We start from the raw sequence: 288,358 nt of genomic DNA on the forward strand, positions 1-288,358 counted from the left end.
GTTACAAGTCATTTCTGAATTATAATTGTAATGTTTTCTTACTGTGTGCCGGTGCCTTTTACACCATAGTATTATATTACTTTAACACATAGTAGTATTTCAAGCAATACCAACTTCATCTTCAGGAATATCAACGCATCTGTGGCCGACTTGAGGTAAAAATCTAATCTTTTCTCGGTTGGTTAGAGATTTCCATGGGCGACCATAGTCATTTAACATAAGCTGGACTGCATGCTTCTTAACTTCAGTATTATAAAAACAGTAAAAGATATCTTCTAAATATATGTAACTCAAAGGTGACTGACTGACATAGTGATCTATCAACGCACAGCCCAAACCACTGGACGGTTCGGGCTAAAATTTGGCATGCAGGTAGATGTTATGACGTAGGCATCCTCTAAGAAAGGATTTTGATCAATTCTACCCCCAAGGGGATAAAATAGGGGATAAAAATATTACTTCGTAACGCGAGGGAAGCCGCGGGCAAAAGCCCGTCAATAATATTATTTATCGCTCTTTACTTGTCTGCAACTAAGTTTCAAACCTAGTCGCAATGAATCAATACGTTCGATGAGTACCGATCGAGCATGATTTATGTAGCGAGCAATTAGTACGGTCAGCGGGGAAAGTCGATTAATGACGGCATGCGTGAAACCGATGTTGACACATTTATTAGATGCGGTTCACTTTAGTGGCAAATCATGTTTGTACGAAGATTAATGTTCAAAAATTAAAAAGTGACATTGAAGTTTTTTATTGGTTTTAATAAGATGAAGTGAAAGGTATCTAAACATGATTTCAAAATTAGGAACGTACAATCAGCAGGAAAAAAATATTTTTTAAATAATGCTGCTACTGCAATCTTGTAAAGCAGTCTTGTTTTTTTTTATAATATAGGAGTAGCAGACGAGCATGCAGTCCACCTGATGGCAAGTGGCTGCTGCCGCCCATGGACATCATGGAGGTCTGCCACAGATGCACTGCTGCCCCTGAGGACTAAGCTGGAACGCCGCGAAAAAGTATGTCTCCCTTACCACACCCTTCAAAACGAAACACAGCAGCGCCTACCACTGCTGTTTTTAGGCAGCAATATGTGTGGCGGTGGTGCCGCCGGAGTCGAACCACAAAGGGTTCTACCACCTTCTAAATTCTGAACTTGTATATGATGGTTAGTGGTAACTGTCGCTTATGGAAAGATAAAATTGGTTCTACCTGATACCAAGCACAGTTGCGTTGCCGCTCTTGAGGAATAAGACAGTCGCCTCATATTTAAGTCAGCCGTTATCCTTCCATCAAACACAGTTCACGCTAGAAATAGAAAAAAAGCAGTTCAAATATTGCAGCTTATTACAAAGGAATATGAGCGATATAGGACACTTCATTTTCCATTTACGCAGGCAATAAATTTTAATTTTGAAGATGACCTGTAAGCATTTTATACTAAGTCAAAACTACAGTACCCTTAGTATGAGATTTTACGTTTTTACAAAAATAACTGTTTTGGTATTTGTTTACGTTTGCCCATACATTTCCAATCAGCGCCAGCGGATTCTATCAGGACTGATTGGATATATATGGGAAATACGTAAACAAAAACAAAAACAGTCATTTTTGTCAAAACGTAAAAACTCATACTAAGGGTACTGTTGTCATAACCATATCGTTACAATGTAGGAAACAGTAACTTAGTAACAAGGTTTTGGTTGTAGCCTAGATTCGGTAAGACGAAAGTAAATACGTCATTGCGAACCTAAGTCAGTGAACACTTGAGTTCACAATACATAACAAATGTTCTTAGGGCACGTACACACTGGATCTACGAATATTCTAATGTTGCAATATTGTGAGAATAATATATTTTTATAATTTGACGAAGTGGAGCGGTCACCATACCGTCCTGGAACGCAAGTACCGGGTTCGATCCTTAGATAGATAGACATCTAACGACCATTATTAATAAACAATCAATCCAATGTTTTGCGAACCAAAGATCGACTATTGAGAAATTCCGCGTACTACATTTTTTTATAATATAGGAGTAGCAGTCGGACATGTAGTTCACGTGATGGTAAGTGGCTACTGCGGCCCATGGACATCGGTAATTAATCCCAGATAAGATTATATTCCTACCTGAGGTCGGCAAATTAACGGTAATTAACGGCAAATTATTATCTTTGGTCAAAATTGTATAGATTAATAGGCATGATAGGCATGATAAATAAATAAATAAACATTTGTTTACACGATAAAATTCACACAATATTATTCATAAGCTGGGTTGAACATTTACTTTTAGTATGTAACTAATATTTACATTGTGTTCCCGATAAACACAGAGCTAGATCTCTAATCTATATCTAGTACTAATATTATCTTTACATTAATACTGTTCGAGATATTGCGATGGAATAAAAACAAAGTGTAACTCGGCTACAATCTAGACTCTAACAAAGTATTTTATGTGCCATGTTAATAAAAAAATGTTAAGGGTGAACAATCCTTGTCACTTAGGGGTATGAAAAATTGATAGTAGCCGATTCTCAGACGTACTGAATATGCATATAAAATTTGGTAAAAATCGGTAAAGCTGTTTCGGAGGAGCGCGGTAACTAAAATTGTGACACGAGAATTTTATATATAAGATAAATATAACAGAATAAACTTTATTTGCTAAAATAAGGTACAATTTTGATATTAAATTGTTTTACAATGTCCTCTTATTTTTTACCTATAAGGCGTGTAAATTACAATTAAATATAATTACAATTGATCCTATACAAAATTATTAACTATTACTACTAAGTACTTTTTAATAAAATTATTCTTACAAATGCAACTGACTTATTATTCAACTGTGTAAATTATTATAAGTGTTTGCCATTTGATGACGCCAATGATATCCACTATAACATATTTTGATGGTCAACACTTCGTGGCATATAAGCAATAGAATCAGGTTAGAAACTAGGCCTATCAATCGCGAGTCCGTGCTACGAAACCACACGTGCTAATTTTCAAATTTATGTGCGTTTTGAATAAATTTGGTTCATTAATTAAGAAGCGAAAAAAACATCGCGAGAAATACTGCTCGCATGAAACGTTAAAAAACTAGAGGGTATGTGAACATCGACTTCAGGTAACATTGCTATTCTCAAGTTCGTTATAAGAAGTAAATGGACGGCAGTACTTTTTATAGCACATAGGATACTATAGTTTACTATTTGGTAGAAGGTATTGAAGGTGGTAGAACCCTTTGTGGTTCGACTCCAGCGGCACCACCGCCACACCGATTTCTACCTAATAGAGCAGTGTTAGGCGCTGCTGTGTTCCGGTTTGAAGGGCGTGGTAAGGGAGACAGACTTTTCCGAGGCGTTCCAGGTTAGTCCTAAGGGGTAGCGGCGCATCTGTGGCCGACCTCAGGTAGGAATATCTAATCCTATCTGGGGTTAATTACAGATGTCCATGGGCGGTAGTAGCCACTTACCATCAGGTGGACAGCATGCTCGTCTGCTACTCCTATATTATAAAAAAAAGACTGCATACACCTTTACTCCTACTATGTTGTAAACAATTTTCATATACTATTACAAATAAAGAGCAGCGTACTCTCACCTTTAGCAACTCACCCCATGCAATATTTACGAGGGTTGTGTGCGACAAGTTTACGGTCGCGTTACTTGCACGCCCTGTGTCAAAAACACTACGTTTACCCTCTACCCTACGTTGGGAACCTTCACCCCATGCAGTAAAGTTCAATATAATCTAGTCGAAACAAAACATTTTCTTTATGAACGCTTATTGTTAAGTTTTCCCGTATGTAGTAGAATTTCTTAAGGGTTTCAGATGTTTTCATATCGGAATTCTTTATTACATTTGTTTTAGGAATGTCTGGATTGTTTAGGAACACTTTTGTTGGATTTCATTAAAACACATCTGTTGGGTGGATTGTCGTTGATTATATAATAAACGGTTACGTTATTATGTCTGTGACGGCACGTTTTTGACACGCTTTATGACTGTAGATGTAAATGAATTCTTATCGGATGAAGTTACGAAGTTTGACCGAACAGAGCAGACTCTTAAATATATAGATTTCTAAATGTTATATAAAGTAAATCTCTTAGATGTACTTAATACCACTAATCACGCATAAAGTAAGTTCAAGAAGCAATCTTGTTCATATATCTAAAATATTTAATATTTCCACATTGCACATAAGAATATACATACATCCTGACATACATGTTATGTCTGTGATGAATTACATTATTCTTCAAGTAGCGCCATACGATTCTGAATCACGCTATCAAAGTTTTCTCAGCATGCCTATATACAAGCTCCAAACTGAGACTGTCGGAGCACAGCTGCTCCCCAGACATGATGGCCTAGTCAGCAGAAGATCTCCCCTTCCAAAATACGATATATTTAAACATACAACCAGCAATATAAACGTTAAACAAACGTTAAGCGTTAAACAACGTGAAGCGGACAGAATCGCGAGTAAAGTCTAGCTTACAGCACAATAGACTGATCTGTAAACTCATTCAAGCGAAACCTCTCTAAAGAATTCGCACAACAAAGAGCTAGTCAAAATTAAAGTAACTCCATCGCAATAAACTCGAAAGTCAACAGACCTTATAAAGAAACCGTCCGTGGGGAAACTTTCTCTTTGTTCTATAACTGTAAACAATCTCAGGTATAGAATAAGCCACTTGCTCTACTTATAACCGAAGAAGTGGTCCGACTTACAACTGAAAAATTTCTAGGCAATAATTGTCAAATTTCAAAATTTGGAAGGTAAAAATTGGTTAAGATTACTAGCGAAAGTCCTCTAGGCGACCCATTAAGGTGTTTCTTTCTTCGCGAAACGTGAAGTCAATCCTGTTGTTACATCGTCTTTAGGTTATTTCTGCCTCACAGCTGAGTACGGGTCTTTGCTCAGAGTAAGAGGGGTTCAGGTCACAGTCGAAAGAGCTGATCAATTGCGAGTTGATAGAGTTCATACACCTTTCAGAATTTAAAAGAGCTCTCAGGTATGTAGGTTTCCTCATAAAGGGCCTTTGGGATTCCTCAGTCCCTTCGATTCGGAGACCAATTTTTCTGCCTTTTACATACTTTACTGAAATAGAAGGTGTAAACAAGCAACAGTCCATGTAATAGTAAATGGTCACTTTAGATAATAAATTATAGAAAGGTCACGAAGAACATACACGTAGCACTGCTACGGCTGCTACGAGCTACGCGTAGTGACTCAATTGTTCGTGATGACTTAAACTGTTCCCGGTGTGTATTTAAGAGGGGATAACAGTTATTGCTCACATATTAGTTTTTTTTTAATTATGCATATAGAAATAGCAAGAAAGTATTCAGTCTACCTGTAAGTGGCTACCGCTGCCCATGGGCTTTAATAATGAAGCCCTGATAAGATGATAGTCCTAATTGAAGTTTGCCACAGAGGACTAAGTTGAAACGCCTCGGATAAGTATAAGTAAGGGAGATCCTTTACAATGTTTTTTAAAGAAGTAGCAGACGAGCATGCAGTCCACCTGATGATAAGTGGCTACTGCCGCCCATGTACACCTGTAATCAACCCCAGATAGGATTAGATATTCCTACCTGAGGTCGGCCACAGATGCGCCGCTACCCTTGAGGACTAAGCTGGAACGCCTCGGAAAATTATGTCTCCTTTACCACATCCTACAAAACGGAACACAGCAGCGCCTAACACTGATGTTACTAGGTAGAAATAGGTGTGGCGGTGGTGCCGTCGGAGTCGAACTACAAAGGGTTCTACCACCTTCAAACATTGCTGTTATTAGACAGAAATAGGTGTGGTGGTGGCACCTCCGGAGTCGAAGCATTGAGGATTCTACCTTCAAATGTCATTAATTGTAGTCTTGCAAATTTAACAATATTATTAACAAGTAATCGCTAACGGTAGAACCTCTCGCTGATGGCTATCTACATTTTTCAATTTCTAGTCCCGTATTGTAATCACTTCGGAACTTTTCATAATTAAAAATAGTTTGCTGAAAGAACAATGGAAGGACGGTGCATTTTTCTTCTAAAACTTGTTGAAGACAATGAAGATATTAAAGAGTACTCTATTATTTCAAAGAGGTAAGCTAGAAGTTGAATCGTGAAAGACTCGGTTAAAATGAAATTAAAGGTAGAAGCGAAATGGTGTATAAAACTGTTAGTGACAGCAATTCTTAGATTTGTTTGTGGAGTCTGCAAGCACTCGCAGTATAAACTAGTGCATGGGTTTTGATTTTCTTTGCTGAGACTCCGAGGTTCGAATTTCTGACATATATTGGGTTATAAAAAGCAGCGATAGCCTAGTGGTTACGACACTCGGTCTCTCGATCGAGGGGTCCGTGGTTCAAATCCGAAGCAATGATTTTTCAAAATGTTGTGCGTATTATAAATTAATTAAAACTTGCTTAAACGGTGAAGGAAAACATCGTGAGGAAATCTGCATACCTGAGAGATTTAAAAAAAAATCTCAAAGGTATGTGAAGTCTACCAGTACGCACTTAGCCAGTGCGATATACTATGGCCTCATTATTTTCATTCTGAGAGGAGACCCGTGCCCAGCAGTGGGACAATAATAGGTTGATGATGTTTGGGTTATTGACGAAATTTTGGGTTATAATATATTATTTTAACGTTCATTTTAGATTTCTATAATGGTAAAAGGCTGAGAGCTTAAGAAAACGAAATGTCTGATTTTTCTTTTAAAAGTATTCAATTTTATGTCCTGTAACTTACGAACGTATTTCTGAACCAAGAACTACATTTTTTCTCTTTCTGAAAAAAAAATATGATAACGATATCCCGAGCTCATAACTTATAGCCAATCATGCTGCATAGTTCCAAGCATTTTATATCGTTAAATTCATCATCATCATCATCATCCATTACTGTCCCGTTATCCAGTTATTCTAAACTTACCACTTCTCAAATAGCACACCTACCATCTTAAAATAATTTATAAACAACACACTTAATAACATAGTCTATTTTTCTTTAAATTAATTTCCCACTTCTTTCTGAAACTTGTATCGCTCGGCTCACCGCTTATTGATCGACAATCAATCCATTCATCATGATCCGTCTTCCTGTAAACCCTCTTAGCTTAGACGAGCTCTCGCATAGCAAAATGTAGAGAATTTAATGGTATATTTCATTTTATACCCAATAGCGAGTGCTGCAGTAAAGTTGCACGTTGCAAAATGTTAGTTTATTTCATGAGCATAAAGCTTGGGTTACAAGTGTATTGTTAAATGAGGATAAGGTTTACCCAGTAACCTCTTTTTACTTTGTAGTAGGGATGGATGTTTGGTCCTGACGGCTTTTTTTCGCTAGATTCGCTCTTAAGAAGATCGAAGTTTTTGGAGTATCGATGCTTTAGGCCTCGATTGTTTTGTGAATCGATTTATCAGACGTCTATTCGAATCGATTCAAAAATCAATGTTCTTGTGATCTAAGAGGTAGAGTAAAATATACTATTTATGTAATAGAATCAGGGAATAAAAGTAATGCACGATTGTAACTAAATTTAAATGCAAATTTTGAAATCCAGCATATACGTTAGGACCTTGGATGTTATAATAACCAAGCTGGAACGCCTCAAAAAAAAATAGATGTTCCTGATGTGATTCATAATATTGTCCGTAACACGTCCAAGTGAAGTTTTCTTCTATTTCTTAGATATCGTATGCGACTAAGGGATTAAATTTAAAAGATAAACAGTAGTTTCACCTAAAAAAATACTCATCTCCTTAGAAATACTTCCGTCATCCATGTGCACAACCAATCTTGATGAGATGACTAAGCCATTCTATGGTACTATGCTTAGTACTGATGCTATGCGGCATTTCTATGAAAAAGTATGCTAAAGAATGGATGGAATCAAAATATATATAACAGTGCAAACTGATTTTGTAAGGCAGAAATAGACAGCCAATGATTCAGTGTTCTTCTAAAAAGGAAATTTATATAAAAGAGTATGCGCTTCTTAAATCAAGTGATAGTTTCGTATTCGACTGATATAATATTGTTACTTTAAAGTTAGTTAGCGGTATAGCACATTTAGTTAGCGTTGTCAGTTGTCAGTGGTTGTAAGTGTAAAGTGTTGTCGCGAATAAGTGGAGTTCAGAAACATACCGGGAGCACTTAGCGCCTATCAATCTACGCGCACAGTGGCCCGATGGGGGATTGCGGGCAAAATTTGCATACGCTTCAATATTATGGGATTTACTGGATTACTGCAAGTATACAATATACGCAGATTGTTATACGAACAATGGAATAAATAAAGTAACGTTACATGTATTTTTTTGCATTATGGCTAAAATGCACGAGTGAAGTGTGCGTCCTGGCACATTGTGACGTTAGCATTACTATGTTGCGTCGTGGAAATCTACGACGTGTGTCGTGAAATCACAATATTGTGAATATTGGTGTTGGTAAAAAATAGATTAATACTGTCATTAATGAAGTGAATTTGGAAAAAATAACGCAATTTTGCGTCACGTTTTAGCCCCTGCGCCTGATTTTATAGTAAGATAAAGTTTAGTAGATGAGTTTAGATGAAGTTAGAAGTTGTAGTAGTGCATTCAATAAGTAATAGGAAGAACAGAAAACTTTCACTTAAAAAGATTTAGCAATTGTACCTAAATTAAACCGCTCAATCATGTATACAGCTTTATAGAATTATTAAATTAATCTTAGGCGAACGTAAACTACAAACGAACAAGCACTAAAACTGAAAAATAAGGGAAACGTCCTAAATAAATTACACTTCCATCTCGGTTACGGTCAAGCTTGAGCAATAACTTTGGCGAGTAAAAACGGCTATAAAATGAAATTTTTGTCCAATCTCAGCACCAAAGCGCAGTGTGCAGCGACATAAGTCTAGCGTCTCGTGTGCAGTAACTTGTGAGAGCACTTCCGCGTTATTACATCGTGTTATATATTTGTACCAGCAAGAAAGCGGTCGTAAGTCAAATTGGTGGAAAATGGGGACTTTTATTCTCATCACAAAGGTGCAATTCAGCTTTTTGCTATTTATTTTAAGAGTGCAGAAAAATGGAGCTACTAACAACAATCATGAGGTACTTACAATTAAAAACAGGACAAATACTGAGACAAAAAAACAGATATCAATACAAGAATTTCGGGATTTATTTTGATGGTCTTAATCTTGAAGCCATTTGTATGACAAGTTATCAAGGTGACTATTTTGGCAAATAACTTTTTGTCCAATCTCAGCTCAAAAGCGCAGTGTGCAGCGACATAAGTCTAGCGTCTCGTGTGCAGTAACTTGTGAGAGCACTTCCGCGTTATTACATCGTGTTATATATTTGTAACAGCAAGAACGGTCGTAAGTCGAATTGGTGGAAAATGGGGACTTTTATTCTCATCAACTAAAGGATTCAATTCTGCGTTTTGTTTCTTGCATTCTTGTTCTAGCGAGGAGTTTTAGCACACATTAGGGGAAACAAATACTCAGGCTCAAAACGTACTCTCTATACTTCATTATAATTGAGGTATTTAATTAACTGGGATTAAAACTTGAAACCCTCTGTATGTCGAGTTGACGAGCAGCCTATTTTGTCAAATGATTTTTTGTCCAATCTCAGCACGAAAGCGCAGTGTGCAGCGACATACGTCTAGCGTCTTGTATAGCAGTAAGTTACGAGAGCACTTCCGCGTTATTACACCGTGTTATATATTTGTACCAGCAAGAACGCGGTCGTAAGTCAAATTGGTGGAAAATGGGGACATTTATTTTAAGTAAAGGTGTACGCCTTACCTACGTCGGCTCAACACGTACACACGGCATCATGTATACATTGTGAAGAACATCGTGGAATTCTACAACTGCATTTTTATATAGAAGGGAACTCTTGTATCCGTAGATACCTATCGACTTTCTTTTTTTATTTTTTATAAAAGCGTGCACTCCTTAATTAATTAACATTCCTACCTAAGATTCCTACTGCTTGCTACACTTCAAGACTAAATTAGAACGTTTCGCATAAGTATGTCTCTTTCACAATATCCTTTAAACGAAAATACAGAATTTGCCTAATATCTCTGCTGTTATTAGGCAGAAAAAGAACCTAACTAAATGCAAGCGTGACTTTTACATTATTTTAATGGGTGAAAATTGGTTACGACAGCATGAAAACATAAAAATGTATGATACAATCTAGTGTTATTTTTTAAGTTATTTCCTATAATTCATGATGAAAACAAATTAATAGAGTTTTTAGGCATAAATAAAGGGCTTTACTGGCACAATATATTTATGCTACTTTTGACGTCAAAAATATTTCTGTAAATAGAAAATGGCGCCCAGGGGTATAACACGGTCCGTATGTCACAATCGTTTCCAGACTATTTCGATAAGGGTTTCACGTTCAATATCCGGACAGGAAAATTGTTTGCGGTCATGAATATTTGGTTTAGAGAGCTTACAAAGCTTTCCTGCTTTGGTGTGTTTGACTGGCTTTTTTCATAAATTCACGTAGCTTTTTGTGAGTAGTTTCATGATATATATAAAGTTCAATGCAGTAAGATACCAATGCTATGTTTAAACCTTCTGTGTTTCGAAGGGCACGCAACCCATTCTTTGACTTGTTTTAACGGCAAAGAAACATCCTCAGGAAACCTACACACCTGTGAGTTCTTAAAAGAAATATGAAAGCTATGTCAAGTCTACTAATCTGCACTTGACTACTGTAACATGTCCGAACTATCTTTCAGTGTGACACCCGCGCCCAGCAGTGGGACTGTAATGTGGGACTGTAAGACAAATATGAGTTGTAAATGTGAAACACAATGAATATATATATTTTTTTAATTTATTTACTGTATACTAAATTGTTACTTTTTCAATTATTATTACTCTAATGAATTTATAGATGTATTTCGCGCGTAATTCTAATTAATTTTAACTATTTTAACATCCTCTAATTGCCAGTGAAAGTTCCGTCAAAAGAGGTACAGCCATTTTGAAGATTAGCCGGAGCAAATAGTTAAACAAACATACATTTTGTTTTATGTTTGTTATGCATTTTGTAAAAAGCTATTTTACATTATGAACAGAAACTTCATTTTAATTAACTTGTTTAGATAATAAAAGTGTAGTGTACTTGTAGTAGAGTTTCTTTGTTATAATCCTTTTCAAATAGCTGGAACTAACTCCGCAAGAACCAGAACATTGAGGACATAAATTTCTTTGCAGATTTATGCAAGGTAGCGTAAACAAGACAGCCGGTGTAATTACTATCTAGTGGTATTTATCTTACGTGTTTAATTTAAGGTAAGTTATTATTGGAGTCTTGTGGACTTATTTTGCGTGGTGGCTACTACAGCCGAGCAGAGAGTTCCGGGTTCGAACCTCGATCGAAATTTAAGAATAATTATTTATTTTATTTATTTCACATATTATTTCTTTCTTTCGTCGCTTCTTCTCCATAACGAAACACCTTGTGAAGTGGTGGTAGTTGTATTGACATTCAAAAAGTGCTCTGTAAAGAACCTATTTTGAATAAAAAAAATTGATTTGATTTATAAGGTCCATATCATATATACCTTACAGCCTAACAGACTAATATATATGTACTTATAACTTAGTCAATCATTATTGGTAATAGGTTTAGTCTTTAGAAGCTAGCTTACCTACCTAACTGCTAATCAAAGTTTTTGAAGTGCTAAGAAATCCGTTTCCAAGGTTCTTAATCTTAAGGACTTTCACTAGCATAAATAAACAATAAAAATAATTTTCTCTTACTTTCAAAAACACGTGTATTACGCTTTCGAACTATTCATACATTGTTGAACACATACACACTAATACTAGCAAATGTTTTCTTTCTTTCTTTTTTTCAAACCAAAGTCTTCCATTTAACTACATACTTAGCTGCCACTCGGAAACCTCCTCTTCGCTTGAAATTGTATACTTAGTCCCACTCGACTACCGTAACCAACGAAGACAGATCATGATTAATGCGGTACATCTCTTACAAATTTCTTGGCCCCTGGTACTTTCAGCTTAAATAACATCCTTATTTCGTGGGTTGCATTTATAGTTAATTGCATTTATGTATCTGCCACGGTTACATAGCTCGAAGGATAAATTATGAGGAAGAAAGCGCCTCGTGTGCGACATTTAGGCAAAAGGAGTACAGGTTGTCCCCAACCAGGTGGACCGACGACCTCAAGAATAGGGCAGGCAACTTCATTCAGAGGGCACGAGAACGGTTGGAGGTGTTCCATTTAAAGAGGGGCTTTGTCCAGCACTGGACCTTAAAAGGCTAAAATGGGTGAATCTCTCACTGAAAAGAATAATTCCACAGTGAAAAGTGTGAAAAGTAGATTATAGTTCGAGCAGGTAGGTATCTCCGTCACACGTATTTCTAGGGTGAAGCAGTATAGATGGCGGTGGCTATCATGCTTGTTTGCATCATCTTACAGAAAGACTCCAAAAAAGGTACCTAATTCGCTAGATTAACTTTATTTCGGGAAACCGTTTAAAACTAAGCCGTTAATTCAATGAAACGAAAACAGGGTACACGACGTAACTAACTTGGCTTTTGTTTATCTTATGTAATAAGATTTCGGGAGAAAAGCTACAAAAATATTTACTTTTTTATCCAGGTATAATATTTTCTTGTAAAGTAAGCGTACTACGTTAACGCTTTTTATATAATAAACGATGTAGCAAACGAGCATGCAGTTCATCTGAAAGTAAGTAGCAACTGCTGCTCCGGTTATGTTCTGTCGGAGACCCCGGACTTCTCCAACAAGCGTTGAGGACGGCAACCGGAGGGTTTTTAGTGCGGTAAAAATTCCACTTAACCCGGCGTCGCTCCCACGTCGTCGGGTACCTTTTGAAGGTTTCCCCCTCGAAAAAACACAAAAAAAGGAACTGCTGTTGATCAAAATCTGCAGCTTAACCCTGATAGCATTACAGTCCTACTTGAAGTCGGCTACAGTTGCGATGCCTCGCGTGTAGTAAGAGATACATATCTCTTACTGTATACGTATAACTCAATCCTCAGGGACAGCAGTGCATCTACCTCATGTAGGACTCTTTTATCACACCTGGGATAGCAGCAATCATAAATAGTGCATAATCATCTACACCCAGTACACTCTGAAGTGAACTCTACAATCAGAAGTTGAAGATATTAGAATCTAAACCGGAACCCTCTTGTCAGACCGGTCTCTCCGCCACATGCTCTCCACTACATGGGTCGTCAAATAATAAATATACCTACCACAATACTCGTTCTCATTACAATATACTCATACTATCTAAATGGTGATTAAAGTTAATCCCATAATTAAACTAACTAAAATATAAAAGGCTTATCACACCCAGCGTTCGCCTACACATGAAAACTCAAAACAAAAAGGAAAGCGAGCTAACAAATCGACTTGCTAATCTCCGATTTTAAACCGAGAGCTTCCTTTTACAATTAGGGAAGTAAGGGAATTGCTTCAATGCTAGCAAGTAGCGAGAAGCGAGAAGTCAAAATACGATAGATATAAGATTCATATGACGTACAAAGCAAAATTTTCACAAAAAGTAAATTATTAGTATTTACTTTTATATAATTTGAGATTTATTTATATGATTTAATAATTGAAGATTATATTAAATGTTAATTAATATTAAACTTAGAAATATAATCGTATTTAAAAAATCGTTATGTAAATATCGAAAAATCCCGTTAAATCAAATCCTAAACAAGGCGACATTTTGCTCAATAAGTATGAAATAATTAAGAACGGCAAGCCACCTACATATATGAGTAGATTTACAAAGTACTGTGGTAAATTGACAATTAATTTCTTTAGGACACAGGTATTGCACATAATTATCATACTATACTAGCTTATACTAGCTTGTCGTTTCTCTTCCGCGGTCGTACACTTAAGAACCACTGTCCAAAGGTTAATGAGGGTCGAATGGAACAGGTATCCCTTGATCAGTATCTATCCGGATGAGAATCCCTATTATCTAAGGATTTGGTTAAAATGTCGCCGACTCGTACAATCGGAAATATTTATAAAAGAGAGCATAGAAAATGTTTATTTAAAAACCGTACGTTGACGATGGAAATAGGTATATTTATATATATATTTCTTATGTGCGTGTGTATGTCACTGAACTCCTCCTAAACGACTGGACTGATTTTGATGAAATTTGTTGTGTGTGTTCAAGGGGACTTGAGAATGGTTTCGGTTCACAATTTAGTCCGTGGGAAAAGGTTTCTTAATTCATAAGTAGTTGTTGATTTTGGAATGTTTCACATTGGATTCGACAGACTTCGCTACCATCGCAGTTTCAAATATTCTATCTATTTTTCAAACCCGTAAGTGATAAGGGTTGGTCACCCTTAACATTTTTTTTTATTTGGCAACACAACGTTTGCCGGGTCAGCTAGTTTTGGTATAAAATTGAAGTAATAAACGAGCGTACAGTCAATCTGGTGTAACTGTTCAGTAATTGGTCACTCCGCCAATGGACATCTGTAACCATCTTCATATAAAATAGTTCGTCCATACTACCGCCACACTTATTTCTAGTGTGAAGCAGTTCATGTGTTTAAATTGAATCGTGTGGTAGCCAGTATCCACACTCTTCCATCGAAATGTGTAAATTGCTTCAAAAAGTATATTAAAAATAAATTTAGTTTAAAAAAACTAAAGTACATGCTTTTATAGAAATCAAACTAAACAAAAAAATATAAAATAAACTTAGAAAAATTTTAATGAAAAATTGTATTAACAACAAAAAAAGATATATTTAGTTGTAAAAAAAGCGTGGGATGCACACTCTCGGTAACTATAAATATTTTACTGACAGACATGAGCAGAAGGACCAACACTTTGATATTTTCAAAAGCACCCTACTTTAGATTTTTTTTTAAATTATATTTATTTTTTATTTTGTAGTTAAATTTCTTATAAAAGCGAGTTCTTTAGTTTCTTTAATTATTATTTATAGTTTTATTTATACTGCTGTTCACATTAAGCATACACAAAGCGTCATAATTATAAGGATGTATGTTGATCTCTTTCTACAGAAAAACGGAGTTGCTCACTGACAAACATACAAGCGAAGCTAATATAAAGCGCGTAATATCTACCTAAGTGTCGCTGTAAATAAAGCAATTTTAAGTCAAGTAATATTCAAATTATCTATCTCAAAGTATCGTTGGTAGTTTATCATTTTAACATTTATCAAGAATGCTAATAAACATTTTTTAATCTAACAGAACGGCATGATTTATGAATCTTTATAAAACTACTACTTTATAATATTCTTATTGAGAATATTTATTATATTGAAATTCGTAGCAATAGTATTGAAATACCTAGTTATGCATTCATTATTTGAATAATTTATGACTTCTGTAATGTGTATTTCTTTTTCATTTTGCTTCATATTTTAATATAGTTAAAATAAAAATTTAAGTGCTCTATTAAATTTACGAAAACTTGATTATTCAAAAGATATACAAATATATTTATATTTAACATTCATAAGTTTCTTATTCAATTTGTATGAAAACTAAATTAGTCCAATATCCTCCATATTGGAGAATAACTTATTTTTACATAATAGGAAAAAAAATAAAAGGAAGCTATTTTAACAAATTAAGTTTCGCAGTCCAAAACAGTGGCATATGGTGATAGAGGGTAGCAAAGCCACTCTTAGAAACGTACTGATAAAATGATTTCCCCATCGCGACTAATAAATCTTTAGCCTACAAAAACGTCAGCTTAATTTATTAGTACGTAAAGACAATATTTTGTTCGCGAGCAAACGGCAATCTGAGTGGGGTCGCCTCCGTGGAAATGTGCCCACTATTCGTCAACGTCGAGCCTCTTATTTATCACCAAGCAACATTACTGTGATATTCCAAGCAAATTTCATCACGAACTATCACGGAAGGGGTCGCACAAGATCCACTTTCCCCTGTCTCCTCATGTGATAGTAAGTTCTTTGTACGTCATATTTTTTATGCATTCATACAGCGGGCGTTCGTTGATTTGTTTGGAAGTCTCGAATTGGATGTTTTTGGAGTATACCCTCATTTTTTCACGTCGTATCGTGTCTCAATCTATGCATGTGAAGTTATGAGCTCTGTGAAGGCTTCCTGGTTATCTTGGATTACATTCTACAACTTATACTTGTGATCTTTAAACTATTAGCAGAGGTATGAATGCACACTCTTCAATGCCCACTACGATTGGTGTTATTGATGATGTATATTAAAAAGGTAAGAACAGAAATCACGATATCGGAAACGGGATTAATGAAATGCTGCTTAAAAAATTTGGATTTTATGTAATGAAAACAAGAAATTGAGGCATTGACCTTGTGCAAGAGACACCAAATAGTACAAGAGTCCTGCTTAAGATCGATCGTAAGTGCGTTACTGCTTCTGAGAAGGATTAATCCATGTCACTGTATAGGATAGAAATACGTAGACCGGTTAATTATAACCGTCCAATGGCATTTATATCTTGGCCAATTAATAGCTTTATCATTTAAGTAGTTAACATGAAAAAAAGTAATATTAATATTTCAAGTAATTTCAGATTTATATTGATGAATGAGGACGCTCCCTTACATAGAGACTTCACTGAATTTGGTCTCCCCTACATCGGTGTCTAGCCTTGTAAACATGAGTGTTCTAGATTTATATGTGTGTGGCCTTGAATCAGCTAGCGAAAAAACATATGACAGAGAAAATTATTTATAAGCAAGAGTGTTGTAAGAAAGTCAAATAGGTTAGTACGGTATTGAAGTGTTACTTACGCAGATTACTTGAAAGGTGATAGAATTAGTATTTTGACTAGGGAAGTGTGATCGCTATACCTATTTTGAATGTGAAGGAAATTTTGCGTTTCGGTAGAAGAGTGGATACACTTGAAGTCAGCTGACTTGCTAAGGCAGTCATTTTAGTCCTCAGCTGTGGCAACGCATCTGGAAACGTTTTCAAGTAAAACACTTATTCCATACGGAGTTGATTGCAGACGTTCATGGGCGGCAGTAACCATCAAGGAAACAGCAACCTCGATTGTTACTCTCATAAACAGATAGGCCTGAAACGAAATGAAATTTATTTCGTACAGGCCTACGGCAGCACTTACAAATTTTCTGTTACTTTATTTTTTCTTATTCCACCGGAACGGAATTCCGGACTCAACTCACTGAATTGTATGAGCCACTCAATTTCGAGCAAACTTATTTCAGCACATCGCGACGAAACAACAAGACGAAGTTTTACACCCGAAGCGTGATACAGAGTGGAAAATATGAATCGACTCAATTTTACAACCGATTGCAGTCTCGACTTGTATGAGACTGAAGACTTACTCAAGTCGAATTTACATTTTTCTCGCCACTTCAAACTCATTGGTGTGGAAACGTATTGGGCGCTTCTTTATTGGGATGACAACGGTACGACACGGCACCAATGTTGAAAGAACTTCTGTCGGTTAAATGTCAGTGCCGGTCATATACAAAAATGTTAACAATATGTATGAAACCAAGCCTGTAGTTTTTTTTTACCTACTGTGACCTTATAAGGGAGAATTATCTAAGATAACTAATGGAAAATTCTTTTTGATATGCGCAATACATTTTGATAGAAATAAACACTTGCGTTGTCTGTTTAGATATTATGCCTGTGGTGCCGTTGCCGTGTCGTGTCGTTGTCGTTAAGTGCAGAAGCGCCCATTATTGTGCTGAAGTGTCGCGTTTATCAAAAGCAGTGTTACTGACAATAAATTCAAGTTTTTCACTTTTCACTCCTGGGGATGTTGTGCGATATTATTTATAAATCATTATTTTATCTTCTAAAGTTTATCGTTGTGAAAGTTTCTAAGTACTGATTATTTGAAACAAACTTTAAAGCTTTAAAATGCTAGGTTACCCCGAGGACTAAGTTGAAAGCCACGGATAAGTATGACCCCCCTTACTACACTTTTCAAAGCGGAATACAATAGCGCTTTACACTGCTGTTATTAGGCAGAAATAGGTCTGGCGGTGACACCAGGGTCCTACCACAACGTCACGTCACATCACATTTTTTTTTACATTTGAATTCATCATCAACCCATTACTGTCCCATTGCTGGGCACGGGTCTCCTCTCAGAATGAGAAGGATTAGGCGACAGTCTACCGTCCTGGCAAAGTACGTATTGGTAGACTTCACATACCTTTGAGTTTTTTTATAAATTCTCCCAGGTGTGCAGGATTCCTCACGATGATTTCCTTCATCGGTTAGGCAAGTTAATTTCTAATACGCATATAATTTTAAAACATGAGGTGGAATTGAACCTCGGACCCTCCGACCGAGAGGCCGAGATTTATATCCACTATTCTCTCACTGCTTAATACATTTTAAAGAATTACTACAATTTAATACATTTCAAATGTAATATTTATGTCCATAAGTAAAGGTCGAATTGATGTTTAATATACCTAAGACAGATGTTAAATGTTCATTAAAACGCGTATTGGTTACCTAGTTGTGTCCACCCGTTTGCTGTGCGGTTGCTCATGAATATTCCTGCGGGTAATGTCTTCGCGTTAATATTGCCCCAAAGCGTGCATGTTGGATCTTGTATGCTAAGCTACCCATAGAGTTAGAGTTAGCGAATAAGTACATTATATGTAGTGCATAAAGTTCTCATTAGAATATATGTCTCCATATATCAAACATTTTATTTTGAAATATTTAAACCTTATTACAATATTATAATAACTTAAACTAACTTTAAAACAAATAGAAATAAAAATATTTACAGTAATCAAAAAATAACTAAAACTATAATAAATCAGCCAGATCGCTGCCCCGCGGTATTGTACCCAAGACACTAGCCGCATTACCTCGTTGTATTGCCAAACTTATTTGTTGACCGAGGTAAGCTCCAGCTCTTGGGTCACTAGAGGTCTCAATCAATCTGGTCCCCACGGCCCCATAGTCTTAACTGCGAAGAGCACAAATATATAATTCTGTGAAATAGCAGCATATTTGCACCGCTTCACAGCCTCCGCAGATTCGGCCGCCGCACCAGCACGCATCGAGGTCGCCCGAATATGAGACGGTGCCATGGTGTCAACACGTGTACCATCCCATACCAGGGACCTCCTCTGTTTCCAGGGAACGAGTGTCAAACCATCTGGCCGCTTGCCATCATCACGCACTATACTCCATTATATTTTAGGGTTAAAAATAATTCGCGTGACTTGGTAACTATACCTTTATTTTGGCGTGAAATTATGACAAAATTCGTTCACTCCTTTTATTATAACTTTACATTAGATAATATTGAATAATAAACGTAAAATATGTAATTTCCTTATTTGGGTCTTCTTTTACTTTTAAGTGCTCTTTGGTATTCATTTAACCATGTACTATTTAACGGGTGCTATCCGCCCGTTTGCTGTGCGGTTGCTTGCTCATGAATATTTCTGTGGGTATCTGGTCTCGTATTTTTAATTTGATGTAAGTAAATATTGCATGGTTCTCTGTCAAAAAGTACGTCAATATTTGGGAATGTATTGAGCAAATATAACATAATCTATTAGACATCATGTATATTTTTTTCTTTTTGTTATTCGCAAAATTGAATGTATTGTCTAGAAATAACATAATAATGATATATGAATGAAAAATTCTTAAAAACTAGATTAGTAATTGCCTATGTGTCTCCTTCTAGTCTTATTCTATTCATTAAAATTCGTAATAGTTACCCGGCGGTACCCGCCCATTTGCTGTGCGGTTGCTCGCTCATGAATATTCGTGCGAGTAATGTCTTCGCGTTAATATTGCCCCAAACTGTGCATATTGGGTCTTGTATGCTATGTTAATTATGGATAGTAACTGGTCTGGCAAAACCACCATAGCATCATATTGAGTCTAAGTTTTTTATTTTCTTTTTGGCGCTAAACTAACGTGACGTCGATAGGTAAAAGTTTTGGTTCATAAATATAGATTTTTAATAACTTCACTACAGATTTGAAAACGACGAGCACTAATAACTCTAATTTAAACTCTAAATTTAAGATTTAAGGTATTTGCCTGAACAGGATTCGTACCTACTTTCGAATCACAGGTACGGTGAAACGGTAAATAATTTAATATTAAAATTTCTGTTCTATACATAACGCGAAATGTGTCGAAGTCCAATAACCTATCGATATTTTATTTTCCCTTACAAGTAGATCTATATTTACCTACTTACTCCTTTAAACATATGCCTATAGGCTTCCTCGTACCCGCTCAATCGCTGTGCGGTTGCTCCGTCATGAATATTCGCAAAGATAATATCTTCGTAATATGCCCTCAAACGAGCACATTCGATTAAAGGCAGTTCAATCTAGTCGCACGCATCGTATGAAAACTGATTTTAAGATTCATTATGTAGAAACTATTTTCTACTAGCTTTTACCCGCGGCATTGCTCGTGGTCAGAGGTTTTTTATCTATCTAAAAGGTACTTTATGCTCTTTCCTGAACCCTATACAACGTGTGTATAGTTTTTTGCGGCAATCGGGTGAGTAGTTAGGGTGCAAAAGTGTAACAATCAAACTCAATTCCATATTTATATATTAGTTAGGATTATTAGGATACAGCCACAGCGAAGTGGTTAGAAACTTGGCCTCTCAGTCTAAGTCCGAAGTTCAAAATCCCTTGTCTAAAGGGTGACTGAAAACATTGTAAGGAAACTTAAACGCCTTCTTTAAAAAAATATTCTTAGCGATGTGTGAATTATGGCCTAACCTTTCATTCTGAGAGAAGGCACGTTCCCAGCAGTGGGACAATAATAGGTTGATGATAGCGACGATAGCCTACTCCGTACAATTTTTTTTCATGTAACATATCGACGAGTATGCCAGTCTTTTCTTAACCGTTTTAACGTAAAACTGACATATCTAAGCAATAATATAATTCAGAGAGTTCTACCAAAACACCATTACTATTTATTTCCATATTTGATTGATCACAAATCGTTCCATAACTGTTTATGTCCGATCTTGTCCCGTTTTCATTGCTTAGCCACTTAATAAATACCAAAGTTACAATATCTATCAACGAGCATCCGAAGTACGTAAACACATAAAAACTCCATTAAGCCTCTTTGATGTATGATAAATAATATAATAAATAACATATTAGCTGCGAAAAACATGTCACTCGTGTTTGAGTGGCTATCATTTTTATCTGATTGCCCGATAAAATTGTAATAAATGTTGCTTTCTATGCAGTCACTTTATGTGGTTATTCATATAACAGTAACAACTAAAACTTAAGTGACTAAAGTAAATAGTAAGTCCTTGAGGACTAAGTGCGAACGCTGTGCAGAATTCAGACTAAATAAATCTCAATGTGAAGCAAAATTACCGAAATAATATTTGTCGGTTTTCCTTCTGTGAAATAAATGTAGCATACATGCTGCAATGGGCCTAATGGTAAGCCGTCGACGCCGTCGACGCCGTAATGAACACGGATATTTGTAAATTAAAGTACTAAGGGATGTAACACACGAGCGATAGTCAGGTTGATAGGCCGCGACTGTTTTCGTCCGTTGGCGACGACTCCGAATAGTTGCCGGCTATCAGTCACTGACGACGAGCGCCTACGAGGGGCGACAGTCAATGGCGGTCGCGCGCGACGAGGTTCGACAGTCATCGATGCTCGATGCCGACGAGGGGCAACTGAAATCGGCGGTCGCTGGCGACGGCAGAGATAATAGCCGTCGGTAAATAGCGAGCTTACGACGGGCAGCGATAGTCGGTGGCAGTTGCCCAGATGGGCTGTCGCTCATGTAAACGCTCCCCTAACTTTCATTACTAATGCGTATTATCAATCAATCATTTATTTGCATGAATATAGGTAAATACAAAGTTCTTACAATGTTTTTTTTTTTTTTTACTTTTTTTTTTTTTTTTTTTTTTTTTTTTTTTTTTTTTTTTTTTTTTTTTTTTATCGTTTAACCTAACGATTAGGCAGACGTGCTACCTGATGGAAAGTAGTCAACGCCGCCTATGGACATTTGCAACACCAGAGGGGTCGCCAATGCATCGCCGGCTTTGTATGAGAGCTCTTTTTGCACCTTTTTTGAAGAGCCCCATGTCATAGCGCTCCGGGAATACCTCAGGAGGAAGTTCATTCCACATCTTACACGTCCGCGGCAAGAACGTCCGTGCAAACCGAACCGTGGAGGACCGCCACGAGTCCAGTTGGTGTGGATGGAACTTCATCCTTCGGCGAGTGGTGCGATGGAGGAATGGTGACGTAGGCACCAGGTCAAATAGTTCCTCGGAACACCCACCATTGTAAAGCCGGTAGAACACACAGAGGGAACCTATGTCCCTCCGCAAACTCAAAGGTTCTAACCGATCGGAGATCACCGGGTCGTTGACGATTCGGACCGCGCGTTTCTGCACGGAGTCAAGTGGGTTAAGTTGGTATTGGGGCGCCCCTGCCCAGAGATGTGAGCAGTACTCCATGTGGGGTCTCACTTGCGCCTTATAAAGCAGAAGGAGTTGCCCCGCGCTGAAGTACCGCTTCGCTCTGTTCAAGACGCCCAGTTTTCTTGATGCCAACTTCGCCTTAACATCCAAATGACCCCGGTACTGCACGTCACACGATATGTCAACTTCCAGGATCCCCACACTTTTACCAATGGTGAGCGGGATACCTTGGAACCTTGGCGCTATGACGAATGGGGTTTTTTAGCGGTAAACGCGCAGACTTGTGTCTTCGTGGGGTTAAACTCAACAAGGTTAAGTCGACCCCATATCGAGACCTGCTCCAGAGAGTCCTCGATTTCAGACACAAGTCGGATTCTGCTTTCTTCCACGAGAGTCCGAGAGGTATTTGCGCGGCCTGTATACGTAGCGTCTCCCGTACTATCATCTGCATAGCAATGTATGTTGCCTACTTGTTGCAACATATCATTGATATGCAGAATGAATAGTGTGGGAGATAGGACTGAGCCCTGGGGCACGCCAGCGTTTACAGGTTTCGTATCAGAGCAGCATCCGTCGACGACGACTTTGATGTGCCGCTCCGACAGAAAGCTGGTTACCCATGCGCATAACCTCTCAGGAAGACCGTAAGATGGAAGCTTCGCGAGAAGGGCTCTATGCCAGACCCGGTCAAAGGCCTTCGCGATATCCAGGCTAACCGCCAATGCCTCACCATTGCTCTCAATGGCTTGCGCCCATCGGTGTGTGAGATAGACTAGAAGGTCACCAGCTGAACGGCCCTTGCGAAAACCATATTGATGATCGCTGATCAGCTGGTGATCCTCGAGGTACCTCAGGAGCTGTGTGTTTATAACACGCTCCATCACCTTTGAGAGCAGGGAGGTTATCGCTATAGGCCTGTAGTTGGCCGGGTCACTGCGATCACCCTTTTTAGGGATCGGATGTACAAGAGCAACCTTCCACGAAGACGGTACTTGTCCTGTGGTGTAGGAAAGCGAGAATAAGCGCGTTAAGATGGGAGTCAACTCGGGAGCACACGTCCTCAGCACCACCGCGGGGATTTCGTCCGGCCCACTCGACTTCTTGACATCAAGAGACAATAGAGCTCGCCTGACAGCTTTCTGTGTAAACCGTATGTTAGGCATAGAGCTCTCACACCGCGGGATGGTAGGCGGTGTGGCCCCTCGGTCGTCGAGAGTCGAGTTTGAGGCAAAGAGGGTACCCAGAAGGTCGGCTTTCCCCTTTGCCGTATGGGCCAGAGAATCATCTGGTTTCCGCAGGGGCGGTAGTGAAGATTGACAGAAATTACCCTCGACAGCTTTGGCCAGCGACCAGAAGGCTCTACTCCCGGAGGGGTAACCAAGTAGCCGCTCGCCAATTCTGCCGATGTGCCTAGACTTCGCCTTAGCCATATGCTTCTTTGCTGAACGGGAGGCAGCGTTGAAAGCCGTTCGAAGCTCGGCGGTCTTCGGATCCTTGCACGCGTGCGCTGACGCCCAGGCTTGGTAGATCTCTTGCTTATGACGTGATGTCTTAGCGCAAGACCCATCAAACCAGGGCTGACTCCGCCCACCGACGGATACGACAGAGTTTGGAATAAAGCATTCCATGCCCTGCCGAATCACGTCGGCCACAGAGTCAGCGCACGTGCTAGGATCACTCGAGACGAAACACAGCTGCCTCCACGGGTATGATGCCAGGAATTCCCGTAACCCGTCCTAATCTGCTGACCTGTAGTGCCAAACTTGTCGCTTCCCAGGGGGTCGAGCCCCCATGGGACGCGACAAGGGCACAGAAGAACTTACCAAGCAATGGTCAGAAGATCCAAGAGGAGCCTTGACCATTACTTGGTAGTCTTCAGGACGGTTGGTCAGCAGAAGATCCAGCAAAGAGGCAGTATGGGTCTCTACATCAGGTACCCTTGTAGGGCCGGGTACGACCTGGGAGAGCCCATATGCCAAAGAGAAGTCATACGCAGTTCTTCCGGCAAAGTCAGTGGTTCGGGAGCCCAGCCACTCAATATGGTGGGCATTAAAGTCACCCAGAATCACCAACTCCGCCGAAGGACACTGCTGCAGCATCCTGTCAATTGCCCACTGGACGTGCTCGAATAATCGAGTTGTCTCGACATCTCCGCTATAGGACCTATATAGGCACGCGTAGACATGGGTCTGCCCCCCAATATCTGCGCGCACCCACAACAAAGATAGGTCCTTGTCTTCAAGGCAGCTGAGACGGCGGCAGCAGATATCACCCCGAACATACACACATACCCCGGCTCGACGCCTAAAAACATGTTGTAAACTGTAGCCGGGGTAATCTAAATACGATGTATCGCCCGAGGGCGATATCTGCGTCTCCGTCAAAAAGAGGAAAGCCGGCTTTGCTGTCTCAAGGTGGTGGTGGACAGCATCCAGATTGGAATGGAGCCCCCTGATGTTGCACATATCCACAGTAAGTGTGGAGGAGGTCGCCGCTGTGAATAACTTTTCCTTTTTTTTCTGCCTTTTCATTGGTGGTCCAAAGAGATGAAGGACTAGAAAGGATTTGCGGTGCTCCGCCGACACTCCACGGGACAAAGTGCGGGTCTCGTAGCGCCGTGCTTACAGTGGTAATGTGGGATGCTGGCGCGGGGGACGGAAGGGCCCCCGGTCCCCCCCGTGCACGACTACCCGGCTCCACTCCGGTCTCTTACTCCGGCAGGGTAATCGTGCAACGGGACTTTTCGCCGGTTGGCGGGACAGCCTCCCGGGCCAGAGGTTGACGGTGTTGCCCGGGTTCGGGTCCCCAACTAACCGGCGGGCGGCCAGCGGACAACCGTTTCACCGGGTCTCCCTGGCCCCCGCGCCAACGCACCACGCCTCCGAGAGCAACGATGCTTAAAGAGACCCACCGGACCCGAAGGTTACGCCGTCGGAAACACCACAAGAGGATGGGCAGGGGGGGTTAAGGGGATGAACTGGCTCCCAGGCGCACTACCGAAACACGACGAGTCGTTATCAACGGTAGACTCCGGCCTGAGGGTGGTAGCTAGCCAGGCAGATCCCACGAAGAGATCTTACCACCAAGCAACAATTGGTCACTATATTCCACCCAGCGAGGCATTCAATATAACACATATTTATGGAAATTAATTAATCCATTATAAAATTAATTATTTATAGTATTAAAATTTAAAATTACAGACACAAAATTCTCCATGTCAGATCAACTACATAATTTTTATATTATCATATTTTTTTCTGGTGTATACTTTATTGTTGAAAAAATACTTTATATTACTAAATATATACCAAAGTTACATTTTAATATCGTGTTTGAATGCGTATCAGTAATTCAGGTTGACGACACCTCTTAGCATACATAAGATGGTATTACCGTCCCATTGCTGGCATAACTGGCGATTACAGTAAAATGTGGGCTTCCTTGAATAAGCTTGGTGACCATATTTTTTAACGATCGTTGGGAATTTAGTAGGTTTTTTAGCGATATATTAAGCGAGATTTGAAAGGTATTTCTTAAGTTTTCTAGGTAAATATTTTTTTATTACTGTATTTATCAATCAGAAAGATATATTTCAAAATTAGATATTAAGGAATTTCGTCTCATAATGTTTTTTTGATTATATTAGTATTAAAATAATAATAATAAGTACAGTTTAGCAAACATTTAGCTGAGTGTTTTTACTTTTATTTTAAGTTAAGCGTCATAGGCTCAGGTCGAGTGCCGGATGGGTGACCGCTAGTGGCTAAATTTCACACAAGCTTCCATCCTTTGGAAGGCAATTTAACTCTTCGTTCCCGGTTGTTATTATTGGATAGCAGTTATTAAGCCTTAGGTAACATTAAACTTTATTTAACGGTTTTAAAATTCGAATTGTTCTCTAACCCTTAACTATCTTCTTACTTATTTGCATTGGAGAAGCATGGTAATATACTCTTCAGATTCGGGGAAATCTGAAGCGTATATTACAATGTAAAAGAGGAGTCTTTTAGGGAACCATACTCTGCCCTGGAACATCCAGAGGGTTGCAACTAATATAATATCTCTAATAATTTATAACAGCAGTGTTAGGCGCTGCTGTGTTCCGTTTTGAAGGGTGTGGTAAGGGAGACAGACTTTTCCGAGGCGTTCCAGCTTAGTCCTCAGGGGTAGCGGCGCATCTGTGGCCGACCTCAGGTAGGAATATCTATCCTATCTGGGGTTGATTACAGATGTCCATGGGCGGCAGTAGCCACTTACCATCAGGTGGACTGCATGCTCGTCTGCTACTCCTATATTATAAAAAATAAAAAAATCTCTAATAATGCGATAGAATCAATTCTTACAGTGACATTTCAGTTAAAGTATTGCTTTCAAGTTCATTACATACTCATTTCTAACGTGAAGGTATACTGCACGGATATTTGATACGATACCGCTTTTCCATTACATTACGTTACGGTTATATTCGATAAGGAGTGCGAGATACTTTCTAATAATATTCGAATGTGAATTGAACGTTCTTATCGTCTTGCAGTCACTCACGTCCCCAACAGTATTTTATTTTTGCATTGCATTTATAATCGAAATTAACCGAGTGTTCCTCGCAATATAGTTCTCGTATTTAATTAATTTAATAGAAATATCAAGTAAAGACTTGCTATACTGAAATGAATAATATAAGTAGTTTACGCTTCACACAGAAGAACAATTCAAAAGTAGAAGAACTTTTCATAATTTCGCCAATACACCTATTTCTAACTTACACCCTTTTAAATAATAGAAAAAAGTCACAATTTATTTTCATTCCATAAAAATATAAATGGGTAAGTAATAAGAATAAACTTTTTACAAACATGACAGCATAATAAATATAGTTTAAAATACTAAAAAAGACCTATTTATGATAAAATCAACTAAAATGTATAAAATAATTTTCAATCTAGGAATCAATTAAGGAACAGTAAATAGTACAATCACAAATATCTATAACAGTATTCTATCTTCATACAAACGCACGAAACGCAACATTAACTTTGCGATGAACTTTCTCTAAGGCGCTCGAACAATCTCGCCTGGAAAATCGATAGTTCTGAAGATGTTGATAAGGACAATGGTACAAAACTATTAAAATCGTGTATTGTCATCGGTTTTTGATAATTATTCAAAATTTTGAATTAAACTGAACGTTCAAAGTGGATAGAAATCGGGTTCAAAGATTCCGTTACATAGTTACATACATACATACAACCCAAGCTATAAAAGCGCGTTAAAAATATTTTTAGAGATCATTACTGATTCGTAACGTAAAGGTACTCGTATACTGCACGGATATTTGATAAGATACCGCTTTTCCATTACATTACGTTACGGTTATATTCGATAAGGAGTGCGAGATACTTTCTAATAATATTCGAAGCGTAAGCGAATGTGAATTGAAGTTCTTATCGTGAGAGTCAGTCATGTCGCGTACAGCATTTTACGGTTACTACGCAGTTATTATCCAGTATGCACCATTGGGTATGCACCACTCTGGATGAGGTTAGCTTTAGAAGTGATACTTAAAAGTAGTAAAATCTAATCTTGAAAGTAGTAAAAAAAAATTAAAGCAAATATCGTAAGCATCCAAAAGTTATTTTATTCCCCAACAGCGGAGTGTAATGTTTCTCGAGTCTTTGTATATATGGATGATTCATTATTTGAAATGCGCTGCAGCAAAATGAATATTATAATTATAAAGTGTCACTAGGTTCGTCTAAATTTGTCCCTGTAGTTCCGGGACGAGAATAGGGCCACGGTATCCTCTGCCTGTCATAAGAGGCGACTAAAAGGGGGCTTCCGGGGTTGCGGGCGGCAAGAGTGGGAATTTGAACCGCCTGGCCAGCGGCCCCGGGAAGGACGGTGGTATGTGTGGTCGCATAGCGTCGTACGAACCAGACGGTGTGGCGAGCGACAAGCTCACCTGGGCGAAGCCCGACGGGGCAACGCGCTAAGAGGACTCCGGTTGCGCTCCTTTTCCCCCTCAATAACAAAAAAAAGGGTTCGTCTAAAGGTTATATTTTCTAGTAGTTAAGTTTTATTGTTCTTTTAGCAACTCCCTAATATAATAATATTATGAGGAGGAATTTCGAGTTCTAAAGTTAAATTAAATATTATTTCTGGAATTCAAAAATAACGTTTTTCTGTCTACGCGTAACATAACATGTTACTATTATCATAAGAAGTATATTTTACTACATTTTAAAATTGTTAAAATCGTGGTGTAAATTGAAAGTTTTTATCGAATCCACAATCAGTCACGTTTGCTCCCAGCATTTTAGGGTTATTTGTAGTGTTACCCGGGAACCCGTATTAAGAAGCCATTTATATCCGAGTCGTTAAATGGTGTCGAAGTTTCCAATCGAATGTTTGCTACATAGAGATTTCACAAAGTTTCGTCATTTCATATTATTACTAAGATAATTGCAAAACTTTTTCTCCTTATTATAATTTTGATATTGGGGTTTTGGATTTATGTAGTATTCTCAATGAAGGACTTTAGTTTTAAAATATTTCACAGTTACAAACTCAGTTTAGTTTCACTGGCAACAGGGCCAAAGCAAATATGGTCCTTCGAGCTGGATTTCATAATGTAAGTTACAAAGTTGATTTCCATTGTGCTACAAAATTCCAGTTACGTATTCTATATAATTTTTCTTTTTCTAATAACATAAAGATAGGTAAATTAAAACGTGACCAAGCAGAAAACAATACCTGTCAGCTCGAAAGATAGAAAATGGAAATTCTGAGAGAATTTCTAAAATTACTTTCCAATGCACACAGTTTGTATATAAAAACGGTGGTGATGGAACTCGATTGATTTTCACTTCCACCTCAAGTAATTCAACACGCTAAGTGCTCCCTTGAGTAAAAGATAGAAATGAGGACGAAGGAAATAGATCTGCTTTTCTCATAATATCTTATTGAACGTCGTTAGCTTGTAGCTAACTTTGACAGCTTAATTTAATCATAACCAGATGTCAGTATAATAGTATTATCAATTTAAGTATATCGGCATGGAGTATGTACTTTTAAGTGGTCTCATTAGGACATCTGATTACAGATATCTTACAAGCCCTTAATAGGTTTTTTTGTCTTATCCAAGGTCGACAAAATTAATTGCTGCTCTGAAAGGTCAAGTCATAAACCTTTGTGTAAGTCTTATTCACCCTCCGAACAAAACGCAGCGCTTGACACTACTGTTATAGGCCGAAATAAAGAGAATTCGTCTTACCCCACATATTTTATTATAATAAAACAAAATAATTTATTTTTGACGTAAATTGAAACATAACGACGCGATATTTTGTCATCTTACTATGAGTATTTTAGCATTTTTTTGACGATTACTCTGAGACATTTTCCCTGACGAATTGATATACAGATTAATGACAATTTAGTACTCATATATAGATTATAGATTTTTGTGACAATTCGGTAAAGGTACGTGAGAGAGTTTAGTATCCAAGTGGCAATTTTCAATTCTCCACTCTATCCAGCTAACAGTTTCAGTTTCAATAAACATTTAACCAGGTTCCTATCGCTACGAAACTGTAATATATGAGGTCGATCGGGAAGCAATCAATCAATATTATTACTGGCCGGGTCTTTACGGCTGGCGGTGACAGAAATTGATATAGCTACCCGATATAGCTGGCATGGATTACGTATTAGCTATAGCATTAAAGGCATTAACGGCCCTGTGACGTCACATTTTGTAAGTGGATTAGTCTTAAATTCGACTTCTGAGGCACCGCCAGTACACCTTTCTCTACCTAATAGCAGTTATGTTAAGCGCTGCTGTGTACCGATTTGATAGATGTGGTAAGGTAGACGTAGCGAAGCGTTCTAACTTAGTCCTCAGTGGAAGCGGTGTATCTGTGGCCAGCTGGGTTGATTACAGATGACCATGGGCGGCAGTAGCCACTTACCATCAGGGGGAAGCAGTCCCAGCAGCTCGTTTGCTGCTTCTATATTATAAAACGTAAAATTATTTGAGTTAATTATAAATTTAAACACTTACTATCAGGTATCATTTTGCTTATTCGATATCTTAAAAATACTTTTATACAAAGAAGTCCAAAAGTTTATTCTAGCTCAAACACTTGTGAGCTAAACAGTATTGGTTTTGATCGCCCGAAGCTGTGTTCCGATTTCAACCGGCCACCGTATGGAATAAAACAGATGACATTTGAAACTTTGATTTTGTTGAAAAATTTTTGTATTTGTGATACAAACAATACCTGGTATTATGTGGCAAACATCAATAGCAACATTCCATTTTGGAAAGAATTGAATAACATAAAAATATGTTCAATAATACCTTTTCGTGTTATTCAATTATCAAATACGTTTCAATGACGCTCTCTCTGCCCATAGATAATCCGTATGAAAGTACACGGAGCGTTAAAGATACTGATCTGACAAGAAAACTGTTCCAGGTTTGACCCTCGACCATGCAATCTCTTGCGACTATCTGCAAGTCATCGGCAAGAGACGGCGGCACATGTTTTCTGTGTCACGCTTTTGAAGTTTTTTCAAGAACTTTCATTACAAGTCTTGATCTAAGACTATCAGAGCATGGCCGCTCCTTAGACATGATTATCTAGCGGGAGATATCCCTAAATTGTATTAAAAAATTCTGATCTGGTTCCGGATATTTGTCTTTGTATGAGTCTGTAGCACCCACAACATTCGACTATAGTTAAATTCGAACAAAGAAATTTACTAACAAATGTGCCTCCACCATGTTTACTGAAATATTAAGTACATCTGTAATAAAATATGTAGTATTAAATCGCACTCGCAATAGAATATGTGCCAAAAACTGCATGCATAAGATATTTAGAGCGCTGAGTAGTTGGCTTTTAACGATATTAAAATCGTAGATATTGTTCCCATTTAGCTTAAAATGAGAAGTTAAAGTTATATGTTGGATGTAGGCATGAAATACGCTAATGCATTGAAGTAATATGAGTATATTTATGTAATTGAAATAATGAGATGACTCGCATACATTTTAGACTAGGGTAGAAGCCTTTAAAAATAATAAAAAGTGAAATAAAATTGTAGTAGGATGAAACCCATTAGAAAAGGAGGGGAATATTATAAAAATGAAGGGAAAAATAATTTACGGGCGATCTGAGGTCGGGGAGGGGATGGGGGTGAGTCTTTAAGGGTAAAAAACGGTTTTTCTCGATTTCCGGCAAAACTAAAAGCCCTATCGAAAAAAGTCAAATTGCAAAGTTGTAGGTAATAAAAAGATCTAAAACTTTTGTATTTACACTTTTCTCACATAACCTCAAAATTTATGTGAAAAATTCAAAAAACCAAGTTTTTGGTTTTTTATTTTTATCTTTTACAAAAAAATTTTTTTTTAACGAAATTTGGCGAAAACTTACCTTTTTATGTCCCAAATACGCTGTAATTTATTTGATTAAAAATATTTATTTTTTCACCTTATTTTGAATTAATATCGAAAAAACACCCTAATTTTCAATCGAAAACTCACCCGTCAAAATATCAGCTTTTTTCAAAAAGTTCGTATGTTTTCTGTTCGTTGAAATCTCTACTTTTTGATGGTGAAAAAAAAAATATATGTTACTATAGTAAATTCTCAGAAAATGTAAAAAATCAAAATAAACTCGAATTCGAATTTTTTTTTTAATTTTTATAAAAAATTTTGAGCTATTTATTAAAATTACCACTTTAATTACTCGAAAAACTATAGATTACATGTTACATTGATAAAAAAAATTGCAAATAAGAATATACTACTATAATTAACAAACAAATCAGTTAATAAAATTAATATTTAATAAGACATTTACAATATTTGGAGAAAGTTGTCAAATCTTCTTTAAATTATATGCGTAGATGTCTATTTATAACTAATTTAAGAAAAATTATATACCTGAGTGACCTACGAAAAATAGTAGCCCATCAAAAGGTATTTCATGGAGAAGTGGGGAAGGGGCTAGGCGAGTCTGGGTCTTACTACATACATACCTACTATTTCGTAGCAGCTGTTACAACCGTTAGCCTAACCAGTATTCGTAATACAGTACAATATACAACATCGTTTATAAAAATACACGTGCACGCTGAGTTTCTTGAAGATAATTGTGACAAGTTTACTTAAAAAAAAAAACTTTTCGAATCTGCATAGGAAGGTAATTACTATATCTATTTTTGTCTGTATCAATCAACTCAAACATAAAAATCGTAATATTTTCTTTAAAAAATAGTATACTTAACGTAACGTAACCTAAAGATTGAAATTAAATGATGTTTTAGTACAAGATAAAAAAATAATAATCTCCTTAATTTTGCACAAACAAATTTAGTTAATCCCATGGAAAAAAAAATTTCAAAATACATAAAAAATATTTTAAAAATCTATAAAAAATATATAAAATATATATCATAAATATATTTGTAATAACAAAGTTTTGGCCGATTTTTATATATATTTTTTACATTTCAAATATATTTCAGATGTATTCAAAATATATGAAATATACTTGAAAATCAGCCAAAAGTTAGTTATTAACAATATATTTACTATACATATTTTTTATATATTTATACATTTTAAATAGATTTTTAATATATTTTTTAGACATTTTGACATTTATTTCTTTAATATATTTTTTTTATTGGGGGTATATTCACGATAAAATAGTGAAGGCATTATTAATTCGATTCTGTCTTTTCAGATTATCAGTATGGATGAATCTGTTTGTATCATCTGCAATAAGGCAGATGATAAGCAAGTGTATGAAATAAAAAAAAAACAGCTTTGAGTCGTTTAGTGGTTTCCAGCACTTCCAAATTTCAAATTCAAATCCAAATTTCGAATTCGATTTTTTTTTGATTTTTTGCATTTTCTGAGAAGATTTACTATAGTAACGTAGTGATTTAATATATTTTTTTTTTTCACCATCAAAAAGTAGAGATTTCAACGAACAGAAAACATACCAACTTTTTGAAAAAAGCTGATATTTTGACGGGTGAGTTTTCGATTGAAAATTAGGGTGTTTTTTCGATATTAATTCAAAATAAGGTGAAAAAATAAATATTTTTAATCAAATAAATTACAGCGTATTTGGGACATAAAAAGGTAAGTTTTCGCCAAATTTCGTTAAAAAAAAATTTTTTTTGTAAAAGATAAAAATAAAAAACCAAAAACTAGTTTTTTTGAATTTTTCACATAAATTTTGAGGTTATGTGAAAAAAGTGTAAATACAAAAGTTTTAGATCTTTTTATTACCTACAACTTTGCCATTTGACTTTTTTCGATAGGACTTTTAGTTTTGCCGGAAATCGAGAAAAACCGTTTTTTACCCTTAAAGACTCACCCCCATCCCCTCCCCGACCTCAGATCGCCCGTAAATTATTTTTCCCTTCATTTTTATAATATTCCCCTCCTTTTCTAATGGGTTTCATCCTACTACGATTTTAATTGGTTTTAAAAATTATCGACCCTGGTCTATTTATTTTTGTGTTTATTATTATCCTTTATACTAAAACAGAAAGTGGTTAATACTTTTATCAGCATAAAGAGGTATGGTGTTACCTTCGAAATCGTAATACGAATTACTACTTTTTAGAGTTCCACACCCAAAGGGTAAAAACGGAACCCTATTACTAAGACTTTGCTGTCTGTCCGTCTGTCCGTCTGTCACAGGGCTATATCTCCGAAACGGTAATAGATAGACACATGATTTTTTTTACAGAGGATGCATAACGGCGGCCGCTATAACTATAAATCCTAAAAATAAAATAAAGTTGAATATTAAAGGGGGTCCCTATACAACAAACCGGCATTTTTAGATCTAACTCTTAAACTGTACTCAGACCGAAATTTTGAAGGTTGAAATTTTTACAATCCGCTCACTATACATGGTATTATAATAAATACAAATAAGAACCATAAAACATATTTTAATATAGTTATTTTAATTTTATTATACGTTATTTACGTATTATTCATCAACACCCCAACGCCATTATTTTTGTGTTATACAGGATGAATTTTTCAAACGGGCCTTCAGGGCCAAATCCGAAACTATAAGGATTAGCGAAACATGCTGAAAGGAGTTACGACGCCAATTTTGATAAAAACTAAAACTGCATCATTATTTTTTTAAAATAACTTTTTCCCTAGCCGGGAATCGAACGAGCTCATTATGAAAAAACATACACCCTCTATATTATTCCACTATGTTATGTGACAAATAAAAGGAAAAGGATTTTTTTTAAATAAAATACACATTTTTCCATACATTGGCATTCCATACTGATCCTTAAGGATTATATATAACAAATGATTTATGGATAATTCTTTAGAAACATACATAAGTTATACCATTGAAGAATTTGTTGGTGAGATAGATGTAATTGTGATACCACCGAAGTCACAAAAGGTTCCACTTTCAAATATAAATAAGTAAAACATTTTTGCCTACATAAGATTCTATCCTAATAGAATATTATTACAGAAGCAATACCGCTTCTATATATAATATTTATGTACAAAGGAGAATAAAGTAAGAGTACCTCATGCGAGGCTAATTTTGAAGCTGAATTGTTTGAGCTAAAAGAAGCTAGGCGTTCTTTGTGACATCCTAAGTAATAGGTTATTACAAAAATATAATACAAAAACTAGAAGAAAAGACAACATTCCTGGAAATGTAATATTAATAAATGTTATATGTGATTTCAAAATACAATTTGTTTTCGAGATATAAATTAATACATATAAATACACATATTCAGAAATAATGATTGTGATATTATTATATCCGTTATATCGTCATGTTATATTATATGGTTATATTATATTAGTGAAAGTTAAATGGAAGTGAATACCTGGTATAAGTTGCAAAAGAAATCAATCAATTAGTTGTAAATAATTATTCGCAAACTGTTATTGAACGACTCATTAAAATTAATATAAACTTACATTAAAATTAATAAAACATATTAGAATGAAAAACTAACAGTTTATACAAGAGATTCGATTACAAAATTAATTACATTTCTAAGGTTATGTCTAACCTTGTTTTTTAATTAATTATGGAGTAAAGATTTCAGAAAGCTTCAAATGTGGATAATTGATAAACACGTATAACAAAGATTCGATCAGAAAACCTTTCGAACTAAATCTTAGATTAGTAAAATACATAGATTAATCACTCCTAACAAGAAAGTATAACCAGTTTTGAGAAATGAAATTATTGCGTAAATAAAGTGTTGCCACGGCTTCGTTCTGGAATGTCCCTAAAATATTTGAAATATTTATTTATTGGTTAAATGACGTAGTATTCCTTATTTATCCGTAAATTTTCCCTAAAAAAATTTTTTATTTGTCAAGTATTCAAACAATAAATGTCAAAACCATCCTTTTGTGGCTTCATTAAATTTCAAGGCGGTGAAGTATCTTTCTTTTTTACTTATCAAATAACGAAATAAGGAATAAAGGATTTGACCACATAGTAAACGTAGAAGTAAAGGCGAGTCAGTACCTACATACTGTTTAGCTTAGAATTGTTTTAGCTTAAATAAACTTCAGCTCTTTGTCCACCAATGAGGTTAACTTAGTAAAAGTCTTTGTTCATATGCTTTTGTTTTCAATCTTCACGGTAGACCGATCTTTCCGAAGTTGGCTATTTCGTCTGATCTTCGGAGATTGGGTCAGACAATTTTACTTAAGAGATTTCGCTAAAACATTTAAAGTTACGGATGAAAGTTCGAAGTCATTATCGGAGAAAATAGTTTTTGGAGCCAATTTGAAATTTTCTATTCTTTTAGAGATTTTTAGTTATTGGGAATTATCGGTTTTTATGTTACTTAGAAATTGAAAAGCTGTGACAGTTTTAGTTAAGATACCTACAAATTATTTTACCAAGTTCTTTTCCACACCTATTTCAACCTAATAACAGCAGTGATAGGCGCTGCTGTGTTCCGTTTTGAAGGGTGTGGTAAGGGAGACAGACTTTTCCGACGCGTTCCAGCTTAGTCCTCAGGGGTAGTGGCGCATCTGTGGCCAACCTCAGGTAGGAATATCTAATCCTATCTGGGCTTGATTACAGATGTCCATGGACGGCAGTAGCCACTTACCATCAGGCGTACTGCATGCTCGTCTGCTACTCCTATATTATAAAAAATATATATTATTTCTTATTATATATATATAAAAGAGTAGACTAACACTTTTAGATTTCTTGTTTGACTGGGAAATAATCCAGAACCCTAACGTGACAGCATATAGTACGACACACGAGTCTTATAGTATGTACATTATATTTTGGGGTCCTAAACACAACACTTGCTTTTTATGCTGTAATAAACTGTCCTCGTCAACCCATTACTGTTCCACCGCTGGGCACGGGTCTCCTCTCGGATTGAGAATGATGAGGCCATAGTCCTCACTGGCCAAGTGCGTATTCGTAGACTTCGAATACTTTTGAGATTTTGTTTTTATAAATCTCTCAGGGGTGCGTGTAGCCTCACGATGTTGTCCGATAAGGCAAGTAATAATTAATTTCTAATACGCAAATAATGTTTGAAAAATCAGAGTTGCCTGGGATCGAACCTCGAACCCTTCGATCGAGATTTTAACCACGCTATCACTACTTAATAAACAGTAATAAAGACAAATTCTGATACTGTTTGTATCACCATTACCATCTTAATTCTAGACATACCTAAATTTTTAATACGCCTATTTTAAGTAAGATGGCCTTATACGCCTACTTAGTTTAACATAATGCTTTTACTTTCCAAGTAAGATAATATTACACTTAGTCGTACTTTCGAAGTTGGTAGTCCTATTTGCCAAAAGAAGTTTCGCTGACTGAGCGTGCGCGAAGCCAAACTGACAGTAGAGGTCGAGGGTACGGTTTGTTACCATTGTTTGAGAGCTCACGTCAAATTAACTAAAATGTATTAACTAAACTATATATACATACACACACAAACACACACATACACATGCACGTACGAATGCACTCACACACACAGCACGCATACAATAACATATGGTACCTGTGTGTAATTTAGAGACCGGTGTATAAATTAAGATAAGTATGTTTGTAAAATGTAGCTGTGGATTTTATAAATAAATAAATAAATAAATGTATTATATTGAAATAGTAAAAATGATCTGCGCAGTGCAGGGTAGTCACCAAATCGGTCTGAAACACAGTAGCTTCCGGGTTTGATCGCCGGCTAGTCAAAGGTCTAATTGATTAATTTAGTTTTTAAATAATGGTTTTAAAACAAATGTGTACTATTTTGAGTAAATTAAAATTTATTGGATGAGGTAAGTTGCAATAGATAGCGTATTGGTGTACTAAAGATTTCTAGGTTCGATATTCAGGTCTCTGTAGTTCCGAGACCAGCATAGGGCTACGGTATCCCCTGCCTGTCGTAAGAGGCGACTAAAAGGGGCTTCCGGGGTTGCGGTTGGTAACAGTGGGAGCTGGAACTGCCCGGACAGCGACCCCGGGAAGGTCGGTGGTATATATATTCGAATACCGTCGTGCACACCAGACGGTGTGGCGAGCGTCACGCTCACCTCGGCGGAGACCGATGGGTCTGCGCGCTAAGAGGACTCCGGTTGCTTTCCTCTTGAGATGCCGGAGTCCTCTACGTAGCGCCAAGGACGGCCACCGGGACGATTTTAGTGCGGTAAGAATCCCACATAACCCCGTGCCCCTCCCACGGCACAGGCTTTTGAAGATTTCCCCCTCGTAAACAAAAAAATGGTTCGATATTCGACAAGTGTTCTTAAAAATTATGCTTTAATATTATATAACTTCTAGAACTTAGTCCGCGACAAAATATCAATTATCTTTTAAATACAACTGAGTGATATCGCACGTTATAGTACCTTGGAAACCAGCTCTAATATTACCTAGACACGTTTTAGCTAAAGAAATAAAATTGATGTTGATTGATTTAAAATCTTAGCTTTATTATTAATATATATACACGCTTAGATTATTAACCTAGTTAGTACTTTAAGGAAAAAATTAAAAGTGCTTATCTAAATAAACATTCAAAAAATACTTTTTAGTACTATCTATTCCAGAAAAATGCGTGTGACTGGAATTCATTTTAGAATTAAGATAAGATAAAATAGACATTTGTATTTTTATTTGCGGTTTCGTTAAATTAAATCCGTAGTGAGCAAGGCAATGAAAAACAATTGCTATGTCGAGATGTAGCTAGGTACAGTCAGCCCCAAAAGTAGATGAACATATTAAGGTTCCAAAAACACCTATACACCCAAGTATTCATAAGGAGCTATAGAATACAACTGGCATCATAATTAGATTAACGTCATAAACTTTCAAAAGTTGATGAACAGTACAGTGTCAAAAGTAGCTGAACAATGACATATCATATTAGTGACGTTACCTATTTTGTACATGTCGGTGTCCAGCTACGAGTACTTTTGACGCGTTAGTCTTCATCTGCTCAAGCTTCTGAAGCTGACTGTACATTAAATTAAATCGAGTGTACCAGCGGGCAAGGCATTCAATAAGCATAGCATTATATTAACCAGGCAATAAGAAACGTACAAGAAACAAAGCGATTCCAGAGTGGCCGGAACAGTGGAACATTGCCAGCGCTTTGAAAATTTGCAACTGGATTCTTTCGGAAATACGTGAAATTTTCAACGCAATTTTTCATAAACTCGAGAGTTGAATTTTAGATGCATTGGAATATGACGCTAACTAGAAGATATTACTTTCGACACTTTGTCTGCTTCAATTTTATAATTTTAACATGAAAGTTACGCGTATTATTTTTATGAAACTACGTAAAATAGCATCTTTGTTACAAAATTTAAATATAAAATGTGCCTGTATTTTACCTGATATTAATTAAATATAATAAGTGGTCACTGCTTAAAATTAAAGTAACTTTACTTTGCTATTATAAGTATCATCATTGTCCTAGTGGAACCATAAAAAGTTCTAATATTATCTTACGCTTACCTTAACTCAACTCACGTTCTAATATTATCTTACGCTTACCTTGACTCAAAGGTGGTAGAACCCTTTGTGGTTCGACTCCGGCGGCACCACCGCCACACCTATTTCTACCTAATAACAGCAGTGTTAAGCGCTGCTGTGTTCCGGTTTGAAGGGTGTGGTAAGGGAGACAGACTTTTCCGAGGCGTTCCAGCTTAGTCCTCAGGGGTAGCGGCGCATCTGTGGCCGACCTCAGGTAGGAATATCTAATCCTATCTGGGGTTGATTACAGATGTCCATGGGCGGCAGTAGCCACTTACCATCAGGTGGACTGCATGCTCGTCTGCTACTCTTATATTATAAAAAAAAAAAAAAAAAAAAAAAAAAACCTTTTTGCCATCCATCCAGCCAACTATCACTTTCAAAACAAAATGTAAAAATCGATTACACAGTGGTATTTGAAGGTGGTAGAGCTCTTTATGGTTCGACTCCAGCGGCAACACCTCCAGCAGCTTAGTCCTCAGGGGTAGCCGCGCATCTGTGGCCGACCTTACGTAGGAATTTCTAATATATCCAGGGTTGATTACAGATGTAGCCACTTACCATCAGGTAGACTGCATGCTCGTCTGCTACTCCTATATTATAAAAAAGGCAAACAGTGGACGATGACAAACATTTAATTCTTCCTATTCTCAGAATTGTATATTCCATACACAACGAGTATCTCTCAGCTGAAAGTTATTACACTTGATTCTCGCAATTTAAACACTTGACACCTCGTGTTGCGTTACGGAGAAGTGAATTTTAAAATTGTAAACAGCGAATTTTATGAATTCTGGAAAGTGTTTTACAAAAAATGAACACTTGCTATAGGCTTCAGCCAAGGACAGATTCACATCTAGGTCGAACACAAATGCGCCGCTGCCCGTGAGGACTAAACTGGAATGCCTCGGAAAAGTGTTCCCTTACCACATCATCCTGAAGTAATAGTTGATTCTAACAAGGGTGGTCGTATTGAATCCATTAGCAATATTAACTGTAGTCATAGTTTAATTTAACTATATATATTTTACTAGAAATAAAGTATTATAATATGTATTATTTTACTAGAATTTTCGGTCGAAATATAGTCGTGTAAGATATTTTGCGTAAGAAACTCCTGCTAAAATTGATTGGTAAAAGGGTAGCAATACATCGTTGCACGACTATTTAGTAAGGATCTTCTTATTTAACGAGAGTTATTACTTCTTATCATCTCTACGTTCAGTTACCCCTTAAATTTAACAACATTATTTGCTAACTTTACGAGTAAGACAACAAATAGCACAAGTTCAAATAGGTATAGTGCGCGCCAAACTGCTAGTCCGCTCTGAAGTTTTTGCCAGCAAGACTAAGTGTAGTCATACAATTTGCTATGGCGACGCGATATATTTCTATATTCAGAGCGGACTAGCAGTTTTACGCGTACTATACGAATATATCGTAACAAAACAAACATTATATTCTTAACACCGACGTAAGTAATCTTTACCTTATAAATAATAATAACAAACGAATTCCTAACAACCCCAATGCTCAAATCCAAAATAATACAGAAAAGCTCACAATCAACATAACTATAAAAACAAAAACAGTGGTATACGATCAAAAACAGTAAACTACTCAAATTAATGGAATCCAATCATTTGAAACACAAAGTTGAAAATCGGTTGTTTGTGCAACTCGGCCTAAATCCTAAGCAACGATAAATAACGTTTCAAACTCACTGTGAATCACCGGTATTCGCTCGCGAAACTTGGAAAACGCATATAATTTTCAGCAGTATTTCTGAAGCGTTCCAACCGCTCATATTTCAGCCGCATATTTTATAAGCGGCCCGTGGTTGGCGTACGTCATAACATTTACCTATCCTAAAAGCGTTGGTACATGTCGAGGGTTTTACATTAGCGTTATAACACGCCGCTCGAATATAAAATGGTTTAGAATATTTCGCGTTTAGATTCATAAGTTGTTTGTTTTAGGAGTATGTGATTTAGGCGCTTATTCTCTATTATGTGAGAGTAACAAGACACGAAAAAACCATTTTGTATCTTATATTTGTATGTAATACTTTGCATCTTGCTTTACGCATAAAATGGCTAAAGTGTGTCTTATAATGCAGAGTGTGTGAATAATGTACAACATGACAAGGGTATTTTTAAGATATGAGGAACGACAGTTTTTTATGTATGTAGTTACAGATTCCGATGTCAAGTTTAATAACGAACAATGTAATAATCGCTATAAGCAATTGACGTTACCTACCAAAGTGTACACAGAAAAACGATGTATTAAATAAATTATGACGTAGTGGTAATTGAGATACCTAGTAACTATACGGTATTATTTGATTTTTACTATCTTTGTATGTTCACAATGAGATATATACAGTTCCTTACCTCACTCTAAAGAGGAAAATGTTTTGATCAGTTTCACTTTAATTTTAAAACTAAAAAAATATGATTTGTCAGAAAGATTTGGGATGATAACATTTTTTTAATGACACGACGTTTTTACACGCTACTGTAATCTCTCCTTACTGAGAGAAATTATAGACTTAGTCCTAACGAATGAGGAAATACGCCCACAGTAACTATAGCTACGTCCTATAGTTGTCAAACATAACGCCCGAAGTTCGCGCGTGTTTCCATTGTACCACGACATTTAACGGCGAATAGACCACATTCTGCATTTGAGGAATTTTTGACGTACGAGGTTACTTAGAATTTTAAAGCTCGCATAGAAATTTTGATATATATTTTTAAAGATAAAATTATTATATAGCAGACTGATTTAGGATTGAAACAGAAATACATCGATTTAGGAAAGGACACGTGGTGTCGATTTTGAAATACACCTCTGCTCCTGTTACGTAGTAATAATGTAGTATATTTAAGCTGATGAATGGATAATTAAAGTTAATTACTAACTTGTTATTCGATTATTAAATTACGCGAAACCAAGATATCGTCCAATAGAAGATGATTTAATTAAATTTATTTTTAATTACTTGTAGAGAACTAATACGTTTGTTGTTTTATATTATCTAACTAGGTGAGTGAACGTATTAAAACTTGTAGAATTTTCTTAACTTTCAATAATTAGTACCTAAAACAAGCAATTATATTATGAGCAATTTCTTTTATTAGACATCTCCATGCGTGTGTTATAAGAAATTTTCAGTAACATTATACTGTGGCGTGGAGCTAAGGCTCTTTAATATAAATTAGATTAATTGTAGAGGTATTTGGTAGTTACTTAGTTATTTTTTTATACTTTTAACACTTATTTAAGATAAAAAAGTTATGTAGTATTTTGATAATACTTTACGAGGTGTGCTGTGGAACTAACTTAAAGGGACTTTCATATAATTTAGTTAAAAGTTAGAGCTAGTTATTACTAACAAATTATGCACTCAAGTAACACGCCCCTGCACTCGAGCTTTCACTGCACAACATTTTACAATACGACACGACACACGATCAGTCAATTAACGTATCGTATTCAATAGTATAATGGAAACATAAGTTAGGGCTGCCTATCATAAACCAGTAACTATTATAGGCGTAGATCAAATTTCGGGAGCAAATTATGACTCCATAAAGGAGCTTATCTTCTCAATAAAGTAAGGATGCCAAGATTGAATGAATGGACGGATGCTGTAGACACGTTTTGATGACTTGTGATCAGATTTAGATCTTGTAAGACTGAATTTTATGTTTTATCTATTGTCAATTGTGTTTGTATGTGAAGTCGGCGTTGTCTGGTATTTTGTGTAGGTCGTGATCGCTCTACTATATCAATGCAATGATAGCTTGGTTGAAATTACACCTCTCAAAGGTAAAAAAATAGATTTATAAGTTTAAAATAGTATGAAATCTACCAATTCGCACTTAGCAGTGCACTGGCTTAAGCCCCTCTCAGTGTGAAATGAGACCCGTGGCCAGCAGTGGGATAAATATTGGCCAGAGAACTACAAAGTTAAGCAATACGTTTGCCACTAAACCTTACTATCCGTCAATCTCTAATCTTGACTCTAATACATTTACTGGTTATATCATCTTAATTTATTATTAAAACACTTTAGTACTTATTCTAATCAAGTAATATCATAATGAATGAAATTTAATAACAAAGCAGTTTCCAAAAACAAATATCTTAAAAATATTCATGTTATGACAACTGAAGACAGAAATCTTCAGAAACGCTGAAAATTTGTATTACCGGAAATGAAGGCTTCTGAGGAACCTCGGCAGACGCTATCACTGACAAAGCCCAGCTCTCGAATACACCGGATAATAAGACGTCTCACGATCTCAAACTGATAAAGAGAAGCGAGTTACACAACAAAATGTAGTACACATCTACAATAATATTATAAAGAGGAAAACTTTGTTTGTTTGTTTGGTTGTAATGAATAGGCTCAAAAACTACTGGACCGATTTTAAAAATTCTTTCACCATTTAAAAGCTACAATATCTACGAGTAACATAGGCTATATTTTATATGAAATATATTTGATAAATATATTTTGAGGCGGTAAAAAGTTTTCCGGGTCAGCTAGTAATTAAATAAGAGAGTTAACATGCAATGAAAATCGCGAGTAACTTCAGGAAATCTTCATACATAACTTCGCAAATTCAACCAAGACACCATTGTTAGCTCTTAGACTAAATATTTCATGTGCAAACCTTTTTTACTAACCTTGATTTTTATAGCAATTTTATATTACTGGAAAGAAATGAATATTACTGTGAATAAATGACGTGAAAACATTTGTTAATAAAGTTTTACGATAATTGCAATTAATATTCAAATAAATATGTATTTGTTGGACTCGGAAGTTGGTACAATATTTTTTGAAAACACTGGCAAGACATCTTCTATAGCATAAACCATCATATTGAATTTATAAAATTACAAAAACACATATTTATTATTTTCTCACAAAACTCCGAAATATGTAGTAGAATTAGTATTTCTCGTAACTAATACCGCAAATCGGTAACCGTTTGCGGTCGCACAAGAACCCAAATCCAGGAGCAGGACCGGCCATTTTTAATGAGTCATGAACGAACATTCATCTGCTGACGCTACTTTTTATTCGAGAAAAAGTAAAGTGGATGCGACTTTCATTCGGACTTTCGTTGCAACCAGAAACTTCTTCGATTGGTTTGGAGAACGTTGTGTGAAAGCGTAATTAATTTCTAGCAATTCAGAAACGAACAATAAAATCTTTCTATTGAACAAATTGTAAAGAGTTACTTTAATCTCATTTTAAAGTGAGATTTATTTTATTATCTTGGCAGTCAATTTAGAATAGAATAGTTGGATACATTGGATTATTTTATAAGTTTTCAGTTTAAAATAGTATTAACTTTATACTTGACTGATCTTTTTACTTACAATATCTTTGCTTGAGTGACTTTTGATACCAAATAATTGTCTTCGTTATGCATTTTTTTAGTTTGATCTCCTGAAATAATAAAAGCATTTAGTATATTATTTAAATACGATATTTTTGTAGCTTTTGGATATTTTTGGGTGGTAGGTTTTTGTGGTTAGGCTGTTGCACTGCCATCACTTTCTATCGCTTTTTCAGGCGCTGTGCGTGTACTGCTGTTGTTTTAAGGTTTTAGAAGTGTGCTGAGAAAGATATAAGGAGTAGATAAAGAATTATGTTAAAATAAACAAAAGACGTACATAAAATAGTAGGTACTTTTACTATTTTATATATATAATATAGACTGAGCCATAATTATAAATCTAAACTCAATATGAGATCGTAATCTTACATAATTGGATGGATATTATAATTAACGATAGGATAGGTAGGATCATATTTCAGAATAGAAGTGTAATTCATTCATTCATCAGAGACAATAATACAATGTTTTACAAAATGTAAGTAATAACATTGTATTTAATAATACAATGAAAATTATATCCGGAATAGATTTGCTTTGTAATTGCCTAAAATATTCCAATGCATACAATACTGTTTTATTATACGCTCCACATCAACTACACAATATTATCAAACAACAATATCTATTAATGGGTCGATTATCTGAATGTTATGTTGTGTACAATTAGACATGATGTCGCATGCTCGAATATGGACAAATGGTGGCCATTAGTTTGACCCAATTCCGCACTCCGCGGTCGCGCATTGAAATTAATGACTTTGATTACTAACGGCCTTGTGTATTGTATTTATGGTTACTTGCTTTTAGCACATTGTTTACTAGTTGCCAAATTGGCAGCATTTAATCTTAGTGACATTATCCATTCCTATTTTACAAATGCATTTATGTGGCTCCAATATTTGGCCCCAATATGATATTGGAAATTGCATGGCTAACCGTTAGTACGTAGTAATCTAATGTTGCTCTATTCTCAATTTACATCGACAATATTATCAAACAACAATATCTATTAATGGGTCGATTATCTGAATGTTATGTTGTGTACAATTAGACATGATGTCGCATGCTCGAATATGGACAAATGGTGGCCATTAGTTTGACCCAATTCCGCACTCCGCGGTCGCGCATTGAAATTGATGACTTCGATTACTAACAGCCTTGTGTATTGTATTTATGGTTACTCGCTTTTGGCTATTGTTTACTAGTTCCTAGATTGGTATAAAATCCTTGCCAATATAATATATTCAAAATTTTTATGAGGCTAGCAACTAAATTACACTTCCGTGTTTAGGGTGTGTTAAGGCAGTCATGGTTGTTAAACATTAAGGAGCTTTTACTAAACCTTGTTGAAAGCCTTATGAGTTAAACATAATAGAGCTGTCATTAAGCCTTTTTGAAGGCATTATATTTGGCTAAAAAATATACTACGCAATTTGTCTTACCTATTCCTTCGTCTACACATCCGCACTGAAGATCGTTTTTTGAATCGGATGTTAAGTGGTCACTGCCGCCCGCGGATATCTGGAAATTCTAATCAAAATTGAAGGCCTATCCGAGGTCAGTAACGCATTGCTTTCACTGAACACTAAATTGCCTTGCAGAATTATCTCTGCTTTACCAATGAGATTATCGCAGCGTTTCACGCCTTTGAAAGTGAAAATTTGATCCGTAGTCATATCTACACAACTCTTTTATCAACAAACAAAATTCTAAAGAATGCTCAGTTTTACTGTTGGCTGTGGACGTTGTTCGGTGTTCATTTACAAGACAATGTTAATGATAACAATTTTTACATCCCCCACCTCCGATTGCTACAAATGGACCCGGTTTATTTTCCTCCATTTTCTATTGAGGGTTGATGAATGGTTGCTGTTTCGTTTTCTTTTTTAAAAGTCAAAAGATTTTGGAATGTATTTTTTGTTTTTCGATTTGTATACGTCTAGGTTGCGTCTATAAGCGCAATTCAAAAAGAAATGTGTAGCTATTACCTACATACTTTTTACCTTCTCTAACTCACAAAAAAGTTGGAATAAATTCCTTCTCTACGAATTATAATGCTCTAAAGGCATTTTCATTTCGCTATGACACGTACAGCAAAAATTAAAGTCTCCATGCAATTTATCGAAGAACAAAGTCGTTACTTGTAGATGTATGCAACACTATGTGAAATTAAAATTGGCCTGCGTCCAATATGATTTCATAGCGGCCTGTATTTATCGCTCGGAGCGCGCGCGTGGCGACACCTGCTGATGTACTGCTTGAGTTATGTTATTGAAGAACATGGCTATAATTCGTGGATATTTATGTTTATTTTGCCATGGTAACTGTTAATTGATTTTTTTTATAATACAATTTATTAAATTCCCTCGCATAATCAATTAAAAGAGAAATTTCGTTGCTATCACATAATTACTAGGAGGGTAAAAATACCTTTATGTTTAGAAAAAATGACTTAAATATTCGTATTCTACGAATTATAAAGCTCCAAACCATTTTCATTTCGCTATGACACATACAGCCAAAATTAAAGTACCCGTACAATTTATCGAAGAACAAAGTCTTTACTTGTAGATGTATGCAACAATATGTGAAATTAAAATTGGCCTGCGTCCAATATGATTTCATAGCGGCCTGTATTTATCGCTCGGAGCGCGCGCGTGGCGACACCTGCTGATGTACTGCTTGAGTTATGTTATTGAAGAACACGGCTATAATTCGTAGATTTATGTTGAAATTTGTTGTGACGTTTAATATTTTTTTAAACAACCAAAGTGAATTTAAATAAATTAATTTGTAAAGGTCCAAAGTATTTTCATTTTAAGCATAAATCATCTCTTCTATTTACAAAAAATGTATTAAAAAATAATGTGTAGATTACAAAATTTCTTACATTCCATTTGTGATTTCAAGTCTTTATGAAATGTTTATGTTTTTCACTGCTGGTGATATAAAATTTTGATATGTTATGTGTCAAATGATACAGAGGAGGAGACATAGTCTTAATAAAAAAAGTCTACTATCACCTAAATACCTAATTAACTAACTAACTCATTCGATGAGTAAATCGAATAATTTGAAGGTGGTAGAACCCTTTGTGGTTCGACTCCGGCGGCACCACCGCCACACCTATTTCATAATATATTAATAACAGCAATGTTAGGCGCTGCTGTGTTTCGTTTTGAAGGGTGTGGTGGGAGACAGACTTTTCCGAGGCGTTCCACCTTAGTCCTCAGGGGTAGCGGCGCTTCTGTGGCCGACCTCAGGTAGGAATATCTAATCCTATCTGATTGATCCCGTTTGATTACAGATGTTCATGGGTGGCAGTAGCCACTTCCCATCGGGTGGACTGCATGCTCGTCTGCTACTGCTACATTATAAAAAAAAAACAGTAAGTGTATGGAAACCTGCTTGAGTGTAACAAACTACAACACAGTTGCATAAACACAGGAACTATATGCACGCTACTACGTCTACATAAATCAAAATAGAAAACACCTATTTTCTTAAAACAATACCAACGTTTGTGTATTTTTGACAAAATAACAAGAGGCGCCTGTACTACGATTTTACGAAAAGAGTTTATAGAGCAAAGAGCGGAAGACCAATTCTACTCCAGTTTTGACATAAACGCCCCAATAAAAATTATATACGCAACCGTTTAGACACGAAACTGAGTACTGGCGCTACGCCAGGACGCCACGGGGAAGCTAACTAAACATTGTTTACCAAAGATTACCTTTCCGAAAATACTGTTTAAGTCGTAGCTTTTGGTGTTACTTCCATATACTCGTATTTTATGATACAAAGAGTTTTAGAGCTTACACCTAGAGACTTATTCTATTGCAGTTTTTTTTTAATATAGGAGTAGTAGACAATCATGCAGTGGACTGATGGTAAGAGGCTACTGCCACCCATGGACATCTGTAATCAACCCCAGATAGGATTCCTACCCGAGGTTGGCCACATATGCGCCGCTACACCTGAGGTCTAAGCTGGAATGCCTCGGAAAAGTGTGTCTCCCTTACCATACTCTTCAAACCAGAACACAGCAGTGCATAACACTGCAGTTATTAAGGAGAAACACGTGTGGCGGTGGTGCCGCCGAAATCGAACCACAAAGAGTTCTACCACCTTCAAAAAATTTCTACATAAACAACCTTGCTTCTCGGTACTACTAAATTACTAATTCCTACTAATGTTTAGATTAGATAACAGGTTTTCTGTACCAAACCGGTGTGATAATCATCACGCCAATCATCAAGATATCAAAGTACTTACTACACTGACTTAGTATAATAACTAAGTTAAATTTTGATAGAATTTTGCGAGAAATCGCTAACAAGTTCTTATCCAAACTATAGATAGCACTTTTGTGAGAAATTTCTCTAAAGGGCTTAAACTAAATGTAGATAGTGCTTCTGTGAGAAATTGCTTAAAAGGGCTTGTAAGAATTGTGTACGTAACCGTTTAGATACGCAAATGCACTGGCGAGGCGCCAGTGCGTTGTGTGGGGCGAGTGAACTAAAGGGAGACTTTCAAGGTTTACTCTGATGCGACTGATATGCGCGACAATCGCACAGCGTTGGTAACTAGTTGCCTACGACAATATTAATAGTGTCTGTGTTAGTGATCTAGTTGTTTAATTTTTTAGGGAACGGTATAGAACGTGAGACGACGTGCCAGAGAGTTATAAAACAAATCTCAAAAGTGTGTGAATTCTAGTAATCAGAATATGGCCAGTATACTAGCCTATGGTCTAAAACCATCTCACACTGAAACAAGACTCGTACCCAACTGTGGAATAGACAAGTTTCTACTGACGCTGGTAATTTGCGTTTTTTCAGTTACCTTGCTGTTTATATGCGGTCTTGGCCCGTCTGTCAGGCGTAACCCACGAAAGTCTACCTTAAGCGCACCCAGCGGGTCAGTGCCAGATAGTTGGTGGTTTTAGCTTTTAACGACCTTCGTACTTTATTTATTTAAACTTTCTGATGTATTAAGAAGTGGCATAAAGATCTTATGCTAGAATTTTTAGAAGAAGAGATAACAAAATATGTAAGATATAAAAATATTTTATTGTTCAATTATTGTATATTTTCCTCTTATGTACAATAGTTTAAGATAAGTTATCAAATCTCTTATATTTACTTCCTTTTATCTACGCATATTTACTTCCTTTTATGGGTATTACTGGGTCATGAGATTATGCGTTAGAACACCAAACATTGTAAAAAGCGTGGGTCACTCTGTACATAGTGTGTATACCTACGCACAATATACCCATTATTTTACCACGATTTCATTAGCCTGGGTTGTATGTATGTATGTACGTATTTAACGGAATCTGTGAACTCGATTTTTACCTACTTTGAACGGTCCGATTAATTTCAAAACTTGAACAATTATCAAGAACTGATGACAATACACGATTTTAATAATTTTATGCCATTCTTCTCATCAGGGTCATCAGGATTAACGATTTTCCTTGTGAGATATTAGCGTGGTTTTTAGTTTTAAACTATAATTGTTATTTATAATATAGAAGTAGATGACGAGCATGTATTCAACCTGATGGTAAGTGGCTACTGCCGCCCATGGACGTCCGTAATCAACCTCAGACAGGATTATATGTTCCTACTTGAGGTCGGCCACAGATGCGCCGCTACCCCTGAGGACTAAGCTGGAACGCCTCGGATACGCATGTTTCGTTAAATTCCGCCGGAGTCGAACCACAAAGAGTTCTATCTACCACCTTCACCATATACCACCACCTAATGATTCTCTTAATAAGTTTATAGCATAGATTTTTGTAAGTAATTCCAGGTACCCTTAACTGTCTGTGGGCACTGATGTAATGAATCCATTATTTTTCCACTGCTGGGCACGGTGATAACAAAATTAAAAAAGAAAAGAAAAACCTGCTTGACAACCCGCGTGGCGGAGCGGAGCGGTCACCATACCATCTGACGCGCAAACGGTTCCGGGTTCGATCCCCGGACAGACAAATATCTGAATGATGAATTTACATCTGTTCTGGGTCTGGGTGTTTGTGTATTCGTATTTGTGTGTATCCATGGCACCCACAATACAGAGAATGTTAGTGTGAGTGTACAAAGCATTTATTTAAATGTTAACAAAGACGTTAATTATAGTTAACGTCGTTTTTGTTTGGTTTATACCTGATGGAATCCAATGATCAATTGATGATTCCAAAATTCCAAATTCAAATGATCTATATTAGAAATAATAAGTACTCATATGGAACTCCAGAGTTGCAATAAATAAAAATATAATTATTAGTGTACCTACAGCCATGCGCTATAAAATTCTTTATCAAAAGTTTATTTACACACTTCTGATTAACTAAATATTTGCCAATATGCTTGAATAAGTTTTTAATTCCATAAAATATGCAGAGAATAATAAGTTTCTTTAAATGTTATAAATCATTAATATTATTCATTATCTATATTCTACTAGATAATTGAATGCCTATAAATTTCCGCATTACTTGTCAGTTACATCAAACAATGTTATATGATGAATCAATGTTTTGCCACTCAATCAAACAGGCATATCCTCAAATCAACATCTCCATCAAGGGGTCCAAGGTTCAAATCCTAGGCGTCTTTGATTTTTAAAATTAATTTCCCGACTAAAATTTAATTATTCGTTACTTTAATGTAAAGGAAAAAGTCATGAGGAAACCGACATATCTGAGATTTCTTAAAAAAAGTTCCCTAAGATTTGCAAACTATCCAAGATTTCCATCAATGGTCAAAGCGGTTGGTAATGGCCTAAACCCTTATAACTTTTCGAGGAAACATAGTTATGTCCCGTATACCCTTAGTCGCTGAAGAATTGGAGTATCACCCCTGTCTCCATCATCAGATCAGTTCCAAGCTACCAAATTATGATATTGGCATTTAAATTACAGTAAATGACATTTAAAAGTAGGTAAAAATTCACTTAAATTTTTTTATTACTTTGCCAATTTTTTTGCCTTCTTGGAACCCCTCCACTACCACTTAATTTTTTTGGTATGGTGTTAAAATTCAAATTGACTTGTAAGTATTATTACGAATCTTTTGTATAGGAATATAGAAAAAGTGTAGTTTTTAGACTTTTTTAGGCATTTTTTATTTCTTTTTTCTCCGTAAAAACCATCCTCGCACTTCAAGGAATATCATAAAAAAATTGCGAATATGGTTCAGACGCTCTCGAGATTTTCTCTTAGCTACAGATTCAGCGATTCATTTTTATATTATTGATAAATAATCCATTGTATAATCCGTAATTAAACTTGTAATTAGTCAATTACAAGTTTAATATTTAAAATTTAATTAGAATAAAATCATTTATATTATAGATATATAATCCGGAATTATTTTAATTACTCAATTACAAATTAACTATTTAAAATTTAATTAGAATAAAACTTGACCGTCATAATTTTAAGAAGACAATTATAAGTCCGAATAATATTTACATAATGAAGTAATTAAATTTATTAATAATGATATGTTTTTATAATTTTATTTAATGAGAATTGTTTAAACTTTATATTTAGTATTATAGTTATGTTTCCAAGCTGATTTCTAGCTCTAAGAGCAGGAATATAGAGGACCATAATACCAGCTGTATTTACCTAAATTAAGCAAATTAAATCATTTGATTTGATTTGAGTGCATTTCAAATCTGTCAATATGGAGAATACAAGGTATTTTTGTCGATTTACTTTTAAAGTTGACATATTTTTCGAGTCTTTGTATGTATGTCATATTCTTTGGCATGCCCTTCAGCCCAAACGGCTTCACGAGTTTTAGCATCCTGTCCTTTGATTCTTATAAATTGTGGGATACTTTTATAAGAATCAAATTGATTTTACTTTTTTTATAATAATCACTACTTTAATAGATAATGCGAACTTTTATTTGTACAAACAAAAAAAAAACAATAAAACAATAGAGAAAAAGGTAATCGCCTATTTGGTCCTCATTTATATAATAGTGAGTAGATCATAACAACACGAAAGCATTGAAAATAATAATAACACCAATGAATAACACAATACATCAGTTATCTTCGTAACAACGCATAGATACGAAACTAGTAACAACAGATACTCAGATTTATAGATATAACAATGCATAGATATCCAGAAACAATCACATATATGCCACTGAAGATAGATATGCAAAGAGAATCAATCAGCGGCTGATAACTGATAGTGATTGTGACACTGGTCAGTCTATGTGAGCACTTTGACGAGAGCGGACGTATTTTGCGTGCAGCGAAGTGGTCATTTACGTGTTTTGTTTTGTAAACGGTAAGCTTTTTTAATTGCCTTTTTTAATTTAATTTTTAATTGACTGGTATATCGACGACCCGCGTGGCGTAGCGGTCACCATACCGGTCTGACGCGCAAAGGGTCCCGGGTTCGATCCCCGGCCAGACAGATATCTAAATGATGAATTTAGATTTCTGTTTCTGGGTCTGGGTGTTTGTGTATTTGTCTATGTGTGTGTCCATGGCACCCACGACACAAGGAATCCTAGTGTGGGGCTGTGAGAAGCGTTTTTTTTTAAAGATATCGTCCGGGAAAAAAAATGGTACATGTCTGCACTGGTGTTGTGTATGTTCGGAAGCTGACAGTAAAATATTGTATGTTATAAATGTCTATCTATTATATTTATAATTGTTAATAGAGCAAGTTATCATCCTTCACTACCATGTCAAGTGGTACTGCAGATAGCAATTAATTATATTATAGTTCACAATATATCAACAACTATTACTATAAAGTAGATACACATGTTATCGAGCATTATTACATACCTACTGATGAATAATGATCCTTGATAGTTTTAAAACAACATAAACATAGTGTAAGAATTTCGACCATTTTATTTGGACGACCGAAATTCAAATCAAACACATGCACCTGCAATTTTCCGTTGTATGCGTGTTAGAAATTTACTACTTATGTTTTACAGGGAAACATCGCGAGGCAATCTTGTGAAATCTATTAATCCACAATAGGCCTCCGCGGAGAAATATGGTCAACTCTCACTTTGAAGGTGGTAGAACACTTTGTGGTTCGACACAGTAATAACAGCAGTGTTATGCGTGCTGTGTTCCGGTTTGAAGGGTAAGGGAGACAGACTTTTCCGAGGCGTTCCAGCTTAGTCCTCAGGTGTAGCGGCGCATCTGTGGCCGACCTCAGTTAGGAATATCTAATCCTATCTGGGGTTGATTACAGATGTCCATGGGCGGCATTAGCTACTTACCATTAGGTGGTATGCTCGTCTGTCACTCCTATATTATAAAAAAAAAACTCTAAGCATAGACCCGTGTCTACTGACCCTATGTTTTGAGCACGGGCCCATGCGTGGGAAATAATATGTCACTTACATAATTTAGACGAAGAATATAAAAGCGTAAATAAAAGTGGGTAAAAATATTAAAAGATAATCATGGATAGAGGCAATGTACTAACCTAATGGAGTGTATTGTGTGAACAAAATGGCACTAACTCGCGCACAAAGAACACATATTAACTTAACAAAGTGAACAAGACGGCTTTAAAATATAAAATCTTCCAATTATTGTTTCTAGCTCGTATCTACAGACATTTTTTGTATTATTTTTAATAGCGCAATATTTTTGTTAACGACGGTAATTATAGATAAACATACAATAATTATGGACATGTTAATTTCACTTACTAATAATCTTACTATGTTTTTTTTTTTTTTTTAATAATATAAGAGTAGCAGACGAGCATGCAGTCCACCTGATGGTAAGTGGCTACTGCCACTCATGGACATCTGTACTCAACCCCAGATAGGATTAGATATTCCTACCTGAGGTCGGCCACAGATGCGCCGCTACCCCTGAGGACTAAGCTGGAACGCCTCGGAAAAGTCTGTCTCCCTTACCACACCCTTCAAACCGGAACACAGCAGCGGTTAACACTGCTGTTATTAGGTAGAAATAGGTGTGGCGGTGGTGCCGCCGGAGTCGAACCACAAAGGGTTCTACCACCTAAATATTTCTCTATGTATAAGATACGTGTGTCGTAATATATACTTTAATGCTTTGTATATGAGGCTATCTTCTTTATACACAAAAGTTAAATACCTATTTTTTATCATCCCGCAAAAGTCAAATTCAGTTATGTACTTTATATCTACGTCTTTAGATTACCGAAAAGTATATGAATACCAAAGTACTTTGGTCTAGTAGTTTCGGAGCTGATTATCTGTGACAAACAGACGAACTGATACAAGTGATTCTATAGTTTCCGTTTTTCATTATTTCGTACGGAACCCAAAAACACTTAAACTTACGATGTATTATGACCGATACATTGAACAATATGACATACTGTACCCTTACCATGAGTTTTCAAAACATCCCACAATTTTACGTTACGTTTACTCAATCCATTATTCTGTTCAGTTTGCTTCAGTAGACTGAGTAAACGTAACTATAAGTAAGTGCTCATGTCTTTTTGTCTGCCTCACATATTCACAAAACATAAAGCGCCATGTTGTCAATTTGGACATTTAATGTTACGTTACTGACACTATAGTTCTGATACAATCCGCTAGGGGAGCTGATTGGAATTTGTATGGGCAAATACGTAAAATACCAAAACGATATTTGTCAAAACGTAAAAACTCATGGTAAGGATCTTTACACAAATCAAGCTTGTGTCACAGAAGTTAATTGGAACAATTCCTTGAATCACAACAATTTACGTTCATTCAGTGTTACATCGATCAAACTTGTAGTCACAAACAGTGCCGTGTAGTCGCGAGTCGTCTTTGTATTCGAAGCACGAATACACGAATACATTTAATATTCTGATTTTACGAATACGTATGCTTATTAAAGGTAGAATACGCGATATTAATTTCCAATAATAAGTGTTCTAAATTTTAATATCATAACTTTGAATTGTTTGTGATTGTGAACTTTCAATTTCTCATTGTGATTTCAATACATATACAGTCTACCGCATCATTCAGGAGAGCTGTATATTATATAAAATTGTGAGTCTGGGTTTTAGTTTAGAAAAATATTTTATATAACCACTTAAATAACCAAATAAATATTAACACTTGAAGAGATAATTCTTTTTCATTTTGATTTCTACCTAACCGGTAGTTGAACTCGATCCATTGCCCAATCGGTCTTGCACTTTATTTATATATCAGTAGTTGTTTATTGACTACATTGACAACTACTTTTAACTTAATCTTATTTTTTTTATATATTATAGGAGTAGCAGACGACCATATAGTCCACCTGATGGTTAGTGGCTACTGCCGCCCATGGACATCTGTAATCAACCCCAGATAGGATTAGATATTTCTACCTGAAGTCGGCCACAGATGCGCCGCTACCCCTGAGGACTAAGCTGGAAGGCCTCGGAAAGGTCTGTCTACCTTACCACACCCTTCAAACCGGAACACAGCAGCGCCTAACACTGCTGTTATTAGGTAGAAATAGGTGTGGCGGTGGTGCCGTCGGAGTCGAACCACAAAGGGTTCTACCACCTTCTCCTTCTCCTTGTTTTAGGTACAGTCAAGTAAATAATTTAGCGTCATACTAATTCATCACCTATAACATTGTAGACGATATTTAAAGACGATAATAATTAATGTTTAAGAATATCAACAAACATTTTATAGTTAATTATCTATAACATGTAATAATTATCTATAAAATGTATAATATCTTAATTAGCTATAAAATCCGGTAAGATAATTAACTTCTTATACGAATAGGTACATACTTATGGTAATTACAAATTTATTTCCTTAGAAAATACGTTTTTGTTAGAATACTGAGTAAGCTAGTTTATAGCTAATCCTAACTACACTTCATTGTGGCAATATATTGATTTTTGGGCACAAAGCTACGGTAGTTGAGCTTTAGTACGCAAAGACACGATGTTTTTCGCAGTTTCCTCGCAATTAAGTGTTAATACTGTGAAGATTTCATTACAATTAATTTTCGCATGAACGCTTGCTTAGTTTTTCCGTAATAATAGTAGCCTAAATTGCTCCTTATAAAATCTGCTAACTGTTAGTGATAGTCCTATCAAAATCGGTCCAGCCGTTTCGGAGATTAGCCGGAAAAAAGGAAAATAGACTGATGGACAAACAATATATAAACATTTTTTTGTTATAAGTGACGTATGTTCTGGCATATGCAAAAAGTATAGTTGTTATTTTAAAATTATAAACAGACAGTTCAGTTTTATTTAATTGTATAAATTATCTTCTATACCAGAAGGCCGTTTGTCCACCGCCACCGTTACCGAGCCGATGCCGAGAACGAGATTATTTCGGGCCGATTTTAATATAATGTGACAGCGATAGTTTGTCCACGGCGACCGATATCGGTGGTTTATTTTGTTCCAGCTGTCACGTGTGTGACGGCTATGTAACAAGTTCCAACGTGTTTTATATTGCCGGCACATCGGCCCGTCAACATCTCGTGCCGCTCTAGCGGTCACGCCGATCTACTCGAAATATCGGCGGCCGGGATGACGGTGTTCGGGTGACGGACGTGCGGTGAGCAAGCGGCTATACTAAATGTATGTACCGCTACATCGGCGCCGTCGTTAATTATCGGTATCGGCTCGGTGACGGTGGCGGTGGACAAACGGTGTAAGACCTATTACTTGAAATATCAAATTTTATTTCCAATTAGTTAATTAGTTAAATAATTTTAACCATATTGGTAAAATTTGTTAATTAAAAAGTAAACTTTAATTACACATTAAATTGTGGTGTTATGCGGTATATTGTCTCAATTTGGTTGAACCTGTACCGCTGCTTCGGCGTACGGAAAAGGTACACTAATTACGATAACGAGGATGCACTGAAGACTTATTTTTGTCTAGACCATTATCTTTATGCTTATCATATTGCAATCATGTCATTATCGAAATCCGCGGATAAGGAACTATCGCCTTATCTGGTAATAATGTCGACAAGATAATTATCTAAGATTGACAGTGATAGCATTGTTAATGTGTTTTGAACGTGTTTGCACTCTCAATTATGTAATACGAATTTATCAATAATTATTTCAAATAATTTGTGCATTGCTTCGTCGACGATCCAGTACTGTCCCACAACAGAGCATGGACCTCCTCTCGAGTGGCATAGGGGTAAACTGTATAAACTGTATAAAATGCTTATAAACATCTTAAGAAAGAAATCGGCTGACAATTATTTTATGGTCAGTTTTGATGTTTCATCTTTCTGTATCGAATTTTAGCGTTTCATTTAGATCATCATCAACCCATTACTGTCCCACTGCTGGGCACGGGTTTCCTCTCATAATGAGAAGGGTTAGGCCATAGTCCACCGCGCTGTCCAAGTGCGTGGCTAATACGCAAGTAACTTTGAAAAATCAGAGGTGCATGCCTGGGATTTGAACCTCGGAACCCTCGATCGAGAGGCCGAGTTTCTTAACCACTAGGCTATCACTGCCGTCATTTAGATACTCGCGAATAACTCGCTGAAAAACGACGAGTACGTAAACGAAGTGCACAATCACAGACGCGTATCATTTTATTCGCGAAAATCCTGCATCATGCGAAGAACAAACGAGCATGGAGCGTGTCGAATACAAGCTAGTAAGTTATTTACTTGCTCGTATTCTGGTGTATTTGGCTGCACTTGGCAAGTATCTTAACCATACATTTACAATAGATGGGGCTCTCTCGTTCACACTATACGGTGTTACGAAAAAGTCGTTTCAAATAACAATGATCTTGACATTCATTGAACGCTATATTATTATTTTATTAAAGTTTTAAATTATTATACTAAAATTAACGTATACTTTAAATTAATATAATTTTAAATGAAATTAATATAGGTACCTAATGTGACGTAAAAGCGTGCATTAACTACCGAGTCAAATTTCCTTATCAATAAACACAGTAACTCACAAATACCAAATTAAATTGATTTTTGTTTATTTTAATTGCTTATATTTTTTCCTATGCGCTTTCAAATTATAAGTAAGAATATAAGCGATATCATGTTTTTATCTTTTTTTTCTAAGATGTCTCAACTACGCAGGTTTACCCTTTCCTTCAGCGTTAAAGCAAGTAAATTGCTCATATAATTGCTCATATAATATAAAGGTTCTAATATAAGTAATAATATAATTTACGCAAGCATGTATCCTGACCTAAAACAGACTATGCAATATTTATACAAATACATAAACAAATACTTGTTTACGTATTTCACATACATTTCTAATCAGTTCTGATACAGTCCGCTAGGAGCTCTGATTGGAAATGTATGGGCAAATACGTAAATAAATACATAAACAGTAATTTTTGTAAAGTCGTAAAAAGGGTACTGAGGGGTTTCATTTTACCAGCGCTCCGTGAGTTTGGTAGATAGCGTTATATAATTGACGTTTCATTCTGAATCCACACGAACGAAATCGCGGGCACATACGACATACGCGGGCATACGACTGATGCAATATCAGTCGTAGAGATTCCTCAAGTAGGCAGTTCACAATTTCCAAAAAGTTCATACGCAGCTTCGATCCGACTTCAGTTACATAGACTGCGTCAGATACTAAATTTGTATAAGCTAATGTAATCCATATCTGCAAATCCAGATCTAAGGTGCCAGTAACTAGAGCAAACACAGAGGCAATATTCTGGAGAAACTTTAGGTTCTACCCAAATATCAGTATGCAAAGTTTGTTTGCTACAACGCTCACACGCTTGCTGGGGGTCAGGTGACACTGTTGTTCAGTAGCACTACCATGAGTTTACAAAAGTATTACTCGCTAGCGACTGCGTAAAATAAATGTATGAAAAATTGTACAGCGCCTCTGGTGGTTACTCGTAGAACTAAAATCCGTAGTGGCGTAACTCGATACGTAAAAAACCTATCGAAATCAAATCGCTAGCTAATGTCATTATGATCTATTGCCATACAAATTCGGTCCCATGAGTCATTAATTTGACAGACGTTGTCAAGAAATACCGTAGCAATAGTAGTTATGTTATTCACTAGCAAAATGACAATAGTTTTCTATTTACAATTTCTATAGTGGCGTTTCTATGCCAACTCATGGTAGTGCTACAGATCTGTCTGGTTGCGGTCCAGTGACTGTCCAGTTTTGTTTATTCCAAGTTCTGTACCTTTAGTATGAGTTTTTACGTTTTTACAAAAAATACTGTTTTTGTATTTGTTTACGTATATCACATAGATTTCAAATCAGTTCTGGTACAGTCCGCTAGAAGCGCTGATTGAAAATGGGCAATATTCTGGAGAAACTTTAGGTTCTACCCAAATATCAGTATGCAAAGTTTGTTTGTTACAATGCTCACACGCTTGCTGGGGGTCAGGTGACACTGTTGTTCAGATCTGTCCGGTTGCGTCCGGTGGCTGTCCGGTTTTGTTCATCATCTAACTCAGGGTTCAGTTCTAACACAGACTCAGACTCTACACTACACACTCAGACTGTATCAGAACTGCTGAGTGTGTCTGTGACGGAAAACGTAAACAAATACAAAAACAGTCATTTTTGGAAAAACGTAAAATCTCATACTAAGGGTTCAATTCTCATAAATGTCATGCAATATATGAAAAATGACTGGAGTAATTTAGACTTTTGATAAAGAAGATCGGATAGAACAACAGTGGTTATAATCCCTTTGAATAAAATTAGCATACCCAATTTTGATGTTGGATGAACTAAAGGTACGGCGAAATCGTTTATAATTAACCCTTCCCGAAATAACCATGTTAAGTTGGCGTTTTCATTCGCATTTTGAATTCCACGTTTAAGGATTTATTATACAAATCCAAATGAAATCATTCAAATATGAACACAGTTTATCTGTATTATCATGGCTTTTATTTGAATCCCCTCATTCTTTGTAGAGCTGTCATGACAGTTACAAAGTTTTTGTTATACTTATCAATAATATATTTCAGAACAAATAGTAGCACCGTTCAAAAATCTGTAACTCCCATAAACTTCAACTGCTGGGGACAGGTCTCTTCTCATGAGAAGGATTAGGCCATAGTCCACCGCGCTGGCCAGGTGCGCATTGGTAGACTTGACATACCTTTGACATTTTTTTTTATAAATATCTCAAGTATGCAGGTTTCCTCACGATGTTTTCCTTCACCGTTTTAGCAAGTGATAATTAATTTCTAATAGGCACATAATTTCGAAAAATCGGAAGTGCGTGCCTGGGATTTGAACCTCGACCCCTCGATCGAGAGGCCGAGTTTCTTAACCACTAGGCTATCACTGCTTTTGCCACTAGGCTAGTTAAATCTTTAAAAGGAACTGCTTACACGTATAATAGTAATAATTTATGTAGTAATAATAATTAATCATACCAGTAGTAGTAATTACAAAAACTAAACACTCTTAGCCAATCTTTATACACTAAAGTTTGACAATATTTGCATATGTAACTAAGACTTGTCAAATTTCGGCAAAAAATGGTTAAAATCAATTATTTTGACTACAAACAATTTACTGTTTGTACAATAAAGATGTATTTATGATATGTAAGAACAATAAATCCCATCTGATCGCAAATTGAACTGCATTACTGCATGTCCTAATAGGCATTAGCAAGTCTCAAGGTATGTTGATAACTCGCCGCGAGGTCGCTACGGTCACGGAAATGACCTTAATTTCTTCAATAAATAGGTAGTTACTCGATTTTCTTCTATGTGATTTTTTTTTCTATATATTGCATTAGAAATACGTAAATTACGAATTCATTAGAAATAATACATTTTAATACGCTAGAAATAAACTATCAATGCTATAACGGGTAACGAATACATCGTCAGGAAACCTACATGAAAGTTAATTAAAAAAGCTGATAAAAAGAAAAAGTTCTCAAAGATGTGTTGTGTTTATTATTATCGTCAACTCATTATTTTGCCATTGCTGGGGGTGCCCTCATACTGAGAGGTTTTAGGTTATAGTCCACCGAGCTGTCCATGTGCGAATCGTTAGACCTTATCCATCCTTAAGACTTTTTAAGTGCTCTCAAATTTGCAGGTTTCCTAACGATATTTCATCACCAATTAAGCAAGTGATAATCTAAATATATATAACTCAAAGGTGACTGACATAGTGATCTATTAACGCACAGCCCAAACCACTGGACGGATCGGGCTGAAATTTGGCATGTAGGTAGATGTTATGACGTAGGCATCAACTAAGAAAGGATTTTGATCAATTCTACCCTCAAGGAGATAAAATAGAGGAAGAAAATATTACTTCGTAACGTGAGCGAAGCCGCGGGCAAAAGCTCGTTAATTTATAATACGCACATTACTTGAGAAAATAGAGTCTCGGATTTGAACCTAGAACCGGGCTATCTCGGCTATCAACGAATTATTTTTTAACCTCATTTATTTTAAATCAGTTAACAAAAAGTAATCTGAGACATATTTTGTAATTATAGAATAGTATACGATGTACCTATAGATATTTTTGATTATTTATTGAATTACTCCTTCATTGTACAGTGATATCACGACAACGTCGTAGGTACAAACAGTTAAATAATTGGGTCAACAAATTGAGGAGGCCGTGATTGGTCTATTTATGTAATTGAGCCTGATGAAGATGTGGGTGCAAGCACATTAGACCAAGTAGATAGAGCAAGGACGGTAGATACTTATCATTTTGTCACAAGTATTCTAATCGTACCCATTTTCTGAAGGATTGTAGTTCATCCTTTCGTTGCGGTATTCTTCGTAGCGGCGGTTGTTTTTGTATAATACGAGCTTTTGCCCGCGGCTTCGTTCGCGTTACGAAGTAATATTATTAACTAAGAAGATTTATACAAACTTTCATCCCCTATTTTATTCCCTTGGGGGTAGAATTGATCAAAATCCTTTCTTAGCGGATGCCTACGTCATAAAATCTACCTGCATGCCAAATTTCAGCCCGATCCTTCCAGTGGTTTGGGCTGTGCGTTGATAGATCACTATGTCAGTCAGTCACCTTTGAGTTATATATATTTAGAAGATAGGAGTAGCAGACGAGTTACGAGACAGTTTACCTGATGCTAAATGGCTGCTGCCACCCATGGACATCTGCAATCAACTCCAGATAGGATTAGTTTCCTACCTGAGGTCGGTCACAGATGCGTCACTACACCTGAAGACTAAGCTTGAATATCTCGGAAATGTCTGTTTCCCTTAATCCCTGGATCTTCTTTCGATTTCCAATCCATATCTTCCCTTCTTAACTTCGATGGGTAATGTATTGTGTGAAAGTATGTGTGTTTATATGTCTTATTCTTTGGTACTCCTGGTAACCCAAAAGACTCACCGGATTTTAACATATGATTTGTTGCTTTGCGTACTTATATTTCATACAATTTTGTACTGTTTACATTAATTCGTTAAACAAAAAACATCATTACTTAATTCCAAAGTGCTTAGACCGGACTTTCTCCTATTTTAGACTCAACTCTAATGCAGTAATTCCAAAATGGTCGAAGTCAGCAAGCAATTGTTTGAGAGCACCTGCAGTAACATCCCGTGCCACCATCTGCTACATCCGTGGAACCAGGGTTGCTGGACATCAACGTATCTCTCATACAAAAATTCTTTTATTGGCAGCGCGAAGTTCTACCTTGTCGTCCATTTGGTGAGTTATTTTTTTTATAATACTCGTATAGGAGTAGCAGACGAGCATGCAGTCCACCTGATGGTAAGGGGCTACTCCAGCCCATGGACATCTGTACAACCCCAGATAGGATTAGATATGATATCCTACCTGAGGTCGGCCATCGATGCGATGCGCTGCTACCTGAGGTCTAAGCTGGAACGCTTCGGAAAAATATGTCACTCTTACCACTCCCTTCAAACCAGGACAAAGCAGCGCTTAACACTGCTGTTGTTGGCAAATACAAGTGTGGCGGCGGAGTCGAACTACAAAGGGTTCTTCATCTACAATCATATAATCTTTAATTTCAATATTTCTAGCCTATTTTATAAATGATGTCTTAGAGAAATAAACTCTATACAAGAGAAAAGTCGGAGCAGGAAACTAGTTTCAAAATTATCTTCCTCCGTCATAAAACTTAGAAGCGCTTAACGTCGTTACCTTGTTACGAACTCGGAACTTAGCGGAGAATAATAATATCAGTGGAAAATGCTGAACAGAAAATATATAAGGGGATAGGTTTTTTATGGGTAGAAAATTCTAAAAAAATGAGAGTTACAAAATGAGTTAGGCTAGGTTTTTGATGTGTGATAAAATTATTATGTAGAATGGAACCATTTTTGGGGGTACGTAATATTTTGATATAATGTAAAAATATTTTTAAACTTATCAAATTTTGAATCCAAGTAAGTTAGATACCTAACCTAGTTATTACTAAATTTAAATTTGCTCCGATTGAAATAGAATCTATGAACCTTGATGAGATGAGTATAAAGTCTATAAAGCAAATTCAAATTAGCAAATGGATTGACCACATGATAGATTATCTACTAAGAATTAACTATTACCCACTACTACTACTACTACTACAACAACATTTAAAATTAATACAAACATAACGTAATTTTGTTACAGGCACAAAACTTAGCGCGCGGGAAGAAAATCTTAAATAAAGAAGAATTAAAAAGAGCCGGTGAAAACTATGTGAGATCTACGATCTTTGGCGCTCTTGTCAGCGGCAGCTGTTCCACCTTAGGGTGCCTTTTTAGGTAAGGTATGTGCTCCTATACAATACCATACTGAGTTATATGCCGATGACTAATTGTATATATGTATTTAATAATTGACGCTTTTTGCACAATAAGCTTATAAAGATTTTCCGGTAAGATGCCCCTTGCCCAGATATAGGGTTTCGAGGTTCGAATCCTAGGCAGATATCTGATTTTTTGAAGTTATATTTTGCGTATTGAACGAACGAATCAATCGATATCATGAGGAAACTTACTCCTTTATTAAAATAAAAAAAACTCTGAAAAATTTGAATACTAATGATCACGTGGCCAGCTTGGCGACGTAAGTCTTTTTAAGAGTAGATCCATGCCCAGCAGTGATACAGTACCTGATGGGATTAGGACATTATTTTGAAGATTAAACCTAGGACTCTTTGCATGCCAGATCGCTACGGTAACCAATAAAAATGATCCTACCAAGAAAAACGGTATAAAATTACTATCTACATAAAATACAATCTTTGACAAACATGAGTGTTAGCGTTATGGTCTTGGAAGCGTTGGTTAGTTGCTAAGACTCTTAGGAATAATACTCCTAATAACAACCATTACTCGTTATTTAGTAACAGTGATATACTTTCTACTTGATATATGCCTCAATATATAAAACAAATACATAGAAAAGCGATCTAGAAGATATAAACTTAATTCTGGCTAAAGAACACTTCATTCGAAGTCTACGAGTTTCATATGTCACAACATGGATGATGAAACGATAAGCTATACTTTTACATTCCGTTTTACATTAACATATAAATGCATATATTTTTTTGGAATATAGACACACTAAACGACCATGTACCTGATAGTGGCTACTGCCGCATACGGACATCTGTCAACAACCTCAGATAAGATTAGGGTCCTACCTAAGGTTGCGACTGACGCGTTGCTATTCCTGTGGAATAAGCAGGAACGCCTCGGATAAGTCTACCTTACCACACCCTTCAAACTGAAACACAGCACTACCATAACTAAACAGAAATAGGTGTGGCCATAGAGCCTTCGGAGTGAAACCTCGACGGATTCTACTACTTTTGCTTTTACGGGTTCTACCTTTTACATTGTAAAAATGAAGAAAATAATACTAATTATTTAACTATTTTATCAAGTGACAATTGTTATTTATTGCAAGTCATATCTTGTTAGGATCTCTATCAACGATTGCATTGCATATATACGAAAATATGTTGTTTTTATTGCTGTTGCAATGTCATGATATCTTTCCGATTTTATCTATGTTATTTTATTTTTATTTATCTTATTACACATCAAATAAATTTTAACTGATAGATAAAGTCCACTAGCTGAGGATTGAAAAATCGGCCCTTAATGTTACAAAAATCGTATTGGCGCTAACAAATGATTGTTTTTAATATTATTAGTTTTAAACGATTATGAAATGTTATAAAGATGTAATTAATAATAAGTTTGGAATATTATTTTGTTACTTAGTAATTATTTATATTTAAAACTATGTTCAAACATTTATCTTCCTTTCTTATACTAATATTTCGTAAGATCATTTGTATCATCAACAATGAAGAAAGATTGCAACAAAAAATTTAAAGGGAAGTAAGCAATGTTCTAATGTGCTAGGATTGGTTTTCGGCAAGACAGACATCTGAAAAAATAATTTGGATATCTGTTCTGGGTCTAGGTGTTTGTGTTTTCGTCTTTGAGTGTGTCCATGGCACCCACACCACAAGGAACCCTAATGCAGGAATGTGAGTGTATATAGCGTCCCTATTATAGATATTTCACTTTTGCAAGGCGACCTGTTCAGTCCACTTCTTTTCTTACACTAACAACAAACATCTTAGTACTCTAGCCATACTAAAACAAGTACCTTATTCCACGTATCAGGAGTTTCCAAACTGTATAGTATTCTCTTCGGAAACTAGATAACGCTAATTGAGATCGTGTGCGCTACCGATAACTAAAATACGCTGTTTACGGTTAAACTTGTAATGTACAGGTATTTCGTTTTATTTCTATCATTGAGAAGTTTTCGGGCTGAGGAATGTTTGCTCCGATAAGTGCTACCCGCTGAGGGGATACAAAATCTATATCCTGTAACTAAATACAACTGAATCCAGCGTCTCAACTGAATTTCGGTGTATAAATTGCTAATATCAAAACTAAAACTTATTTTAATACTAATTTATCGAGTAAATTACTATTGAAGTGTGGGGGTTACGATTGAAAGACGAGCGTTCCGAATGATTGATAGTTTATTACTGTCTTAAATCTATTACCTTAACTTAGCCTAAATGTTACGCATACACACACTGACAACATACGTTACCTACACTACTACACCTCCAGGGGTGAAAAGAAAAAAAAACAAATATAATGTTTGTTTTTTTTGTTAAACGTAATACATATTATATATAAACTAATTATATAATAACTATTTTATTCCATCAGTTATGGAAGAACTTTGTTCTATCCTTATGTACTATTTCCTGCTTATTTTTAATTAGAATTTTGACGTTTGGGCCCATATCCTCTAATACAACGAATGGACCTTCAAAAATATTATCTAATTTCTTACGTACACCTTCATTTTTAAGTAAAACTAAATCATTTTTCTTATAACAAACAGGATTAATTTTCTTATCATAAACTTCTTTTCTTTTTTCTTTACTACAAACTAAATTACTTCTAGCATCTTTTAATGCTATCTGTAGCCTATATCTTAAATCTAATGCATAATTATCTACATTATACAGTGGATCCACATTATTATTATCTAAATTATTAGGAATATTGCACGCTCTACCAAATACAAGTTCGAACGGCGAATATTTTGTTTCAGTATGGACTGTGTTATTATAACTGAAACACCAGAATGGTAACCAATGAGTCCATTCATAAACATTTTTGTCACAATAATTTCTTAAAAATGCAGCTAGATGTTTGTGCGAGTTTTCAAGCGAACCGATTGATTGATGATGGTATGCAGTAGATGTTAATTTTTCTATTTCAAGAAGTCTACACACTTCAATCATAGTTGCAGAAATAAATTCTGAACCTCTATCGGTTGCTATAATGTTAGGTATTCCGTAACGTAAAATAAAGTTTTCTACAAACGATTGCGCCACAGTTACTGCTTCTTTATTTCTAATAGGATAAGCCTCAATGAACTTAGTCAGTTCACATTGAATGGTGAGGATATAATAATTTCCATTCTCATCCCTATCCATAGGACCAACAAGATCTAAAAATATTTTTTGAAAAGCAGCTGTCGCTGTTGTAGTTATGGTCATAGGTTGTTTTGTATACCTACTATATTTCGTCTTTTGGCACTTAGGGCATTTTTTAACAAAGTCAAGTACGTCTTGTTCAAGACTAGACCAATAAAACCTTCTTTTAATGTTATTGGTCATTCGACGTGCTCCAGCATGTCCGCTAGTCGGTAAAAGATGAAAATCACGCAAAATAAACTTTTTAACTTGTTCATCGTCAACTCTTTCAACTCCTCTTAGTATGCATACTTTTGGACCTGTCCACGTGGTTAAAGATTGCAGTTCTTTACATAAACCTTTTATAAATTCTTTATTTCGATTATCTTTTATAATGCAAATCTCCTTTATTTGCATTTTATTACAAAAATTCTCTAACTTTATCACAAATTCGGCTCGCGAGAATTGTGCCCTAAAGTTAAGATTTATACATAACATCATTCTACTAGGAATAAATGCAAAACAATCTTCTTCTTCTATGATTAATTTCTTCTTCCTATACTCATCTATTTTAACATTTTCTAATAAAACCATTTCAACCAAATCACGCGGTTTTCTTAATAACTCTACGATTCTTGGCTGGCCACACCTATCATCAGTAGATTTATTAAAACTACGCGGATCAATCATTCTATTCTCTTCCATTCTCCTCTTTTGAGCTCTAGTCATAACATTCACTTCCGAAATTTTCTCATTCATCCTTCTAAGTTCATCTGAAGTTCAACAAATTCTTGATAATGCATCCGCTACTACGTTATCTTTTCCTCGCACATATACAATTTTAAAGTCATATTCCTCAAGGCATAAACGAAACTTTAACAATCTACTTGAGGGATCTTTCATTCCGAATAAATACACCAATGGTCTGTGATCCGTCATTATTGTGAAATGTCTGCCATACAGATATGGTCTGTAATATTTTACAGCCCAAACTATAGCAGCAAGTTCTTTTTGAATTGTAGGGTAATTTAATTCATTCTTATTGAGTGGTCTACTAGCATAAGCTACAGGTCTTAGGTCTTTATTGCATAGCGTTGCGCCAATAGCTGTACCCGATGCATCAGTCTGCACAACAAATTCGTTTTCGTCAGAAAAATCGGGGTATTGAAGAATCGGTGGAGTAATTAAAGATTTTTTAAGGAATTCAAAGGATTTTTGGCATTCATTTGTCCAATTAAAAATAGAATTTTTACGACACAGTTTATTTAAAGGCATAGTTATTTCGGCAAAATTTGGTACAAATTTACGATAGTAGTTACAAAATGCAACAAATCTTTTGATTTCATCAACGTTTTTAGGAACGGGATAATTTTGCAAAATTCTTGTTTTCTCTGGATCAGCCAATACACCTTCAGCAGAAACAAGATGTCCAAGGTACAAAATTTCCTTTTTTAAAAATTGACACTTTTGTGGATTCAACTTTAAGTTAACTTTTCTGAGTCGTTCAAATACATCGATCAAATTTCTGTTATGAATTTCTAAATTTCTACCATAAATAATTAAATCGTCTAAATAGATAAAGCATTTTTCATACGATAGACCAGACATAGCTATTGACATAACTCTACTAAAATTACTACAGGAAGTTTTAAGTCCCATAGGAAGACGTTTTAACTGATATTGGCCTGTGCTAGTAGTAAATTCAGTATATTTACGACTATCAGGTGACAAACTGACTTGGAAATAACCCTGACTTAAATCTAAATGAGTGTAATAGATTGATCCCGAAAGTGAATCTAAGATGTCGGTAATGTTTGGTAGTGGAAACTTATCATCGACTATAACATCATTAAGTTTTCTATAGTCTACTACCAAACGCCACTTCTTACAACCGTCAGATTTTTTAGGTACCAATAGTACTGGACTAGACCATTCGCTTGCAGTTTCCTCTATAATGTCATCTTGTAGCATTTGCTTTATTTGTTTATCAATTTCTGGTTTCATTGATTGAGGTAACCTGTAAGGTTTGACATAAATTGGACTAACATTTGGTTTAAGTGTTATAGATTGCTCATAAATATTCGTTGTAGAGAGTTTATCTCCCGGTAAGAAAAATATATCTGAATATTTTGAACAAATTGTTTCAATAGAACTCTTTTCTTCAGTATTTAAATGGTTTAATTTTAATAATGATAGTAAATTGTCGGCTCTAGTAACAGTTGATTTAGATTTAGGAAAAGAAAAGGTGTCATATTCATTTAAACAATTAATTTCAGGCATAAAATTATTTAACCTAACTTCCTCTTCCTTTACATTTAGTATTCTAACTGGTATTCTACCATTTTTTGGTCTCACTATTGTTCCCGCTACAAAAACATCTTTCTCTATTTCTTTAGCACAAATAATGTAATCGCTACTCAAATCACCATCAATATTTAAGTATATATAATGAACTGATTCACTCCTAGCTGGTAAAACTAAACTATTACTAATATCAGGAGTATCGGTAATAGGTAGATAAGTTTTATATCCGTTATTATTTATAGTTAAAATATTAGAAGCCAAATCAATGTTACATAGAAAAGTAGATAAAAAATCAAGTCCTAAAATTCCACAGGTTTTTAAAGGTAATTTTGTGAAAACGTGAAATTTATGTAGAAAAGTCTCATGGTTCTCTGATTCGAGTCTAAGAGTTACATATCCCGAAGAACGAATTTGACCTCCTATACCATTTATAATAGTATCGTCCCGGTATACTTTGATAAAATTAGGTAATTCATCACTTTTAATAACTGACACGGATGCGCCGGTATCCAATAAAAATAAATATTTTCTGTTATTTATGTAGAATGACACGTATTTACACTGACCATTTAAAGTTAAAATATAATTTTTAATCCCGAAAAAACTGTAATCCTTCGCTCTCATTAGTATTAGTGTTGTTAGTGTTACTGTCATTTGATTGGACTGCAAAAACACTTCTATTATTTTGACCACGCCTAGATGTCTGACGAGAGACATGTTTCCTAAAATTATAATTATATCTACCACGATCTGATCTTAACGCAGTAGGCTTTAATTGCTGGTTTGAAGGTACGCGGGAGTACCCCCTCGTAAACCCCCGAGGACGCGAGTAGCCGGAATAAGAGCAAAAAGTGCGTCCCCGAAATGAGGAAGATCGAGGCTTACCTCTACCTCCTCGCGAGTATTGCAGAATATCCGGTCGAGAGGATGTGGAAGGCGATGCTACTTCCTCATCCTTAGCAGCTTGGATAGCGTCTTTAAGGCTATCATAGTTTCTGGCAGCTACAATCATACTCGTCCTGGAACTTTTTAAACCGTTAGAAAAAGTTTTTATAGCCATTTTCTCATTTATTGGCTTTAGAATTGCATATTTTGCTGAGTCACCTTCGGCCTGCGAAATAGTTAAATCCGTAAAAAGTTTTTCGATTTCGGTACCATATTCATCAACGGACCTCCAACCCTGGTTTGTATTTTGAAGACGTGATTGTATAGCTGTAAAAGATTTCGTAGTCAATAGATGTTTTCTTAAATCGGTTAATAAATTGCTTACTTTAGGATAACTACCTGACACACGTAACTTTGCATTCTCGGACAATCGACCTTTTAAAACAAATTTTATCAAAAGAGTTTGACCTTCACTATTTAACATTTCAGCATACATTTCTACAGCATCAATCAATCGTTTTGCGGTTTCCTCTTTATCATCTAACAAAGGAATTAAATTACACGCGGTACGAATATCGAACTCCATTTTTAAGTCTAACTTTTGCTCACTTTCAATATTACACAACTGGGAAATTTCTAAAAACAAACTACAAATCTTATCATATGTTACTGTAAATGATGTCACTAAATCAGGATCTCCGTCATCCTTCACCTTTGACAACAACAATTGTGCCCTATTATATAAATTCTTAGCTTCATCAAATTTATTTAAAGTTACTGAGCACTTATATCTACTTTGTCCTTTTTTAATTAAATATTTACGTATTAGCAACAATTCATCATATATATTGATTACAACATCTCCCATAATCTATAATTAGAAAAAAGTAACAAATAAGTAGCATATAAAATACTCATTATACGTAAGAAAGTATAATCATTCCTATATCTTGTATTCAAAACGTAAGTAACTTATCTTAAAGAGTGCACAAAGACTCGCCGAACATGATATCCACGGACGTATATGGAATGCTTTCGCATACCTCGCCTAATTAGGATGGGATCTTATGCGTTACCTGAGATGTGCGCTGATTGTTTGAAACCTATTAACTACGTAATTATAATAGATGTAAAGATAAAACACATTTTATAGAACACAATTCCACTATCACTGAGTCAGTTTCATATTATTAAAGTCAATAAATTCACTTTTCATACTATGGGTAAAAAGAAAGAAAAAAAAAGTCACGAACGAATATAGCGTAATAGTTTCTGGCTTGTCGCATCACTACACCTGCTCACACTGGGGAACCTGACGCCTGTCGAGGACTCCTAAGGCCTGGCTTCGACGCAAGGACCTTTGGTTCATCTGCCGCTCCATCCAACCCTCATGTGTCTTCTTATAAAATCGGCAAGCCACATATAGTGCTGCAGCGAGCATCACCACGACGATCACCGTAAGCAGCATATTGGTGGTGCTGGTACTGGAGTAACTGGTATCAGAGGTTGCCACATTTTTTCCATCTCCCGCTGCCGCTTGAGCTATTATAGTTTCTTCCTTCGTCTGTGTGGTGCCCATTGTGATTTCACCAGACCGTTATATTTTAATTAATTTATTTAATCGTTATTCCACATTATTCCCGATTAAAAACGCGCGGTACGCGGTACGCGTTTGGCAGGGTCGCCATGAAGTGTGGGGGTTACGATTGAAAGACGAGCGTTCCGAATGATTGATAGTTTATTACTGTCTTAAATCTATTACCTTAACTTAGCCTAAATGTTACGCATACACACACTGACAACATACGTTACCTACACTACTACATATAAATGAGGACAAAAGTGCCACAATATTAACACACACATTTTCATCATCATCATCAACTCATTTCCTATTCCCGGTTACTGGTTTTCTCAGAATGAGAACTTTTTAAAATTAAAAATGTTTTTTTCAATCGATCAGGAATTACACTGTTAGCTAGTGGTAATTAATCTCTAATAGATGTAACTTTGAACAAGCAAAGCGGCCTGGAATTCGAACCTCGGTCTACCCGATTGACTGCTTCTTATGTTGACAATTATAATTATTAATTGCTAGCTGACCCATTGCCATGTTGCGTTGCCATATAAATACAAAAAATGTTAAGGGTGAACAACCCTTATCACTTAGGGGTATGAAAAATAGATAGTAGCCGATTCTCAGACCTAATGAATATGCATTTAAAATTTGGTGAAAATCGGTTAAGCCGTTTCGGAGGAGTACGGTAACTAATATTGTGATACGAGAATTTTATATGTAAGAAGATATTCATAATAATAATTATTTATTCCAGGTGGCTTTTAGGGAACAAATTTAGATACCATGGATACATTCTTCTCCCTAGTACGTTAAATGGAGTCGGAATACTGCTGGAACCGCCGTCACGGCGAGGCCTTATCGTCAATTTATTTTCTAACATGGTATGTTTACATTTAAACAATTATCATTATTTGAGAGTTATAGAGTTTCACCGTAAACCTAATTTAACTTTGAAACATGACATTTACTTCCACTTCATAATAGCAGTATTAACCGTGGTGATAGCCTAGTGGTTGAAACTTAGCCTCTCGATCGAGGGTCCAAGCTTCAAATCCCACACACCTCTGATTTCTTTAATGATTATTACAAGTTAATTATCACTTGGTTTAATGGTGAAGGAAAACATGAGGAAACCTGCAAACTTAAGAGATCTTAAAAAAAGTTCTCAAGGTATATGAAGTTTTTAGCAGTATGGTGGACTATGGCCAAAATACTTCACTTTGAGAGGAGACCCGTTTCCAGCAGTGGGACAGTAATGGGTATTCTGTTTAGTGATATGCGTGACAGAGACGCTTCACGAAAAGTTTTATATAAAAGTTTACTTTTATTACTCTATACTTAAATACTTACCGTATATTTATATATATTTTGTTATATATGTTTTGTGAATGTTATTGTTATGATAAATTTGACTATGTTATCATATTGTTTTTCAGCTGATCGAGTACTGGATCCGTTCATTGGAAAGAGCTGGGTATATGAAAATGACGAAGGCTAAACAAACAGTGTTGTTCATGTTCGGTAGCGCCATCCTTTTCTATCTCATGCGGTTAGAGGGGGATAAGGAAAATCGGACGCCTCTCTTTTGGTATGTATTAATCTCTTGATTTGTCATAAATAAAAATTGCATAAAAAAATGACTATTGCCTTTCAAGAGCGAAGAGAGCTCTAAATAAAGTTTGTTTGATGTTCATTTGTTTGATTGATGATATAAAAGTAGCAGCTGAGCATGCAGTCCACCTGATGGTAAGTGTCTACTGCTGTTCAGGTACATCTGTAATCACGTCCGGATAAAATTATATTAATACCTAGGGTTCTGTCACAGATGAGGCGCTACCCCTGAAGAATAAGCTGGATTGCCTGTTAATAGTATGTCTCCCTTACCACACCCTTCAAACCAGAACACAAGCGCTTTACGCTGCTGTTATTAGACAGAAATTGGTGCACCGGAATCTAACCACAGAAGGCTCCACCACGTTCGGACACTTTTGGACACCAAATCGCTTATTTATTCATAGGAAACACCTAATTAGATCCAGCAGCTTAACTTAACGTATTTTCGAGATATTTAATATGTACCATACATTAAAACGATCCTTGGATATCATTTAAATAAATTATAATACAGGTACTTTATTTAATTATTAAATTTAAATAATTACGTACTTGACGTGCTTATAATATCCTGTGATTGTTAGCGGAGATTATATTTTTAGTTACACTGTAAAAAACTTAAATTCTTGGTCTTCTAAAAATAAATACGTCAAGGTTTACAACTTAATTACTTGCATTTTGCGGAAAACATTAAGAAGGTTATATCATTTTTTTTCGGACTACTTGCAAAGGTAACAAAAATTCGCATATATTTTTTTGCCAACTTCCCAGAATAAAACAGTACTAAACACTAGTGTAGTGACGTCATTGGTCAATAATGTCATATTCCTAGTGACAGGCCTATGAGTCAATGTTGTCATAGTAACTTCTTATCACCAAACATGATTAAAAGGAAATGCAGTACCGTTTAATCTCTATGATAAGCATTTGCACAATACCTCTCTATTTTGTGCAATGACGAATTAGAATTCTATGAAGTAGATATTTTGCTATGGAGCTAAAAATAAAATTTATTATTCCATCGAATTTAAAATGTACATATTTCTATTTTTTTCTTAAATTTTCTTATTTAACGGACTTTTCAAAACCTAATAGGTTTGAAATATCGAGAATATTTTCTTCAGTGGAATTGTTGATATTTACTGTTCTGTTATTTCTTACAATGAAGATTTAGGGCATCCACTATTTAAAAAATAATAATTAAATATGAATTAGACTTCTCAATACATTAGGAATCATCTAGAGAGCAGAAGACAAGTAGATTTCACGATGTTTTCCTGCATGAAGAAACTTCAACTAGTATTATTTGTAATGTAACTCTTGTAAGCAATTTTAATATTATTTTCGGTTCAAAAATATATAATCTAAATATATTAGTTTACAATATTTATTTAAATTTCCAGGATATACACACCAGATAAAGTGAGGCGAAAAACGGACCACTCACAAAACGTATGCCCACACGAGGGCTTATGCAGTAAATATATTATGAAGGTGAGTAATCATTACAATAATGAAATACAAAGTGTAATAATACTTGACATACATGTTTTTTAATAATATTGAGGAAGCAATCTTGCATACGTGCACTTAATGGTACGTAGTTATTCATATTAATGTACTCCATCTGGACTTCTGTATCAACCCCAGATAAGATTAGGTTCCTACTTGAGGTCACAGAGGCGTTGCCACCCTTATGACTAAGAAAGCCTTGAATAAGTCTTTCGTTAGCCATATCCTTCAAAGCCGAACACAGCAGCGCTTAACACTGCTGTTATTTGGTAGAAATAAATGTGGCGGTGGTGTATCTGGACCACAAAGGGTTCTATTACTTTACAAACATTTAACTTTACTTTTTTCAGGGTAGTTTAACCTATTTCACAGTGGGTTTAGCATTTTCATTGGCACGAGTGATTCTACCAAAGTACAGAACGCCACTAAAAGCACTCACGAGCATACGATGGCACCACTTCGACATGGCAATGTTCTTCGGCAGTTATATCGGTATTTACAGAGTACGATTTCTTGAATGATATAGTTATAAGACATGTAAAATGTGACTTACAAGACATATAAAGTTGTAGAGATTATCAAGATTTTCATACAAAAATTGTTATACTTGACACGGATACAATCTCGAGTTGATTGACTTTTGACATTTGTTACGGAACAACTTATTACCAATTGAACTACTACATAACCTTTCTTCCCCATATGCGGTATATTCTACAATTTCTATGTCTTTGATGTTACTGCTGATATTTCTTGCAAAGAAAATTATATACAAGCTTTTGATAGGTTGATCTATCAACTAATTATTATCTCATTTGACAGGTTTTGTACAATTGTTTTGAAAAGGCTTTGGGTTCGATGCCCCGTCAAGCACACATCTTAATGATAAAATTGTTTCACTTTTGGATCGTAGAGCTTACGTACATATTTTTGATTATTTAAATTTTATTATTTTTTATAAATAACATGATTTTACCTATATTTAAGTGCTTTAAAATCTTTACTTGACAAAGAGTTTCTTAAATCATTCGTATTTGAAAGTGCAACCAAAGTCAAGCCTCATTAAAATTTATTTCCGTGTAAAATTGTGTAAAGTCACGATCCTTTAAGCGAACTTAAATTTTACAATCAAAATGCTAGTATATTCGAATCTCATTACACTTTAATTCCATTTATAGTTTCATGTCTAAAATAATGCAAAGATATTCAAAATTCGAACATACGGAATACGGAGTGCATTTAATTTTGTACACCGGCTCATACCAGTTCTTACTGTATTAATTAATATTTTGCTATCCATTGCAGGCCGTGGTATGCTATTTGTGCAATAAGAGAGGTTACGACTCAGCATTGTACGCGTTACCGGCTGGATACATCGCTGGTTTGTCGTTCCTATTCAAACCTACTCTCGGGTTCGCGATAGCGTCGTTGACTGCAGCATTTAAGGTGATACTTTATTTTGTTTATTAAATTAAATGTAATTAAATTGTGCATTGAAAGTTGGTTGGTGCCCTTCTTATAGAACCGGAAGAGTTATAGCTAGGTCGAGACTGCAGTTCCGTGTCTCCAATACGTACCTACTACTGTCTAGTGGTTAACAGTTTTCGAAATTTATAGTAGTAAATGAATATCTTTCGGTGAAGGAAAACACCGTGAGGAAACTTTTATACCTGAGAGATTTAAAAAAAAGACTCAAAGGTATGTGAAGTCTACCAATACGCACTAGGTCAGCGCGGTGGACTCTGGCCTAATCCTTCTCATTCTGAGAGGAGACCCGTGCAGTGGGACAATAATGGGTTGATGACGATGACGACAAATGAACATTTAGTCTAACTGATGGTCGTCATATAGTTGGTGGTTAAACCCAAATAGTCCAACCTGACAGTCCAACCTGACAGATGCGTTGCAACCTTTTAAATCTAATTTTGTATTTAATTATTTTTTCGCCGTTTACTTCACAACAAACCTTGCGATTGTAATAATTATGTTGCAATTTCTTATCGTGTCCGCAATCCGAAAAATATTAACAAGAACGTTGCATTAATAATAAATAAAATAGGTATTTTCTTTATTATTACTGCAAGGTTCTTAGTTCTTAGGTAAGAACATGAACATTATTGCATTGAAGACCTTGTGTCTTCATGTGTGATTTTCATTATGTAATTAATTTCGCAATTAACATTTTCATTACCATAATAAAGATTTTAATCGGTTTTATTATTAATATACATATATATAAAAGTATCTAAATATTTAAAAATATCGTATCCCACATTATGATCGTCAATCCGTTATTAGTGCACTACTCGTGGTGGAATATGAAAGATTTAGGTCACATTCCCCTACACTGGCGTAGTGTGGATTGGTAGACTTCATACACCTTCGTCATATTTTTGGGGAGCTCTCATCATTGTTAAAATAAATATCCCTTCACATTTAAAGCAAATCAAAACTATTTTCCAGTAATCACATAACTTTCCACTATCAGATGTGTCTGACATTTAAATTATTTCTGCACAATAATAATAATATAATAACTTTTCTTGTGTCAATAAAGTTATTATTATTACAATAACAGCAGTATTCAGCGCTGGTGTGTTCTTGTGTGGAAAAGAGAAATACCTATTCTCGGTGTTCTAATTTAATCTTCAGTGGTAGCAACGCATATTTGGACAAGCTTAGCTAAGACCTACCTTATCTAGGGTTGATTACAGTGGACTGTATACTCCTAGACCTCCAAAGTAGGAAGCCGAAATTTCGACCACTATTCATTCACTATTTAGCTGTAAACAAAACGTTAATGTTTAAATTTAGCGATCTAGTTATTGAAGTTTACCCTTTAGCAACTATCAGATAATTTAACATCACAGACTTTACTTTTCAAAGACGTACAAAGGCCAAGGTAATTTTCTTATAGAGAAAATAAATTAAAATGCAAAAGGAACCGTGAAATGCGTTAGTGCAAAAAGTAGAACAAGAAACTTAGTAAACTCATTAACTCTTGCAAGACAATTTAAGTTTTAAAACGAGTTACACGGCTTAGACGATCATTCCGTTGGTCCTATTTTTTGTGCAAAACGCAAATAGGTACTTAAATGGGTCTTATAAATATTCATCGAGAGTTTGTGGATTGCATCAATTTTGGGAATTAGGTATCACTTTTGTAGATTGAGAAAGTTTGGCCAACTATGTAAAACCTCTTAGTATTTTAGTATTTAATAGGACAAGATATTTTAATCAGCTTTTATCGCGGCAAATTTTAAGAGAAAAATAAATTCTGCATAAATCGATGTGAATTTTTTTCCGTGCATCATCGCAGAGCGCCATGCGTGCATTAGGATACCAAAAGGTTTTGGTTAATTTATTGATATTGCCTTAAATTTTTAAAATCTTCATAATGTCCTGATTTCTAAAAACTGTTCGTTGTTGGTTATCTATTCCCTACTTCTAATCTAAATGGTGTTTCTTTTAAAATATTGCTATTAACACTATTAACAATAGCGATCACCACGACGACGAAAAAATAATATTGTTTAATTGCAAAAATAGTAAAAGGTCAAAATAAAATAAACGAAATGCATTGAAGAATATAAGGTACATGAAGTTTTAAAATGCTTTTGGAACCTCATGAGCCATCCGATTTATTGCTATCATATCATGCATTAAAAGGCGTATTTTACTAACAGGGCTTTAACTGATATGCAAGCTAACACGAAAAAGTTACCTTACATATTAAATTAAATCAACACTATAATGTTTATTTCTTCTTTTCTTGATTTTTATTGTTAGCTGATACTGTAACAGTTGTTTTATTTTGCAGGTGTACTCGACGATTCTTTATGAGAAGAAGATACTACCAGAACACATTCCTCTTCCACTGATGCTGTACTGCATCTCCCAGGGCACGCTGTTCCATTCACGTTTCATGCACTCTGAAGTGTGTCCCAGTTATATTTTCAAGCTCATGAATACTGTATCCAATGGATGGTAAGTATTTGTATACATTTTATGCCAATTAATTGAAGTATAAAAAATATTATGTTTATTTTTCAAATTATTATTTAAATTGGATGAACATATGATGAGGATAGGTATAACTCAATATCCGTATAAATATTCCTATTTATTTCCATGTATGTATTATATTCGGATATTTTTCAAATCAAATCTATTTACTTTGTCTATTACTTCAATGTTTCTCGTGTTCCTTATAAATTTGTTTTATATTAATGTTTTTCTTTTCAGTGCTGATATCCTGTATGCAAATATGCTGGAAGTAATCAAACGGGCATCGTAGTAGATGTTATAAAATCTAGATTTTACAACCTAGGGTTGAGATATTGTCAAAGGAAATATAAAGGTTCAAAAATGGTTTTAAAAATACATCACATATGACGAAGTTCAATGACTTGGATATGATTTTATTTTAAGTTATCGTTGGTTTCGTACCGATAGCAATGAAGGATAATAATATAAGTATGAATAATGAAAATATAAAGACGGTACCCCTTTTGTACGGATACGGAGCATTATATTTATTACTCATTGAGACTACATAAAATAAGCAGGGATTAGAAGAGAACGAAGAAAAATGAGGAATTATTAGTTAGAAGGAAATTCAATAAATCTTATAAACAACAATAAAAATGTCTAGAATTCGTTTAAATTTTGGAAATGAAATTGACCTTTTTTTAAGCGGGCGGGTTTTTATATTAATTGAAATCAAAAATCAAAATCAAATAATTTTTTTTAATTCAAAATAGGTTCTTTACAAAGCACTTTTTGAATGTCAATACAACTACCGCCACTTCACAAGGTGTTTCGTTATGGAGAAGAAGCGGCGAAAGAAACTCCATAAAACACATCTTTAAAAAACACATTTTTACAATGTCCAATTTAACCTAAGGGCACATGTGGAGCTGGAACTACTTACGCGAAACACGTGTTGGTGGTGGTATGTATGGTGATTGGTGGTGTATATTTTTAATTTTTGCATCTGCATGCATCCTTTGAGGGAGGGAGGGTGGTACATACTGCATGGTTTAAAATATATACCTACCATCATACATATTTGTAGCGGATTGTTGCGAAGTAGTTTTAATCTTAACTTAATATTTTGTATCTGTTTTTTATACTCGTATACACATACTATTTGTAAGCTGTGTGAATTGTATTAAAAAAATATAGTGCCTACTTCGTACCTGCAATATTGTTGGTAATTGTAATAAATGATTTATAACTACCTAAGTTTTATTGATCTACCTTGAAGCTTTTCTCATCTTTAACTGGGAAATATATTGGTCAAAATAATTAAGTGATGTACTTAATAATAGCTTTATCTAGGAGGACGATAGGTTAGTATTTGGTATTCAAGTAACCAACTATTATTTTATGCCGTAATTTCAAGTTGTGTCCATATATTATCGAGTTATAGCCATGGTGATTGCGAATAACAACCTCTTCGGCTTCAAGACTCTCTGCCGGAAATTAGGAACAAAATAAAACAAATAAAAATCAAGAATTGGTCGTGATTTGAGTTGGTTGGATTTTTCCCCTCTTAGATGTAGCTCCTTCAGGGTTTACAATAAGCACCTTTTTCGTATGAGTATGATGCTTTGTAACTCTGGAGACTCGACCATTGCCGAAACGACAAATGGATTCACACTGTAACACAATACAAAATTATCATCTTCTATTTCTAATTGTATTCTATTTTCTGATCTGGACATTGTGAATTCTATATTTAATTTAGTTTTATTTTTATCCAACTGTTCAGGGTAATGCTTTTCGAGCATATGTGATTGTATGTCTCATTCTTTGGCACAGTGCAACCCAAACGGCTACGGATTCTAACATATGAGGTGTTGTTGGATTCGTCTGTAGTGTGCAATTTGTATTTTAAAGCTGTCGGATATTGTAATAATGTGTTATTGTTATAATTCTTTAGTTGGTAGTAGTAGCTAGTATTGATGAGCATCAATATAGCGGGGCAAAAGTGAAATGAGACAAATAGACGTGTATGAATAGACCTCGGTGACATTCAAGGCGCTTAAGGACGGTCATACACTAATCTAATATTTTATAAAAAAATCATTTTACCTGCAAAATATTTTAAATGCATGCAGAATCACGTCCAAAATTTTCAAACTAAAAATTCTAGCTTTAAACTTATGTTTTTAATTTTTGGGTCATTGATCTCACCTGTTCTTCATTGTAGAAATTATTTTTATTGCCCCCGCATCCAGAGTAAATAGTTTGTTTGCACACCTTCCACACGTGGTCGTAATACCACCGCTTCAGGTCTCCAAAACAGTAGCCGTAGTCAAAGGTCAGTTGACACCATTTTGGTCGGGTTTCTGTTGGAAGATAGATATGACTGCTTTACGCATTTTTAATAGAGAAGAGAAGAGAAGAGAGAATAGAGAATATGGCAATGACACTATGGATGCCTAAGTTATTGTCTTAAATGAATATTAAGGTAATATTAATAACATTCTTGATCCATATATTTAAGCAATTGCTATGACAACTACATTCACAATTAATCTTAAGAAAAATGAGTTTTGTCGCTATTGCTTGTGAATATCGGAAAAAAATTAGCAGAAAAAATCTGTTGTAAATATTTTAAGATACATTCTATTTCTTTCGATATCTATAAAACTAGAGGATTGATGCTATACTAGGACCTCATTTTAAATATTCATTACAATAAAACAACATTTGTTTAATTCAAATTGCAACTAAAAAGTGATGAAAGAACTTCCGAGTAATAGTCGTAAATATTGCACTAATTAAAATATTAATAAGTAGTAATCGAAGAAGAACAGAAAGACTCTTTTGTTTCCCAAATTGCATTAAGACTCTGACTTACTAGGTTCATTTGGTTTACTCCAGCACTTGGTGAGACACTCTCGTCTGGTATCAAACCTATTACCGTTACCCTGGCATCCACCCCAGGTGAAAACAGTGCAGTTTCTCTCGCGAGGATTGTAGAAGTACATAGGGATCTCCGCACGACACGGCCCGTGATCAGGGTTCAGGAGGCAAGTTTTGTCTATCACTAGAAAATAGTAAGAATCGGATATAAAATAGAACTATATAAATTCAATTTATGTAAAACTAGCTGACCCGGCAAACGTTGTGTTGCCATATAAATAAAAAAACATGTTAAAGGTGAACAACCCTTATCACTTAGGGGTATGAAAAATAGATAGTAGCAGATTCTCAGACCTACTGAATATGCATATAAAATTTGGTGAAATCGGTAAAGCCGTTTCGGAGGAGTACCGTAACTAACATTGTGACACGACAACTTTATATATAAGATTAACTAACAAGATAAAAGGAAGTTACTATTGTAATCTGTAACAGACGAATTGAAAGTTATATCCAATCGTTCCAGTAATCTATAGGTTCTGACTATTTCTCTATGAACACTGATTACGTATTTTCACAACACGTAATCAGTGTTTTCAATGTTTTAATTCAATAAAAAGGAGGCGTCCTGATTAAATGTATCTTGTTACCACCAGACCCCTTGATGTCATTACTGTATTTTTGTGCTCTGTCAGAAATAATCAGAACCTTTGAAATACAGAAAAATAGTGGTCTAATTCAAACATCTAAATAAACAAGCCGTGCAGCTCGTATCAGTGGGTTTAAGGAGAATATAAACCTTTTTAAGATAGCTTAAGTTCTTACCTCGAGGACTGTAAGGTGTAGACCTGTATGCTTTAACGGAGTACGTATTATAATGCATCCTTCCAAATACTTCAACTTGCAAAGAAATTTGTGAAACCAAAAACACACAAAACTGTATCGACTGCATGTTTCCATCGAAATAAATAATTCAATTCATTTTTATGGACGATAAATCTGGTATAATAAAATACTACGTTCTATTTTTATATCTAACTAGCAGTGCCCGCGGCTTCGCCCGTGTTTTAAAAAAATAAGATGTATGACATACATATAACTAACAATTTGTACCTTCATTAGAATGTTAGTGGCGCCATCTGTCAAAAATTGGTCGTACCAACTCAGAAACCTTCGTGGGCTCATGAACAACTACCTTGCTAAAGATCATCACACGATCAAAGCGATAATTTACGATTCTATAAAGGATATACAGACAAACATTATTTTTAATATACAGGGTGAATTTTTAAAACGGGCCTTCAGGGCCAAATCCGAAACTATAAGGATTAGCGAAAAATGCTGAAAGGAGTTACGAGGCCGATTTTGATAAAAACTAAATCTGCATCATTAGTTTTTTAAAATATTTTTTTCCTTAGCCGGAAATCGAACGAGTTCATTTTGAAAAAAATTACATCTCTATATTATTCCACTATCTGATAGTGTCGCTTATAAGGATCAAATTCTGGGAAGTAATGTTATGTGACAAATTAAAGGAAAAGGAAAATTTTGAAGAAAATACGTATTTTTCCATACATTGGCAAACTAATCCTTAAGGATTATACGTAACAAATGATTTATGTATAATTCTTTAGAACATACATAAGTCATACCATTGAAGAATTTGTTGGTTAATCAATTAATTATTCGATGTTATGACTATGACATACGGCTTAGTATGAGAAAGTAATAGTTTGGCAAATAAGTTACCGCCGTTGTTAGGATTTATTTTTTAATGAAAATAGATAACTGATTAAATAGTAAATTCTTATTGTTTGTTGTTTACAACATCGTTGCAACGTTAAATATGATTTTCTAAATCTCTTATTTTAGTAATCACTCGGATTTGACTCTAAAAAGTAATTCTCGCAAATTGTCAACTTTACATCTGTATTAAACAAAACTCCGCCCATAGCTAAGTCGGACATAAAAATATAAATTATTGAGAAACAAAACGTCAATTTCGAATGATTAGAAACATTGAGCCAAAAAAAATGTTATTACACGAAATATCTAAATTGATGAATGGCGGGAACTTAACTGCCAAATTAATATGAAAAAATATGTGTTTTCTTAAAATTGTGGCTTTTCCTTTAGTTTGTCATTTATCATTACTTTCCAGATTTTGATCCTTATAAGCAACACTATCAGATAGTGGAATAATATAGAGGGTGCATTTTTTTTCAAAATGAACTCGTTCGATTCCCGGCTAGGGAAAAAGTTATTTTAAAAAAGTAATGATGCAGTTTTAGTTTTTATCAAAATCGGCCTCGTAACTCCTTTCAGCATTTTTCGCTAATCCTTATAGTTTCGGATTTGGCCCTGAAGGCCCGTTTTAAAAATTCACCCTGTATATAGATGGTGGATTTTATTTTACTGTTTCTGTTTATAAAGTCAAAATTATTACCGTACATCTAGTATCTCTTCTTGGAATCAAATGGATTGACTGACTTATTGGGAATAATAAATTAAACACGCATCGAAGAATATTATGGCGAAGTCTTAGACATATCAGTAATAGAAATTTTCTTTAAACATTATAGCATGTACCTTATACGATAGATAACCTTCATGGCCGAGTCCCCTTATTGACCTAACATGTAGAAGTCCTGGGGGTGTATCCCCTGCGAGGTAATTGTCGAAATGAGGAATTTAAAGTTCCTGTCCTATGTATGCAAGTATTTTTATGTGCATGCATGGTTGCCACGACCTGGCTATGAATGTCATATTTAAGTCATTTCATTTCTCCAAATTAGAACTACTTTGAAGTCCAATCCGTACCTTGTAGTTCACCTATTTTATCTTGCACTAGATGACCCGGCAAACTTTGTACCGCCTCAAAAACTATTTATCAAATATATTTCATATAAAATATAGCCTATGTTACTCGTAAATAATGTAGCTTTAAAATGGTGAAATAATTTTTAAAATCGGTCCAGTAGTTTTTGAGCCTATTCATTACAACCAAACAAACAAAGTTTTCCTCTTGATAATATTAGTGAAGATGTAAGGTGTAAGGGTATAAGGGTTTGGACGCTGGCTGTCGTACATATAAGGCTACCATCTTCGTCCTAGTCAGTGGGAACGCATTTGTAATAAATTTTAAGTATACCCCCTCTTCTGAAAATAAAATAAACACGATTTAGACTTAGACTTAGTTCTTACGCAAAGGGAGTTCCGGGTTCAATCCCGACCAGACATCTGAGTGACCAATTTAGATATCAATTCTGGGTCTGCGTATTTGTGTATTTGTTTTTGTATGTATCCATGGCACCCACGACACCACACATATAATAAACTTAATCTTATAAAAAACAGACATGCTTACCTATTAGGATGAATTTAAGGAGCTTTTTCTTATCAATGATATTCTTGTAGTCGTACTTTGATAAGTAAAATAGAAAGATATTTCACCATATTTAAATTGAATGAAACCACAAAAAGATGATTTTAACATTTGTTGTTTGAATTCTTGACAAATAAAAAACATTTTTAGAGAAAATTTATGTATAAATAACTAGTACTACGTAATTTTCATAATAAGTAAATAAGTATTTCAATAAATTTAGGGACATTTTAGAACGATGACAACACAACACAACACTTTATTTACGCAACAATTTCAATTTTCAAAACTAGTTACAATTTCTTGTTAGGAGTGACCAATCTATCTATGTATTTTACTCGTCTAAGCAGTAGTGAGCAATAAAACATATTGCACTAGTATTTATATACAAAACAGCTAAGTGTTATTCCGAGGAAATCTTCCAAGAAATACAGCCAGTATTCAGCGCACAATAAAACAATTTAGAGTATGTCAATGCGGAGATCCCACTAAAGTCCTAGCAAATGCAAACGGTTATTCCAGGCTGGAATAAAATAAGTATTTGTACTATTTAAATAAGTATGGGATAAAATATAAAGTTTTTAGGAGGCACAATAAATACTTTTGCATAAAAAGCGCTATCTTTCCGAAGATTAGTAAAATCAAGTCAGAATTCTTTAAATACATTCTTGCCAAAGAAATTTCGAGCATTAATAACGTACAATAATTTAATAAATTTATCTTAGCCTAAATCTGTTTTGTATTACCTGTACCCAACAGTGGGAAAGTAATGGATTGATAATGGATTAAAAGGATTGCATAATTGTTGTCTACTATTACGATTCAATTATTATTCGAAGTATGCCGAAAAATGCAGGTTTCTTGTATAGGAGCCCCTTTTTCATTTTTAGTATTTTAACCGGCTTGACCGACTATTTTAACTGGATGTGTATTTAGCAATATGTATTTTTCATTCTTATGATATTATAACGACCATAGCAATTCACATTCTGTATAAATTTCAAGTGTCTATATATAACGGTTCAAAAGTGGAGGCTTAGTAATAAGGTTCCGTTTTCCCTTTGGTTACGCAACCCTAAAAAACTTTGTAAACACATCAACTATAACTTACCCAAGTCACAGGATAATACGAACTTAACCAATTCTAAGAAGTAAGTACTGAATATTCAGTCTAAGAGTTAGATATGAATGCTCAGGTGGAATGCGAAAGCCCTCTAAATAAAGCTCGAGCAAGCAATAAAACAATTCCAGCGCTGTCAATACAAAGATCCCCCGATGTTTCTGCGAATGCTCGAAGATTTTGCGCACGGAAGTATTTTCATTTTCAAATCCACTCTATCCGGATCTCAAACGTGGAGGTAAAGCAGTATTTATAAATAAAAGGGGAAAATAATTTTTGTTTTGTTTTCTAATTGCTTATTGCTCGAGAAATATGAATTGTGTTGAAGATTTATATTTTAAATAAAGTCGTCCAGTGAATAGAGAAGACATAAGTAATATGAAATTAGAGTACACTACGTTAAATATGTACAGATTAAAAAATACAGACGGACAGAAAGCGGAGTCTTAGCAATAGGGTTTCGTAATTTCACTTTGTTTACGGAACCCTAAAAATTTGCAGCATTTATAAATAAAATGGGGAAAATGATTTTTGTTTTGTTTATTAATACTTTAGTTCTAGCTAAATATTATTTATGTTGGAGAGCAGTTTGTTTTTAAATCAAGTCTTCAAGTCAACGAATATAATTGATATGAAAATTTCAGTAGGAACACTACGAGTATAAGTACATGAAAAGATACATTTTAAATAAAGAAAGCAATTCAATAAGGGTTTATGAGTGCAGGTAATAATGCAGTATACGGGTAGAATTTTCATTTACAATTGGCGAGGGGCAGCAGTCACTACCAACGTACCAGCTTAAAATGCAAACGGTTCCTAGTTGGATACCTTATAATGCATCATATTTGCCTCTAAAAAGGAAGAAAAAATAACAAACAAACATTTAAAAAGGCACATACACACATCATTACAAGCATGTTTATCTATATACGACATAATGAGTACGTAAGTACTAACGAAACGCCGAAACACATTGGATGCGAACCAAACTTCGGGTCTTACAAGTTTTAGAACGAAGCCTCGGCTTTACAATACACGCATAAATTAACACGAGAAAATACTAACGAAGACGTCGGGATATGGGCCTCCGCACATTGCGGATTTGTTTTTAGATGTAGAACCTTTCATGGTTTTACTGCGAAGGTACTAACACCCATTTACCTTCGAATAGCAGTGTTGCGATTAGTTCTTAAGGATATCGTGTCTATAAAACCTCAGGCGGGAATCCTGCCCTTTTCAAATTCCGTGACTTTAGATGTTTCTCGTAAAAAAAAACAATTTATAGGGTCCAGAACGAGACTACTTATAATGTTGTCAGTAGATAAATATAAGATAAACTTAACTTTATGATGTATAAAAGCAACGTAACCAAAAAATCCATTTCGATTGCAGCGCAATTCTGATCTTTTTAACTTTCCCTCAACCTAATAGTTATCTAAGAATCGTGCCCTGTCTTACTACTTCCACTACTACTAGTTTTTTATATACAGTGATGATATAATATCAGGCGATGTTACTGCATAGTAATATTAGGTATATATATATATATTTTTATATAATATAGAAGTATCAGACGAGCTGATGGTAAGTGGCTACTGCCGCCCATGGACATCTGTAATCAACCCCAGATAGGATTAGATATTCCCACCTAAGGTCGGCCACAGATGCGCCGCTACCCCTGAGGACTAAGCTGGAACGCCTCGGAAAAGTCTGTCTCCCTTACCACACCGTTCAAACCGGAACACAGCATCGCCTAACACTGCTGTTATTAGGTAGAAATAGGTGTGGCGGTGGTGACGCCGGTGTCGAACCACAAAGGGTTCTACCACCTTCAAATATTACCTAAATTATACAATGTGCGTCACCCTTCACACAGCAGTCGTCACGAAACGCCGAAACTCCGCGTCTCCGAAATCTTAACGAGTTGCGGTTTAATTCCCATTCTATGACGTTTTTCGTGTTCCAAAACTCAATTACCATATGTATTTATGAAATTCAGAACAGCTTTCTCTCCGCAATACATTTGCATTGTTAATTGTGGCTCCGAGAACTTTGCGTTAGTTTGGAGCGTCGTAATTTGCGGGTTTTGCAAAAATAAGCGAGGAGGTAGGTACTAATAGTTTGTTTTGTTTTAGTATTGTTTGTTTTTGCGAATTCTAGGTGTACCTAGTTGTATGTACATTTGAATTTTAATATTTGCCTGCTTTATTTCATTAAACATTACTTAGAGATTACTAAGGTGCGTCGTAAACATTTTTGTGTAATGAAAATAAGAAACCTGCGTGCCTATTTGATATGAAAAAATGAAATCGATTCCAATTAGAATAAAATAGCTATATATTAGGTTAGTTGCAATGCATTGCTTCCCGAGGGGTTAAGTTGATGTCCCTGTAGTTCCGGGACTAGAATAGGGCTACCCCCCTGCCTGTCGTAAGAGGTGACTAAAAGGGGGCTTCCGGGGTTGCGCGCGGCAAGAGTGGGAGCTCGATCCGTCCAGTAAGCTACCGGAAAGGACGGCGGTATGTGTGGTCGCATACTGACGTAATCACCATATGTTATGGGAGGAGGGACCGCTCCCTCAGGGCAGAGCCCGATCGGGGCATCGCGTTTGGAGGACTCCGGTTGTGTGCCGTCGGAGATTCCGGAGTTCTCCAACAAGCGCTGAGGACGGCCACCGGGGAGGTTTTAGTGCGGTAAAAATCCCACATAACCCGGCGTCGCTCCCACGTCGTTGTGTACCTTTAACGTTTCCGCCTCGAAAAAAAAGGTGGTTAATTTGAATCACCTCTTATTAACAAAGTCGGTCTAACCACAGCCTTCAAACTAGAACATAGCAGATTTAAATCAATCTTACGACGTCTATACCGCAGAAGATTTTATTTTAACTTCTTGCCTGAAGCCTTACAATCACATTCGGTCATTATAAATACTTATATCATTGAATCTATTTATTTGAACCTATACGTTCTTATATCAAAAATCGCCTTAGATAGTAATTAACTGTTTCATCTTTTTCGTGAACAACAGTAGCTAATTAAGATCTATCAGCTGCTTAATAGGCTAATTATAGGAACAGGGAGCTCATAATGACAGGCTTTTCTGCAAAGTTGATATGATTTACTAAGATTGGCAGTGGAATGATTTTCATTCTCCTGTGCTTCATTATTAATTATCGTTAGAGTCCTAGGTACATATCCCGTTTGAGTTATTTGCTTATGTCATGCGTTTAAGGAATTTGGATACATTTTAGACCGAATTTTATAGCTATAATATATACTACTTATTTATTATTAGATTTTTTTAAAATGTCCTTATTGTATATGTGTGTAAAATGTTTTCAGTTTTAACGGCAAAATAATTTATAGAAATAAACCTACATGCCTGAAAATCCTCTGTCACATTCTAAATCGTTTGTAAAGTCTACAAATCCACACTTATCATTGTATGATACAAGTTGTACCTATTTTCTTTCTATTCCACGAAGCGGGAATATAAAGGTTATAACAATATTATACTTACCGTCTGATCCTTGAGGAGCGTGGTCACGTCGAGACTGCAAGGGATTTAAAATTGTTCTCCGTACAATGTTGACACGATAAACATTTTACTTAAGAGGCTTTAGACCCTTTATACGCGACTCCTTTTGCAATGCATATAGAACAAAAGCAGCACAAACGTTAATGATACTGTTTGTCTTTTTTATAATATAGGTGTAGCAGACGAGCATGCAGTCCACCCGATGGTAAGTGGCTACTGCCGCCCATGGACATCTGTAATCAGCCCCAGATAGAATTAGATATTCCTACCCGAGGTCGGCTACAGATGCGCCGCTACCCCTGAGGATTAAGCTGGAACGCCTCGGAAAAGTCTGTCTTCCTTACGACACACTTCAAAACACAGCAGCGTCTAACACTGCTGGTATTAGGCAGAAATAGGTGTGGCGGTGGTGCCGTCGGAGTCGAACCACACAGGGTTCTACCACCTTATCTAATGCCTATACATTAAAATCCGCTAAAATTGGTAGAGAACAGCATAGTAGCATTATAAGCACATTTATTTCTGCCTTTAAAATTTACATTTTTATGTTTATTTTCGATGGTTGCACTTCTGAGACCTTTATCGTGGAAATTATTTTGGATAATTGCAATATTTAGGTTATCGCTAGTTTTAAAATTATAGTTGTCAACTCATTACTTATTTAAATTTGTTCCTACCAGTAACTTAGTGCCTACAACATACTATTTAGAAGATAATGCAAAACTTTAAGGCACGTAGTTTCCTCATAATGACTTATACGTTAAATTGTATTTTAATAGAATATATTAAGTATAAATAATAGATACATTTTAAAATACGCATGTTTTTGACAGTACGAAAACGCATTAAATGCTCAAAATTGCATCATAATGTGAAAGTCGAAATTTACACAATTAGTCTGAGTTCCAGTGCTATTAGAACGCTCTTCTATAGGTATAAGAACTAATAATATTAAGAGCGAAAAACACAGAGGAAGAATTAACCCAGAATAAAATTCTTAGCTTAGCCGCAATATCCGCGCTGGAGCGGAAGCCGCGGCGAGAAACTATGCGACGGGAAGTCACAGAGTAGGCACCTACAGAGACTGAGCATTTCAAATTCAATTTTTTTTTCAACATAATCCATTGAAATGATGATCTTTGGTCCTACTTAGTGTGTAAAACTCAGAAGTTTTTAGTCCAATAAAATGATATATTTTTGGTCTGAGTGTACAAAAGTCAGAGAACGCAATTTTATTTTGTTAGATGTCAATGGGGTCGTATGGTTCTACGACAAAACGTTATAGAACCAAAGTTGTAGATAATTCAATTTGACAGCGTAATTGTTGTTACAAATTTTCTGTGCGACCTAAATTTTGCCTGATAGAGCGTAAAATCGAATGTACCCCATTTTCAAGATGGCGATCGCAAGACAAGTTGCGATCCCATAAACTTGCATTGCATAGCTTTACACTAACCCTTTCACTCCCTTGTCACTCCCACAATTTACTAATACAAATTGCCTCATATTGCTTCTTTGCAAGAATAATGGTACAAGTAAAAAAGGCAATTTTCCAGGAGAGCCAGTTTAAAATAAAACAATGTTTTTGTTTCGAAATCTTTTATTTAAATGAGAATTAAAATAATGATAAATACAATTATAAGTATAACCACAGTACTGTTAGGACACATTAAAATAGGAAATGTTTGGGATTAAATTGTATCTTTAATAGAAAAATGAATTTTGAGTTTAGCCATTATTCTTGCAAAGAGGCGATATGTTAAAATACTAACATAAATGTAACATACATACATACGCTCGAAAAAATATTACCCTCTGAAGTTGGGCAAAAATTATCTACATTCACACTACGCTATGCTCCTAGAGTCATGGGCGATGTTCGTTCATTAGAGGTTTAATTTGATTTTTCTAGCGCGCCCTAATTGCATTGCCTTTAAAATTTTCTGCTCATTTACGCAACAGTGGCTAGAGAACAATTAGTTTACGCTATTTGTTTACTCGGCTCCTTAGTGTATGTGGTTTTACTAAGAAATGAAGTACAGTTGGCTTAAAAGGTTTTATTTAGGTGGAAAAGTCAGTCAGTTAATGTACACATATTTATTTACGAGTATGTTATTGTGTGGTGAACAGTCGGAAAACATAATAAGTGGTCACTGCCGCTCATGGATATCTATAAACAACATATTTGACACTTGAACCAGTATGGATAGATAGTTCCACTTTTTGCACAGTATGTAGAACGATGACCGCTATCACAACAAATACAAAAAAAGTTAAGATAACAGGGATTCTACTTCAAGTGGATCGTAGATGTGCTATAACTCTTGAGGATAAAAAGGTGTCATCATAATAAGTCAGACGTTATCCACACCTTTTCACTAATCAGTAGTATTTTTTACGCTAGAAATAAGTGCGGTGGTTCCCGATTGAGCCATATTGATCCTACAACTTTTCAAAGCCATAGTTTACCATGCTGGTAAAATTTCTATCAGTAGAATGCACCTTTGAAAATTATTTAGGGCATTCTAAGGCATCTAGATTTTCGCTCTATATTTTTCTCTACAATTTCTAATAGGCACATAATTTCGCATAAACCCAGATGCCTATTTATAATTGCACTGTCCCTCTTAAGCTCTGAGTCTCTTGGCTATTTTTATTCATACCAGCAACTCAGTCCAGTTTGTTTTTATTTTAAACAACGTGATTTATCAGAATGACTTGTATTGGACGCGGGACGTTCCACGTTAGTCTTCAAGAATAGTATATGTGATTGAATTCAGGTATGACATGGGGCTCTTCAAAAAAAGGTGCAAAAAGAGCTCTCCTTCAAAGCCGGCGATGCATTGACGACTCCCCTGGTGTTGCAAATATCCATTGTTGATGTTGACTAATTTCCATCAGGTAGCTCGTCTGCTTTATCGTTAGGCTCAAATAAAAAAAAACTTAGTAACGACAAAGCTTTTACGTTTTTACAAAAATGAATGTTTTGGTATTTGTTTATGTATTGCATTTATATGGGAAATACGTAAACAAAAACAGTCATCTTTGTCAAAACATAAAAACTCATACTAACTGCTCTCTTCACTTGTATACCAAATTTCGCCATCAAAATAAAACAACTTCGATTTGGATATCTTATATTTGTCACTATATTTACAATGCCGTGATAATAATGGAATGGAGTTATTAATAACACTTTGCCGTATTAAATCTTATTAATAATTTAACAAAACAATCATCTTAAATGTTACAATAATCCTATCTATATTACTTAAATGTGTTCAAGATGAAATATTAAAAATCTTATAAATTTTTGTACAATACAAGTTACATGACATATAAATAATTATATTAACCATAAATATAATATTGAGTGAAGTGAAAAATAGATTTAAAAATAAATCGTCGAAGATACAGTGTAAGTGGATATATAAATTTGGGCGCATAAATGGGTTAATTTTATTGCAACCAGCCGACAAACAGCACACCACACTATAAAGCAAGTTATGGTTACGTTGTGATAGCTACAAAATTTGCTGGTGTATGTGCCGTAGAGCATCCGTCGTCTCTTAAGCAGTGATTGGTGATTTGATTAGAAATGCCACCTCTCATTCTGACGTTCGAATCGCCGGCACGCACCTCTTATGTACGAAAATTGATTTGCGTATTCAAATTATTAGCCCTTGCTTAATAGTGAAGAAAAATGTGAGGAAATCTGCACTTCTAATAGTTTTAAAAAGTTCTCAAATCTTGTCTCTCATTCTGAGATGAGACCCGTGTTCAGCAGTGGAAAAGTAACGACGACATTCACAGTTATGTATTATTCACAGCAAATGCCTTGCACCCACCCAAACTTGTGATATAGAAAGTGGTTGTTTTACATGTATACCATATTGTGCAATCTTGCCGCAATCACTACAGCACGATGATATTGCATAGTTTGATGTTGACGTTCGATGGCTAAAGGGCTACATTGATTTACACAAAAACGGAGCTTACTGTAGCAAGTAGCGCTGGCAACATTGCTGTGATATTTCTTAGAAGATTGCCAGAAACTCTTCTATAGAAAAATTAGTGCACAATTTTTATTTGCCATTTTAGAAGTCTTGTAGTCCTTTTTGTAGATGTTTGTACATCATTGCAACATGCGGTTTAACGAATCTATTATGGACTTTATTATTTGTATCTTAATTTACATAGGGTTTTTATAATAAGTAAGTATGATAAATGATGAAACACACAATTTCACACACATAATCAATTTTCATGTTCAAATAAGTACTTCATAAATCTTTCAAACATTAGGCATTTATGAGCTATCTGCTATCTGAACGAAATATTTGTGATATTTTCATAGTATCGACATAAGTAGTATGTAAATAGTTTAGTTATTAATCTACCATTAATATTTGATATAATTTAAGGAACTTATAATATAAAAGAACATTGTACATCTTTGGCGTCAAAACACTATTTTTGATATAACCATCAAATATAAAATATCATAGTAGTATAGGAGCATAGCCACTTTCTACATAGATTTGAATCATAGCTACGCCAACTTGACGCAAGGACTAAATTAAAAACAGAAGGAAATACCACAATTCAATTGCAATATACAATGCTAATGATAACCTTTTTCATTTTTTTACACCTATATCATGCTTTGTCCGTACGCTTAACATTTGCAACAAACCTCTGCAAACGTTTAGCTCGCTCAAAAGCTATGTCACAAGTGCTTGTAAATCTTCACAAACGAAGTCAAACGCTCTATCCACACGTATGAATTTGTGACGGTTTCGCATGCATACGGACGCGGCATAATAACAAGTAAAAAATATCACCAACAATTATAGCACATAGGTAGACAGAGAGAGAAAATATTAACTAAACTTGCATGTGCAAAAAGGAAAAAAACCTTAATTATATTCACAGTCATGTTCGTATTAATAAATTCAAGCAGAGAAAGGCAGTGATAGTGAAAGATAGTTGAAACTTGGCCTCTCAATCGGAAGGCCTGAGTCTGAGGTTTCTAATATTAAAAAATGATGCGTTTATTTGAAAAATAATTGTAGGAAACCAAATCACTGTAGTATGGGTTTGCATCATCTGTTGAATGGATATGCGAAAGAAGGTGCATCTAGAAGATTTCTATTCTACCCCTCCGGAGCCCTTTTTCCTATCATTGCCCATGCAGTTTGATAATACCTATGACTGATAGAAGAGTTTATTTTTTTATTCCAAGCTTAATGGTTGAAAAGTTGAAGTTTTATGCCCGTATGAGAAAAATACAACAAGGGCGAAATGGCAACAATAATATTTTTGTTTTAGTATTTTCATAGAATATACAATTTTTCTGTTTTTATGCGTTTGGGTTTTCGATAATGATCGCTTCCTAAATCTAAGGGATTTTTGAAATTCCCATATTATACATTAGATATTTTTATATATCTACTTAACACGAGTCATGACAGTGGGAATTACATTAAAATGTATATAATCAATATAGTGTGTTAGGAGTAATTTATGTTATAATAAATCTTAAATCAAAACGAAGGAGCAGGTGTTTTCTACCAATTATGACTTAATATAGAGTGTAGTTACAATTTTTAACATTAAATTTTGACCAAGAAAATAAAAAAAAAATACATCTTAGAATATTTTACATCAATGTAAGTAAATATACAAGAAAGTTAAACATTTATATTTAACTTTCTTGTTTTTTTACTCAAATTAGCCAATAAAGAACGATAAAAACTAATATATCTCAAATACTATGAAATAAAGGGTACATGAAAAAGGTTGAAATTTTATGCCCCATGAGTTTTCAGAAACCTTGCAACTTTCAGAGCCAGTCTGAAAGTTTCAGAATTCGAAACAACAAGAGAATTACAAAGCGTGTAAATTAGTGAATAGAAAAGCAATCCTTAGAAAAAATTACAAGTAATACGAGTATTAATTTTCCATTACTGCAATTCTCATGTTGTCAACTCATTTCAATCCCACTGTTGTTTAGTGTTTTCTCTCAGTATTAGTTTCCTGTCAGAGTAAGAGGTATTTAGGCCATAGTCTACCGCGCCGGCCAATTTTTGATTGGTAGACGTCATCCTTGCCATGCAAATCATTATTCATAATTTTCTTTTATTTTCTAGTTATACATAACAAATACTCGAAGCAAAGTTGATTACATGATATTAGATAGAAAAGCCTGTAGAACGACGATCTCCGGATCTCTGCTATCAGATAAATTAATAAATTAGTAGACCTGAGGTATTCCCGGAGCGCTATGACATGGGGCTCTTTAAAAAAGGTGCAAAAAGAGCTCTCCTTCAAAGCCGGCGATGCATTGGCGACTCCTCTGGTGTTGCAAATGTTCATAGGCGACGTTGATTACTTTCCATCGGGTAGCACGTCTGCTTTATCGTTAGGCTCAAATATATAAAAACAAAATCCTCTCTTTAGTCCTACTGTATTAGGTATTACTTCAGTGCTTCTTAGTTCAGTTGAATTATATAAATTTTCCATGTTTGCATCAACTTCAAAATTTATTCACCTTTGCTGACTTAGGCAACTTTGTACTATGTACAAATACAACTACTCGTATCTTTTCTTTGGTCTAATTCTTCTTACACAATGTCTTGTAGGATTCTCTTTTAATTTTCTTTTATTTCAAAATGTACTTCTTATACATAACATTTTTACTCATCTCATAAGAAGTAACTGTGTTTTTAAGATGGTATCGTCATCACACATTTTTTTAGAATTGCGTCGCTTTTATGAAAATTTCATGTACGAGTATTAGCCATTTCCATGGACTTACTTCTTTGATTATTATGTATGTTCAGTTCCATACATACCATAAAAATGAACTTATATTTATCCTTATATGGACTCTTAGCTCTTAAACCTCTTAAATAAAGACTCCTTCAATACATACAAAAGTAAAATAGTATATTTTTTTCTTAAACTAATCCTTGGTACATTTACTAGTCTTATGCTATTTTGATATCGTGAGTAACAAAATTCATACATCTATTTCGATTTTTGGAACAATGTGTTGCGAAAGATGATCCAGGAAGTTATACAAAATTAAAAAATACAAAAAAAGGTTCTTAAAACAACAAAAGTTTATCAATTAAAAATATGTCAAGAAACATAATAAATATTCGATATAACTTTGATTGTAAGACTTATAACGGTTGAAATTTCATATCCATGATGAAATTTCTTATACCATAGATTCGAAATGTGAAAATTTTCGAAAATTCGAAATAATCAGAAAGAATGTTACAAAATATATTAAAACATTGAGAAAAATCAGATTACCCATCGCAACACTTTTGGACATTATACATTAAATTCGTAACAATAACTTTATTAACTAATATACACCTAGTTCAGCCTCCAACTATAGACATGAAAGCATCGTTATCGCTATCATCATTATAGTACATGGGAGGATCCAAGAAGAAGTCCTCGTTGAACATCCCGTAGTCCTCCCCCTGGATGAGCATCGGGAGCAGCAAGAGCAGGAACAAGAGCATCCAACTCTGGAAGCGCCTGGATGTACCGCCATTGAGAGTTACTGGAATTGAAAAAAACATAGTTTAAAATAAAATATGAATTAATCGGCCAGTAAAAGGGAAAAATTGATTTCCAAAAATCATCTCAGTGGTACTGTATAAACATTAATGATAAAATAAAATACAGGGTGAATTTTTAAAACGGGCCTTCAGGGCCAAATCCGAAACTATAAGGTTTAGCGAAAAATGCTGAAAGGAGTTACGAGGCCGATTTTGATAAAAACTAAAACTGCATCATTACTTTTTTAAAATAACTTTTTCCCTAGCCGGGAATCGAACGAGTTCATTTTGAAAAAAAAATACACCTCTATATTATTCCACTATCTGATAGTGTTGCTTATAAGGATCAAAATCTGGGAAGTAATGATAAATGACAAAATAAAGGAAAAGCCTCAATTTTAAGAAAATACAAATTTTTTCATATTAATTTGGCAGTTAAGTTCCCGCCATTCATCAATTTAAACATTTCGCGTATTAACATTTTTTTTGGCTCAATGTTTCAAATCATTCGAAATGGACGCATTGTTCTTCAAGAAGTTATGTTTTTATGTCCGACTTAATTAAGGTTACTTTTAGGACCATTATAATAGATTTAACTTGCTATGGGCGGAGTTTCGTTTAACACGTTGGCTGCGTAAAAAAAAAACAGTAACTTTCAGCTGGTGCGACGGCAGTCCAAAAATGCATCCACTTGACTTTCTTATTGTGCGTGGCAGGCCTTTTCGACCCGACACCTCTGGGTGGTATTGAAACCCTATTATCTTAGTCAAGGCGCATTTTACATTACAAATTTTTATACTTTTTAAATCCTCATGAATCACTTGTCTATACATTAGTCCCGCCCCTGGCTCCTCCAAATAGAAAATGAGAAATTAGCAATCGAAAATGTCTGGTCGATAAGGCCCGATACCGCACTAGAGTGTAATTTTTGTAGTGATGGGATAGTAAAAGAAAAGAAAATATCGAGTCATTAATTTTATTAAATTTATTATATATAATATGTATAATATATAAATATATATTAAAATTTCACTGTCTTAGTTATACCCAGCTTGTTAATACAATGCAGGCTGAATCTCTGATCGTCTGAAAAGTAAGATGATGCAAACTCTTTTAATAATTACTGATAGATAAATCAAATTAAATAACACTACTGAATTTAAACTTACGTGTGTTTGTATAGTTGGAGACAGATTTCATCACATGAAGTTTTGTCCCAATGGGGCTGACGTAAATATGATTTCTAGAACCAGGAGACTCATTTTTTTTTCTTTTCGACAAAATTTCTTCGTTACTTTCACTGTCATCGCTAAAAAAACTTCGATGTTTATTGTAATTCTGCTGGTGGATGGCTTAACTTCTTGTTTTTGAAATATTTTTCTGTATTTATTTCGTTTAGGGATTTCGAAATATGAACCACCGTATTCTTCTTCGTTATCACTATCATTTTCTAGTACTATTTTGTTTTTACGATGCGCCATTGTAACGAAACTTGCAGAAAACCGAGTAGCGCGAGCGCGTCCTCCTCCCGAAGCTAGTACAACACTACTGGCGGCTCAACGCGTACGCATCTGCACAGTGCGGCATCAGGTCGCGAGCGGTCATCCACCAAAACAGGCCTGCCCCCGCACTGAGATAACTTTTTTTATGTTCTATGCGGCGGAGGTCGAAAAAGGCCTGCCGCTTTATTAGATTGCTATATTTCTACATTGTTGGTCACAAATCGAAAACTATATTTTTCTTTGTCATATTCGTAAAAATACCCAAGAAACAGTTTTCGCACTAGCGAGAAAGACCTATTTTTCCTGTGCGCATATTGGTTTGGCACCGCGTCGGGCCGATTGTGGGTGAACCGCAGTGAACGTGTTAATACAGATGTAAAATTGCCAATTTGCGAGAATGTCTTTTTCGTGTCAAATCCGAGTGATAACTAAACAAAGAGATATAGAAAATCATATTTACTGTTGAAACGTAGTTATAAACAACAAATAATAACAATTTACTATTTAATCACTTATCTATTTTTATTAAAAAATAAATCCTAAAAACGGCGGTAATTTACTTGCCAAACTATTACTTTTTCATACTAAGCCGTATGTCACGGTTATAACATCGAATAATTAGTTGATTAACCAACAAATTATTCAATGGTATGACTTACGTATGTTTCTAAAGAATTATACATAAATCATTTGTTATGTATAATCCTTAAGGAGTAGTATGGCAATGTATGGAAAAATATGTATTTTCTTCAAAATTTTCCTTTTCCTTTAATTTGTCATTTATCATTACTTCCCAGATTTTGATCCTTATAAGCAACACTATCAGATAGTGGAATAATATAGAGGTGTATTTTTTTTTCAAAATGAACTCGTTCGATTCCCGGCTAGGGAAAAAGTTATTTTAAAAAAGTAATGATGCAGTTTTAGTTTTTATCAAAATCGGCCTCGTAACTCCTTTCAGCATTTTTCGCTAAACCTTATAGTTTCGGATTTGGCCCTGAAGGCCCGTTTTAAAAATTCACCCTGTATATCTTTTCCTTGTAGTCTCGTAAAGAACTATTTATTTTTTATATTTTCTCCCTTAATTTAAAATTTCTCTATGAACTGTTGATGATTGACACTACAACATATTAGTCTCCTAGAGGGTTCAGGCCAGAATACCTATATTTTGCTTTCGATGAAGTGTCCATAGTAACTACCATTTATTCTATCATATTGTTTGATTTCGATTCCAGTCCTTGTTTCTAAATCCTTTAGATCTTTAATATGTCAATGAGGTTGAAAGGTGGAGTGAATAAAGCTACCTCGTCGGTAATGTAAATAAAACTTGCCGGGAAAATGTTCTTATTTATCTAATAATATTTGAAATCAAGTTGCACCTACATGTGTTTAATCCTTAGTTAAATTCCTTCTTTTAGTTCACTTAGTACTAAGAACGGGCAACTTCGAAAAATACATCAATTATACCATACTTACTTCTCTCAGGTCTTGGATCAGTCTCAGGCGTAAGGAAGTCCAGTTTGGCGGCACGGTTGTACACGTCGTACACAGTCGCCATGCACGTCACCCGAAGTCTTCCTCCAGGGAAGAGTTCGGGTGTCACCTTCAGTTCTACGTGAACACTCGGAGAGAACAGCCCAGTCTCGGATGGCTGGAGACTCGTTTCGGAAGAACGGAGCTGGAATTTTGAAAAGGTTTTTTCAAAGTTAAAAAATGTTTACTAGTGGTTAAATGTCAGTAGGTCTTAATTACTAAGGTAAGGTAAGGTAAGTACTAGCTCATTCATTTTAGCATATTGTACAAGAACTTATATGTTTTTGGTACGAGAACTGACTTCGTTTAAGGTAGCACTCGGATCAAATCTAATTATTTTTTAACAAAGCAAGAATATTATAGAGCTATGTAAGGTATAAATGACGACAAAACGATCAACCTCAAATCAAAACATTCGTCACAACACGAAATGAATCCAAACAACAAAATATTTATAAACAAGATAATTATTATAAAAAAAGACAATCCGATTGAAAAATATAGCATATGTCCCTCTCACAATATAGACGAAGCAAACAATACCGTAACTTTAAAATTCATCTAGTCGTTTAACTGCTGGGCGATGCAAAGCACGAGACAAAGAAAGATAGGTACGAAAAACATGACCCTCTGCATTCGGGTAAAAAGATAAAAAATACTAAAACATTAAAGTTACATTTTAGTACTTTTAAGCTCAGTCTAAACTGGTTTGCAATAATTCACTGACAGTAAGCAACCCGCAAACTCTTGCAAACAACTTCAAACAATTACGCTATCGAAACTTTAAATTGGCGCAACTGCAGCCGGCGAAATCGAACAGGGCAATATATTTGTTGGGAACGATTGTATTCAGATTTTAAACAGTACATTCAGGTGATGCAGATTTCAATAGAAACGAAACAGAATAATAATTAATGTCAAATGATAACTTATCCTTACTAATATTATAAATCCGAAAGTAACTCTGACTGTCTATCTGTCTGTCTGTCTGTCTGGTTGTCTCTTCTTCACGCCTAAACCACTGAACCGATTTTAATGAAATTTTGTACAAAGGTAGTCTGAGACCCGAGAAAGGACATAGGATAGTTTTTATCCTGGAAATCCCATGGGAACTAGGGATGGCGATCTAAGATCGATTAATCAGAGAATCGATCTTTAGGACCAAAAAAATCGATATTTCGATATTTTAATCGATATTAGTAAGGATTGTATCGTAAACTATGCATTTGCTCAAGTGATGATCTTTAGCAAAGTTGTTGTCTATGAGCCCACGAAGGTTTCAGAGCACGACCAATTACGACCAAAGGTACGATCAATTTTCGCCAGATGGCGCTACTGTCATTCCAATGAAGGTACGAATTTTCAGTTTTATGTATGTTGGTATGTCATATTATTTTCTTTTAAACGCGGGCGAAGCCGCGGGCAAAAACTAGTTACTAATAACACTGAATTGTCGAATAAAATGAACGGCAGAATGTAGTTAATATATAAATTAAAACAAAAACAAATGAAATAAAAAAAATCTATTGGAAGCAAAGTACTATGAAATGGAAATCATTTAAAGTATAATAAAAGGCCAAGTGGGAATCAATCTACTACAAGGGGGATTCCGTACTCCCGTGAAATAGTTATATTCAACACATAGATTAGTAAAGATTACTCACTCCTAACATGAAAAGGTAACCAGTTTTGACAATTGAAATTATCACCGTCATCTATTTTCGTGTTCGAAAAATATTAAAAAAATGTAGTTTTTAGATCATTTACGAATGAAACAATATTTCTCCGCATTTTTTCTTCGATTTCGTGTCTTAACTGCGGATGTCGGAATTGTTCCGCGTAAATTACATCATGACAGCCATTAAATGGCTGACATATTTATCAGCCGTTTAAGCTATTTCATGGCTTCCTTCAACTACAAGGCGGTAGATATCTATACTTATCTATGATTCAACAACATAAATTTCGAAGCAGTTAATTAAATGAAAATATTACATAACAAGTATCAAGAGTCCACTCTTCGTACTCCTTTAAATTTCAACTTTATTATTTTTGTATTTTCTTTCAGAACAGCTATAGAAGTATACAGCTATACGAGTGTACAATGTACATACTCTGTTGAATGTATTAGGTTTAAGAGATAAAGCCCTGTGGTAAACGGACAGACAGCGCAAACGTTGTGTTGCCATATAAATAAAAAAATGTTAAGGGTGAACAACCCTTATCACTTAGGGGTATGAAAAACAGATAGTAGCCGATTCTCAAACCTGCTGAATATGCATATAAAATTTGGTGAAAATCGGTAAAGCCGTGTCGGAACCGTCGAAGCCGTTTCGAGAACGGTAACTAACATTGTAACACGAGAATTTTATATATAAGATTTATAGAACTATAAGTAGATTTAAAGCAGCTCATAATTAAGTAATTATGATATTTAAGTATTATTAATGAAAAAGAAATGCAAGTAATTTGAAAGAAAGAAACATTTTATTCGGATAATTGCAACACAAATGAAATAACAGAACGAGACAAAAAATTGCATGCGAGGTAAAGTATCTGTGAGTACCATTTTTGTAATTGTAATAATTTTCTGTTACATCAAAGAGCTTACAAAGCGGTACTTAAGTACATACGTACTCATAAATACTTAATTTTTTTGGACATTCAAAGCATTAAACGAAGCAAAAAAGTACTCTGTAACGAGTAATAATATAGTACGTACTCATTTAATTCATTTTTCAAAGGTTTTAAAATATTCGCTTATTTCTGATTAATTGCTACAGTACTTACATAAGCTAAGAACTTCTTTTTTACTTTAATATATCATTCTTTCGCAGTTGACACAGTATCTTAATGAATTTATTAATACTCAAATCAAAATGAAATAAATTAGATATAAAGTATATCTTAGTACTCAAGAGTGGCATCACATATGTGATTAGTTTTAGATAGAACCCACTCTATATAGAGGTCACAGATGTCCATGGACGACATTTACCATCCCCACCTAATGCTAAGGTGGCTACTGCCGCTCATGGACATCTGTAATCAACCCCACATAGGATTAGATATTCCTACCTGACGTCGGCCACAGATGCGCCAATACCCCTGAGGTCTAAGGTGGACCGCCTCGGAATAGTGTGTCTTCCTTTCCACACTTCAAACCAGAACACAGTAGCACCTAACGCTGCTGTTATGAGGCAGAAATCGGAGTGGCAGTGGTGCCGCCAGAGTCGAACCACAAAGGGTTCTACCACCTTCTATACTCTTATAAAGAAAACTTATATGTATACATACCGGTTCCTCATTAATATAGATGGTGAGATTAGCAGCGGGCCTTGCTGGTGATGATGTGCAGTTGGCCCGAAGAGTCTCCCCTGGTTGATAGCGGTCTTTATCAGCATTCAGGATTGGATCCACCTGCGGCAGCGCTGGAATTCAACAGAAGATGATGTTAAGAAATTTGATAATCAAAAATTTTAGATTTTGATATTGCCCCAAATACGTGTATTTTACTACAGTTAATTGTAACAGTTTTTATTTTTTTTATGAAGTACTTGCAACAATCCGCTACCAATATGTATGATGGTATATTTTGTTTGACTATTATAAGAAGTTTACATATTTAACTGAATGTTCTTCATTAAGTTGATTTGATTATAATTAATACATGTATGAAAATAATGAAATTAGATTAATCTGACTTAAGTTCATTTTCTTTCGAAATAGGTCGTCGTTGTCATTACTGCCCATTGCGGGACATGGGTCTTGTTCTCTTAGAGAAGGGTTTACAGCATAGTCCAACATGGTGGCGGAATGCGATTTCGTAGACTTCATACACCTTCGTACTTGTTTTTTTTAATAACTCTCAGGTATGTTATTTTTACTTAGATTTCTTCGCCGCTATGGCAATTAATAATTATTTTCTAATACACAAATAACTTTGAAAAATGAAAGGCGTATTTGAAACTTAGACCACTCGACTGAGAGGCCGTATTTTACTTTGTTTTCTGCTTGGCTTTTTCCGATATAGTCACAATTGAAACTTTCAAATACTGTTGACGTGTACAAAATATTAATACCACTGACAGTGGAAATGAAACCAATAAAGAGCGAATGTTTGTTCGTAATCCATTTTGTTTGTTCATTTCTGACTTATTTGATATTTTGCAAGAGAATATTAACGAGTTAACTTTCGACAGTTTACTTTATGAATAACAGAGCATCAATCAAACGGTAGAAAATATTAATTTGGAAATAATTGTCTGTAATGGAATTACTCTGTTTTAACGGTATTTGTATATCAATATTATAGAAGACCACAAATATACTCGTACAGCAACTTTATTTGAACAAATCTTCATAGATAATAAATAATTATTATTTAAAAACTAAAAACCACGCTAAAGTCGCATAATTATATAGGTAATCCTGATGATCCTGATGAGAGGAATGGGATAAAATTATTAAAATCGTGTATTGTCATCAGTTCTTGATAAGTGTTCCAAATTTTAATTTAATCCAATCGTACAAAGTGAGTAAAAATAGAGTTCAAAGATTCCGTTACATACATACATACATACATACATACATACATACAGGTCAAGCTAATTAGGTAATAAAATTAGGTATAACAAAAATAATTTAAAGAAAATGATAATAAAAATAATTTATAGAGTTGTAACCATTACTTCACATTATACTTATTATTACTTTATTATTTGTTGTCTATTACTTCTATTAAATTATCTGTGATATTATAATAGAAAGTAGTGAAATAATGACTAATAATAATAACCTATAACCCGTTATTATTAATCAATCGATAATTTTTTGCTTATCAGAGATCGAAAATCGTCAATTTCTGCCTATTTGTCAAATTTTGAGCTATATTAATGACGATGATATATGATATTATTAATGACGAGTGACAGAATCCAATAAACAATTAATTAGTTAAAACTAGATATTTTTAAAAGGTCCTCTAAACTAGTTTCAAATTCTACGGACCAATACGATACATATGTCAGATGCGACTGGAATTTGAAATGATATATGGTTCGTATCAAAATTGGTCAGATCGGAACCCGTTCAAATAAAATTGTTACGCGAACAGTTGAAGAATTTGGTTATCAAGTGACATGATTGTGAGCATCAGATTTTTTATCCGAAATCAAAAATTTCCTGCATTTTTTTATCCATCTGGGGTTGAATAACAGCTGAAATATATTTCAAACCGAGTTCAACCAACTAATAATAACTTGTGTATGTTATCATCGTTAATAAGAAGCTTGGATATTAACGATATCACATTTTTATAACGTTACATTAAAGTAATAAGTGACTCATTGGATACTACAGTTTAAAAACAGATGCGGGTAGGTGAAGTGGGGACGACACCTAGGCGGCGCTCGAATTAACAGAGAGCGACATTCTGGTCGGAGACTTCAGCAAGAACAGTCGAATAACGGAGATTCTTGTGTAGTTATAATACTTCTAATCACTAGTGTGAACTTACTTACGTATAGTTATTATATCGTTACTCTGTACCTTTTATGTGACTATAAGATTACACGCTTTCAAGACCTTCAAGATGACTATCAATAATATGTATGACACTTTTCCAATCTGATTTCCATGTCTAGTCTATTACTTTGTGTAGCTGTCTATTTACTTTGTTTAAGTAGGGAAAAGATCGAAAAATCTTTGAAAAATATCATCATTGTAATAATTAACATTTTTTTATGTCTGAAACCTTCTCAATATTATTAGTATTGAGAAGGTTTCAGACATAAAAAATTAATGAACTTCTAACAATTGTTACTAATTAACCTCTAATAGGAGCGATGCTCAACTTGGGTCACGACTCAAAAGAACAAATAACAACACAACACAACAAACAAACATTTGTTGTTTCGATGAATACGTCTCCGTATATGTTGTTAGCGAGCGGAAGTATTTTGCTCCTGGCGTATGCCCTATTATATGAGAGTAAGCCAGTCGTGAACTGCCTTTGTTAGTAAGGACAACAAAAACAGATTAACTAATACATTGCCTTGTTATGGAAACCCACGCAACTCAGAAATAAACGACCACTGAACGTATTGTACCAACTTAGTTTGTTATGAGAAGTTTTGGGGACAAACATTAGATGGATTAAGTTAATAATATAAGTAGCTATTCAAGAACATTGTAGTTACATTCTCAACTATTGAATGTTTAGAAAATATTTGCCTATAATTCTAAATATAATACTTTCGAAATATATAACGATGTGCTAATGATTGAAGAATCTAAAAATATTTGAATCGTCCAAGACCTACTTTACGCCTACAAGTTCCGCCAACTCATACGTTTGTCAAAAATTAAATGCTAAAATATTATTTTTAGATATCAAAACGTATTGATTACATTTCAGCCAACATGTAAAGAAAGGTTTTACAATTAGAAATCAGATTTGTTAGAATCATACTTGGTTCTTGATTTGAGATCACGTAAGTTTTTCTTAAGACAATATCACCAATGTATTGTAATATCAAGAATATAATAAGTTATGTACTTTTCTACATAATTAATAATCCTAAGATATTTACTGCTGTATATACCCAAAGAATATAAAACAAATTATTATTATTATTAATGATTGCCTTTCAAGTTTATTTAGCTTTGAATCCAATTGCAACCTTTATAGCTAATGGTTATGAAATTTATTTGGAAAATTTTATTTAACTTCATTATTATAAATTTTATTAGCTGACCCGGTAAACTTTGTGTTGCCATATAAATAAAAAAATGTTAAGGGTGAACAACCCTTATCACTTAGGTGTATGAAAAATAGATAGTAGCCGATTCTCAGATCTACTGAATATGCATATAAAATTTGGTAAAAAACGGTAAAGCCATTTCGGAGGTGTAATTAACATTGTGACACGAGAATTTTATATAAAAGATTAAACAAATATATACGCATACATATATTCGTACTAGTGAAGTGATATCACGTCATACGAGTAGTAATAATAGTCAAGGAATCTAGATGAACTATCCCAGAATGTGATACATCATTCTATCTCCATACGATAAAGTGACACTCATATTTCCAATTCCGTTACTGTCACACTCCAGTGAAATATTTTTATATGAGACGAATATTTGTGAAAAACTTGAAAAACTGAAAGATAGAAAAATGACATACCTACACGTATAACTTATACATATCACACAGATTTAAAATATTCTCGGCCAAACGTAGAAATGTCGTAAAACAAGAAGGGAGAATACATTATTAAATATCATCATCAAACCATTACTGTCCCACTGCTGGACACGGGTCTCCTCTCAGATTGAGAAGGAATAGGCCATAGTCCACCGCGCTGGCCAAGTGCGTATTGGTAGACTTCACATACCTTTAAGATTTCTTTTTTTTTTTTTTATAAATCTCTCAGGTATGCAGGTTTCCTCACGATGTTTTCCTTGACCGTTTAAACAAGTGATAATTAATTTCTAATACGCACATAAATTTGAAAATCATAGGTGCGTGCCTGGAATTTGAACCTCGGACCCCTCGATCGAGAGGCCGCGTTTCTTAACCACTAGGCTATCACTGCTTGTAGTTATTAAGTATATCAATTGTTAAATCCTATTGAAAAATAAACCTTACAAGTGGCGGGGAATTAGTTGCCAACCAATTTATATTATGTAAGTAACAAACACATACATAATATAAATTGGTTGGCAACTAATTCCCCGCCACTTTTAAGGTTTATTTTTAGTGGTAGTGCAGGTGCATACTACACAAAACTTTTCAGTCTTTTCCCCTATCATAACTTTGTTTGTTGTAAATATTATAAAGGAACAAAGACATCGTTTCGTTTGGATAACGACGAGTGATATAACAAACGGCAATGGAAGAGGGCCAAAATAATTGTAGATATGCCAATATCGAAACAATAACAAGCAATAAATATAATATTATCCAATATATTTTTAGAATTCGACGTAATTGACGTATTTTTGTGAAAACCTACGATACCGCCGACGCTGAATAATTATAAATGTTATAAAATATTATAGATATTGGAAAAAATACTTAAAATAAATTAGGCTCCGATCCTTTAGTGGACTAAGGGAGGCGCCTGAGGCGGTCCACCCCGAGCCCCCGATCCTGGGGGCCTCCAAACACAGTTGCTACCAATCTAAAAAAAAGTTCATCAGAACCAAATCAGTGAAAAATGTCGCCGGAATCATACGTCGGCCAATAAATGATGACACATTTGTAATTTTGTAAAATCAAATCAACTTTTTACACTGGGGACCTCCATTCAACTTTCCGCCCCGGGCCTACGACCACCTTAGTCCGCTACTGCTCCGTTCATGGCTCTCCTTACATGTAATGATATTATGCTTTGTCAATGATTTATTATATTAGTCTCTTTACCACCTTTAAATATAAATATTTTGAACTTATGTAACTCATAAATAATATTAAAAGTAAGCAAAGAATATTAACTTTTCGTTCACTATGTAAAACAAGTTATTTGGGAGTATAATGTCTGGTATGACGTGACCATATTGGTAATTGGCTTGAAGGGAATACGATATATTGAATAAATGTAACTGGTGTCTTTTTCAATAATCAAAACATCAGCCTACTTGATGTTATATAAATTATTGACATCCAAAAAACACGTTTTATACATTAAAAAGTCGCTATTAACATTTAATTTTATTACAGACAGATTCTATTTACACAGAGACCTCGCTATGGTCGGTTCGACTCACACACACATCGCATACACTCACACACACACATACACACTCAAGCACTCACAATACAATTTTGACACATCTCAAATTAATTCCATGAGGCATTATGAGATCGTTACCATCATCAGCTTCATGGACTTCAGCTATGGACATTGGACATGAGTATTGAGTATTTCCAATGTCCATAGCTAACAAGCCAGACATCTAAATCGATAGAGGCGATCCAAACTATTCCTCTGGTCAGGTAATCTCTTAGCAGTATAAATCTATAGGCCGAGTGAATCAATAAATCTGAACGGTAGCACAATAGCGGGGCTATAACGATACTGGAGCAACGACGGCAATATTTATGAGTCAATACTGTATAGAGTTATGGCGCTAAATCATAATGGCGGCGGCGATATGTAGCTAGCCGCGAGACGTACGAGTACATATGTACTGAAAATACATACGTAAATAGTCAATTAGTCAATATTGTGATATGTTTCGGCATAGATTTATTCCCGGAGTAGGGCTTATTTTGAGACTTCAGAGATAAAATATGTAGAATGAAGAAAGTAGTTTGCAACTATCATAAGGGCGACGAAAATAATCGTGAGGAGACCTACACCTCTAGGATTTTTTTCTCAAAGATGTGTGAAATCTACCAATTCGCACGTGGCCAGCGCATTGGACCATGGATGGACCACTCCCTCTGAGAAAAACCGTGTTCGGCAATCAGACAGTAAAGGATTGACAATTAATGTAGATTTCTTTACATTTCTCTCCTTTACTTAAAATTTTTAAGTGATGATACGTTTTAAAAAACACATACATAAGGCTTAGTCCCCAAGAATTGCAATATCTTTATGGTCAATCTCAGATAGGGAAGGATTCCAAATATTTTTAGGATTCATGATATCAATTAACTTGCTGATAACTAATGTCTATAGGCAGCAATTTTTGAATGTAATGCAATAAAATGGTAAAATTTAAAATATTATTAATGATACTTTATCAAAATTAAAACATAATACAAATAAGTAAGAAGAGTAAAGAAAACGACAACTTTTATTCTGTTAGCATAATACTACTTCACCTGTAGGCCGATTAAAACAATAAATCTGAGAAGTACAGTACAATAGCGAAACAATAACGACACTACAGAGACGACGGGGGATATTTATGGGTCAATAGTGTCAATGCAGCTGGAATTATGGAGGTAAATCATAATGGTCATCTCGATATAAAGGTCATGGTAATAACGAGATATTTCTTTTTTGAAGGTCATGCAAGCGACCATACAATACACGGAAGGTAAGTCATTAACTACACGTCTGTAATCAAGTGCAAATTGAACTAAAATCCTGCTGGAAGACGGTAACATAAGTTTTCCTTCACCTTCACCTTCACCTTCTCCCAGTTTTCGTGGGGAAACTCTGCATTGGGTTCTCTCAGCTGCGGGACCATCGGAGAGGATATGCCGGACTCCTATCGGCTAAAACCCCACGGTCTTCCTCAGGGAACGGTCGGAACTGTCGGAACCACGGGTACGCTTGTACCACTCGACCAAGTGTTCCTCCCCAGAGGACCAAGTTGGATGCCTCGTGCCTTTCTTACCCTTCAATCCAGAACGTAGCAACGTTTGGCAACTGCTTAATTAATAACTTTTGTCTCTAACGATAACATTTGTATGATATATTTACAACTGAACATTTTTGTAAAGTAGGTACAAAGTTTACATAAAAAACTTTACTAATAGCTCTATTATATTTTGTCATAATATATGGCTTTATTAGAGGGCCTGCAAGAATTACTAAATGCAACGTTACCTAATAATGTTATAGAAATGATAAGTACCACTTTCAGTCTCGGCAAGGTACTCTAAAAATAAAGTGGCGATTAGTGTTTGAAATTTAACATCGTATGGTGTTTGAAATAATTATTCTTAAAAGTAAAACATGATCATAATTATCTTATTATTGAGACCATTGTCCTATAACGGGCAAGTTACTTAAATAAAGAAAGATAGATTAATAGGTAACGAGAAATATTTCATATTATTGTTGTATCTTGCAATAAAACACTTTGTATTTTATTTGTTTACTGAAAGGATAGTAAGAATGAAAATACTCCATCTTCTACGTAAAGAACTAGCCGAACGTGACTCAGCAAGCTTTTCTGAAATAATAGTTTCATTTCGATAGAAAGCGAATTATTGAAAAATCTGTCGGAAATAATTGGATATCATTTCGAGAGATTTGCGCTGCACTTGAGAATGATCTTATGAAATAGGTACTTAAGAAATTCTGGCTCTGGAAGACGGAAAATAAAGTTTTATTTGAAAATATTATTGTTTTAGGAGGAGGTATGAAGTTCTGATGGACCAGAAAATCGCACAACTCCTCAAGATTTGGCTACAGTAATATCATTGCCATCTATTAACATCCTTCAAACAGCAGTTTTTTAAATTACAAAATGTCTATCGTCATCAAAATTTTTGAGAATTTCATTTTTAGTGCTAATTAAATGAGAGAAGACCATCAGTTATAGTCGATTTTACAGCGAATGACTAAAAGAAAAAAACCCTTGTCTTGTGTTACGAAATTGCACAACGCTGACACAAAGAAAAGTTCATTAGGACAGAATGATACACAATCTTATTTATTGCCATGAAAATTCGTATCACGTTTGAGTCAAGCAAATTGTGTTTGTGTCACACATAATTCTTACATTATTTATTCAGATGCATCGCTCGGAGAGGACGCACGAGAAGACAATGGAATCGCGTTAGGAACAGCAAGAAATGAAAGAATAGATCGCAAATGCAGTCACGAACACGTTTAAAAGAATAAAGGAAAATATATTTATTCGCTACAAAACTTGGAACAGTAAATATAAGGAACGAAGTGGAATCTGTTACAGAAAATGCTAAAGAAAAGGGAATTAAAAGCGTATTTACTATTACAAGGACTCCACGTGCGGTAACGCTCGCGTTTACTCGTGGGTGCTTAATCCATTGTAACACAGAAATCAAATGTAAAATTCTTATAATTAAACGGAAAATATCTCTTACATCTTACAACTTACGTGTATAACATGAAAAGATATCACGTATATACGTATTTGTTTGATTCATATTGAATAGTCATCATTATGTATTTTGTTATATTTTAACTACTTTCGGCTACATGAATTTTTCAAAAGAAGTTACTGTCATGCAAGCTTATTTCGAACACCTGAGGAAGAAATTGCTAAAAAATATATTAAGGATGAACACAAGCTTTTTGGAGCTTCTAGTTAAAAAATAGTGTAATTAATGACATTTTTTCAGTAAATATTCGACCTACTTACTATTTTTAATGACTATGTTATAAGCACTTATGATTCATGTATATACTAACTTCAATGTCTATAATCATCTTCTAACCAATCCATCACAATTCGACCGTACGGAGTGCAGAACATAATTACGACAGTGCTAAACACTCTTCGCAAATTAGTTTCCAATTCAGTATTAATTTCTTTATTATCTACTGTTTATGTACTATCGAGAACTATTACTTCCGAGAAAAAATACTTATTATTTCCATCAATTCCGTTTACGAGAATATCTGGTTTAATTTACTTGTTATGGAAGCTATACTTACTTATTATTTGTTATTGGCTGATTAGAAATAAAATGTTTTCATTAATTATCAGGTTATTTCTTCCAGATTGATAACTTTACCGGATAATTCGATATAATCAAGGGTATTCTGAAAGTGGTAGAATCTCTTGTGATTCTACTCAGGTGGCCATCGCAACACCTAGTACAGCCTTATAACAGCTAAGCGCTGTTGTTCTCGATTTGAAGGGTCTTGCGACGGACGCGTACTTTTTCGAAACGTTCTAACTTAGTCTTCAGGATTAGCGACGCACCAGTGGCCCACCTCAGGTATGAACTTTATCTTATCTAGGGTTGATTACTGATTTCCGTGGGCGGCAGTAACCACTTACTCTTATATGACTGCTTGCTTGTTAGGTACCTCAATAGTATAAAAAGTGTAATTGTTACCGTTTTAATATGTCACCGCATTTGAAAGAAACGAAACACGAAACACACACAAAAGTATTTCATTTTTATTTATCAAAGAAGGAGGTTCGCAAAAATCTATTTTATAAAGTTAGATGAAAAATACTTTGAAAGAATACATTTACATTTATGATATTATGTGTTACACTTCATCCTATGTGAAAAACGGGCATGTGAAAGAAGAAATAGTAAATAACATACTGGCAATGCGTATTGATATGAGCGTAAAATATTACATGTACCTATACATGCTTTCATTATATTTAAATATTCACATAATTGGAAGAATCTCAAATATGTATAAAAATATTATTATGTGCTCTTTAAACAATATCCCTAATAATTAGTATAGTTATTATATTAAGCCTTTTGTTTTCAATTCATTCGCATTATAATTTTGTTTCAATATTCATAATAACTCGTTCTGAATAGCATTTCGCATCACAAAATTCGTTTAAATGATTTATGAATCCAATTGGTGATTAATTTTGCAATATCGGATTTGCTGCTTTCCTTACTTGTTTCATACTAAACGAGTAACTATGAAAGATATCTTACGTTAAAATAGTTAACACGAATATTACCAAAAACAGACAAACATTTCTCAGCTACTCTTTTTGACATAAAAAAATATCTGTCTATTTATTCGTCACTTTAGCGCAGATTTTCAAGTATATTTCGTCTGTCATCCACATTTTGTCGCGTCGTCCACTAACTATTTTCAAGAGAAAGTAAGTTAATTTTAGACGAGACAACTAAAGTTTAAGAACATCATATTATTGTAGTGTTCAGATGGTGATGAACGGTATGGTAAGTTATGATTTATCTTTTAAATATTTGAAAAGCAAAACAGTTATCACCGCCTAAACCACCACACTAGTTCACACGTTAAGGTCTTTCGACCATGCCCCCCCCCCCCCCTGTAAGACTATAGTCACCATGAGGGAGCACGCTCACTTAGTGAAACACTGTCTTAAACTGTATTATGTATGTCAAATTCTTCTTCTATTGTTACTGTACGTATTTTTCGCTCATCGCGTCCAGTTTTCGGTCAGACGAGTAAGATAAGTTTATAATATGTTTAATTACAATAAACATTTCCGATGCAAATGATTCCCACGTGACTGTCAGGTTATATTCCAAATTATATTATTATTGCGACAGCCACCATTCAAACCACAATGTTTGTATTGTCTCTATAGCTATTTACTTTTCTATGTACATAATTATACTTAGATTTAATAGATATTTTTGGTCTAGCAGCGAATCTCCCGGTCGTCGTCAGCTCATGATTTTCCTCAGCTAGGAATGGGTCTGCTCTCAGAGTGAGAAGGGTTAGGTCATGATCTGCCGCGCTCTAGTTCGACTTCACACAGATTTAGGATCTTATTTACCTCCCAGACAAGTAGGTAGTTTTTTTTACGATATATTTCTTTAATATTAAATATTATTATTTTCTTTAATGATAAATTTCTAAGACACTTACAACTTTGAAAAATAACAGAGAGGTGCCTAGGATTCGAATCTCTGCACCCATGAATGAGAAGCCGAGTTTTTTTTATAATAGCAGACGAGCATGCAGTCCACCTGATGGTAAGTGGCTACTGCCGCCCATGAACATCTGTAAACAACCCCAGATAGAGATATTCCTACCTGAGGTCTGCCACAGATGCGCCGCTACCCCTGAGAATTAAGCTGGAACGCCTCGGAAAAGTATGTCTGCCTTACCACACCCATCAAAACGGATCATAACAGCGGCTAACACTGTTTTTATTAGGTAGAAATAGGTGTGGCGGGGGTGCTGCCGGAGTCGAACCACAAAGGGTTTCACCACCTTCCAAAACTACCAACAAAACCAAAAACCAAAGTTGCACTAAGTGTATGGTATATAAGAAAAGTGGTGTCACTTACATATAACATCAATGAACTTTGTAGCGATCTGCGTGGCGAAGGAGGGCGAGTCGGCAGTCACTTCGCAGCTGAAGTTCCCGGCGAGACCAAGGTCCAGCCGCTTTAGAAGCACCTGGGTACCGTTCGATCTGTTCATCTGAAAATTATTTAGATCATGATCAGTTATGAAACCAAAGTGGTTGTGGCACAGTCCATCTCATGATAAATCCTCGTACATATAACATTTTTCTGTTTTTTTTTTTTTTAATTTATACTATAATTTTTAAATTTATATCTATAGGACAGTATTTACTGATTTTTAGCGCATCACAGTCATACCCCCCCCCCCCCTCAGCATCAGTTTTTTTATATTTTTTATAATATAGTGGTCATGCAGCTCGTTCACGACCACTATATGCAGCACTATGTCCAGCATGGAGTGGTATTAGAAATAGAATTGGTCCAGCACCAATAGAATTGGAGTTCTTCCTGATGTGGTTACAGAACCATTAGTCCTCAGGGCATAGTCCTCAAGATTAAATTGTAACACCTAATGTAACACCTAATGTAAGGGACATTTCACGCCTTTCAAATTAGAACATTGCAGCGTTTAACACTGCTGTTATTAAGCAGGAATAGGTGTGGCAGTGGTGCCACCGGAGTCGAACCACAAAGAGTTCTACCACCTTCAAACTACATATATTATAAATTTTGATTAATTTAGTCTTCTAAAACTACACCTACTCTGTATTTTCGAAGTATATTCTCAGCTTATACAACAATATTTTGTATCCCTTTACATAAATCCAAAGTTTATAGTAACTGGCGACACTGTGAGTAAATATTCTCAGAAACGAAAACCATGTCTGAAACATCGTGAGAATGTACTTCAAAGCAAGCTTCAAGTATAAGTAACCCTCATAATTAAGCCTAAATAATCTCAGTTTCAATATTGAAATGCTTTGATCATATAGTCTGACTTAACTAAGATTTAAGCAACACATAAAAGCTTTATGTGTATATACACGTGAAGTCATATATTATATTTAATTATTTGGTAATTTTAACACTTTAATATGTCATAAAAGCAGTGAGAGCGTAGTGAAACTCGGCCTCTTGACAAGGGGTTCGAGGTTCAAATCCCACCTATGATTTTTCAAACGGATCCCACCTATGATTTTTCACTTGCTAAAACGGAGAAGGAAAACATCGTGAGGAAACCTGCATACCTGAGAGATACATACCTTATCGGATAAATCAGATAAATCAGATCTGATTTATCTGATTTCTGATTTATCTGATCTCTGATTTATCAAAGTTATGTGAATTAGAAATTAATTAGCACTTGCTGAAAACGGTGAAGGAAAACATCGTGAGGAAACGTTTTCAAAGGTATGTGAAGTCTACTGATACGCACTTGGCCAGCGCGGTGGACTATGGCCTAATCCTTCTCATTCTGAGAGGAGACCCGTGCCCAGCAGTGGGACAGTAATGGGTTGATGATGAACATGTCATCTTCAGAAATGTATGTAAAACCATATAACGTATCGTATCTTACGAGATACCTTATGACATGAACCTTAAAACACCTATGTTTAGTTTTGTGACTCATGATGCTGTATACTTTTTATGGGCACTTCAATTTATACTATAGGGTTAGCAGTTAAGCCTTTTATAGCGCTTATTCAAACAACTAAATTAAAAAGCCCATTCATATTTAAAGTTGTACATTTTATGAGCATTTCAACTTATTCTCATGGATGTATTGTTTAATAATAATTAGATACTAAAATACAAATTATTAACACATTCTTATGTCAATAACTAAATTTACCAATTAAAACCATCGTTCGTCATATTCAGTCAATTTTAAATAAGGCAGGTCGCCCACCAAATGATTCTACGAAAGATGAGATAATTGAGAAATTTTAGAACTAATTTCTATAATTTCTACTTTGATTACTTCTCAAATTGAATCAATATAAACTTTTTCTCATAGCTTACTCAAGACACTTACAAACTAATTTCTTCCATCGCTAAAATTACTATCAATTAAACAGATTGCTTTAGAAGGCTTCTAGTGGTTTAATAAAACTAAAATTGGATTTCTACCTAAGAAGTCACAGACGGCTACCACCCGATATTAATTTTAACTATTCAAATTTTGCCTATCGAAAAACGTAATATGGCAATTTCTAATATGTATAATTGTCAAATGTTTTCATTGGTGAGCAAAGCATTGGATAGATTTATTGTTAATTACAGGCATAATAAATAATAATAATATGATTTATTGCCCAAACACAAGAAACAAATAATTTACAGACAATAATAAGCTATAATGGAAAGAAGTGTCGATGCCTTCATCCGTAAATATATCGATTTTTGCCTTGTGTTTGTGAAGCAACGCAAAGCTTTTTACAGTTTTACAGAGGTTTTACAGTTTTGGTTAGCCGGGTTGAGCGCGCGTTAAATTAGTCTTAAAGAGGACTATTTATTTTTATTGCATTTTTTTAGAATAAGTAGGCTAATAGTAGACTTATGGGCTGATTAAATTCGTAATGCGAAAACATGCATAAACACAAAATCTCTTTAAAGTAGAAATATATGGGACATAACTTCATCAATTAAATAAATTGTACAAATACCGGAAATACTTGTTAGAAGCCAAATATTATAGAGTATTCAAATCTATCATAATATTACATAACTAAAAAACTGCAAAATTGCAATCAAGACCGAAGTTACAAGCCAAATTCTTCGGCAAAATCTAGGTTAAGTCCGTATAATTGTGAGTCAGACCAGATATCTGGTTCAGTGCTACAGCTTAGAATTTTGGTGATAAAATTAATTTACATCTGAAATGATTTTGATAATATATTTACAAATTCGACACAGAATATGTTATTGTATAACTTAGATATTATATGACGGTTTTTGATTATTTTTTATCGATATAATAATCTCGGGGTTATTGTGAACTCATTACTATTCTACCGATCGACATGTCCCTTTCAGCATGAGGAGGGTTGAGGTTACATGTACTATAAATTACCGCCCAATCAAAATCAAATCAAATCAAAGTTTCAGAGATTAGAATTCATAAATGGTTTGGAAATTACAAAATCAAAAATTGCATTGAAAATATTTTTATAATCAACTGCTGTTTTTGGCTATGTTAGGTTTATTTGTCATAAGACGTAAAAAGTCTCAAGACCAATAATTATTTCAATTCCAATATGACTTCTAAGTTAACCAACAATGTACATAAAAGTATATTTCATATACAAATAAAAATCTATTTCATCACCCACATAGCAAAATTCCAATTTTACGAGTCCACCGCTTCTTTTTTATCAAGGTTAATAACTACCGTTGAAAAGTTCGGAAATTCAGCACTACACAAAGATTGGAATTCTCCGGACATTGAGTACACACAACATGCTCCAGTTTCATCTCCTTTGAATAAAATCGATAACAACCTTCTGATGGACGTATCATTTCCAAGCACTTAGATGTTTTGCTAATTAAAAAACGGATCGCCTGGTAATCGAAATTCGACCATAATCTATATAGAAAATTTGAGAAATATTTAATGTTTACTGAGACATAGTCAATAACTAAATATACCAATAGCTATCGAATAAAGGGTAAGAATATCGTTTGACAAACAATAAAGAAAGATTTACTATAAACTGTATAATACGTAGATGATGGCACATCAGTTAAAAAATATCGTAATCATACTTTCCTTACCGTAATGATATTTTTCAATTTTTATATTGATCATGACGAAAGCCATGTAAAGCGTCAATAGCAAAGAAAATTGGTTTACGAAAAAGCGAAGAATGCTTATAATGAAATGAAATATATTTTTTAAGGTTATTCAATGAATTGGCAACACATTTATTTCTGATTCCAAGAATCAATTAGGTATTTCAATGATGTGTTATCGTTTACGGGGTATGATAAGGCAGATATGTTTTTATGTGATATTGTAACAGAGTCCCTTAGGGCTTCTTTGGGATCCTTTATGTTTATCCCTTATAGCAACTCATTTTGATTTCATCACTTCACATAATATTAACCAATAAAGTCATATCTTGGGAATTGCCCGTTTTGAACAGTATAAGCTTCAATTTTGTTATATAATGGGTACTTACAATTGGAGGTATTTATTTATTACTAGTTTTTGCCCGCGGCTTCGTCTGCGTTTAAAAGAAAATAATATAACATAGTAACATACATAAAACTGAAAATTCGTACCTTCAACTTTGTTAAAGATCATCACTTGATCAAATTCATAGTTTACGACTCAATCCTTACTAATATCGATTAAAATAATCGATGTTTTGGGTCTAAAAGATCGATTCTCCGATTAATCGATTTTAGATCGCCATCCCTAGTTCCCGTGGGATTTTCGGGATAAAAACTATCCTATGTTCTTTCTCGGGTCTCAGACTATCTTTGTACAAAATTTCATTAAAATCGGTTCAGTGGTTTAGGCGTGAAGAAGAGACAACCAGACAGACAGGCAGACAGACAGACAGAGTTACTTTCGGATTTATAATATTGTATTATTATTATGTATTATATTATTATTATTTACGACTAATATTTTAAGGGCTGATAAGCCTAGATTTAGCTGCCTATAACTGGTACCAACTGATTTAAACTGGTTATAACTGGGTCAAGCATTTATGCCGAAGTAAGGTATCAATTTCATTTATTTGTTTATATAACAACCTTCGGGCCCACTAACCCTGTAAGTATTTAAGCCGAAACACTAACCGGGGATTCGCAGAGCGATTGCAAACTGATTGGGGTCAGTCAATTAAACAAGCACTTAGCCAGTCAGTTCCGAGAACTATAGTTTGACTAAAGTTTTACAGAGTATCCAATAGGCAAATTGCTTGTTGCCCGGAGTAATCTCGACGAATAGCGCTTTTGTTATGCTGTAGTTTGAAACAATTTGTCAAAATAGGTACGGGGCTGTTTCGTACTCAATTTGACGTACTGTTGTCTTCTCTGAGGGTAGATTGGACCCCGTAGGCCTGTTTAAAGTTTGCCTTTACGTTAACTATGATAACATATATGATATGGTATAACTTTGACGAAAGCGACGGAATGTAAGAATTCCGGGTTACGCCATGTTATTTGCCTTAAACCAAATATGTGGTCACTGGTTAGGATTTGGTTGACGTTAAAGTTTTGTTGTGCAACCCGTCCTTAGTATGGCATAATTTCAGACCGATAATAATAAGCCTGATGCTTAGTTATTTCTTGATAGATTTTAGCATCTCCAATAATACTACTGCTTGAAAAATCGTCTAAATTTACCAATGGTTTTTTTTATAACATAGGAGTAGCAGACGAGCATGCAGTCCACCTGATGGTAAGTGGCTACTGCCGCCCATGACCATCTGTAATCAAACCCAGATAGGATTAGATATTCCTACCTGAGGTTTGCCACAGATGCGCCGCTACCCTTGAGGACTAAGCTGGAACGCGTCGGAAAAGTCTGTTTTCCTTACCACACCCTTCAAAACGGAACACAGCAGCGCCTAACACTGCTGTTATTAGGTAGAAATAGGTGTGGCGGTGATGCCGCCGGAGTCGAACCACAAAGGGTTCTACCACCTTCAATGTGAATTTAAACAGTCTTTAAGCTTAATTATTTTTTACTATTATACTGAGTGAAGATCGGATTCTGACGATTTATATTATGATAACTTTATACTTTACTCACATCTACGTAAATCCCTGGCAAGCCAAACACTCTAGTATCAGGCTCTTCCATCGGCGTGTATCTGAAGAACTCGTGGTTCCCGCGGTACCACTTGACGGAGTACAGCGGCGCGCCTTGCATGTCCCTTGAGCAGATCAGTGCAGCTGTTCTTCCACGGATGACCACCGCTGGTTCCACTAGTAAACGCACGTCCCGTAGACTCGTTACACCTGGAAATACAGTTTAAATAATAGAAAATTTGTTTGACAAGAATTTGTTGAATTTGAAGATGGTAGGACCATTTGTGGTTCGACTGCGGCACCACCGCCAAACTTATTCGACCTTATAACGGCACTATACGTTATTTCTACCTGATACCGCAGTGTTATGCTGCTGTATGTGGTTTGAAGGCGTTTCAGGTTAGTCCTTAAGGATAGTGTGGCAGACCGCAGGTAGGAATCTAATCCTATCTGGGGTTGATTACACATGTCCATGGCCGGCAGTAGCCACTTATTATCAGTTATGTTATAATGTTAACATTTTTTTGTAATATAGGAGTATTAGACGAGTATACAGTTTATCTGATGATTTAAGAGCAAGAGAGTGATATAAAACGAAAATTATCGCGGAATTGAGACATTTTAATATGTAACCGGTATTCAAGTATTTATATGTACAGGGTCTCTGACCAGGCGGTGCGAACTTTCACTCTTGTCACCCGCTACCCGGGAAGTTCCCTTGAGTTGCCTCTTACGAAAGGCATAGGATACAGTAGCCCCATTGTGGTCCCGGAATTAGAAAACCCCCCTTAAAACTACCTGTCAATCATTCTATTGTATTTAAATAATAGTTCAAAAGCAACCATCAATCATCACCCTTTTCACTGAACATTAACTTTAGCAGGAAGTATCCTGTTAATGAGACCACAACGTAATTTCCGGGATAATAAATAAATACATAAATCAAACAATTCTCCACCCATCATAAACTTTGCTTGTCAGATATTGTGTAACTTAGTCGTTAGAAATTCACTTCCTTAATTGGAGGCCTTGGTGTGTCCTAGGTTAGAATCCTGGACGCGTTCTAGGTATGCGTACATCTGATCTTTCAAAGTGATGTATGTATTATCTAGAAATTATTTGTCCCTGTAGTCGCGGTACTAGAATAAGATATTCCCTGCTTGTCGTAAGAGGCAACTAAAAAGGGACTTGCGAGGTTGCGGGTGGCAAGAGTGGGGCTCGAACCGTTCAACAAACGACGCTGGGAAGGACGGCGATATGACGTATTATTTTAAAAAAGTTTACTAATCAAGACTTGGCTACCACGGTGGACTTTGGCCTAAACCCTTTGTACTCTGACAGAATACCAATGCCCAGCAGTGGGACGGTAATGTATTGACGAAATTGACAACACATAGAAATAAATGTGAGTCCAAAAGAATTATTACTACATTTTAGATATAATCGCCACCAAAAGATTATAAAGTTCTGCAAGGTTACTGCGCTCGATACTAAAAGTATTTCTTGCTGTGTTTTGACACGTATACGTGACATATCAAGTTACTTCTCGGGGGAAGCATCAATTTGTATGTTTAGAGAACTCCTATAATTTGTAGATTCGATGATAGATCACTCTGTCTAATTTTGGTCGAACTATATGACAGAACTTTCAATTAAAGATATACTAGATACTCAAATTTGCATCCCACTGCATCCACCATCTTCAATCACCATTTCTCTCCCAATGTTCTTCCAATTACTATTATAAAGTTGAATGTATCTTACACGAGGTCAGATATGGGTAGAGTGCGAAGGTGGTAGAACCTTTTGTGGTTCGACCCTGGCGGCACCACCACCACATCTATTTCTGCATTATAACAGCAGTGTTAAACGCTGCTGTGTTCTGGTTTGAAGGGTTTGGCAAGGGAGACATACTTTTCAGAGGTGTTCCAGCTTAGTCCTTAGGAGTAGCAGCACATCTGTGGCCGACTTCAGGTAGGAATATCTAAACCTATCTGGCTTTGATTACAGATATCCATGGGGTGCAGTAGCCACTTACCATCAGATAGATTGCATGCTCGTTTGCTTCTCCTATATTATAAAAAAATGTCATCGTTTGAATCTAGTGTACTCCGGAAAGGCATTAAATGCTCTTCGCGAGATGCACCAGCGCCTTTGAGCTTTACTTCCTTTGAGTTTAGTCATGCTTTTTTATATACGAAGATCAAATAACATTAATCTAGTGTGAAGTCGACTTTGTTGTACCTAAACTTGTTACTGTAAGCATACAGTAGTTAGATGTGGACTTTTACATGGTTTTATTTGACAGCTCCTATAGCACAACTTAATATAAAACAGAAAGTGTTGTGGTAGAGAAAACACATTGTTATGATTATGTCAGCAGTAGAGCGCTGAGTATTTTAATGGTTATATATAAGAGTACAAATTCAAATAAAAGTATTTCGTTTTTAGATGAACAATTTAGTTTGACTAAAAGGTATTCAAACCAGGACATATACGCCCTTTAGACATAATTATTAATCTTAACCAATTATAGTACGAAATTTGTCAAATATTTGCTTACCTACTACCATAGTCAACCTCGGATAAGATACCTACCTGAAGACGATTAAAAACTACCCCTGAGGACTAAGCGGGAATGCCTCTGAAAAGTATGTCTCCCTGACCACACCCTTCCAAACCAGAACACAGCAGCGCTTAACACTGGTGTTATTGGACAGAAATAGGTGTAGTGATACTCGTAGTGCCGCTGGAGTCGGACCACAGTTGGTTCTAACTTCAAACTTAGTTTTCAACTTCAATATCATAAACAAATCTATACCTCAGGGACAATACGCATCACAACTCGTCCAGCGGAATAAGGCATTCGAATTCAATCGAGATACGTATGAAAATCTCTAAGTGGGTAATTTATATTCAGAAACGAGTGTATTTCCTTTGGGACATACGTTTTTATATACTGACTGAAATTGTAATACGTTGTGTAGTACGCAAGGCGAGTTATGTGATCGAAATATCAAACGCATACGCTTACATTAGTATCTACTACTTCTACTGTATAATAATTTTGTTGTATTTAGTAAACCTAATAAATGTAAGAAACACTGGACTATAGTATGTATATAATATATGTGTAATAACTGTGTTCTGGCAAATGAAGAATTTGAATTTCAATTTATGATTTTTTGTAGAAGCAAGTTGCAAATTTTAATTTAATGCTTTCTACACTCACAGCCCCACACTAGAATTCCCTGTATCGTGGGTGCCATGGGCACACAAATACGAATACACAAACACCCACACCCAGAACAGATATATAAATTCATCGTTCTGATATCTGTCTGACCGGGGATCGAATCCGGAGCTCTTTGAGCGTCAGACCGGTATGATGACTGCTCCGCCACGTAGGTCTTCACAAATGAGCATGCATTCCACCTGATGGTAAGTAAGATGGCTAATGGGTGGTAAGAAACGGCTACTGCGCCCATGGACATCTATAGTCAACCCCAAATAAGATTAAATTCCTTATTCGGCTATTCGACGCTACACCTCCATTCCTCTATTCCTCGATTCCTCTTCAAACCAGAATACTTACTTAATACTACTGTTATTAGGCAGAAATAGATGATTATGATTTACGCTTTTATTGAATTGTCTGTACTTATAGCCCCACATTGAAAATCCCTGTGGTATAGGCTATGTACACACACATAGAATACACTAACACCCAGACCTAGAATATCAATCTTGATTAAAATATTATAATTAAAAATCCGATCGGGTATCGAACTAAGGAAGTGTGTCATAATATTGACTGCTAAGTCACACTGGTCATAATTTTATTTGCAGTATTTTTGCCTTCCCATCTTTTTTTTCTATTTATTCTAAACAAATCAAAGTAAATATTTATTTACACAACAATAATTAATGAAAACACAATAGACTGTGCCCTCATTAAGTGGCTTATTGGTCCGGAATGAAATGTTAATTACTTATCGCTTTAATAATTATGATAAGTCGAAGTAAATAAAACCTAAGCGATGAGAAAATAATGGGGCTCTATTTACGTTAGCTGGTCTGTGGCGCTTTATAGTCTGATTAACGTTTATTATTATATTTAAATAGGAAATAATAATTGGCCACGTGCAAGTCGAACTCGCACACCACCAATATTTTCAATTTTTACCACATTTTTATAAGCTTGGGTAGTATCTATGTATGTATGTCTGTATGTAACGGAATCTTTGAACTCGATTTTTACCCACTTTGAATGGTCCGATTAATTTAAAATTTTGAACAATTATCAAAAACCGATAACAATACACGATTTAAATAAGTCTATCTCATTCTCCTCGTCAGAATCGTCAGGAATCAGGATTAACGATTTTAGTTTTTAAATTATAATTTTTATTTTATTTTAGTTTTAGTTTAGTTGTTATTATAGCAGCCACTGAAGAAAATACATTGCGAAAATTTGAACTTACTACCTATTACAGTTCAATAGATAAAGCGAAAACGTAGAAAAATAGCGGTTTCTTCTATGGCGAATCCATTTATTTTAAACTTTTTTATTTGTACTATTTGTTGTTAAAGCGGCCACCATTATCCATCTTTTGTAAAAAAATCTTAAAAATCAAGTGTCTATCTTAATAGATATCGGTTCCAGAGATAGAACCCTGTGACAGAACTGTCAGCCGTTTAAATCATTTAATGCCTTCCTTTAATTACAAGGCGGTGAGATATTTATACTTATCTATGATGTATGTAGATATAAATGTAGCTCAGTCTTGAAACAGCATCAACGTTTTGCAATTTAGGAGGAACTCTCACGATCTATCCACAATCTTCGATACCGTTCCTGGGCGATAGTATAAAGTGAGTTTACAAATGTTTGTTACACCTCAGACGGCTCATAGGTGGGCTGGAACTTAATCTATCTACCAATTTATATTCAAATACACAGATCTATGTCTCACATGTGGCCTGTAGTCAATGTTTTGGAGAAGAGGATTAAACAGAGACTATTCCATCCAACTTACTAAGTTTAGTGATTGAAGTAGCGATATTAATTAATTAACATCCTTTTCACGTAGATACATGAGTTAAATACTCATAATTATTAAGATGAAAAGTTTTTTTAAATATAAATTAAATAACTGAATAAATAAGTAAATTCCACATTACATTACGGGTACATGAAGATGATGTTTCAAACTAAAATCGATCTCGAATTGAATTATAAGTATGGTGACTTTTCACAACTCATTAAGAGATGACTCTTCTGAATCACGCTATCGATGTTTTCTCATTATCTTGCTTATATAAAAGCTCTGAACTGGAGCTGCCGAAGTGCTGCCACTCCCTGGACCAAAATTACTACCCCAACGTGAAAAGATAACACACAAACACGTCATGTTCTACTCTCTCGCTCTTCCCTTTGCCAAAAAGCATACCAATCTCAAAATCAAAAACATGAATCATTGAAGGTATGACATCGACCACAAAAAAACGATTATTGTATTGTAAATACTCGTTGCATTATATTAACTATTCTGATTCTGATTCTGAAATAACTTTTTAATACGACAAAACCATACCCCGTCAAGCGTACCAAGGGTCGTATCTGCGATTTAAATCTGTGTCCAAACACCTCCGGCTTGTTCGTTATCGCTCAATCGGCTCTCGGAAACGTTTCCACTCCAGTAATTCACTTGAGAATCCCTGACCAACAGATTGCTATAACAATATCAATATCGAAATCAGAATACCTTTACGCTTTGATTTGTTAATAAAGAGATTGAAAACTTATTATTAATATATAATAGGTATATTAAAGATCTTTAGGGCCTATGTCCAGCAGTGGACTAATGTGGGCTGAAATTAGAAAGAGCGTTATATTTATAAGGGTAATAAGTTAAGTTTACCGGCACTCCTATTTGTGCCTAAAAATAGCAATGTTAAGCGCTGCTGTGTTCTTGTTTGAAGGGTGTGGTAAGAGAGACATACTTTTCAGAGGCGTTCCAGCTTAGTCCTCAGGGGTAGCGGCACATCTGTGGTCGACCTCAGGTAGGAATATCTAATCCTATCTCGGGTTGATTACAGATGTCCATGGGCGGCAGTAGTCACTTACCATCAGGTGGACTGCATGCTTGTTTGCTACATCTTCACAAAAAAATCAGTAGCCTTAAAGCTGTTAGATAAAAAGGCGAAACGGATCAATAAAAACCGGTGGGAAGTATTACAAGAAGTATGAAAAAGTGATCTCCATTAAAGAGTAGTAAATTTATAAAACTGCGGGCGAATAAAAACGTTTAAAAATAATTTCGCACATGAGCCCGTATTTAAAAATCCGTTACTTCGTTTGACAAGTTTAGGGTCGCGCCGCATTTGGCTGTAGCGGGATGCGGGTTTGATATTTTAGCTAGATTTATTGGACGTATAAAAAACACTAAAGTTGTTATGTAGATTACAGTTATGTCATCAAAATCAAATAAGATTATATACCAAATTTAACCCTTATGAAGTGTCATTTTGCGAGTGGCGGGAATTTCGTGCCCTTTCGTTTCTAAAAAAATGTAGGTACGCGGTATTCGCGTCCTATAGAAAATTAGGTACCTTTCACGTAATTTTCTTGATTTCATTTCTAGGGTAGGTAACAATCTTTGTCCCTGTAGTTCCGGGACTAGAATAGGGCTACGGTATCCCCTGCCTGTCGTAGGAGGCGACTAAAAGGGGGCTTCCGGGGTTGCGGACGGCAAGAGTGGGAGCTCGAACCGCCCAGCAAGTGACCCCGGGAAGGACGGCGGTATGTGTGGTCGCATACCGTCGTAAACATACATGGTGTGGGAGGAGCGAAAACTGCTCCCCCAGGGTAGAGCCCGTTGGGCATCGCGCTTGGAGGGCTCCGGTTGTGTTCCGTTGGAGATCCCGGAGTTCTCCAACAAGCGTTGAGGACGGCCACCGGGGGGGTTTTAGTGCGGTAAAAATCCCACATAACCCGGCGTTGCTCCCACGTCGTCGGGTACCTTTTGAAGGTATCCCCCTCGAGAAAAAAAAAAAAAAAAAAAAAAAAAGGGTAGGTAACAATCTCAAATTTCATAAAGTGGACAAAATTGATCAGTGACAACAGTGCATATGGCTAACATTATTACATTAGGTATGTTACGATCACAATTAATAATGTACGCGAAAAAAAATTTTGGCAACTTGCTTCAAAAAAATACTTGAAAAAAAGTACAATCTACAGATTTTTTATAAACGTTAGATGTGGCAAGGCCCTTACCAGTCAGTTCTGTTTCGCCAGCAATAGACGACTTTAGGAGGCAGTAAGGAAGAGTAATGGCATCATCGGAGTGTTTGGAAGGGGAAATATTGAATGGCTCTACACTACTTCAGGTCTACTTAACTGAGCCAACGAGCGGCTGGATCCATCCTCTGTTTTATGTAAATATATTTAAACGAATAAACATATTGATTTGTCAACATACATACGTTTATGAAAGCAAAAAAAACAGTCTCGTGAGTGAAATGGACACACAAGGAAAGATAGGTATATAAATACCCAGGCTCAGAACAAAAATCTAAATTCATCATCATCATCATCATTAACCCATTATTGGTCTCACTGCTGAGCACGGGTCTCCTCTCAGAATGAGAAGGATTAGGCCATAGTCCACCGCGCTGGTCAAGTGCGTATTGGTGAACTTCATATACCTCTGAGATTTTTTTTAATCTCTCAGGTATGCAGGTCATACCTGATATCCTCACGATGTTTTCCTTCACTGTGTAAACAAGTGATAATTATTTTCTAATACGCACATAATTTTGAAAAATCAGGTGCGTGCCTGGGATATGAACCTCGGACCCCTCGATCGAGAGACCGAGTTTCTTAACCACTAGGCTATCACTGCTTTTTAAATTCATTATTTAGGTTTATGTCTGACCGAAAATCGAATCCAAAGTATGTCAGACCGGAATAGTGGCTGTCACATATTTGCATTCTTAATTTGTCAAACTTTCAGGCACGTACATAGATTAGTAAAGATACTTCGCCGCCTTGAAATTGAATGAAGCCACAAACGGCTTATTAGTAAGTTCTTTTTTTTAATTCTTGACAAATAAAAACATTTTTAGAGAAAATTTACGAATAAATAACTAATACTGCGTAATTACATAATAAATAAATAATTATTTCAAATATTTTAGGGACATTTTAACACGAAGTCGTGGCAAAACTTTTTGACGCAACTATTTCAATTCTCAAAACTGATTACATTTTCTTGTTAGGAGTGATTAATCTTTACTAATCTATGGGCACGTATAAGAAATTAATGATTACTTGCTTGATAATCAAATTTCTCAAAGATGTGAGAAGTCTGTCTATCCACACTTAGTTAGCATAGTGGACTCTAAAAGCCAGTCAAATTCAATGTCAACAGAATAGTGGAATTCTAAGGGCTTGTAGATAATTGAATTTGCAGAGGGGATGGTAACCAAAACAATTCTGGCAAATTTCTCACAACCATCATAATTACAGTATCTAGGACATGTTACAAGGATAGAAATAGATATTATCACCAATGAGACTAATCAAATTAATTAGGTCACAACCTGATTTATATAATTAGTCACGTGGGAGTAATTGTTGATTTAATGAAGATGTATGCCCTTATTACACACTTTTACATATAAACGTCATGTTCTACATAGTAAAATACAAACTTTGGTTGAGTGTCAGATAACATCACCATCGACCCATTACTGTCCCACTGCTGGGCACGGGTCTCATAATGAGAAGGATTAGGCCATAGTCCACCGCGCTGGCCAAGGCCTTTGAGATTTTTTTTTTATAAATATCTCAGGTATGCAGATTTCCTCACGATGTTTTCCTTCACCGTTTAGCAAGTGATAATTAATTTCTAATACGCACATAACTTTGAAAAATCAGAGGTTTGTGCCTGGGATTTGAACCTCGGACCCCTCGATCGAGAGGCCGAGTTTCTTAACCACTAGGCTATCACTGCTCAGATAACGCACAACTTAAACAAACCTAAAAATATCTTTAACATCGCTATATACTTTTATATGAGCGCTAAGGAAAATTCACAAAAATATTATTTCGTAGGGTCTAAATAAAAAAATGATTACAGAAACCACTAAAACTACTACCACGCAAATTTAGCTGTGCTACTACAGTAGGTCAAAAGTAGAATTATAAGAAACTAGCTGACACGGCAAATATTATGTTGCCACATAAATAAAAAATGTTAAGGGTGAACAATCCTTATCACGAAGGGGTATGAAAAATAGATAGTAGCAGATTCTCAGACCTACTGAATATGCATATAAAATTTGGTGAAAAGTCGTTTCAGAGGAGTACGGTAACTAAAATTGTGACACGAGAATTTTATATATAAGATAGTGGTTTACTACAAGTACATACACGGCAAGAATGCTAATAAAACTATAGATGTAACTTACCAAACAGTATAAAAGAAAAACAAGTTATAATCAAAAATAAAAAATTCCATAGTTTCTTTACGGAAATGACGTTACCGGTGGTGCCACCAAAATGGGTCAAAAAAAGTTTCACCACCTTTCAAATCACCTATGAATCTCAATGCTAAAGCAACAAAGTGAACCGGGGTACAAAAACCCCGAGATTGGACGAGTAATGCCCCAGAAAATGGAATTTCCCTGCGTGTGTTCGCGATAATATCGGGACGTATTACGTAAATTGGCGTTTCTTTGTCGGATTCAATAAGGCGTAAGCGGCCGCTTAGGGTTTGTTTATAAGTACCCTTCACATTGGACATTAGAATTATGATATAAGGTTTGTAGACATTTTCCGGATAATTGCTTTTTATACTAGATTTCAAGTAAATAACATTGAAAAGAAACTTGCAAGGATTTGATACGTGGAGTAAATAAAAGTATCAAAATTATTTTCAAATCCAAAGCCGGATAAATTATTATTTCAAGAGATTAAACATTTATAGGTCATGGGCTAAACTTTAATCTTAGTTTAAAGGAGGGAATAAAATATGGCAGATGTCTATCTCGTAAAAGAATGAGGGTGTTCATTACTCATTCCTACCAGTATGAAAACGCAAATGAAATTCAACAACTAGTGGTTAAAATTCTAACTTACGACCGAGGCCGATATCGCTTACCTTTATCTACATAAGCCGTAGACGCACTAAATATTTGTTATTTCGCATTTCCATAATAAGACGATATAAATCGTACGTTTAAAAAACACCCCGAAGGAAAATAAAACGAGCTCTAGAAAGCTTAGCTATTTCTCCAATAAAAATAATTGGCGCCCGCGACAGGCGAACGGCGATTGGCGCGATTAATGGCGCGGTAACGTTCACGGTACATTTGTACCACCGATCGTGTTTCTGGGTTATATATTGGAACTTTAATGTTGTCTTCGCAACTTTTAAGTGTTGTAGTGAATGAGCACCTTTGTTTACTGAGTTGAGCATAAAATTTAATCATTGGTTTGGCAAAGGGTAATATCCTGCCAGGCTATGTGATCACGGCTAAGAAGCGAGTGTGTTACGTTAGTTTTAGTTCGGAGCTTGTATGTATATGCAAAATTTAAAAAAAAGCTTCAAAGATACGATTCAGAATACGAGTGCAGCCGGCTCTTGAGAAGTTGCAGAAAATTAGGAAGTTGCTGCAATTGCATTTTTCTTTGCAATGTCTAGCTTTATTGTTTTGAATCATTTTAATACTTACTTAACTTTGTAAGCTATAAATTATGTAACATAAAATCAATTAGTTGATGATGATGATTAAAATCACAGAACATATACAATAGTGAAGGTGGTAGAGGTGGTAGACCCTTTGTGGTACGACTCCGGCGGAACCACCGCCACCTATTTCTGACTAATAACAGCAGTGTTAGGTGCTGCTGTATTCCGTTTTGAAGGGTGTGGTAAGGGAGACATACTTTTCCGAAGCGTTCCAGCTTAGTCCTCAGGGGTAGCGGCGCATCTGTGGCCGACCTCAGGTAGGAATATCTAATCGTATCTGGGGTTGATTACAGATGTCCATGGGCGGCAGTAGCCACTTACCATCAGGTGGACTGCATGCTCGTCTGCTACTCCTATATTATAAAACAAAAAACAATAACATTTTACAGTTAAGTTGCATGTTCTTGCCGTTATAACTTTTATAGATAACAGACTGACCATCACGAGTCGTAAAAACATCCATATAGATGCTGTTGCTATTACTCTGGAGTGCAAAAACAATTCTTGAGGAAATAATGCTCCTTGTGGGAAACTTAGCCATTTCTCTGCAATAAAAATAATTTGCGCGGGTGACAGCCGAGTGGCGATTGGCTGGATTAACGGCATTGGACGTGTTAACGGTACGTATGTTTACACGCGTATGTTTTATTTTTATGGTAATATTAAAAACTGAAATATTGATGTTTAGGTCTGTAGGCGTCTTGTCGACATATCAGAGGTAGAAGATAAAATAAATTTATTATATATAGGAAAAAAGGCTCAAGGCATATGAGATATAATAAAATAATAGACAAAAAATTTTTGACTGATGTTGCACTAAAGAATAAATATAATATCATATCAACAATATATTTTCTCTATTAAAATTAAACACACTTATGCAGATGGGAAATTATGAATGTTGACTTACTTATTTAAAGTTATTCCCGTAAACTTAACCCTTTTTATGTTCCGATCCCCAGCACAGATCTCTCCTTAACAGTATTAGTACTGGATGCTATATTCTCGTTATTATATAACTATTGAGTTAAAGTGACAATTATAAGTACTCGTAGTATAGATGAAGGTGGTAGAACCCTTGTGGTTCGACTCGGGTGGCACCACCGCCATACCTTTTTCTGCCTCATAACAGCAGTGTTAAATGTTCCTTAGTCATAAAGGGTAGCTGCGCATCTGTGGCCGACCTTAGGTAGGAATATTTAATCATCACGGGTTGTTTACAGATGTCCATGGGCGGCAGTAGCCACTTACCATCAGGTGGACTGCATGCCGGTCGGCTACTCCTGTATTATAAATAATACACTAATACTTCAATTAACTCATCAAATGTCATGGGAAGGAAAGAGCGTCAGTGTACCGATGCAACTTAGTAATTTAAGTTCTGAAAACTGTCTTGAAATTGCAGCTAAAGGTTAGTTAAGCGAGGGTTTCCTTTACGATATAGTATAAGTTATAGGACATAGCGAGTAATATTCAGAAACAAACATTTTCGACCAATATCATAAATATATAATACTACCAATAAAATATTACCATACCAATAATAAGTACGAGTGTATAACATTTTAAGAAAATTAAATGCTACTAAAGTCAGGTGTTGAGTCAGACTTATCCATAAGCACATTTCTTAATGATCGAATTAATTAATTTACAGCTAAAAAGTAATTTAGATAAATTATTTTGGATAATATGGACTCTACAATTGTAAATTATGTCTTTACTTCAGGACCATCTGAAGATCCAACATTTGCCTTCATACTGCAAATCAAAATAATATTCTCAATTTGTACTTTAATAGGTTTGTACAAACCTAATCGCCAACCGCTTATCCCCAATACGGTTTTATTAAGAACTCATGAGCGGTTTTAGCCGTAATTTCAGCAATTTTGGTCGGTTCAAGTCAATTCCCTTTAGTATTATGCAAGCGATTTTAACCACTAAACGTATATTATGTTACTACTAGAATCGCTTGCACAACCGTATAATGCTCTTATGTTAAATTAATATCGTTATCATTGGAGCAATTGCTATTAAAACTATCGCTGCATAGGGAGTTCTGAATATCATTCCGTGTAATATCAGGAAATGTAGTTGTAAACTAGAAATTTCAACCGGTTGTAGAATATTAAGTGAGAACGAATGAGGTCTGGTAAAGTGATGTCTCTCGCCCAAGTACGAGTAGATGATCATATTTAGAAGCTCTTTTTGTTTAAATATGGAGCAAGTAGTGTGTAGACAAGGTGTTCACAATACTTTCATAACGTGATTCAGGATTATGTGTCATCTTTTGTCGATTTGCGGAGAGGCGTCATATTAAGAAGCGTTTAAATCATAATTTACCACGCTGATAAGGAGTTTGGTGGAGATGACTTTACACGCTTAACACAGACAATTAATTCCAAGCAATAAAAGGCGCGTGGGACTCATCAACGGACTTAGGGCCTTTTTCCTGTCACGCCGACATATTCGCGCGAATGTCCCAGCTACACGCGTGAAACGCTACAATCTATTTAATAACACCCCGCATGTATGTGTCACACACACCAGAAAAGGTATCTGTGAAATGATAAGTGCAATGAATGCAAGTAATACGCAGGCGGGCATATACAATTTGCGATTGCGATAAATAAGCCACGTGTATCTTTTTACCCGACTGCCAAGGAAGGGTTATGTTTGTCGCGCGTATCTTGTATGTTTGTCTTTCTTTATTTGATCGGATCTAATAAACGGCTGGATGAATTTCAACAGTTAAAGTGTCATTATATTTGTCTCAATGACCCGAGTGTCCTTAGATAGGTGTAAGTAAAAAAAAATCAAAATGGCGGATTTTTGGCGCGATATAGTAACACATTTAAAAAAAAAAGTTACCCGAACCTATCGAGTAGGGTATCAAATGAAAGGAAATTAAACGGAGATTATAAAAACATATTTGTTTATATATAAAACAGCAACGTGACTGATTGACTGACGAACTAAATGACTTTTTCATTTTTCAGAAATCACCGTACAGCCTAAACCAAGGACCTTACAGTTCTGAAATTTTGCACATAGGTTCTCTATATAGCGTGAATAAGTACTAAGAAAGGCATTTTGGAAATTCTACCCTTAAGATGGTAAAATAGGGGAAAACATTTTTTTTGAAATCCTTTAATTTTGAAGCAACTACTATAAAAATTTGTATTTGCCTTTCTAGATAGGAACAAAGACGCACTTATTTATCCCCTTCCGAAAAATCAACCCCGTAGACGGTAAAATAAGGGTTAAAAGTTCATTTGAACAACCGTCAATTATGAGGCAAACACTATGAAATTTTCTATCAGGCTTGTTGGATAAAAATAATGAAATTCTAGCTTTAACGAGGTAAAATAATGACCGAAACAATGAATTACTGAAGTTATATATTTTATAGACCGTAAATGGTGGATTTTTTTCGCGAAATAGTAACACGTTTTAAAATAAGTTAACCAAAACTATCGAGTAGGATGTCAAAATAAAGGAAATTAAGAGGAGATTACACAAACATTATATAATATACTTATCTTATATAAAAAAATCTCGTGTTTGTTACCGTACTCCTCCGAAACGGCTTCACCGATTTTCACCTAATTTTATATACATATTCAGTAGGTCTGAGAATCGGCCACTATCTATTTTTTATTTACCCCTAAGTGATAAGGGTTGTTCACCCTTAACATTTTTTTTATTTATATGGCAACACAACGTTTGCTGGGTCCTCTAGTACATATATACTCGTATATACACATCGAGATGACTGTCTGACTATTTAAATGAGTGAGATGCTGTGCCGGAGATCAACGCAAAGGGAAACCGCTGAACTTAAGCGTGCTGGAATGTTACACATAGGTTCTTTATATAGCGTAAATGAGCACTACGAGGATAAAATAGGATAATATTGTTTGAAAATGTTTTGTTTTTGAAGCGGACACCTACTATGAAACTTTGTATTTGGCTTTCTGGATAAAAATAATGAAATGCCTATTTCACTGCTTTTGGAAATTCTACTTTTCAGCCTTTTTGGTGCAGTCGGGTTTTTGATTTTTTTTAATTAATTACTTGTATATCTATTTTTTTACTTACCAACTTTATTTATCTATTTAGGTAGGTAAAAAAGTTATTGTCACCATTTGTCCCAAATACCCCAAAAGAGCTGATTACAAAAAGTTCCTTAAATTATGTTATTCTATTGTACTGTTCGTGCTTACCTGCCGCTGTAGACTACAACATTACTTTTCACGGTCAAAAATTAATGATCATTACACGCTCGGAAAACAGTTCGCATGCGTTGCGGTGAGTTCTGCACATCAATAATTTACTCTTCTATCTATGCTCAATATATTATGCTGTGATATAGGTACGTGGAATTCGTTTAAAAATACCCTTAAATTATGTTAGTCTATAGCAGTGTTCCGCAAACTTTTTGTGTTCAAAACCAAAATTTTTGGAAATACACCACAAATTAAAAATTAGTTTTTAAGTAATATTAATCAACATTTATTGGAGCCAAAGAATTAGATGAACGAAACAAAACGCCTCGCTCGTGCCCTCGCGTGATTTGTGTAGGTATTTTACTTACCCTTACTTACTTACTAAAATAATTTTATAAGATAACCTTATTTTTCCGCGGCACACTAACTAATGATCACGGTATACCAGTGTTCCGCGCTACACATTTTGCGGAACACTGGTCTATAGCACAGATCGCGCTTACCTGCCGCTGTGGACCACAACATTACTTTACACGCTCAAAAATTAATGATCATTACACGCTCGGAAAACAGTCCGTATGCATTGTGGTGAGCTCTGCCCATAAATTAATTACTCTTTTATTTATTCCCAATATATCATGCCGTGATTTTCGTACATGCGATTCGTAAGCACGTATTTTGTGTTAATACAGTGTATTTAAAATAGTAGGAAAATAATTGTAAAGACCCATCAGATTAAATAAAATATGGGGAATATAAGAATTATTACTGGAAAATAATTATATTACATTCGTTTCCAATAACAGCTTGTCACGCTGTATTTAATAATTTTGATTACAGGAAACAACATTTTATTTTAGAAAGCTTATATTATTATGAAGAGCACAATTTAATTTTTAAATATTTTTATATTTTTCATATTTACCTATTTAGTTATTTCTTATTCATCTACATTTTTATTATACGGAACACTGTGCAAAATTGCATGCCTCTTAAATTTGTAAAAGCTGCGCGTTGTCTCTTAGTAAATGATATTGTTTTATTAAATATAATTATTATTCATGACAAGTGATGACGCCTGTTGAATCACGCTTTTGAAGTTTTCTTAATTATTTAAGTACCTTCGACCTGGATTTACCTTCGAATGAAGACTAACAGAGCATAATCCCTCTCCATGCATGATCATCTTGTTTGGTGAAAGATCTTGGCCAACTATTGTTTTAAACACGATAGAACACATCAATCAATCATAATCATCAATAAAAAAACTATTTTAAGCGCTTGCCTCGCATAGTAAATAATGAGATGATAAGCAATAGAGTAGACTGTAGATATATTTCTCATTGTAGTTTTCTACATTTAAAATTGTAATGTAACTTAAAATTGTAATTGTAATTAAAAAATGAGTCTTTGTTACTTTAAATAGATAATTAAATTGTTATTATTATAGTCCTTAAAATAATATATATAGATCATCGTTACCAAATTAATATTTTAAGCAAGTATTTTTAGCGCTTCCTTGGGACTGAAATCTGGGACATTCGAGGGAATAAATTAATTGGTTCCTACTAATCCGCCTTATTCCTCAAAAGGTTGTCCTCATTAAAGTTCTGTGTAATTTTAGCAGCTTGTAATTAAGGATTTATTAAAGGCCCAATACGAAAACGGAAAATATACATACAAATTATATTAATATTATATATCGGAACGCTGTTATACTAACAATATTTGGGAAAATTATTGTGAAGAATTACAGATATTGCAATTAAAATATACTGAGTTAATTATTAGGTACACAATAAATGAGTTTGGAAAGGATCTTTTGTTTTGGTCACTATTGATGCAAAATTGGAACGATAATATACTATAAATATATTGGGAAATTAATTGGGGACAATCAATCAATTATTACAAAATAAATAAGTTTGGAAAGGAAATTGTATATACTCTCGAACGACTTAAGCGCAGATTTGTAAACGGTAAAGGATTAAAAAATAAAGTAAATAAATTTTCATATGAATTTTGGTTTATACATTTATATTGGATTTCTATGACCGTCCAATGTGCACATGCCACAGATATTTCGTGACAGGGAAAACCTTCAAAGTCACCCACGGCATCTTGAAAGAGACACTGGGTAGATTTTTTTCTCAAAAGCACTTCAAGATGTTCTTATAGCGCGGCGCCATCTCAGACTACCCGGGAGAAAGTTACTCTCATCCTGCTCCTGCCGATGTTTACGAAGATACGCGTCCACACATACGTCTTGCTTTCCGGGGTCGTTAGTTGGACCGTACCAGCTCCCACTCTTATCACCTGAAAGATCCACTTTTAGTGCCCTCTTGAAACAGGCGAGCACAATCGATTCGCACTTGGTTACGGTAGCCTACGTCCCATGCTAAAAGTATACCCGCGCCCAGTACTGGGACAGTAATGATTTAACGACACAGGCAGTGGACACCGTACCACAATCTGGTCTCAAGCTACAAGGACAATCACAGAGAGGGCTAGTAATGTGACCAAACCCAAGCAGGGTTTTGTAGTGGACTGGTAGGTACAAACTGAGTATACTTAGAACCAAGTAAAACTTTCACAAAATTCTATGTGAATGTACGTAATGTCTATTACGGACAAAACGAGGTTTTATTTATTATTCCGGCTCGCAGTAGGCCAAGTACGGTGAAAGCCCTCTCGTGAAGAGGCCCTTTAGAATTTCTAACTTATTGCTTTGATATGGGAATGCACGTTTTTCAATTCTCGTACGAAGCGTAGTAACAGCAAGAATACTTTTATTATGTACATATATTAAACGCATGTATAAATACGTAAGTAGATACGAGTATTTCGTTTGTTTTTGATATTTGCTATATGTATAGTCCGCGTAAAACTGCTAGTCCGCTCTGAATTTTGAATTACGTCGCCATAGTAAATCGTATGACTACTCTCGCTCCTGCTCGCAACAACTTCAGAGCGGACTAGTAGTTTGGCGCGAACTATTATTGCGTCCATTTTATAGATGTTTCGCAAAAACAATTAATTAATTACATTATAATATTGAGGATAGTAGTAAACACTTTAAAGGTGGTAGAAGTTTAAGTAGTTCGACTCCGTCGGCTCCACCGCCACACCTATTTATGACTAATAACAGCAGTATTAAACACTAGCTTGTTGGGATTTGAGTGGTAAGAGAGTCATATTTTTCGATGCGGCGCATCTGTGGTCTACCTCGGCTAGGAATCTAATTGTATCTGGGATCTACAGATATCCATGGGTGGTAGTAGCCACTTACCATCAGGTGGACTACATGCTCGTCTGCTACTATAATATTAATGTAAAAAAATTAAAAGAAATGTAATTCTTTTATAAAAGTTACAGAGGCTTAAAAATTGCGAGTTTCAATATTTTAATTACCTTTTAATACCTAACGACAAATATTACCTTACGTTTATGCATAGTGGCTTCAAGCCCAATGTAGATTCGACACTTACCATTAAACTGCGGTAAATTTTGGTGTGTTGGTTGTAAGTGACGACTACCACTTCTGAGGGCTAAGGTGGTTGCCTCATATTGGCAGCCAGTGTTCACACCTTTCCAGTGAAACGCAAGAACTACTTCACCCTAGCAGTGGCACTCCCCAGTCGAACAGTACCCTTACCATGAGTTTTCAAAACATCCCACAATTTTACGTTACGTTTACGCAATCCATTATTCTGTTCCGTTTGCTTCAGTAGACTGAGTAAACGTAACAATAAGTTAGTGCTCTAGTCTCACATGTTCGCAAAAAAGAGAAACAAAACATAAAGCGCCATTTGTTAATTAAGACATTTAATGTAACGTTACTGAAACTATAGTTCTAATACAATCCGCTAGGGGCACTGATTGGAAATTGTAGGGGCAAATACGTAAAGAAATACCAAAACAGTTATATTTGTCAAAACGTAAAAACTGATGGTAAGGATACATTTCTACCACGTTCTACCGCCTTACTAAACAAATACTTAGTAACAAAGTCCTTGAATTAGATAGAGAAATACATTATCACATACAATGTTGGTCTCAGTACTGTTTGTGCTTATTCAGATGTAAGGCTCACGAGATCCGTAAGCGACTCATTTAGCAAATGTAGCGCTTCACGTGTATTCTGCTGAATACACACTAAGACAACTGTATCTTCCTTCTACCCAAAATAGCGAAATTACGCGTTCAAATTGAGACGGAAAACAATTTCAATACGGATATGATTTTTACAACGAAAAGGTATTTTATATAATATAACTCACTGCAGCAGTTACCGAAAAAAATACCTTTTTTATGATATAGGAGTAACAGACGGACGAGCAGTCCACCTGATGGTAAGTGGCTACTGCCGCCCATGGACATCTGTAATCAACCTCAGATGACAACCTGAGTTCGGCCACAAATGCGCCGCTACCCCTGAGGACTAAGCTGGAACGTCTCGAAAAAATCTGTCACCCTTACCACACCCTTCAAAGCGGAACACAGCATCGCCTAACACTGCTGTTATTAGGCAGTTATAGGTGTGGCAGTGATGCCTGCGGAGTCTAACCACAAAGGGTTCTACCACCTTCATGATTTGTACAACGAAAAGGTATTTTTATGTAACATGAGAATAAAACTCGCTGGAGCAGTTACTGAAAAAAATACCTATAGCAGTTAGGCATAACATATTATCATTTCTCAAGGAATTAATAGTTATAATTCTAAAACAAAATCACGACTGCTTAAAATCATTAACTGAAGGGGAGATAATGTAGCCTGTGTCACTACTACAATTTAGACGAATCCAACGACACGAATGTTAGCCGCAGAGCGTAACAAAGTACGACTCATAAATACACACACACGTAAATTAAATACACTCCACAATTAGAAAAACAATATATAGGTATAATCCACATACTCTGATAAAACATAACCGTTATTTTCAAATTTCGTGAGTTACGTATGTTCGATTTTCGCATTTTTTCTGTTACGTTGGTACACGTGTCTGTTATGTTGGCAATATCAGACATTTTGGATTGTCAGTTTGTTTTTGACGGATAAAAAGGTTAGTCGTGTTTTGGTGTGCTCTTCGATTTTTTACTATTTAAAAATGGATCAAAGAAACTGTATTAAGTTTTGTGTAAAAAATGAAATTAAATGCGCAAGGACATTTGAAATGTTGACTGTGGCGTTTGGCGAGTCTCATACATAATGATGATACACATAGTCGCGCGTTCTTCGTAGGGATATCGCACATATCTTATTGCTTACTGGCTGGGAATATACAAAAATCTTAATTTTAAAAATAAAAAGCTCCCATCACTTCTTTAAAAAAAATTGAGTTCCATAAAATCTTAGATTAAGAAACAACCAAGACCAATAAAGTTTTTATATCGTTAAGCACATAAAAAGTTCATCACGTAACTTTTATTTTAAAATTGAAAGAAAGTAACATTTATTCGGATAATTGCAACACAAATGAAATATTATAACGGACAGGTATATTAACTTGTTTATTTATATTCGGAAATTACTTAATATACTAATACAGAACTTTGCAACTACATAACGTCTATTAGTCTAATGGAGCGGTCTTTTGAACATGTCTTTGTACAGGCCATTTCCCGGAACCCGAATTCAAAGGGAATACCTTCCAAATACAGGCAGCAGTTCATTAGAAGCTTTGACTCGACCTGGTCCACTTTTCAGTGGAGTTTAAATTTCAGATCTGCCCAAGTACTGTTCTTGGCTTTACTAATGAGCATACTTGCTAGCTACTCTTGAACCTGCGAACAAAATATTCTATCGTCTCTAGTATAATATCACAACTATATTGTTGAAATAACAAATTTTCAATTTTATTGACATAAATAAATGTTTATTTTTGACAACCAATTTATAATTTTCTCGTAGTTAGAAATCATCTAATTTTAATCTTTGATAATTACAATCTTTATACTGAAGAGAATTAAGTTTCTGTCTGTACTACTATATATTCTTTATAAGTAATTTAAAAAAAGTTTTCAAACGTATGTGAAGTCTACCAATACGCACTTGGCCAGCGCGGTGGACTATGGCCTAATCCTTTCTTTCTGAGAGGAGACCCGTGCCCAGCAGTAGGACAGTAATGGGTTGTTAAATGATGAAATTACAGATGTCCATTTACGGCTGTAAACACTTAAAATACATTGGTACCTTATTTGATTTATTAAATAAAAAAAGTGTGTGTGTGTCAGCTACGACGCACGATTGGAGTTTACTCCTTACGAACGATAATTATGATATATATCGAATAGAAAATAGTTAATGACGTTTTAATGTTTTATATATTGCTAATTTTTATTGTAATAATTACTTTCATATGGGATTTGAACTTACTGTATTTTAAATTAATAAAAGCACTCTTGATTCATATTTTGGTTAAAAACGCTACTTCCTTTTTGAGAGGATATGATGATTGTAATAAAAAGGAGGGATTGTAATGGATCATTATTAACGTAACCAGCGACATGTATACATGTCCGAAACGAAATGTACCGTAACCGTCCACGGACATGTATACATGTCCGAGTTTAGCACCTTCGTATTTGGCTTATTTTAAATTATCTATGTTTTATTTGTGGCTAAAAATACTTTTAATATGTAGTCTGTGAACCTATTTTACCGATACAACGCATTCCTTCACGTCACTAGTACAAAAAAATAAAATTATGACATTTCTATTCAGTGACTTCACTGGTGTTGGGCGTAAAGTGTGGATATATATGTTTGTCTCTTTCTACGTAACGCCTCAACTTTTCGTGTTACACTTGATTTTACTCCTCATTAAATTTCCGTACCGGGCCTTATAACTCAAATCGTTTCTTAAGGAGTAAACTCCAAAAAGAAAATAAGAAACTTCAAGACATAAATTATAAATTTAACTTCAGACATAAGGCACTTAACTTATTTAGTATATTGATTACGTCTCCTTACATGACGGTACTCCTCAAAAGGATGTTAATAATGACTTAATGAGCTCGCATTATATGTCGCAGAGCCTAACAAACCTCATTAGCCTTACTTTGAGTTTTCGAGTTACAACATACGCACTGTTAACTAAGGCAAAGACAACATTTCAAAAGATTTTAATAACATTAAGAATCAGGCTCTGTTATAATGTGAGACATACTTATCCGAGGCGTTCCAGCTTAGTCCTCAGGAGCAGCGGTGCATCTGTGGCCGACCTCAGGTAGGAATATCTAAACCTATCTGGGGTGGATCACGGATGTTCATGGGCAGCAGTTGCCACTTACCATCAGATGGACTGCATGCTCACCTGCTGCTACTGCTACAATATAAAAAAATCTACATAGTTAGGGCGTAGTAATGCGGATACTGATGTCCTAGGCATTCCAATTTAGTTTTCTAGAGCAGTGTTTCGCAAACTTTTTGTGTTCAAGGTAAATCTAGGAAAAGTAAAATTTTTGGAGGTTCACCACAAATTCAAAATTAGTTTTTTTTTTATGCATTATAGGGTCTTGGTACAACAGTTGGGAGACCAAGCGAAACTGACAGTTATCCAAATGTACCTGGTGAGAGCCTGGCGCCTGTGATAGGTGTCAAAATAACCTAAGTTACAGGTCGCCAAAATATTAATCAACATAAATGTTGATTAATATTTTGAAGCCAAAGAATTAGATGCACGAAACAAAACGCCTCGCTCGTGCGCTCGCGTGAGTGTGAAGGTATTTTATCTACCCTTACTTACTAATATAATTTTATAAGATAACCTTATTTTTCTGCGGCATACCAACTAATTTATTTATTTATTTATTAGGTAATCCAACAGCGATACATATCATATTTTCACAACATATACAGTATGTTTTAAATTAGGCCAAAACAGGATTCACAGGAAAACTTATTCTTAGACACAAAAATACCACAAAAAATAGAATTTTCCTGAAATATAATTCTGTGTTCGATAAATCCTTGCAAAAATATAAATATATCGTGGTATAAAAGACATGTTTTTGTTACTGCTTATCTTTAGTGGCAGTTATGGAAGTTTACGGAGCTGATAAGGAAAGAAAAACATAACCTGAATGTGAATAGCGTTATTCAATTTCCTAATATTCGAGCGGAATTACATCCATGGGTCTATTTTTGTACCAATATCGTACCTTTTTGTGTAACGTGTCAAAATTATAACCTTTAATATCGCACAGCCAGACACAGATAGACTGAAGGTGGTAGAACCCTTTGTGGTTCGACTCCGGCGGCACCACCGCCACACCTATTTCTGCCTAATAACAGCAGTGTTAGGCGCTGCTGTTATATATAGGAGTAGGAGACTAGCATGCAGTCCACCTGATAGTAAGTGGCTACTGCCGCCCATGGACATCTGTAATCAAACCCAGATAGGATTAGATATTCCTACCTGAGGTCGGCCACAGATTCTCCGCTACCACTGAAGACCAAGCTGGAACGCCTCGGAAACGTATGTCTCCCTTACCACACCCTTCAAAACGGATCACAGCAGCGCCTAACACTGTTGTTATTAGGTCGAAAAAGGTGTGGCGGTGGTGCCGCCTGAGTCGAACCACAAAGGGTTCTACCACCATAAAAACTTGATATTGAAGCCGAAACATTTAGGACATTTAACACGACGAAGAATGTTTTAGAAAGGTTATATTAGATAGAAATGAGCACACAAAGTTAACAACCGAACAATATATTTTATGTCTATTCATATATTTATGATAACAATCGAATTTATTTTCTTTGTTGTATTTTGTTAAAACGTTGCATAAATTCTAATGCCAGAACGGCCATTTCGTTATTCGCTCTGTGTAAAATATTCCATATTGTTAGTTTCACAGCTCACTGAGTTCGGATGTAAATCTGAATTGGAATAGATTTTTCGATATTTGAGTCCCTCACATTCAGGGAAAACAAAAAACCATTGTGATAGTTATAGGCGTGGTTCTATCGTATCGTACTTTTCAACCGTATATTATTATAATATCGATATACGAGACATAGTTAAACGTTATATAAAAAAGTCAATTTCTGCACTCATAGCCCCACACTAGGATTCATTTCACCCAGGCCCAGTACAGAAATCTAAATTGATAACTTAGATACCTGACAGCCGAGGATCGAATCCGGAACCCTCAGCGCGTCAGACTGGTATGGTGACTGCTCCGCCACGCACGGCGTCAATATAATATAAGTAAATATTGAGGTCATGTTATTGGAATTTTGGTAGTGAGGGTTATTATGGAACATATCCAATACTAGATCAATTTAATCCATCTGATATAATAGGCATAAAATCATAAACGGTATGGGCAAATCAGTTGAAAAGTATTCAAAATCGGAGATAGACTTAACAATTAATTTCATACCCATACCCTTTAGACATAGCTGAAAGCAGATTTCAATTGTACTAGGAATTAGACAATTAAGGCACAAATTGAACTGTCCATCGCTTGTTCCGCCGAACAGTTGTTCCTATTAGAACGGACATTATTGAGTTAAGGCGGTTGTTCTGCAAAAGCACGGAATTAATCGGAGTATTTTTAGTAAAGCGAGCAGTCGACGAATGTGCAATCTACCTGATGTTGATGCCACTGACTATTAATTGTGAACCACCTTAAACATACCAGATGAACATGGTCTATTATTGATCATCGACAAGTTGTCCAGATTTATTACTTTTTTAGTGACGAAGGTAAACTGACCATCGTACTTACAGAAACTATACTCGTGCGGGTTTCCAAAAAGTGTTCTATCCAATTATGCAATCCACACCTTGCCTGTGTTTTTTTTTTTTTTTTTTTTTTTTTTTTTTTTTTATAATATAGGAGTAGCAGACGAGCATGCAGTCCACCTGATGGTAAGTGGCTACTGCCGCCCATGGACATCTGTAATCAACCCCAGATAGGATTAGATATACCTACCTGAGTTCGGCCACAGATGCGCTGCTACCCCTGAGGACTAAGCTGGAATGCCTCGGAAAAGTATGTCTCCCTTACCACACCCTTCAAAACGGAACACAGCAGCGCTTAACACTGATGTTATTAGGCAGAAATAGGTGTGGCGGTGGTGCCGCCGGAGTCGAACCACAAAGGGTCCTACCACCTACTGTGTGGTAGACTATTCTGATTTTTTTCATCTAAAAGGATTCGGTTATAAAGGTAGCAGATCCGTTTGTGGTTTGAATCCGAGATCGACACCGCTACATTTATAACTACCTTATGACATATAATTAGCGATGCAGTTACGGTTTGAAGAGCATGTTGTAAGATAAATTTATGCGAGGCATTCCAACTGATTCCTCACGGTTAACAAGTCATCTGTCGCCGATAAAATCTTAACTATGACTCAGGTCTTATGTAGGGTTGATCATAAAAGTCTATGGGAGGCCAAAATTAAGTAAACTGCATATACTCGTCTGCTTCTTCCAAACTTATAAAAACCCACTCCCCGGCAATGAGACGGTAATTGACGATAATAACTATGCTTAACTATAAATCCCTTGAACGTTTAGACCCCAACTTGTTTTCACAAACAGTAGGCTCTAAGAGGAACCCCTTCTATAATCGCACTGTAATTACGAAACAGCGTTACTGGAATTACACGATTAGGATGCAAATTGAACTGTCCGTTCGATTGTCCCACCCAAGAGTCAGTTGTTCCGATCAGAATTGACATTTTTACGTGAAATGTTTTGTTACAATGTAAATAAGACTTCTTTATGGAAAGATATGTATAATGTATATATCGATGATTAAAAATAAATAACGAAAATTTTACCTACAATAATCTTGATTTATTAAAATTTCCTGAACCAATGTCGTTTTATCCATCGGATTCTCAAAATAAGTAATATAATAGTAGTCAATTTTGGGTTGTAACGCGATGACACCACCTCCAATTTTATTTTAATGTCTACGATTACCAGTGTTTCGATGGAAAGTAAAAATTCCGATTAAGTTACATGTGACGACCTTCTTAGTCTTCATGTAACAAGTCTGTGATTAGTTTCCTATGTCCCTATTCTATACGAGTATGTCACCAAATAATCTTATACAAAAAGTTAGTTCCAGATTTCTATGAACGCAGTTACCACTTAACACTACATAAGCTACAAAGTCGTTTGGACCTTCCATTACCTAAAAAAATACTCTTAAGGCCCACGACATATTGGCTGACCCTTTACAGGTCTTTAATCTAAATAAGGTATTTAAATGCCGCAGTTAGATCCCTTGTAATTATTGTAAAGTTAATTACAAATTGTTTGCAAACACGGGTAGAGGAAAACTTTACCCATAATTTATTGACCCAAAGGCTCTATGTTCAGCAAATTACCCTAATCCTATGACCCTACGACCTACGTAACTCATTATCCATTTGTAAAGAACGTTACATTCCTATTATAACAGTGGTGTACCCATCGGGTTAATGTCCATCGTCCCATAAATATGACGTCACACACGGGAATACGTACGATTCTGTTATAAATGCGTAGACTCCCTGCAAAACAGACTATTAGAAAATATCACACCCGCAGCAGTTTACGTCATTTGAGTAACCTAATGTTTCGATGAACTTTAATGCATCAATTATCTTTCGAATGCGTCATAAGTTTAAATTATTTTCTACCTTTTAATCCCTTAAAAAAAGTGCTATAGTATTATTTTATTTTTCTTGAATATTTATATGTAGATCTATCAAAAGCATTTGATACAACGAAACAATTACCAGAATTTACAACAACCGGATCACTTGTTGATCTAACAACTCCGGCTTACTATTGCAAGCGAAACTTTACCCGCAAATTCACCATAAAATCTACTTACCCCCACATGCCTCATTCCCCATTCAAAAAGGACACAATACCTAAAATAAGCCTTTGCTAACAAAAGTTTTTCTTTCCAATTCTATGAAGACTGCACGATTCATCTGCGGTTCTTAATTAAAAAGTCTACGGAACAATGGGGTCGCAGGGTAAAATATGGAGGGTGCATTTACATGAATAGTATGCAATGCCTGAAAGGGATGCTCGGAAGTTGCCTGTTTTCTTTAGACTGGGTTTGTTCGCTTTTGATTCTCTGATGCTAATTAATAGCAGACTTACTTGGGACTACTTAGGTTCCGGATTAAAAACGCCTTTGTAGCGTCTTCGGCCAAACAACTTCACTTGCGTTACCAAGTCGGTTGCAAACTTGAAAACTCTTATTTGTATAAACGCCATCTATTGTTCGCGCAACGAACGACGCAAGAGTTAATTCACTCGAGCCAAGAGCAATTTAAACTTAGAATAATTGTGTTTGTAGTAAAAATTTTCAACGTTAATATAAATACATTTTATTTTTACAATAAAATAATATTTTTCATAAACGTTTAGTTTGGATGTCGATGCATGATTCGCTTAGTGACGTCATTCTAAATCCAATAAGGCGAATGCAGACAAACCAATTATTTGTATGCAACCATTATATGGTTATTAAATGAAGTTTTTTGATAAGAATACAAAAAATACGTAACCACGAAAAGTTGTTTTTAAAAATATTTTATACATACAAGTACATTTGAATACACTGCAACAAAACAAAACTGATTTTTCCTCATATCTTTATGTATTCCAATTCTCAATCTGTATCGTTCAGTAAATATTGTTTTATGTACACAAATAAGTGATTACTAGGTACGTGTACACGTTGCGAAATTGGAGGCTGTACACGTGTACATTGAAGGCTGTATCCTTATAATATTATTACCTTATAATATTATTAGATTGCTTTGGTACAACGGTAACACACAACTTCGGTGACATAGTACGCTGAGCGGAACAAATTCCAAGGAGGATCACTGAACTGAAATCATTCCAAGTTCCACTTGGTACACTGGTTTTCGTAAAGGAAATTGCCATAAGAGGTTTATTCAGTATCGAAGATTGTCTTTTATAAAAGTAGTTATAATATTTATTTTGTTAACAGGCTCCCTAAATAAAGAAACCGGGCAAATAGCGAGTTAACTCACGTGAAGAGGGTTCCGTAGTAAGTAGCAAAACTTTTTTATATTTCTCACCTCGTTAGCCGTCAATTTACGTTGTACTTTTGTCCTTGTGACGGAAAACCATAAGTCTAGCAAATTCGGGAGTGTTCCTATAAGGGTTTTTTTTTTGTTTTTTCTTCTTACACAACCCCAAAAGTGTATAATTTATGAGTATAAAATTATAAAACAATAATTTAAATGCCGTCGTTAGGGTTTAAAATTGGTATTATCCCACACGATGCCCATAAAAATATGCCTATGAGAATAATAGATGTGTATAATAGACGCTACTTAAAAAGGCACATACAGGCAGTAATTGTCTTTATTATTTATTATTATATATTTTATTTCATTTGATATGCCCTTATTTAAATTACTAGTGTAATATTCATTTTTCATAATATTATAGTAATAAATAATAAACGCTTTCTACACTCGCATGCCCACACTACGATTCCCGATATGGTGGTTGCCATGGACACACACAAAGACGAATACACAAACACCCAGACCCAGAGTAGATACCTACATTCAGATATTCCGTTTGCGCGTCAGACCGGTATGGTGAGCGCTCCGCCATGCATACAGTCCATCTGTTCTAACCCAGATAAGATTAGATTCCTATCTGACGTCGGGAACAGTTTCGCTACCCCTGAGGAGTAAGTTGGAATACCTCGTTGTCTTCCTTACAAGACGCTTAATAGCAGAACAGAATATCAGTGCTTAACATTGCTGTTATTAGGCAGATGTATGTGTGGAGGTGGTGTCTTCGGAGTACAACCACAGAGGGTCATATTTCGAAAGTTAAGGATGTTTTGTTTCGGATTGATCCTTTTAGGAAAACATCAGCCGGAAATCATTCCGGCATAGATCACTGAACTGAAAACGGTCTATAAGTCCCATTTATTGAATTCGACATTGTTTTGGGAAAATATAATAACAGAATCAGGCTTATATTACATTTTTGCAAAACTTTCCTGGTATAAATGACAAAATATAATACATAGAATAAATCCAATATCGATAAAAAAACCTTTTATTTCGTTACGTGAATGTTTTAGAGAAAAATATATTCAAAACTGTAGTGACAACAATAAATATGCCCGTAACTGAAAGATAATAATTTAATAGAAATGTGGTAAAAAAACTAACTGCTTAAAAATACGGCCTGCGTCACTCCCAAAATTTTGACGGATCGAACGATACCTCGTATTTTACAATCCGTTAAAGCGTTTGACCTGCAGGATGTGCCAAAAAATGAGAACTATGCGATTTATAAACATTCCTCTCCGCAGCCTGGTATTAAAAGTACGTAGCTTTTAATATCAAGGATATTCTTTAAGGGTTTTTTCTTTATGATTCAACTTTTTTTAATACAAATTATACCAACTTGCTCCAGATTTGTACCAAACCGTTTTATTACTTACATACAGCAATGACATAAAAAATATAAAACTTTCAAAATGGACTATATTTTACATGCTTCATTAATTAAGAGCGTCAGTCACACCTATAAAATACTAATCTCTATAAAAACAAATTTTGAAAATTTCCCCAAAATAAGGTATTCTCACGTCATAACCATAGATATAATGTAATGGGTGCTTATTCCGGTTTAATGTTTTCAAGCGGGCATATTTCTACATCGAGTGTACATTATTACCCCATAAAGCTGGGTATTAGGCAAACGGCGCAAAGAATTATTAACCCAGGCTCATCTACAAAGGGCGCAGATGTTTTACAATGTAACTGACTATACTAGGGTAAGTATATTCAAGAAACATGATATACTGTTCTCAACTAATTATTGTCGCACTGCTGGGCACGGATCTCTTCTCAGATTGATAAGTATTAAGCTATAGTCCAGGGCGCTGGCCAATAAATAAGATGATAGTATCATTTTAAATTTAAGCTGACAGTGTTAAAACTGATAATTTCAACTGACTTCTTAAACAACATACTTAATATTTACAACAGACATCAATAACACATAAATTCTACCGAAGCCTGTTTTTTCTATTTCAAATACATTCAAAACCAATTGATTGATCAACATCGAGAAATAAAATCATAAAATAAAATTCAATAAAAAAATTGTTAACTTCGTAATAAACCTTACAAAACACACACACACACATACTTCACTATAAAAACACATCTTGTATGTATTCAAATATAACAAGTCTAACGCAATTTCGGACGCCTTACGCCTTACGGTCAAGAGTTTCAAACTTACAATGTACTAAAACCTTGAATTCAATCCAGCTTTCATACACCAACCGGCCATAAAATTTATGCCGACGACTTAGCCTAGACAATACAAGTCCCATTATTCGTGGATCGTATGGGCGTTCGACCACTATCTCATATGGAGCCACGCCTTATTCAGTTACGAATGCTCTGTCTCTGACATGCTCGAAGAAACGTATTAACTTAACAACATCCACTAAATTATAGCGTACAAAAGAATGTGTGGGAAATATATTAAAGACGTCCATTATAACAGACGATATACTTTTACGCCCGGTATTAATAAATAATCAATTTATGAATTTTTGTCTATCAAAAATTTAAATTTGACGATTTCTAGTAGACAGAAGTTACCAAATGCCGCACTTTGACAGGCAAAACACTGAGTAGATTCATTGTATCTAAAAACTCATAAAACTAACTAAAGCATCAACGATAAAGCCGCTTTTGAAAAGCTAGATGCAGCAATCAAACTCTTCATCCACACAAGTCTGAGCGTCGGCCGCTACTAATTTTGGACGTTCGATGCAGCAAATCGGGTCTTCTTTAAAAGCGCACGACACTACAAAACTACTATTAGTTCTTTCAGTTCTGTCAATCTTAACTGATAGCACGTTTATCACCGTCTGGTTGATGTAGAACGAAATGTAGTACATGTACATTTTGCTACGTGAAGTACACTGGTGGCGTCTTTTTAGATATCATGTCCGAGATGTCGTGTCGTCTCAATAAAGAAGAGCCCAATAAACGCGATGCAGCATTAATGCGTATTTTCCATATCGCAACTGAATGCTGAACCGCGACGTAGCTTCAATTTTCTCGCAAACAACAAAACGCAAATGCACGCAAATAAAGCATTTGCATTTTGTCGCAATACCTAACTATTCTGCTACGCCTGTAATACATCTGACAGTGACTATGACTACTGAGCCATGAAGAAGGAATATTCTCAAACAAGTGATGGGTAACATTAATTTTATCTTTTTTCGTAATAAGGATTACTTCCTCAGATTTTGTCAATTTATACGCGATAATATCCTCTCATAAGAAACTTTACAGTTACAAAAGTTATTTTGGTAATGCGTATGTAAGGTTATTACTTATTACGTAAAAGATAAAAAATCTGTAAACGGTACAGCTTATATAATTTCGGTCTAAATAAACATCCCATCCATACCGTCTTCCAATAAAAATCTTTATTACCTACTTACGCCAAATACACAAGTATACGAGATCAATAAATAACTATTGTAGTAATTTTAGTTCTTAATATAAAAACAGTTACGTATTTTGATATTTTTAGAATCAATTATTATTATTATTATTACTATTATTTTATGTAGTCCTTTCATTTTAACCCCCTTAGCATGTAGCTCTTGAAAACAATATTTAACTATATTCAAACATAATTAAAATAATTTATTTAAAAGTGTCAGCTAAAAAATCCAAACTTTCTGACGTTAAATTTTTTCCTCTTTTTGGAAGCTTAAGTTTTTGCCAATCTAGAAACTTGCGAAAACGTTGGAAAAGTCAATAAAGTCACCAACTGACTGCGACGAACTTTAAAAACTAGTGGAGTTGGGAAGTACTTTTATTGTGAGTAATATAAGTTTCTAGGTGTCAGTGCCGAGTTAAGTTGTTGATTTTTCGACTTCACAGGAACAGGTGGCAGGTTTATGAAATAAAAGTGCGTCAGGTTCTCTAATTCCTAGCCTTATTACTAATTAATTTGTATGTTATCTTAAGCTTAGATGTCTTAGTACAAATTCATTAACGTGGTTTATTAGTTCGTGGTTCCTTTGTGGTTCGACTTCAGCGGCACCATCGCCACATCTATTTCCGCCTTATAACAACAGTGTTAAGCGCTGCTGTGTTCTGGTTTGAAGGGTGTAGTAAGGGAGACATACTTTTCCGAGGCGTTCCAGCTTACTCCTCAATAGTAGCGGCACATCTGTGGCCGACCTCAGGTAGGTATATCTAATCCTATCTGGGGTTGATTGCAGATGTCCATGGGCGGCAGTAGCCACTCACCATCAGGTGGACTGCATGCTCGTCTGCTACTCCTATATTATAAAAAAGTCTAATTAGTCTATAGTATTATTTAATTCATATACCCTCAAATTGATTTATTGATTGATCAACCATCATCATCATCGATATGACAAAAAAATACAAAAGCGTCAGTTTTACTCTCGTAAATCATCCTAACATGATCAAAGCATTTGGTGCACAAGTTTAAAGGCACCAAAATTGAAATAAAATGTTATTTACCCTGGGAAATGGGAATATTCGGTCGGAGACCTTTAACAAAAGACCCTTTGTGTGGCTATCGACGCAAAAAATATATTTACACCACAGGCCAAACAAAAGGAGAAACTCAACCCCTTATGAGGGTGACAACATGTGTATCACAAATGGATATCGTATACTTGCAAATGCTGTGTCACGGCATATAATTATAACAACAAGTAATGAAAATAAATGGTAATAAAAAAAGAGCAAGGTATTACTGGAATTACTGGAAGTAAGATTCGTTTGATTGAGATTTAATTATATTATAGATGCTTCTTTATATAAATGTATTGGGAGGTATTGATTTTTTGGTCATTTATTAACCTTCGATACTTAAGGTTAAAATGTGACCTTATTCCTAAGCCCCGGAAGCAGACATGGGTGACAAATCACAGGGTTCTATTTCTCGAATCTTAATAGTTATAAATTTTCGATTTTCATATTGGAAGTAATTCTACAGCTGCGGTGGTAACAAATAATAATATTATTATAACAATAGTATTAAATATTCCATAATGGTACAGAACCGTATTAAACTCGCATTTGACCGATTATTACGAGTATATAAACAAATATTAGTATCAATCGGAACACGACCTAAACTGAAAACAATTATTGAAAAAATACTTCAAATATTTCTAATTAATTCAGTGTGTTTCAATTAAGGCACTAACCCTGGCTAGTATTGATAACCTGATGCGCAGGTGTAAGGTGTACATTGAGTTAAAAGGGCGTTTTACAATGCGCTCACCTAACTATTGTACTTTTACTGCACTGACGTGTAATTCAATACTTTTGAACAGAACAATTGTATCATACGATAAACACTTTGCACATTAAACGAGTTCTTTTGACATGTCGATGTGTGTGTTTGTAACAATACATGGGGCATTAACTTACTGCTATGCATGTATGTATGTATGTATGATTCCTGAGTAACCACCGCCAAACCTTTTTTTTACGAGGGGGAAACCTTCGAAAGGTACCCGGTGCCGTGGGAGCGACACAGGATTATGTGGGATTCTTACCGCACTAAAACCCCGGTGGCCATCCTCTACGTTGCCAAGAGCACTCTGGGATCTCCTACGGAAGGCAACCTGAGACCTCTGAACGCGTTGCCCCTTCGGGTTCCACCCAGGTGAGCTCTAGGACTCGCCACACCATCTGATGTGCACGACGGTATGCGACCCCACACACCGCCGTCCTTCCCGAAGTTGCTTACCGGACGGCTCGACCTCCCATTCTTGCCGCCCGCAACCCCAGAAGCCCCCTTTTAGTCGCCTTCAACGACAGGCAGGGGATACCGTAGCCCTATTCTAGTCCCGGGAATACAGGGACAACCACCGCCACACCTATTTCGCCTAATAAATGCAGTGTTATGCGATACTATGTTTCGATTTTAAGGGTGTGCTAAAGGAGACATACTGACTCGTTCCAACTTAATCTTAGGGAGAACCTAAGATTAAGTTGTACCTAACGAGATGCATTGCATCTCGTTAGGTACAACTATAAGTGAAAAAGTATTAACCCTTTTACAAGTCTATTAAATACGTAAGCACCACAGATGTTTAACACCTTTAAAGATATATGGGCAATTAAGATTATATCTTGTAAGTGAGGCGGTTTTAATACTGTAGTAAACTTTAAAAAATGAAACTTACATATTCGGTACTTGATTAATGACAAACTGGAATAAAGGGTTCATATGCCCGTAGACGCACATAAGCGTGAATAAAAAGCCACGAATGGTCGTCGACTAATTATTGTCCAACTATTGGTCATAATCATTACGAACCTCAGATCAACCCAAATTATTAGTTAATATATTTTTTCTATTATTACTAGAATAGAACGAAATGTAACTAAGAAAATCCGTTAAGAAACTTAGCAGATTTATCTTTTCTGTGTTTTTCATTATCAATATAATATCTTTTAAATGTCATTTAGGACTTACCTTTTTCAGTAAATGTGACTTTAATATCACGAGGCAGTGTAAAGGTTGATATATAGGCCGTAGGCCGAACATAGCTTGTTTATCGGCCGGCCGGCTACATGTTCCCAAAGTAAAATATGGTTGCAAGTTTATAACGTACGCTATGGATGGATATCCTCACTATAATGTCCGATACGCACAGGGTATCGGGTTTGATGTTGGAAAACTGATCGTTTTAGGCTTCATTTCTAAACTTGGACCAAAGGTACATTTCACAATATTATAAAAAAAAACTTTACCCTCTGCAATGGGGTAAATATGGATCACTCTACTTTAATACAATAAAAAACGAATAATACTTACGCTTAGAAACTGTAACCCAAAAACTGACATAAACATAAACATAACAAGTCTTAAATAAATAAGCTGCAATCAAAGTAAGGAAGCACATAGAAAGCCAGCCATCCAGTAAACTCCGGGATAAGTTATCTAAGAGGTCCGTCCACAAACGAGCCATAACACGAAATGTAGACAACTATTAACCCTCTTCTGTCTTCTGTCTATTAATAATGTACGAGCGACAATGTTTTCATCCCCTGTTCAGTAGCAAGCGAGATTCTATCTTACAGCGCGAGTATAGCGTTGAGTTCTCAGAGGCGCTAAAACGTTGAATATTGAGAGGTATTACTGAAATTGCTGTGAAATACGAAATGCAATAGTCTGACACTCTTGAATGACGTTCGAATATGTTACAAATGCAATAATCTCGCTGATCCAGTTTGATATTATACTTGCCTATCACATCCTGCATAAATCTCACACTTGTAGTTTAACTTCATTTGTGCAAATCATACATTGAATATTTTGCTTTATTCGTGTTAAAATATATCAAAATAGGTTCAATTCTGCGATTTGTTCAAATGGTAGAAACAGTATACCTACAATTTAAAACACTGTAAATGTCTGCATATAATCAGAGCAAAGCATCAAGTTTAACGTCTAAAAGAATTCCGTCTTAACTCAATAGGATATTGTATTGTGGCGGTAGTTGTATTGACATTCAAAAAGTGATCTGTAAAGAACCTATTTTGAATTAAAAAAAGGTTTTGATTTGATTTTATTAGTGGTGATTACGGCGGTATTTCATCACCAATTTCATAAGGAAAAATAGAAAAAGACCAAAATGTGACTTATAAGTAAGCAAGTACACAGAAGAATGAAAGAAAAATAATGTCGTCTTACAAAAATACGAGAATTAACGCTAAAAAACAGTCGGTATTTACAAAAAATGCCAGGAAGGATGATCAGCAAAGAATTGATTGATTAATACAAAAACAGCGAGAAATGTTTGAAATATAATTTTAGAAACAACAACAACATAAATAAGAGAGGATTCATCGTCATCAACATTATCATCAAAACATTACTACCCCACTGCTGCGTCCTCTCAGAATGAGAAGAATTAGGTCATAGTCCACCGCGCTGGCGGAGTGCGAATGGTAGACTTCACATACCTTCGAAAACTATATTTTTTATTTTCTCAGGTATGCAGGTTTCCTCACAATGTTCTCCTTCACCATTAAAACTAGTAATAGATATTTTTACGCATATAACTTCAGAGGTCTGCGATTTGAACCTTAGACATCCCGAACGTGAGATCGAGATCTAACCACTGGGCTATCTAGGCTATCACTATCTATTTAGAGTACGCTATGGCTAATAATAGAGCATGTTAGTATTATAGCTATACATATACCACCAGTGATTATACTTGTTTACCTTAGTAATCTCCTAGCAACCTAGTCCCTAATAATTCCTAACTATTATGAGGTATTACGGGATTATTCCTGAGAGTGCCACAGGTGCGTCCCTTCCCCTAAAGCCTTAGTGATATTGTCCTTTAACCTGTCATTGTCCTGAGCCATTTCACTTTTCAAGTTATCCCCTGCCCTAGTATATCTCCAAATCTTCGTAATAACTTCGTTGGGTATACCTCTTTACATCTGGTATTTATAAATCTACCCTTGAAATGCTTTAATTAAAAATGAGTCTTAGATTTTCAGATTCGGTCTTATGTGGAAAACGAAGTTTTTACCAAAAATATTTTTCTCGACATATTATAAAGATTTTTTCTAGACATATTATAAAGAAGTGCTTCCATTTTAATGCCAAATTTAATTTAAGGCTATAACTGCAAGAATTAAACCTGACTTTTGCAGTTTGGGTAAAATGTAGAAAATTATTTTTGTTCTAAAAGTGGTTTAATAAATTGATGTGGTGATAATATTAGACACAAGTATTTGATAACTGTACTAAAGTTCGAAATAATTACAATTAATAAAACTTTTATTAATAAAAATGATAATAATGAGTCAAAAAAACCGGAAAAATCAAAAATGATTGGCACACTCAAGTTAATACCACTATTAGTACTACTAATTTCATACGTTTCTTTATGAGTATGAGATTTCTAAATTTTAAATTTAAGTTTTATTTTATGTCTTTAAACCTTTTCCGGACTGGGACGTCATCAATAAAACCTTTTTCAGTTTGGTTCTTAATTCGAAAATTAATCGATTGATTATTACTATAGTAGCTCTCAGAAACTACTTATAAATACTTTATTCAACGTACTAAGTGAGTCTACTACTTTGTACTACGCACTAAGTGGCATAAATAGTCCTTTATTCTCCGTACTAAGTGATTCTACTTCAGCGCCGACATAAATGATTCCACGCATATGTTTTCCTAGAACGTGGCGTGCAGAGCAGCATTTCCAAAACGGATAACGCAGTATTATCAGTAGTTCTCAGAAACTACTTATAAGTACCTACTTTAATTTCGGCACTTAGTGACCTTAATAGTCCTATGTTCTCCGTACTAAGTGATTCTACTTCAGCGCTGACATAAATGATTCTACGCACATATTTTCTAGAACGTGGGGTGCAAAGCGGCATTTTCAAAACGGTTGACGCAGTATTATCAGTAGTTCTCAGAAACTACTTATAAGTACCTTATTTTACGCACTTAGTGACCCTAATAGTCCTTTATTCTCCGTACTAAGTGATTCTACTTCAGCGCTGTCATAAATGATTCTACGCACATATTTTCTAGAACGTGGCGTGCAGAGCAGCATTTCCAAAATGGTTAATGCAATATTAACAGTAGTCCTCAAAAACTACTTATACTTATAAGGCTACTTACTTTATTCTGCGTATTAGGTGATTATACTTCTTTATTCAGCGCACTAAGTGACCTTAATAGTCCTTTATTCTCTTTACTAAGTGATTCTACTTCAGCGCTGACATAAATGATTCTACGCATAATTTTTCCTAGAACGTTGCGTGCAGAGCAGCATTTTCAAAACGGATAACGCAGTATTATCGCTCAGAGACTCTGTACTGCAGGCAGATCATAAAGTGTTAGGAAATATGTGACAGGTTTTTCCTGAATTTCCAATCGTTGGATACAACGCAACTATCCGATTGCGTTACAGCGTGGAAATAGAATTCGTGACGTAGATTGTTATCCAACAATCTGTTTGATTTATATAACAGAAGTAGCGGATCTTCACGCTATAAAGATAGAAGTTGTATATCTGTACGGGTTTTTGTTACGGTTTGTGTTACTCATGATATATATAGACAACCTAAAAAAAAGATCAGAAGTTGTAATGAAAATTAATGTTGCGGCTAGCCTGACTTATTTCTTATAAATTTAAAGTTACAATTGGTATGCAGTCTACCTGATGAAGTATGTCAATTGACAGCAAGCGGTAGCGCGACCTAATTCTTCTCATTCTGAGAGGAGGCAGCAGTAGGGCAGTAATGTTTTGATGATAATGTTGATGACAATGAAGCCTCTCTTATTTATGATGTTGTTTTTAAAATGTTATTTCAAACAATTTTCGCTGTTTTGTATTAATCAATCAATTCTTTGCTGTAGTGAGACAGCATGTGATCACTGCCGTTCATGGACTATGACCCAGTTTAAGAAATATTAGAGGCCTATCTCATATCGGTCGTATATCTATAACTAGCATTGAAAACTAATTTTAAATAACTTATTTGATTTGTCTGCTTTACCCTTAAGTCATACCAAAAGTTGAGACTGAAATGGTCTGGAGAAAACTTACTAGATTAAAGTCGTAGCATAAAGTCAAATGTCAAATTCACCGTGGAGACTTAAGCTTGAAAACCTCATAAAATCTTTCGTGATTTACTTTAAGAATGGAGGATTAAATTAGAGCCAGAAGTCATAAAAATAGCAAAAGTACTTTGACGTTCACCTGCAGCACGACTGTCGCTATTTTACCTCATTACAGTGTAGCGCTGCTATGTTCTGGTTTGATAAATGTAATGAAGAGAGTTTCAATTTTGTCCTCCAGGATAAAAACTTTGTGACCGATTCCAGGAATTGTGTTTACTATGGGATTAATTACATGTATGTAATTACTGACTTTGGATCAGATGTATCTACTGCAGAGTTGTTTGCTTCGTCAACTTCAAAAATAGTAGCTCTAATGAGAAAACACTTGGGTTTCTCCAAGTGCTTAAAATACTTAACTGAAAAGAGTAGCCTATGTCATTGTCAGAATTTACATGAATCTAACGACACTTAATGTTAAAATGTTAAAATCCGTCAATTAGACATAAGAATTAAACATACATAAGATTACGCTCCACACACGGGTTTTATCCAATGGAATCAAGGGTAACTCCATTACATTTTGCCCTAAATAATCTCCAGCTGTCAACATCTATTTTTATCTTACAAAATATTAATAAGCCATAATTAAGACATTCTATCGTAATTACGGCTAAAGTAAATAGCTCTGTAGACACACGATCTTCCTTGATTAACAATTAATTAATCAGCCGGGACTATTGATTTTAGGTCCAAAAGCTAATAACTGGGGATAGATGAGAATGGTTAAGGGTAATTAGTTTGCTTGAATCTTCTGCAAGATATTACGTCATAAATATTCATTTGATACTTATTACTTATTTTCTTTTTTCTTGATTAATGTATTGGATATAAAGATTTCTGCTACATTTAATGCTTTTTTGATTAAAGTATTGGATATAAAGATTTCTGCTATATTTAATGCTTTCATAAAAGAAATGCTCGATTAGCATAGATTATTTGTTTTCTTTTTAGGGTGCCGTAGCCAAGTGGTAAATACGGTACCCTAAATATACTGCTATAAATGAATGAAAAAATAAATAAAAAATTCATGACACGGAACCTGCCTTGTGCGAGTTTCACTCGCGCTTGGCCAATTATTTAGTGTTACAATATAAGAAGTTTGCTTTTTCTTAAAATCTTGAAGACTTTACCGGATGTAAAATGCTCTTTGAAGTAATGAAAATTTGTAATATCAAATATGAAAAATCGGTCGTCATATATTTAAGATTATTTCTAAGTAGTTGTATCCTACCTATCTTAGATCTAAATTACTATCACTTTTGTTAAAATAAGTAACAGTTACAAAACTGTAACAAATTCTTAACAGCCAATTCAACCAAGGTGTGAAAAGATGTCCGCGGGCAACTCATCAAGACGCATATCTTGCGTGACGCCGCGTAAGTGACGTCAAAGACTTCGAGCTTTACAAACATATCATTTGAAACTGAATGAGCTGTTAGCCAGAATAGAACGCGCTTGCCCTAGTGACACCTATAAAGGGACGTATTGACACTGAAATTAGTTCAAATAGAAAAAGATTCTGACTATCAAATCATTACTTAGTTGACGCTTAGACGAGGAGTGTACCGTGTACAAAAATATCGGATTCGTCTGAAAGTAAATTTGGCATTCGATGAAACGATTGTCCAATTTTACGATTTATCAAAGTAACACAGTGGCGTAAATGAACGTGCAATCTAACTGGTGTTAAGTGGAAATTGACCTGCACGATCCGCAATTAACCCCAGATAGGATTAGTTTACCTTGAATCGACCACATGCGTATTGCTTCCAACTAACGTAGTGCTTTCATTACGGCGGCTACTTCGGTTCTTCACCAAGATACCTCGGGAAGCCGTTTATATTATTGTAATTATTTTGACAATACTTACGAAGTGGAATAAAACATTTTCATTTGCTATGATATGAAGAAGGTAAGCGTGATGACGGTGCATCTAAAATATTAGGCTCTTCTACGACGAAACGACGTCGAACGAGAACGCCACGACACGGTAACAGCAAAAACATAAGTGGACGTATACTTCCATAAAATTGTACTGCACGTTGTCTCATTTACTACAATATTCACTACTAATTATTTAAATCCGAATAGCTACAGCTATTCAGTTAGTAGCTGAATAGACTGTACAGTATAGCGTTGAATAGTGCTGAGTGTCAAATGCAACGTTGCTTTCATTTCATCAGTGTGAAAAGAAATGGAATTTGAATTTCTGCTGAAAATGGCATGGTGCTAATTTTGTCAAGTGACAAAACAGTGGTTAAATGTAGACCTTCCACGCTAAAGTCTTAAATACCACACCACACATCTTTATTCTTTAATACGTACCAATTATGTTCAATTTATTGCACATATATCAAATCAAATCAAATCAATACTCTTTATTGTACCCAATAAAAGAAAATACATATAAAAAGAAATAACAAATTTAACAGACACTACAGAAAGGCGGTCTTATCGCTGACCAGCGATCTCTTCCAGACAACCTTTAGGTGAGGAGTTATAGTAGGGCTGAATAGAAAAATAGTTAGGGTTCAAAATAACAATTTTAGGGCTAAGATAGCATAAACATGCAAATAAAATGTAGCATAAACTAAGCACCAGTAAAAGAAGGAGACTAAAATAGAATAGATGAGGTAATTGAAGTATAAAATAGCAAAGTAAATAAATATAGTTCAAAAAACTAAAAACACGCTTTTTGATAAAATCAACTAAACAGTAGAAAATAAGTTTCAATCTAGGAATCAATTAAGGAAAAGTAAATTGTAAATTGTGAAAAAAGCGTGGAGTGCTCCACTGATCAATTTTCGAAAAGCACCCCACACTTTTTCCACTTTCGATGCATAATGATGGTCGCTACCATCATTATGCGTCTTGAAAAAAAAATTAAGTGTCTATCTATTACGGTTTAAGAGATAAAGCCCTGTGACTCACGAACAGACAGCGGAGGGTTTCGTTTTATCCTTTGAGTACGGAATCCTAAAAATCATTCTACAAGATGGCATTATAGATATGTTTCAGTACATTTGAATTATAGGGAAATAACATTATTATTTTTCAAAACAAAAAATCAATCTAGTAATTTTGCCCGAACTCTCCCTAAGGCGCTTTCTCTCGCCTCGAAAATCGTTAATCCTGAAGATGTTGATAAGGACAATGGTACAAAATTATTAAAATCGTGTATTGTCATCGGTTTTTGATAACTTTTCAAAATTTTGAATTAAACTGAACGTTCAAAGTGGATAAAAATCGGGTTCAAACATTCCGTTACTGTTACGTACATACATACATACATACAACCCAAGCTAATAAAAGCGTGTTAAAAAAAAAAGACTGATTGACATGTAATGACTGCTTAATCAGTTATTATTCAACTGCTAGACACGCGCTCCAGCTTAAACCAAAAGTACACCAATTTGTTCAAGTTTTTATGGCTTTGTAATCTTCGTACGATTGACAGAGAATGTATCCTTCATCGTTGAAACATGCGATAAGAATTATTTTACATTATTCCGTACAAAACATTGAAAAATCTGTGTGTATAGTCTGAACTCATGTGAAACATTATGTATGTATATAATGAAATTATTAATTATTATTAATTGCTTTTACAAAGAAATAAAACGTCGTGAAGGAACTAGGAAGGAAATACCCAAAATCTTCATAATGTCAAACATAAAGTTTATCTACTTTCTTGGGCAGGTTACTAGGCTATTTCGTCTTAAACCCTCGAAACAATTAGAATTATTGCGCTCATAAGGGCTTGTAAAGAACCAACATTAACTGAATGTCACAATATAAGTATATAAAGCGAGATAAGAAGTATAAACGCGGCTTCTTTGAGTTTTGCTCCCCAAATAAAATTCCTTTCTCAAACGTAGCAAAACCCTCAGCTTTCATAAAGCCGAATCACTGCATCCATTCAATCGTTTTAAGTGACTCGTTTTATCGCCGCAGAGTTACGAGTTGCGAGTTACGAGTCGAGTTGAAATATGTTGAGTTGAGTTATGAGTTTTCATTTTCTTTGATGACTGTATTGATAGCTTTTATTGTAGAATATTAGAAAAAGGCACTGATGAAATAATAATAAGATCTTTATAAACCGCAATTAATATATTAATATATTAACATAATGTGATTTATACAGTCAGAAAATAAAGTGACACCACACGGTTTCCGTTTCAGTTTTGTTTCTAAAATAATAATTCCTTTCTGAAAAGTCCAAACATCCCGAGCCTTTTTCATAAAGTAAAACGACTATATCCGTTGAACCATTGTAAGTGACTCGCTTTATCGTAGCGGTGTTACGAGTTGCGAGTTGAGTTTTGATATTACGAGTTGAGTAAAGTTATGAGTAGTCGTTACGTGCCTTTTGTAGTGGTTTTGTTGGTATCAGTAATATTGTACTTGAAAATGATATTATTGTCATATAGGTACGTATTTGTGCTCTACGCTTCTAAATCGTAGAATGTTTGGATGCTCCGTCATCTTTACGGTCTACAAAATTGAAGTAATATATAAGTTTTTACTTCCTAAAAATATAAATGTGATTTTTATGTTTGTGAGCCAATCACGGAAAATTGCATGAATTTGAATAAAATTTCGCACACAAATAAACCATAAAATGCGCATACTTTTAAATCCATTTACGATACTTTTTACTCAGTAAAAGATCGCAGTGGGTTAATTTACGATTTTCTTTTCTGAATTGTTATTTTTAATGTCTAAACCTACTTCAATAAACATCATATCAAAATATCTACGAGGTTATGAGGTGCCTAAGAACTTATAACTTGAAAATATTCAATATATTTTTAAGTAATATAATATTAAAATCAACAAATGTGATTTTTAAATCATTGCTTTTTGATCGAAATTCCTAAAACTGGTTTTTACTCCACTACGGAGGGTAATGTTTCTATGTCTTATTTCTTGGCACACCATAGCCCAAACGGTTTGATGGATTTTAACATAATAATACGAGGTCTCGATAAATCTAATTATAAAAGTGATATAGGTTACCTTACTTCCATTTACACTTATTTATTTTCAGGCAGTTAGTTTTTTTTAATTTTAACCAAATTACGTTAATAAATTTGATTCACCAGAAATCATCGGTACTTCGAAATTGGACAAATCAGCAAAGTTTAATTAATATCCGTTGGCCCGTAATCTAGCCCCTACGCAACCTTGCTAAAGATCACTAAGTTATGATCATATTATGAAAATAGATTGTGGATTACCTAAGTGACCTTTAGCTAACTAATTTGAAGCGTTAATCAAAAGTATAGATCTCGAAAAAAATCTCAAACTTCTAATATTTATTGATATGTTCGTTGTAGTAAAAAAGCATGTAAACCACCTGATAACAATGTTCTTAATGGAAAGAAAATAGTGTTCTCTTAGGTAGAAACCATAAAAAATAGACTAAAAAATAAGTAATTCCTAAAGTGGTTTATATCGCCCCCCAGGGATTGATAATGGGTTACAAATCAAAGTAATAGTCCAAAATCATTTGAAGGTAACAAATTTGCAAACTACAATTGGGTACGTATGATCGTAGGTTATCATGATTGTAGGTTATCTACATCTTTTACTGATGATAACGACCTGCGTGGCTCAGAGGTAACCATACCGGTTTAACGCGCAAAGGGTCCGGGCAGATAGTTAAATTATGAATTTAGGTTTTTATTTCTGGGTCTGGGTGTTTGTATCTTTGTCTATGTGTGTGTCCATAGTGCTCTCGATACAGGGAATCCTAGTGCGGGGCTGTAAGTGTAGAAAGCTTTTTTTAAAGCATACTGGATGGATTTAAAAATATGCGCATTTTATGGACAAATTTATGCACAAAATTTTATCGAAATCCGTACAAGTTTCTGATATATTTGAGTTACCAAGTAGGAAAAATAAAATGGATATGGGATAGAATTTTAATTAAACTTTTATACCAAGTTACACCATAAACAGAACATGAACAGTAGAGTCGATTTCATTTAAAATTTTCTCAAAAGCTCGCTGTAAAAAGAAAAGTTACTACAAAGACTTTGTTTACCTTTGACGTCATTTAAAATTAAACTTTGAATCGTAGGTCGAGAGGCGGTGCACTGAAATACAATGAAATGTTTTCTTCAACGCGAAATAATTTAAAATGATATTCGTTGCGAATTTAACTTGATTTCGAAATAATTTGTAAATATTTTTTATCTGATGTGAACGGACCTTTTCAGTCTAAAGTATTTGGTTTCGTAAGATTGTAGTAGCTAACTAGCATGCAGGCCTGATGGTAAGTAATTTTGAAGGTGGTAGAACCCTTTGTGGTTCGACTCCGGCGGCACCACCGCCACACCTATTTCTACCTAATAACAGCAGTGTTAGGCGCTGCTGTAATCCGGTTTGAAGGGTGTGGTAAGGGAAACAGACTTTACCGAGGCGTTCCAGCTTAATCCTCAGGGTAGCGGCGCATCTGTGGCCCAGCAGCGCTTAACACTGCTCTTATGAAGCAGAAATAGGTGTGGCGATGGGTTCGCCGGAGTCAAACCACAAAGGGGTCGACCACCATAATGTCTGTTTAATATGTATCAGTTTGATACAGTTTCATAAATAAGAAAGATGGATTTTAGAAATTCATCCCATAAACCCCATCATCCCATAAAGCCTTAATAGGAAAAGCTTAGTTAATGGACCGCAGTATCTACTTCCAACCAGGTTGATTGCATTGCAATTCCTATCTTTTTTAAAAAGATAGTTAAGGATATTCAATGGGCTACAAGAACTTCTTATATCTCTTTAACTACGCTTACTATTAAGTAAATAAGAAATTCTCAACAAAAGTCTTTTAACTTTTAGCGACAGTACCGTTGATTAACAATGAGTTTATTACGTGTAGTTAAGATAGATAAGACAACAATACAAGGCTGCAAATAACGTCGTCTACAAATTAATTTATCTTTTCATTATCTTTCTTTATTTCTGGAAAAGTGCAGTTAGCCTGTGCTGTTATTACAAGTTTTTATTTTATGCTATTGTGGAATGTATACTTTTTCAAGGGTATGCATGCTGTGTTTCGGTTTGAAGTGTGGTAAGGGAGACATACTTTTCCGAGGCGTACCACCTTTGTCCTCAGGGGTAGCAGCGCATCTGTGGCTGACTTCAGGTGAAAATATCTAATCCTATCTGAGGTTGAATACAGATGTCCATGGGCGGCAGTAGTCACATACCATCAGGTGGACTGCATGCTCGTCTGCTAATCCTATATTAAAAAAAAAGTAAAATAAAGTATGCATGTTAAAAAAAATAAAAACATTACACGCTCTTCATTTTTTTACATTATATACAAAACTTACAATATCGAAGTTGCCACAGTTCATAGTCACAAGTAGCCACAATATATAATAAAGTCACTTGACGCTACTACCGCCAAGGTAATCAATACCAGTTGACATGAGACCAGAGTTCAGCCACAGATGCCCAGTTGACCCTGAGGACTAAGTTAGAATGCCTTGAATAAATATGTCTCCCATACACATCCCCAAAAAGAACGCAGCAGTGCTTAACGCTGCTCTTATTTAATCAGATATAGGTGTGACGGTGGTGTCTACGGAGTCGAACTACTCAATATACAGGCATAAGGTATACCACTAGGTATAGTAAGTATTTTTTGGATTATAGAATCCCAAAAAGCACTATACCACTACTTTGAAAAAAAAACGTAAAAATAAAATCTACATTCACTATTTTTGTCCGACAAGAAAACATTGAATTGTGAGTCGCGACTGAAATACAGCAATATTTTCATTTCTGAAGCGAAATTTGAAACGATGTTTTCTGCGGATTTCATTTAATTTTCACCTCCACCCATTTCCAACTCGGCGGAAGTTGTTCCTTCTGTTTTTCTTTTCGTGGAAATGCAACGATTTCTCACCTCCACAACGGATGTTTAGAGGTCATTTCAATCTATATTCTAGTAGGGTACTTTTAGATCTGTGATTTGAGAGACCGAATTAAATTGGATAATTGATTTTATAGCAATGACAGTTATAATTAGATATGATTATAATGTTTTAAATCTTATTATATTATTTTGAGTCAGTTAAAAGGTTTATATTAAAAAAAGTACGTTTTAATTAGTAATTATTGTCTTATCCTAATTTTTGTTAGCTAACTAAATCAGAATTAAAACAAAATGAAAATTTCAAGTCTTTACCTTAGGAAAGTCAGTTTAAATCATTTTGTTTTACAAACGGTGAAGTATTAGCATGAAATTAATAGTAGTTACAACGAATTTTGATATTAAGTACTCTGAAACCTATCTCTCTAGTAAAAAGTATTTACAACACCATATGAAACCGAATAAAGAAATATTTTCCTCCAAAAGAATCATTAGACGCGGAAAATCGCGGTTGATGCGTGCATAACGTCTAATGTGGGCATAATGCGTGAACATGCCCATAACAACGTTAACTCGAACAGATAACGTGGGGAATCGCGGAATTATTTTAAAGTATCTTTGTTTCTTTATACAGTAAAGGGTACTATCTTTATAAATACGTTTTATCAACCTATATGGTATTTTTTATTTTTACTTTGTAGTGATATAATTGAAGAGTTAAAATGTTGTTTAAAAGAATTTTTTATATACTAATCTTTCATAACCTTTAATTAAACTAGAAACTTTATATTTTCGTAATAGGTACATAAAACTGTTTTCAAACTAAATTCTTTATGGTATATAATACAGATACATTTATTAAAATATAGGAGTAGAAGATGAGTATGCAGTCCATCTGATGGTAAGTGGCTACTGCCGTCCATTACAATCTGTAATTGTATCGTTATTGCATCCTTTAAACCAGAACACAGCAGCGCTTAACACTGCTTTTATTAAACAGAAATAGGTGTGGCGGTGGAGCCGCCAGAGTCGAAGCACAGAGGATTCTGCCACCTTAAAATTATAATATACTAGTTTTTGCCTGCGGCTTCGCCCGCGTTTAAAAGAAAATAATATGAAATACTAACATACATAAAACTGAAAATCCGTACCTTCATTGGAACATTGGACATTGGCGAAAATTAGTCGTACCAATTCTGGAACCTTTGTGGGCTCATGGACAACAACTTTGCTAAAGATCATGACTTGATCAAATGCATAGTTTACGATTCAATCCTTACTAATATCGATTAATATAATCGATTATTTTGGTCCAAAAGATCGAGTCTCCGATTAATTGATCTTAGATCGCCATCCCTAGTTCCCGTGGGATTTCCGGGATAAAAACTATCCTATGTCCGTTCTCGGGTCTCAGACTATTTTTGTACAAAAATTCATTAAAATCGGTTCAGTGGTTTAGGCGTGAAGAAGAGACAACCAGACAGACAGACAGACAGAGTTCCGAAAGTAACCGTTCCGAAAGTTTATAATATTATAATATATATAGTATTATAGTAAATAGTAAATAGTAAATAGTAAATAGTAATAGTAAATAGTAAGGATTGAAGTTAATATTCAAGTATTAGATGCGTTTATTTACGATCGAATTTTGTCCGCTACGTCGGGCAACTAGTATTAATAATTCGCACTTGGCCAGCAAGGCACATTACGCCCTAAACCCTTATCATTTTTAGAGCAGTAATGGGTTTATGATGAAATATTATACGCCTTCGAGGGATAATTATATTGAAGGAAGATTATCGTCTCGGTAACATTATTGATGTGGTTTAAAAAATTATTATAAGATCCAATTGGATTTTATACTATGATTGGTGTAAGTACTGCACCTTTGATAATATACTGAATAGTTTAAAGTTTAATATTGGTGCAGATACGTCTCAATAAATAATGTTAATTTCTTATCAAATAAGTGGTAAGAATAATTAACAAAACATGTATCCAACATAGGTATCGATTCGGTATCAGTCTATATAAAATTTTGATACGATTGCCTTTAAACTTTGTCGAAGTCTGCCGATAGAAAGTATCGGCAAACTTCAGCAAACTATCGGTCGATCAAAACTCTAGTCCGGCGGGGGCTCCGGATACTCGTACAATTGATATCAATTTAGTTTCTTTTTATTTATATTTATTTTATAATCAAATATGAACGCAACGATCTAAAAACTTCGCAACTCTTTGCTTCTATTAGAAGACAGGTACTTTGCTATACTTAGCCACCCAAATATATAAGTATGTAATGGACGTATGTTTAGATAGACCTAACAAAATACCTAAGAAACCACTCTTACTGAGATTAAGCGACGTGAATGCCTGCCTAGCCACGCTTCAATGCGTTAGTATAACGCCTAATGTAAGCATTATGCTTCTACTTAGGGTTGCCAGCTATAGATATTATAATAAAATGGTATACAAAATGGGTTATTCTGATAGTTGCTAAAAATAAAATAATATAATAAATGCAGAATACACATACTATATAAGCACATATGCAAATGTTATACTTTTCATTAATAAAATTTCAAATAATCTTTTTTGAAAAGCATAACTCGTGTGTCATTATGTTCGTACACACTGATCTCGGAAGTCACTCAACATATTTTAATGAAATTCTGAAAGTCTTCATGGTTGGTTCCAGTTTAAAAGATCAGAGTTTTAACTCTGCGTTAATAGTGAGTTTTATTTTATTGTGGTAGATCCACGTTTACCTCAAGAATTGACATCAACCAATCAAAAAATATATTTAAATTATTAGCAACATATTTACTTAATATTTTTTTCAGTGCAAAATTAAAATATTTATACTAACCGAAGAAATGTTGACAACCCTACGTATACCATAACAAAGCTGAGATGTAACGGATAACGTAAACGCTGTTGTTTTAACGTATTCTCCCGTATTTATATTGCAAAATTGTGGGCACAGTTAAATGTCAAATTTACACGACTATAAATGGAACACTGGATATATTTATAGTTAAAACTAACTATTAAGATTTTCAACAACCCCTGTTACTGGCACCGTGATATTTACACCATTTATATTACTGGGTTTGTTTGCTTTATTCCGATTAGTTTCATCGTTTTCCTAATGCTTTGATTATTTTCTTGATAACTCTTATCCATTTTGCGAACGAGGGAAAAAATAAACGAGTAGACAAGTAAGAAAAAAACACCTTGCTTAAACGACCGATCAAACAAACGACCAAATCAAAATATGAGGGATCAATAACGAGAAAAAGGAACAAAAAACAACACCAACCAAAAAAACTAAGAACGAAAAGAAAATACGAATCGAATGGAAGAAATTCAAAAATGAAGAAGTGATAAAACAAACAAATTAAGTTATAATATGAGTAAGGATCAGGATGGATGGGTCTAAAACATACACACGATACGACGTCGCAATGTCGCGCAGTGATAAGTAAAAACTAGTAAAATCAGTATTTTCCTGAATCAATAAGTAGGAAATAATACAGGACTGCGTCGTCTATTTTCAGGACGTCGTGATTTATGATGCAAGTCGTAGTTATCCACGACGCGACATCGTCACGGCAAACAACATCACAATTTGCCATGATGCAACGCCGTACGGTGTCACGCCTTAAATAACACGAATTAGGTAAGTACGGTGTAAAGTGCAAACTTTACCTGTCATCGCAATATATGGACAAATACGCATCTGTTACACTAACCCAATCAAATAAAATGTGATGTTTTATTCTACGGAAGTGGTAACTATGAATGTTGTCCACCTGAAACACTATAGCTCGCAATTATTAATGTATTACTTAACATTATGTAACACCTTTAATTATATTTCCGATTTTAAAAAGTTGTTTTCTCATGTTCTAACAAAGTTATTATGTTTACTACTGAGGTAATGAAAATCCGTTGATCAAAAAACTTTCGTTTTCAACGATTACTTTAAGATATTTATTATCGTTTATAGATATTATAGATATTTATTTTATATCACATAACTGAAATTCTACGCTCCACATACCCGTCACATATTATTAGAAAAATAATACTTCGGGGTTTACGTTGTAATAACTTTTTGTAAATTGTAATAGAATTGTCCAATTTAAATGAAATAAAGACAAATATGTTAAGTCAAGATACGGGTAATCAAAATAATGATATTAATAGTTTTGACGTGATGCGATTTCAAATACAGATACAAACAAAAAATATAAACATATTAATATTTTTAGAAATTGCTATAACTTGTTTCAATTCTAATAACTTTTTCAAATATGCACGATGTAAAACACGCGAAAATTTCATTCTTGTTATATGTATAGAATAGAAAGGATATAGATATAAATCTTTTCTAATCTACAATAAACTCGATTCCAACAACTGATTAATTCATAAGAGCATTGCCAACAAATCATCAGTTACCTTGAAAACGGGATATGTTTAACGAATCAACGCGAAACGGAAACTAATGCGGTGAACATGTTACGTCATGACGTGACGACACGCGCCTGTTCCAACACGTTTATACTATTAGATTTGAACAGCGTGACGCTTGTGTTTTAATTGAAATGATTTCAATTATGATCTGAATCCTAAATATTTACTTAGTGAAAGGAAACAGTTTTGTTAATTTTAATTATAGGATATGGTTACTGCTCCAGGAAGACCTGGGCGGCGGAGGAATACCATACCGGTCTGACGCGCAAAGATTTCTGGGTTCGATAAGATCAACCCCGGTAAGACAAATATATAAATGATGAATTTAGGATTATGATTTGGTTCCAGGTGTTTGTGTTTTCGTGTTTATATGTATCCGTGATACCCACAATACAGGGAATCCTAGTGCAGGGTCGTGATAGTAGAGAGCGTCATAAACAGTCTTAAAATTAATTTTATCATATAAAGGATATTTATTTTATCGTTTGTATTAGATCTGGTGTTGCGGTGTTCAAAAAAGATGTATTTAAAATCGTTTTTTATTTATTTAATGCATACATAGGCTTAAAAACTAACATTACAGGTAACCCCAAGTCGTTAGTGCATCTAATTTTACAACTAATGATTAAAAATACGAGCAGATAATGTTAATTAGCAACCCGATAATCATTTCTAGATATTCAATAAATAATTACAATAATGCATTAATTTAATTTAAATGTCATCAACAAACGGCAGTACAGCAATAATAATAAAAATGTTATGCAAATATTATAATAGTTGATTGACGTAAGATATGTTACTCCCACAATTACTCCCTTTTCAGTCAATTAGTCAGTCGGGTTCATTGTTTTTACAATAATAGTCAAGATGTTTTTGACCATAGAAACTATAATAGTTAGTAGGTCAATACGTATAGTGGAACGTGACATTTATCACGTTCGATTAAGGTTAAACCTAGTTCTGATTAGCTCTACACCATTTTCGAGATTATAGACAGAGCAACAAGTAATTGTATTGATATTCAGGTTGAGATAATCCTACGGACGAGGACGAAGGCTTTAATGAAGTTTGACGTGAATTAGTGCTGCTTTTCAGTGATTAGGTTAAAGGTCTTCTTAGTAAATATAACATGTAAGAAAATAAAAGACTATCGAAGGAGAGATTTACATTAGGTACAACTCAAGGCATTTAACTTGATCTTCAGGGTTAGCATATAGTGGCTGACCTCAGGAACAACTACGATCTCATTACACTTGATTACAGTTCTATGGACGATTGGGAAAGTGGACACACACCATCAAATAGATATAAGTTTTCTTTGAAAACAACGTTCGTAACGAATAACGGTTTTTACTCAAAGAAAAGAAGTTACTGAAATAAACGCGGAGTACTGTGGAGGTATGTATGTACTTAATTAAAATCAGCGCCAAATTTGCAAGGTTTTGTATGGCAAAATTGCGGCCTTATTGCTACAAGTAAAATTGACTACTATAACGTTTCTCGATTTCCGATATTTACTTTGACTTGATCGTAATCATCGACTTCGATCGAAATAGAGATTTTTAAAAGTTTTGAGTGATAAATATTAATAGAGATAATGGGTGATATCTCAAAATTTGCAAAAGTCGAATCATTTTTTTTTAATTCAAAATAGGTTCTTTATAGAGCAGTTTTTGAATGTCAATACAACTGGCACCACTTCACAAGCTGTTTCCGTGGCCGTTATGGAGAAGAAGCAGCGAAAGAAACTCCATAACACATACCTTTTAAAAAAAGTTTTTTAGAATGTCAAAGTTAACCTATTGCTAAATGTGGACTAAGCTATTACGAGTAGCTAAGTCTTACATAAAGATCTAATAAATCATTTAATTATTTCCGAGAAGCAATAAAATGGATAAACGGAAAGAAAGCCCTTTAATAGGGTTTTTACCCTGTGGGTACATAACCTCAAAAACGATTACTAATGCTAACAAATGCGAATGAAATTAAAAACTGGATTTAATTTTAAATATTATAGCTGCTGAAAGGCTCAAATTTGGCAACGTAATTCATACTTCTTGATTAATCCGTATTTATTACATGTACGAGAAGAGGATATTCCTCATTTGATTACTGGAATTACACTTAAGACATACATTATACATGTTATTCAAAGAGATTCCCTTTGAGCGTAATGTATCATCTTTATACAACTCTCCCCGAAGAGGTAGTTACTGAAAAACATTCTCCTGTGTACAAAGCAATAAATGCTTTCAGTGGTAAAATATAGGCTTGAAACCCAAAAACACACTCACTCTACTGTTGAATTACTTAGTTGTTGTACTACGATCGATGAACTATAAGAGAGTGAGTGAGTTGAAGCAAGTGTGTAGACCAAGCATAGGCAAGACAGAAGCTAGCTAGTTTGGAATTCTGAACTACATAGAGATTTAAGTTCTTACACAAGATAAATATATTTGATCTTCTAATATCTGATATTGTCATCAAGGAAATCAGAGGCGTTATCAATATTTCATAAGATTCTTGTTTACATTTTTATATCGATACTTAACATAACATATTAATTTCCTGAAAACAGTTTAAACGTTTTGTTGCGTTTAAGGATGTAGTTAGTGAAATTCGTATTTAAGTTATGGCTCGAACTCTATTTATACTTCCAGATTTTATAAATTTGCAACAGTGAAATTAAAAGAGCGATATATACAATTTTAATTTTACTTCATGTAAACTTATTGACTCTTGAAACACGTAATTCATTTTAAGGGTTCCGTACCCAAAGGGTAAAAACGGAACCCTATTACTAAGACTTCGCTGTCTGTCCGTCTGTCCGTCTGTCACAGGGCTCTACCGCTTAAACCGTAATAGATAGATACATGAAATTTTGACAGAGGAGGCATAACGGTAGCAGCTATAACAACAAATACTAAAAATAAAATAAAGTTGAATATTCAAGGGGGTCTCCATACAACAAACCGGATTTTTTCGGCATTTTTCGATCTAACTGTTAAACTGTACGAGGAAGACGGATGAAATTTTTACAACACGTTTACTACTATAACTGGTATTATAATAAGTACAAATAAGAACCGTAAAACATATTTTAATTTTATTATACTTTGATTACGTATAATCGTCGTCCCATCGTCACCCCAACGCCATCTATTGCTGTTTCATATGACTAAGTATTGTTGAAAATCATAAAATGAATTAAAATAATGAACATTTTGTAGTACGGAAGCCTCCATGTGCGAGTTCGACTCGTACTTGGCGAATTATTACAAGATAGATTAGCAAATGAGTTTGCAATCCACCTCATCACTACCGCCCAAAACCATCTTTGACTAACTTCATGTATAACAGATTCTATCTGAAGCTAATCACAGATGCGTTACCACTTCTGACGACTATAATGGTCGTCTAATATTTACGTGAGTCAGCATCAACACCATTCCACCGAAACCCGAATTAAAAGGTGGTAGAACCCTTTGTGGTTCGACTCCGGCGGCACCACCGCCACACCTATTTCTACCTAATAACAGCAGTGTTAGGCACTGCTGTGTTCCGGTTTGAAGGGTGTGGTAAGGGAGACAGACTTTTCCGAGGCATTCCAGCTTAGTCCTCAGGGGTAGCGGCGTATCTGTGGCCGACCTTAGGTGGGAATATCTAATCCTATCTGGGGTTGATTACAGATGTCCATGGGCGGCAGTAGCCACTTACCATCAGGTGGACTGTATGCTCGTCTGCTACCCCTATATTATAAAAAAAAAAAAAAACTCAATTCTGGGTTTCTGATTTCTGGGTTCTGGCTTTACTACTTCACGCTATAAATTTAGTCGTTTCTCGCTATAGTTAAAACCGATACCCAAAATTGATTGCCAGAATCCATTTATTATGTTTTGCGGTATCCAAGTAACGAATTCTCAATAGCATTTCGAGCGGGGATTTTCATATTAATCTTTTCCATTTAATTCATTCCAGCGGACCAGCTTCAGCGGTCTTCAATAGAAGATTAAGTAAGTACACAAAACATTCTGGAAACAAACATAATAAACATAATCATTTATCATAGTGCAGACAGACGGATTCGTGGTTTCCTTGGAAGGTCACGGCCCTTGGTAATAAGGAGACATAGATAAGAGCTCTTGATAAATCTTTGAACAAAAAATATTTTGATTACATTTGCTCGGCTGAATATATTGTTCTCACGGTACGATATTATCGTTATCGCATATAGGTAGTATCAAAAATGTTGAATTTGTTCTTGAATGTAGGTTAGGTTAAAAATATCTGCCTTACCACCCTCGTTTAGAAATAACAAAGTAGGAGGAACAAGAATATTAGGAGAAATGTGTGCTTCGAGAAGATGGTCTTTGTGGTTCAACTACGGTACTACGGCCACCAGAGTTTACCAGAAGCACAAGATCTTCTTTTCCACGTTGTTATATGGATCTGACTTTAACTCCTAAGTTCTAATTTCTTACATACATACGAGTATATCGTAATGTTATAACATTTCCGATATGTTTCCTGGAAATTCTGACATAAGTTTAAGGTTTGATCATTACTCCGTGGATCCACCTTATACCTTCCATTATTGTTCTCAAGGAGTTTTTTGTTTGTTCAAATTTCTTTGTTGAAGTTGTTTACGTAATATTCGGGAATATTTTCCCGATTACATCAACCGCTTTTCCTGTTCACTTGGCATTTCAGATCATCGATTAGAAAATTGATGGCGGGTAGAATAATTAAGTGAGTAAACAAACGTATTTTGATAGCTTTTATTATGTTTATCCAGATATCGCTGGAAATATGAAGTAATGAAAGACCTGCGCGAGCTCCGGGTAGATAACTGGCTGGTGATAGCGCAAAACAGGCCTAAGTGGTGTCTCTTAGTATCGGAGGCTGAGAATCACTTTGGGTCTTTGCGCCAACGCAGTAAGTAATATTATATTTATTAGACATAAAATTGAGTTTTAAATTTAACTCTGGTAATTACTTAGGTATTATAACTATTAGCTATGTTCCATCTGCTATTAAAAACAGCGAACTCAGAACTTCCACGACTCTTCCACTATACCTAACCCCCCTCCCTTTTTGTAGCAAACTAACCATGTGCATTGACCTTTTGCGTATACGATTGTGCATACTACAGAGAAGTCAAGTCAGGTTTCCAGTTCTAGTTAACCTTTATATAAAACCTTTCTCAATAAATAGCATATCAAATATGCTATCATACATTATAGCAGTAAAGAAAATATATTCCACAATTTTGTAATATCGGTATACATTATTACATCCGACAGTATTTTAAACTGTATGTAGGATTAAATTATGCCGACAGCGGAGCGTTGCTATCAATTTGGAAGCCCTATAATATGAAGCAGTAGAGCTATCATGATTAAAAATGTTGGAAACTTCCATTTCATCAGTAAATCGGGACACGGAAACGGATCACAAATCAAACAAAGCATACCTAATTAAGGACAAATATGTTTTCAATTTCCAATTTATTTCACTTATTTGGTGAGTCAGATGTTTTGATAATTCTGCAGTAAAATTCGATTGCAAATTGCGTAGTAATAGATTGAAGACGAATAAATTGATGTATTATTATCGTCATTAAATATTACGTTACTTTGTAGAACAAAATGTAGGTACTTTTAGACGTTTTTTATCTACAAGAATAAAATATTTAAAAACAGAACTGCAAAATGATTTGCATCAAGGAATAAATTTAACATTTTAAAATAATTGCATCACAATCTGTATTTAATAAAAATACATTAAAGAATAAACGATTTAGAATTTATGTCAAAGCAACAAACTGAATAGGATTCGTCATAAAGTAATTTAAAGTGTTTGACACGTCGGAAATTAAAGTCCTTTGTGTGATAAATGAAAACATTGCAAATATTTATTAAATGGTTTTGCAATTTGCACCAGAGGTTGAACTTTGACGTTCGACTATAATCGCTATAAAATAGTTGACTGTTTGAACATTTTTAAAATCGGTCCAGTAGTTTTTAAGCCTATTCATCAACAAACAATCAAACAAACAAACAAAATTTTCCTTTTTATAATATTAGTATACACAATAGCTGAAGTCGATCATAAATGCATTACCATTCCATAAGTTTGTCACCTTATATATAAGTCAACCAAGGGGCTGGGAAGGCCTATACTTTGTTGACTTATAACAACAAACGCTGCTTTATCCTGGTATGTATGGTATAGTAAACCAGACTAAAACTTTCGAGACATACAGCTTTTAGGAGTAGTAATTGATCACTAATATCTATTTTAAGTAGGAATCTTGTCGTATTTTCAGTGAAGTGATCATTTATAATAACTAAGCTGCGTTCTTGTTAATTGCTTATAATAAACGAATATTCGATTTTGTGCCTTCACGAAATTATGGTTATCAGACGTTCGCACCTCTCAAAGTAAAGTAATTAGAAATTATTAATGGTATGTATTAAGCTTTGTAAGCTGACGTATTATTTGTCAAATATTTGAGTTTTTACCCGACTGCGGAGGGTAACGTTTTTTTTATTTATACAGGTACGTCTCATCTTTTGGCACGTCCTACAACGCAAACGGTTTGACGGATTTTAAGATATGACGTGACGTTGAATGCGTCTAAATTGTTCGAGTAACATAGGCTATATTGTAGTCCGTCGTATTTTTCATAACAATTCTGTAATATTCAGTATTGTGTGTATGAGTGAACACGCTTGCCCCTTTCGAATAACACACACAAAATAAAACAATAGAAAAAGTGGGGCGTGTATATTTAAAGACACGGGCAGTTACCCTTTACAATTTGTCGAGAGATTGGTCCACTATTGTTGTCAAAATAGGCTTTTATCCTTGAAACGTATCAGGGAGCTGAAACAGTGTGCAATATGGGAATCTGGCTGCCAACTTCCATTTGTCGGACAAACAATGGTACAAGCATTTTATTGTTATAACATTCGTAATGGAGCTCGCACTGCCAAAGCGCTCAGAACATACCATTCACAGTTGTAACTGCATTTTGATGTATTTCGTAGTTTTAAGTCATATCAGCTACTTGAGCAACGTTTTTTTTTTGTAATATATAAGTTGTAAACGAATAATCTCCCAGTGACTACAACGAGCTACGGATAGCTGTAACGAAATTCATATTGAACAGGAGTTTTTTCTTGAATCTGATAACATATGTTATAATTAGATCAATCAGGCGCAAAATTATCCAACAATATTGATAATATTCATGTCAATATAAAAAAAAACATTGCCAGTACGTTAATATGATGTCGAAAAACTTGAGTAGTCGATAATAAATAAAATAAATTGAAAAATTGTAATATTTTATGATAAATTCTGCGAAAAGAAAGTCGTCAAAATAAATGATCGTTATAATTTGACGGCGACACAAATTCATCTGTCTTTATATTTTCAATTATAAATATATAGATAATGTCGCTTTGAAATTTCCGGTGTTACCGGCATATCGAAATTTAAATCTTTCGGTTTATATCGATAATTTTGCTAACTTGCATCACTACTTACAGGACAGAACGTACTGAACGTATACAAGACGTCGCCTGTCGGTTTCGAGCGTGCGTAAGCTATCAACATGATAGAGATTTGTGGGATTATCCACTATGTACATACGTCGTGGGGAATATTGTAGCGGTGAGCAAACCGCTCACGTTTCACTGAACTGATGTAGATTTACAGCGAATACGACGTCGTCTGTCTAGATTCCACTGACAGCCAATATTTGTCTAGGCTTTGAATCAAATTTGTAGGTATTGTTATTATAGTGATGTAAGGAGTCTGGTTTGAAGGATTTGCGGAGACAGATATACTGGCCTTGACAACACACTTTATTCCCGTATGTGGCTCAAAAGAAGACGTGATTGAGCAACTTCAGCTACACCCCATAAAATAAGAGAGAATCTTAAATAGGCTCCAACGTCGGCAAAATCGTTGTACAATGTAAAAGTAAGGCCGTGGCTTTTATCACTAGGTATAGAGTGTCATCGTAGGGATTTAGCTACTAGAAGTTTGGAATAAAGCTTTGTCGCTCAAGCGAATGTTCAAAGTAAACGCTATAAATAAACGCTTTCTACACTTACAGCCTCATACAAGAATTCCGGGTATCGTGGGTGCCATGGACACACACAAAGACGGATAGGTACACAAAAATCCAGATCCAGAACAGATATCTAAATTCATCATTCACATGTCTGTCTGGCCGGGGATGAAACCCCGTATAATATAGTAGTAGCAACGGTACCTCGGGATTCGAATCATGATAGGTTTAATGGTTCAAGCAACCTCGTGCCCTCTAATCTAACTTGTTATTCCCCTGATATCTTCTCTTGACACTCTCTTTCGGCTTTCTTCCAGTTTACTACACTTTCATCGCATTCGCTGTGACGAGAACCTTCCGGAAGCTTCCGTTAACGAAATTTTGGTGACTCGCCAAACCGTTCAATTCCTCCCATTAGAATTATTCCTCGAAAGAACTCATTACGCCACTAATGTTGCTAAATTGGATCGCCCGCATCAAACCAAAAAAAAAGTAATAGAGCGCTATAAGTTCCTTAGTAACCGCAATATCACCTGAGATAAAGTCAAATGGAGTTCGCTTTTAACTTCCCAAGCCTCCGCTCTCTGTTCGTCTGTCACATGGCTCTATTTCATAAACCGTAATAAATAGACACTTGATTTTTTATAGATTATATATAAGAGTGGCGTCTATAATACGATTAAGTTTATGAAAAGGTTAGCGACGCGGTGAGAAAGGTTTCAATTTCGACTGACCTAAATTTTCTAGTACAAATTCGATACACGTGAAATTTTGGCGCCCATTAAAAGTTAATTACTCGTACTTACCACTTACTTCAACGACCTAAAAAACTTCAACTTGGTTTTCTTAAAAGGTTTTCTATTTAGGATCATCCATTCGTACCTTAACCCTTCTCATTTTAATACTATGGTCATCACGAACAAAAATGTATTTACACAATCTATCTATATTTGACGTACTATACCTAACAAATTCACGAACCGTGAACATTTGTTCACATTTATCAACCAGGGTAAGTCGGCTAAATGTGGCCCTTTTCTCGTATCAATCAGAGCCAGCTAGCACAAACGATGGTTACGTTCAGTCAGGAAGCAAAATTTCCCGTCCGACCGATTATATTGGACGGTGAAATTTTGGGGACGCGCCAAACCACTTAATTTCCTGTTCTTTTGCGATTTTCGCCTAAACTAGCACAGTTAGTTTGGTACTGGTTTAAATGCTGGGGTTTTTGAAAAAGGACGACTTGAATTTAAATGGTAACGTTTTGTATTGAAGTAGCAGGCGAGATCGCTAATCATAATGGACTCGCTACATATTAACAATGAGGAGGGTATATCGCTTATTCCCTCTCCATTGGAATCATCGTTAACTACTTAAATCAATCATATCAATTTCAATATTATTTTCTTACTATTGAGCATGGGTCTCTTAGAAATATGTCTCTAAGAATATGTCTCTAGGATTACGGTATCCCCTGCCTGTCGTAAGAGGCGACTATAAGGGGGCTTCTGGGGTCGTGGGTGGCGAGAGTAGGAGCTCGAACCGCCCGGCTAACGGCCCCGGGAAGGACGGCGGTATGTGTGGTCGCATACCGTCGTACGCACCAGACGGTGCGGCGAGCGTTAAGCTTACCTGGGCGGAGCCCGACGGGGCAACGCGCTAAGAGGACTCTGGTTGCGTTCCTTTGGAGATACCGGAGTTCTCTACGCAGCGCCGAGGGAGGCCACCGGGGGGTTTCAGTGCGGTAAGAGTCCCACATAACGCTGTGTCGCTCCCACGGCATCGGGTACCTTTTGAAGGTTTCCCCCTCGTGAACAAAAAAAAAAGGGTCTCTTCTTGGAATGAAAAGGGCTTAGGATACAGTCCTCGGCCCTAGCTAAGTGCGGATTGGTAGACCTCACACATCCTTGAGAACTTTTTAATGAACTCTTAAGCGCGCAGGTTCTCTCGCGGCGTAGCCTTCTGCGGCTTAAGAAAGTGATAATTACTTAACGTACTTACGTACCAGTAGTTTGAAAGTCAGAGGTGCGTGCCTAAAATTCCAATAGATTATCTGATTGAGAGACTGGGTTTTTAGCCACTAGGTTATAAATCCTTCAGTTCAAACACTCAATCATGACTAAATTTCAAATGGAATACCATAAATACAATTTAATCCACCAACATAATGAGTCCAACATTAGCCTAATGGGTTTAATGGATGGCTCAGCGCTCGCAGAGATAAGTGACGGCTCAATATATTATGCGGAGTAATCTGCTCTGAACGCACTCCGTCGGTGCTAAGCTTTCTTTCATTGGATAATCTTGGGAACATACTGACGTACTTATGTGGTAGAAGTGGCAAGGTTAGAAGGTGTTGGTACCAGCTGATACAAGCTGGTAAAATTCCGTGCTAGTTGATCTGAATCTTTCAGAGATGCTGAAATTGGACCTGATTCTAAAAACAATGGAAAGCAAAAAATGCGGATTGAAAATATTGTACTGTTCTACAAAATTAAGCATCCTCTAACTTTGCCGGGTGTAAGATGGATGACCGTTTTTGATTTCAATTATGTCTACTTCCTTGCTTCGAATGGTACTAAGCCGTCGCTTTAAATTTTCCCCATAAATCTCAATAATTGAACTAATGACATCAAATATCCCGGAATATAAACACCTATAAAAACAAAACTCTTATATTCCTGCTCAATCTACTTGTAAACAATGAAAAACACAATCCTGTGTAACATCTCACAGAAGGCTAGTGACATGTAACTTGGTTTGATATTCTTATCTTTTCATACCATAACTTCTGTCACGAATCAGTGCTAGAAGTCGCTTGTAATGGCGTACGTTTGAGACTTCCCTAGTTACATGACGAAACGTTCTGCGCATATAAAAAAGTTGCAACATAAAACAGTTTACGTAATCACAGCAGGAACTGTAAAATACTAAAACAGTTTAACAGACCACAGCTGCGACGGACACTTTGCAGCAGTGGACGCAATCGATGGACAGGTCATTTTGGGGAGTCGCCAAACCGCTTAATTTTCTGCGCCGATGCAATTTTTATTCAAACCAGCGCAGATAAAGGCAAAAAGGTTTTATTTAAACCTTTATGTGAGGTCCTTCAGTTAAACTGATGTTAAAGATCTTTTATAAGTATAGTGTTTGTATAATGACTATTAACTAAAGTACAGCACAGCTGTAAGCACTGTCTCGTGCTCACGGTGTGGCGGGGCGCGCGGAGTCAGTATCGCGAGAGCCAAGGGCGAAAGCGGACGGCCGCCTGCGCACATAGTGAGTGGTCGAGCCAGTGCATCTCGAGAATAGTAGCACATATACTACAATAAGATTGGTCGAGCAAACAGGCTTGCAGTGCAACTGATGCAAGTGGTCAATGCCGTTCATGAACATGGGTGATCAGCTGGTGTGCTATAGAACAGGTTCCATTTGAAACTGAATTACAGACATTGGCTCACACTATACTGACTCTACCTTTCAATATTAACATCCTCTTGCACTTTGTCCGTGTTCAACTCAATACTCCTAAAATAAAAAATATTTTGGCGTAACCTATGGACTATGGATTTGAAGGTGGTAGAACCCTTTGTGGTTCGACTCCGGCGGCACCACCGCCACACATATTTCTACCTAATAACAGCAGTGTTAGGCGCTGCTGCGTTCCGGTTTGAAGGGTGTGGTAAGGGAGACAGACTTTTCCGAGGCGTTCCAGCTTAGTCCTCAGGGGTAGCAGCGCATCTGTGGCTGACCTCAGGTAGAACTATCTAATCCTATCTGGGGTCGATTACAGATGTCCATGGGCGGCAGTAGCCACTTACCATCAGGTGGACTGCATGCTCGTCTGCTACTCCTATTATAAAAAAAAAATTAACAAAAAAATAAAACCGACTTCTATGTCACTACAAAGTAAAAAATAATTGAAATTAATGTTGGTTTAGTACATATTTCTGAAGTCGGCGCTCAATATATTTCGTTTGATAACAGCGTGTCCAATATGAGCGCCGACTTCAGAAATATGTACTAAACCAACATTAATTTCAATTATTTTTTACTTTGTAGTGACATAGAAGTCGGTTTTATTTTTTTGTTAAAATTTTTTTTTTCACTCTTTTTAGTGATGATATGCTAACGTTTGTATTAATATTATGTAAAATTGTATAAATGTGATCATGAATAAAGGTAAGGTCTGAATAGATACGGATTGGACCCACCCGCTCGCAGGGCGCTGCCGCGCCCTTCTCGCTTAGTTTTATATTGTCTTATATGTTCCAACCTAACCTAACCAATACGAAACACTATAGGCGAAGCTTTATGAGATACTAATTATTGGCTAGGTTAGATAGGAACAGATAAGTAAATAAATCAAACTAGGTGGTAAAACTCTGCGAGTGAACCAGTCCAATTTACCTTAATTCAATAGTTAAGAAAAGAAAAAGGAGTTGATGGTAAAATTTTTCATCATATATCTCTGTCTAGCTACTTCATTACAACAAATGTCTAATCTATATACTTTACATGGAAGGCACCTCTGCATCATCAGGATTGAAGAATTGAAGGTCATATCTTCCATCATATGTCTCTACTCAAAGACCTTATCATATATTCGAAAGCTTCAAATGCCTAAGTTGTATGGTTGAGGCAGGAGGCACTTCTGCATTATCAGAGTTGAAGAGTAGAAGGTCAAATTTTCCATCATATATCTCTACCTATCAACCTTATTGAATATTCTTAAGCATCAAATGCCTAACTTGTATGGTTGAGGCAGGAGGCACTTCTGCATTACCAGGGTTGAAGAGTTGAAGGTCAAATTTTCCATCATATCATGATAACCTAGACACTCAATGTTCATTTTAAGTTTCATGAGAATTGAGTGGGCAGAAGGTAAGTTGTCATAAAATATGTAAAAAGCAGGGGTAGTGATGATGAGTTCCACCCCATAACTTAAATTCTAATCATCAGAGCGTACTCATGTTAAGGTAGGAAAGTACCGCAACGAAACACCCTTTCATATGAAAAAAAGAAAATTAAAATTGGTTAAGAAATACTCGACTTATTCAAGTTTATATGAAATCGGGTTTTTCCAATTTTCCGGGAAAACTGGCGGAAATTTTCAAATTTCCTCGAAATGGGACCCCCTGTGAAACTAGCCGCATACAATGGTGAATGAATCATGTCGATCGGTCGCGGCATCGCGAAAAAATCGCCGAACAAACATAAAAAAAAAAAAAAAAAAAAATATATACGGTCGAATTGAGTAACCTCCTCCTTTTTCGAAGTCGGTTAAAAATAAAAAAAAACACAAAAAAAACGCAATCCTCAAAATCTAAGATGCAAAAAGTTATGGCTTTAAATTCTGGTCTGATCTGTATAACACATTTAGATTTATTTTCAAGGTCTAAATAAATATTTTAAAATTATCTTTGTGACTATATCTCTAACCCACACGAAACAGTAAACCACAGGCAAGAGGGCTGTGAATAAAAGCGTCTCTTTCAAGCGTCAAATTATTTACTTCAAAGTATTTTATACTTTACCGGTTTTACTTTTGCAATCAGAAGTCATCCGAGTTAGTTGCGTATATTCCCGATACCTTTGCAGTTTCACACGCTACATTGGAGACACGCTCACTGGGAATATTATCCGGGAATTTCAGTGGGAATATCCGTTGGAACTTCGAGAGCTTTGTATGCCTGACGTTTATTGGAATTCTTCTGCTACATATCATACTCTTCAATGTCACAAGTCGGTTAATACATTTATACCAAATGCTGAACGTTTTGTATCCTAATTCTAAGATTTTGTATCCGTTTAGGAATTTATTTTTATATATTTGAAATTAGCTTATAAGTTTGAAAAGCTTTTTATGAGATTAAAAAAAATAAGGCAATGTTTTTTATCACATCAAGTGAATATCATTTCATCACATAAAAACGTGTATTGTTTTAATTTTGGCTTTTTAAAATTTATACTTATTTTTTATTAGCTAATCTTACTAATAATAAAAGTTTATAAATATGCATGGATGTTAGTTACTTCTTCGCGCAAATGCCCAGCAAAAAATTGGCAAATATCAAAATATTATATCAAAAGGCAGGATGGATGGAAAGCAGATTATATTTCTTACAAAATATTGCAAACATGAAATGGTATTAAAATCTCGTTAAGAGTCTTATTTTTGAAATAAACCAAAAACATAATTTAAATGGAATATTGGAAATGCAGAGGACTTTAAGCAATGGGATGGTTGAATAACTTTCATTTCATAAACTAGCAAGGAGCGTCTACGGAATTCAAAATGCAAAATCGTTGCTAGTCAACAGTTCAGTTTCTGCAAGTCAGTTTCGAACTAGATTTTAGTTAGAAATATTTGATAGAGAATTTGGATTCCGTTCCTAGCAATGACTGCGGCATGACATAGAAAATTTTAATATTAAAATTACGATTTAAATATTTTAGACTTGCTAGATAGAAAAGATAATAATGCTGATAATAATTTTGATTTTGAAATCTTAGAGGAGTAAGACTAACATAAGAAAAATATTAATCGCGGATTGTTCCGAAGTTTTACCTCACTTTATTTATTATGTAAGATGTATTGCCACAGAAACTTGATTTTATTAACTACCATTTCATAATCTCCCATACATATATATATATATATATATATATATATATATATATATATATATATGTAACTGACAATGTATAACACCGAAAATAGAATATGTGTGCTTGGGATTCGGGCTAACGCCAACATAAAAGGTCGACCTTTAATATACGATTACATGAAATTCAAGATATTTTAACTCGTCTAACAAAAAATACAAAGTAATATTTTAAGGGCAAAAGAACATTCATTTCATAATCATAATCTCTCAATCGGAGATCCTAGATTCAAATCCCAGGCACCGGACGTTTCAAGGTTGTATGCGTATTAAAAATTTGTTATCACTAAAAACGTCATGGGGAAATCTACACACCTAAATTTAAAAAAAATGTTCTCAAAGTGTATAAGGTCTACCGATTCGCACTTGGCCAATGCCGTGGCCTAAGGCCTAAACTACTCTAAAGACTTAATCACTTTAAAAGAAGACCAGCATTAAGACAGTAGGTAATGGTTTGATGACAACAAAGAAAAATTCATAAGAAATAGTTCATGATATAAAGGAAACATAATGATGTAAAATATTATTACACAAAGTAGCGTCAAAATCTACTTCCATAAGTACATACAAGATTTCTGCCAACACAGCTTCACCCACTTCACTTCAACTTTGAACTTTGCTGAGAAAGAATCTCCCCAATGTGATTTTAGTAGAACGAGTTAATGAAAATGGAGACTCAGGCAGTCCAATATCTGATAGTTTTTTGGATCTTTTTACTTTTATACTTTCTTCGTTGTCTTCTTGACGTAAGCGGAATTACAATTTTTTTCATTTCTTACCATACGATTTAAACTATTTAAACCATATTAATAAGGGTGAAGTTTTTGAAGTAAGTAGAATACTGTGGTTCAACTTTGGCAGCACCACCGCCACACCTATTTCTGCCTTATAACAGCAGTGTTAAGCTCTACTATGTTCTGGTTTGAATGGTGTGGTAAGAAAGACGTTCTTATCCGTATACCAGTTTAGTCCACAGAGATAGTGCATCTGTAGGTGACCTCCCGTAGGAATGTAATCTTATCTGGGCTTGATTACAGATGTGACCATCAGGTGAACTGCGTGATCGTCTGCTACTCCTATTTTATAAAGAAAACTTCCTCTGCTTTTGGCTGACCACTGCCGGACATAGGAGTATTCTAATTGGCACAACTCAGACTGATCCTGTGCCTTCAGCATTCAACAGTCTGATTAGAGGACCCTCTGTACATAAGAAATCTTGGACAAGTTTCCCCCAGTCCATCCTGTAGGAAAAATGTTAGCAAACGTCGCTGGACATATCCTAGACTAGATGATGAGTACAACTTGATATTACCATTTCTCAGCGTTCAAATTAAGTACAAAGTAAAGATATAGATTTTTGCCATCAACATTAACCCACTTTGCCTAAACTTTGAACTTTGTCGGAGAAGGAATCTTCTCAACGTGATTTTAAGAGAACGAGTTAATTAAAATACACTTTTTTCATTCGGGTTTTCTGATGGACCTTTGAATATTTTCTTATACTTATAGGCATTGGTCTAATAAATAGACCTCGGGCTTAGGACTAAATTAATGAAAAATATCCGAAGAGAACACATTTTCGTAGACGTTGAAATATAAGGCTTCTTAGCAACGCAGCACGTTTTAAGATATTTAAAATATCTATTCATTGAATATCTCAACATTACAAAGTGTGTATTAGAAATTATTTATCACTTGTTATAGAGTGACAGAAAACATTAAGAGGAAAACTGTACGCCTGAGATTTATTCAAAACACAGGTTCTCAAAGGTTTGTGAAGTCTACCCTTACGCATTTGGCCAGCCCTATAAACTATATCCCTTAATACCCAGTAATATACTCGTGCTCCTCTCACAGTGAAGACTCCTGCCCAGTAGTAAGACAGTAATTGAAAACGACATATTATATATATTACCTTCATTTTTACAATCATGTTTTATCATGTTCCTAACGAGCACTGGAATATGGTCTTCACAGTACCATGAAGCTAGAGTATCATTTCCAAAATTTAAATTCATTTTTCATAAATAAGACGACGTCAGCGACGCTGCTTTGAGTCGTAAATGGACGAAGCCATCCATTGTGGGTCTCGGACACTTAAAAGACTTTTCTTGTAGTTGGACTGCCTTGTATAATGTATGTTACGACGCTGCATTGCAGCAACTAGCTAGAATATAGTAATATATATTATACACTAAGAGATACATAGGGCTACAGAAAGGACATTGTCAATTTTTCATACGAAAACTTTCATCTCGCTTCAAATCGACACTATCTCACATGAATTGACGTTTGACACATATTTCAGAATCAGTCATTACCAATTGGTGCAATTACCAACAGAGTGCACAATACATTACACATTGACACTTTTACTTTTCTAAATACCTAACATTTGTGGCTCACAAGAACTCTTATCATATTAAGGGTGAATAGATGAAGAGAAACGGTTGTTTAATATTAAAGGGTACATGCTACTACTATTTATTTTTCTGAAAATAATTTGAAACAGGACAAGCTCCTCATCTAACGTGAAGCGTTTAACAAAAATCATTCCTGGAAATATCTATTCAAATGGTGTAATGTTAAATAAAGTTGGTATTCAGATGCCCTCACTAACGGACGTGAATTTGAATATTATAATTCCTTAATCATGTTTGGACAGATGTGCGTGAAATGAGTTTGGATGATTTGCACGAATCCTTTCAAAATATTTGTATACGCTCCGTGGAATGCAATTTTGTGAATGCATGGAGTGGTGAAGTTCCAACTTGTGTTGACTGTAGAATAGAATATACTTTAGTTTACACTTACAGTCGAATTTAACACTAGTATTTTTTATGGGAGTGGCCGATGAGCATACAGTCCACCTGACCGTGCCTACTGCCTCACATGGACATCTGTATTCAACCCCAGATAGGATGAGATATTCCTAACTAAACTCGGCCACAGATGCGCCGCTACCCCTGAGGACTAAGCTGGAACGCCTCGGAAAAGTACGTCTTCCTTACCACACCCTTCAAACCAGAGCACAGCAGCGCTTAACACTGCTGTTATAAGATATAGGCGTGGCGGTGGTGCCACCGGAGTCGAACAACAAACGGTTCTACCACCTAAAATTTGACGTCAATTATTTAAGTACCTTTGTAATCCATAGCTCACACGAACTTCTCACTAAGTATCCAATTTGTCAATTTTATAAAACGTATAAAAACTCGACACTATTTACACGAGCTACGAAGCTAGTCTCAATAAGTACTTTTCGCGTGTAAAATTAAATTTGCAAATCCAGCACTGACTATGTAGTGGTGCTTATCTGCGAATACGGGCTCTATTTACAACGAAATAATTTTGGTACTAGGAATACTTAATTTTTATACTATTTAATTCCAGGAAAATCTTGTTTGGCTTAAAGCTTTGCCAAAAAACTGTATACTGTACTGAAAAATGTAAGGTCTGAGTTTTAAATTTTTAATTATAAATTTTGGAAACTGTGAGATCGAAGCTAATCCTATAAATATCTCACCGCTTTGTAATTGAAGGAAGCCATTAAATGGTTTAAACAGCTGACAAATGTGTCAGCCGTTTAATAGCTGTCATGGAGTAATTTACGCGGAACAATGCCGACATGTTCAGTTAAGACGTGCAAAAACACGAAATCAAAGAAAAAGTGCAGAAAAATCGAAGAAATGGGGGGGGGCGGTGATGCCTCTGTAGTAGAACCACAAAGAGTTTGCTACTTTCAAAAAGTTCAATGCTACTCTGAAAGATACAGCATTTAATGGTTACTCAAAATATTTCAATTAATTTCAAAATGTTATAACTACTTGTAATGCAGCTAAAAAACTAGTAGACCACTTCTGGTATAATTCACACGTGTACTCCTTGATCGTCCATGCAGCAAGCCGTAATTTCGCAAACCCTTTTAATTTTGATCACGCTACATTAAATTTAAAAAGGACTAAAGCTGATTTTCATACATTTTTATTCCTGTTTAAGCAAATTTCTCATTATATGAGAGCCAATTCGTTCCGATTGGCGTAATTATAGGCCTCTCTGAAAGGTTGGCAAGGGACTGAAATTTACAAACGGCAAGGCATATTTAAGTGAGTACATTTCAATAATTTTGCCGCATTACATTTTTTTGCCGCTTTATTTTTATCCCGCATTATTTCATGCAATCCGAATAACCGAAGATGTTAATTGTATACTTTCGATCCCTCGCCTTATGTCCTTTTTTTTCTTAACGAGTAGCACGCGCTACGTAGGACGCACTAGTCCTAGGTTTGATTTTCAAGTCTCTAATACTGTTATGTGCGTATTAAAAATCAAATATATAGAATTGCGTTTACTTGTCTTAATGGTTAAAAAAATAGTGAAATATTGAATCTCATATTTTTACAAAGTTTACAAAGATGTCATGTCTAACCTAACCTAACCTATCCATACTTAGCTAGCATGGAGATCGGAAAATAAGTTAACAAAAGAAAATTTTAGATGTAGCAAAACTTTACAGCACCAATATCCTAATCCTTACTATCAGTGTTCAAACGTACTCTACCGTAACATTCTGAAATTCCCAGAGATAGGGGAATATTCCAGCGAGTGTTGTCTCCAGTGTACCGTAGGAACAACGATATAGGAAATAGATATCGCTTAACGTAACTTAGTGCTCTGATATCGTAGGTACGGTATAGTATGAAATACACTGATAAACTTAGAACTGACAATACTATTTTTAGTGTTCTGGAGTCTATTTTATACATCCGTCGATGAAGTTTCGTATCCACTTAAGTGAGATAACTATAAAATGAGCAGACCGTTACATTTATACGAGTCATTCAATCTTAGTCCTCAGAGGTAGACCAATTTGTACCGCAGGTATCCTATCTATGGTTTGTGTTAGTTACTACGGTTCGAATCTAGTTGTTGTTTTTGAACTTTCAAACAGTCCGAATGAATGCTATAGATAAACACAAAGTCAAAACACACAGAACCAGTACAGAAAACAAAATTCATAATTTCAGTCAACCAGCCAGGGATTGAATCCGAAACCTGTAGAGTGTGACCATTATGGTACTTATTCCACCACGCGCAAATAAAAAAATTACGCCAACATGATAAAACAGTATATTTTTATTGCTATCCGTCGATTTGCAATCTGATCATTCGTAGCACAAAATTAATCGTGCCAGCATATTTTTATCCCATTCAACGTTTCAAATTTGGACACCAATACCCGGATTTCAATTTGGATTTGAAAGTTTTAACACTGAAATAGAATCTTTTTCATTCGAATATATTCTAAAGGCAATCGTTTTATTATTCAGACTGTATTGGTTTTTGGATTGGAGCACTGATGTAGTCATGACATGGTCGTGTCGACAGAGCCTAGAATATATCGGTGGAAAATATCGGTTCTGTAACGCATTGGACTGCAACAATGCCTTTGAAAGGTAAGTTCGTAGTATAGTACTCATAATAACTCGATTAACATTATTTTCTCAATTACTATACGATTGGTATCAATAAGCTTAAAGAGAAATAGGCATATAAAAGCTACAATATGAAAATAACACGTTTTTTTTTCTTTAAATATGTTTTTTAAAGCAATGTAAGGTTTAGAAATCACTTGCTATAACGATGTAGGAAAATATTCCGAGGAAACCTATACATCTTAGAGTTCTCTACAAAAAAGTTGTTAAAGGTGTGTGAAGTTTTTCAATTCGCACTTCGCCAGAGCTATCGACTTTTACTACCCTCACACTCTGAGAAGAGATGAGTGCCCATCAGTGGGACGGGAATTGAAAATGAGGCGCTAGATTTTATCGGAAATAGTATGCTATAGAACATTATAGTGTTGTAGTAATTTCATCATATAAATATATTTTGAAATAAAATAGCTTTACTATTGTTACCAGTTTATATGGGATATTGTGTGTCTACATTAACAAACGCACAATAACATATTTACGATATTTCAAAACTTATAAATGTTAAGCAATCAAAAACACGTTTGAAAGTAAATAAGGAACTTTCAAGAACTTATTTCTATAAACGTCTGAAAATGAAAAGGATCTCAAAAGAAATCCTTCCAGAACTTTCGCTATTAAGATTCATATAAATGGAGCAGACGTGTGAAAGTTCACATTCACCTTATGACTCGGTTTTATAGATATTACCATCTACATCTTGAAGACGTTTTGATTAAAGTAGCTATCGAGGTCCCGAAGCATTGAATTAAGGAAAGTTACAACTTAAGTTTAGTTAAACAGCTTAATTTTGATGGTATTCGTCTTAACCGTAGCCGGCTAGACATGATGTCATCGAGATTTTAAAATAACTCGTCATAGTCGTAGAACAAAGTCGGATTTAAAAAATACCAAACTTTACAGGGCAGCCGTTTAGTTATTCACAAACGTCATTTCACTATGAGCGCATTTAAAATCCGTCGTTATACCGACTGATTAATTTGAAAAATAAAAACATTTTTTTTTCTGTAATGCAGTAATAATATTTAGACGATATGTTATTCAAATATGATGAAAAGTGAATTTCGCATTTTTGCTAAATCCGTCTTTCTTCTATGACTATGACGAACTGTCAGTATTTTTCGCAGGTCTGTATTTTTTTATATTACATGATTGAAGTAGTTAAGAGTATGTTGTCCCCTTGGTAAGTGACCACTGCGGCCCACGGGCAATTATCACCAGCTCCATATAAAAAGCAGTGACATGAAGTCGACCACATCGATCACGTCGAACCTTGCCACTCCTGAGGTACTAAGACTCTCGTCTCATACATAAGATTGCCAGCATCGACACCCTTCCACCGAAATACGAGAACTGATTTACGCCAAAAATAGTTGTAGCGTTGGTACTTGAGATCGTAAAGTTGAAATCGCATATTTTTCAGTCGAGAGGGTTTGGTAGGGCAGAGACAGTTTCGCGATGGTTTCTAACTTAACCTTCAAGGATAGCCATTAGGATTTGATACTATCCGACGACTTGCATGCGTCATATGTTCATGTTGTTCTGTGAAGAATAAAAATCTAAAAGAACTTAAAAAGTTTAAAATAAATGTTTAACTTCACGTTAAACATTTATTTTAAACTTTTTAAGTTAATGCAGTGAAGTTATACGTGACAAGATTGTATGGAAAAATAGCATCTCCCTACCTTCCTATTAAGCAAATTGGGGACATAGCGAAGAAGTTTCCTTAAGAGAAAGGATTCCAAAGTCGATATGTAAGAGCAACTAACAATCCAATTCGACGGGTCGTGTCAGGGTGAGAGCCCTCAATTTGCGAAGTAAGATAAAAAATGGCTATCGAGCCAATATGAAGCTTATGCGATGGGTTTTACATGGCGCGCGCAAAGTATCTTTCCACGCCACGTTTTTGGGTTACATTAGGATTACATTATAAGGAAATATTGCTGACAGGGCTCAAAGTTGTTTGGTTGGACAACGGAATTTTTAACGTAATTTAGTGAACGAGCATACTATCCATCTGGTAAATTGTCACTGTCACATACTTATGTACATTTATAATAAACACCATAGTATTGTTCTGATAGGTACCGTAAATAATAAGTTGGAATGTCTCATACTCGTATAAGTGTTATGAAGCAAACATAGATCTCTCGGAAGAACCAATGCCTTTTTTCGTCAATCTGTCAATAATCGTAACACCGTATAATCATGTTATATACACAGTAGCATTGAGAGTATAAAAAGATATTGAATCCGCATCAACGAAATGTAAATTTATCAGGTCATTCCGACGTCCGTATCGATTTTACTAAGTCAACACTGAAAATAACTTAAACTGATTTTTAAACTAAGTGGTTACACTGGGCCACAATTCTGCTTGAAAGAACAATGTTAAGCATTGCTGTGCTTTAGTTTGAAGGATGAACTCAAACTCTATTACTTGCTATTAGGTGGACTGCGGGCATTATCATAAAGAATATTAAAATATCTCAAGTTAAAGCTCACCATGGTTGCCTTTCTTGCCTCTAAATAAAAATATAAGCAAGGAATAGTGCCGTAAAATGCAAGCGGTAATGCCATAAAATTGAAAGTATGAAGACTCAACCACCATTATTAGTTCTTAAATGCTTTTATTTTTCTTCACTTTTTGAATATAACGATGCTTTCATACAATTTAATTTTATCATATTCTCAGGATCTCGTAACATAGATAGTTTTATGTCTGACAAAAGATCATTTTGGGTACCAACACGTTCTAAATGAAAGTATTGATTCGACCTTCCACGTATTTTCAATGTTCTAAGTGTCCATGATCCTAATAAACTCAACGAAGGGCAAGATTAAAGTTGGTAAATAAAATACCCTATTTCGCAGAAATCCATTCCCTTTTGACTGGAGTATTTTTTCATTATTTGTACACGTATGCGTGGTAAACGAAATGAACTCCCAAGGGCTTCGACCTAACACACGATTTGCTTACTACCGTTTCACGTACTCGAATACATCTTCGACATTTATGTAGTTCAACGGTATTCTCATGAGACTATATACTACTAACATCCAATGGGCTTTTCTTCATTCGAACGGCACCGGTAGCCTTTTTATTTTTGACTGACAACAACACGGCACGACACGGCAGTTTTGACACATTTATTTATTAGATGAAGTATATATACATTTTATGTCCCTGTAGTTCCGGGATCTAGAATAGGGCTACGGTACCCCCTACCTGTCGTAAGAGGTGACTAAAAGGGGTTTTCAGGGTCGCGGGTGCAATAGAGTGGAAGTTCGAACCGCCCGGCTAGCGACCCCGGGAGGACGGCGGTATGTGTGGTCGCATTCCATCGTATACATCAGACGGCATGACGATACAGTGTCACCTGGGGGGAGCCCAACAGGACAGTGCGCTGAGAGGACCCCGGTTGCGTTCCTTTGGAGATCCCGGAATCCGCTACGCAGCGCCGAAGACGGCCACCGGAGGGGTTTTAGGTGAAGTATATTTTAAATAACACATTTAAGAAGGAAACGACCATGTAATTCACTTGATGGTAAGTCGCTACTGCCGCCCATGGACATCTGTAATCAATCTCAGATATTATTAGATTCTTATCTGAGGTCGCCCACAAATGCCCCGCTGCCCCTGAGGACTAAGTTGGAATGCCACGGATAAATATGTCTTCCTTACCTCTTCAAACTGGAACACTTAGGCAGAAATAGGTGGGGCAGTTGTGCCTAAGGAGTACTACTACGTACGTACGTACTACGAAGGATTCTACCTTCAAACGTTTTTATAGTAAAGTTTTTCTTAATACGTTTCATTATAATTTCTCAGTAGCTTATAATCGGTTTGAGTATAATGCATGGTTTAATATAAAGTTCTCAAGTTCCTGTCTGGCATAGGCAAAGGCTATCAGAGCTTTAAGCAAGCTTTCACACGCAAAGCGACGGAAGCTCTCGCGGTCGGTAATGCAGTTGGCGCTTACCACAGATTGCTTAAAACTTCCAAATAAGCTCAAAGAGCAAACATTAACTGTGTACATAGATTAATTTAAAAGTAAAATGTGTGTTATATTGTACTGCTTGGTATGTGTAAATTTAATTGTACAGCGCCATCTATTATCATTATCAAGTATTAATATAGTGTAATAAATATTTGGAGAACCGTTTAAAATTATATTAATATTAAAAAAAATCTAAGTTTATTTAAAGAGTGTACACCAAAAGGTAATATGTGAGTGGTGTCTATAATTCTCGAATCTGTAGGCAACCATTGCGTCTACTTTGAGGATTTATTTACTATTAATATTACATGTAATTTTTTATTGGATTGGAAATTTTGTCCGTTGCATGAAATTTTATGCTATATGCATGAAATTTTGTCCGTTGCATGAAATTTTATGCTATATGCATAAAATTTCATGCAACGGACAAAATTTTTCCATACAAGAAATCATACAAATACATCTTTATTAAGGCTGTTATTGTAAAACAATAGATAAGACAACTGCCACAATCCAAAAAATGCTTTCAATTCTTTGTATTAAAATAAATCAAATCTGATTATTTTAAAAGCTTCATTCAGCGAAAATTAACAAAGTTACAATCAGAAGCTTGTACGGTAATTTTCGGATGTCCGTTGTGAATGTCAGCGTCGACCTACATACTACTGATGAAATTATGAGCGCCTGGTAATTTTACGATTTATATTAAATGAAATGTTAATTTAAAAATGTTTAAATGTAGCTGTGATTTGACGACCCGTACGACGGAGCGGTCACCATACCAGTCTGACGCGCAGATGATCCCGGGTTCGATCCCCGGCCAGACAGATATATGAATGGTGACTTAGGTATCTTTTTCTGGGTCTGGTTGTTGATGTGTTTATCTCTGTGTGTGTTCATAGCACCCGCGATACAGGAAATCCTAGTGTGGGGCTGTGCGTGTGGAAAGTAAAAGTGATAGTCTAATGGTTGCAACTTCTCTCAATCATCGGTACCAAGCATCAAAATCTCAGATTTTTCAAAAATATGTCCTTATTAAATTAAGTATCATTTCAGTAGGAAACTTGCACCTGAGAGATTAAAAAAAGGTGTCAATGGTATGTGAGGTTGTCCAATCCGCGCTTGGCCAGTGTGGTGAATTATGGCCTAATCCTTCTCATAGTGAGAGGAGAGTCGTGCCCAATAGTGGGACAGTAATGGGTTAATGTTTATGAGTTTCACCATCTTTCACGTCCCACTATTAGCCAAGGATATTTTCGCAAATTTGATGTTATGTTAATGATTTTTTTTATAATATTAAAATAGCAACGTAAGTAATAATTGTTTAAAAACCAGTTAAGAATACATTTAGTTGTACGTGCCTATGTTTAATTAGGTAGAATTACTTACCTACCTTTTAACAATATTATGAGATTGCGAAATTCGTAAAAGATTAAGTAATTAATAGTTTCACCCCAGGGGTTTCAATCAATTCACACACACACACCCAGTTCCAAATCACAGCACTAAATTCCTCATATAGTATGTTCGACCAGAGATCAAACCCGGAACCCTCCACATATCAAGTCAGTATTACCTAAAGCCGTCGGTCGTTTTAATTAATATTAATTTAATTTAAGCCTCTCTTGGCTAATATAAGATTGTTATGTCGGCAATTAATTAAAGAATTTTAATCTCATTTCATAATTTACATTAAACGTTGTTCCTTCATCGTTAAAACAGGTGATAATTAAGTGATTTTATGGTCGCAGGTTATATAGAAGGGCAGTGATTGCCTAGTAGTTGAAACTCATGAACAACCCATTACTGTCCCACTGCTGGGCACGGGTCTCCTCTCATAATGAGAAGGATTAGGCCATAGTCCACCGCGCTGGCCAAGTGCGTATTGGTAGACTTCACATACCTTTGAGATTTTTTTTATAAATCTCTCAGGTATGCAGGTTTCTTCACGATGTTTTCCTTCACTGTTTAGCAAGCGATAATTAATTTCTAATACGCACATAACTTTGAAAAATTATAGTTCAAAAAACTAAAAAACACGCTTTTATGATAAAATCAACTAAAAAGTAGAAAATAATTTTCAATCTAGGAATCAGTTAAGGAACAGTAAATTGTAAAAAAAGCGTGGAGTGCTACACCTATCAATTTTCGAAAAGCACCCCACACTTTTTCCACAATTATACAATTTACTGTTCCTTAACTGATTCCTAGATTGAAAATTATTTTCTACTTTTTAGTTGATTTTATCATAAAAGCGTGTTTTTTAGTTTTTTGAACTATATTTATTTTATTAATTTTTAGTATTTGTTGTTATAACGACCATCATTATGCATCGTCTGTAAAAAAATCAAGTGTCTATCTATTACGGTTTATGAGATAAAGCCCTGTGACTCACGAACAGACAGCGGAGGGTTTCGTTTTATCCTTTGAGTACTGAATCCGAAAAATCATTCTACAAGATGGCATTATAGATATGTTTCAGTACATTTGAGTTATATTGAAATAACATTATTATTTTCCAAAGCTAAAAATCAATCTAGTAACTTTGCCTGAACGCTCCATAAGGCGCTTTCTCTCGCCTCGAAAATCGTTAATCCTGAGGATATTGATAAGGACAATGGTACAAAATTATTAAAATCGTGTATTGTCATGGGTTTTTGATAATTCTTCAAAATTTTGAATTAAACTGAACGTTCAAAGTGAATAGAAAACGGGTTCAAAGATTCCGTTACTGTTACGTACATATATACATACATACAACTTAAGATAATAGAAGCGTGTTAAAAATCAGAGGTGCCTGAGATTTGAACCTCGGGCCCCTCGATCGAGAGGCCGAGTTTCCTAACCACTAGGCTATCACAACTTTTTAGTTGAAACTCAGTCTTCTAAATCGCGGGGTGCCGTGGTTCTATGAACCCTCAACCCACGCACGCATCTTTGATTTTTCTTAGTCATGTTCGTATTACATTTGAATCATAACTTGCTATAACGGCGAAGGAAACATTATGATCAAACCTACGCACCTAAAAGTACTTTAAATAAAGTGTGAAAAGTGTGTGAAATCTACCAATTTGGTCCAAATGTCCAGCATGGTGGACGGGCATGAGGAGACCCAAGCCCAGCAGTGGGATAGTAATGAGATTACGGCAAATGGCCACTTGTGATAGTAATAATTTACAAACCGGAGGACTACAATTGATGCAGCAATACTTCATTAAACTAAATTTGGTAGTGATTCTAACTTCAGACCTCGAAAGGGGGATACTGAATTTCATGTCACTACCCTTCTACACTGCGCTATAAATTGCCTTTATATAAATTTCAAGTCACTACACCTAATCTTAGATGAATCCGTAAGCAAACCAAATGATATCAAATACTGTCTTGAAATCTTAATGAGAAAGTATAATAGAGGCAGCTATTGTTTCTCAGTTCATTGCCCCTAAGTCAATATTACGTAGAATTCCGTGAGGCCCTCCTAATAGACCTATCAATAAGGAAAGGGCCTCTTATTATGTGGTTGTCTTTAGTTTCGAGTTTATCCATGCCTCACTCGGTATTTTCTAAATATAGGATAAGTACTTCGTAGAATAATTAATTTCGAGTTATCAATGGCGCATACATAAAAACCCGACTTCAGTAATACTACAAAATAAAGAAAAATGTAAATATAAGTTATTGTAGTTAGGTCCCTAACACATACTTCTGAGATCATACATACTTATATACATAGGGGTCGAATACAAACCTCCGTTTTTGAAGTCGGTTAAATACTTGCAATGTGCACCCCAGGAAAGATATGTCTATATCATTTGATATTTTTTTTTTACAATAAAGGAATAGCAGACGAGCATGCAGTCCACCTGACAGTCAATGGCTAATGCCGCTCATGGACATCTGTACTTAACCCCAGATAGGATTAGATATTTCTACCTGAAGTCCGTCACAGTTGCGCCGCTGGAAATGGAATAAAAACGCTATACAGACGCTTTCTACACTCACAGCCCCACACTACGATTCCCCGTGTTTTGGGTGCCATGGACACACCGATAGACAAATACGCAAACACCGAGACCCAGAAACAGAAATCTTAATTCATCATTCAGATATCTACCTGGCCGGAGATTGAACCCGGGACCCTATGTGCGTCGGACCGGTACGGTGACCTCCCCGCCACGCGGATCTTCAAAAATTCAAATACACGAAACACGTTAATTAAACATTTCTCAAAGTTATGTGAACTGCTAATCCTTAGGCAAGTCCATAGTTCAGCCTACGTCCACATTCTCGAAGACCCGTGGCCAGCAGTAAGACAATAAAAATTTGATGATATAATTCTGAAGCTATTTCAGTTAAGGATGGAGAAATTTCCAAATTATCTACGATCTACATAATATTTTAGCGTGGAAGTGGGAACAAGTAAAGGTTCAACTTTGTAACATTTACCTGCATACCCTACCATAGTTTAGATAGGGAACAAAACTGTAGAACGAAAAGTTTACCCGTCTTATTACTATGTTAGCGTACTAATAATATAGTAGGTAAGTTACATTGTCTACAATACCTGTGAAAATATCTCTTCTGTTTGTACTACTATTTAAAAACACTTATCACGAGGAAATAGTCGGTTTTAGAGCTCCGCACCAAAAAGATCAATGGGTTCCCATTAATAAGATTGTCTGTCTCTCCATCTGTCATAGTTCTCCTTCTCCAGAACCCTAATGGATAGTAACACTTGACTTTACTATGTGTCAACTATTATTTTATAATAAAAAATACTACAAATAGAAAATAAAGCGGGGTTGTACGAGAAATCGGTATTCTACAGTTTATCTATTGAGAAGTCATAGGTTTTTTTTAATTTCTCAGTGTATGAAAACTTGTGTAATAAAAATTAAATATATAACCAACAAAATTCCTTAAGAACGCTTAAGAAAGCTAAGAGATATACTACATCAGCGACAGTCATATCGAAGACTGTCACTGACGGTCGCTCGTGTATCATCACCCTAAGCTGAAACATCCCAATCAATATCTCTAACGTCCCAATTAATATAACTGTCTTCACTTTCAAATTAGGTGTGCCAATTAGAAAGTTTACGCCATTGACAAGGAACTAAGAAATAAGTAAAAGGTGTTATTCGAAATGTAATAGTTACTTGTCAGTTCTTCTCTATAATAATATCTGAACAAGTATGCAAAAGCCACCATTTTCTATTACAACTAGCTGGCCCGGCAAACGTGTTGCCGTATAAATAAAAAAAATGTTAAGGATGAACAACCCTTATCATTTAGGGGTATGAAAAATAGATACTAGCCGATTCTCAGACCTACTGAATATGGATATAAAATTTGGTGAAATCGGTAAAGCCGTTTCGGAGGAGTACGGTAACTAACATTGTGACACGAGAATTTTTTATATACGAGTAAGATATTTATTTAATCAAGTTATATCATCATACCTCGGGAGTGATAGACTTTTTAGATAGATTTTTCTGTTCTATAACTATACAAAGACATTTAAAGAATTAATGTTTTCCTATATACTTTGTTATAAGCATTTCTAAATAAAATATTTTTGATATTTATGTTATAAGAGTAAAGGTTATGTTCATTAACGTTGCCAATTATACGCAAGATAAATAAAATGTTTCCATTACCTTTGTCCGTTATATCAATATTATTTGGCATACAAAGATATTGCGCAAATATTTGCGATATAAGCGGCCTATTAAACTTTTATTGATCACACCAAAACACGTGTTGGTGGTGGTATGTATGGTGGTGTATATTTTTTTATTTTTTGCATCTGCACGCATCCTTTGTGGGCGGAAGGTTGGCACATACTGCATGGTTTAAAATATATACCATCATTCATTGTTTGTTGCGGATTGTTGCGAAGTAGTTTTAATCCTAGCTTAATACGAGATTTTTTGCTACTCGTATATCACGGATTTGTATGTGTTAGCATGCATGCCACTCGAGTCCTACAATTTCATAGAAACTTATCTTGTCCTGTAAGCTACACGCGGGTCCCTTAACACGAATGCATGTAAAAAGTTCTTAAACCTGTATGAAAATCTGTTTCAGTCTAAGATGGGATCTACCCAGCAAGAGGACAGTAATGAGTTGATGACAAATAAACTTACTTTAATTAGATTATGTATTTGGTTACCACATAAAGGGAGTCGAGGCATCCACTAGTATTATATACCCGTAAGAACAAAGTACAAGTAAGTATATTAAGGTATAATTTATGGTAAGGAATTCCGCCGTAGGGCAGGCCCATACAAGTGCAATTATGGAGCACTAATTTAATATTTACTGATACATTCCTCTTGCGTTCACTCGCGTCTGATTTTTCTATTTCCATGAGAAGTTCTAGATATTTTGAAGGCAAAACTCTTATACATAAAATTCTCGTGTCACAATGTTAGTTACCGTACTCCTCCGAAACGACTTTACGATTTTCACCAAATTTTATATGCATATTCAGTAGGTGTGAGAATCAGCTATTATCTATTTTTAATAAGATCATAAGATTTTCGTTGATAAGGGTTGTTCACCCTTAACATTTTTTTATTTATATGACAACAAAACGTTTCCCGGGTCAGCTAGTTTTATATAATATAGGAGAAGCAGACGGGTATGCTGTACACCTGATAGCAACTGGCACTCATGGACATCTGTAATCAATCCTGATAAGATTATATTCCTATTGAGGTCCATAGTTGGGCCGTTACCTCCACTGGAATATCTCGAAAATGTATGTCTCCTTACATCCTTCGATTGGTTCGAACACAGCGCTCAACACTGCTGCTACGAGCAGAAATAGGTGGGGCGATGTTGTTGCTAGAGTCGAACCACAAATGACTCTACCACCCTTAATTGTTAGAAAAAGCAGCGCGTGTTATAATCGACCCCTAGTGGTATTCTAGGCAGGTCGGCTACAGATGTTTACGTGCAGATTTTTTTTTATAACATAGGAGTAGCAGACGAGCATGCAGTCCACCTGATGGTAAGTGGCTACTGCCACCCATGGAGATCTGTAATCAACCCCAGATAGGATTAGATATTCCTACCTGATGTCGGCTACAGATGCGCCGCTACCCCTGAGGACTAAACTGGAATGCCTCGGAAAAGTCTGTCTCCTTTACCACACATTTCAAACCGGAACACAGCAGCGCCTAACACTGCTATTATTAGGTAGAACTAGGTGTGGCGGTGTTGCCGCCGTAGTTGAACCACCAAGGGTTCTACCACCTTTAAGGACATAATGCAATTCATAGAAAATGTATGGTTGTTTCTTGCATCCAATAGATACATAAAATACAGATCTATATTAACAAGCTTTTATTAGCTTGGGTTGTTGTAGCGCTTTTTGAAAACTGATGAATGGAGCACCCCACGCTTTTTTCACAATTATACTATTTACTGTTCCTTAATTGATTCCTAGATTGAAAATTATTTTCTACTTTTTAGTTGAATTTGTCATTAAACCGCGTTTTTTACTTTTTTAAACTATATTTATTTAAGTGGTGAGTTGTATACAATACGTATGTTGAAAACAAGTCTAATATAGATATTTTTTACCATTACCATACGTAGCCAACTCTACACAGGCAGAGTTATCTCTACGTAATAGTATAAGGATATTCACAGAATCTTTCAATATAAATATGTCAGACGATAAAATATAGATAAAGCCTCTCGAATAAAAATGACTAAACTTTTTCGTATGGTACCACCATATTCCATTTCCATTTCCATATACCATTTCGAATTCCAAATACGCACACATGAAGATACAATTAATGCGCTACAAAGCAATACCTCGGAAATTATGTTTTATTATTTTTTTGGAAAAAAACATTCAAATATGTGTGCCTAATTTGTCATCACACAAAAACTCTACATTCGTAGAACTCTACCAACACGCAGAAGCCTTTCACACGAAAGCACGTTGTGTTTGAATGCAATGTGCTACGAGACGTAGTCTTATTTATTTGTAATCTAAGATAATTTTATCTAAGATTTTTTTCATTGATATTCCGAATTTAGATTTTTCCGGATATATAAAAAAATCTTTACGTAAAGTTTCCCGTCGTTAGTAATATCGCGAAGGCTACAATGAAATCGTAAATAAATTCATAGATACCACAGATAACACAAACTTATATATTTTAATCGTAACGTAATACGCATAAACTTAAAATTTTTAATAATAAAAAATAATATTATTGTTTACACAATAACAAAATCCGATTTATAAAACAACACTTACCTTCGAAGAAGAACGACAGCAGAGATAAGAAGACCACCCTCCAAACCATCTTGAACACAAACACTGAGCACGAAACACGTAACAACTTTTTACAGTATATTTAAAAAATTAGCCTTCCATTTCAACATCAAAATATTCATCAACCGAACGTAAGTTTGAATTTCGAACGCATTGCTACGCAGGCTACGTCACGAGCGCGCGTCCACCCCCTACCAAAGCTCGAATGGCACTGACTGAACTGAACAACTGAAGTAGTGGAATCATACGAAAGAATCGTCAAATTTTACTGGCCAGCTACATGCAATAACATTGAATACAATCCAAATAAGCAGTGATTTTATCTGTATCGGACACGCTTCATTTGGGGCGATTTAAATGTTTCGAACGCAATTCAAACGGAGTTCGAATTTCAATTTTCCTTACGGTGCTGATTCGGTCTGTTTGCTCGTGTCCAGAAGCTTTGAACGTGGAACATGACTCATTTACAATTTACATGAGTTTGAAGAGCTTGCAGCATCAGTACAATATTGCCGGGATTGCAAATTCTTACGAGTTAATTGTGGCTCTTGAATATACTCGGAACTTAGTATTTGTTTATTATAAATGAAAAAGCTACGAATGTTTTCGACAGGTTATCTTAAGATATATTTTTAATGACATGAACTGAAACCATTTCATGAATGGTTATTTTTTTACCATCTATTGGTTTTGTTCGTAAATAATGTACGGAAATTTCATTTGGAAAATTATGTATCTATGTTATGTAAATTTATGAACAAACACACAAGTTTGACGTAATAGACCATCCCTCCTACAAAACAATATAACAAAATCTAATAATTTTACCAATGGTTGTATCTAGAAAATAAATCGATTGCAAAATTATTAAGGTGTAAAAAATTACTTCTACTTATATAAAAACCTCAAACAAATCGCCCGTAAAGTACGGTCTATTGAGTGGGTAGAAAATTTCAACAGACTTCATAAAGGACTAATATTAAGATTTGAAAGAAGAAAATCTTCGAGCAATTAGAAACTCACTATTGCCTATCGGCGTATCTTACCGTGAAGGGATAAACGATATGAGATGTTTAAAAAAAAACGTATAGGAATAGGAACTGTTGCTATTTAGCATTAAGTCCGCCTTTTGTACCACACTGTTTATAACATGGTCAATAAAGAATAAATACATAAATAAATAAAACTGTACCCTTAGTATGAGTTTTTACGCTTTTACAAAATTGACTGTTTTTGTATTTGTTTACGTATTTGCCCATACATTTTCAATCAGCGCCCCCAGCGGACTGTACCAGAACTCATACTAATGGTACTGTATGTGACAAATGTACATGACGTTGTAACAATTATTATTATTGGCGGCATATTAATTCTTCTTTTCATCTACAAATAGCTACTGTCTCGTAGAATTTCCGTTTTTTTTTCAGAGTATTACCCAAATGTGGAAGGCAATGTCTTATTAAGTAGTTGATGATAATCTTAGAACCAAAATATTTTCAACGTTCATTTGCCGGTTGCTGTAAAGAATAGCTATTTTTTAACATGTTTGAAATAAGAAACATACATGCAGTCCTACCTGATTGCAATTCACTGCCGCATATGGATATGTAACTAACTTAATATAGAACCGAACGGCGCAGCCATACTTAAAGTGTCACAAATAATATTATTATTAAATTTGCAAATTTTTTAAATTTTACAAAATAATACCTATAGTTAGTTATCGTACTTCTGTTAAACATCGCATGCTGTGACTATTTATAAATGGAATTACATGTGAGCACTAGACATTTAAGGACACATATTGTTACAACATAATATGTATTTTTTTATAATATAGCAGTAGCAGACGAGCATGCAGTCGACCTGATGGTAAGTGGCTACTGCCGCCCATAGACATCTGTAATTAACCCCAGATAGGATTAGATATTCCTACTAGAGGTCGGCTGCAGATGCGCCGCTACCCCTGAGGACTAAGGTGTAACACCTCGGAAAAGTCTGTCTGGCTTACCACACCCTTCAAACCGGAACACAGCAGCGCCTAACACTGTTGTTATTAGGTAGAAATAGGTGTGGCGGTGGTGCCGCCGGAGTCAAACCACAAAGGGTTCTACCACCTTCAATTAGCCCTACTTTCTTGTCGCCACTCGTTACTCGCTGCACATAAGACAGAACCCTAAAATTCAATTTCACGTAGAAAAGTTTATTCTAAAAACTGTTTTATTGGATCTAATACAGCAATCGGGGCGAAGCTTTTTACTACACCCGATGTTGAATTTAGATACGATTTAATAGAAATGTAATTAATTGAATCAAATTGACTGGAACTAATTTAATTCATTGGTTCTGTCCAAGTGATTTCCAATAATTTATAATTAACAGCAATTTATTTGTGGTAATGTGTATATCTATATAAAAATTAAAATTGAAATTTCCTGTATGGTAAATATTAATAGTTTGTATTTTGTAAAGGCCTAATACGATTATTTGTGATGGATGAAATTATCATTGGCATCACCAATAAATTATTATTACATCATCATCATCATCAACCCATTACTGTTCCACTGCTGCGCACGGGTCTCCTCTCAGGATGAGAAGGATTAGGCCATAGTCCACCGCGCTGGCCAAGTGCGTATTGGTAGACTTCACATACATTTGAGAATTTTTTATAAATCTCTCAGGTATGCAGGTTTCCTCACGATGTTTTCCTTCACCGTTTACCAAGTAACACTTAATTTCTAATAAGCACATAACTGAAAAATCATAGGTGCGTGCCTGGAATTTGAACCTCGGACCACTCAATCGAGAGGCCGAGTTTCTTAACCACTAGACTATCACTGCTAGCAAATATTATTAAATAATGAAGTTTAATTTTACTCTACTGTAGAGGGTAATGTTTACCGAACGTATGCATGTATGTCTTATGCCCTGCAGCGCAAAGGCTTTGACGGATCATCATCATCAACCCAAGCGTTCCCACTGCCGGGCACTGTTCTCCTCTCAGAATGAGAAGGATTAAGTTTGAGGCATATTAACTTGTTATGAGCTGTCGTTGGAGAGACATAGGCTATATTTTTAAGCAATATTTTTTTTATTTTTACAATAATTGCACGTTGAGACACAGAATGGCATCTAAATATTTATTTGAAAGTCATTTTGAGATTTTTATATCAAACAAATTTATATTGAAAGCACAGGGGCAAAATTTCGTATTAATATTTTCTACGCAACCCCAAATCTACGCCTTCTGGGAATATCTAAGCTTACAGCCTAATATTACTAATGTGCCCAAATTATTTGGTAACGATGTAAAAAGTTGGGTCTAACGTTTTTGCTCTCATGGTTATTAATAACGACCTTTGTTTAAGGTTGAACGTTTCGGAATATATTCATAAGGGACAAGTTTAAGAGCCCTTGGAGGACATACGCATCGGACCTACCTTACAGATTTACCCAATTTCGTAATTTTATTTCATGAAAACTTAGGCTGCCCACATAAGGACGTTTGTAACGCTACGTTTTTGATGGAGGCATAGTTAAACGTTGAAGGTAGCCGAATCGTATTAGAAATATGAACATCATCATCTTCAACCCATTACTGTTCCACTGCTGGGCACGGGTCTCTTCTCATAATGAGAAGGATTAGGCCATAGTCCACCGCGCTGGCCAAGTGCGTATTGGTAGACTTCATATATCTTTGAGATTTTTTTTATATAAATCTCTCAGGTATGCAGGTTTCCTCACGATGTTTTCCTTCACCGTTTTAGCAAGTGATAATTAATTTCTAATACGCACATAACTTTGAAAAATCAGAGGTTTGTGCCTGGGATTTGAACCTCGGACCCCTCGATCGAGAGGCCGAGTTTCTTAACCACTAGGCTATCACTGCACTACTGAAATATGAAGTAATATGAACATGATAAGTTCGTATTTGGGCTTGCCCATACAATTTCCAATCAGCGCCCCTAGCGGATTGTGTTAGAACTAGGAAATAGTATGGGCCAATACGTAAACAAATACCAAAACAGTCATATTTGTCAAAACGTAAAAACTCATGGTAACTAACTTAAGCAGGTTAAGAACCTTACATGGATTGTACCCCCTTTTTCCATTTTTACTTTAGAACGTATTAAGGCAAAAAATAGTTGGTATTTTAAATCAAGATAGATTTAATATAGTCCTGAGGCAAAACATATCTGTAAACAATCTCAAATACATTATTTCAAAATTCAATATCTTAATAACAATTTAATTTACAAATAACTTCTAAATTAATCCGTTAGAACAATATTACTTATATTTCATGAATTATTAATGTGACCTTATCTGTAAGATCAAATCTAGGTATAGCGCTAAAGTTATATTCGCGTATAATAATATTATCATGTATAAGCATTAGATAAAATGGTAGAACAAAAATAAACCAGATAGACGTCACGTGTGTAGTTGCTTTAAATACACAAGAATGTATGTTTTTGAATGTACGAAAAATCGAAAATATTAAAAGATGTTTCAATGTTAATGGTTCATCGTTACTTAATTTATAATCCATTTATCCTACACATGTCTCTACTATTTTAAATTTAAGCGAACAATTGCTTTTTAGACCTACTGCTGGGAAGAGTTCTTCTCTAAAAGTAAAAAGGTAGGCCTTACTACACCGCGCTACCAAGTTCAATTGGTAAACCACATACCCTTGAATTTTTGTAAGAACTATTAGGTGTAGGTTTCGCCACAAAGGTTTCCTTCACTGTTTTAGGATGATATAAAATTAATGTTTACGACTTAGAAAACTCAAAAACGTTATGAAATCTCTATTAACTAGACATATTTTTTGGCCGTATGCACATATAGTTCAGTACTTTTTTTTCACCGCGATAGTCAAGAAAAAAAAAGAAAATGTAAAAATAGCCCTATTTTTTTCATGGTTCCTTTGCATCTTTTAACGAATTTACATTTAAATATGGTAGACCAACTATCTGATAGTATTTAACAGAAATAAAAATAGTGCATCATCAAATTTGTACACGCAGTTAACGAAAGAAGATGAAGAGGGCTCAACTTTTCAAAAAATATAAAACAATCGATAGTGCAATAACATTGACCCTTTTACTAATGTATATTTTTCTCTGAGAGGTCAGGCCCTAACCTATGTTCTCATCAAGTTTGCCGTGGTACTTACAGGACACCCTGTATAACCAAGCATTTTTTATAAGGATTTTGCTGTTTCCCTCCAAAATCAAAATAACCAATTAAAAAGGTTATCATAATTATCATGTTTATACGGTACGGAAAAGGTAAGTCAAAAAACAAATATTTGTAAATATAAAACATCAAAGAGTAAAGGTTAAAGAAATAAAATCTTTACATAATGTAAACATTAGATTCATCTATGATTTAAGAAAGTTATATATGCCTATCATATAAATTTTCTGACCATAGGGGCTGCTGGAAGAAATTCCAGGTTGGAATAAGTAGTCCGTTGTACTACATTTCTTTTTAATGATTTATTTCTTTGTTATGTTTCTGTGTGCACAAATTTGTAAATAAATAAAATAAAAGAAACATAACTAAAATGTACTTACCATATAAGTCCAATATTACACTGAGCGCTCTTAGAGTCCCAAGACTAGTATAAGTCGTATCCGGGCTATATAGTTGAGCAACGTCAGTCGCGGTGAAGATTTGGATTGGTGACCGGTAGTGACTGAACTTAGTGACCTTTCGTGTTCTGAAGAATACATAAATATTTCGTTCCTGCTGTTAGCATATTAAATTGTACTCATTTTTAACCTTGTCGAAAAACTTATATGCGATTTAAAAATATCCGACATGGGTTCATCAGTAAACTCCATGTTTTCCCCATAATAAAAGAAAGGCCCATGCCCATCAGTGGGATATGAAAAGATTGAACTAGAGATTTGAACTTGAAAACGGAGTAATAAAAATTTTCAGCACGAAGTACGTTGACTGATTCGTATAAACCCCACGTTTCTTTAAATAAATCTTGAATAAATAAAGAACTTTTAGTATTGAATAAGGCCAAACTCGGGTATTTTTAGTCCAACCCTTGACGTCATTTGTAAAAGACGGAAGAAAGTTGTCTTCTTGAGAATATATAGAAATCGAAATCACAGATAAATTATGATACTGAGAGAGATGACGAAAATATCAGAACAAGGAAGTCATGTAAGTACGAGCTGCTTATTGTAATATTTTCACATTATTGTCAATTACATTTATTTCTTAATTTTTGAATACCTTAAGTTACAAAGGGCCTATTGGCATGGGTGATGGATGATGACCCAAGCTTGACTGGCAGAAATATGACATGACTATAACATGTGGTAGGCATAGTGACTTCAAAATAAATGAATAAGAACTAAGTATGACGACCCGCGTGGCGCAGCGGTTACCATACCGGTCTGACGCGCAGAGGGTCCCGGGTTCGATCCCCGGCCAGACAGATATCTAAATGAATAATTTAGATTTCTGTTTCTGGGTCTGGGTGTTTGTGTATTTGTCTATGTATGTGTCCATGGCACCCACGACACAGGGAATCCTAGTGTGGGGCTGTGAGTGTAGAAAGCGTTTATGTACGTTTGAATTATAAAATAACATTGTTACGTTTTATTAACAATATGAAATCTGCAGAATACTTTTAAATACCTAAATGTGACATTTACGTCGCCAATCGCCTTAGTAAAAGACATTTTTAAAGCTTATTTCATTTTTTTCTTTTTTACTCACCGCGGCTCCCTATGAAGACTTCGACCCCCAGTGGGTTATGAGTCACTTTGAGTAACCCTGTTTTATACAAAAACTAAAAATCATAGCTATCGTAATAATATCAGAAAAAAACATAAGCGCAGAAAGCATCGTTTCACACAAAGAGTTTCGCTGTCCACACAAAGGGAGTTTAGATTTCATAGCGAAAGATTTAAGGAATTTAATACTTTGAAACTGCGATGGAAATGAAACTGTAGTATGCGGTTAGAAGGTCCGGATTGTGGTGCTCGGTACAAACCATTTGTTTGGCGGTATGACAATGATGTGTCGCAGAGATTTCGCTGGAAGGTTTGCAGTCATTAGTGACTTTACAACACAGTGTAATTTTGTAATCGATAGGAGGTTATGAAGGTGGTAGAACTCTGTGTGTTTCGAGTCCGGTGGCACCAACGTTACACCTATTTCTGTCTTATAACAGCAGCGTTCAGCTTTATTGTATTCTGGTTTGAAGGGTGTCGTAACTGTGACATACTGTTCCGAGGCCGACCTCAGGTAGGAATTTGACCTTATCTGGGGTGGATTACAGATATCCATGTACGGCAGTAGCCCCTTACCATCAGGTGGATTGCATGCTCGTCTGCTACTGTATTATAAAAAAGAAAGATAACATTTCATAGCGAAAGATTTAAGGAATTTAATATTTGGAAACTACGGTGGAAATCAAAATGTAGTATGCGGTTAGAAGGTCCGGAATGTGGTGCTCGGTACAAACCATTTGTTTGGCGGTATGACAATGATGTGTTGCAGAGATTTCACTGCAAGGTTTGTCATTAGTACCTCTAGAACGAAGTGTTATTGTGTAATCGATAGTTGACATACAAATCATCAAAATGTCATCAAATAATTAAAATGAAAAAATATGGAATGGAAATGGAATGTAGGAAAAACATAATGTTGCATGTAATTTAGTTCATGATTTAATTTGATTATACATTATTGGCTGTGGCAATGGGCCGGTCACATCGCTCGGAGGAATTAGGGGAGGCCTATGTTCAGCAGTGGACCTCAAAAGGCCGATGGATATCCATCCATCCGGATGGATACATTATTTACGTATTGATCCTATTTTTTAGAAAGTCTTGTTAAAGAAAGTCTGCGTTTTCAAATATGCAAATACTACTTCACTATTTGATAATAATTATTGGAAACTTAGTTGCCCCGTATAAGGCTGTTACACTTTAAATCAAAATAGCAGCGTCTAATATTGCTATTCTAAAACAGAAAGAGAGGTAGTGCCCTTCAGACTTGAAGTGCAAAAGGTTCTACTATCGTAGATTACCATAGATTTCACACGTGGCTTTGTTTGCAGTCAGAGTCGATGTCAATAGCTGTTTTTATGTATACCTCGGTAGTACTTTTTTGGGATAAAAGTTACCCTACATCCTTTTGCGGACATCTGACAACGTGTGTACAAAATTTTATGACAATCGATTTTGTAGTTAAGGCGTGAAAGCGTAACAAACGAACAAACACAAAAACTCACTTTCACATGTATAATATTAGTTAATAACATTCAACATAAAGTTATAATAGTAAGTCAAAAAGGTATTTTAGACGAGAACTTATTAGAAAACCGGCTTAGATTTTCGCTCTAAATTAGCATCAGTAACTGCCCACGGGCCAGAACCGTACATTCACCGCAGGCCATTGTTTTGCAGTAACGTGATATAATTCTACCATTGTACTCAGTTTGCAACTCGGACAACCTGCAATGTACCTTGTTGTTCCGGTTTCATAATAAATAACATACTTTTTGAATTGTTTAACATTATGTAAGACTTTAGAACTCCAAAGGCTTTCTATACAAAATAGGACCTAAGCTGAGCCAGGGATCTAGAAAAGGATATTTATTCGTGTGTCGTGAGTGCTATGGACTCGCATAATGACGAGTACACAAACACAAGAGACCCAGAACATAAATCTATTTTCAATGTATACCTCTCTGGCCGGGAATTGAACCCAAGACTCGCCCAAGACTGCGTGTAAGAACGGTAAGGTGACCGCTCATCGTCAAAGTCAGCCTGCTGCTCGGCAGTCGGGAATACTCTCAGAGTAAGTGGAGTTGAAGCTATACCACCACGATGGCCAAGTACGGTAGTGGTAATGATAGACTTCCACGCCTTTAAAAAAAATTTTTTTTTAACCATTTTGTATGTAGGTTTCCTCAGGATGTTTTCTTTCGCCATTAAAGCAAGTAATAATTAACTTTGCACTCTCATAATTTGGAAAAGCCTGGTATTTGAAGGCCTAGATTGAAAGGCCAAATTTCCAACCACTAAGCCATCAAAATTAAGTAAAAATACAAATGCGTAAATCCTTAGAATAAAAATTCTCATGAAGTTACCGATGCGACCATATTGACATATTTCCTGAATTTACTTTAGAAAGTATAATATATATAGCATGCACAGTAAGACTACCATGAGTTTACAAAAGTATTACTCGCTAGCGACTGCGTAAAATAAATGTATGAAAAATTGTACAGCGCCTCTGGTGGTTACTCGTAGAACTAAAATCCGTAGTGACGTAACTCGATACGTAAAAAACCTATCGAAATCAAATCGCTAGCGAATGTCATTATGATCTATTGCCATACAAATTCGGTCCCATGAGTCATTAATTTGACAGACGTTGTCAAGAAATACCGTAACGATAGTAGTTATGTTATTCACTAGCAAAATGACAATAGTTTTCTATTTACCATTTCTATAGTGGCGTTTCTATGCCAACTCATGGTAATGCTACTGATCAAGATTGATCCTAAGTCAACAAATGCTCCTCTCAAAACACGCTGACAGCTCCCATACGCAACGCAATGTGGGCCGCATCTAGATACGAACGTTTAAACATAACAAAAATGTTTATGAACGTAACAAAAATGTTTATAAATAATAAATGTTTACGTTGATAACAAAAATTAACAAAGAGCATGCTCGCTCACGCCCTTTTAATTCCGTAATGCCACGATTTACTTCCGTAATTATTCACATTGTGAATAATAAAGTGTCTCGGTTTGGTTCCGTATTTTGGGCACATATTTCTTTTGGACGTTTGGGAAAATGATGACGGTGAATTTATACGAAACCGACAATTAAAATCGACACCACGTAGCTACATGTGCAGAAAAAGCTACAAAAAAAGTAATTTTAAATACTTTATTTTTAAGTATGATATAATAAGACACGATACGATATACAAGTAATAACAATTACCTCATGCTGTCTCAGGCCGGAGTACCGCGGTCAGAGGACTCTGCTGGTGTTCCGTTGGCTATCCGCGCCAACGGAACACCAGCAGAGTCATATGGCAGGTTTAATCAGTAAACATCCCACATAACCCGATGTTTCTTCCACGGCAACAGATACCTTTCAAAAATTTCCTCCGCCATCAACAACCGGAAGCATTTAATCTTCAATCATAATTTTGACATTCAACTGAGTAACGGTCTTTGATGCTGATATCAGTATCTAATCGTTTTCCCATTGAAGGGCAGAAAATAAATTCCAATCGCTATATAGGCAATTAATCAAACATGCTCGGTCATTATTTGCATAATGAAAACAAATTAAATTTTGACCCTACGATTTAAAATAATCCCGCATATGAAAAAGAGACGTCCTTTCAACTGACCTACTAGGAACATAGGATCCTCCCTTTGCTTTAATTTGAATAATTATGCAAATAATTCTACATATAAAATATCTATTCTAATAATACGTTCGTGCTCAATTCCAAACATATTTTTAATATATTACATACTAGACTTCAATCAACCAAGGCTAAGTGGCCACTGTTGCCCATAGACATTGTGTTTTTGTTATGTTTATGCAAGAGTAGGTAAAGGAAAAATCTTGTGAATAATCAAAAACACAAGCTTGTAAACATAATTGATATGAGTTGCTACCCCTGAGGACTAACTTGAAACGTCTCGTTTAAAAGTTTCTGGTATTAGGCAGATATTACTACATTTTATGTAGATTTGAAACCACTGTCCCTGTAGTTTCGGGACCAGAATAGGGCTACGGTATCCCCAGCCTGTCGTAAGAGGCGACTAAAAGGGGTTGTCGGGGTTGCGGGCGGCAAGAGTGAGAGCTCGAACCGCCCGGCTAGCGACCCCGGGAAGGACTGCGGTATGTGTGGTCGCATTCCGTCGTATACACCAGACGGTGTGGTGACACAAACTCACCTGGGCAGAGCCCGACGGGGCAGTGCGCTGAGAGGACGCGTTCCTTTAAACATCCCGGAGTCCTCTACGCAGCGTCGAGGACGGCCACCGGGGGTGTTAGTGCGGTAAAAGTCCCACATAACCCGTGTCGCTCCCACGGCACCGGGTACCTTTTGAAGGTTCCCCCTCGTAAAAAAAGAAGATTCGAAACCACACCAATGTACAATTGTACAAACATAATTTATAAGAATCCTTCTGTATAATTTTAAACTAACTTTTATATCGAAACAATTTTACATTTTTTTAACAATTTTATTTGTCGTTAGTATTCCCTTACATCATCAACAAAGGTAACAGAAAACGTATCCGTGAAGATCAAATTTCTTCCAAAAGCAACAATTAGTAGGAAACTTTAGCTGACGGGTTCCCTTTCATTTAGGGAACCCTATAAATCACTCCACACGCAACGCGTATCATGGTTAACTAAAACTATTTTTTACTTTCATGACACACATGGGTTTAATTAGGATTAATTAAAAATAAAAAGTGTAGAGCTTGACAGGGATTTTCATTTAATAAAGTGAATATCATCACTTAGATTTAGCGTAATTTTCGTTTATTGTTGGTACTAATTACTTTTGTAATATGGATTCATACGTCTTTAAAATCTATTGTAACACTAATTTAGTTTTATTGATATAGTTTTATAGATACGTGTATATTACTACACAACCCTATCGCTTTTTATGAATACCTATCATATATCATCATATTATCATTATCTTATATATAAAATTCTCGTGTCACGATGTTAATTACCGTACTCCTCCGAAACGGCTTTACAGATTTCCACCAAATTTTATATGCATATTCAGTAGGTCTGAAAATCGTCTACTATCTATTTTTCATACCCCTAAGTGATAAGGGTGGTTCACCCTTAACATTTTTTTATTTATATGGCAACACAGCGTTAGCCGGGTCAGCTAGTCTTATATATAAAATTCTCGTGTCACAATGTTAGTTACCGTACTCCTCCGAAACGGCTTTACCGATTTTCACCAAATTTTATACACATATTCAGTAGGTCTGAAAATTGTCTGCTATCTATTTTTCATACCCCTAATTAATTAATTAATTAAGAAAATGTCAAAGTGTAGCGTATCTTGCTGAACAAACTTCTTTTTTAGATAAATGTAAAGCAAAATACTGGAGCTACTAATGCTTTATTAATTATATGTAAAAATGATGGCATTAAAAAATGAGAATAATTATTATTAAAAAAAAAAGACAAACCCGCTGAGTTTCTTACCGCATCTTCTCAGTAGAGGTCGCGTTCCGATCCGGTAGTTGTTTAAGAAAAATATTGTACCTGACAATTTGTAAGTGCCGTCGTTGGCCTATACAAAAATAAATATATTTCATTTCATTTCGTTAACAAATAAGTTCCAAAAAGCGCTTTAAATATTAAACGACATTATTTATATAAAACAAATAGTACTCTCTTTCTGGCGTAGTCGAGTAAATATAGTACACAGTGCATAATATTTTACAAGCATTAAAAGGAAAGTATTTTATATTTTATAAAGAGTAGTTTTGTACCTACTATGAATATCGTTAAAGTCTCAGGAATATCAGGCATTATATTTTGTACATATTATAGCAGTGATAGTAGTGGTTAAGAAACTCGGCCTGTTAATCCAGGGGTCCGAGGTTTAAATCCCAGGCACGGACCTCTGATTTTTCAAAGTTATGTGCGTATTAATCTACATACTTGAACAATCTTATAAAAAAATGTTAAAGTATGTGAAGTCTACCAATTTGCACTTGGCCAGCGCGGTGGACTATGGCCTAATCCTTCTCACTCTGAGAGGAGATCCGTGCCCAGCAGTCGGACAGTAATAGTTCGATGATGATGGTGATATTATGTACGTTTAAAGTAATTCTCTATACTTCATGTCATGGGATGCAATGCCCACTTAGACCACAAGGGACTACTAAGCACCCTGTATTATTAAACAGTCCACCAGCTATTAGTCTTGCAATGAGATCGTGTCAGTACTCCTTTGGAAGTCATTAGAATGCCCTCAGGGATTCAATTACTCTGCTCACCTGTCCGGTACGTCTCTATGTGTGAAACGGAAACATTTTGAGAATGACGTAAGCAAGTTTATTTGTGCAGTTCAGACACATCTGAATCATGACCATTATTAAGTATTGTAAACATTTTTGGGTGATATAATGATCATTATCATTCATTATATCATGTGTCTTTTTATAATAGATATTAGAGTAGCAGACGAGCATGCAGTCCACCAGACGGTAAGTGGCTACTGCCGCCCATAGACATCTGTAATCAACCCCAGTACCCTCACCAGGAGTTTTTACGTTTCGACAAATATGACTGTTTTGGTATTTGTTTACGTATTGCCCCATATTTCCTAGTTCACACACACGACACAGGCACGATCTGCTAGGGGCGCTGAATGGAATTTGTATGGGCAAATACGTAAACAAGTACCAAAACAGTCATATTTGTCGAAACGTAAAATCTCCTGGTAAGGAATACAGATAAGATAAGATTCCTAACCAAGGTTGAGGACTAAGCTGGAATGTCTCGTTAAAGTATGTGTCCCTTACCACACCTTTTAAACCACAACACAACAACTCAACCTATAATATATCGTTGGATCCGTCTAAATTGTGGTTTAGTTGGGTTTTTTAATTTGATCACGGTAGTTTTGTGATTTGATTGCCAGTTTCCACCTAAACTATTCCTGTATATATTGTAAGTTTGCGTAGATTATATTGGAACTCGGTCAACCAGGTACTAACGACATAAACAGACCGACCGCGGCAAAGCAAACTCTAGTACAATATCGGCTGTGTTGGAACAGAGCTCGGTAACCTTTGGCTCGTAACCACAAGTGCCTCTTTATTGGAACCCGCCGGCAACCGACCAGAAATCTAAACAGAGTAAATGTAAAATAATAATCAATTTTAATACGATTGGGATTAACGAAGTAAAAGTTTTAAAATTAATTTGAGATTTCATTTGCGTGCAAAGATTTTGTAGCGTTGTTTTAGAATTTACTAGCTTTTAGAGTTATGTAAAACAATGTACTTATTCTGTATACGAGAGTTTTATTTAAGTACCTAATTTATCACATGTAATTTATGTATCACAATATCTATTTCTATAAAATTTTGTGAAATATTCATTTTATGACTTCAATATTGTTTACATAACGTTGTTATATTTTTGTTTTACTACCTATTACTAAAGTATTTTTACTTATCCAATACTTAATGAAATAAAATTAAAAAAAAAAATAACTTACATAGCCTAAAATGTTGTTGTGATATAAATAAATATTCTCACTCACGTTCTTAGGACTTTCAATACACTATCTAAAACTGATGCCAAAAAGTCAATGACAATACCTACCTACCTGACAAATATGTCGCCATCACGTACCTACAATCTCACTAGCAACTTTTTATAAGTACTTGTTTTTCATCAAAAACAGTTGCCAACCCCTGGGCCGCAGATTGGATGGCTCAAGCTATATCGCTCCGGCGCAACAATCGCTGATACAGGCAACTCAATTAACACTAAACCATTATCATCACGATGAACACACGTGTCATGGTCAACATACAACTATGTCATATTATATGTGTATTAATTACCCATATCTCCGATGAAATATAATTGAATCGACTATCTATTAATACAATCTATACGTAAATAAAATTGGAAGAAAATACAATGTACACAACATGAAAATGATAAATCGAAGAAAAAACTTACCTACTGAGGTTGAAATGTAGTCAATATAGACTTTTTAAACTAAAAATATACAGTTCGCTTGATGGTAAGTGAATACTGTCATATACTTCTGTACCAAACCCCGAATAGTATTAGAATAGTAGCTGATGTCGGACTCAAAAGCGAAATATGAGTCTCCCTTACCACTCTTCAAAACAGAACACAGCAGCGCTTAACACTGCTGATATAACATAGGAATAGAAATAGCATTGGTGCTGTCGAAACACGAAGGATCGCATCAGATACACACTTCAAAATTTTATATATAAAGTTTCTTCCAAGCAAACAACACAATTTTGTTAACAGGCGCTGAAAGGGATACAGTAGAAATAATATTAAGTAATATTACTCACCAGCTACTCCGTGTACACCACCGTTCAACACCACTCGAACACTTGAACAAATTAAAATAGAACGATACCTTTATTAATTAACCACTGGGCGTGGTGGATCGAATGGTGGCAGTCCCAAAGGCACAGTAGGAATACAACTATTAAGGACTGTTTGGGATACTTTAAAAGTGGTAGAGCATAAAAAATATATAAGGATAGTATGAACGTGGTCGATCTTAAAGAAACAATTATGATACCAAGTTCTCCAGTTCCAAATTCTCCAGTTCTTTAGTTCTCCAAACTAAGGCTGTCCAGCACTGTGATCTACTCATTACCGTCGGCATCATCACCTGGCTCGGCGGAAGATCTCTCTTTGCCAAAAACTCTACCTAAAACCACGATTCTGTATGTAGATAACACTAAGGTTTAATATTTATTATAATTAAAATATAATATGACATGGGGCTCTCCATAAAAGATGACTCATCCAAAAAGAGCACACATCCAAAGCCGCCGATGCATTAGCGGCGTCTCTGGTGTTGCAAATATCCATAGCCGAAAATGACTACTTTCCATCAGGTAGCATGTCTGCTTTATCCTTTGGTTCGACATAAGAAATCCTGGAAGCCTTCACATGTTTCTCATCAGAATTGAATAGAAATCCGAAAATGAAATAGTAGACAAAAAATAGTACAACTACCTTAGTACTACCGTAGTAGTAGTATTGGAGCACGTAAAATTGCGACAAGAATATAAGTAGTATAAAAATTCATATTCCGTTCCTAAAACAACTTTTTTATTTCCTTTATCGGTTAACTTTATTGTGTATGTAACGAATTCTTCCCGTTTTCGAAGAGACCAAAGATAATATTTTCTGAGAAAATCGTATCCGTTTATTTCTTTTGTGGTTCCAGCTTTTTTGTATAGCTGAGGTTTTCAGGAAACTTTTGTCACATTTTGTTTATAATTTTACTTTTATGATGTGAGCGTTAATTTTTAGTATAGAGGTAAAATCTGTAAATAATTTCAACTTCTCGTATCTCAAATATAGTGACACTAACGCAACACTTACTGCTGCTGTGTTTTAGATTAAAGGGTGTATTTAAAAGATATTTTCAAGCGAGACCCTTAAACTAAGTTCTCAGAGGTAGTAATTCCTCTACAGCCGACCTAATGTTGAACTTCAATCTTATCTGGGGTTGATTACAGATTTCTATGCCCAAGTGGCCTAATGGCCATCATATGGACATCATATTTTGCACGCGTCTATGGCACTTAGGACTCCAAGGCGGGTGCAATTATTAAACTACGAAAGAATACACATTCATTCCAAAATATTGCCCTAATGTTACATTATATGGCAACAAAAAAACGTTGAACGTTGTAAAAAGCAGCCATGTTGAGGATATAGCAAGAAAATAGATAAAAACAATTTTTCTTCATACATAAGTAATACATTACGGTCGTGACAGGCGGAGGTCATGCCTCATCTTGTCAGCGAGTGCCGTGAGATGTGACTCGCGACGTAGAGGAGTGAGCTCTGGGAGGATTTGGGTTTTGTGGATATATTTAGTGCTGTATTAATAGTGAAGCAGTAAAACTGTTCGACGTCGAGGAGGACGACGAGACGAGGTTCGAATTCCAGGTTCGAGTTCGCACCTCTAATTTTTTAAATTTTTTTTGCGTTTTGGTAAACTCATGATATGCAACTTATAAGGCTTAAACGTTGAAGGACAATTTCGGAAACTTGAGTAACTGGAGGAAACCTGCTTACTTGCCTAATAATTCTCAAAAAGCTCTTGAGGGTGTGTGAAGTCTACCGATTCGCACTTCGTTGTTTCGGTGGAATAAGGCCTAAAACCCTTCTTGCAATTAAATTCAACTTCCGCTCCACGCAGTACTACCCTACGTCTGCGTACAAAGGCTACGTAGTGAATAGTGATTCAGTAAGGCGTCGTTGTAAACGGCGTAAACATTTTTACCCGGAACGGATAAATAGCTACATCGGGCTCTGACAGTACCACTCTCTCTCTCTCTTAAGATAGCTCTCTTAGAACATAAAAAAGTTCGATGAATTTTGAAAATCAGAGTATGTTTAAAATTGAAACCTGAGACTACAATTGCGAGGCCGAGTTTCTAGCTACTAGGCTACCACTGCTTATGTGATTGAAAGGTAAAAAGCTATGGTTTCGCTACTCCGTCCACATACATATTAGACATCCACACAAGGAAAAAGGCAGAAAATTATAACGGACTTTCCTCGTTTCTTTGAAGTTTATTCTGCCATAACCCTCACTACAACATATACATACATATAAATATATTATCCAAATGTTATTTTTGATTTTTGATAAGGTACACGATACGTGGGGTAGAGTACAGATGACGCAGAGATCTTTTTGGGCTTGATAAAAGATGTTCATGGGTGGTAATAACCACTTACCGTCAGGTTTATTGTAAACCCGTTGCTACATACACTTAATAGCTTTTATTTGAGGCATAAGTTCACATATTAATTGTAATATTCAATTGTAATAATATACTGTAATATAATAGCTAGTAGATATATATTTATATAAGATTGTTAGTAATAATTTAATCATTTGTATTTTTAATTGTTGTATTTTAATTAATGTTTAGTTTATTATACATTACTTTATATCATTGCATGCCGATATTGGCCAAATGTGCAGAACATTGTCAAAATATACCATTTAGTGTACCATATTTGATGCAATAAATAAATAAAATATGTTTTTAGATGACTTTGTATAGTAGTAAAGCCAGTATGATTCGGCCGGAAAGGTACCAAATTAGCGTAAAACGGTTGCGTGCTGTACCCTTACCAGGAATTTTGACGTTTCGACAAATATGACTGTTTTGGTATTTGTTTACGTTTGGCCCATACGATTTCCTAGTTCTGACACGATCTGCTAGGGGCGCTGATTGGAATTTGTATGGGCAAATACGTAAACAAATACCAAAACAGTCATATTTGTCGAAACGTAAAAACTCCTGGTAAGGGTACTGGTGCATGCCGGGTGACTTGCATATGACCATCTTAGTCCACAGGAGTGACAAAATCTGTGATCGGTTTCAACTGTGACCATTTCCCATCAAGTGGATTGTAAGTTCGTTTGTTATAATCAATCTTTTTAAAAATATCAAAGGGACTGAAAAGGTTTGAGGATACGTCCGCCCTTATCATAGGTGTCTTAGCTACACACTACTGGTACAATATATTTTATGAAAAAAGGGTTTCGTGTGAAAATGTTATTTATAATATCGCATAAATTTTTTTGTAGGCACCCGTAACGAGGATCTTTAATGACATAAATGCCTATCGTATGGTGCAATGTTAAAGTAAATATTAAATATATAAATAAAGTTCTAAAACGGACTAGTAAGCAAAGCAAAAATGCGCATATAAGAAATTTTACACAAGAATTTCATATTTATATTAATAATAGGATTAAAAAATAAGGGGTAAAATGTGCACTATTTTTGTTTTTTTTTCAATTCGTTTATCATAAATAAGCCAACTTGATTGAAAACCTCCCCCTTTTTAAGTCGGCGTAAGAACCTAATTAACTAAAAATAATTAACCTACAAATTATTTTAAATACTTCATCAATCCATTGTAAAATAATATAAATTTATTATTTTGCAAACACCACATACAAAAGTTATCATATACTATGAGAAGTTATATCAGTATGTAGCACTCATCTATTCCGCTACCACTGCCGCTTCTGCTACCGCTCATAACTTGTACCGGTACATTAACAGACACGCGAACAGGGTGTGGAGAATTCGCATTAAATATTGTCATTAAACTCAAGGGCGTAAGCTATCTACTTCAAACCCACGCCATGTACCCGCCCTAACGGTGAAATTGTTTCGAAATACACGTAAATATACGTGTCTGTTTGTTACAGTTGTGTCTGTTTGTTACATTTAGACTATATCTTTATAGACAGCTCCCGCCTAGATAGATATGAGAAAAAAAAATGCTACAGTAAAACAAGGCGAAAAACTCAAGTGCTTAAAAATATTTTATGTCATTCCCACAAATTAGATGAAATTATGTTAAAATTCGTCAAGCTATTTGGACTACAGAGCGTGCCAAGGAAAGAGACATACATGCATTCAACCATACGCTCAAAAAACATTACTCTCCGCAGTAAGGCAAAAGGTGGTAACACTGAGTGAAGTGGAGGACTCGACAGTGGCAGTAACACCTGATATATATAGATTATATATCCTGCTATATATATAGATTTAGTTATAGTTGTCCATGGGCGGCAGTGATTCCTTACTATTCGGTACACTGCTAGCTCCTTCACTTTTTAATTTTCTATATCTATACTAATATTATAAAGAGGAAAACTTTGTTTGTTTGATTGTTATGAATAGGCTCAAAAACTACTGGACCGATTTTAAAAATTCTTTGACCATTCGAAAGCTACATTATCCACGAGTAACATAGGCTATATTTTATATAAAATTTTGATAAATTGATAAATAGATTTTGAGGCGGTACAAAGATAGCCGGGTCAGCTAGTATATTGTAAAACAAAACTGAAAAGTCCTATATAGCGCACAAGTTTTAATTTACTTTGACCAAGCTCCATGAAAGTATACAGTACATAAGTATCATAAGCTAGTTGCTAAATATAAAAAAAATAACTTAAAATATTTTTAATTAAATTTGTCATGCTAATTTGTAATTATTAAGTTATGGGTGTGGTAATACCACCGCCACACCTATTTAACATTGTTAAAACTGCCATTAAGTTTAAATAATGTAAAGTCAGACACGAAATTAAGTAAACGGTTTTTTTATTGGCATTGAGGTAACAAACAAAAATAAAGAAAATAAAATTATTAACTCACTAAAATCCACTTTTAAGAAACATTTTTTGTATAAATTAATTAAACTATCTTGTTGTCTACTTGACCGGGCCTCGAACCAGGAATCCTTATTACAATCTGTACCCAACCTGAATCCGATTACAGCGCCTATCCCTAAGGACTAAAACGGAAGATTATTTACGGCATGTACATTTCCCTTCCAGTGCCCTTAAAATTCAGAGGTTGTTCACAAAGGCATTGCTGTCTGACCCTTGAACACAGCTGTGTCATACATAATGTTATAAATAACTTGTACCCATAAAAAGGCGCTTTTATATTTGCGTATTCATTTTAATAGTTTTTTTTTTATATAGAAGTAGCAAACGAGCGTATCTACCTGATATTAATGGCAAGTGCCGCCCATTGCTACCCCTGACGTCTAATATGGAACACCTCGTATAAGCTATCATATCACCCTTACCACAGCTCTTATAAGACATATGTTTGGCGGTAATGTTTTCGGACTTAACCCTCGATTAGTTAATAGCAATACTTACAGCTTTGCTTAGCGCTTTGAAAAATTCAATCTATATTTTTTCTCAAACGCCTCAAAAGAAGTAAAACTTACCAATTGTTTATGAAAATTTACAATCAGCTTTATCTTTCAACTATTCTTATATTCCGTCTAAATTTTAATACATGAATATACTATTAAAACGCGTGCCAGTGCGTTAGACACATTTCAGCTGTTGAAACTGAACACAGCCTATATGTAAACTCCACGAAACGGTTCAGCGTGTCCTATTTACTTGATAATACAAATATTTACAGGCAAATGCTGCTTCAATGTAGATCGCTAAACATTCACTAGCAAGAATAGTTATTATTAGCCTAGAACTTTATCATATATATAGAACTACTAGTTTTTGTCCGCGGCTTCGCCCGCGTTTAAAAGAAAATAATAATTATAATATACTAACTTACATAAAACTGAAAATTCATACCTTAACCTTGTTAAAGATCATCTTGATCAAATGCATAGTTTACGATTCAATCCCTACTAATATCGATTAAAATAATCGATGTTTTGGGTCCAAAAGATCGATTCTCCGATTAATCGATTTTAGATTGCCATCCCTAGTTCCCGTAGGATTTCTGGGATAAAAACTATCCTATGTCCTTTCTCGGGTCTCAGACTATCTTTGTACAAAATTTCATTAAAATCGGTTCAGTGGTTTGGGCGTGAAGAAGAGACAACCAGACAGACAGACAGAGTTACTTTTGGATTTATAATATTAGTAAGGATAAGTATAAAAGAAATATACTTCACCGCTTTGACATTGAATGAAGCCACAAAATAATGATTTTATCATTTATTGTTTGCATTCTTGACAATTAAAAAAAACATTTTTAGAGAAAATTTACGTATAAATAACTAATATTAATTTACGTAATAAATAAATACATATTTCAAACATTTGAGGCTATTTTTGAACGAAGACGTGGCAAAACTTTATTTACGCACACAATTTATTCACGAAATTGGTTACACTTTCTTGTTAGCAGTGATCAATCTATGTATTTCACTCATCTAAGTCCTACAATTGGAACTCCTAGATTATTTTCAAGTTCACTGACCTTGCTAATTCGAGTTCATCAGTCGCCGGACGCAAACAAAATCAGGGAAGCAATATTAATTCTGGTGAGCAAAATAACCCCAATAAGGGAAGGATCACAAAACTTAGTACTAATATATAAGGGCCGAGATAAATTCAAATCTATTGGAACGGTATGATTAGTAAAAGAAAACGGCCTAATTTTTCGTAATATAAAAGTAGTAGTATATAATGAGAATGCATTCTATCTGATGGTAACTGCCGCGGCTGATGGACATTTGACCAACCCCAAATAAGATTAGAGTTCGTTGCTAGCCATGAGGTTTAAGTTGAACGTCTAGGATAAGTTTGTTATTAATATAGGAATAGCAGACTAGCATGTAGTCCACCTGACGATCAGTGGCTGCTGCCGCCCATTGACATCTGTAATCAACCCTAGATTGGATTAGATTCCTACCTGAGGTTGGCCACAGGTGCGCCGCTATCCCCAAATACTGAGCTGGAACGCCTTGAATAAGTATAAGTATGTCTCCCTCACCTTTCAAACCAAAACACGGCAACTCTTGATAACAATTCTGTTATTAGCTGTTAAATATTATATACACAGCACTTGGTACAGTAATAAATTCTATATACAGAGACCTATTTACAATATACAGAGATCTATTTTACTCTGTTAACAGAAGGCGGGTTTCCCTAAATGGAAATAATGAACCACATGTAGATAAGTATTAGGATGAATAAACCCGATTTATCTATAGTCGGTAAGAGTCCTACTTAGTTCTTATTCAATTCAGATAACAATTCATAAACATTTATGCCGTTTTCTTCACTTAAGTAAAACTTTATATCTATTTTCATACTATAAATGGTATTAGGGTTAACAAACATTCGTACGATACGACGTCGCGTCGTGACACGTCGTGACGTCATTAGTGATGTGACGTCGTGTCAGAGAGGGCTATGTCGTAGGTTCTTAATGCGATCCCAATGCTAATGCCACTGTTATTCCAATAGAATTAAACAGATTCAAATATTTTTAATGTTTATGTTTCCCTTTCAAATCAAGTAAATAATAATAAGTTTAAATTAGAATCATTTAAAAAATGCTTAATTTGTATGATCGTATTGCATTACGACGTGCATTCTACCACGATACAATATCGGTCGTGATTTTTACGATGCACGTCGTAGATTTCACAACGATCATTGCTACACGACAAGCAACGTGACCGATACGACGTCGAATCGTATTTTAGCCCTTATACAAGTTCAATTCGGAGGAAAAACACGTATCGTGTCACCGACCTCGGCTAGGAAGAAAGTTTTCAATCCAATTGCGCTACATTATGATCTTTATTTGTTCGTCTTTCATTCGCTTCTATTGTGAGGCTTTCGGAACTAACAGAGTGTGACCCTAACTTTATTAGGTACAAACAACATGAACTGTATTAACTTGTTTAGTCTCTTTCGCCATATTTAGTACTGTACAAATATAAAATATGTATAACAAACCTTAATGTTTGATTTTTCACCAGAACACAATCGAAACTCTGCTACTATAAAACCTAAATCTATGTTATGATTATAAAAATTTGAACAAAATTATTGTTTTTTAATTTGTGGAGTGTAATGTATTTCGTGTTTTATTGTTTGGCACAGCCCTAAAGCCCGTGTCGTTGGATTCATCTAAATTATGGGAGTGACGAAGTTATATTTTTAGGCAGTCGATTTTTATGTTTTATAATAATACTGTAGTTAATGAACTTTTGTTAATTTACGATTATTATTGTTAACTTAACAATAGTTTAATCTATTTTTGATTAATTAAGCAACTATAAAGCCGTCAGCAATTAAAATGCATTGTTTAAAACTATTAACGTACCGTTTTGAATTTGTATAATTAAAATGAGTCCTTTTGTGGAATGACCCGTCCTCTGACCCTGCAAATGTCATTGAGTTTCTGAATTACACTAAAAATGTTGTTTCAAACATTACTAAAGTCCGAGACATATTCCAAAAAATCGGAAAGGTATTGAAATCGTATTGAGATCAGTGCAACTAAATTAGGTAAAAATGTAATAATCTTTAAACGAATAAACAGAGTAGCTATTATAAATTATTGTGTTTGTCTAGTATAAAATGGAGCAAAATTCATGTATAATTTTGTTTTTGAAATGTACATCTTTTCCTCTTTATTAACACACTAGCTGACCCGGCAAACTTTGTACCGCCTCAAAATCTATTTATCAAATATACTTCATATAAAATATAGCCTATGTTACTCGTGGATAATGTAGCTTTCGAATGGTGAAAGAATTTTTAAAATCTGTCCAGTAGTTTTTGAGCCTATTCGTTACAATCAAACAAACAAACAAAGTTTTCCTCTTTATAATATTAATATAGATATTATTGATTAAATTCATATTTATTTATTTAAAGCGTCTAATAACAGCAGTATTAGGTGCTGCTGTATTCGGATTTGAAGGGTAAGGGAGATGTACTTTTCCGAGGCAGTCCAGCTTAGTGTCGGGTAGGATGAGTGGCTAACCACATGTAGGAATCTTACCTAGAGGTCATTACAGATGTCCAAGAGCCGCAGTAGCCACTTAAGATCACCCTTACCATGTGTTTCAAAACATCCCACAATTTTAGATTACGTTTACTCAATCCATTATTCTGTTCCGTTTGCTTCAGTAGACTGAGTAAATGTTACAATATGAGATGAGATTATGAATGAGATTTGAATTTGAATTTGAATAAGTAAGTGCTCAAGTCTTTCTGTCTGCCCCACATGTTTGCAAAAAAGAGAGACAAAACATAAAGCGTCATTTTGTCAATTTAGACATTTAATGTTACGTTACTAACACTATAGTTCTGATACAATCCGCTAGGGGCGCTGATTGGAAATGTATGGGCAAATACGTAAACAAATACCAAAACAGTCATATTTGTCAAAACGTAAAAACTCATGGTAAGGGTACAGGTGGACTGCATGCTTGTCTATTTCAATATTATAAAAAACATTTATTTTACTTAATACATATACTGATCTACCAATAAATAATCAGTGATTGGCAAAGTGAAGTACCTAACTCTTTGTCAATTAAATAGCCATAAAAACGCTTACAAAAACACCCAAAAATGGGTTCAATTTAAAAACGCTCCGTGAGCATTATATATTTATTAATGAATCAACTGGCCATTAACATAATGATGGAGGAATGGTAATAGAATTTCCATTTTCGTTTTCCAAAAATCCCTTCATAATTAGAAACGATTTAATTGTGTTCCCCATTCACGCTTGACGCAAATTAAGATAGAAGGATGTAATTTGACAGGCGGTCCGCGCCATATTTGTTTCGCATTTCGCGTGATGATATGTGGATGAAATACGTTATCTACACTTATTTCTGCCTAATAACAGCAGTGTTAGGCGCTGCTGTGTTCCCTTTTGAAGGTAAGTGTGGTAAGGGAGACAGACTTTTCCGAGACGTTCCAGCTTAGTCCTCAAGTGTAGCGGCGTATCTGTGGCCGACCTCAGGTAGGAATTTCTAATCCTATCTAGGGTTAATTACAGATGTCAATGGGCGGCAGTAGCCACTTACCATCAGGTAGACTGCATGCTCGTCTGCTACTCCTATTTTATAAAAAAAGTTATCTGTACTATATTGGTACTGCTATTCATCGTGGTTCAATAAAGGGGATACTACCACCGCACCTATTTCTAGCATGAAGCAGTTCTTTTATTTCCAGACCAGGAGGATAAAGAGTGACAATGGTCGGCTTAATGTTTCCCTTTTCTATATGGAGTTTGTTACAGGCGCGGTACCACTGCTGCAGATTTTTGTCTTTTAAGACAGGCACACTTGCAAAACACAGTCAATGTTCCCACTCAATCCGTACAAGTAACAACTCGTTGGTCTATAGGATAGGTTCTTATCGCTAACTAATCAATAAATTAATATGCCACTAAAGATTATTTAGCTATAAAGTGTAATTAAATCTCGTGCGTTTACTCCTTTAACACCAGAGCAAAGCAACGCTTGATAGTGCTGCTACAATTGTACTCGTGTTATAAGTATTGGAGTCGACAAATGAAAGATTCTACCATCTTTTAAGTGAGTTGGATATTCTCACCTTTAGAGGAACAAACTTTAAGAACGCTCAAGAATTGACGACAACCTTATGGTGTCTTTAAATCTTAGCAGAAAAATCATCAATTGAATTAAGTATATTTAGACAGACCACAACTACATCTATACAACGTAGATAATGTTATTTTCTACTGTAGTATCATTGCTAAGGTTTAGTTTCTCAGTATCCTCGTGTCTGCCAATATTTACGCAGTTCCCGGAATCCATGAATATTGGAATGAGATTAAAGCAATTAACTAACGTATGTTATTTCATTTGGGGAAAGCTGATGTAAAGGATATGTTTAAGTTATCATAGGCATGGTGTTTGGATAACCAAATTCTATCTAACGTCTGATGCATTGCCACTTCTAAAGAATTATAATAGTATTCCTTTTTTTGGATTTTTCTTATTCTGCTAATTTACGAGTAAATCCAAAAACCAAAAACATAGATCAGACACGTGAAAAGTACACAAGAAATTGAAAAAGAATCAGATGTTTAAATCTTTCCTACATAATACATCATCATCGGAAACCCATTAATGTCGTACTGTTGGGTACGGATCAGAATGAGAAGGGTCTGGTCATGACCTTGAACGGGCAAACTTTGGGTCTGTACGAGTATAGATCGAACTCTTGAAATTGTTAAAAAAATATTTATGCTAATTTCTTTGCTTTTTTATTGGAATGGCAAGTAAAGACTCACTTTAGCATGTAATTATAACACAAGTTACCTCCGTTTTTTAAGTACGTATATCTCCATGAAAATATCTCCATGAAAGTTATTAATAAATGTTATAATGTAAGTACCTATAAACTTTAGAAAACTAATCGTGGTCGAGCACTTTGTGACACTGAGCTAATGGTTACGCAAGTGGTTAGTATAATGACACAAATGAATAGAATACGAATATAAGTATCATTGTAAATATACAATGATACTTACTTAACTTAGTCCTAGACAGTAGCAACGTACTTGTATCTGACTGTAAGTTAGACTCCAATCCTATTTGGGCTATATTATATACGTTTCCTACTTAAAGTATCTAAAAAATCAACTTAAAAAATACAAAGTAACTGAGAGACATATTTACGAGTAAAAAGAGGTACCTCAGTCACAATTTACGAAAGATATTCATAGAATACAGGATAGAATGGTTTGTTGCATTTACATACATTTGCATAGTAAAGTTATTGTACAAATGTTCACAGAATGCAACGAGAAGCCTTGTACTCTTAAGAGTACCTTTTACACAGCTTCTTGAGGAGTATTGTCGAAGAAAACTTTGTAGAATCTGAACTAAAGTAGTTGGCAAAGGTTTCTGTTAACAGACGAAATAATAGATATTTAAACTTTTGCATACATACCTGATTTGCACACAAATTTTCTTTAAAAAATATTTTTATTAGAAACATTTCAACGAAATTTTGAATTCAATTATACTGTCTCGTGCAACTTTTTTCTGGTTATCTTATATATAAAATTCTCGTGTCACAATTTTAGTTACCGTACTCCTCCCAAACGGCTTTACCGATTTTCACCAAATTTTATATGAATATTCAGTAGGTCTGAGAATCGGTTACTATCTATTTTTCATAGCCCTAAGTGATAAGGGTTGTTCACCCTTATCACACATTTTTTTTTATTTATATGGCAACACAACGTTTTCCGTGTCAGCTAGTAACTATATAGTAACACAGAGATACTAATACTTGTCTGCCGAGTTTGTCCTCAAGAATAGCATGCAGTTGTCCTCAAACTCATCAAGTAGTATGACTATCCTATTTAGACTCCAAATAGGCCAGACTCTAGAATAATTCTCTATTTTGAATTTTTTTAACAATTAAAATGTAAAACGTAATTTAACACTATTTAAAAGTTAAGCTAAGAAACTTATAATGATATCAATATTAATTTATTTATATATACAATAATATTGCCCTAAGTTTGATATCCAACACATTGACCAATACAAGGTATGACCCTAGTATACCCTGGTACGATCTACAAACATTCATCATCATCAACAACCCATTACTGTCCCACTGCTGGGCACGGGTCTCCTCTCAGAATGAGAAGGATTAGGCCATAGTCCACCGCGCTGGCCAATTGCGTATTGGTAGACTTCACATACCTTTGAGATTTTTTTTTATAAATCTCTCAGGTATGCAGGTTTCACGATGTTTTCCTTCACCGTTTAGCAAGTGATAATTAATTTCTAATACGCACATAACTTTGAAAAATCAGAGGTGCGTGCCTGGGATTTGAACCTCGGACCCCTCGATTGAGAGGCCGAGTTTCTTAACCACTAGGCTATTACTACAAACATTAGAATATCTAAAACGAACGAACCTGATACGAACAAAGCCACTCGTGATATCTCTGAATCGACACATCCCAATATCCAAGGGTTCATTTCTGTTTGCATAAAACCACCGAACTAACGAACCTAAACCTACAGATATCCGCACATTTAGACGCAGCTTCGTTACGTTGTTGGTTTTCGTTAAGCCACCGGGCAAAATACTAGATTATACTCCCAGTTCAAATCTAGCTCGAAAGACCAGCGCGATACTTAAATTTTGTGACTTTTGTACTTCGCAGCGTTTTTGTGTTTCAAAGAGTTAAAGCAGTTTGTTCCAACTGAAAGTATGATAATATGTAACAACTTTTTCCGGTTTCGTAATATTAATATCTATCTTATGAGAACAACAGACGGCAAATAAAGCATTCGACCTAAAAGAAAAATCTATTTATATCTTATTTCTTTTTTTCTCTTTCTTTCTCACATTCTTTCTTTTTTCATGTTCTCCTTTCTCCCTTTTTTAATTTTATTTTATTTCCTATTTATTATTATTATTATTTATTTATAGTTGTACCTAAGAAATAGGAAAATACTTCGCTTATTAAGCCTCATAGATGAGAGATAAATTAATCATTAACAATACCGCGAATTATAAAAATCAAACTAATATCTATAAGGGATGATCTGAGATCGATTAATCAAAAAATCTATTTGTGGGCGCGCCGGTAGGTAGATCTACAATGGTATTTCGATTCAACTAATTTAACCAATATTTATAAAAATATAGTTAAAATAATTAAATGAATAAGCGTTAATGCCACCATAGTAACAATAACACCCAAGCAAAACACCAAACAGTTCAGAGCACCACCGTGCCGTGCCCACTATTGGACAACTTCTGATCCGTTGACAGTTGCGCGCCCCTTTTTTATACCATGATACAGGTAGCCAATTGTTAATACGGAGCGGTAGTTCGAAATTAATATATTGTGACTTTAAAAACGGAATATTTATATATGAAATTAAGCATTCTCCCACATATTTTTGGACAAAAAAAAATTCGATTGTTTAAATCGTTCTCCACTAATGGATCGATTCAGCGCATCGATATTTCATCCCAGAAAATTCGATTTTTCTTAACTAACAAATGTGTTTTAGACATTTGTGCTGACGGATAAGTATATCAGTAATTGATCCTGATTGATCCTGACCACCTTTTTTTCGCGTTGTGTGATGATCGATTTTTGGAAAATCGATTCATCACACTTCAATTCAAATCGATTTAAGGATTAATATTTTTAAGAATTAATATTTTCTAGGAAAGAAACCCATCCCTAATATCTATACGTGTAACACTAGTAACAATAACATTCTAAGAATTGCAACACGAAATAGAATTAGCAGGAACTCTTAAGTATTTTTATAACGGACAACACGGAGCATGCTTCGTAAGAAATAGGAAAATACTTCGCTTGTTCAACGCCATAAATAAGCTTTCGTTCCATATTAACGTTATTCTAGATTAGGAAGGTTTCAGGCTTGATGCCAGGTTGATCAATGACCACAGAGCGCGTTTACCAAATTTATTGTATATTACACAACACGTTTTATAATAATGTGATTATTGTTAATAATATTGAATAAACAAGCGAGCATGCAATCAACCTTATGGAGGTGGAAGCAGTTATTGCTGCCAACAGTGATTCATAACTTACTCTGTAAGCAACAGGGGTTCTACCTGTTTATCTATCTGTCCCTATTTATGTGATAAAGAAGATACGAAACGCTCCAACTAACTCTTCAGGGGCAGCAATGGATCTGTAACTGACCTCAGGTACAGCTTTGTTCATATCCGGGGTTAATTTCAGTTGTACATGGACGGCAGTTGCCACCTACCTCTAATATAATAAAAAGAACACAAAATACCATGTTTCAAGCTGTTAAGTATATTCTTAGAACACTAAAAACACAGTACATTTTACATCTTTCAATTTTAAAACGTTAGCAGAGTATGTACAATAGCATCGGCTCTCCTTCGACACAAAAGCACTTGACGTCATAAGTTGCGCCGACGAAGTTAGCCCGCTTTGAGGCCTGTTTGCTGTAAACATTAATTGAGATATTCGACCTATAATAGGAGTTCCAGGCTGTTTAATATTTATAACGCGTAAACGTTATAACGATATAACGCTTTAATAATGTAACACTCAAACTGTAACGCTACAGCGCATTCTACGCGTATAGCATATGCATATAGCGTATGCATATCTTATAGCATATCTTATATATCGCAGCCAATTGGCTTAAACAAGCAATAAATGACATTTACTCATTGATTCAAACGTCTAGACAAGTGACTTGTATCGATAACGTTTAACTACTTGCCTAGACTACTCATTCAAATGTAGCATGGAGTGACGTGCGAAGAAGCAAATATTTTTAACACGCTTCTATTAGCTTAAGTTGTATGTATGTATATATGTACGTAACAGTAACGGAATCTTTGAACCCGATTTCTATTCACTTTGAACGTTCAGTTTAATTCAAAATTTTGAAGAATTATCATAAACTGATGACAATACACGATTTTAATAATTTTGTACCATTGTCCTTATCAACATCCTCAGGATTAACGATTTTCGAGGCGAGATTGTTCAAGCGCCTTAGACAAAGATAATCGCAAGTTACTAGATTGCAAATAATTATTGCTTTTTAGTTTCAATAAGGCGTAACTGTTATAGCGTGATTTTTAGTTTAGAAAATAATAATGTTATTTCCCTATAACTCTAATGTTCTGAAACATATCTATAATGCCCCCTTGTAGAATGATTTTTAGGATTCCGTACTCAAAGGTTAAAACGAAACCCTCCGCGGTCTGTTCGTGTGTTACTGGGCTATATCTCTTAAATGACACTTGATTTTTTTACAAACGATGCATAATGGTGGTCGCTATAACAACAAATACTAAAAATTGATAAATAATTATAGTTCAAGAAACTAAAAACACGCTTTTATGATAAAATCAACTAAAAAGTGGAAAATATATTTCAATCTAAGAATTAATTAAGGTACAGTAAATAGTATAATGGTGGAAAAAGTGTGGGGCGCTTTTCGAACCTGATAAATGGAGTATTAAGTGACCAATGAACGTGAATATAGGTAAGGTCTGAATTTACATGTCCATTAATTAATGTATTGGACGCTACGACGAAACGTCACGTCAAGATACGCTGTTAATTGAACAACAATTAAGGTAATTGGCTGCGTCAAATACACTTAAAGACAAGAAAAGACCCAAAACAAAAATCTGTAATTTAGATAATTGCTTGACCGGAGTTCGAACCTGGAACCCTCTAAGTATAGACCGACATAGTGGCCGTAGTGCAAAGAGAGTCATCGATATCGTTAATGCCTCACTGAGAAGGACTTTAATTAATTTAAAATTTATTTCATTTAATAATTTAAATTTAATGAATGAAAGTAATAAATCGTTATTTATTTCGTGTCATTTCACTTCAATATTTTCTGTAAAACATAAAAACAGCGTGCATTTACAAATATTTATAGTTTCCAAAAAATCCACAATCATTATATTTATATCGTTACACATAAAACCGATTCAGCATTCGTTATTCACATTCATTACAAGTATAAAAAGCACAGATTAACCTTTTATTTTTATAGATTTGTGTAAGCGGAATAAATAAAATAGCGTATCAGTTTATTGTTCATATTTCATTTGATAGTGAACAAGGAAGCCACGCTCACTTTGTAAGCGTTTCTACATTCTCTTTGGTACGGCCGAAGCGAAACCCAATTTTGTATGGGCCTTTTGCATCGGATTTATCATTTCTCCGCCTCTGAATACCGTGAAACGTTTGAGAACGAAAACGGGATGAAAAGTTAAAAGCAATAACGTTGGACACTGACACACAGATTAAATATAGCGGTAACTTTGAGTATTGTTGCCATACTTGGTTTGTTTTGCAGGATATAAATAAATAACAGGATTGTAAAAGTAATTGCTCAATTAAATTACTTTGGGTTTTAATAAAGGCATTCTTAAACATGTAAAATAGCGTTGTACAATTATGAAAAACTTTTAACAACTCAGTTACGAGTATTTAACAAATAAGTCAAGCATGTGTCAAGATTAGGTTATATTTAATGTAACTGTTATTGTAAATTATTTTTATTTATGTGGCGAAGAATATAAAAGTGTTTATATTATGATTTCTTAAACAAATGATTAAGGTTCGTTTTAATTTTCTGTAAGTTCATAATATTAACAGGAATACTAGAATGTAATAAAACTATTCCAATCAAGAAACGTTTATTGCTATCAGTTTCATGTTATTTTTCCTCAATACACGAAGATTTTATATTAAAAGTTTGGATGGGCTATGTAAACTAAATAACAAAATATAATAGAAGCCTTTCTAAGCCTTAGCAATCTCTTAGAAATCACCTAAAAATACGAATTTCTTGTATTTATATTGATACTATCCGTACATCTCCAAATGTATGGAGTCAGTACCTCAATGGGATGTGTTGAGAAGTGGCGTCACATCAGTCCGCTGTCAGAATGTTGCGACTCGAAAATTGTGGTCGTCACGATGTACCGGAATGTATTGCCTTCAACTTTTGTAGCTTCATTTATCATTTACTGGTTTAGTTGCTCGTATTTTCGGCTTCCAATGTTTGAGTCGCGAAAACATTTCGGCGTATTGTTTGTTTTATTATTTTGTGTTTTTCATGTGTCGCTTCATTTATTTCCATTCATTTAAATGTTTCGTTCAAAATTAAATGTATATTACATTTAACATTTATGTTTGATTAAATTTATGACGATTTAAGTATAGTAATAAAGTGCATAAGTGAACGAGAAGTATCATTATTTTAGAAAGACAAAACAAATAATGTGTGTATTTTTCTAACGCAGAAATGACACTAAATGGATATCTCGGATGAGGTCACTGAAAATATTACAATATCATCAAAATTAAAAATGTGAGGGGTCTCTGTTTATCGTTTACAGTAAATTTTATTACTAAATGACAAGAAATTATTAAAGCTAAAATATATACAAAATATTTCTAATTAACAATATATACAATCAAGAGTAAAAAAGATAAAATCATAAATAAAATAAACCATCTAAAATTGCCGTGTGAGGCATAGTTCCCAAAACGCTGGCGGCGTTTCCTTGTTGAACGGCAAGGCTTAGCCTTTGAGCAAAGTAGCCGCCAGCTTTTTGGTCCCCGGAAGCAGTTACAAGCTTGGTCGACATATCTGACATGAATTTTTTCATGTCAGATGACCATGGACCCATTGTCTCTATTGCAAGCGCCGCAAACAAATAATTGTCTAATAAATTATTATATTTACGGCGCTTGAGAGTAAATTAAAAATTATTATCTGAACACACTTGCATAATGCTTATTACACTTACTCCGATTCGCCTACTGACACACTTAAATGTCAGTAACAAGATTTTTCTTATAAAAACCTCGACCAGAACACGATTTCAACTTACAGAATCCGCTAAAAACTCATTTTTTTATTTTTTCCTATTTCATTACCGTTATCATAATTAATATTAACTATCCCTAGATTGGATAACACCTCTTCAAATTCTTCAATTCCTTTACACAAGGACTGTTCACTAGTGTCTATAACGAGAAATCCTTCGTTGTTTACTCATTGATGCCATTATAAGATACTGGATATGATTTACGCGACCGTACATTATTCATAAGCTCCAACTTAGCGCATTACCCTTGATATATTCTAGCAGGTCATTGCATTTTATAATGTATAAGTTTAAAAGTAAAAACAGTGTTAAGTACTCATACCAGCGTAAGCACTGCTGTGTTCTGGTTTGAAGGGTGTGGTAAGGGAGACATACTTTTCTGAGGCGTTCCAGCTTAATCCTCAGGGGAAGCGGCGCATCTGGGGTTGATGACAGATGACCATGGGCGGCAGTGGCCACTTTCCATCAAATGCTCGCCTGCTACTGCTTTATTATTAAAAAAGTGTGGTTGAATTCTGTGCTTAGATGGAAGGGTGTGTATGCCGGCTGACTTACATTTGAGGCAATCATCTTAGTGATCAGCTTCATGTTACTACTATTCCATATGGAGTTGTTACAGGTATCTAATTATATCATAAATCATGAAAACATTCTTTAGACGAAACGGTTCGGTCTTACAATAACAATTAAAAGGCAACTGATTTGGTATAGGATTTTTTTATATATATAAACATACAGCGTGTTAGACACGTGCTGTAGTAGACAAAAATATTCAATGAATATGTATTAACGTCTTATGTCTCCAGACATGGGTTATACCTGTCAAAATAATGGATAGAAAAAGGATTTTATCTGCTACGGCCTATATGTGGCGTGTTAAATGTTGAAATGAACCTTTATACTTTAGACTTTCTTTTACTTTAGACCTTTAGACTTTTCAAGTTGTACATTAGAAATTTACCTGCCTATATATACTATGAGTAACAACAGGTAGACGGCATTAGATGCCATTATATTAAATTATGTTCCTTACCTCTTTTCTTAGAGCTTTTAAACTAAACGGGTTAAGAAAGATACGGCCGACGGCACAGTGTTTAAAGAGTAACTTATACCTAACGAGACGACTTTGAGCGAAGCCTCGTAAACATTGCTCCTCTAGTTTGTTAGCGGCTATGTAAACGAAGTTTGTAGGAAACTTGGATTTTTTCTTTCTTAATTAGTTTGGTATGAAGGTCATGAAATTTCTATGTTATTACAAGCTTCTACTTAATGTCTGTAATCTGAATTTAATGTAATCTGAATTTTAAACCAAAACAAAATTATTTTTTGCGTGCTATTAAATAAAACTAAAGTTATATTCACTTTGTTATTATTTGTTTGTTATTATTCACAATTTTGTTTAAAAAATATAGACATTAGCAGAAAAAGACTTATTTTATACTTATTTATTGTAGTTCTTAGAAAAGTTGTTCTTAGACAAAACAAAAACAACAGAAAATCAAATTAATAACGAATAAATAAAGATCGTACTGTACAGCAATTGGATTAAAAACTTTCTTTATTCTTTTACTTGTTCTTGGAACTCTTTATAAAGATAAAATACATGTTATTCCTACGAGTACGATATAAGTAATAGATTTTTTGGGTTCTCATATTGCCTAACAACTAGTTTGGTAAAGAAACGTACTTCCGAGGCATTCCAACTTTTATCCTCTGGGGTAGTAACTCGTCTGTGGCTGACGTCAGGTAGAACTCTATCGGGACTGCGGACGAATACTACTAGCGTACCCGTGGTCCCGATAAAGGGCGTCCAGAGGAACACCATGGGGTTTTAGCCGGTAGGAGTCCGGCATATCCTCTCCGTTGCCCCCGCGGCCAAGACGAACCCATGAAGGGTTTCCCTACGAAAACAAAAAAGATAGAACTCTAAGACACCTGTAGTTGATAACAGATCTCGATGGACAGCAGTAGCTTACTATCAAGTGGAATGAATACTCGATTTCTAGAGACGTGGTGGTGGTGCCCCTGGAGTCGAATCACAAAATGTTCTACCACTTTATTAAGTATCACCTAAAGATTTAATTTTGACGCTTTATGTTGTATTATTTAACGTGTAATCTTCAAACTAAAAGACAGCAACGCTTAATACCTCAACTTACGTCAAACCACGAAATAATAATATATTGAGCAGTAAATTATATCAAGATACAACGCTTATTTCAAAATTCCTATTGTGTAACCATATTTATAAGATCCTAATATCTAGGTTACACAATGGTTGATTTCTGAACAGCGCGCCTGATATTCCTTTTGAAGTTAAGTAGGATCACAAAGCTCTATGCAAGAAGCTTCGGTGAAGCTGGCTTCATTAATACTGCATATATTCAATATTTTTGATGTGGTTTTATGTATCAAAAACTTATCTTCTTCTGTAGTGTAATACAAATTAAAATGATACGATAAAATATAATAAAATGTAATATTACTGTCATGATAATCTATACTTGGAAAAGTTAGTGATATACTTAAAACATAGGCGTCTTCGAAATGAGTGTAAAGCAACCTGACAGTCCTGTTCTCTCAACATGCAATCAGGGCCGGATTTAAGGGAGGGCAACCGGGCGGCAGCCCTGGGGCCTCCACAAAAGAGGGGCCCCCACAATAGAGACGTCGGATTTTTCTTTTTTAATTCCGACTAGTAAAAAAAAATCTTTTCCTTTGATATTTTTTTTTTCGCTCTTTTACCTTTATCTACAGTACTTTGTACAAACATGAATACTAAAAGAATCTACCTGCGTTTCACAATAAAATATTTATTGAAAAACTCAACTGAAAAATTGTTCATTTTATTCGGAAAATAATTTGGGGCCAGGGGGCCTCCACTCCTTTGTTGCCCCAAGGCCTCTAGACTTCTAAATCCGGCCCTGCATGCAACAATTACAGCTATCTTCTTCAGGTCATCAATCTTTTTGTGACCTGTATTTACTTGCCCCAGAGTATTCCTTTCACCTTTATTTCTCAACTAATATCGGTCAGCCAGCACGTGATCGGTATTGTGACGACTCGCGTGGCGGAGCGGTCACCATACCGGTCTGACGCGCAGAGGGTTCCCGGGTTCGATCTAAATGGTGAATTTAGGTCTCTGTTTCTGGGTCTGGGTGTTTGTGTATTTGTCTCTGTGTGTCCATAGCACCTACGATACAGGGAATCCTTAAGTTAAGCGGTATCGGCTCATTACTTCAGCCTGAATTCCAAGACATTCCCTACGCTAACAGATTTCATAACAATATTGAAAATTAATATCAATATACATTCGAGAATCAAAATTGATTGTAGCCACATTTCAATCAAACAATCAAACGCTTCAAACGCATTTGACGAAGATCCTTACTGAAATCCTCAACTCCAATATCCAACACCTTCGAATTGATTTGTGTAGTCATGTATCATCGCCTCAAAGGAACACGTTTCGAATCCTCGTCTTAACGTACGGTAAAGTTTGATTGGATAGCGCCATAGAGTTATGTACCACAAGAGCAGGCTTCGTTAGTTTTGGAACAATATAATCAAGAGAGATACTTCTTCATCTTTATTAACTCTCATCATTTTTTTAGGGTTCCCTACGCGTTTTGTAAATAATTATAAAAAACCTTTATTTTTACCCCATTGGGCAATATTTTTTTAGCGTTGATTTTTCACGCCTTATATTCAAAACGGGTTTACAGGTATTATCATATGATGTGTCGTATGATTAGTGGGAATAATTATTTTTAAGCACTGTTTTTTTTTTCATATAATTATCAATACCGGTGTATCACATACCAGATATAACTCACCGTACCTCCCTTATTATTATAGCAGTTTACGTCAAGTGTCATATCTATAGATAACTTGCTCTGTGGTCAACAGTATAGAAGAGGTTTCAACTTGTTGTTTGGTTTCAACTGTTAAGTTTCTTGTAAAAACTGAACCTCATGAATATACTTGTTACTTTAGTAAAACATGACTTGATTCTTCTTTAGTTGCCTATTACCTACTGTTAAATATTGGACACTAGTTTTTGCCTACGGCTTCGCCCGCGTTTAAAAGAAAATAATATAACATACTAACATACATAAAACTGTAAATTCGTACCTTCAACTATGCTAAAGATCATCACTTGATCACATGCATAGTTTACGATTCAATGTAGGATTCAATCCTTACTAATATCGATTAAAATAATCGATGTTTTGAGTCCAAAAGATCTATTCTCCGATTAATCAATCTTAGATCGCCATCCCCAGTTCCCGTCAGATTTCCGGGATAAAAACTATCCTATGTCCTTTCTCGGGTCTCAGACTTTTTTCAGATCTTTTTACAAAATTTCATTAAACTCGGTTCAGTGGTTTAGGCGTGAAGAAGAGACAACCAGACAGACAAAGTTACTTTCGGATTTATAATATTAGTAAGGAGTAAGGAAGTAAGGATTAGGTAATTTTTCGTAGTAATTTGTAGGGTGGTAGAGACGTATGGTTCGAGGGACGTACCAAACACTGCCACACCTATTTCTAGCGTGAAGTAGTTCTTGCATTTTGGTAGAAGGATTTGGAGACGAATTGACTTACATACGAGGTGACAATGGCAACACATATCTGACAACGCAACAGCTCAGATAAAACCTCAATATGGTTCCAGATGTCCCTATTCTATATGATGGTGATGGTGGTAGTCACCACTTATCTTATCTTACTATAATTAACCGGTTTACGCCCATTTTTAATCATCAAACTATCCAGTTCCTCCCTACCAAATATTAAAATTGACAAATTTTAATTCTTCCACTTATTTTTTTTCTCAATAAACTTCACAGACTAACACTTAAATATAATAAGATAAAACGCATATATTCTAATCAAAACAGATCAATACAGTACAAAAAGTCCTATAAATCAAAAGTTGAGCTCATAAATATAGTTCGACAAACAACAATTCTCTCCCCGAAGAAAGTAATTATTCATACATCCATAAGAGTCATAAAACTGTGACTTTCATAGCTTGTCACATCACCAGCGATGAACTGGAAACGAAATAAAAGCGGAGAAAGAATTGCACTCCAGCTAATTTTTTTAACATTTACTTCTACTGATATGATCTACCAACAACGCAGCATTCGAAATCTCAAACGATATCTTTAATATTCATAAACTTTATTACACTACATCATAATTATTTACAATAAATATAAGTAATTATATAATTACGTCACTCGTGTGACGGCAGTGTATGGACAAGTTACAATGTGTTTTACATTGCCGGCACATCGGTCACGCCGATCTACTCGGAATGTCGGCGGCCGGGATGACGGTGCTCGGGTGACGGACGTGCGGTGGAAAAGCTATTATAGTAAATGTATGTACGCTACTTCGGCGCCGTCATTAATTATCGGTATCGGCTCGGTATCGGTGGTCGTGCACAATCAGCGTGAATTCATATTGTTATATTTCTAAGTTCTAATTTTCTTTGTTACTGCACAAAAAATTGCCGTATCAACTCTAGCTGTCTAGTAGTCGCTTATATTTCATCGCTAATTATATAACAAGTGTCTATTTCCCTGAAATGTATTCAAATCGTAAAACTCCAGGCTCCGTTGTTATACGAATCCAATTCTGGGCGATAAATCGGAACGACTCGTTACGACTGTTTTGAACAAACTTATTCCTCACAGTTAATGCAAATATTTTTTTTTTTGTTAAAATAAGATTTGTATTTTCTGAAAAATAAAATATGCACATGACATATTTTTTCGTCAGTTAAAGGAAATGAGGAATTCCATATACATATCTTCTTATGTCTAAACGCGTGACCACGTTTTGGCCAATTTGTACGGTCACATTAAAACGCCGCAAACAATTGTGATTGAAGGTGGTAGAACCCTTTGTGGTTCGACTCCGGCGGCACCACCGGCACACCTATTTCTACCTAATAACAACAGTGTTAGACGCTGCTGTGTTCCGGTTTGAAGGGTGTGGGAAGGGAGACAGACTTCTGAGGCGTTCCAGCTTAGTCCTCAGGGATAGCGGCGCATCTGTGGCCGACCTCAGGTAGGAATATCTATTCCTATCTGGGGTTGATTACTGATGTCCACGGGCGGCAGTAGCCACTTATTATCAGGTGGACTGCATTCTCGTCTGCTACTCCTATATAATAATAAAAAATATGTAGTACTGAAAAAAAAGTGTGTGTGTGTCAGCTACGACGCACGATTGGAGTTTACTCCTTACGAATGATAATTATGATATATATCGAATAGAAAAAAGGGTAGGTAAATGAACGCATCTGCTAAAATGATAAGAGAAACAAACATATATCTGTAATTATTCGGATTATTTATATTACTTCAATAATGCGTATTACATAAAGTATGTTACAAAATAATATAAAATAGCGCCATCTAGTGGCAAGTTTTATAAATTGTAAGTTTGCAAGTTTATCAATCTATGTATTTTGGTTCCAAATATTATAATGGTAACTTAATATAATTGTTTATATTAAAGTAAATTTTAATATAATGTAATTATTTATATTTAAAACAATGTTAAACGTTTTATAACTTAAAACTTAATAATTATAATTTCTTTGCCATCTATAAAATATCCTTGTTGCAATTTACGGATGAAATTTATATGAGACTCAATAAACATGTTATTATATGTAATTTGGATTGTTTCTGAATGTTTTATAATTCTAGAATTCATTTAAAACGTATTGCTAATTTTATATAACTTATTTTGAACATAATTCATTAGCAATAATTCTGTAATAAATATTAAATAATACTGTTTTGATTTTGCCCGTTTATCGTTGATAGATGGTGCTGATCAATAATGCATCCATTTTTATAAGTTAAATTAATATATCAGTAACTTACAAAAGCCTCTTTATGTTAAAGACTTATTTTGCTAATATTATATCTTATTCAATTGCTTACTGATTTTATATGTTACTCTTCTTTAAAAACGTTCATAAAAGATTGTTAATCATATTATGGCGCCAATGTTCATATTTTTCACAGTGTTTATAAATGATCAAACCTATAACTTAATTTATGCAAAAATGTAAACAAATTAGTTAATGACGTTTTAATGTTTTATATATTGCTAATTATTTTTATTGTAATAATTACTTTCATATGGGATTTGAACTTACTGTATTTTAAATTAATAAAAGCACTCTTGATTCATATTTTGGTTACCGTTACGCCTCAACTTTTCGTGTTACACTTGATTTTACTCCTCATAAAATTTCCGTACCGGGCCTTATAACTCAAATCGTTTCTTAAGGAGTAAACTCCAATTAAGAGGAAAATAATTATGGTGCTGTACTCTCAGTTGTCTAACTATGGAAAGAACACCGCCACCCTTATTTCTGCATTATAACAGCCGTTTTGGCGCTTCTAATTCTGATTCAAAGAGTAGAACGTTCCAACTTAGTTTTCAGAAATAGCATCAATTCACACCAACTAAGCATCAGGGGAACACACTCGTTTGTAACTCCAACTTTACAACAAAGAATAACCTGAAGTAACAAAAGATAAAATAGCACAAAAATATGCTGTCTTCTGTATTAGAGTAAAAAACATAAATATATATTATGAATATAATCTTGTCATGTAATAAAGTTAGTAGGTGGGTAGGATGGTGGAAATTAATGCAGACGTAACCTATTTTCTCGTGTAACGTTACATCCCGCCTCGGTTTATTCAGTGTGGTTACAAAAACAACGTTTCAGATCGTCGTTGATAAATAATATGTAATGCTGAATTTGCGTGTCAGTAAGTCTTTTTTGGTTTTGGAAGGAAATCTTCCAAAGATACAAGGCATTTGGGTGGAAGTTTAGTTTATGTGAGATTTTTTCAATCAGGATAAATAATTTTTCGCGCATTACTATTTTATATATTTTTTTACATTTACTTTTCGATTTTTTCTAGATGCTCGGATAGTACGGGGTTCTTGTTTAAGTGTTTACGATAGCATTTAATTGAGACTAAACTCAAATTCTCATGGTTTAAGTTATAAATTGCACTCGTTTGCTTGATAAAAATAAAATACAAATTAGTTCATAACACGTCCTACCTGTACGGCGTCCAGGCGAAGAGTGACTCGCTTGGCGTCGCTCGACGCACCCCCACCACTGCATACCCACCAGGCGTGCTTTTGTTTATTACAATATATAATTATGTGTGTCTTGTTTATATACTACATAATACAAAAAATAAGAAATAAAACTCTATATAAAACATGTAATAATAACTTATTTTTTTATACCAAAAAAATTATCGTTATAAAACATTCGCTACAAACTAAAACATGATATTAATAATTCAGGACGCATTTACCTTCTTAATAGGTATATCAGCATAGTTACTAACTCCGACTCCACTACCTAAATATTGTATAAAGGTCACCTTCCTTTTCGAAAGCCAAAAATAGGCTTATCACCAGAAGAATACATAATGAATTTTTGTAATAACAAGTCCTCTAGACGCCCTTAACGTTACTTTCGTGGCCCAACAAGTGAAACTGATATTTTGCCTTTAAGATATTCGGGCTACGTTTTTACACGCGAATATATTCTGACAGGGTGAAAGTAACGCTTACGAAATGTTTAGATGTGTTCGAGTTCCGGGGTGGTTAAGGGGTTATATACTTTTTGTGTTACAGCTATAAGTTGGAAAGGGTTAAGCTGCAGATAGTTTTTATTATTTTACTTTGTAAAAAATCTTTGTAAATCTATGCTCATTGGAAGTTATGCCCCTTTAAAATATGTCTTATCCCTTACTTCTTAAAAATTATTCCAATTGTCGCCTAATGGCGTTCTCTTTTTAATTCTGTCAATATCGGAGAATTCAGTTTGAAGGATATATATAGTAAGGGAGCGACGCGACTACCTCGTTAGGTCGATTAATTAGAACTTTATTATCTGGGCTTAATTTATTATAAATGTCTATAGGCATTTTCACCGCTTACACATCTTACCATCAGGTGGACTGCGTGCTTATTTTCTATAATAAAAAACATTTATATCCGACACTACACTACACTTTAAGTTGGACTGCCTGTATCAATAGTAGTATTATATGTACTTAAAACACACCACATTTTACGTGTAGCGGTACCCTTACCATGAATTTTCAAAACATCCCACAATTTTACGTTACGTTTACTCAATAAATTATTCTGTTCCGTGTGCTTCAGTAGACTGAGTAAACGTAATAAGTGCTCCAGTCTTTTTGTCTACCTCAAATGTTCGTAAAAAAGAGAGACAAAACATAAAGCGCCATTTTGTCAATTTAGACTTTTAATGTTACGTTACTTACACTATATATATATAGTTCTCTCATATATATAGTTCTGATATAATCCGCTAGGGGAGCTGATTGGAATTTGTATGGGCAAATACGTAAAAAAATACCAAAACAGTCATATTTGTCAAAACGTAAAAACTCATGGTAAGGGTACAGATTGCAACGCGTGTAAACCCATGAAGCATACCTAGTATGGATGACAAAGGATATTCTTAACTCTTCCCTCGATATAAACCTCCTCGCTCGGAACACGACACTGTATTAAGTTAACATTTTAAATATACTTATTTTATATTCATAGTATAGCCGAAGAGATTTAGTGGATAAAAGCTCCAGCTCCAAGTTTGTGCTTTAAAGTCAATATCATTTTTATGAAGTTGAGATAGAAAATTATCATTGTTATTGTCGCCTATAGACGTTTATAGTAAATCCACCATCATCATCCCAGATGTTTATCGATAAGAGATTACTATGCTTAAATACTTCTTCTTGCGGTGCCTCTCCAACTATTGAAGGTCGGCTATTAGCTTTCTAAATTCCTCATGGTTCTTTGAGAGGCGACGCAGTTCCTTCTTCATCCTTAAAGACTAACGTTGTCTAATAATAATCAATCAGTACAATGTTTTCCCATCATAGGCCTAAATTTGACAATTTTTCGTAGGCAGAAATTATCGATATTTGGTAGACAAAATATTGGTAAGATTGATTAATAACGCTAACCCTTCAAACCAGAACAGTACCCTTACCATGAGTTTTCAAAACATCCCACAATTTTACGTTACGTTTACTCAATCCATTATTCTGTTTCGTTTGCTTAGTAGACTGAATAAACGTAACAATAAGTAAGTGCTCAAGTCTTTTTGTCTACCTCACATGTTCGCAAAAAAGAGAGACAAAACATAAAGCGCCATTTTGTCAATTTAGACATTTAATGTTACGTTACTGACACTATATTTCAGATACAATCCGCTAGGGGCGCCGATTGGAATTTGTATGGGCAAATACGTAAACAAATACCAAAACAGTAATATTTGTCAAAACGTAAAAACTCATGGTAAGGGTACAGCAGTCAAACCAAATTGTTATGAAGGCGAAAATATGAAGGCCAAAACAGGTAGCAGTGATGTCTGCAGTATCTAACCTCGAAGGGATTTACCTTTTAACATATACATATGTTATCATCGTTAATAAGAAGCTTGGATATTAACGATATCACATTTTTATAACGTTACATTAAAGTAATATGTGACTCATTTGACACTACAGTTTAAAAACAGATGCGGGTAGGTGAAGTGGGGACGACACCTTGGCGGCGCTCGAATTAACAGAGAGCGACATTGTGGTCGGAGACTTCAGCAAGAACAGTCGAATAACGGAGATACTTGTGTAGTTATAATACTTCTAATCACTAGTGTGAACTTACTTACGTATAGTTATCATATCGTTACTCTGTACCTTTTATGTGACTATAAGATTACACGCCTTCAAGACCTTCAAGATGACTATCATTTATACATATATGCATACATATACTCATACATACGTATGTATATGTATGTATACAACCATCAGTACATTATATATTCATCAATAGAATGATAAATCAAACTGATTTCTTAAGGGTAACAATTCACCTGTGAACGACCTTAATAGCATTTCAATTATATTTCGGGTCTATTGGTCACATAATTTCCGGTTTATCATGCTACATATAATAAAATATTTCCTACTATATTTTGTAGAAACGAAGGAAGATTATACAAACCAGGGACGTGGCGAGCGCTTTTCCTTTTCCTTTGAACCTTCATTGAATTCTGGTCCCGTATTTTAAATATCTTCAATATTTTAATCTGGGGTCGCTTAAATAAGGAAGTACTTTTCTATATAAATTAAGAAGCATATGAGCTTGTACATCTTATGAAAAGTGGTTACCTTTTCCGTGGGCCTCTATAATTATTCTCAATTTTTTTAGATTGGACAGAGGTCCCATTTTTGTTTTTAATTAAAATCGATCACTCCGAAAATTTTAAATTGGATCGCCTCTAATAAATAGCCTGTATAACTTCCTATAAAACTCCAATACAAATGAATATTCATTACAGATGTTTATAGGCGATAGCACATATCATAAAATTGCATTATCGTTTCGTATTTCGATTAAAACATTTAAAAAAAAATGGAAGGTGGTAGAATACTTTGTGGTTCGGCTCCAGCGGCACCATCGCGATACCTTTTTCTACCTCATAACAGCAGCATTAAGCGCTGCTGTGTTCTGGTTTGAAGGGCGTGGTAAAGAAGACATACTTTTCCGAGGCGTTCCAGCTAAGTCCGCAAGGGCAATGGCGCATCCGTGGCCGACCTCAGTTAGGATATCTAATCCGATCTGGGGTTGATTACATATCCATGGGCGGCAGTAGCTTACCATCAGATGGACTGCATGCTCGTCTGTCACTCCTATAGTATAAAAAAATACAAAATTCCCATTAATCGCTGAGAAAAGTCAGCTAGGCGAGAGCCGATACATTTTCTCAGCTGAAATTATTCGTCCCTGAGTGCACAATCGATTAAGGAAAATGATGGATTTTCCTCTGTTAGTCGACCTCACTCGCTAAGAAAATATTTCAAGAGCTTCAGTGTATTTCTAAGGCAAACGCAGTAAGCGCTTAATAATGTTATTGAAAATTTAAAATGTGAACTAGTTTATTTGTTGGAACAAAGATTTTCTATCAAAGGTATTATACGCGTTTAGTTACTTTTGAAGCGTTTATCGCATATATTAGTAAAGATTACTCACTCCTAACAAGAAAATGTACCCGTTTTGAGAATTGAAATAGTTGCGTAAAAAGTATTGCCACGTCTCCGTGCTAAAATGTCCTTAAAATATTTAAAATAATTATTTATTTATTATGTAAATTACGCAGTATTAGTTATTTATTCGTAAATTTTCTCTAAAAATGTTTTTATTTGTCAAGAATTTAAAAAAAGAACTTACTAATAAGCCGTTTGTGGCTTCATTCAATTTCAAGGCGGCAAGTATCTTTACCAATCTATGGTTTATTGATACAAGAATGTTTTGTTGCGCTGTACGCTATTTCTATATCTTTGCGTTTATCTGTAGTATCTGCGCGCGGTAGGTAACGCCCGCATGTATCTATCTATTGTTTTTATTTTTTATCTGTGCAGAAATGCAAGTAAAATTTATTTAAAACTAAACTTTATAAATTAATATTTGTATGAAAATGAAAATTAAACTCTTTACAAATAATAGACTATAAAGAGTATACAAACGGTTTTGTTTTTATAACCCAAATGCAAGGGGTATTGTGGAAGTGACAGCTACATATTTAAGCATAGGGTTTGTGTTTTCATAATAGAATACATTTTAAAGATACGTTAAAAATATTTATGAAACGAAGACGAATTTTCCGCATATGTCATTATCCCTTAGACCCAATATGTTAAAAATGATGTAGATTATTTAGTAATCTTTTATGTACGACGATAGTAATTGATGGCAACATTCATCATGGAATTTATCAAAAATTGTAAAATTACAACGCTTTCCTATCACATAGCAGAGCGGTCACCACATCGGTCTGATGCGCAAAGGGTTCCGAGTTCGATCCCCGGCCAGACAGATATCTGAATGATGAATTTAGATATCTGAGATAGATTGTTCTGAGTCTGGTTGTCTGTATATAGTCTTTGTGTGTGTCCATGACAACCACGATACAGAGAATCCTAGTGTGGGGCTGTAGAAAGCGATATACAAGTTTAGTTCCACTTTCTGCCCCTTCTATAAATAACCCCCTTGCTATACTCAGTATCGTTATAGTAAAATATTGGTGTAAAAAGTAATAATTAGATTATAAAACGATAAAGTCCGTTACACGAAAAAAATTTGAATGGAAGAAAATGCCGCTCAAACCTAATTCTATTATCCCTTGCGCGGAGAAAATAATAATTCGATGCGAAATATTCAACGACAAATTTTAAGACAAAAAATATTATCGACGTTTGGTGAAAGGGTCAAAGTTGAAACGAGTATTTTAATTATTTTTTAGAATGTAGCAACATTTAGACATACTTATCTATTATTTTCCATCATGCATGTTTCAAAGCAGTATCCATACTTATCTGTAATAGGATTCGGATACGATTCCCTGTCAATTCAATTAATTTAGAGAATGCATAGATTTTGATACATGTATTGTAAACAAATATAGTTTTTTTTGGACATATGTTACGAGCAAAAATAGCGTCATTTACTAAGAAGTTTACATTTTCATTTTTTAGTGATTTATTTGGTACCAAAAACAAAATGCATGCACTATCTTCGAATATCATAGATTTCCATATTATGTAGTTTGACACATAGCATCACATGGACTGCATACTCTTTGCATGCACACAGTACATACGTACATGCAAACATTCGAAAAAAATACTCTCCGCAGTGATAAAAGGGTTTAAGTAGAGAACTACCCTTTTATTAGATAATCTAGATTGCATAACCCACAACTGTCGCTACCACTGCAGTTTGGCGCTAACCCTTTGGTATCCTAACAACCCAATCAGTACCGCTAGCCCTGCCAAACCGCCCTTGATATGTGACCAACGTTACGACCAGACAAACACTGTTCAGCGCATTGAAATTTATTCAGCGCTTAATATTTCACAGCTTGGCTGACTCAGCGCTACATTTTGCTCGTTACGTTAATTTTCCATTTAGGCCATCTGTTCGGTTTACTTTGCTGCTAAGTGTTGCCAGGCTCTTTAGTGCCCCGATTTTATGGTGTTGTGTTTATGTATGCATAGAATATGCATATGAATATCATCGAGTGCCTTCGAATAGTTAGTTCTTCATTTGAAAATAATATGCGACAAAATGTAACACTTTGTTGTGCTGCAATTGACGCCAACAAACTAAATATTAAACTGTTAGGTCTATATATAATGGAGTATATTGTATAGCTGCTATTTTCCATAAGTCCTACAACGGGGTTTTGTAGAGAGAACTCCTTGGCTCAGTAAATGAGAGAAGGTCCCCACCAAATGGAGAAATCGCTTTATCCCTTAAAACAGTACTCCACTCCTTCAAGCCACTTCAATGCGACTACAGGATATGTTTTCAAGCTTCTCATAGTGCCCTACAGAACCTGCTATATAATAATAATTGAAGGACTGATGGCTTCATGTGTCTTCTGAAGAACAGGACCTGATACACATTATAATTTGTATATAATCTTTATTATGATCTAGATAGATACGTAAAATCTTTTCTGTGCCCCAATTTTCAATTAGCCGTAACTAGGCGATTTTGAAAATCTGGCAACACTGTCGGTTGATTGTTGGCGAGGGTATCAGAATTTATAAGCTGACGAGCTGCTGCGTGTCATCTGTAAATCATTTTAATGTATCAACAAACGAACTGAGCGTGCGGGTTAGACATTTAGCGGGCAGTATATCATAGGGAAATATCATGTTTTTGTACGATAGAAGTGGGAAGTGTATGTTTTGGGCATAGAAAAGTACCACGTCGAAATAGACCTATTAGTAGTCTCATAGGGTTACCATATGGTCACACCATTCACCCTAGAAGGGTAAGTTCATTATGGATAATCAATCTATCCAATGTTTTATCAATTTGATCAATTTTTTGCGGTTGTTGAAACTCTTCATATAGATAAATGTTGCCATATTTAATTTGTCATTTATTTCATAGAAATGGCGACCATGCGTACCGTTTTAAGTCATAACAACTAACAGCCACGTCACGGCCCAACGCACTCAGAGGACTTCGGTTGCTTTCCTTTGGAGATCCCATTGTCATACACAGCGGCGAAGACAGCCACCGGAGAGGTTTTAGTGCGTTACAACTCCCACATAGCGTGTTGCCGGTTTCACGGTGTCGAATACCTTTGAAGATTTTCTCCCTCCTTAAAAAAAGATGTATTACTACCTCTTAGGAAGTAGGAACGCTTCATACATAAAAGTAAATTTTGTCATTTTTTTTTAAATAACGCACAGCAATGCACCACGTACCGTACAGTACATGTGCTTACTCTACCACACTGGACTGTGTACAGTACCATTACCAGAAGTTTTACGTTTCGACAAATATGACTGTTTTGGTATTTGTTTACGTATTTGCCCATACAAATTCCAATCAGCGCCCCCAGCGGATTGTGTCAGAACAAGGAAATCGTATTGGCTCATACGTAAACAAATACCAAAACAGTCATATTTGTCGAAACGTAAAAACTTCTGGTAAGGGTACTGTAAACAGTCCAGTGTGCTACAGTAAGCACATATACTGTACGGTACGGTAAGGGTACAGGTTGTAGATATAACATACTTCTACATTTGCTCTACTTAGAACAATTATCTACTATCAAATGTCGCTTGGGCAACCGCTGCTACATGTTGTGCTTTAAACAATTCTATTAACTTGCTTTATTCTGGTTTGAAAGATAATTAAGTATGTAAGGTCAGTAGACGTTGTTTTCTTATATAATAAGTTATAGGACTAAATAGTCCTCAGAGAAAACACCTGTCAACTTCTGTGATCATTTTTACGTGGAAACTGTTCGATTTATGGCCAGTATTTGCTTAAAATCAAGTCTGTAGGTAAATTTTCCGCTGGTTGACATGTTGAAAAAAAAAGATATATTATTCCGATAAAAAATAAACTTAAAATAACAACTGTAATTAATACAGGTTTTAAATAACTGAAACTACTGTTGACGAGCCGTTGCTCATTTTAGTTTTTAGGTCAAACTATGTTCAAAAGTTTACAGATGGAAAACAAATTCATAAAGCTAGTGCATTAGGCTCTATTCACACGATCCTGTTTGCAACGAGTAGCCTGCAATATTTATATTTGCATTCAGCTATTGCCCATAACGTTTATGGGTCAAAGGTCATTCGCTGCATTAAACAGTTTTCAAAATTGTAAATTTCAGGCAACTACTCCGTTTACGACCTGAAAATAGGCGTGAAAATCCCGTGCAGGATCGTGAACTTTTTGCATTAGGCTGCCTATTCGCGTTCGTTTCTACACGGATAACGGATCGGTAAAAGTAATTTTAATTGGGCGTAAGCTAGCAAATTATTATGCGAAATAGGACTTAAATGACATTATACTTTTTAAATTTTCTTTTGACATAAATAGTAGAGAAATATTTTGGACGTGACATATTATGGAAAGCCTCTGAGCAGACCAAAAGTCGTACAAATATCGTATATTTTTCATTTAAACACTCATTAACTAAATTTACTATATGACAGAAATCATTATAACGACTGGAAATACCCGGAGTAAATAAACCTGGAACTTGAAGCTTGCCAGCAAACAATTTTACTGTTAAGTTACTGTTTTAGTAATAATACAATTAGGTACAAAACTTCATGTTACTAAACCACAAACTTACAATTAAAAAAATACAAATGCGAACAAATTGATCCGGTAATAAATTCAATAATCGTATAGTGTGCGTCAAGCTTACAATCGAATTGAACTAGTCAGCACTACATTGTTATAATTATAATACATACCTACACAAATTATCCATGTCCTGAGGCGAATGCGTCAACAACGCTGCATGCATATGCAAGTAGCATAATATGTTAGCACATTCAGCCGTGAAAGGTCATGAACAGGAACGGTTCTGGAAAGTTGTTTGCTAGTAAAAATTTTACTGAATAAATCTGGAATTTGAATATTGCCAGTTCCATTTTTTTTAGTTTCATAAGTGTTTCAATAAAATACCATTAGATACAAAACTAAAATAACTACACCATAAACTTACAATGAGACATTTTTACAACATTAATCTTTAATTTAATAATCGTACGTTTATTGCCGGTAATTAATCCGACAATCGTATAGCGTGTGTGCAGCCTATAATCGAATTGAACTAGTCAGCACTACATTGTTATAATTATAATACATACCTACACAAATTATCCATGTCCTGAGGCGATTGCGTCAACAACGGTGCATGCATATGCAAGCAGTATAATGTGTTAGCACATTCAGCCGAGAAAGGTCATGAACAGGAACAGTTATGGAAAGTTGTTTGCTAGTAAAATTTTACATGCGGTTGATTTCACGGGATTGTTGTTTTAAATTTAATGTTTGTTACATATTATTACGATTTTGTGTAGCTCTTTATGCTACTAGATTGAGACAAATTAACTTAATGCTATCTATATACATCACTATTTACATAAATTTGACAGTTCAAAATGGTATCGTTTAAATCTACAATTTATCTACATTCACCAAACACCACCATTCACCAAATAAAAAAAAATATATAATAGAAATAAGAATATTAATCCATCTGATGCTTCAAGATCGCTGTCTATTGTACTTAGATAGGCTTCATCATACAAGTGTATAAGTATAATAATACAGATATAAAAAATACATTTCAACCCTCCAAAATACTCACAATATGCTCGTGAATGCGAATAAGGTTAAGTTGCCGCTAATGGACATCTGTAATCAACACCAGATAGAATTAGATATTCCTACCTGAGGTCGGCCACAGATGCGCCGCAACCCCTGAAGAGTAAGCTGGAACGCCGCAGAAAAGTATGTCTCCCTCACGACACCCTTCAAACCAGTACATAGCAGCGTTAACACTGCTGTTATGAGGCAAAAATAGGTGTGGCGGTGGTGCCGCCGGAATCGAACAAATGGTGCTACCTTCAAAGCATTACAAATACATTCATGAATAAACCCTATGTCGGCTTTTCCTTGTCTCACCGTCCAATATTTCGTAGCTCGACACGCCGGTGCAGAGTTAAATCGTTGCTTTACAACACAAATTGCCTATTAAACCCCCGAAGCGTCGCTAAGCCGGCTTACTACGACCAACTATTGCTGTTCAGTCGCCTGAAAAACCTGAAAGGAGACAGCTACAAGGCCTTTGAGTCTCGATGAACCAGACCAGTTTTGTTGAATTCCTAATTTTTCTATCGAAGTCCGCTCCATGAAAAAACTGTTTTCAAACGCGATGTCTTTGAAGATGTTAGAAGATTATTTTTTCATTAGTAGTTTCTAAGGTAGAAGTGTCAAATGACATCAGGTTTTTATTCTTGTCTGATTTTGTTGTTTGCTATGTGATCGTGCTCAAGAACGATCGTACTCCAATAATCGCAATTCGGAACTTGTACATGTAATAGATGTTGAAAAAACTTCGATAGCGTGATTCAGAAACCTTTAGAATATTACTGTATGGTAAATGGCCTGCATTATTCTCATTCTGTAAGAAGACCTGTATCTTGCAATGCAATAGTAAAGATTGAAGACGATTTTGCTAATATTGCTTTCCTACAGGGAACATTTCGCTTTATTTGAAGTGCATGCCTTTTACCATAACCTATATAGAAACCATAACTAATAACTAATCAGAATTCTACGTTATGTGCGGCTTTGTAAAGTACGTTAAAATTGTAGCTTTAATCAGACATATTTTCCAACTTGCTCTAGAGTACTCATGCCTTGCAATGATGATGATTGCACAGTAAGGGAATTGCAGAAGATAATAATGGTATTCACCGGATACCTATTTACTACCATAACCTATTTCGAAACCATAACAATAACTAATCGGAATTCTGCGTTAGAAGCGGCTTTGCAAAGTACGTCAAAGTTGTAGCTAGTATCAGCCATATTTTCCAACTTGCTCTAGAATATTCATGTTGCAATATCGACTCGTAGCTGGTTTGATAACGGAACATGATCTTAATTTATCGAGCATACTTGAATTTAGGATGCATTGGGAAACATGAGTTTGCTCGTGTGAAATGATATTGAAGCGGCAAATGAGTATCGAATGTACCTGACCCGTTATTGTCCAATCGCTGTATACTGGTATCCTCTCAGTACCCTTACCATGAGTTTTTACGTTTTGACAAATATGACTGCTTTAGTATTTGTTTACATGTATTTGTCCATACAAATTCCATACAACGCCCCTAGCTAATTGCATCAGTACTATAGTGTCAGTAACGTAACATTAAATGTCTAAATTGACAAAATTGCGCTTTATATTTTCTCTCTTTTTTGCGAACATGTGAGGCAGACAGAAAGACTTGAACACTTACTCGTACTTATTGTTACGTTTACTCAGTCTACTGAAGCAAACGGAATATAATATTGGATTGAGTAAACATAACGTAAAATTGTGGGATGTTTGGAAAACTCATGGTAAGGGTACAGAAAACAAAGGATTGTGTTAAGATTCCTACGTAACACGCACGGGAGGAGACGCGCGGGCGGAGGAGGCGGGCAACGTCATCGGCGCGGGCGGTGCGGTGGTGGTACGAGCCGAACACTACTCACGCTTGCGACCTCCGTCGGCCACGGACGATTTCTATTAAAAATATTGTATCGACCGGGAAACCCTGATGTAATTAAGCGGCCTTATTAAACCAGCAAAATACAGTCCACTCTCTCATTTAAGTCCCAGGACCCTAACAGATTGTATGATGGTTGTGGAATGGTTACGGTTTATATATAGTCTACATAGTTTCATATAGTCTACCTAGTCTCATAGTCCACAACGTTGACCAAATGAGGATTATTAGACATCCAATACCACTAGGTACTTTTTGGAGGGTCTCTCAGACGTGTTTATTTTTCTTCGCAATGTTTTACTTCATTGTCAAAGCATCGATAATCAATTTCGACAAACCAATGAATGCCTGGGATGAAAAGACCGGTCGCGTGGTAGCTTCGTGGTATTATGATTCTAGTTCCAATTAGATTACAAACAATTTTGCCCCAAAAAAACTAAGTTCTTCCCTATTAGTTTCGTAAAATAATGTGGCTGACACAAAGTAATATATATTACTATAAATAATAAACTTCGTCACGCATGGCTTGAAGTTACAAAGGAAACAAACAGACAGGAAAAGACACTTGAACCCACATATGATGTATTGCTTGAATCACGCCGTGGTGTATTGTCTTTCACTAATGAGGAATAATGTTTACCCTGTATGTACTCGCAACTTGTAGAGGCAAAAATTAAGCCAAATGTTTTTTTCTGGTTACTGGTAATTTACGTTACTAATTACTTGATCTGATTTTACGCGTCTAATCTTACTTAAAGATAAATTTCTACAAAAATGAAAATGAGCTTTAATAAGGGTTTAATAATTTCGTATTTTTCTGAGAAAACTCTTTCATTTGATAAAAAATGAAATTGGTACGCCGTCCACCGTGATTATATTAGTGATCCTATATCTAATATACCATATTAGATATACCATATTAGATATAGGATAGGATATAATATACCATATTAGATATAGGATCACTAATATAATCCCGCTTTGTCGTCAAAACCAAAAATGTGGCCAAAATTTCAGCTCAATCGGATACCAGGAAGTAGAAATTTAACATAAGACTCACAATACTTACAATATATTAGGACAAACAAAGCAACTTAAATAAAAACTTGGAAAAATATAGTAAATCTATTCCATAAAATTTACATTAGTAAACCTTGATGAAAACACCAAAAACATCTTTGTTAAAACTATTATTTTGCCCCAAAATATAATTTGCGATAAATTCCCTAAACTTTCTTCATGGAATCACCTAGCCATTGATCGTAGAGAAAATCGTAGGAAAATCCACAACGGATTTCCTGAAAATATGACGCAAACGCGTTCAGGACCTTTGTTTTATACGTTCGGAAAACTTACACAAGTGGGATTACAAACAAAAGGGAAAATTTGTATTGTAATAATTCTGTGTCGTTATTTTGTTTGTGAAGCCAATTTATGGTCTGCCAATCTCGTAAGGTTTAATGAAATAAATTCTTTGTAGCTTGCGTACGAAACTAATTAATCTTGTCTAGTTATAGTTATAGAGTTCCAATAAGAGAAGTAAATAGGTAATGTTGTCTTATTTTTAACTAGCTAACCCGGCAAACTTTGTACCGCCTCAAAATCTACTTATCAAATATATTTCATATAGAATATAGCCTATATTACTTGTTGATAATGTAGCTTTCGAATGGTGAAAGAATTTTTAAAATCGGTCCAGTAGTTTTCTGAGCCTATTCATTACAATCAAACAAACAAACAAAGCTTTCCTCTTTATAATATTAGTATAGATGAAAATAATGATTTGATGATGACTAATGATCAGTTTTGGCTCAAAATCAGCCCTTGTAACAGCAGTGTCATGCTCATGGGTACTGTAGGTAATCTGATTTGAAAATTATGACACACATACACAGATTGACACAAAATACATTACAGAAGACACAAAGACAGACAGGGGACACAAAGCGATACGCGAAATTTCAACTAACTCCTCATGAGTAGCCACGTATCGGTTACCAACCACAGGTAAGATTTCAATTGTATCTGTGGTCAAATATACATTTCCACTGGTCATTTTAAAAACGATGGTCTAGGCTTGTCTGCTACTTCAACTTTGTATAAAAGATAGAAGTTAACTATGTCAAAACCAAGCAAACTCGCTTATTTAACCATAAGTCAAGCTGTAACGACATCCTTCATTACTAGAGAACTATGTTCCTTATTCACGCAAGCTATAAGACGGCGAAGTAAGGTTCCCCAGGGTTACTTGGAAGGCCACTTTACTTTAAAGTATGCCTCGAGCTCCGAAGACTCGTAAAGATGACTTAATACTTTAGGACGTAGTAAAAGGTTGGGGCCGCTCACTTAGGACATAAAATCAAATCGATTTTCATTTATATCTCACTTATGAACAAACTTCCTTATTTTTTGATTTTGACGACCGTTCTGACGTAGAGGATTATCTTGCATTATCTAAATATTTTGGTAAACTTCACATGCCTTTGAGAACTCAGGCGTGCTGTTTAAGCCAATGATAATTAATTTGTAATATGCAGATAAACTTAAAAAAACAGTGGTCCGTGCATAAGATTTCAACCCCAGAACCTCATATTATGAAGACCAGTGCTTAGCAAACATGTATTTCAAACCACACCATTTACATTTAGAACTAGCGCTTCATCACTCACTACTTAACGATTTTATTTAACGTTAAATGCTTTACACATCTCACACATTACAAACTCGAGACTTAGTCTCGTGTTTGTAATGCTTTGACAATAACACGCAATCTGAAGATACCGTGCGTACAAAGCCGGCGTAGGCCCTCGTGTATCGTCTGGATTGCTTTGTCAATACGTAGGGCGGAGACAGCGGAGCGTTTGAGAACTAGTCAATTATCATGTGTGTACACTTAGATATTAATCTGTGTTAGCCTAGTGGTTGAAGCGTCTATTAACACAGGGATCCGAGGTTCATGTCCCAGGTATGGACCAATTATTTTTCAAAGTTATTTTCGTATTACAAATTAATCATCACTTCCTATAACAGCGAGGGAAAACATTGTTAAGAAACCTACACACCTAGAGATCTAAAAACATCTTAAAGGTATGTTAAATTTACCAATTTGCAATTGGACAGAGCGGAAGACCTATACCCTTTTTACTTTTAGATTAGGCCTGTCCTAGCAAACATGGTATTCAAACCACACGATTTACATTTAAAACAAGCGCTTCATCGCCCAATACTCAACGCTTATATTTATAAAAATGCCGTATAAACATCTAACACACTACAAACACGAGACTAAACACTTTGTCAATAACACGCAATCTGAAGATACCGTGCGTACAAAGCCGGCGTAGGCCCTCGTGTATCGTCTGGATTGCTTTGTCAATACGTAGGGCGGAGACAGCGGAGCGTTTGAGAACTAGTTAATTATCATGTATGTATGTACACAGACGATTTCATAGACATTATAGGGTTTCAGATTCGATGCTGAGTGTGGAAATGATAAGTGAGATAAGCAATATTGGATAAATATTAATTGTAGGCAGTTTGTTTTCAGATTTTATTTATTGTCATAAAAGTTGTTTTTTCAGTCAGTTTAGTCTACGATCTAAAAGTTCAGTCCATGATGTGGCACGATAACTCGCGTAACACGGCAGTAGTCACCGGTGACCCACAGATGCCCTGTTAGGTTCCCGGCCTAGCAAATACCTGTTCTTTGCCTGATTCTGGGTGTTACCTGCAGTGCCCCGCTTGCCTGATGTTTGCCACCAACTCTGAACTTCTACAAACGTTTGGTTTTACCAGAAGCCACACTACAAACAATCGCAAACCTACACAAAGCAGCTCAACTCTATCCACACATTAGAATTTGTATCGGTTTAGAAGCGGACGCTGAATTTTTGTTCCTATTTTGGATATTTGTGCACTATTTGTGTGTCCATTGCACTTCACCAAAAACCCAGGCTATGTAGAAGCGTTAAAAAAGCTAATATTGATACAAATTTTTTTGTCGCAGTAGAGTTGAGTGGATGTTTGCGTAGTAAAGTGCACGCGTCGATTCGTAGCGCTCCGAACTGAAAAGTAAACATTATCCGATGATTTGTGCTTAAGGAGCTTAGCCAGTGAAAATGTGTTTTCTGTATAGTAACATCCATCTAGATCGATTTATTACAATACGAACGTGAAACTAACCATTTTAGATTAGGATATCGTATTTTTGTACTAGATTTTGACTATATTTTTGAAAATTTAAAATACTGAAAAGAAAGAAAGAGAAAAGGAGTTTAACGTATAAACTAGGGTACCAAACCTAAAGTTCACCTAATATTAAAAAATAGTCACCGTTGTTAATAGACAAGTTTTAATCAACCAAATATCTATAAAATCGATCACAGCTGCGTCGCCAAGTCTCATCCTTATCTACACTCTTCAAAATAGCACACTACTGTTACATAGTTTAGCTTATTATTATAACTCAGATGTCTGCTACTCCTATGTAGGATTAGCAGTTTTTTTAACGACTCAGTTACCTCTATAGGTAGATCTCTATTGTCCCTGTAGTTCCGGGACCAGAATAGGGCTACGGCCCGGCCAGCGACCCCGGGTTGGACGGCGGTATGTGTGGTCGCATACCGTCGTGCACACGGGACATTGTGGCGAACGTCATGCTCACCTGGATGGAGCTCGACGGGGCAACGCGCTAAGAGCACTCCGGTTGCGTTCGTCCGAAGATCCCGGAGTCCTCTACGCAGCGCCGAGGACGGCCACTGGGGGGGTTTTAGTGCGGTAAGAGTGGGACTCTTAACCCTGTGTCGCTCCCACTACAACGGGTAACTTTTGAATTACCTATAGAAAATATAAATACGCTTATCTTATGTTTAACTTAACTTTGATATAAAAATCATTTAATAGACACTTAACTTATTGAGAACAACTAAACAAAGTAAGGATTTCAAAATAATTCCTTTGAACTAAAAGTCACATAAATTCAAAAGCACAGTTGATACTGTTAAAGAACTCAACGTCGCTTCTCTCTCGAATGTTATAAGTAAGTTATTTTCCGTATGAGTGAAGCTTAATATACGTTACATATTCATTTATTCTATTTTGGTTTTAAGGTCGTTGACATCACATTTTCTTTTTTACATCTTTAAACAGGGTGTTTTATTTTATCGTGTATTAAGGCTGCGAAAGCCTTGTAATTGAAACTGAGTTCATTATCGGGAGGTCCAACGTTCGATTTCCAAAAACGAACCGCCGATTTTTCTAAGTTACATGTGTATTAGAAATGTAGTATCACATGCTATAACAGAGAAGGTCAATAGTCAGAGTTTGTTAAAAGAAGTTTTGAAGGACCTGTGAAATCTACATATTCACACTTATCCACGGTGGACTATGACCTAAAACCTTCTGCTCTGATAGGAGACCCGTGTCCAGCGGTGGGACAATAATGTGTTGACAACAACTATTCTATTGTGAATTTAACAAAACTATTTTCCAATTTTTATTTTCAAGCTTTGTCGTCACCTTGATTTAATTTAAAATTGTAACATTATTTCTATATTATTACCATCGGAGAAAAATCTGCCATAAAAACATTTCTCCTACACCTCGCCGTTTCAATCTTTATACAAAATATAAGTATTTGTACTGTAAGTATCTCTTGAAGGTCTGTCAGCCCCAGGATCCTTTGTCAAAAGTTTAAATGTCTCAAACAATGACACTTTGTTTCAATTCTAGATCTCTTCTTATTGAACGTGACTATAAAATATGTCTTAAAACAGAAGGTAAATTATAAGTGACAGATGCAGAAGTAAATTCGAAATATTACCTTTCATGAAACCAATAAAAAATCTTTGTTTTCCTTGAAGAGTGTTTTAACACATATTATACAGATTTTGAAGGTGGTAGAACCCTTTGTGGTTCGACTCTGGCGGCACCACCGCCACACCTATTTCTACCTAATAACAGCAGTGTTAAGCGCTGCTGTGTTCCCGTTTGAAGAGTGTGGTAAGGGAGACAGACTTTTCCGAGGCGTTCCAGCTTAGTCCTCAGGGGTAGCGGCGCATCTGTGGCCAACCTCAGGAATCTCTATCTGGAGTTGATTACAGATGTCTATGGGCGGTAGTAAACACTTACCATCAGGTGGACTGCATGCTCGTCTGCTACTCTTATATTAAAAAAAAAACATATTTATATGTTTCACATCTTTCACAATTTTAAGTTGGCTAGTAGTTTGAAATTCGCCATCTGAAGGTTCGAAGTTCAAATACAAGGCATTTTGTAAGTTATGTGCGTATTACAAAATATTTAACACGGCGAAGGGAAATAGTGGTAGGAAACTTGCATGCCTGAGGGTTAAAAAACTCAAGGTTGTGTGAATTCTACCAATTCGCACTTGGCCAGCGCGGTGGACTATGGCCTAAAACCCTCAATCTGAGACTCCTCTCAGATTACTGTTAGGTACACTGTTGGGTAAGGTCTCCACCTTACCCAACAGTGTAACAGTAATTTGTTGACGACAATTTACAGTTACTTACAGTTTTAGATGAAAAACCATTTAGAATACTACAATAAATAAATTCAAACATGTAACAGTAACATCCGCCGCCCTTCGCTCTTTGTCAAAACTTTCACGTTGTAATCTTTGAATCGTCGCCTAGAATCTTAATTGTTTGAAATCTCGGCAAGTGTTCCACTGTTCACTCATAAATATATTTTTAGAGACTATGTTACTAATAAAGTTATTAACAATCTATCCATTTTTAACTACCAAAGATCTAAATTTAACAATGTCCAGTATGAAGTAATGATCAAACTTCGACCTTTGGTTAATAAAAAATAGATAAATCAGATTAAGGAAAAATGAATTTATTAGCAACTTTATTTTATTAATAAGAATGTGTTTCTTGTTTCTTTTCCGATATTCTAGTATAATTCTCTACATATTTTTTAATAAGGGGATTACAGAGGATTTGATTTGGTACTACGGTAAGTTAGCCGGTGAAATTAGCCAAAATAATAAGCCACAGATCTATAAATACAGGTCTGTGTCATCACATCAACAACCCTTACTGTCCCGCTGCTGGGCACGGGTCTCCTCTCAAAATGAGAAGGATTAGGCCATAGTCCACCGAGCTGGTCATGTGCGTATTGGTCTGTGTAATAAACCTTATTGGCATGAACGTACGCCTCAAATTGGAATTATTTATGTAATGATTTACATAGCAACCGTATGACTTAAAATTTTAACGTCTTTGTTTAAACTTCAAAATAAAATTGCAAGTAATACTTAACACGATAAAAATAACAACGAATCGACACTTTTATTTGATTAAAGTAAAATCCGTAGCACATTTTAGTGTGTCGTAAAAAGCCGACAATCTCATCGCAGCTCGTATGTTTGATTATGTATATTACAGTATCTATACAGGAATATACAAGTACTGTCGCACAATGCCTCTCACTGGGTCCTCCGTCAAAAGTTTGTTTAACGTCATCAACTGTGACTCTTCTGGAATCTCAATTATTCAAAAGCACCTAGGGTTGTCACCCGCTCTGTAAATATAGAATAAAATATTACAGAATATGCTTTTTCACAAATTTTCATTTCATTTTATAGGATTGCTTTCTCATTTTATGTTTCCATATTTATTAGGTAATTACTATAAGAGATATGCATACTAAAATGCTGCAAATTGAGACGCTGATAAAATATCAATTTAATTAATGATATTTATGATAAAATATAATTTATCTCGTGAATTAAATGTGAAGTATGTGTTTTTTTAATATTCTTGAAATAAAAAAGTCTTATCACAGTGGCAGCCCTAATTATTCTATATACAGATATTTATCGGAACGTCTCTACTCTCTACAGAATAATCAGATTACTTAATACCCACATTGCTGGGAACCTAGGTGTTTAAGTAGAATGAGGTGTACACACTTAAGTGACTAGTGAATATTTATTACTACAAAGTATTTCCATAGAGTTAAATAGGTATAGAAGCGAAACTAGCGCCTCCCTCGTATGTAAGGTAACTTTGAACAAGGTTAAAATAATGAGTGTGGGTAACTAACATTATTATTATTATAATATTTATTTTACACTTAACATTTCACATTATTATATTTCATATATTTATTATATACATATATACTATTTACCTATTTACATAACACTGACATGCACTACATATTCACATACATACATACATTCATAACACATTCACAATTATAAAATAAATTAAATGGACAGGCATCGCCGCGCGACACTAAGTAGTTAAGAAGACACTGCACGGTGCCGTATAGCTATAGACATAGGCGCGAGCGCATCACCGCGCTCGCCACGCCGCCTCGCCGGCATCGCCAGTCGACCCAATACCGTCCGACGCGTTACCTGTGCCACTCGCTACTCGCTTTTATATGTTCGCTTCGCGCGTGTATTCATTGTTATTTCTGTTTCTTTTGCCTAAGACTTTCTCTCGCTATCGCTTCTCTTTCCTTCTATTTTTGTGTATACTGTGTATGTGTGGAACTGAATAAACTGTGTATTATATCATTTGTGGACTTTTATACTTTAAAGAACTCGTAGTAGATAACACCATCATTCACCATCCCACGCTACAAATTGGTGACCCCGCGCAAACACGTGCTAAAATGTCCAGTGATAGCGGATCGGACACAGCGCGCTCACAAGTGAACACACGGCCACGTCGTCCTATCAAGATGGCGGAGCGCGTGAAGACGACCGAGACCAACGCGATTCACGTAAAGATACCACCATTCTGGCCAGAGAAACCCACGATATGGTTTGCCCAAGTAGAGGGTCAATTTAAGATCGCCAATATAGTGGACGATGAAACAAAGTTTCACCACGTGTTCGGTAACCTGGATCGGCAGTACGCCGGGGAAATCGAGGACGTCCTCACCGGGCCGCCTAGCTATGAAAGATTGAAGAGTGAACTAATAAAAAGACTCTCAGTGTCGCGTGAAAATAAAGTTATGCAACTTTTAATGCACGAACAACTTGGCTCACGGAAACCGTCACAATTCCTCCGACACCTCCAACATCTCGCCGGCCCCGGCATGCCACATGACGTCCTGCGCACTATATGGACTAGCCGTCTACCATCGGCCATGCAACCCATAGTCGCATCCCAAGCCACCCTCTGCCTCGACGGTCTAGCTGATCTCGCAGACAGAATATACGACCTCGGCACCCCAGCATGTCAAGTAGCGGCTACATCATCGATAACCACAGCCCCCATAGACTTTTTAATGCGTGAGATAGCCGATCTGAAAAAACAGGTCAGTGAATTGACCATACAGGTCAACCGATCGCGGCCCAGACATCGAGAGATGGGACAACAACACCGATCACGCTCACGGTCACAGCGGTCACTCTCAAGCTACCGCCGGTACCCCATTTGTTGGTACCACCAAAAACATGGGGCCCACGCAAAGAAATGCATTAAACCGTGCGACTTCATGGCGGGAAACTCCCAAGGCAATCAGTAATGGCGACAAGTGATTGCCACGCATCAACGGGTCGCCTTTTCATCACCGACCGCACCCTGGGAGTGGAGTTCCTGGTCGACACAGGAAGCGATCTGTGCGTCTTCCCTCGATCGGAGCTCCGGCAGCAACGCGCGAAGACCGACTATCAATTGTGTGCGGCTAACGGTACCCCTATAGACACTTATGGTTATCTTGAGCTTAAACTCAATTTAGGACTCCGTAGAGATTATGTGTGGCGCTTTGTCGTGGCCGACGTCACAAACGCAATTATTGGCGTTGATTTTTTGTCACATTATAAGTTAATTGTAGATATAAGTAATAAACGCCTAGTCGATAGTTTAACAAATGCATCAACTGTAGCCACTATCGATGCAACAGGTAGATTAATATATAGTGTTAAGGTTTTGTCTGTTTGTACAAAATATAAAAATTTATTGTCAAAATTTCAGAGTGTCGTGCGGCCTGCAGGTTCACCACATACACCTAAACACAACACTATACATCACATCCGCACCACTCCAGGTCCTCCAGTGTCATGTGCACCTCGGCGCCTCGCACCTGATAAACTGAAAATTGCCAAGTCAGAGTTCGAGTGTATGTTAGCGAATGGGACTGCTCGACCATCTGAGAGTCCTTGGTCGTCGCCCCTCCACCTAGCCCCCAAAAAGGACAACGGCTGGCGTCCGTGCGGCGACTACAGGATGCTCAACTCCAGGACCATCCCTGATAGGTACCCCATTCGGCACATCCACGATTTTGCTCACAATTTATCTGGTTGTAAGATCTTTTCCACTATCGACTTAGTTAAAGCTTACAATCAGATACCAGTATTTCAGGATGACATCCAAAAAACGGCAATCACCACACCGTTTGGACTCTTCGAGTTTCCGTTTATGACGTTTGGCCTGCGGAACGCTGGTCAAACATTCCAAAGGTTTGTTGACGAAATGACTCGGGGCCTAGAATTTTGTTATCCGTACCTAGACGATTTCTTGGTATTTTCCAAAGACGAATCAGAGCACGAGGAACACCTTCGTCAACTCTTCACCAGGATGGAGGAATACGGTGTACTCATCAACACCGCCAAGTGCGTCTTCGGCGAACGAGAGGTAACATTTCTAGGCTACCACATCTCCGAGCGCGGCACCAAGCCTTTGGAAAGTAAGGTGCTGGCCATCAAGGAGTTTCCGCTCCCTAAAACAACAAGGCAATTACGCAGATTTCTGGGCATGGTAAATTTCTACCGTAGGTTTATTCCACATGCCGCCCAAATCCAAGCACCGTTGAACTCCTTGTTGACCGGTTCCATCAGAGCTTCGCAGCCCGTCGACATACACGGCGACTCGTTGAGAGCATTCGAGGAGTGCAAGGAGAGCTTGTGCAATGCAGCAATGCTTGCACATCCAGACTCCTCCTTAGAACTAGGGTTGGTTACAGACGCCTCCGATACTGCCATCGGTGGAGTCCTACAACAACGTAGGAATGGTCACTGGGAGCCTCTAGCATTTTTCTCACGCAAGTTGAGTCCGTCACAAACCAAATATTCACCATACGACCGTGAACTCCTTGCCATCTATGAGAATATAAAATATTTTCGACATATGCTAGAGGCTACCCATTTTACTATTTATACAGACCATAAGCCGTTGTGTTTTGCGTTCCACGAACGTAAACATAATTGCACACCGCGTCAATTTAGACATCTGGATTTTATAGCACAATTCACAACGGACATTAAGCACATATCTGGTAAGGACAACATCGTTGCTGACACGCTCTCTCGCATAGACGAACTGTCATTGCCAGTTAACTTAGAAGAGCTTGCCCGAGAACAACTGACAGACTCGGAACTAACTGAGTACCTATCAGGCGATAGTTCACTTCGCCTTGAACGGATGAGTATTCCTGGGTGCCGCACGGAATTGTACTGCGACGTCAGTACACCGACGCCCAGACCTTTCGTCCCCAAAAATCTTCGTCAACAGGTATTTAATTGCCTTCACTCACTCAGTCATCCCGGTCCCAACGTTTCCACCAAGCTCGTCGCGCAGCGCTTTGTTTGGCCTCTCATGCGTAAGCAATGCCGTGAGTGGTCCAGGTCATGTTTGAGTTGCCAGCGCACCAAGGTAAACAGACATGTCACATCACCTTTCGGTACATACGATTTGCCTTCGACGCGTTTCAGACATGTCCACCTGGATCTGATCGGCCCATTACCACCTAGCGGAAACTTTCGATATTGTCTCACAGCCGTCGATCGCTTTACGCGATGGCCGGAAGCTATACCGCTTACCGAAATCACAGCTGAGACGGTAGCCAAAGCGTTCATAAGCTGTTGGGTGTCGCGATTCGGTTGCCCCACGGACATTGTAACCGACCGCGGCAGACAATTCGAATCAGCTTTGTTCCAGCAATTGTCCCAGTCCATCGGTTTCCATCACCGTAAGACTACCGCGTACCACCCACAGTGCAACGGCTTGGTGGAACGATTCCACCGACAGTTGAAGGCAGCTATTACTTGTCACGCCGACGTAAGATGGACCGAATCCTTACCCTATGTTCTTCTCGGCATTAGGAGCGCCTTTAAAGAAGATCTTAACTCTTCTTCCGCTGAGTTAGTCTATGGTGAGCCACTCAGACTCCCCGGCGAATTTTTCGGTCACAATGTGCCAAATTATACGACCGACATCACAGACTTCTCGGCGCGCATGAAGTCCTTTGCCGAGAAGCTACATCCCGTCCCAACCCAACACCATTCAAAGAACAAAATCTTCGTGTATAAAGACCTTGCCACTTGTAGTCACGTATTCCTAAGGGAAGAAGTGTTACGTGGTTCACTTCAACCGGCCTACACGGGACCACACAAAGTTCTGAAGAGAGGTGCTAAGACCTTCAGAATCCAAATAAAAGGAAAAGACGTCACAGTAAGCATAGACCGTTTAAAGCCAGCCTACTTGCTGTTTGACGATTCAAACGCCCAAGCAAGCTCTGATTTTCCTTCCGATCCTCCTTCTGAACCCGATCCTCAACCTCCTATCCCAATTCCCCAAGACTCCTTTCATACAAAGACGACACGCTCAGGAAGACAGGTACGATTCCCTGATTATTATCGCCCGTAGACACGGTCTCTGGAGGGGAGTGTTGTGGGTAACTAACATTATTATTATTATAATATTTATTTTACACTTAACATTTCACATTATTATATTTCATATATTTATTATATACATATATACTATTTACCTATTTACATAACACTGACATGCACTACATATTCACATACATACATACATTCATAACACATTCACAATTATAAAATAAATTAAATGGACAGGCATCGCCGCGCGACACTAAGTAGTTAAGAAGACACTGCACGGTGCCGTATAGCTATAGACATAGGCGCGAGCGCATCACCGCGCTCGCCACGCCGCCTCGCCGGCATCGCCAGTCGACCCAATACCGTCCGACGCGTTACCTGTGCCACTCGCTACTCGCTTTTATATGTTCGCTTCGCGCGTGTATTCATTGTTATTTCTGTTTCTTTTGCCTAAGACTTTCTCTCGCTATCGCTTCTCTTTCCTTCTATTTTTGTGTATACTGTGTATGTGTGGAACTGAATAAACTGTGTATTATATCATTTGTGGACTTTTATACTTTAAAGAACTCGTAGTAGATAACACCATCATTCACCATCCCACGCTACAATGAGCAAGAATAAGAAATGCCAAGAAAATACAATTTATATTTTTATAATATAGGAATAGCAGACGAGCATGCAGTCCACCTGATGGTAAGTGCCACTGCCGCCCATGCATATCTATAATCATCCCTTGATAAGACTAGAGTTCTATCTAAGGCTGGCAGACAGATACGTTACTACCTAAGGGCTGAAGATTAAGTTGAAGCGCCTGAGACAAGTACATTTCCCTTAGCACACCCTCCAAACCAGAACACAGCAGCACTTAACACTGCTATTATTAGGCAAGAATAGGTGTGGTGGTGGCGCCGGTATAGTCCGCGTAAAACGGCTGTCCAGTCTGAATATAGAAATGACCACACCTGCTCGCAACAACTTCAGAGCGGACTAGCAGTTTGGCGAGGACTATATGATAGTTGGTTTCTCCCTGACCAAACCATATTGATTCCATCCTTCAATCCATCTTTAGACTAGCCTAAAATATTTTTTTTAGAAACATACTTCAGACCTCTCATATATGTAAATGTATTCAAGTAATTGAGGCATCCTAGGGCCCTCCATCAAAACTTTGCATGACGTCATAAATTCTGACTGTGCGCGTTGAATTTCAATTATTCAAGGGCTCAACTAAATATTGTTTTGTACTTTCATTGTTCTACGCTAATACGTAACTGAATAATAAATTCGTGTGTGGAGAATAATTTGGATAAAACAAGGCAAGTGAGTTATCACAAATGTTCAACAAATAAAATGATAATTAAGCTTTTAGGGTTCCGTACCCAAAGACTCCGCTGTCCGTCTATCCATCTGTCCGTCTGTCCGTAAGTCATAGGGCTCTATCTCCTGAACCGTAATAGATAGAAACTTGTTTTTTTACAGAGTATGTATAAAGGTAGCCGCTACAACAGTAAATACTAAAAATAAAAAAGTTGAAAAGAAATGGGGCTCGCCATACAAGAAACTGCTACTTCGACGTGATTCGCTTTGTCTATTAAATCGTAATAATAATCGTTCAGTGGCTGCTATAATAACAAATACTAAAAATTAAAAAACTGGAGGTACGGAACGTGTGCAAGTTCGACTTGCACTTGGACAATTATTTATCTTATATATAAAATTTGTGTCACAATGTCAGTTACTCCTCCGAAACGGCTGTACCGATTTTCACCAATTTGATATGCATATTCAGTAGGGCTGAGAATCGGCTACTATCTATTTTTCATACCCCTAAGTGATAAGGGTTAGGTTTTTTATTTATATGGCAACGTACACAACGTTTCCCGGATCAGCTAGTATAATATAAGAGTAGCAGACGAGCATGCAGTCAACCTGATGATAAGTGGCTACTACCGCCGATGAACATGTGGATTCGAACTACGGAGATTTCAACCATCTTCAATGCTGTGAGAATAGTTATTAAGTTATTTTTGTTATTACTTTAGAGTTACTTATACGTAGTGATAGTCTAGTGGTTGTAACTCGTTCTTTCTGTCCGAGGTTTGAATTTTAGGCACGCACCTTTGATTGATTTTTCAAAGTTATGTACGTATTAGAAATTAATTATTACCTACTTAGTATAACGGCGAAGGAAAGGATTGTAGGGAAAGCTAAGTAGATAAGTATCTAAGAGATGATTTGAAAAAGTTTTCAAAGGTACGTGAAGGCTAACAATTCGCACTTAGCTAGCGCGGTGAACCTGTTCCCTATGAGATAAGCCGTGCCCAACAGTGGGGCCACAATGGTTTAACAACAACTATATTATCTTGTTAATAATTATCTACGAAATGTTTTATAGCCAAACCAAACTACAACAGTAAACAAGATCGTTATATTTGATGAATAAAGTCTACAAAACAAAAGAACGGCGAAGTTGCCGAAATTACAAACGATGACAGGTTTCTTCCATTATTTGATCTCAAGGAACGGTGATATTATCGAGTTTCTTTGAAATAAATTATATTTTCTTATTACATGTATTAGTTATTAATAATATAGGAGTAGCAGACGAGTATAGTCACCCTCACATCTGTAATTAACCACAGATAAGATTCAATTGACGACCCGCGTGGCGGAGCGGCCACCATACCGGTCTGACGCGCAAAGGGTCCCGGGTTCGATCCCCGGCCCCGGATCTAAATGATGAATTTAGATTTCTGTTTCTAGATCTGGGTGTTTGTGTATTTGTTTATGTGTGTGTCCATGGCACCCACAACACAGGGAATCCTAGTGTGGAGCTGTGAGTGTAGAAAGCGTTTATTATATAATTTCAGAGATCGGCCACAGATGCGCCGCTACCCCTGAGGACTAAGCAGGAACGCCTCGGAAAAGTATGTCTCTCTTACCACACCCTTCAAACCAGAACATAGCAGCCCTTAATAGATGCGTTGGTGGTGGCGTCAAAGTCGAACCATAGAGGGTTCTGCCTTCCAACATTTTAAAGTTAAACTTATATGTAATAATCATAGATTAGTAAAGATACTTCGCCGCCTTGAAATTGAATGAAGCCACAAACGGCTTATTTTAGTAAGTTCTTCTTTTGAATTCTTGAGAAATAAAAACATTTTTAGAGAAAATTTACGGAATAAATAAATAATTATTTCAAATATTTAAGGGACATTTTAGCACGGAGACGTGGCAAAACTTTTTACGCAACTATTTCAATTCTCAAAACTGGGTACATTTTCTTATTAGGTCTGAGTAACCTTTACTAATCTATGGTAATAATACAAAATTTACCTAAATCCTTGATTCGAAAAAATATTTGCTTTTCATAGTTCAAGCGTGAATAAGCATCTAAAAGAAAAAATCAGCTTATATAAATACAATTTCTATTACAAACATTCTTCAAAAAATCCCATCTGTTTCCACTTGAAGATATAATCCATCCTTTATTTTGAACGACTGAAAATAAATGAACTCCTTATTCTCAACTTGTATAAAACATGCTTATATTTTATAGGAGCTAATACTAAAGTATTCATCTTTTGCGTCTATTCAGTACAAACCACCTTCCCAGTAAGAGCATAATATGCGAGGACATCAGACCAAATAAAAATAAGACAACACGTAAAATATTTGCCTTACATATTTATTTCTGGCTAATAACCGCAGTGTTAAGCGCTGCTGTGTTCTGGTTTGAAGATTGGGGTAAGGGAGACATAGTTATCCGAGGCATTCCGGCTTAGGGGTAGCGGCGCATTTGTGGGCGACCTTAGATAGCAATCTAATCTTATCTGGAATTGAATATAGATATCCATGGGCGGCAGTAGCCACTTACCATCAGGTGGACTGCATGCTCGTCTGCTACTCCTATATTCTAAAAAAAAAACTTGCTGCGTGTTACTTTAAATGTGGTAGATTTCGTGTATGTGCTTTCGAGAAAAACAAAATTTCACTTCACTACATTCAATTATATTTTAATATTTTTATCAGAAGCATTAATATCCTATGTAACGTTGCTATTTATCAATACAAAGAAGAAAGTTGTGTAATGAACTCAACCCTGATTTATATTACAATTTTGTTACTCATTTTTACTACGCAATCAAGACAACTTGGTGTGCTTTATTGTGTTCTAAGACTAAGTCTACTGTTTAATTTCTAAGGGAACGTACAAAATAATGATTTATAAGCCCGTCTCGGAAAATAAGTGTTTGTACGAGGAAAATATAAAAATAAGTAAAAACAACTCGCAGAGGTATTCGCTTGACCGGGTTAGGGAGCAACACTGTTTTATCGATATACATTATTTATCCCTATTAATAAAGTATATATAGATACCTACTAATGAATCGACTCCTACTATATTGCCTGCAAATGCAACTTGTAACATTGGTGAACCATGTCAGATTTGTGGATTTCCTCACTATATGTTCTGTCAACAGTAAGGCGTGAGTTGAATTTTAATACTTACAAAATTAGTCTCGAAATATCGCAAATCTAAGAAATTTCGATTTTTCATAGTAAACGTATTTATAAAAGCTTTGTGTAAGAAAATACCTGTCTTTCGCTGCGGATTTTTTATTCATGTGAAACTATCGTATCAAAGTTGTATCAAAGTTTCACACAAAGGATGCTGAAAGATAAAGAAATTGATATAGAGTAACACTTCTGTCCCAATAATACTTGACAGTGAATAATAAATTGAATAACACGCTACATGCTAACAGAAGACTTTCATTGTACTACATATTTCTTTGAAAGGTTATATTAACTCAAATTCATACATTTCCAAGAGCCCGTTTTTACGCCAATCGATCATCGATAGTAGCGTATTCCTGTGACAACCTTACCAATTTCATTAATAAATTCCGAGTAATATCGATACAAACATTATTCTCCCTAGACCCAATTCGAGCGACGGCGATAGAATTGAAAAACAAAACAAGGTGGGTAGGCGTCTCAAATATCGTCGCCATTAAATTTTAATATTTTGTTGACGACGGCTCCGGGGAGTCTATCAATAACAACAGCTTCAGAGTACACATTTATATATTGTATCATCTAAAATATAAATAAGGAAAGCTAAACTTCTTAACATCATGCTAGATAATCCTGGAATTTGTAGAATTTGTGTGTGGCATTTTAATCTCAATAAGGATTGATGTCACGTGAGATTGGCCGATTGTCAGTGATAGACTCGTGCCAGAAACTCGGCCTCTATATCGAGTTCAAATCCCAGGCACGCATCTCTGATTTTTCAAAGTTATGTGCGTATTGGAAATTAGTTATCACTTGCTAAACGGTGAAGAAAAACATCGTCAGGAAACCTGCATACCTGAGAGATTTATAAAAAAAAAATCTCAAAGGTATGTGAAGTCTACGTTAGTCTAAGTTACGCACATGGCCAGCGTGGTGGACTATGGCCTAAAAAAATTCTCAAAGGTATGGCCTAATTCTGGCCTTCTCATTATAAGAGGAGACCCGTGCCCAGCAGTGGGACAGTAATGGGTTGATGATGATGATGATGATGAGATAGGCCACAGATCCGTTGCTACTTTAAAGGACTAAGTTGATGTATCTCATATCAGTGTCTTTTTATCACACTCTTCAAACCAGAACATAGCAGCGCTTAGCATTAATATGGATAGAAATAATTTAAACAAGTAAAAGTTTCAGGTTATTTCAAATAGGAAATATAACGAAAAGTAACGCTTTAGCAAAATTATCACTTAAATCGCATTACTCGCAATTATCATACGTCTATTTGTTTGGTCATAATTTGTTACAAATATTGGCCACCAATTCAATATGTTTCACGCTTGTCCACGTTACATTTTGACCTACTTCAACCATAACATTCGTGATCGATTTAAGAACGAGCATTATTTTGATATATCTATTTTATATGATAAAATGATGTAAATTTTCAATTCAATTCATTTATTTATTGCAGGATAAAGTGAAGTACATTATATATGGAATACATTAGTTTTGTGCTCCTATCCTAACCCAAAGGGTATGCAAATATATCATAGGTAATAATTCTAATTAAAATTAAATTAAAATAATGATATTGAATTAAAAAAGGATACAATAATAAAATTAATAGAAATCATAATATTAAATTAATAATTAAACAACAAAATAGCATGTCAGTACAAATAAAAATATTTCGTTAACGTAGAAATATAACATCAAATCGAATTATAACATTTTTTACCGTTCTGAATCTTAAAAAACAATCAAACACAAAATTATTTTCCAATTGCAAAGGTAGCAAATAATTTAACATATTCAGCTCCGCTAGTAAAAGCATAATACAAGCGTGAGGATTTTTCTAGCCCCATTACTTGCTGCAAGATTTATTGAGTCACTTGTTATAGACTTGAATTAATTGCAACTTGTACATTTACGCGCGGTGCTATTTATGTGTTTCAATTATTTTCTTCTTACACGCAAACAGTTAAAAGACAGTTATTAATCGTTTTGTTAATGAAATTAAAATGTGTCTTTATATTATCATGTTCCTTCTGGCCCAGAATAGCACCATTCCCTCTTTAACGGTATTTGTGGACGTATAGGACTAAGTTTAAGGGATAGGCAGCAGGGTCTTTCAGCTAGATTTATGCCCGTTACTAATAATTTGTCCAATGTTTTGCCCATCAAATATAGATACCTAATTGAAACTTTCTGCATGATAGAAGTTATCCAATTTCGATGTTTGGTAGGCAAAAATAAATAAAGTCCCTCGGAGGACTCCGGTTGTGTTCTATCGGAGGTCTCGGAGATTGAGGATTAGTTCGGTAAAAATACCACATAACCCGGCGTCGCTCCCACGTCGTCGGGTACCTTTTGATGGTTTCCTCCTCGTAAACAAAAAATAGAGTCAAAAATAAAATACACAGGTACACAAGGACTGTAGTAACCACAATGAGGCGCATAACCAACGATCATATACTAAGAAAAAATCATAAATTAACTCATGTGACACTGAAATATTATTATTATCATATATTTTCAATACACTCGGTTCACTCTCAATACCGAATGTGTCAGGAAATATTATTTAAACACTAGCCTTCCTTTGGCAATGTATCCAAAAAAGGATGAAAACCCGAAGCGGATGAATAAAATAGCACAATAACTAGCAATGAACACCAAAAAGAAGGTGAAACGATTTGGACGCTCTCCAGGAAAGATTAAGTTGCGCAAAATAGGGGCCGAAGCGAAAGTTAAAAGGGAAATAAAAAAGATTTATCTTACCTCATTTTAACGCTGCAATCCCTACGTATAGAAATTGGAACTGTAATTTTGGAGACGTCTTCATTGCTGCGGTCTAACCTGGGAAATGTAGTGAAATTGACATCAAAATAATCATTATCAAGTTTCTTGGCCACAAATAAAAGGTCATATTGACTACTCTAGCCAAATGTGGCCCTTAAAAACTTTTTAGAGAACTTTTGGACCAGTACGTTTCTTTGGAATATTTTCCATAATAGTTGTAATTATAAAATATCACATGCCTATAATCTGACCCTCGCACCCTCAACTACGTTCACATAGAGATATCACAACTGCTTAAAGGTGGAATATGTCCATAACTATTCCATGTATTCCATCCATCCTTTGAAGGGGCAATTTGGAGGACATAGGCATTCTGAGCTTACGCCACGGGAACAAATCGTAAATCCTCCAGCGATTACAAGATTTCTATAAGTCATCAGTCCACGAAGTTAAAGAATGTCTTATACTTCTTATGCCTAGTGTAAGCCACTCAAGGATTCCAACATTATTTCTAAAATGTGACCTTATGCCGACTGAAATCCCATAGGACTATCCCGTACTATCCTATTTAAAGTTGTTAAGCGTTTCATGTCAGGGGAGTACGTTAATAGCCGATTTTAGTTCCAAGGCAAGTTCCAAGTCGTTAATTTGACATGTTTTACGAATAGGTCAGGTTGTCATACATCATTGCACATATGTACTTACTGATTTGCTGTATCAGAACGTTCGTGTGACTTCTCTTCTCAGCCAGCATGCGTCATGTGACCCTGACAAAGATTTACGACTTCTATAAAATAATAATAAATGACCAACAACTTCGTGGACATTGTAGAATAGAAGCGCACATGAAATTTAATCACCCATCCAATTTTTTGTCGCGCTTGACGCAGCTTAACTTTTCCCACGAATTACTTACTCAAAAGCTACAAACTGTACATTACTTTAATCACTTCATATAGCCGAAGTAAATACTGTAGGCTACTCATTTACTTCCTATAAACAACTCATGTTCATGTTAAAACAAGAATACATCTATCATACAACTCTCCATATCAGCGATATTAACAAAAAGTCCATCTTTGTTCTCCGTATAGTCATGTACGATATCGTTAAAACAATTTTGACCGAACAACGAAACGCCATTAGAAGGGTTGGCTTTGCCATTGGTGACTTTAGACTTAGGACTCGCGGATCGAATCAAAAGCGACTGTCATTGTTTCATGTCTATACTAGCGTTTGATAGGACTTCGCTTGATAGGGATATAGATCTCTTGTTTATAATATAGAAGTAGCAGACGAGCACTCCACCCCATGGTAAGTGCGGCTCATGGATCTGTACTCTACCCCAGACAGGATTAGATATTCCTACCTGAGGTCGGCCACGCCCGCCGCTACCCTTGAGGACTAAGCTGAAACGCCTCGGAAAAGTATATCTCCCTTTTAAACTGAACACAGCAGCGCTAAACACTGCGATTATTAGGCAGTAATATGTGGGGTGGTGATGCAACAAGAATCGAACCTCAAGGAGTTCTACCGACTTCAAATATATCTATACAAATGTTACTGACTTGGCTCATCGCACACTACGACTCTAAGCTGCTTTGTAGATAATAATGGCTTCAAAGATACTTGTCATTACCTACTTAAATTTAAGGAATGTTAGATTGTTATAAAGATGGTTGGTCTTGTTTTTGCCGCAGATATAATTATTACAATTATTTTTACCTTGTAACGCTAACAGGTGGTGACAGTCACCAACGACTCCTGCCGACGATCTCTGACTGCCACTGACCGCCGGTGACATTCGCCGATACGGTCTGTCGTTCGTATATTAAAGCCCTAAAAATCCAGTTTATGTAATCCATCTTTCACTGGATTAAAGATTAAAGATCAATTACTATACATGTCAGTCATAATAGCTCTGACACCTATTTATTATCTTTAAATAATAAACCGAACGAACGGAGCATATTATATTGAAGGATAATACAAACTGACAGATACAATTATAAAGAGAACTTTAACGGAATTTCGGAGACATTATTACAAAAAGATAAAACTTTTCCTTTTAGGCTCGTCTGTATTATAAAACTCGATAAGACAACTCCGATCTAAGCGTAGTAATGGACTATCGGAGAAGTTATTTATAAGTTTCGATATAATATTTATTAAAAGTGATAGTCTATTGGTTAGAAATACGGCCTCGAAAGTTAATGGTCTTAAGGTCGAATACCAACATCTAATGTTTCGCATTTTTTGGAGTTTACTCCTTAAGAAACGATTTGAGTTATAAGGCCCGGTACGGAAATTTTATGAGGAGTAAAATCAAGTGTAACACGAAAAGTTGAGGCGTAACGGTAACCAAAATATGAATCAAGAGTGCTTTTATTAATTTAAAATACAGTAAGTTCAAATCCCATATGAAAGTAATTATTACAATAAAAATAATTAGCAATATATAAAACATTAAAACGTCATTAAATAATTTGTTTACATTTTTGCATAAATTAAGTTATAGGTTTGATCATTTATAAACACTGTGAAAAATATGAACATAGGCGCCATAATATGATTAACAATCTTTTATGAACGTTTTTAAAGAAGAGTAACATATAAAATCAGTAAGCAATTGAGTAAGATATAATATTAGCAAAATAAGTTTTTAACATAAAGAGGCTTTTGTAAGTTACTGATATATTAATTTAACTTATAAAAATGGATGCATTATTGATCAGCACCATCTATCAACGATAAACGGGCAAAATCAAAACAGTATTATTTAATATTTATTACAGAATTATTGCTAATGAATTATGTTCAAAATAAGTTATATAAAATTAGCAATACGTTTTAAATGAATTCTAGAATTATAAAACATTCAGAAACAATCCAAATTACATATAATAACATGTTTATTGAGTCTCATATAAATTTCATCCGTAAATAGCAACAAGGATATTTTATAGATGGCAAAGAAATTATAATTATTAAGTTTTAAGTTATAAAACGTTTAACATTGTTTTAAATATAAATAATTATATTATATTAAAATTTACTTTAATATAAACAATTATATTAAGTTACCATTATAATATTTGGAACTAAAATACATAGATTGATAAACTTGCAAACTTACAATTTATAAAACTTGCCACTAGATGGCGCTATTTTATATTATTTTGTAACATACTTTATGTAATACGCATTATTGAAGTAATATAAATAATCCGAATAATTACAGATATATGTTTGTTTCTCTTATCATTTTAGCAGATGCATTCATTTACCTACCCTTTTTTCTATTCGATATATATCATAATTATCATTCGTAAGGAGTAAACTCCAATCGTGCGTCGTAGCTGACACACACACACTTTTGTTTTTTTTATTATTTTGAAGTAACAAATGATGCGGTACATCGAAGGATGGACAGAGATGCGTTGCCATCACTTAACACTACATTGGAACGCCTTACATAATTATTTTTCTCTCACCACACTCTTCAAAGCGGAACACAGCAACTCTTAATACCGCTGTTATTAACTTAACTGTTAAATAGTTATGTAGGCATTGATAGTAAGGAAACATACAAACCCAGAAGAGTTCTGTAAAGAATATCTGCAAATTATGGGAAAAAATCCTTTCATATATGATTCCGAGGGCAGTGCACCAAATCTAATTTTGAGACCTGTGCCTAGCAGTGGGAATACGGCAGGTTTTTATTTTATCCATTTTTTTATTGACACACTTTGTATCTTTTTCACTGAGAGGCTTGTATCATTCTTTACATCGGATACGATGAAATCAATATAGGGGAGCGATTTGATATGACTTTAAGAGATCAAGCGAATTTTTCATGTTCCCACTTTACTCACTTCTAAAGAATGAAAAACACAAGCCTGTAACATCACATATAAACAGTAATAGGTTGATGAGGATTTAGTATAAAGTCTATATTTCTACTTATGAAGGGCAAAAATCCCTCTCAGTTAATATAAGTGAATATAGGGCGGTGCGTCTAATCTAATGTGGCTGGGAGCACACCGCGTTGTCCTTTGAGATAAAGGGATCCCGGCTTAATACTGTCCACTGTGTACAGACTCACTTCTGTGAGAGACAATGAGATTTCCTTTTTCGCATTCCTCTATATCAGAAACTTAAATGAAAATTGGTCTAGTTACAAAATGGTTGGTCAAGTAGAAATTTCCAAAAGAAAAATGCGAAGTAAACAATGTCAAAATTTGGATTTCCAGAACCTTTATTAGACTTAGGCTCGAGACTTAGTGATTATAATCACCCTACGACATGGTTGCACATACTTATTAAGACTAGGGGCCACTCGGGCAAATCATGGCGGGCCGGCCGCCAGAAGTATAGGTAATTAAAGACAATAAACAATTGATAATAATTTATTAAAATTGAAAAAGAAATTTATTAATTTGAAGCGTGGCACTGCATAGTGCTTACATTTCTACGAAATGCCTCCTTACCAAACATCGAAATTTAATTAGCCTTTTCTTAATTCATCTCACAAACTTACTCTCATTTTATAGTTAATTTGTTTCGTAATGAATTTTGGCTATAGCAATACAAGAAGTCTGTAGCTTCATAATAATTATTAAACCTCTTTCAAATTGCATAAGTAAGAAGTCCTACGACCAAACATAATCACGAGTTAACAAGTTCCCTTATTACCAATATAGATATGCTTATAACATAAACCAATTAGTTTAATTAGAGTAAAGAAGAGACAATATGTGAGGAAAATACTCCCACTTGTAATTCTATACGTAATTCTAAGTGCGCACACTTGAGCGAATCATTATGCGGAATTCCACGGCTATTCCAATATATTTTTATTAAATAAATCTTATTTAATTATCTTGCTAATAAGCTGTATTTAATGTGAATATAATAAAAGGAAAGGAAGATATATTTTCAAAGTTACCTATACTAGTGTATCTTATGTATAAAATTCTCGTGTCACAATGTTATAACCGTACTCCTCCGAAACGGCTTTACCGATTTTCACCAAATTTTATATACATATTCAGTAGGTCTGAGAATCGGCTACTATCCCTAAGGACTAAGGTGGTGCCTCGGAAAACTATGTCTCTCTGACAACATCAAACCACAACACAGTAATACTTACAACTGCTGTTATTAGGCAGAAATAGCTGTGGTGGTGGTGCCGCCGGAGTCGAACCACATAGGCTTCTACCACCTTCAAAGATTTAACTTGACCTCCTACCACATCTCTTGTGGAAAGGCATCATTAGGGCACTGCGCGAGGTTCTTGTTAAGTAGCTCTAACTCGGCTTACTCTGTGTAACGTAGAACCAATGTATATTATTAAACATCCTATGGCACGTGTTATTCTCACGTGAAACGCCATTCGTTATACTGTTTCACAGTCTTTCGAATAACTGATTAGCAATTGGCAATGGAACACCGTCATGTATGCTACTACTACTACATACAACTACATAAGTACGAGACTTATGATAAGAACTGAAATTAAGATTTTCAAAAACCTTCCTCATTTACTAAAGTTGATAATCCAGGACCCTGTCCATCTAAATCGGTTCATACGTTTATAAACTATCATGATGATAACGGTACCCTTACCATGAGTTTATACGTTTTGACAAATATGACTGTTTTGGTATTTGTTTACGTATTTGCCCATACAATTTCCAACCAGTGCCGCTAGCGGATTGTATCAGAACTATAGTGTCAGTAACGTAACATTAAATGTCTAAATTAACAAAATGGCGCTTTATATTTTGTCTCTCTTTATTGCGAACATGTGAGGTAGACAAGAAGACTTGAGCACTTACTGACAAACGGAACAGAATAATGGATTGAGTAAACGTAACGTTAAATTGTGGGATGTTTTAAAAACTGTAAGGGTATACATAGGGCGTAGTAAACACATGTTAAACTTATAATACAAAACAAAAACACAATAAAACAAGGTATTTTCCAATGAGAATTAAAAACCACGCTACTCGAGGTCGCGCCTAAAATCTTTTTATTAAAAAAAAACAGCAGCAATTAACATTTTAATGTTAGCGAAGAGAGTAGAGCCATTATCCTATGACCATTCTATTAGCACTTAGTACTGAGCAAGTTTTTCTTATACCTGTGTTAGGCGGTGCTAATTGCCCCCATCTCCCCTTTAGTTACTTGTAGATTACGGGTTAGAATTACAATATTAAGCCGGTTTTAATGAGAACCTTTTAACTTTTTAACTCGGCTTCACCTTTATTTTTCTGATATTTTCAATTTTGAGATATTCTGACATTTTGTAATATAGGTTTTCTAATGTAATTAAAAACGCACGTACCTTTTGAATTTACATATTTGAGTTTTAAAACAGACCAATTTATAAGACCGTAAATATAAAAAATACGGATAATTGAACAAAGTAGCTGACAGTGTTCGTTTCATTCCAAAAGGAGACCTCTATCCAGTAGTTAATAGTTTAATAACGGGGATATAGTTATGATACCTCTAATCACTAGTTTGTACTTACTTATGTGTAATTATAATATCGTTACTCCGTACCGTATATGTGACTATATTTATACATGACTACCTTCAAGAAGACCTTGATTATACTAATAACAGAAGCTTAGCGCTACTGTGGCTTAACTTCAATCCAGAAATTATCACAATTATCATTCGCTTCAAACTAATCCTCGGGCGTAGCATACCATTTGTAATCATTAAGACAGACAACCTTTGACATATTTAACAAATGTAAAACTAAAGTACCAAGTTGCTAAGCCCTCGCAGATTACAGGTTAAGGAGAAAGGTAGTTGGCAAGTTGTAACGCCTCCAAGCCGAGACAAGCGCCTACTTAGTGTGAGCTGTTCCTAATTACCCTCGCCGCCCCATCGCTTACTTTGCTAGGATTTAAACCATCCCCATTCTTAGCTCTCAGGATATGAAATAATGTAGTGTTGTTTGCGTGTTTATACGTTGTGTAAAAGAGATAAGAAAGATAGAGAAAAGGATGAATATCCGTATTTTACATACGTTTCTTAGACGATGTGTGTAAGTGTGTGTGTGTGTGTGTGTGAAAAATATATATTGTTAGAGCGAAAAAACTAAAAATTCAGTGGAATATTACTTGAATAGACCGCTACGTTATATGTATGTTAAAATTGGATGTTGAAACAAATTCTTTGTGTTTTTTTTTCTACTTTCTGTTCATTCATCTTACAAATTGTCAAACGATATACAAAATTATGTTGGATCAAAGACCAAATTCCTCTGCTAAGCATTACTTTTTCATACTATTTCTATAAGCACACATATAAGACATAATAAGCCACCTCCACATTAATATAAAATATTGAAAACAACTATTTCGAACCACAAACGAGTTCTTGAAAGCATAAAAATTAAAACGGAAATTAGAAAAATGAGCGTTACCCGGGTACCGTGCCATGCACTTAGCTTCACGGATAAAAACACTTACCCGGTCCTAATTACCCCATCTTCCTCACCAAAACTATTCATTAATTTTTCCTAGAGCTTTGAAATAATTTCAACGAGTCAAGAATTCATCTCGGGGTAGATAGAATAATTATCAGGGGCGCACTCCGTCTAATGAAAAAGAAACTTTGGTGTATAAAGAACTATGCAGACAAAGTGGAAGTTTCATATAAAACAATAGTTTCAATTAAAAAATATACAGTGAATAACTTGGCTGAGTTCGCTACGAGGATTGTTTCAAAGTTTCTGTTATCTACAGACAGAGTTGAATTAATGTCTGCCAACGTGTTACCAGTGGTTGTCAACTGGAGGCTCGGAAATCGGAAAAAATATAAATAAATAATGAGTAGGTCAGTTAAAAGAAAATGCAGGTATAGTTTCCGAAGGATCATCATTGTTGGATTTATTAATTTATTCTTTATAATAAACATGTTCGAAATGTTCGAAGGTGGTAGAACCCTTTGTGGCTCGACTCCGGCGGCACCACCGCACACCTATTTCTACCTAATAACAGCGGTGTTAGGCGCTGCTATGTTCCGGTTTGAAGGATGTGGTAAGGGAGACAGACTTTTTCGAGGCGTTCCAGCTTAGTCCGCAGGGGTAGCGGCGCATCTGTGGCCGACCTCAGGTAGGAATATTTAATAGTATTTCACATATTTAAAATAACATACTACGTAAATTAAAAGGATAGATGAATATAGATAAATAAACTTAATCTATATTATTTGTATCTCACATACAATAAGGAAAACACAAAAATTAGTAACAGATAATGAGCAGCCTTATTCGTTAAAGTGATTTCCTCCTACAAATGAAGAAGAATGAAGGCTTTCAATTAGAAAAAATACTTTTATTACCGTACGTTTCAAACTGAAACTCAACAGCATGAAAATTGCAACTTTAAAACTGTGTGCACTGGATAAAAAAATATTTTACCCTTTTTTTAATAATAAAATGTTGATACAAAAAGGTTGAGTACCACTGTCAGAGTCAGTGCAGGTTTGGTTCAGACCGCCGCAAGCAATCTCGCCGTGGCTCTCGTGGAATTGTATTTGACTTGGTCATTAACTGATTTCCATCAATTTCAATTAAAACATCATTTAAGTTAACGGAACATTTTGTATTTTGTATTTATCGATTAAAACCGACCAAAGGAAAGAGGTTTAATAATGTCATCTCTGGATAGGCACATAATTAAAAAGTAAATAGTAATTAAAAAGTTAATAGTAACATTACAAAGTCACTGGAAAGGCTAAAAATCTAAGACGCAAAGGGGCTCCCCTTTGCGTCTTAGATTTTTAGCCTTTCCAGTGACAATGTAATGTTACTATTAACAATAAAAATAATAATATTATATTAATGGTTTAATGTAACTAAAAGTAGTAAAAATGAAATCTTATATGCATTTGTTCTCAAACGCGTTACTCAGAGACATATAACTAAATTCCTCTTAGATAACCTACCTTATTCTTCAAAACCAAATACAGCAGAAATGAAGGTTGTAATCCGATTCAGACAACAATACCACCATACCTATTTCTGCCCAATAACAAACAGCACTGTTCAGCGCTGCTGTGTTTTGGTTTGAAGAGTGTGGTAAGATAGATATACTTTACCTAGGTTTTCCAACTTAGTCCTCAGGGGTAAGATATCTAGAGAGCCCACCGCACGTAGGAATCGAATATACGCACGTAGGACCTAAGGTTGATTAGAAATGTCTAAGAGCGGCTGTAACCACTTACCATCAGATGGACCGCTCGTCTGCTACACCTATATTATAAAAAAGCAGTGCTACTGTATCTTTCCAAAGATGACGTGACACTGGCAACGTCTTACGTCAAAAGGAATAAAACTTTGAAAGCCACTGAAGTATTCAGTACAGATTTGGTTAGAACTTTGAGTTGAGTTTGGTTTGGCCATTAACTGATTGCCTTGATTTGATTTCAGTATAAAATTTAGAGAGACAGAACAAAGGACTGATTACTATTTTAAATGTACTATAGACATAATTATATTATACAATTACTTGCAGGACGGTAATAACTATTACAGAAGAGAGTTTGCGTTAGATATTAAAATAAATATGTTTTTATTCATTTTGCTTCGTGTTGTCTCG

The 288,358-nt window shown here is 35.4% G+C and overlaps 4 protein-coding genes across 4 annotated transcripts; 2 read left to right on the forward strand and 2 right to left on the reverse strand.

Annotated features, from left to right (window-relative positions):
* Positions 1-53,227: 53,227 nt before the first annotated feature.
* Positions 53,228-81,121, forward strand: LOC140757740 (transmembrane protein 135). The gene is made up of 10 exons (XM_073093617.1): positions 53,228-53,345; positions 63,533-63,718; positions 64,652-64,785; positions 73,514-73,640; positions 74,196-74,347; positions 75,777-75,867; positions 76,236-76,388; positions 77,191-77,331; positions 79,706-79,872; positions 80,131-81,121. Exons 2-10 carry the CDS (start codon positions 63,560-63,562, stop codon positions 80,180-80,182), a joined length of 1,176 nt encoding a protein of 391 aa, XP_072949718.1. The 5' UTR covers positions 53,228-53,345; positions 63,533-63,559; the 3' UTR covers positions 80,183-81,121.
* A 278-nt stretch (positions 81,122-81,399) lies between these two features.
* Positions 81,400-83,644, reverse strand: LOC140757827 (BPTI/Kunitz domain-containing protein-like). Its single transcript, XM_073093697.1, has 4 exons — positions 83,587-83,644; positions 82,757-82,945; positions 82,087-82,241; positions 81,400-81,549 (listed from the first exon to the last, which is right to left on the reverse strand). Exons 1-4 carry the CDS (start codon positions 83,642-83,644, stop codon positions 81,400-81,402), a joined length of 552 nt encoding a protein of 183 aa, XP_072949798.1.
* Positions 83,645-96,530: 12,886 nt separating this feature from the next.
* Positions 96,531-205,716, reverse strand: LOC140757912 (uncharacterized). The gene is made up of 6 exons (XM_073093787.1): positions 205,501-205,716; positions 121,881-122,089; positions 116,153-116,288; positions 104,719-104,852; positions 101,365-101,566; positions 96,531-98,388 (listed from the first exon to the last, which is right to left on the reverse strand). Exons 1-6 carry the CDS (start codon positions 205,547-205,549, stop codon positions 98,201-98,203), a joined length of 918 nt encoding a protein of 305 aa, XP_072949888.1. The 5' UTR covers positions 205,550-205,716; the 3' UTR covers positions 96,531-98,200.
* A 61,284-nt stretch (positions 205,717-267,000) lies between these two features.
* On the forward strand, positions 267,001-268,740 carry LOC140757913 (uncharacterized). Its single transcript, XM_073093789.1, has one exon. The coding sequence runs from the start codon at positions 267,452-267,454 to the stop codon at positions 268,310-268,312; it is 861 nt and encodes a 286-aa protein (XP_072949890.1). The 5' UTR covers positions 267,001-267,451; the 3' UTR covers positions 268,313-268,740.
* The last annotated feature ends 19,618 nt before the right edge of the window (positions 268,741-288,358 follow it).

The sequence above is a fragment of the Epargyreus clarus genome, unplaced genomic scaffold, assembly GCF_041222505.1.
Source record: "Epargyreus clarus isolate Ecla_fem2 unplaced genomic scaffold, WU_Ecla_fem_2.2 ptg000005l, whole genome shotgun sequence".
In the NCBI taxonomy this organism is placed as follows: Eukaryota; Metazoa; Arthropoda; class Insecta; order Lepidoptera; family Hesperiidae; genus Epargyreus; species Epargyreus clarus.

Coding starts and splice junctions, on each gene's coding strand:
- LOC140757740 (XM_073093617.1), top strand. CDS start 63,560: ATGGTCGAAGTCAGCAAGCAATTGTTTGAGAGCACCTGCAGTAACATC. Junction 77,332..79,705: donor CGTTGACTGCAGCATTTAAG/GTGATACTTTAT, acceptor TTTATTTTGCAG/GTGTACTCGACGATTCTTTA. Junction 79,873..80,130: donor AATACTGTATCCAATGGATG/GTAAGTATTTGT, acceptor TTTTCTTTTCAG/TGCTGATATCCTGTATGCAA.
- LOC140757827 (XM_073093697.1), bottom strand. CDS start 83,644: ATGCATTATAATACGTACTCCGTTAAAGCATACAGGTCTACACCTTAC. Junction 82,242..82,756: donor GAGTAAACCAAATGAACCTA/GTAAGTCAGAGT, acceptor ATCTTCCAACAG/AAACCCGACCAAAATGGTGT. Junction 81,550..82,086: donor ATTTCTACAATGAAGAACAG/GTGAGATCAATG, acceptor ATTGTGTTACAG/TGTGAATCCATTTGTCGTTT.
- LOC140757912 (XM_073093787.1), bottom strand. CDS start 205,549: ATGGTTTGGAGGGTGGTCTTCTTATCTCTGCTGTCGTTCTTCTTCGAA. Junction 116,289..121,880: donor TGCCAGGGATTTACGTAGAT/GTGAGTAAAGTA, acceptor AATAATTTTCAG/ATGAACAGATCGAACGGTAC. Junction 101,567..104,718: donor TCTATATTAATGAGGAACCG/GTATGTATACAT, acceptor TCAAAATTCCAG/CTCCGTTCTTCCGAAACGAG.
- LOC140757913 (XM_073093789.1), top strand. CDS start 267,452: ATGTCCAGTGATAGCGGATCGGACACAGCGCGCTCACAAGTGAACACA.